Source organism: Paroedura picta, chromosome 4, assembly GCF_049243985.1.
Source record: "Paroedura picta isolate Pp20150507F chromosome 4, Ppicta_v3.0, whole genome shotgun sequence".
Lineage (NCBI taxonomy): Eukaryota > Metazoa > Chordata > Lepidosauria > Squamata > Gekkonidae > Paroedura > Paroedura picta.
In genome coordinates this window covers 128,695,607-128,983,964 of record NC_135372.1, presented here as the reverse complement: position 1 = coordinate 128,983,964, position 288,358 = coordinate 128,695,607, and the positions used below count along the sequence as shown (strand labels likewise).

The 288,358-nt window shown below is 45.2% G+C and overlaps 2 protein-coding genes and 2 long non-coding RNA genes across 5 annotated transcripts; 2 read left to right on the top strand and 2 right to left on the bottom strand.

The window, feature by feature from the left end:
• Nucleotides 1-31,489: 31,489 nt before the first annotated feature.
• LOC143836878 (uncharacterized) lies at nucleotides 31,490-36,334 on the bottom strand. The gene is made up of 3 exons (XR_013230807.1): nucleotides 36,278-36,334; nucleotides 34,670-34,868; nucleotides 31,490-31,598 (listed from the first exon to the last, which is right to left on the bottom strand). It is a non-coding gene; the product is annotated as an uncharacterized LOC143836878 (long non-coding RNA).
• Nucleotides 36,335-132,027: 95,693 nt separating this feature from the next.
• Nucleotides 132,028-162,511, top strand: SALL4 (spalt like transcription factor 4). Of its 2 annotated transcripts, none has more exons than XM_077335638.1 (4): nucleotides 132,028-132,352; nucleotides 152,299-154,812; nucleotides 158,214-158,515; nucleotides 159,971-162,511. In XM_077335638.1, the coding sequence occupies exons 1-4, from the start codon at nucleotides 132,280-132,282 to the stop codon at nucleotides 160,403-160,405; spliced, it is 3,324 nt and encodes a 1,107-aa protein (XP_077191753.1). In that variant the 5' UTR covers nucleotides 132,028-132,279; the 3' UTR covers nucleotides 160,406-162,511. The 2 variants fall into 2 exon arrangements, with proteins under 2 accessions (XP_077191753.1, XP_077191754.1); XM_077335639.1 differs by lacking the exon at nucleotides 132,028-132,352 and adding an exon at nucleotides 133,065-133,191.
• Nucleotides 162,512-171,983: 9,472 nt separating this feature from the next.
• Nucleotides 171,984-177,615, bottom strand: LOC143836392 (uncharacterized). Its single transcript, XR_013230599.1, has 3 exons — nucleotides 177,504-177,615; nucleotides 177,146-177,210; nucleotides 171,984-172,101 (listed from the first exon to the last, which is right to left on the bottom strand). It is a non-coding gene; the product is annotated as an uncharacterized LOC143836392 (long non-coding RNA).
• On the top strand, nucleotides 177,523-288,009 carry ATP9A (ATPase phospholipid transporting 9A (putative)). Its single transcript, XM_077335637.1, has 28 exons — nucleotides 177,523-177,738; nucleotides 204,692-204,836; nucleotides 206,660-206,773; nucleotides 212,767-212,875; nucleotides 216,968-217,026; nucleotides 218,797-218,848; nucleotides 220,431-220,525; nucleotides 220,889-220,969; nucleotides 222,892-222,967; nucleotides 224,909-224,985; nucleotides 226,589-226,749; nucleotides 228,244-228,386; nucleotides 229,615-229,727; nucleotides 232,843-233,055; nucleotides 240,406-240,567; nucleotides 250,620-250,712; nucleotides 252,820-252,903; nucleotides 254,110-254,280; nucleotides 257,557-257,655; nucleotides 259,476-259,565; nucleotides 259,687-259,831; nucleotides 264,966-265,030; nucleotides 267,662-267,817; nucleotides 271,551-271,615; nucleotides 272,621-272,729; nucleotides 272,843-272,900; nucleotides 279,256-279,459; nucleotides 280,979-288,009. The coding sequence occupies exons 1-28, from the start codon at nucleotides 177,671-177,673 to the stop codon at nucleotides 281,113-281,115; spliced, it is 3,144 nt and encodes a 1,047-aa protein (XP_077191752.1). The 5' UTR covers nucleotides 177,523-177,670; the 3' UTR covers nucleotides 281,116-288,009.
• Nucleotides 288,010-288,358: the final 349 nt, after the last annotated feature.

Below are 288,358 nucleotides of genomic sequence, written 5' to 3'. Positions count from 1 at the left end.
GTCCTGGGTGTCACGGTTCAAGAAGAACATTAGCAAGCTGGAAAATGTTCAGAGAAGGGTCAGGGGTTGGAATCCATGCCTTATTGTGAGGAAAGGTTGAGAGAACTAGTTATCTGTAGCTTGGAGGGGGACAGGGGGTGATATGTTAACTGAGTTTAAATACGTGGTGGAGTCTCCTTCATTTTTAGGAGGATATTGGATGAGCACCTGTCAGGAGTATGTGTTTTGTAAGGCCCCAAGATGGTGGAGGGCTGGACTGGATGGCTGTGGTCTCTTTCCAATCTGTAATTCTGAGGTCAATTCTTTTGTTACCTGCATGTTTAAGTGATAAGATGAGGGTGAGAAAAGCCCCCTCCCCCAGCAACTCTTAAGTGTGGAGTTTAAGGGAAGTCCCCAGTCCAAAGAAGTGTACCTGGTCTCAGCCAGGGCCAGGGCCTTTTCGGTCCTGGACCCAACCTGGTGGAATGAGCTCCCAGGAGGGCTGAAAGACCAGGAGGAGGTTTTGCAGCTTTGCAGGGCCTCTAAAACTGAGCTCTTCTGCCAGATCTTTGGTTGAGGCTGGGGCATCTGGATCACCCCCCCTTTCTCTGAGGCATTAATATCTTGGGGCTGGGTTGGGGAAAGAGGTTTTTATCGTTGTTGTTGTGCTATAGAATTGGCTATACTGGGTTTCAGCGATGAGATTTTATTGGGGATTTTATTATGTATTGTGACCCACCACGAGCCATTTGGAAGTGGTGGGATATAAATCTTTAAATAAATAAATAAAAATAAAACTTGGGAAAGTTGTTCACTCTATGTAGGTAAAACCCTTTAAAACCGGAACTTGATAATCACAGGTCGTCTTTTTAAAATCTGTGCTTCAGCTTAGCAGAAAGGTTTTTTTAATTTTCTGCTGGTTATGAGAAAATCCATGATTTTTTCCAGACATTTCTTTGGAGTACCTCCTGCAACTTCGGCCCCCTATTGACAGAGGAAGGCTGTCTAAAGATCTCCATAGTACCATTCAGCAAAAACACGTGCATGCCAGTTCTACTCTTGGCCTTAAGATGTCACTCATCAACTTGGCCTTGAGGTTTCCCAGCAGCAGCATGGAAGCCAAAGGAAAAGAGGAAATGCCCTGTTATTCTTAACACCACCCCCTGCTTCCCACAGTGAGTGACAGACAGGGCTAAACCCTACTTAGTTTCTACAGGTCTTTCTTATATGTGTACTGCCACTTCCTCCAATGGGTCCAGCGAGCCGTAATGCGAATGTCTGAAAATGGACAGTTGAGTTCAAAATAATCAACCGCCTACTGAGGGGAAAGATTGAAGGTTAAGCTTAGCAACGTGAGGAGCAGAGTTGTATTGTCGAGAAACGCCTGATAAACGTCTTTTATTTGACAAGCCGCCATTACAAAGTGTGTTTAAAAATGTATCTTGGCCCAAATCCCACAACTGATGCAGAGTTTGCTTTTAAAAATAGTGACGTGGGTGGTTTTTTTTTTTAAGTTTTGTTTTTTGAGTTCACGTATTATACAATATTTAAGATAAGATGTGGAGAGTTTAGGCTGGAGCCCTAAGGATGCTTACCTAGGTGAATAAAAAGGACCATAATTCCAAGTAAACCTTTTTTGGACTGCTCTCTTTTCTGCCCACTAAGCATTTTTGCACGATGTCATGCCAGAGAAAGAAGGAATAAGCAGTATTAAGTTGGGATACGGCAGAATAGGCATTTAGATAAACAACCTACAATTAGAACTATTTGGGAAATTAAGAGATCCAGAAGAAAGATATCTAATCTTTAAAATGTAACTCTCAGAAGGCAAGCTGTGCATGTTGGCAACAATATGTGTGCCAAACAGTGCCGAAGTTAAATTTTTTAAAGAATTTTTTCCAAACTGTGCTAGAATTTCAAGATGAAGATATAATGGTTTTTGGAGACATGAAAGGAGTACTTGATCCAAAGAAGGCTAGATCTAGGAATTCTAAACCTGGGAAACGACCAAGAAACGTATTCCAGTATTTGGAAATGTAGAAATTAGAGATTAGCGAGCATGCAGAAATGACAAAATATGTCATATTGAAAACGTAGTAATGATGAAATTAATAATGTAGTTACAAAATAGATCAGATATGAAATTTAAAAATTACAATGTTGAATATAAAAGGAATTGCTTTCCAATGCTGTGCCCAACTTTTGATTTCACAAGGTTATTCCACCTTTCCATGGACTATGGATTGGGCCTGATCAGGTGGCATCAGAAAGGATCTTGGCCAGAGGAGAATGTAATACTCTTATTATTTTTTTCTGGCTTGTTATGTTGTTGTTATGTTGTTGGTATTTATTGTGATTAGAATTGGCATTATGGAGTGTTTTACTGATACATTTTAAGATGGATTGTTTGTTGCAGTAGGCAATTTTTAATTTGGAAAAGCAGGAAGAAATGGTTTTATTTAAATAATACATAATAGCCAAGACAGCATCTGGCACATCAGCAACAAAATTTGGCAATTATGGGCCAGATTCAGATTGAAATCTGGCATGTTATATTTAGACTGGCAGAATATTGTGTGTGCAGGTGGAGCATAGTAGAATCTAGTTTTTACAAGCTTTGTATGCACTGATCCTGATGAAGTTGCTCTTAATAGAAGAAGAGTTGGTTACTGTTTGTTGTTGTTAATACTAGTCAGCTTATAAACTCTGTTTCTGGCACACAGCCACACAAGTTTCTGTTACCTGAACCCTAGAGCAGAATCATAGAATCATAGAGTTGGAAGGGAACTCCAGGGTCATCTAGTCCTTCATCTAAATCATTTATAAACATATTGAAAGATTTCTGTGTCAATGAGTTGTGTGTGACTTCCCAACTCAATATTAGTCTAAGAGTTCAGAAACAGAAACGGTTCTCACAACTGATCTTCCTGCCTGTATGGCAGGTATAGTTCAGCCCATCAATGTAAACCGCCCTGAGCCTCAGGGAAAGGCGGTATAAAGAGTATTTATAGCTTTAAGAAACAGATGCCCTTGGTGACTGTTAGATCCCCCCCCAGCCCCTCTGAGGAGACAAAGGGTGGGGGAAAGCAAAGAGTGCTCTGATAGCTGCAGGACCATGGGAAAGTGTTGTGAGCCCAAGTCCTGTTAGGGAGGACTCCTCAGAGGAAAAGCCTGGCCAAGAGCTTTCAGCTTCACCTCAGCCTCAGGTGGATGAGAGCTTAGCCCATCCAGATTTTCAACAGGCAGAGAGCTCTGACCAGCAGGAGGGAATGGAGCTGCAGACAACCAGGGCTTATATTCCAAAGTTGTTGCAGCAACTCCTCATTCCTCTGCTCAGCCTCCAGCTACAACTTCCTGCCTTATCAGCTCACTTGGCTCACCTGAGCCAATTAAGCAATGCCAGCTATGTGCTATAAGAGAGCTCCAGTCCAAAATGCACCACACCATGTTAACAAGACAGTTGCTGACTGCAGAAGACTGTGAGTCACCACAGAGTAAGGACTGAGAGGTTGCTGACAGCCTATATTAACTTGAGGTGCTGTGCTTTGTTGTTGGTCCGTTGTCCTGTCTCTACTGTAGATGACTGCATTCTTGATGACTGATGGCTGAATGTGTGAACTGACTGGACTGTGACACATTACATCCAAGGAGATGGAAAGACTGTGTTCATAGCTCACTGGCCCATTCACAGATACAAGTCATCACTTCATTGTATAGTCAACAAGAGAGAAACATGCATGATGTGTCCCAACCCTGCAGCTGTATTCAGCATATTAGTAACAATCGTACTTTATCTGAAATCTTTATGGACCCCTTTTTGAAATACCGTATTTGCTTTGTGCGTATACATAGAGCTTTCCTGTGGAAACAGAACCATTAGCCACAAGTGTACAACAGTAGAATAAGGCCTGCCCCTCTGGCCACAATCATTGTCCCAGTTTAAGAACATAACAAGGAGACCACAAGGGGGGTTCTATTGTAGTAATGAACAACAATGGTTACATTAAGGAGGTTAGAAGGCGATTAACTGACATACACACAACCACCCCGAAGGGTGACTATACATTTCTTGTGTAGCGTATCATTCATACATCGGCCCAGGAGGCCTATTGTTTTAGTCATTACAGATGAGGGTACATGAAGAAGAAGAAGAAGAAGAAGAAGAAGAAGAAGAAGAAGAAGAAGAAGAAGAAGAAGAAGAAGAAGAAGAAGAACAAGAACAAGAACAAGAACAAGAACAAGAACAAGAACAAGAACAAGAACAAGAACAAGAACAAGAAGAGTTTGTTCTTATATGCCGCTTTTCTCTACCCGAAGGAGGCTCAGAGCAGCTTACAGTTGCCTTCCCATTCCTCTCTTTTTACAATTGGACACATTTGCTTAGAATTACATGAAAACATTTGCACGCCCTACTGTTGGGATCATGTCTTAATATTATTTGTATCTAATAGATATTGCTTCTTTAAAACAGCACTATACCTTTAATTACTGGAAGTCAGCATTTCTACAACTTTGCACAAACTATGGATACACACTTCTCTTGGATGCTTTAGGATGCTTTGGGCTGATCCTGCGTTGAGCAGGGGGTTGGACTAGATGGCCTGTATGGCCCCTTCCAACTCTATGATTCTATGACTCTATGTTATTAGTGGAGTTTTCATCTTCAGTTTTACCTGCCTCACAATCCTTCACATGTTTTCAGAGTACTCTGCAATAAGTAAATATATTTTCTTATTGGAGGCATATTGTATACAATTTTGTATTCTATTTAGTCTTATTGTGCATTTCAAACAGCATGCATAGCAAACATCATCGTGTTTTTGAAGAATCATTAAGATATTTGTTAGGACATGACTGTTATATAGAGGCCTCTTGGTGCTTGTGCAGTAAATAAATAAAATAAACTCTACCCTACATCGGAATCTTTATCCATTGTTGTTCCTCTATATATTTATGAAACAGCCTATGGGGTAGGACATGTCTGGCTGTCCAAGTTGGAATAGGGCCAATCAGGGTGCAGCCAGCTTTGCCCTGATTGGCCCTGCCCCTGCAGCTCCCGCCCTCCATCCCTGGACTCTAGCCTCTTTGCTCTCAGATGCCTCAGTGCTGGACCCAGCAGCAGGTAAGGGGAGAGAGCCCTGGGCAAAGGGTCATGGTGGAGGGCTTGCTAACGAGGGCCTCTTGGCCTGCTAGGCTGGGCCTGCTGATGAGGGCCTCCCGGCCTGCTGACTCGTTAAGGACTGCTAAGGAGCTGACTAGCTGACTGCTAAGGAGCTCTGTCCTGGCCCAGCTAACGAGTTGCCCAGCTCCCACCTGCCCCACTTGATCTGGCTGCGAGCTGCCACCCAAGGCCACCTTAAGCTGCCTGGCCAGGGGCCAGGGGAGGGGACCCTTTCAAGGCCCGTTCTTACGAATGGGCTTTGAAGCTAGTATATCATATAATGCAAAGGAGAAATGCCAGCCTTTCTCTAAAGAGCAGTGACGTACTTCAAGCTAGTAGTGTAGGAATTTCAAATATAAACATATAGTCATCTTCCACAGGGTCTGCAGGAGGTTCAATGAACAGGAATCTTGTGGCCCCTTAAAGATTAACAGTGCTTTCTACCAGCATAACCTTGAATGGTCCAGAGCCGGTTTTTAGACTCAGTCAATGAATCCCTCCTTTATCCTTTTCATCTTCCGGCCAGTCCATGTGCATTACAGCACATTTACAAGGTACCCATGTTCCGAGCACCTGCCAAGGGCCAGACAGTGAAGTAGACAGGCGGGAAGTGACCTCTGCAGAAGATCAGGATGGATCGGGTCCTTTAAAAATGCAATTCCCCTTCCTCCACATGCTAGAATAAAATAAGTATTAGCTCTCAGACAGGTGCAACAGGTCTAATGGGGGAAAAAAGTGATCAGGTGATACACTTGCAAAAAAGGCTAAAACGGGAGAGCCTCAGGCCCTTTCCGTTGCAAATGATTGGCAGCTTATTCATCGTGCAAAGATTATGGGCCAGCTCTAATTTCTCAGTAACTGAAAAGGGTTGTTTTTTTTTTAATGCATGCTTCTGGTTACCTGCTCATGTCTAATAATATCGCAGCTGTGATTCCTTCTCGCTGCAGCCTGCCGCTCCCTGTCATCTTCATCTGTTGCAAAAGAAAACCAGCCTGGGACTCCCTCAAGGTTATTTCTTGGTTAATTGCTGAAGGTTTTTTGGCCCGCTTGGCCTCAGCTGATGAAAAGCACAGCTGACTGGAATTCAAAGTCCATTTATAGAGCCGGCCCGCCCAGTTCATGATAGCTTTGCTGTTTGGTTTACACTGATTAATTTAGCAAATAAATCCCTTGCTGTTCAGCCCTGTATTATTGTAAATGAGCTTCTCTGCAAATAATAGGGCCGATAAGGCGTTCAGTTTGGCAATGCCAATAAAGAAAACAAAACTGTTGTTTTACTCAAAAGTTGGGCCCCAACCTCCCCCCAACTCCGAACACACACAATGCAAGATAATATTTTTTCAGTTAACCTGGAATTTAATGAGAAAACAAAAGATTATTTCCCGACATCAACTCTGTCAATATTAGAATGCAAAACACTGTAAAGAGATTGTTTAGACCAGGGGTAGTCCAACTGCGGCCCTTCAGATGTCCATGGACTACAATTCCCATGAGCCCCTGCCAGCGTTTGCTGGCAGGGGCTCATGGGAATTGTAGTCCATGGACATCCGGAGGGCCGCAGTTTGACTCCCCCTGGTTTAGACTCACATTGCAAGTAGGTTTCTCTGAAGTATTCCCATGCGCATCAAAATTGCTGATCCTGTTGTGCTTCATCTTTGACCAAGTTTGTGGCATTGTGGAGAAAACAAATTAAAAAAAAACTGGAGGAAACTTTTCAAACAAGAGCTGATGAATCTTCCTCATCGCTGCAGTTGTCTGCTCGGTTCACGCCGACTGAAACACACAATACACATTTATCTCCGGGATCGCAAAATTCTAGAAGTCAAATTGGAGAGCTACCAAAGTGTCACCAGGCCTGGTTGAAAGGAAAGGCGTTTTATGGGGCAGATCTACAGTGTCTTTAGAAATGCTTCTGCCTTAGCTCTCTTGGGTAAAATCATGCAAAATCATCCCCCTTGAACCTTCACAGAATCAGCCTCTCCTTCAGATGGATCTCCAGCCTCTGCTTAAAACTGCCCAAAGATGGAGAACCCACCACCTCCCAAGGAAGCCTGTTCCACTGAGAAACCGCTCTAACTGTCAGGAACTTCTTCCGGATGTTTAGACGGAATTTCTTTTGAATTAATTTCACCCCATTGGTTCCGGTCTGTCCCTTTGGGGCAAGAGAGAGCAACTATTCATTCATTCATTCATTCATTCATTCATTCATTCATTCATTCATTCATTCATTCATTCTATATCCCGCCACCCAGGGCAAGCCGTCTTGTGGCAGGTAACCTGATAAAACCCCACATAAAAATACAATCCCCATTAAAGCAGAAGGCATTAAAACCATCATCTGCCCAGTTTCTGGTGGTAACTAACACCTGCTTCCCCAATCTGTGCAGCTACCACTCAGTGTGCCAGGAGATTTGTTTAAGCCACCAGCCAGATGATCTAAAATGTGGTAGCAGTATCTTCCCAGGGGGGCGTCCAATCTTCCATGCCCTGGCCTCAACCATACACCTAATGGAAGAGCTCCGTCTTGCAGGCCCTGCAGAATGCAGAAAGCTCCCACAGAAAGCTCCTGAAGCCTCTCCCTTCCCCAAAACTCAGACTCCACCCCCAAACATCCAGCTATTTCCCAATCCAGAGCTGGCAGTCCTACCAGGGCGGTGTTATTTGCCTTCTTGTGGAGAACATATAGGTACCAATATCAGCAAAGATTTAATCCCAGGTCTAGATCAGCTCTAGTCCTTTTACTCATGCTGAATCTGAGTAAGAGAGGAGTAGTCTAGCATGGGTGAGCTTTCATTCCTGCCTGTTATCTTTGGGGACCCTGCTCTCTGCTTGCTGCCTGGCCAATAAAATCACTTCAAAAGCCTTCACAACTTCCCTTGTTCAAATTCGCGCACATATTATATAAGCTAGACTCTCGCTGTTGCACAGCTATCTAGCGTGCCACCTTTCCCCTCTGCAAATATTTTACTTCTTGTGAGTCAGTCCCAGCCGCTCACACTGCTTCAGGGCAGAAAATATGAGGGCTTCTGTCCCATTGATGTGGGAGGGGGCACACTGTCCCCACTTCAAAACCCAGACCCCCAAAAGATTAACCATTGATAATTTTTTCTCTTTATCTTTATCTCTTTGTTTGCAGCTTGGAATGCCATTGATACCTTCTTTGTCTTTGTAATTGTTTTAATTAGCTACTCAGCATGGACCCCTGACAGTACTTGTGATCGAGCATTATGGGCAACACAGCAGGATACAGCAGGGCTGTTAACATGAAACACAGACATTATGGCAAGCTTAATTTCTTTGTGTCAAATTTATTCCTCCCCCCCTTTTGGGGGGGGGGTCCTGAGGCCTGACCTCTTGAGGGGGGGCTAGTGAGCGGGGCATTATTACTAAATTTGTGCTCAGCTTGGCTTATCCAGAGTCGAAAACAACTTTTCTATTGGCCAAGGAAACATATAACACAAAGCTTAAGTATAAAAAGAACACTTGGGAGGGGGAATTGTATTCTCTGTGGGCAAATGGCTTTGTCACATCATTATTCCAGAGTCTGTTGTATGTTTCTCTGAGTCTTTTTCTGGTGGACTCCCTATGCATTGTTTGTTCTGATACATCCTTCTTTTGTAAATGGGAATCTAGCTGTTCAATTATGATGCAGACCTACAGGAATTAGCAGTAAACTTTTGGAATTGGGGTTCCCCCTTTGCAGACAATGCCCTTGCTTAACAATACATTCTGTTTGTTCTTTGGATTCCTAGCTATTTCTTTGCAATGATTTTAGAAAGAGAAAAAAGTGAACTTCCTTCAAGTATAATATTGGGGAGGAAGGAATGAAAATGTGGATGCCAGTATGCAGGGGAGAGGGGGAAACATCATGCAAGCACCTTTTTTGAGAAGATAAATTACGTATATATCAGGGACAAGGAATTTGGTGCCAAATATTAGTTCGTCCCAGCTGTGCTCTGAGCACGCATAAAAGCATCTGTTTTATTAACTTGGAATGTAAGGGACTGTTTTGCTCTCTCAGAACCAAGGTGCAAGCTCAGCTCATTGTGTTTTAAGCTTTAACTTGTTAACATATTTGTTGGCTTTTGATGATAAGCTGTCTCTTGATGTTGGATTTAGCACACCACAGAATGGCATGTATGTTTAAGATGGCTCTTTGATTTGCAGCCTAAAATGCCATACTGGAAATGCATTTTAAAGTGCAACATTCAGAGCATTGAAACTTTGATTGCCGATTTAAAGTAAATGGACCGTTTTCAAATCTATTGGTTTAGAATCCAACTTTTGGCATTTTAATTGATTCATTTTTTTCTGAAATGTTTTCAGCTATAGAATGAGCCAAATGGTCAAAGAAGATTTCTGGACACCTTAAATTCTGTTCCTATTGGACTTGGTACTGCTTCCCATGTTAACCATTTTACAGTACAGTCCCATGCAAAATCAGAATCCAGTGGCACCTTTAAGCCAACAAAGATTTATTCAAGGGGTGTCTGAGGAAGAGTGCTTGCACTCAAAAGCTCACGCCTTGAATAAATCTTGTTAGTCTTAAAGGTGCCACTGGACTCTGATTTTGTTTTGTTGTGCTGCTTCAGACCAACACAGCTACCTACTTGAGTCCCATGCAAAGTTACTGTAGCCTAAATCCATTGATTGCAATGGATTTGGGCTGGTGTAACATTACATAGGATTGCACTGTTAATCACTGAAAAGAGAGTGAAAAATTAACTAAAAATTATTTACTTGATAGATAGTCCTAATTGTTTATTGCAATCCCATAGCAGCACATGTCCTTTGCTTATGGTAACAGCTGTGCAATGTATCTGAATATCTATATATTCAAGATATAAAAGGGATGCTGTTCTGCGTGTATAGGTCATGGCTGGATAACTCTCAAAACTGCATGCTCTACAGATAGTTGTGAGCCAAGAGTAGAGATGCCAGTCCTCAGGTAAGACCTGGAGATCCCCTGGAATTATAAGCTCATCTCCAGACTAAAGAGATCAGTTCCCCTGGAGAAAAGGGCTGCTTTGGAGAGTGGATTCCAGAGCATTCTACTCCACTGATTTTCCTCCCAGCTATTTCCCAGCTCACAGGTGACAACCTGAGCCTAGAGGGAGTTGCACTATACATATTTTAATCAACTAATTAAAATGGAGCAGCTGATTAATTGGGTTACATGTGTTTGTGTACAGCCACGTATGTCATGGTGCAAGCCCTACATCTCCACAGATGAAGGCATGCAATCCCGTGGTCAGGATTGATAGCCGTAACTCATCTTTCTGGCTTTGTTTAGTGGGCTAGATCCTGCAAGGTCTACTCAATCTTTACTGATCCCTCTCTTCATTTAGGCCTCCCCTTAATCTGCCCCAAACCCAGTTTTACACCCCCTGAGAAGTGAGAGGAAAAAATGGCCTCCACATAGTGATTCTCTAAGAATTTAATGTAGTCTCTGTGGTAAATAACAGAGGGGGGGCAGCCTAGAGCATTGCCCAGTAGTGATATCTCATCCTTCCTGAATGCCATCCTCCCTAGGTACTGCCCCCCCCAAATAAATTCCCCAGCACTTGTTGGGACAGTGCTAGGAACCCTTTGCTCACAGTAGCCACCATTTCTTGAGAATTTTGTCCACATGGATTCCTTAATCCTCATCATAGTTTCTAATCTGGCGGCTGGATTTAATTCCCTTCTCCTCCCCCACATGCAGCCAACTGGGTGACCTTGGGCTCCCCACAGCACTGATAAAGCTGTTCTGGCTGAGCAGTAATATCGGGGCTCTCTCAGCTTCCCCTACCTCACAGGGGGTCTCTTGTGGGGAGAAAAAAGGAAAGATTGTAAACCACTTTGAGACTCCTTCTGGTAGAGAAAAGTGGCATATAAGAACCAAATACCTGGAAATATTTGGGAACTACTACTGTATAGTTTTCTCTCGTCTTTTTTCACCCACACATGCTTGGATTGGGACCTGTGTGACAATGAAAACATCTCAAAACGAGATGGTTCTGCCATGGGCAGATATGGTAGCACAAATGTTCAAGCTGATCGGCTGGGGAGTTGTCTGTCATTGGTTTCTACTGCAAGCTTGTTTCCAAAAGAATGAGAGACTTGAGTCACACACATGTTGTTGTACAAGAATCCTTGCAGTAACGCCCAGCTAACTTGTGCAGCGCAAACAATTGCTTTTAATGCTGGGTTGATTATTTTCTAGTTTTCATTTTGAAATAGAAGATTGTGAAATGTTGACATTCCCAAACAGATAGCACTGATGCCAGAAGCAAATGCTACACCCCCCAAAAAAATCTTTGACTAGGTCAATAGGTTACTCACAGATGTGCTGGAAGGTTAATCCCAAAGCTTCTTAGCTCTTGAAGTACTCATTGTTTTCTGTATTCATAACCCTGACAAAAATTATAAAGGTCTTATTCATCAACCTTTCCTTCTACCTCTCCTATTTCCAGGAAGTTAATCTTGTACACTTACCTGTTAGAAATAAATGGCTTCAGTAATCCGCCATTTTTATGACCTCTCACTGCACTGCCACATTCTTTTTCCTGTCACGGCATTGAAGGGTCCTTTTCCCCCTAGTCAGGTGTAACTGGGATCTTGGTCTATCTGTACCGGAATGGCATGGCTGTTCTCAAGAACACCTCATTATAAAGTTGGAACTTGCCTGACGTCCATCTTTTATTGGAGTACTCAAATGTCAAAAGTGTTCCAGATCATATATGCTAATCTCCCCTTAGGGTTACCACGCATCAGGTAGCACCTGCAGATCTCCCACTATTAGAATTGATCTAGACAACTAAGATTATGAACTGAGGCAGATTGTGAGTGGGTGGGCAGGAAGGGATGTGCCAGTGTTTGTCTCTTGTGGCTCTTCCTTGCATACCCAGGGAATTGCTAATTGCTGCTGTAGGATGGTAGGTGAATTTCCTCCAGGCCAGCCTGGATTGTGGAAATTTTTGGTGGAGGGATCACTTGGACATGAAATTGGGGTCACTGTGGGTGGGCAGGGAGTTGTAATTTCCTGTATTGTGCCGGGGGTTGGACTAGATGACCTTGGAGATCCCTTCCAGCTCTATGATTCTATGATCAGTTCCCCTGGAGAAAATGGCTACTTTGGAATGACTCCATGGCATTATACCCTGATGAGATCCTTCCCCTGCCCAAACCCTGCTCACCATAGCCCTACCCCTGCCAAAAAAAATCTCCAGGTATTTCCTAACACAGAGCTGGCTACTCTACCTTCCCTTCAGAAAATGAAACTCTTCTCAGTCTGTAAGGTGCTGTTAGACTCAAAAATGGAGAAAATAGTAATTTTTTAAAGGTGGACTCTGTAGCATTATACCCTGCTGAGGTCCCTCAGTCTCCAGCCTTATAGAATTCTGTACATGAAGCACATTGTGTGGGTGGAAGTGATTTCCAGATTGGCGTTACCAACCACCTAGTAGGGCCTACAGTTTTCTCAGAATTATCAATGATCTCCAGACCACAGAAGTCAGTTCTCATGGAGAAAAAATGGCAGATTTGGAAGCTAGACTCCATGACATCACATCCCTGGCCTCCCTAATCTCTGTCCTACACCATTGGTTTTTGTAGAAAGCAGCCAGGCGTGGAAGAGTCATGCAAGCTAAATAGTTTGGGTGAGTCACACATTGCCTGATGGTTGCTGGTGGGCTTCACCATGAATCTTCCCTCAAAGTTCAAACCGCCCTGGAAAAAGTCCTGCTCCCTTCCTCTGACTTTTACTGATAAATACCAAGGCTTGACATCTGGCAATACTGCTGTGGTTGCCTAGCAATAGCAACTGATGTTATTAATTTATTCAAGCTACTTCGAATATGGAGCGTGGTTAGCCATCCAATGTATTGATTTGTTTTAGATTTATGTTTTTTTCTGCAAACCTGGGGCTTTTCTGAGGTTGGTGCAAAGACCTGCCTTGTCTGCCCATAGCACCAATCTCCAGATTTAAGCATCGACCAATGGAAACATGTGGAGAATTAGATGTAGTCGTGATGTTCTTCTATACTAAAATGAGGTGGAATCACAAGGGGAAAACTATCTACTGAGACTATAAGACTATAACCCCGAATTCGGTGGCACTTCATTTGGAATCATTATGCATAAAATCAGTCTATAAACATCAATGGCATTTAATTTACTCATGTCAAAGCTCCATCGCTACTAATGGAAGCACCATTGGGATGATGCCTTGAGGGCCCATGTAATTTCTCACAATGTGGTAATGAGTTGCTGTGATCCTAAGACAGCTGGTGAAGAGTTGTGAAAAATCACTGCCAAGTTTGAGAGCCGGGCCTTGCATTTTCAAACCACTGTGCACCATGTCCTCATAGCACGCTGGGTTCACAGAATCCTGTGTGGCACCTTATCAGGAAGAGCTGTCAGAGAAGAATTCCAATAATCCAATGCGGAGGTCAGAAGTGCAAGAATAAGCGCGTACAAATCGGATTGAGTGAGCCAAAAAGCGGCCAAAGCCTGCTAATATCCCACAGATGACAAAGTGGACTAATTCACCGTACTTCACGTGTAATGAATGGAGATTGATGGTGCCGGATGCCCCGCCGTCACCTTTTCCATTTACAGCAAAGCAGTAGGAAAGAGGAAAGTACAGTATGATTCAAGGGTGATGAAAGTGCAAATGGATCTGCACACTAATCATTGCCGTTCCTTTTGTCTTAGGGTCATTTTGTGTGTGTGTGTGTATGTGAACTGCTTTAATTATGAAGGGAGTGATGATTGTCATACATTGTCCCCATAATGTAGAAGTACATTGGGTTCCTGAGAGACAGGTCATTGCTTTCAGCTGCAAGGGTGGTCAAGGTGGGGAAAGTGTGCTCCAAGCATAAAAAGTTTGGAAATGCTCAGAACCAGGTTATAAGTTGGGAGAATTATCTCTGTTCAAGATAGCAAGTTTTGTGGATGTACAGCTATAGTCTGAGGAAAACTTTTAGTGCACCTCCTTATTATTACTGCATCTTTATCTTGGCCTTTCTCCAAGCAGCTCTAAACAATGTTCATGATTCTCTGTCATTCCCATTTTATCCTCTCAACAACTGCGGGGTAAATTAGGCTGAAAGAAAACTGAGGTGCAAGTCACAACGGTAGGCTCAGCAAGCGTTTCCCCATCTCCACCAAAGCGAAGCTACTAGCATCCTATCTGGCCCCGGAGTACTTAGTCACAGTGACCCATGCAACAGTCACCTCCAGGCTAGATTACTGTAACTCAGTGGTCCCCAACCTTTCTGAGGCTGGGGACCGGCAGGGCATCGGGCCGCACCCGCGCGGACCATGCCCGTGCATCTAATTCGCCTTTCCCTTGGCCTGAATCCAAAAATAACAGCTGGTGCAGAATGTGGTTGCTCAGGTCCTTACAAGGACCCCTTGGAAGGCTCAAAGTTGACATGTCCTCCAATACATTGGCTTCCAATTGAGGTTCAAGGTGTTGGTTTTAACCTTTAAGGCCTTACTCAGTCCAGGCCCTGCACATCTGAGGGAACACTTCTCTGAGTATGTACCCCAAACAGCATTGCACTCAGCCAATTCCAACGTTTTGGTGATCCCTGGCCCCAAAGAAGTGTGGTGGACCTCAACCAGAGCCAGGACCTTCTCAGGACCTGGCACCAACTTGGTGGAATGAGCTCTTGGGAGAGCTGAGGACTCTAATAGACCTATCAGAGTTCCGCAGGGCCTGCAAAATAGAGCTCTTCCACCGGGTCTTTGGTTGAGGTCAGAGCCAGGAAAGTTGAGGGACCCTCCTTAGGCTATGTGGTAACATCCAGCAGGGATGGGGGGAGGGACTATATCGCCAATCTTGTTTTATCCTCTTTTAGCTATGTTCTGTTGCTCTGTTATGGTTGGGGTTGAAGAAGAAGAAGAAGAGGAGTTGGTTCTTATATGCCACTTTTCTCTAACTGAAGGAGACTCAAAATGCCTTACAGTCGCCTTTCCTTTCCTCTCCCCACAACAGAATACCTGTGAGGGAGGTGAGGCCGAGAGAGCCCTGATATTACTGAAGAAGAAGAAGAAGAGTTGGTTCTTCTATGCCACTTTTCTCTACCTGAAGAAGTCTCAAAGCGGCTTACAGTCGTCTTCCCTTTCCTCTCCCCACAACAGACACCCTGTGAGGGAGGTGAGGCTGAGAGAGCCCTGATATCACTGCTTGGTCAGAACAGTTTTATCAGTGCCGTGGTGAGCCCAAGGTCACCCAGCTGGCTGCATGTGGGGGAGTGCAGAATTGAACCCGGCATGCCAAATTAGAAGTCCGCACTCCTAACCACTGCACTAAACTGGCTTATCATATTTTTATGGGGGGAGGGGTTATATTGTACCCCACCACAAGTCTCTGCATAGTGACGGGCTAAACATCTAATAAATAAATAAATACCCAGGGTATGAGATTTTACTGACACCACAGCAAAAAAACCAAACAAACAGAAGTAGAGGAAGGGTCATCGGATTAAATTTGAAAGACGGTCAGCACCAGAACAAATAAAAAGAAAGAACCTTTTGCCGAGTATATTAGTAACCTGTGGAATTTACTGACTGGTGATATTACAAAGTCCAATTGTTTAAGTGGATTTTAAGGATTACATGTAACTGCAAAAAAAAAAAAGTTTGATTTCGAGCAGATGAGGATTAAGAGTCAAACCAGACACTGCTTTAAATGCACATTCCCATGCATCTCACGGCACTTGGTTTAGCACAGGTAATGGCTGGTGCTGGGACTGGAAGAGCTGATGTCCAACTTAGTACCTTCCAGAGCAGACAGAGACCTGTCAGTCCCTGCCCCACTCCAATTGCTCAGACACAAAATAGAATAAAGAGGCAGTAGGATCATAGGTTTGCCAAGCTGAACCTGACAGAAAATCGATGTTTGGAGGCTGGACTCCAGGGAACTGTTCTGCCCAGGCTGTACCCTCAAAGTCTCCAGGTGTTTCCCAACCTGGATCTGGCAACCTGCCCTGCAGCCCCCCACCAGTGGCCAAAGAAGACCTAGCAACACTAATACAGCATTGTTGTGCAACTCACACAGGCTGAGCACATGAGGTGGACACAACTTTCCTGAGCAGTGGGGTCCAGAACATAGACTCATGCGCCTGGGTACATCTCAGCTGAGGAAGTCCCCCTCCCTTTCAGGAATATTTTGATCTTAATTTTAATTCTAGTGGGTGATTTTTGTCTCCTCTGAGTGACTTTGAAAGCCGATTTCTGGTTGAAGTACAGAATAAAATATACCACAGAATCACAGAGTTGGGGGGATCTCATGGCTCATCTAGTCCAACCCCCTGCACTATGCAGGACACTCACATCCCAATCGCTCATCCACTGTAACCTGCCACCCCCTTGAATCTTCACAGAATCAGCCCCAAATCCCATTTGTCTTTTTAGCCACTGAGTCACACTGCTGACTCATGTACAATGTATGATCTACTAAGACTCCTAGATCCTTTTTGCACATGCTACTGCCAAGACAAGTCTCCCACATCTTATATTGGTGTATTTGGTTTTTCCTACCTAACTTTACTAAAGTTACTACTAAAGTTCCTACAGAACTTTACATTTGTCCCTATTGAACTTCATTTTATTCAGTTTAACCCACTTCTTGAACCTATCAAGATCATCCTGTCTTCAGGATCATTGCTGTCTTCAGTTGTGTTTGCTACCCCTCCCAGTTTAGAATTGTCTGCAAATTGAATAAGCATCCCCTCTAATCCCTCATCCAAATAATTTATAAGCAGTATTGCCGGTGGTGAGTTTCCTGTGTTGAGCGTCAATCTTCTGTACATAAATGTGTGATAACGTGGCATCCATTGAAGCCCACAATAGCTGTACAGCAGAAGAACCCTGTTTTACCTCAGACAATAAAACTTCCCCCCCTTTCTTTTAGTTCTCTGAAGGAAAGTGTGTTCAGATGGCTTGCACCCTATTGTGCGAGCCAGCCCCCCTTGCGGATAAAGAACCCAATATTAGCGTTGGTGTGGGGCATAAAAGTGATTGAATGTTAAAACCAAGCAAGTGCAAGGTATGGGGGGAAATAAAACAAGTTCATTTAGTGCTAGTTTAAGAAAAATTAAATGGCCAGGTTCAAAGGTCAAACCTGAAGAGTGTTCTACATTACATAAAGTTGTTTAACACTCATCTGAATAAAATGTGTCCCATTCTGAAACATTTACTTGTGAGCATAACTAGAAATGTAATTCTAAAATCTCTCTCTCTCTCTCTCTCTCTCTTTCTCTCTCTCGTTTAATTAAAAGGAACCATTTTTTCCGCTCAGCCTTTGCAAATATCAACAACATTTGGGACCACTGTAATCAAATACTTTCCTCGCAAAGCCGAGGAATGTGCCATAATTTGTCAAAGACCCCCTTCCTGACAAGTTTTTTAGTAAAGTCCACTATGGACAACCTTTCCCCGCCCCCCCTTGACCCATGTAGCATATGACCTTTAACCTTATTTGGGCCCCTTTTATGAGCCTCTTTCACTCTGAGCAGATGGCTAACCTATCAAAGGTTTTTATGAGTACATATCTGCTTCCCAAACTCACCAGTGGTATATTTCGTTCCACGCTAATGTGAGCTATCAAGGCTTTAAATTGAAAACACAAAAGGTATCCTGCAGATGCCGAAGTCTCAGAGAGAGCCAGGCTACCTGGTATTGAGAGCCACTGGGGCTGAAGCAAGCAGGGCGAGTGTGGAATGGGGAGGGGATCTGCAGAGTAAATAACAGATGCCCAGATGCAGGTCATTTACAGGCAAATGTTTTAAACACCCCATTATTATTATTTTTTTAAAAAAAATAACCATCCGATCACATCATAAACTTTGATATAAGGACGCAGGCAAATTGATGTAAAACACAACTGAATGTTTCAATAAATGGAATCAGGGTAACTCACTCACTAAATTCATCATTCATATGAACTCTGCACATTTTTGTTTTTTAAGCTTCCATTGCTCTGAAAAAAATGGGATGACTGTGATGAATCCTTTTGCATCCCTGGGGAAGAACAGCATATTTAGAAGGGTTAAAAAAAAAAAAGAAAAGCAATGTGTAATGTACTGTTGCCAACTCCAGGTGGAGAAATTCCTCGGGGAGGGTAGCAATTAGAGAGTGCGGGGTTTGGGGAGGGAAGGGACCTCTGTGGAGTATAATGCCACAAAGTTCAACTTCTAAAGTCACATATTTATCCATGGTATTTCATCTCTGTGGCCTTGAAAGGGACGTCTCCAGTCCCCAACTGAAGACTGGCAACCCTAATAGAACCATAGAGTTGGAAGAGGCCATAAAAGCCATCTAATCCAACCTGCCACTCAATGCAGGATCAGCCTAAAGCATCCATGAGAAGTATCAGACCAGGTGCTGCTTGAAGACCACCAGTGAGGGGGAACTCACCACCTCCTTGGGCAGTTGATTCCATGGCTGAATTACTCTGACCGTGAAAAAAACAATTCCCAGTATCTATCTGGCACCATTCTACACCTAGTTTAAACCCATTACTGTGGGTCTTATCCTCTGCTGCCAACAGAAACCGCTCTCTGCCCTCGTTTCAAATACTCTTGATTTATTTTCTTCATGACATCAGCTGTCCTTGTCATATAATTAGTGGATAACAACAAGGGTCAACAAAACCAGAGTCCAGTAGCACCTTTAAGACCAACAAAGATTGATTCAAGGCGTGAGCTTTCAACTATCCAATGGAGAGTCCAGAATTTTAATGGCCTAGAATCCTATCAAGAACTTTAATGGGTGCCAAAGTCAAATCAGTCTGGATCGGGCCCCTGGTCCACAAGCCTAGAATCGTCCCTGAGTGGGGGATATTCCACCAATAGGAGAAAAGCAGTCTGGTTTTGTCAGCAGTTGCTCAGCAGATCCTTTGGACTGCAGGGCATGCTGGTTAACTAGTGAGCCGTCCTTGACCACAAGTTCCCTTGTATGTGGCATTATGATTATTATTGAATCAATGAATAGAAAATTCAAACAATGTCAATTTCTTCACAGTCAACTTTAAGGCTGTGGAATTGATCTGGGGCCAAGGGACCAAGCCCTATGAAGATAGGTTGAGGGACTTGGGAATGTTCAGCCTGGAGAAAAGGAGGTTGAGAGGGGACATGATAGCCCTCTTTAAGTATTTGAAAGGTTGTCACTTGGAGGAGGGCAGGATGCTGTTTCTGTTGGCTGCAGAGGAGAGGATACGCAGTAATGGGTTTAAACGATATAGGCTAGATATCAGGAAAAAGTTTTTCACAGTCAGAGTAGTTCAGCAGTGGAATAGGCTGCCTAAGGAGGTGGTGAGCTCCCCCTCACTGGCAGTCTTCAAGCAAAGGTTGGATGCACAGTTTTCTTGGATGCTTTAGGATGCTTTGGGCTGATCCTGCGTTGAGCAGGGGGTTGGACTAGATGGCCTGTATGGCCCCTTCCAACTCTATGATTCTATGATTCTAATTCCTCAGTAGACATTACTTTTGTTTTCTTGATGTTCAGCTGCAAACCTGCTTTGGCACTCTCTGCTTTAATCTTCATCAGTAGTCATTTTAAGTCTTCACTGTTTCCTGCCAGTAATGTGGTGTCATCTGCATAGCTCAAAGTGTTAATGTTCCTTTCACCACTTTACAACATTTAAAATCACTACAACATGAGGGAGCAGTATAAGATATAGAATAAATAACAGGGTGACTGGTTTCATAAGTCAGAAAACAGTGCAACAAAAATGTGGTATAAATAAAATAAATAAATAAAATAAAATAAAATGTGGTATAAATAAATAAAATAAAAACTAGACTACTGAAGTTAGAAGGCAGTGCAATAAAATAATGCATACAATAAACATGGCCCTAAACAGCAGCCTTCCTCTGCTTATTATAATAATAAGTTTATTTTTATAGACTCAGGGTGAGTAACATTGATAAAATAACAATAAGTACAATAATATATATATAATACTATTTAAAATCAGGTAATTAGGTTTAAATAATTTAAAAATGCATGCCCTCCCAAACAATTCTGTTTTATACATCCTCTGGAATGGAAAAAAAACACGGGAGCTTAGCTGGCCTCCTTTGGCAGGCCTTTCTACAAGACAGGAAGCACAACAGAGAATGCTCAGGTGAGCAGCTGCTGAGCTTACCTGTTTTGCAGAGCAGCCCCTTCAGACTTTGCTCAGGTGAGCACAGCAGTAGCGATGGAGCATCCATAGATATACAGACACATTTAGCATCAGAACCATGTATCAGTCATAGGGTTGCTAGTTCTGGCTTGGAATGTTCATAGAGCCAGGGGAGGGTGAGATTTGGGGAAAGGAGAAACCTCAGCGGGGTATAATATTGTAGTTTGTCCTCTAAAGCAGAGCTGAGGGACCAAAGCAGGGTATAATACTGTAGAGTTTGCCGAGGGGCCAAAGCAGGGTATAATATTGTAGAGTTTGCCCTCTAAAGCAGAGCTGAGGGACCAAAGTGAGGTATAATATTGTAGAGTTTGCCAGCTAAAGCTAAGCTACCATTTTTCTCCAGGAGAATTGCTCTCTGCAGTCTGGGGATCAGCTGTAATTTCAGGATAGTGCCAGGCCCCACATGGTGGCTGGCAATCCTAAATTCATTCACCTTACTTTACATGGCTGTCTTTAAAACTCATATATTTCAGCAATGGGTTTGTTTGCAAAGGGGCAAATTATACCTAGTTAGACACTATTCTCTTGGGAAAGTCTTCTTATTTTGAGAGATCTAGGTAAACTGGGAATCATCCTTGGATGTTTTTGACAATGGTTGGAACCAACAAAGCCACACAGGTGCCCAAGCACTCTTGGGGACTTCTCTGACCTTCAGCCCAAGGGCCTGGGTTCACCCCCAAGTGACTCTATTAATCGGTGTTCTCTTGCTGTTTCTCTCTCTAATACACACACAGCCTGGAGCTTGAAACACTCTTTTTAGAGTGTTTTTAGGTGGCTGAGCGTGAGGGAGATGTGAAGGCAGATAGAGTATTCTGAAGGTGGAGAATTGGGGGTGGGGGGGGAAGTGTGAAGGCAGATAGAGTATTCTGAAGGTGGAGAATTGGGGGTGGGGGGGCTTGATGACGTTTGATCTATTTTTAAGATTTGTCAAGCGTTTATCAGGTAATAGGCCCATATATGATCATGTTGACCCACTTGCCTCTCCCCAAATGGCCAGTGATGGTCCTGGGGGTGGGGGTGGGAAGGGGAGGGGAACTTGGGTAGATATGTACTGAGCTATGATTCCCAATCATATCCCGCATGATCACGCCACTTCTGGGGTTTCTTGAAGCCTGAAGAATGTTTCAGGGATTTCTCAATGGTAAAAAAGTTGAGAAAGGCTGGCCTAAACCAATCACTTATTTGTTATTTATTTATTTACAAGATTGATTTGACTTTTTTCAGGAGAAAATGGTTGCTTTGGAATGCAAGCTGAATGGCACTATACCCCAGTGAGGCCTCTCCCCTTCCTAAAGCACACCGTCCCAGACCCCACTCTCAAATCTCCTGGTATTTCCCAACCTGGAGTTGGCAATCATATGAGCCCAGCTCCAGGAGCCTTTCTCTAATTTCAGGGATTCTTTGAAGAAAGTTTCCAACCCTGATGAGCAAAATGGCTGGATGCACTACACTATATGCATATCATTGTTGGTAACATATCAAAACTTAGTCTACCATGTCAAAGATCCTGTTATGCATGAGCAAGTCCACGAGTGGATAAACAATTTCTCCCCTTCAGCACATCCTGATAGTATTGGGGGGGGAGGGGGGCTGGATCCTTAGGATAGTATGGTTGCCAGCCTCTAGGTGACTCCTGAAAATCTCACAGGATTATAGTTGATCTCCACACAGAGGTCAGGTCCCCTGGAGAAAACAGCTGCTTGGGAGGGTGGACTCCCTGGCATTATAAAAAGGTAAAGGTATCCCCTGTGCAAGAACCGAGTCATGTCTGACCCTTGGGGTGACGCCCTCTAGCGTTTTCATGGCAGACTCAATACGGGGTGGTTTGCCAGTGCCTTCCCCAGTCATTACCGTTTACCCCCCAGCAAGCTGGGTATTCAATCATATGAGTCCTGCATTATACCCCCCCCCAAAAAATCCTGCCTTCCCCAGACTCCATCCCTCTAAAATCTCCAGGAATATTCCAACCTGGAATTGCCAATCTAATCCGGGGATTGAGTAGATTGTGCTGCAGTTGGAGCAAACAATGAACAAATATCACCCACCTACCGCCCCTTTCTCCCTGTTGCAACTGCCTTTTGCCCATGGAAAAAGTAGGTTTAGAAAGAGAATCCAACCTGATACGCACAGCCAGGTGAGCAGGTAAGGCAGATGCCCTTTTGAGAAAGCCTTTCAGATGAGTCTTCTGCTCTTCTTTTGTTTTCAGCATCTCAACTTTCTCAGATTTCTTTGCATGTGACCTGTTAATCCGTCAGCCTTGTTTATCCAAACCAGTTTATTAATGGCAAATGCTGCTGGGCTCACTGAGTTATGACTGTAAACTGAAAGAATATGAGGGCCAAGGTGAAAAGGTGATTTCTTTATAACAGCTGTAATTTATCCTGAGCTTTGGCCCAGCCCTTTGATTTCAGGCTGGCTCTGGATATAGTATTCCTACTGATTGCATTAGAATAGCCCTTAGGGGTCATGCTGAATTCCAAGGCCCTGGAATCAGTTAGATGAATGGAAGATGACCATATGTGCAGGGGGAGAGAATGATAATAAAGAGGCACAAGGCAGAACAATGCTGTGAGGCTGAATGGTTTAGAAATCCTCTGCTATGCCTGTATGCTTTCATTCACATAAGCAGGCTACCAAGAAACAGCTTTGCTTATGCACAAGGATGCTTTTTTTTTGTTCAAAGGAAAGGAAAAAAGGTTGTTATCATATGCAAACTTACTTGGGTGTAAATCCCTTTGAACTCAACAGAGCTTATTTTTTGGTAAACCCGCACAGAACTCGAAATCACGATGGTCAGATTGTTCGTTAAGCAGCATTTCTAGTGAAGAGCTGAAAGTATATTGTGTAACAACTGCATATTTGTGTGCTAATCTTTCCCCCCATGCTGCATATCTGTTATAGTTTTATCTGTTGCAACAGCTTTATCTGTCATAGTTAACACAAGTCATCAGGGAACTGGATCTCACAATCAAAAGAGCATTCATCTATTTCTGAAATGTGACTTATTCTGGTAATTTAATCCTCCACCAGCTACAAATGTACAAACCCCAGGCAGCTCTTGAAGGCCAGTTTGTCTACACCTATATATCACCAACAAAAGCGCGTCTAGTCAAGGCTATGGTCTTCCTAGTTGCAATGTATGGCTGTGAAAGTTGGACCATAAGGAAGGCCGAGCATCAAAGAATTGAGGCTTTTGAACTCTGGTGCTGGAGACGACTCTTGCGAGTCCCTTGGTCTGCAAGGCGAGCAAACCGGTCAGTCCTAGAGGAGATCAGCTCTGACTGCTCCTTAGAAGGCCAGATCCTGAAGATGAAACTCAAATACTTTGGCCACCTCATGAGAAGGAAGGACTCCCTGGAGAAGAGCCTAATGCTGGGAGTGATCAAGGGCAAAAGAAGAAGGGGACGACAGAGAATGAGGTGGCTGGATGGAGTCCCTGAAGCAGTAGGTACAAACTTAAATGGACTCCAGGGAATGGTAGAGGACAGGAAGGCCTGGAGGATCATTGTCCATGGGGTCGCAATGGGTCGGACATGACTTCGCATCTAACAACAACAACAATATATCACCTGACTTTGTAATCATTTGCTACCCAATGACTTGATGACTTGACGGTGAATGTGTGATGGTTCCAGACTGAATAGGACTTTAAAAGTCCATGTTGAATTAGGCCCAGAGTTAGTGTAGATGGAACAAGACTGGAATCATATGGTCCTTATGACAAGGTCCAGTTAACATACTGGCCGCAGTATTCTATACCAATTGTAAATGTCTGGCCACCAAGTGAAGTTTACAAAAGATGCTTCTGGTCCATCTTTCGTAGATTTCACTTGAAAGCTCAGTCCTCAATAGAAGGAGAGGGAGAAGGTTTTGCCGAATAGATGCTTCAAGAGATGGTGAAGACTTTAAACAGCTCAAGAAATTAACTGAGATTGAAGCTTTTGGCTTGTCTTACAAAAGTTGTAAATGCCACTGAGGAATGATCCTGTGAAAATGCATTTTGGCCAGACTCCAAGAAGATAAAATGCTTTTAGAGGTTTTTGTTGTTGTTAATTTACTTGGTAGCCTCTTTACACAGTTGTTCCTTATTTTTCTTGCATATTGCTGTCTTGTGGAGCTTCTTTGGGTTTTTTCCCCTGGAGAAAACGGTAGCTTCGAAGGGTAAACTCTGCGGTGTTATATCCTGCCTAGCTCCCTGCTTTTCGCAAACACCACCCTCCTCAAGGTCAGCCCCCAAAGCCTCCATATTTCCTAATTTAGAAATGGCAACCCTACGTAGACATGGTATTCAGGTAGCTGAAACCCATTCTCTGTTTCCAGTATCAAAAGGTAAACTGCTTGCTGACCAGGGATGGTCTTACCATGAAGCAATGTGAAGAAATTCCTCCAGACAGAAAAACCCAGAAGGGCATCCCTTTCCTGCCACTCAACTGGCACGAACCAGTGGGGACTCAGTAAGACCGTTTATGCACTGGGAACTTCACTGCCCCAGCTCCCATGCAGGAGCACAAATAGGGAGCGGATGAGGTGCACCAGGCCAAATGCTCCCCCGTGTGGGTGCAGGAAGAGGTGGGGCAACCTGCCACGACTAAAACTCCAGCCTGCATCCCAGCATGAAACCTCCAGTGCATAAATGGTCTAAGAGAGTAATCAGATTCTCTCTCCAGAATCAGATTCTCTCTCTCTGACCAACAGGCAAGAGTTGGTGGATGAGGTGAAGGAGGTGGGGACCCTAGGGGGAAGTGACCATGTCCTCATAGAATTCCTTTTGAGATGGGGAGCCAAGGAAGCTTGTAGCCAGATGCGGATGTTGGATTTTCGTAGGGCAAACTTTAATAAACTCAGAGACATGATGAGTGTCATACCATGGACGAGAATGCTGGAAGGTAAGGGAGCATGTGAAGGGTGGGCGCTACTCAAACAAGAGCTATTGCATGCTCAATCAATGACTATTCCAGAAATACGAAAACACTGCAGGAGCTCTAAGAAGCCTATTTGGATGAACAGAGAACTTCAAGAGGAACTAAGAAAGAAAAGGAAAATGTTCAGGAAATGGAGGGAAGGACAGAGCTCTAAAGAAGAGTACCTACAGGTTACTAGGCACTGTAGATCAATCATCAGAAAGGCCAAAGCTGAGAGTGAGCTAAGATTGGCCAGGGAAGCCCACTGTAACAAGAAAAGATTTTTCAGTTACGTGAGGAGCAAACGTAAAGTAAAGGAGGCAATAGGCCCGCTGTTGGGTGCGGATGGACAAACTCTAACGAAAGATGCAGAGAAAGCAGAAAGGCTTAGTGCCTATTTTACATCTGTTTTTTCCCACAGGTCAAAGTGTTTAGGCACATCTAGAGATGGCTGTAGCCAAAGGATAGTGTCTGGGTGGCAGGTTAACATGGATAGAGAGGTTGTCGAGAGGCATTTAGCTGCACTGGATGAGTTCAAATCCCCTGGTCCAGATGAAATGCACCCGAGAGTACTCAAAGAACTTTCCAGAGAACTTGAACAGCCCTTGTCCATCATCTTCGGAACCTCTTTAAGGACTGGAGATGTCCCGGAGGACTGGAAAAGAGCAAACGTTATTCCGATCTTCAAAAAAGGGAGGAAGGGTGACCCAGGAAACTACAGACCAGTGAGTCTGACCTCTGTTGTGGGGAAGATAATGGAGCAGATATTAAAGGGAGCGATCTGCAAACATCTGGAGGACAATTTGGTGATTCAAGGAAGTCAGCATGGATTTGTCTCCAACAGGTCCTGCCAGACTAACCTAGTTTCCTTTTTTGACCAAGTAACAGGTTTGCTGGATCGGGGAAATTTGGTTGATGTCATTTACTTGGATTTTAGTAAAGCTTTTGACAAGGTTCCCCATGATGTTCTGATGGATAAGTTGAAGGACTGCAATCTGGATTTTCAGATCGTTAGGTGGATAGGGAATTGGTTAGAGAACCGCACTCAAAGAGTTGTTGTCAATGGTGTTTCATCAGACTGGAGAGAGGTGAGTAGCGAGGTACCTCAGGGTTCGGTGCTCGGCCCGGTACTTTTTAACATATTTATTAATGATCTAGATGAGGGGGTGGAGGGACTACTCATCAAGTTTGCAGATGACACCAAATTGGGAGGACTGGCAAATACTCCGGAAGATAGAGACAGAGTTCAACGAGATCTGAACACAATGGGAAAATGGGAAAATGAGAACAAGATGCAATTTAATAAAGATAAGTGTAAAGTTCTGCATCTGGGTCAGAAAAATGAAAAGCATGCCTACTGGATGGGGGATACGCTTCTAGGTAGCACTGTGTGTGAACGAGACCTTGGGGTACTTGTGGATTGTAAACTAAACATGAGCAGGCAGTGTGATGCAGCGGTAAAAAAGGCAAATGCCATTTTGGGCTGTATCAACAGAGGCATCACATCAAAATCACAAGATGTCATAGTCCCATTGTATACGGCACTGGTCAGACCACACCTGGAGTACTGTGTGCAGTTCTGGAGGCCTCACTTCAAGAAGGACGTCGATAAAATTGAAAGGGTACAGAGGAGAGCGACGAAGATGATCTGGGGCCAAGGGACCAAGCCCTATGAAGATAGGTTGAGGGACTTGGGAATGTTCAGCCTGGAGAAAAGGAGGTTGAGAGGGGACATGATAGCCCTCTTTAAGTATTTGAAAGGTTGTCACTTGGAGGAGGGCAGGATGCTGGTTCTGTTGGCTGCAGAGGAGAGGACACGCAGTAATGGGTTTAAACTACAAGTACAACGATATAGGCTAGATATCAGGAAAAAGTTTTTCACAGTCAGAGTAGTTCAGCAGTGGAATAGGCTGCCTAAGGAGGTGGTGAGCTCCCCCTCACTGGCAGTCTTCAAGCAAAGGCTGGATACACACTTTTCTTGGATGCTTTAGGATACTTAGGGCTGATCCTGCGTTGAGCAGGGGGTTGGACTAGATGGCCTGTGTGGCCCCTTCCAACTCTATGATTCTATGATTCTATGACTCTATGATTCTAAGAGAATAACAGAGTTTATTCGCTATAAGAAAGCTCCAGCTATGGCAGCCATTTCCTTCCCTCAGAGGCAGAAGGACTCTGGGATTGACAGGCCAAGCACCAGCTGTTACTAAGGAATTGTTCCCGGTATCACTGATGGGCAAAATTAAATTTGTAGCAGGTAACCAAAACGACAAAGCCCTGACCTGGATGGCCCAGGGTAGCTCAATCTTGACAGATCTGGGAAGCTGAGCAGGGTCAGCCCTGGTTAGTACTTGGTTGGGCGACCTCCAAGGGAAATGCAGGGCTGTGACCCAGAGGCAGACACTGGCAAGCCACCTCTAAATGCCTCTTGCCTTGCAGACCTTACGGCAGGGGTAGTCAGACTGCGGCCCTCCAGATTTCCATGGACTACAATTCCCAGGAGCCCCTGCCAGCGAATGCTGGCAGGGGCTCCTGGGAATTGTAGTCTATGGACATCTGGAGGGCCGCAGTTTGACTACCCCTGCCTTACGGGATCACCACAGTTCAGCTTCACAACACTTGACGGCACTTCCCACTGCCAGAAAAAAGGAAACTGGATCAGTCCTAAGAAAAAAGAAACTGGATCAGTCCTAAGAAAAAAGGAAACTGGATCAGTTGTTGGGTAGCTCATCTTCACTCACCTTTTGAGGATCATAAAGCCAGAGTCCCCGTTCCGTTTCGAAGAGACTCAAGAACGACCTCAGAATGAATGCCTCAGATACCCTCTAGAATTGGGTAATCAGATACCCTCTAGAATTGGGTAATAAAATGGAATCTTTGCATAATGCAAAGATTCCATTTTATCTTTCCATCAGACATCCTGCAAGCCCACCTCCCCTTCCCCCCACCCCTTTTTTTCTCTTTTCTTTCTTTTTTTGTATGTGCAGAAAGTTGATCTCCAGTCAAACAAGATTACCTCCCTGGAATTTTCAGTTTCTGGAAATGATTAATCTATTTACAGGAAGTTCAGCTCAGAGTCACTTTGACATGTCTTTATTTCTGGTGAGCCTTTAAGGACCTATATGCTCTTGTGCCACTCCAGGCATTTCAAAAGGGCTTTTTAAAAGAAAATCTGTCACATTCAGAAAATTAATATTCTAAAGCTGGGAGAGCCCATGTGCTCACACCTCATCTGACAAGCCTAGACTTAAATATATTTACCTGGAAGTAAGCACCTTTAAATAAAATGGAATTTACTTCTGAGTAAACAGGCTGGATCCATGCTATGCAGATTACTGTACCGCTTGGGAATTACGTTTTTTGTCTGTGCTGATGAAATATGCTATGACAAAGCAGAAGTGAAACAAGGTATTCAATACAGGAACCTTGTTGCATATTAATACCAAATAAAAAAGACAAATTCTGGATGAACAGTAGAAAAGAGCAAGTCTCCAGTAGCACCTTAAAAGCTAACAAATTTTGTGGCAAGGGATGAGCTTTCATGAGTTATTGCTTGTCTCTTATCTAAAGAAGTGAGCAGTGACTTACAAAATCTCATACCCAACCACGATTGTTGTTAGCCTTCAAAATGTTACTGGATTCTTGCTCTTTTCTACCGTTCAGATTATGATTGTTTTTATACTGTACATTTTGTTTTAGCTTGATTACATTCTAGGATATGTGTGTTTTTGTCTAGATTGGATTAGATAAGGCTCATGAATGCATGATAAAGCAAGATACACTTAAAAAAATAGACACAGGGTGTGATATGATCACTTTGATCTCAGGGTACAACTTTATCCAAAGCTCAACAGCAATCTAAGTGCTGATGTAACCCTTTCAAACTATCAGAAGTAGCATCCGTAAGCTTTTTGGCAACCCTCTTTCTCTATTGTGTCCAATCCCCTAATGGGGACAGGGAAGATTTTAAAAAATTGCTTTTGAGCCAACAGCTTGACTTCACTTGCAGGAAAAACTGGGAAATGATGTTACGTTGTCACTGAAGCTGCACCCCATGTCCCCAACTCTCTGTTCTCCCCCATGCCCCCCCTTATCTAGCCTTTGAAAGGTTGATTGCCACATTGCCAGTTTTCTAACCAAGCCAGATATCAGTGTGTTATGAAGGTTCTCTCACTCATGAGGGGGCATTAATTAAACAGACACATGGAAACCACATCTCTTCCTTAATAAATGCTGGATAAAGAACATGCTGTCTTTTCAGTGATCGTTTTGTCCAGGTATAACATTCCTGACTTGTAAGAGAAATCAGAAGGTTATTTATTCTAGGTCTTGGTGAAAACTTTGTATCCCGGCCAATGATGATGGCTTTAAAGAACTTTGTTTAAAACCACTCTCGTTAGATTAAAAGATCAGCTATCACAATTATACAGGAAATGCTGAGATATATAAATGCTATCAGAAATAAAAAGCATACGTATCATCCTTTCTCCCACTTAGCTAGCCCTTAAGAAAAAATGTAAATGCAATTCTTACATTCCAGGGGGTTGGGGAGTGTCTGTCTTAACTAGAAATGTAATTATGAGAGCCTCACGTGACTTTATTAAATCCTCTGATTGGTTCTCTCTAAAGACATGATGCTAGACATCTCTGAGCATTCTAAAGAATAATTGTTCCAAACTCTGTTCTATTTGTTCCTCATTTCAATTTGATTCAATTCATTTAATACTGCATTTTGGCCAAACAAGTTGATTGACATATACGATAGAAAAGTCAATTATTGTCTATATACAACTCTCTCTAAACAAAATTAAAAATTCTTAAGGTTGAAAATGTGAAGTCAAAAACTGAAATTTGATAAGAAGTTTCCTCTACATCGCAGTGTATATAACGTTAACTGTCTTCCAAATACAGTGAATATATTTAGCAACCTGTGTGGCAACGGGCAGGGAGGGAGCTTTTCTCTCCATAAAAGGTAAAGGTAAAGGTATCCCCTGTGCAAGCACCGAGTCATGTCTGACCCTTGGGGTGACGCCCTCTAGCGTTTTCATGGCAGACTCAATACGGGGTGGTTTGCCAGTGCCTTCCCCAGTCATGACCGTTTACCCCCCAGCAGCAAGCTGGGTACTCATTTTACCGACCTCGGAAGGATGGAAGGCTGAGTCAACCTTGAGCCGGCTGCTGGGATCGAACTCCCAACCTCATGAGCAAAGCTTTCAGGCTGCTGCCTTACCACTCTGCGCCACAAGAGGCTCTTAAATTTCTCTCCATAGGAGGAATTTAATTATTATCACTGGCAGTCTTCAAGCAAAGGTTGGATACACACTTTTTCTTGGATGCTTTAGGATGCTTAGGGCTGATCCTGCGTAGAGCAGGGGGTTGGACTAGATGGCCTGTATGGCCCCTTCCAACTCTATGATTCTATGATTCTATGATTCATCCATACACCTGGTGGCTCCTTTAAGTAAAGGGAGGATGAGCCTGTTCCTTGCTGAGGTAAAAAATAAAAGGACTCCTGAAAAAGACATGTTCAAGGGATGCAACCTCTCTGGAGTGACAAGGACAGAGTCTTTTGGTTCCTGGAACTTTCTTAAAACGGCCCTCCGGGATTGGGGAGGGTAAGTCCGAGCACCTTGCTGGCATAAATGCACTCCTAAAATTCCATTTGTTCCAGATTCCAGGAATAAAGCCACTGATCCACGAGTCCTTAAAACCGAAAGCTGTAGGTTAACTAGAAAGGGGGAAAGATGAATGTTTGCAGATTTACTCACAAACCTAAAAGCAATTTTTAAAGAAAATCTTCAACGATGTCTGATAGACTGAATTCACAACGGGGGAAGGAATGGCATCTTCAGCAGAGTATCTGGGTGAGGATGCTTCAGACAGTCGGGGATACGTCTGTGGAGGCGGATAAATATGTAGAAGCTCGTTCCTGTGCTCGTATGACCCCTAGCAGAACTGAGATAGTGCCATGTCGAGATGGAGATCCTAAGAACAAACAGACCACCAGGGCCTTTTAGCAATAGCTGGTGAAGCTGCTGATACAACAGAGCAGCTCCATGGCTCCCTCACTATTTCCCTGAACCTTGGCTGCAGTCAGCCCCCCCTCCTCCGAGCCACTGGGTCCCGCCCCCTTATGGCCATTTTAATCTTATGTCAAGATATAACATTATAGCAACATGGGTTATAAGTTCTTTGAATTCCCAGGTTTCATTTGATAAGAAAGTATTATATATTTTTTAATTTTCTCAAAAATGTCTAACCTTCCCAAAATCCGTTTTGTTTGTTTGTTTGTCTTCTTTATTAGTTTCCTGATGGCTTCAACGTTTCTGGAAATTTCACATCTCTTCTGGGGGGCAATGGCTTGACCATATCACCTTACCTAGAAAACGGATTAAACAGGGACTTCAATTATGGCTTCTGGCATGCACCAAAACACAGGTGGAAATACAGGTGTACATGCAGCACAGAGATCATGCATAACTGTGTAATCAGAAGTGGCTGACACCTACACCATAATTTGATTAGCCAACAGGCTTTTCCACACAATGAAATATATGGAAGATCTCAGACCATTTCTGCACTGGGAACTTTGCTGCCCCAGCTCCCAAGCAGGAGCACAAAGCCAGGGTGGACGAGGTGTACCGGGCCAAATGCTCCCCCGTGTGGGTGTAGGAAGAGGTGGGGCAACCTGCCCAGGTTCAAACTCCAGCCTGCAGCCTGGCATGGAGCCTCCAGTCTGGAAACGGTTTAAGAAATGCCATTCCTCCCTCCCTTGAAATACTCAGACCGGCGCCTCAGAATTTTGCTTGAGGTGTCTTTCAATGGCCCATTATGCACGGCCGCCGAAACGGCGATTTCGGGTCACATGGAAAACGCGGAGGGGGAAGACGTGACGCATACTGGTTATGTACGGGGCGGGGCGCGACGGCGGCAAAACCCAGAGTAACTGATTATGCACGCGGTGATCCGGGCACCGCTTCTGGTTGCGCCCCGGTCACCCGGAAGCTGCGCTTTCTTCCGCGTTTCACTGACGCGGCTTTTTCGGCGGCATGCACCGAAGCTGCGGCCGGTTGCAGCCGGCACCGTGCGTTATCGGTGATTTTAGTCGCCGCCATTCCACCCCGAATGTGCGCTAAAACCCCCGTGCATAATGGGTCAGAGAGAGTCACTCCCTTTCCTTCACCATCTTATGTCCTATGGTCTTGGCGCCACCGTGGTAGCATTTCCCGACTACCATTCACTCGAATCCACTTTCTTTCGTCCTTTCTTTTGGACTAAGGGAGAGGAAAAAGATGAACATCTGTGTCAATAGAACCTTGACCTACATAGGTCTCACCCCAAAGAATCTGGGATAATACATGAGATTAAACAAGGCCAACAATAGCAGAGAAGTTCCTGTTGTTGTGGACTCCTTTGAAGTACTTTGCTAAGACCTTCGCATATTTAGAATTGAATGGCACCGGGAGAAAATAATGCCTAGGGTTTTTTTTTTTTTTGTATAGCTTTTAATATGATTTCGGCGATCGAAACTGAACAAGTCTTCCATCCTCCCAACTCTCTGCTTGGCTAAAAATATAAATGGAGGAAGGGTCATTTCCACACACCCCTCCCCATTTAGAGGCATTGTACGCTTGAGTGGATCTGACAAACTGAGTTCCATTGAACATAATGGAATCTGATGACCATCGCAGCGCCTTTCATAGGGAGAGCTTCCTCGGGTCTTTTCTTATGGTACGGAACTCCGGATGGACCACATTTGCTCTTTACTAAAGGCAACCTGGGCCTTCCAGCCATTATGGGGAGAACATGTTAAGAATAGCATGCTCCATGCGTAAGAATGGAATGGATCGCAACTAGATCCTAAACACCTAATCCTGTGCAGTGTGCAATGGGGCAGTTTTCACATCTTTAAATGAATTAATTTTTCAAACTTACCATTCGTCTCCCAGCTTGTTATGGAATGGGAAGAATAGTTTTAAAATGATCTCCAGAACCTCATGTTATGCCAAGGACAAGCAGCAGCATCACCACCACCACCAGTGGAACAGGCTTCCTCAGGAGGTGGTGGGTCCTCCTTCTTTGGAAGTTTTAAAGCAGAGGCTGGATAACCATTTGACAGAAATACTAATTCTGTGAATTTAAGCAGATTTTAAGTAGGCGGACAGAAGGAACTGTGTCAGTGCTTGGCTCTCGTGGCCATTTCTTGCATTATGCAGGAGGCTGGACTAGATCAGGGGTAGTCAACCTGTGGTCCTCCAGATGTTCATGGACTACAATTCCCATGAGCCCCTGCCAGCGTTTGGACATGGGAGGACATCTGGAGGACCACCGGATGACTACCCCTGGACTAGATGACCCTGACCAATCATGGGGACATTAGTATGCTACAGCTTTGAATTCACTTTTCTCACTGTTTACTATTGTTCTATTATTATGTGAATGTTATTTATGGTTGTTGATTTCTCTGTACCTGTTCCTCTATGCTTCACCCTTAGAGGAGGGTGATATATGAATGAATGAATGAATGAATGAATGAATGAATGAATGAATGAATGAATGAATGAATGAAGTATTTAAAGCTACAGCAAAAATAATTTTTAATATTGATATAATGATGGTGGGAGAGATAAATGGTTAGGCACACTAATATGTTGAATTTTTTAATTAAATAAGAAAAAAATTAAATGTAGTCTAATTTAGTTTCACTCCTTTTGGCCTTAAGTACACCCACAGAATACGAATACATAATATACAGCCAAAATGTAATAAATAAATAAATAAACCAAAATATACATCAAATCAAAAGGTCGGTCGTATATTAATTGTCACTTAGATAATTTTACAATTCTTGCTGGAGCTTATCAACTGGACAACACCATTTTGGCAAATGAATACAAAGGCATTATCTAAAATTTAACTTTATGGCATTTTTAACTGGCAAACTTCCGGATTATTTCATACCCGTCTTGGGTATGATCTATGGAGTGGGATCTGGAAGCTCTCCTCCTTCCTGAATTTCATATCTATGGGGGGATTTAAAGGGGCCCACCGCAAGATCCAAGATGGTGTTCTCTTAGAACATTGGATCTCCAGAGTACAGAGATCAGTTCCCCTGGATCAAATGGCTGCTTTGGGGAGTGAGCTCTTCATCATCATTCATAAAGGAGATCATTCAAAGTCATCTGAATTTTAGATCCCAGGAGACAAGGCTGTATGTCTTTCTTTTAATAGTGCTTAAATACCTTGATCTTGTTTACAGTGTTGTCATTAGTTGCATCTATCTATCTATCTATCTATCTATCTATCTATCTATCTATCTATCTATCTATCTATCTATCTATCTATCTATCTATCTATCTATCTATCTATCTATCTATCTATCTATCTATCTAATGGAATGAGTTTGCATCCTGCTGTGAATTACGTCTCTCTGCACAGCATGGCACTCACCTCTTCAGCGATGGTAACATAACAACCAGGTGGTAGGCCTCAACCCCACTTCAGCTATTGTTTATTGCCATTGCTTGAATTAATCCCTGCTGTCAGATCTGTCCACAAGATGCTCTCCCGGAGAATGATCTGCAAAGCATCACCAATGTCACATCCTGCTTTGATACGTCCAGTCTTTCGATCAAGCTCCCCAGGGCTCCTTTTTAACAACACAAAAAAACCAAAATCCTTTAGAAAGAATAGATGAAGGGCCACAACATGCCACGACAACTTTTTTTTTAATCTTTTTTTTTTTTTTTTTTACAGAAAGCACTGTGGATCTGGTAAGAATTTTAAGATCTCCAGTTACAATCAGGCTCTCCCAAGAGTCACCTCCTTCATTAGTCATCCTTATCCCGACATTACAGGAAGTAAACAGCTCCTTAGAACGGCATTTTGCATCCAATTACATCACACCGCATGGACCTACTCAGAGGTATGTTGTATTTTTAGGAGATGCATTGAAGGATAATCACATTTCAACAGGCATCTGGGAGGTCCAAAGAAGCCAAGTCAGTAATCTGTTTAACGGCAGGGGGAGAGTGGGGAAGAAAGAACCCCCGTCACATCAAAATGAAAATACATTTAATGGTATGGATGTTTTCCAGGTCAGTTTGTACTCCAGTGCAATAATTTCTTAGTCTGTCCTCAGATTTCTGAACCTTTAGGAGTGAAAGGGCCAAAAGCTCTGAGGCACCTTAAGTGACTCGTCAAGGCATCCTAAGCAAATATATCTTAACCCTGGGGGAAAGAAAAGCTAAAAATATAGTACATAGAAGACTGAACATTGGTGCTGTCTTTGTAATGCAGGATAAATTTACCCCCCCCCCAGCTGTGGAGCAAAACAGTGGAACTCCCTGCCTCAGGGGGTCCATCAGATTCCCACCCTGTTTGGTCTTGGGAAAATTTGTGAAGCCAGTTTTATTGTGAAGAAGAGTTAGTTTTTATACCATACTTTTCACTACCTAAAGGAGTCTTAAAGCAGCTTCCTTCTCCTCCTCTCCCCACAACAGACACCCTGTGAGGGAGGTGGGGCTGAGAGAGTGCTGAAAGAACGGCTCTGTGAGAACAGCTCTAACAGGACTGTGACTAGCCCAAAGTCACTCAGCTGTCTGCATATAGAAGAGCAAGGATCAAACCTGACACTCCTGATTAGAGGCTGCCGCTCTTAACCATTACACCACGCTGGCTCTACTGCAGGGTGCTTGTTACTTTTATAACTTCAAGTCATTTTATTTTGTGGATTCTACCTATCACATTTTTAGCCCATCCTTCTCCCAGGGAGCTCACAGTGCACTGCTGATACGGCATTCCCCTCCGCAGGGTCCTTTTAACAGCGCTTTGAGATTGGTTATGCTGAGAAAGACAGATTGGCCTGGGGTCAATTAAGACTGGGAACCTGGGTCTCCGTGCCCAGCCACACTGGCTCTCCAAATTGACTGGGGAGTCTAGTTTCTGTTCCTGAGACCTGTTTTTATTGGGATATTTGGCTAAATTTGCCCAGTCGTAGAAACATGTAAGCAGTAAATAGATCTTCCAAGAAGTATATTATAAAAAAGGTGAACTTACCATAATTCAAGTAGATTCCTTTCAGATTCAGGTTGCAGTTGGAATGAGAGCGAGAAACCTAACCCACAGAGTACTTTCCATAATACAAATGGCCAGCTTGTCCAGCATCATGTGTGGGAGTATTTGGGCATCGTATCTTGTATAGAAGAAAAGTGGAAATAATTCATTAGTTGATGTATTGTTTTGAGTGCCCAAATGGTAAGGTGACCAGATTGTCCCACTTTTGGGGGGACATCTGGGGGTACCTGGCAAATTGTACTTAGGTTGAAATTTAAAAATATATATTACAATACTATTTTTGCGTTCTATGCATTCTATGAAACTTTTTGTTGCTCCGTATAGACCAAATTTTTAATCAAGACCCCCACCCCCCACCCCACAATGGTGTCCCGCTTTACCAATGTTAAAATCTAGTCACCTTACCAAATGGCCAATGATTAGTTCAACTGAAGGAAATGTCCACTTTGGAGGAGTGGACTGTATGGCATTATACCCCACTTAAGACCGTCCCCTCATCAAACTCTGCCCTCCCCCAGCCCAAAGTTGGATAGCCAAGGGGAGATCAAGCCCCTTTCTCATCAGGGACTGACTCACCAATACTTTAGACTAGGTTTTTAGCTGAAGAAATCCCTGATGTTTTAGACAGAAGCATGATGAATGCAAACTGTTTCTATTGATTTGATTTATTTTAACTGTTTTGATGGCACTGTGTTTTGTGTTTTTAACCATTCATATAATAATCATATTCATAGAATTATAGAATCATAGAGTTGGAAGGGACCTCCTGGGTCATCTAGTCCAACCCTCTGCACTATGCAGGACACTCACATCCCAATTGCTCATCTACTGTAACCTGCCACCCCTTTGCCTTCACAGAATCAGCCTCTCCGTCAGATGGCTATCTAGCCTCTGTTTAAAAATTTCCAAAGATGGAGAACCCACCACCTCCTGAGGAAGCCTGTTCCACTGAGAAACCGCTCTAACTCTCAGGAACTTCTTGCGGATGTTTAGATGGAATTTCTTTTGAAATAATTTCATCCCATTCGTTCTGGTCCGTCACTGCAGAATAAGAGAGAACAACTCTGCTCCATCCTCTATATGGCAGCCTTTTAAATACTTGAAGATGGTTATCAGATCCCCTCTCAGTCGTCTCCTCTCTAGGCTAAACAGACCAAGCTCCCCCAACCTTTCTTCATATGTCTTGATCTCCAAAGCCCTCACCATTTTTGTTGCCCTCCTCTAGACACGTTCCAGGTTTTCAATTGGGATGCCCAAAACTGAACACAGGACTCCAAGTGAGGCCAAACCAGAGCAGAGTAAAGCGGTACCATCACCTCCCATGATCTGGACACGATACTCAGTTTGATACAGCCCAAAATCCCATTTGCCTTTTTAGCCACTGAGTCACACTGCTGACTCATGATCAATGTATGGTCTACTAAGATTCCTAGATCCTTTTTGCACATGCTACTGCCAAGACAAGTCTCCCCCATCTTATATTGGTGTATTTGGTTTTTCCTACCTAAATGCAGAACTTTACATTTGTCCCTATTGAATTTCATTTTATTCACTTTAGCCCACTTCTCGAGCCTATCAAGATCATCCTGTATTCTGTTGCTGTCTTCAGTTGTGTTTGCTACCCCTCCCAGTTTAGTATCATCGGCAAATTTAATAAGTATCCCCTCTAATCCCTCATCCAAATCATTTATAAATATGTTGAACAACACAGGCCCCAGGACAGATCTTTAACTGGTTATAAATCACTTTGAATCTGAAGAGGCAGAATGGATACTTCAAAGATAAATGAATTAAATCAAAATACTAATAGTCCATTTTCAATTAATCTGTTTTGGTGGTTCCCCTCCTAGATGTTCTAGAATATGTTAAATTTTAGCAGTCAAATAGCTCCCAGTGATAGAGCATCAAGTCATAGACCCAAAAGTTACTGGTTCAATTCCAGTGGAGTATCAAAAGCCAGGTCTTCTAAATCAGCCTTTCTCAAGTTTTTTACCATTGAGAAACCCCTGAAACATTCTTCAGGCTTCAGCAAACCCCAGAAGTGGCCCATCATGCAGAATATGGTTGGGAAGCAGAGCTGTGTACAAGCCCACCCAGGACCCCTCCCCTTCCCACCCCTCCAGGCCCATCATTGGTCATGGGGGGGGGGCAGTTGACATGATTTTATATGGTCATATCACCTGATAAATGTTTAACAGATTTTAACATATATTTAAAATAATTAATTCCCACCCACTTGGGAAACCCTTCCAGGCTACAAAAGGAACAAGTTGGAGGGTAGCTTTTATGTACAATGCTTCTAAAATAGTAATTAACATAGCCTAACCACTGTGCTGGTTAGATTTGAGTTCAGTAACACCTTGGGGGTATAAGCTTTCAAGAGTTCAAGCTCCCATTGTCAGATACAAATAGGAATGAAAATCCCTAAGTCCTTCTATCCCAATCAGAAGACAGAAGGGATGTCACAAAGACAGGAGTCAGGACGAAAAGGTATAACGTACAGCAGCCCTTTCTCAACTTTTTTACAATTTAGAAATCCCTGAAACATTCTTCAGGCTTTGAGAAACCCCAGAAGTGGCACAATCATGCAAAATATGATCGAGGGGCATAGCTGTGTACATGCCACCAAAATCCTTCCTCTTCCTACCCCCTTTTGGCCCATCATTGGTGATTTTGGGACAGGGGGGGTGATCAACATGACCATATATAGTTCTATCGCCTGATTAATAAATTTAAATATATATATAAATATAAGAATTAACTCCTACCCATTCAGGAAACCCCTACACCTACAGGGCTGTCAAGAAACCCCAGAGTTTCATGAAACCCTCGTTGAGAAATCCTGAGGTAGAGGTACAAAAGTTCATACCCAAAAAATCTTGTTCTCTAAAGTCCTATTGGTCTTGAATCTACCTGTTCGACTTCAGACCAAAACAGCAACCCTTTGAAATAACCTACATGCAGGTCCAGTTTAACCATGTGCTACGAGCCCTGCACTTTGGAGCTCCCACCCCAATTATATTCTTCTAGGGCCCCGCAAATCCTCAAACTATCTCTAGTGCTTGGTCCCTGTGAATCCTTACACCACTCCTGCCTACGTGGCCTTTATCTAAATTTGCCATCTGCGTGAAGCACATTTTCTTTCTTAAAAGCCACTCTGCCTTCAACTTTTATGATAAAATAATTTCGCCATCAGGACATAGGTTTGGCTCAATGGCTCTCCCTAATCGAACGAGAGGTGAAGCCCCCAAGCTAGTGGACGTCGCTGGAAGCAACCTGATATTCACCCCCCACAAAGGAACCCATGTTTGCCTTTTCAGTCTCCCCTCCCTACCCCTCCCCTGGCCCACTGCAGCAAAGAGGAACTGCTTCAACAATAGCCTGAGTCCAGAGCATCGTCGGAAGCGGAATCCCTTGAACTCCCAACTTTTTTGCAGAATAAAAGACTTCCAAGAAGCATCCATGCAGCAGATGCTGACTTATCCCAAGTGTCAGAATGCCAATTAGATATTGAACATGTCAGGCAGAAGGTGGAGCTTCCAAAACAAATGAATGATGAATAGCAACAGTCCCCCTGTTTAGTTCACCGTCCTGCTGTTCTTTTGTAAAATGATTTGTGGCAAATTTGTTTTGGCACTAAAGCAGAGCCCCCTCCCCCCGCTTTAAGCAGTTTTTATAGTCATATCCCCTCTGCACACACATACACAAATGCACACCCCCGCCGGGGGGGTACTTCTTTTTTTTGAGGGGGGGGAATGTGTTAATGTAAAAAATGCAACGTTAATTTCTTTCTGCATTCACAGCTTGCTGTCAAAACAGAAAGAGCCAGGGAGTTCAAACAAGCTTTGTCTCATCCGGCTGGAGAATTCTGAATGGGCCCCTCCCTAGAATGTAATTCTAAACTTTAGTTGACATGGTGGGGGGGGGGAGTGTAAGGGTGGGGGGAAGGACTGGGAGCCTTCAATGTTGGGACAACACAAATAATTTTCCTAACACTGGCTTTCTCATGAGATAAAAGTCCTTGGAGGAATCAGCCCTGCCAAACCTTGCGATCCAGAAAAAAACTGGAGTCCAGTGGCACCTCTAAATTTGTTCTGCTGCTTCAGACCAACGTGGCTTCCCGCTTGAATCTGCTTTGAATCCAGAGTTAGGTAATCTTCTTGCCAACATTTGAACAGCAGGAAAGGGGTTAAAAGATGCCGTTCAAATTGTGCAAAACTTTCCTTCCCCACCACTGACTTGCATTTTCTTATAGTGATTGCCATAAATCTGCTAAGAAATTAATATAATGGGGTGGTCATTTTAATGTAGAGTGTACAGATGAGGCTTAGATTTAATTGGTTTATTCTGTTTGCCAAATGCTTTGGATTTCCTCCCCCTCCCCCTTGCCTATTCCAGTAATTATACTTCAGGCAATCAACATGTGTGTATTTTATTGTCAGACTAAGGTAATACTGGACAGTATGCCATATCAGAGAAAGCAGAAGAAAGGAAATTGAGCTTGCAGTGCCTTAAGTAAGCATGCACAACTACAAAATTGTTTAGTTCTCTTTGACCTCTGGAGGTCAGGTTGGACTAGTTACCTTATCTCTTAATGTTCTACTTTTCCCTGTCTGCTAACAATTAGGCCTCTAACATAGAAGTGAAATTAATTGTGGGGAGGAAGGATTTTTAAAGAAAATGATCCAGCTATGGATTTGTGTGCAAACAACAAATTTATGTTCCCCTAATCTGTGGGCTTCTTTGTTTGATTTAGAAAATTTAAGCGTTTCCCCCTCATTTTCCTACAGGGAGGATGGTGGTGTTAAAAGAAACAAAGAAGATATATAATTATAGAATACGCCAAATTGCTATAGGGCCTGATCACTCAAAACATTAATTAAAAGGCAGGTATTTTGAATTTTAATCCTTTTCTTAATGTTATGCCATAAGGGAGAAAATACAAGTGGTACTATGTATTTAGAGTCCAGTGGCAACTTTAAGACCAACAAAGTTTTATTCAAGGTATATGAGCAATTTGTTATCTATTTGTCCATTATTGATGTGGACATGTTATTGTATACCTAATGTTTCTCATGCAATTCAATCTCAAGTGAATACAAACATTTCCAAACTGTTTTTTTCCTATTTATCTCTGGAATCTGTTAACTATTTTCATTAATTGTATGTTAATTTGCTCTCACGCGTGGCCTTTAAGTATGAATTGATCAAAAGCTGCTGGGTACTTACCCAAGCCGCAGTTGACGCGACGGGCGGCTGGCGGCTGGCACACTCATGCGCTGTGTGGGGCGGGGCTGCGAGCGCGGGGCTATTTCAGGGGCCTCGTGCTCGTGGCTCGCCCCTTTTCGCCCGCAGCCGAGCAAGCGCGACCCACCCTCCCGTCCCCCTTTTTTCTCTTGTGATTGTTGAGATATTACTGATGTTGGAAGATGATTGTTCATTATGTTAATTATATTTGTCGCAGCTGGCGGGGCGGCACAAGGAGAGGAGCCAGTTTAGGTAAGGAAGCAGGGCACGGTACCTGCAAGCTTAAAAGGGACCTTCATTGAGGTGGCCAAAAACTGCGAGTCAAGCTGAACCCGGCTGGGGAATGCTGTCACAACTCGCAGGGGCCAGATGGCTCGGGGTGGGCCGAAGAAGGTTTACGCCTTCTCCGGCACCCTGAGTGGGGCATCTCCCTTAATTAAAACGCCCATCGGCCAGGCTCAGGGCTGCATGAGGTAATACAGTCAGACTGAACCGATGGGTAGGGGGGAGCATGGTCGGCTGACCACCAACTGGGGCGTCCTCTCCTTGGCCTAGCCAACATTCTCAGGTATTTGTGTTTTCAATAAAGCTGTGGCCTGAATGTTTAAGCCATACAGGTCTACGCGTCATTCATGAGCACGGACATGCACGGCCTGCAAGTTAACTTCCTTTCCAGTGGTTCAATCCACACATGGAGGATAATGCACTTTCAATTTGTTTTTGCAGATAAATTTTCCTGTGAAGATCAGGAAAATTTACTTCTAAAGTGCGTTGAAAGTGCATTATCTAATATGTGCAGAATGGGCCATTGTATCTAAGGAAGTGTGCCTGCACACGAAAGCTCACCACTTAAATAAAATTTTGTTGGTCTTAATGGCGCCACTGGACTCTAAATTTGTTCTGCTGCTTCAGACCAACACGGCTAACAGCTTGAATCAATATATGGTTTACAAAAGAGAAAATAATGTATAAAGTCGTTCTGAAAGTTAATTTTTAACTTCTCTGTGTATGAGCATTCTTCTTGACTTCCTGTAATACGTCAAATTAGCCACGAACATTGTCTACCTAAGGTGTCTGTACTAACCTATTAATGATGGAGATATGGAAAGGTTTAGCTTTCAGTACAAAGCAATATTTAATTTTGTTAATCCACAGCTAATTAATTCCAGATCATCATCCACAGTGATGTTAATCAAAAATCTACAAAGAAAAGTTGTTTGGATTGTTCTCATTTACTCAACTGTTTCTAAAATCTATTCCTTAAAAGATTTTCTAGAATGCTTCATGAGTGACTAGATTAATGATTACCGTGATGTAAATTAGATTCAAGTGGGTAGCCATGTTTGTCTCAAGCAGCAGAACAAATTTGGAGTCCAGGGGCACCTTTAAGACCAACAAAGTGTGATTCACAAAGTGTGCACACAAAAGCTCATACCTTGAATCAAACTGAGTTGGTCTTAAAGGTGCCCCTGGACTCTAAATAGGTCATGTAATTTGTAATTATATATAGGAATCCAAATGGTCAAATACTGGAAGAACGAAATTATATGAAAGTTTTCTTCAGGGTCGACATCAATCAGATATCTATGTACATTTTGACATAAATATATATGTGGCCCCATTGTATATTTGTGGCCCCATTCCTGTAAAAATGCTTGCCCCCAGCAGCACACAGCAATCAAGCAAGTAAATTCAAAAGCAGAAAACTTGAAAGGAAAACCAATTACATCACAATATTCAAGACCAGTGAAATGTTTTCCCCAGTCTCCACTTTACATTTAATTTATTATTCAATTCTCATACTTAAAAAAAAACGTGTATAATTTCCCCAATAATCCTTTAACCTTTGTTGAGTTTATGAGGCAATCATAATGTGTGTATTCATAAATATAGGTGAATTTCATCAAATAAAGTATATACTGTGCCCCTTATCTAAAAGAACAATGAACATTTGGAGGAGTCTTTTATAAACACACACACTAAACAATTCCCAGGTGGTGCCTAGGGAACCATGATTTATAGCTCAGCTGAGCCAGCTAGGTGTAGTGGTTAAGAACACAGACTCCTCTACATGCAGCCAGCTGGGTGACCTTGGGCTTGCCATGGCACTGATAAAGTTGTTCTGACTCAGCAATAAATCAGGGCTCTCTCAGCCTCACCTACCTCAAAGGGGGTCTGTTGTGGAGAGAGGAAAGGGAAGAGGATTGTAAGCCGTTTTGAGCCTCCTTCGGGTAGAGAAAAGCGGCATATAAGAACCAACTCTTCTTTCTCAGCGTCACCTCCCTCACAGGGTGTCTGTTGTGGAGAGAGGAAAGGGAAGGCGACTGTAAGCCACTTTGAGACTTCTCCAGGTAGAGAAAAGTGGCATATAAGAACCAACTTCATCATCATCTCCAGGTGACAGCGATGAGTCCCCCTTAAAAAAAAAATACTTCTTTTGAAGGTGGACTCTATACTATTACACTCCATTGAGGTCCCTCCCCACCCCAAATTCTGTCCACTCCCAGCTCCACCCCCAAAGTCTCAGGTATTTCCCAACCCAGAGCTGGCAACCTTAACACACACACACATACTGCTGGTCATATCCTGAAATATAAGCATACTATTACTAAAGGTAAAGTGTGCTAATGTAAAAAAAAAAAATTATGCTAGTACCAAAGGGATACATCCCACAGCTAACTGGGAGTAGTATTCATAGAATCATAGAATCATAGAGTTGGAAGGGGCCACACAGGCCATCTAGTCCAACCCCCTGCTCAACGCAGGATCAGCCCTAAGCATCCTAAAGCATCCAAGAAAATTGTGTATCCAACCTTTGCTTGAAGACTGCCAGTGAGGGGGAGCTCACCACCTCCTTAGGCAGCCTATTCCACTGCTGAAAAGCTCTGACTGTGAAAACTTTTTTCCTGCTATCTAGCCTATATCATCGTACTTGTAGTTTAAACCCATTACTGTGTGTCCTTTCGTCTGCAGCCAATGGGAACAGCATTCTGCCCTCCTTTATTATTAATGATAAAGATATTTGAGAGGAACATGGACCGTAGAGTATTTTTATAAGTAAAAATCAAAAAAGCTGGTTGACAAATAATAAATGGCGTGCCTCATAAGGAAGGCATCTTTCCTTAATGTTGTTCAAACTCATTTGCCCCTGCTATGATGACGCAGTAGCTGCAGTCTCATTGGCTGATGGTGCCATTAACTCACTGGTCCTGGCCTTGATGACGTCACAGCACGTAAACCAGTGAAATGCGACAGGAAAGCCATTCCCCAAGCTATTTCCTGTCTTCCTGCTCACTACATTCCTGCACATAAACCCTTAATTCATTTCAGAAAGCAAAGGTCATGACAAAAAAAAAAAAAGTCAGGGGGTGGGTAACTGTGCCCTTTTGTAAAACAGCAAAAAGATCAGAGGGAATTCTACCAAAAAACGTTTCTTAAGCCAGGTGTTCCTATTCATACCGTGCGTTTCAAAAGGCCATCTTTAACTATTTCTTGTAACATTTTGGCTCCCACATTACCATCCCCAAACATACTGCTAGCCCTTAAGCCCCGTGTCTGAAAATAAACTCACTGTGTAACGAGGCAATAAAATATGCATATCGGTATTTTCTGGGAGGCCATAGGTCTCCCTCGCTTACCAGAGACATTTGGAATGCTAGTGACCCATAAACTGCCTATTTGGGAGCAGAGCTTTATGTGGGGGGCACAGCCCTGACCCAATGAAAACACACATACTGTGTTTAACTAGAAATGATTTGTTTATTCATCTTTTCATGATTGATTCATGTGAGAATGAATAGACACCTGGAATTTCTTTTTTCAAGGCAAATAGAAGACATAGCATTATAAATAGTGATCAGTGTGGACAGTCATTTTTTAGGACCATTTATGTGGCATTTTCCCCAGGAGCCAGCAATTAATTTTATGTTGAAAATAAGTTTGATTTGCACATTCTGCTACATCAGTTGAATTCTCCACATGGGATTGTGAGACAGGATGCAATTTTACACCGAGTTATCCCTCTCTGAAGCCCTGATTTTAATAGGCTGAGGCTGGAGTCCGGTCTGTGTAGGACTGACTTGTAGTAAATATATGTATTTTTCGTATAATGGATCATTTTAACCTTGGGTGTGGAGATGGAGAATTCGGATGATTATGATTATTACTAGCGGCAAAGCCCATTGTATATAACTATACAACGGGCACTAGAAGAAGAAGAAGAAGAGTTGGTTCTTATATGCTGCTTTTCCCTACCCGAAGGAGGCTCAAAGCGGCTTACAGTCGCCTTCCCTTTCCTCTCCCCACAACAGACACCCTGTGAGGTGGGTGAGGCAGAGAGATCTCTGATATCACTGCTCGGTCAGAACAGCTTTATCAGTGCTGTGGGGAGCCCAAGGTCACCCAGTTGGTTGCATGTGGGGGAGCGCAGAATTGAACCCGGCATGCCAGATTAGAAGTCCACACTCCTAACCACTACACCAAACTAGGCTCTCCTGCTCCAGGATAGGCCTCAGGGGGTGCCTTGCTGGGCAAGGAGCCCTCCCCTCCCACCGCTGCCCACAAAGTACTCGCTGAGGCCTGTCCCAGGGCGGGGGGGGGCATGTGGGGGAGTGCAGAATCATATCCGGTTTGCCAGATTAGAAGTCCGTACTCCTAGCCACTACACCAAGCTGGCTCTGTAAGGGCCAGCTATCATGTTGCTAATGAGCGCCACGGACTTACCCGTGCCGCTTTTTGGCGGCGTGGGGGGTGGGGAGAAGAGAGCGGCAGTAGCCGGCTGCAGCTGTGGGCTCCCTGGCAGCGCCGCAGCTCGCGCGGCGCGAAAAAGGAGAGGCGGGGCTTAGCGTCCGTTTGGGACGGTTGCCTGTTCCCTCCCCGCCTCTTTCGCCGGAGCACAGGCAAGCTACCCACCCACCCTTTATTACTGGGTTATTGTTGTCTGGTTTATTTGTCACAGCAGTATTTGCACAAGAGTATGAGTCTAGTTGCATTAGAGCCAGTGAGCGATCGGCATCCCTGCGGGGAATGGGGCCCCCTAAAGGGGGTGGTGGTAACGAGCCACATGCAGACCCGGTGGGGTAGGCTTGTGTGCTCGTTCATGACCAGATGGCCCTGGAGGTAACCAAGGAGGTTTGCGCCCTTTGGTCCTCCACATGGGCTGTCTCCCTGGTTTGCAGGATTACCCGAAGAGGAGACCCGTAACCCAGCGGGGTTTTGATGGGATCCTTTTGGGGTGAAGCATGTTTGCAGTCAGCGGACTGCTAGTCTAGACTCATACCCTTGTTTCCCCAACCCTATGTGTTGTGGTTGAATGTTAATAAAGCTGTGGCCATTTTTTGCCAATTCACTGTGTCGCGTCATTCTTCTCCAAACTAGCCACCTACCAGCCAAATGTATTGCTGAGAGTGGTAAACCATTCTCTGATGGTGAATTTGTTAAAAAGTACATGGCTAAAATAATGGAGGAAACGTGCCCCAAGAAGGTATCATGTCTTAGTTGTGTTAGTTTATCTGCACCTACAATCACAATTATAGACGCTGCTGAACTACTAATTTTTATCAGGGGGATAGATTCCAACTTCAGAATCGCAGAAGAGTTGTGTGCACTTCAGCAGTTGAAAGGCACCACCACTGCAGAAAACATATTCACTCATAGAATCATAGAATCATAGAGTTGGAAGGGACCTCCTGGGTCATCTAGTCCAACCCCCTGCACTATGCAGGACACTCACAACCTTATTGCTCATCCATTGTAACCTGCCACCCCCTTGGGCCTTCACAGAATCAGCCTCTCCGTCAGATGGCTATCCAGCCTCTGTTTAAAAATTTCCAAAGATGGAGAACCTACCACCTCCCGAGGAAGCCTGTTTCACTGAGGAACCCCTCTAACTATCAGGAACTTCTTCCTGATGATTGCCATAAACTTGGAAAGGAAATATGAATGTCTTAGAATCCATTTGAAGTAGCACCAGAAGATGCAAGTCACTTTTTTCAGATGGAACTAATTGATTTGCAAGCCAGCAATGATCATCTCAGAAACATTTACAAAGAAAATAGTTTGTTTTCTATTCTGGTCTACCTGATATATTTATCAACCTAAAGAAATTTGCTGCAGGCATGTTCACAGTCTTTGGCACCACATACATTTGTGAACAAACCTTTTCCAAGATGAACATTGTGAAATTGAAGTGTAGGTCAAGGCTTACAGATGACCATTTATATGATATTTTAAGAGTGTTTATTACAAACCTCAAAGAATTGAGGCTTTTGAACTCTGGTGCTGGAGAAGACTCTTGCGAGTCCCTTGGACTGCAAGGCGAACAAACCGGTCAGTCCTAGAGGAGATCAACCCTGACTGCTCTTTAGAAGGCCGGATCCTGAAGATGAAACTCAAATACTTTGGCCACCTCATGAGAAGGAAGGACTCCCTGGAGAAGAGCCTAATGCTGGGAGCAATCGAGGGCAAAAGAAGAAGGGGACGACAGAGAATGAGGTGGCTGGATGGAGTCACTGAAGCAGTCGGTGCAAACTTAAATGGACTCGGGGGAATGGTAGAGGACAGGAAGGCCTGGAGGATCATTGTCCATGGGGTCGCGATGGGTCGGACACGACTTCGCACATAACAAGAACAAATTACAAACCTTGACTTGGACATCAATCCCTTGGCTAAGAAGAAGAAGAAGAAGAAGAGTTGGTTCTTATATGCCGCTTTTCCCTACCCAAAGGAGGCTCAAAGCAGCTTACAGTCGCCTTCCCATTCCTCTCCCCACAACAGACACCCTGTGGGGTAGGTGAGACTGAGAGAGCGCTGCTATCACTGCCCAGTCAGAACAGTTTTATCAGTGCCGTGGCAAGCCCAAGGTCATCCAGCTGGCTGCATGTGGGGGAGCACAGAATCGAACCCGGCATGCCAGATTAGAAGTCCGCACTCCTAACCACTACACCAAACTGGCTCTTTTCTAACAGAAAACAGCCACAAAAATAACAGGTAAGCATGTGTAGCTAAATAAATAAATGGATTCCACAGTAAAGTATTGTTCCAAAATGGATTGCATTAAAGTTAACGTTTCTTCATTTACCTTTGAATGTTTACTTTTGATCTAAATAAGTAGGTTAATAATTTTGTTACATTCGCTAATACGGTCCCCATGTGCCAAAAGGTTGCGGACCCCTGCTGTAAAGTATAGTATATTGTATACCAGGGGTAGTCAACCTGTGGTCCTCCAGATGTTCATGGACTACAATTCCCATGAGCTCCTACCCATGTTGTATACTGTATAGCCTACCCTCTGAAGCTGTCATTTCCTCCAGGGAAGTTAATCACAGCAGTCTGGCAATCATTTGCAATTCTAGGAAGACTCCAGCCTCCACCTGAAGGCTGCCAGTGCCTGCACTATAGGGATGCAGTTGACCCCCTGGAATTATAGCTCATCTCCAGGCTACAGAGATCAGTTGTCCTGGAGAAAATGGCTGCTCTGGCGGGTCAACGTCATCATAGCATTATACTACATCCCTGACCCAAATCCCGCCCACTGCAGGCTCCACCTCCAAAGTCTCCAGGTATTTCCCAACTCAGAGCTGGCAGCCCTACACACATCACTGTGTGCGCACATGCACAAGTGCTGAAGCGTGGTTCTGTTACCCAATAACAAACAAAACCACGAGTGTGGGGAAATTGTCTGGCCTGTGCTAGTTCCACATCTCAAAAAACAAACACAAATGCCATTCAAATGTAATACTCTTTTCGCAAAGTAACCACTGGGCCTTGATTTGCTTCCCACTCCCAGAAAATCTCATCCTTCCTCGCACTCACATGTGAAACAGCACTCCACTTAGTGAAGAATAAAACCCAGCTCTTGTTTCTGTTCAGCTTCACAATAACAATGACTGGATTATCTGCATGCTTACACTGATTTTATTAAAATCTAGACGAGATATGTTTACTAGTTCGCTAGGGATCTGATTACCAGGAATGTTCCGGGCTAGTTTTTCTTTAAGCTGTGTCAGATAATTGTGTTTGTTGAAGTAAGCCACATGGCATGTTAGGTTCTCTGACTAGGAGAACATGGATTCCATGCAGATGAAAATCCCCCGGTGAGCTGATTCACCCGTTCCCCCTTTGGGTTCCTGAACTCTTTGCTCCTTAGTAACTTTAAAATTGAGTACAGAACCGTGGATTCCTCAATAAAAACTCAGGAAAAAAAAGGAATCACAAGGCAAAGTAATGTAGTAGTCCTCTCTGTATTATTAGTAAAAGTCAAAATAAAGAGTCAATCATAAAGAGTCAACCAAAACGGGATACTAGGTTAAATAACCGGCTTTCTGTCTATCTTCATCAGTGGTGCTCTTCCAATGTAGTTATGTTACAATGATAATAGTAATATGTATCACATTGGCAAATGCTCATCACAGTAAAATCCCCAGACTTTTTCTGAGTCCTTAGTAGTTTAGCAAGGCCACTCGCTTGCCAGACGAGAGTATGGGATAAAATATTATTATTGTGAATATTTGCTTCCTTGGGTACCCTATTTAGGTGGGAGATATTTTAAATAAATAAATATTAAAATACTTGGCTGTTTTCCCCCCTCAGTCTGAACTGTGGGATAATGAAGTGTAAAAGAGTCCTTAAAATTTGGTCTATCTGGAGCAACACAAATTTTCATAGAACGCATAGAACGCAAAAATAGTATTGTAATATATATTTTTTACTTGCAACATAAGTAGAATTTTCCAGGTGCCCCTAGATGTCCCTCCAAAAGTGGGACAATCTGGTCACCTTAATTTAAAGGTTAAATCCGGAGCGGCAGCTGTATTAGTTGGTGGCAGCCAATATAATAAAAAGATTTGTGGCACCTTAAAGGCTATTTAATTTACTGGTGTCACAATGCCCTTTATTACTTAAAGGTTGGAGTCTCAAAAGGATGCACAACTGTTATTGATTTTATAAATATAAATAGCCTGCTTAATCCTATACTTGTCCCCCTTCCAAGCACTGTCTGACCCACCTTAGCTTCCAAGATCTGAGAAGATTGGGCTGTATCATGCGATCTTCTGTCCCCATGTGTGTGTTACAGTTTGGGTATTAAGCATGCAGACTCTATCATGATAACAGTAATAAAACATTTCAACAGGGAACAGCTTTAGTTTCATATGTGATGTAAAATACATCTCATGATACGTAGCTCATGAAAGAGGTTAAAGATTTGTTTGTTTGGGTCTTCCAAATATGATTAGTCTTGCTACCCTTTGTAATGAGCTGGGTCTTGGTCTGTTGTCATCTAGACTCTAGGAGTCTAGATTCTAGAGCATGGTTATCCACTATCAAATTCTGGATAAAATTACATTATCGCTCCACTCCTAATAGTCTCTTGTATGATCTGCTAAGTGATCCTTTTGTTTCTAAATGGTACTGGCAGATCCAACATAAAATTCACACTCTGGGTATAAACTTGGAGCCTATGGCTAATTATGAGGAGTTTCAAATATACAGTATTATTAGACAGAGAATCCGTGATATTGAGAGACAGACCATCGAAGCGGGAATCAATCGTTCCCCCCGCTTCTTCGGCCTTACTTCCAACACAGGTCAGGGAGCTACTTATATGCAAAGTCTTATTAACCCACTCCATCATTGTGCTTTTATGTTTGCTAGATTAAACATCTTCCCATCAGCTGACCTAGCAAGCAGATACGGCAATGTACCAATTGGGAACAGACTTTGTAAATTTTGCCAATTAGAGCCTGACTCAGTGCCACATATTCTACTCTATTGCCCATCACATTCTGTGCTTAGACAACTTGTTGTCCCTATCACGATGGACCTTTCTGGCCCTATGGACAGAATAACCAGACATTTGTTAGCTGATAGGTCCCCAGAAATAACGGAACTGGTGGCCGAATTCTTGGCTACTGTGATACAAAAGGACAGTCGGCTAGACAAGAATCAGGTCTAGACCAGGGGCACCTACAACTGGTGGAAATTACTGATTGCTGAGCATTCTGGAGGAATCTACTGTTGGTTACTGCTTATTTTATTTTATTTGTTTATCTAGACCAGGGGTAGTCAAACTGCGGCCCTCCAGATGTCCATGGACTACAATTCCCAGGAGCCCCTGCCAGCATTTCCCATGAGCCCCTGGGAATTGTAGTCCATGGACATCTGGAGGGCAGCAGTTTGACTACCCCTGATCTAGACTATGTAAATTTTATCAATTAATTATAATTATGAATTATCCTTGTTCTTATGATGTTTTATATGCCATTAAATATATGCCATTTTGAATTTGAATTTGATTTGCTTACTTTGTATAGAGCTTTCATTTCAGAATTTTTGTACTATTGCCCAGGAATGTCCTCCAACATGGAGAACTATACAACTTTGGTACACACAATTTGGTTAATACTCTGGACAGGTAGCTCTGGAAATAGGTAGAAAAGTTACCAGGCATAGGTAGAAAATACTGGATTTCCAATTAAAAATGTCTCGGCATGAAACTCCCAGAATTCTTTGGGGGAAGCCATGAGAGTTAAATTGATATAAACCTGGCAAGCAAATACACAGTGTGGACAAAGCTTCACAAAGGTGTTGTGAGGATAAAAGGAAATGCTACGTGCTGAATCCTTTGGGTAAAAACAGTAAGAATATTCTAAATTAGGTTTAATAAAGTTGCTGGTATTCTGAATCAGGCCACGATTACTTGTAGATATACATACGGCTATAGGTGTTAAATAAAATTGATGAAATGGAATCTGATTACTTTTTTATTATTGAAAGGGTGTTCAGATATCGTTTTATGCAAAGCCCATCTTCAGGTGAATGACAAAAAGCCCAAACAAGGTACCTTTAGACTTATTTATTTTGCCAGTTCTAAAGTTATGCATAAAATCTGCAAGCTGATCAAGAAAGTACAATTCAGAAAACTGTTTCATAAACCCCAGGGGAAATAAAAACCATCTCAAGGGCATGCAAAACATGTTATTTACCTTCCAAATCAAACTCCTCCATTACAATCTAAGCTTGAAGGCAATCTTCAAAGAAGAGTTTTGTAAATAAAATGTTGAAGAAGAGAAATAGATTAGTGTGCTGGTTGTAGATTGATAAAGAGAAGTACAATTTAATCAACACAACCAAAGACCTTATCTTATCTTAGTTGTTATTGACACTTGAGTCACTGTTAATATAGCAAGAATCCCTTTATTTGCATACTAGTGTCTTCATTATATTTTAAAATATTTTCTCCCTCTGTGTAGGTATGTGTGCTTAGCTTTAGAACACATACAGAAGCAATCATTAACCTCTTGGCTGAGTTTTTAACTGAAGTATACATTTGACTCCAATGGTGAATTTTGCATTCTAAAAAGTATAGATTTCAAATTATAGAATTAACAAATGGAGTCTCTGCATGAACTTGTGGGGCAACAGAAAACAACTCTGCTCCGTCCTTTATGTGACAGCTCTTCAAGTACTTGAAGATGGCTGTCATATCACCTCTTTGTCATCTTCTCTCCAAACTAAACAACCTTCCTCATAAGTCTTGGTCTCCAGCCCCCTCACCATTTTCATTGTCCTCCTCTGGATGCACTCCAGTTTGTCCACATCAGGGGTAGTCAAACTGCAGCCCTCCAGATGTCCATGGACTACAATTCCCATGAGCCCCTGCCAGTGACATCTGGAGGGACGCAGCTTGACTACCCCTGGACTCTACATCCTTCAGTTGTGGTGCCCAAAACTGAACACAGTACTCTAAGTGAGGTCTAACCAGAGCGGAATAAAGTGGTACCAACACCTCACACTATCTGGACATTACACTTCTTTTGATGCAGCCCCAAATCCCATTTGCCTTTTTAGCCACTGAGTCATGCTGCTGACTCATATTCAATGTATGGTATACTAAGACCCTTAGATAATGATGCATTTGATTTTTCCTACCTAAATGCAGAATTTTACATTTATCACTATTGAAATTCATTTAATTCATTTTAGCCCAGTTTGCTAGCCTCTCAGGATCGTCCTGTATCCTGATTCTGTCTAATGCTGTGTTTGCTACCCCTCCCAATTTAGTATCATCTGCAAATTTAATAAGCACTCCCTCTATTCCTTCATCCAGATTATTTATAAATATGTTGAACAACGCAGGGACCAAGACAGATCCCTGAGGCACTCCACTTGTCACTCTTCTCCAAGAGGATGATGAACCATTAATAAGCAATCTTTGGGTGTGATCTGTCAACCAGCTATTGATCCAAAAGTAATAGCACATTTTACCATCTTGTCAACAAGAATATCACTCGCTCATTCATCCATTTATTAATTATATTTCTATACTGCCCTCCATTCTGGCTAAGGGTGGTTTACAGAGAACATAGAAGTACAGCATAATTCATGAAATTGAGTAAAACAATAGTAACAGTGGTTTCAAATGGTGATAGTAGTGTCTATAGCATTTCCTGCCACATTTGCATGTAATGATTCCAGTGACAGCGTTAATTTGCTAACTGTGCTAACTATTATTCCATGGGTAGATCGGCTTGGGATTCAGTATACAGACAGGGGTTTTCTGGGGGGTCAGTAGATGCTGTTGTTTCAGTTAACCTCAACCAAATGCTTGGCAAAAGAGCCCCATTTTGCAGGCCCTGCAGAACTGTGGAATTTCAGACAGAGCCCTGATCTCTTCAGGGAGCTCATTCTACCAGCTGGGGCCAGGACAGAGAAAGCTCTGGCCTTGGTTGAGGTCCAGGATTCTTTGAGGTCAGGGATCACCAACCAGTTGGAGGTGGTAGAGCATAGAGATTTTGGAGGATGTAGGCCATGAGGTGGTCTCTCAGGTACGCTTGGCCCAGACCACATATGGACTTGAAGGTGATTACCAAAACCTTAGGTCTGATCCAGAATTCGACTGGCAACCAGTGCAGTTGTTGGAGAGCGGACCAAATGTGGAATGAGGATCCTCATCAAATGTTTTACTGAAATTGAGATAAACTATATTTATGGCATTTCCCTGATCCAGCAAGGTTGTAACTTTCTCAAAAAAAAAAAAGTTAGTCTGACATGACTTATTCTTGAAAAAGCTGTGCTAACTCTTAGTAATCACAATCATCTGCTCTAGCTGCTTAAGGACCAACTGTTTGATGATTTGTTCTAAAATTTTGCCAGCTATAGACATCAAGCTGGGTTGGTAGTACCCAGATCCTCCTTTTCCTCCTTCTTGAAGATGAGGAAAACATTTGCCCGCCTCCAATCTTCTGGCACTTTACCTGTTCTCCAAGAATTTTCAAAAATAATGGACAGAGGTTCAGAAATTACATCCATGAGTTCTTTTAGTACCCTTGGATGCAATTCATCTGGCCCAGAAGTCTTAGTTTCATTTCAAGAAACGAGGTGTTTATGGACTTCTCCTACTGTGCAACTCCCATCCCTCACCATGTGATATGATTTTGCCACATCAAGCAAGTTTTCCCCTGCAAGAGAAGACATGATGTTTAAACCTGAAGCAGAACTCGCTATTGTCCTGAGAACTTCTATTGTGGGGTGTGGAGGGGGGGGAGAAGACTGCTTTTGAGCACTGAACTCCAAACCAAGTTGTTCTACACATTGGTTGTAGAAGTTTGCTGTGCATGCTGATGATTGGCTGATCATTTGTTTATCACCAAACAAACAAATTTGTCCTGTTCCCCCCATCCCCTACGCTGTTTTGAACTTTAGAGCTGAAAGGTTATATTTACACGCATAGGTAAAAAAAAGTGGTGAACACATAATATAGGCTGCACCAATGTTCCAGGGAGAAATGCCCAGAAGATAGTTCAGCAGAAAGAGATTTAAATTTAGTGGTAAAGAATTCAGATGCCATTCCATATATCCGATACTGTACATTTGTCCCCCACCCCCCAAATTATTTACATCCAGAAAGGGCTAAAACACTCTTTAAGTGGCACATGTTAATGTGTTCTCCAACTGTGAAACTGGAAGAAGATGTGATGGATTCATTTGGAGGCCAAAGATTTGTATACTTTTAAAATATACACACACACACAAAAATCCCAAGTCTCTGAGTATTCTGGCCAACCTGCTCAGCATTTTAAATGCAATCAACAGTATGACTCTTTTGTCTGCATCCAGTTCTAGAAACACAAAAAAGAAATCTATACAATTAAATATAATTAAAAAGGTGGCCTCAAAATATGCAAGGAAAGCAGATATGATCTGCTCTGCAGTACTGTAATAAATTAATTGTTCAGGGAAGGCATATGCCTAGTTACTCATAGTGCACTTCAGCGCTTGTAAAACTGTCATAAGAAGGTGGACATTTTTCATTGTTGAAGTAAGACATATCCAAGAGCTTGAAATGATATTTCAGGAAACCTGACTCCAGAGTACAAACTTTGCAGGAAGAGATGCATGAATCATAAAGACGAAGAGTGAAATCCAATACAAAGTTAGTCATGCTTAAGTCCTTTAAATGTAATTGTCCTAATGCCACAAAAGATGCATGCAGCTGCCATAGCACCTGCCATGCAGAAGACAGAATCCTGCTGATTGCTTAATACGAAAGGAGAAGGGGAGCATTTAAATGCAAAAAGAACTGTGTACCCCTGTATAAACCAACCTTAGAACTAAAGTCATCTTTTGAGGTCCTGCTTCAGACGCCCTTGTCTTCTAAGATTCAGTGAGTGGCAACCTGGGAGAGGGCCTCCTCAGCCATGGCACCAAGCCTATGGTACTCTCTCACCAGAGATATGTCTCTGTCCCCTTCTGTCACTCTCTTCCTCTAGCATAGAATCATAGAATCATAAAGTTGGAAGGGATCTCCTGGGTCATCTAGTCCAACCTCTGCACTATGCAGGACACTCACAACCCTATAACAGGTGAAGACATTTTTGTGTCCTCTGGCGTTCCCTCCATGGCCATCCTATGCTTTCTTTCCTGCCTATGTTTTAATCACTGTTCTCTGCTGTTGAATATGCATTTTAGCTGTGGTTTTTATTGCTTTTGTGAGATTTTTTTACTGCTGTTTTAATTGTTAGCCATCTTGGTGACCCTGATGGGCAGAAAATCAGGACACAAAATTTCAAAACATTATCATCATCATCATTATGCAATTCTGCAGGGCCTATAAGACAAAGCTCTTCTGCCTGGTGTTTGGTTGGGGCCAAAGCTAACATCTACCTACCTACCTATTTATGGCCCTACTCTCTCACTGATCCATCTATTATACACTGACCACTCCCAAATCATCTTGAATTTCTGTGAGGATTCAGTATTCAGTGTCATTTTTAACCTGTTTTAACTTGGTATTGTTTATTTAAATTAATTTTAAATCTAATTTTATTGCTGATATCGTAGATTTTAGACTGCTGGGAGGGCAGGCTAAAAATCTAATAAACCTAAACATTATTAATGCCAAGTTCCCAGTCCGGGCAGAGGCTCCCTAGCCTTGCATTTTAGTTGCCTGCTGATGCTCCAAGTGACAGTGGTGGTAAGGGAACATTCCCCCACCCCACAAAACATTTACTAACGATTATCTGTTGTTGTTTTTTGAAAAGCCCAGGAAGAAAAAGTTCTGCAGTGATCAAAATCTTGACTTTCCATTCATTTTTGAAGTATATGTAATTACTGGATGACTTCCAATTCCAAACCAGATTTGTTGACCATTTGTGAGCAACAACAGATAACTTCCAGAAGGAAAGGTCTCACCTATGCTTTCCAAAATGCATTTCCTGTAAAACGAGCACAAGATACCGGGTGCTTGGCCCCCCACCCTCAAGCTTGCAGCAGAGTCTCCTATTGGCAGGAAGAGGGTATTCTATAATAATGGCCCCATGACCCAAAGCAATTGGACTCTTATACTTAAATCTTACCTGTTCGGTGAGGCAAATGACAATGGGTGTAATATAAAGAAGGCATATTTAGCACGAACCGAATATGGAAAGATAAGGATATCAGCCTTAATACAAAGTGCCGGTTAGTCAACGCCATTGTCTTTCCCATAACAGCCTATGGATGTGAAAGCTGGACCCTGAAGAAGGAAGACAGGAGAAGAATAGATGCTTTTGAATCATGGTGTTGGAGAAGAATGCTGCGGATACCATGGGCGGCCAAAGTTACCAACAAGATAGTTTTAGAGAGGAGCAAACCATCTATGTCATCAGAAGGCAAGATATTATGGCTAAAACTCCCTTACTTTGGATAAATCATGCGATCAAACTCGTTGGAGAAATCGTTAATGCTTGGCATGGTCACTGGCAAAAAAAAACGTGATCACCAAAGGATCCACTGGCTCAACACGATCAAAGCCGATAATGGATGACCATGGACCAACTGAAAGAGGTGCTCATTGACAGACGTGTGGTGAAGGCTTTCCTATAGAATTGCTGAGGGTCGGACACGACTGAACGGATAACAACAACAATAAATATATAGTTTGACAGTGAGTCAATTTATGAAGGGTGTGGGGGGGGCGTGCGTGTACATGTGCAGTGTCACCACTTTATAGCCGGGACTTGCTTAGATGTCTCCCTTTCAGGGGGTCCCAATGTGGAAGAGGCAAATCGCTGCTGAATTCCAGGCTGGCCTCTTTGTAGGATTAACAATCAATGATAGAAGGGACACAGTGTTACAGATTAATACACAGAAGAAAATACCGTGAGAAAAAAATTCTTACACCACTTCTGTAATTTCAGAATTGACATACATAAGAAATCCTAATTCAAACTCTTCGGTGGGGGGGGGTTCTCTTTGTAGGTTTGCCAGCTCCGGGTTAGGAAAAACCCGGAGACTTTGGGGGTGGAGCCTGCAGAGGGCAAGGTTTAGAGAGGGGAGGGACTTCAGTGGGGTATAATGCCATGCAGTCTACCTTCTAAGCGTCTCCAGCAGAAATGATTTCTGTTTCTTAGAGGTAAGCTGTAATTCTAGGGGGTTCCCCAGGTCCCACCTGGAGGCAGTCTACCCTACCTCTTTGGTAATAGCTGCAAACTCTAAAATGGAATATTATACTTTTATGCTCTGTTGCCAAGCTGACATCTCTTTCACCTGTGGCTTGTAGTAGTGGTCATACAGTGCCACGATTCCTCAGGCTCCCCCCCCCCAGATCTCCAGGTATTTCCCAGCCCAGAGATGGCAACCCTATATAGTACAGCACATGATTGCAGCTGGCAAAGACCCTCCATCCCTCCCACAGGATTTGAAAGTGGACACTTTCCACAAGGCCTTCCAGATGGTTTTGAAGGCCTTCCTTTTTAGGAGTTGCCAGCTCTGGGTTAGGAAATATCTGGGGACTTTGGGGGTGGAGCCAGGAGTGGGCAAGGTTTGAGATGGGGAGGGGCCTCAGTGGAGTATAATGCTATGGAGTCCATCCTCCAAAGCAGCCATTTTCTCCAGGGGAACTGTTGGCTAGAGATGAGCTGTAATTCTAAGGATCCCCAGGTCCCACTTGGGCGCTGGCATCCCTATTCCTTTTCCAGGGGGACTTGAGTTACAACAATAAAATGGGGTGCTGAGACAAATGGACATCCTTGTAATTTTTGTATTTTTTAATTTGTATATTATTACTTTTTATTATTTTAACCTTGTATTTTATTGCCGCTTAATGTTTCGAACTGAATGTTTATTGTAACTTATTTGCTTTTTATTGTGTTGTTTTATAAAGTACTTGTGTAAAGTATTTGAGTACTTAGATGAAAGGTACTATATAAATAAAGCAAAATAAAATAAAAATAAATCCCCTTAGTACCTTGCACAAAATTCAATTAGATACAATTGTCTTTCTTCTCTTTGTACCTATGTGTTTATTCCAAAACCACATTGCAGTGCTGTGGTGTACTATATTTTTATGGCTGAACTTTAACTTTTATGTTTTTATATGGCATTTATGTTTTTTGTATGTGTCCTGAAAGATGGGCTTTAAGTATTCTCATTAATTAGAAAATGAGAGATCACACCCACACATACACTTCTGTCCACGAACGATAATATTTTATGCATCTGATTAAGTCAACTCTGGCTTATGACATTTATTTCACCATAAATTTGTCAGTCTTTAGACACTTTGTAAATTCACCTGGACACATCCCAGGAAAAAGTTTATATCCCGAGTTGATCTTCCAAGACCATCATTTAATCTGAAAATGCACTTACATTATTTCTCAACAGAATAAAGAACAAATGCCTGCAGTTCAGCTCCCGCTGTCATCAGAACTCACCATAACAAATGATTCCCTCAGCAAAACATCTTTAAAAAAAATCCAAACATACTTTACATTCTGGAACCATGACTCCACACTGTTGACTTGTTGCTGAAAACTCATCTTGTTGCACAACTCACGTGGCTTCTGTTGGCTGAAAGCAGGTAATTAAGTTACTGTATCTCTCACAAACTCAATAAAGGTGACATTGTGTAATTCTCAAGAAACGAGCAATGGGTGATTTTATACAGGTCGGGAGTTTGCTTTTGATTCAGATAAGCTTGTTTTCATCCCTACTTGCAGAGAGTGCTGGGTTAGCAAGATTGGCTGGAAAATTCCATCAGAAAAAAAAGTTCTTACTTTTTCTGTAGCCCCCGACTATTTTGCCTTTGTTTTCCAGCTTCTTTTTTAATTCATCACGATTCCTTCAGATACTTGAGAGCCAGTTTGGCGTAGTGGTTAGGAGTGCAGACTTCTAATCTGGCATGCCGGGTTCGATTCTGCACTCCCCCACATGCAGCCAGCTGGGTGACCTTGGGCTCGCCACGGCACTGATAAAACTGTTCTGACCGGGCAGTGATATCAGGGCTCTCTCAGCCTCACCCACCCCACAAGGTGTCTGTTGTGGGGAGAGGAATGGGAAGGCGACTGTAAGCCGCTTTGAGCCTCCTTCAGGTAGGGGAAAGCAGCATATAAGAACCAACTCTTCTTCTTCTTCTACTTCCTCTAAAAGCCATGTGCATTGAACTAAGCACATGCCACAGAAACCTGGCCCTAGGCCCTTGTTGCACAGTGTTGTCAAGTCCCCCTTGGCCACCGATAAGGGATGGAGGGAGGGCATAGGGTGGCCAGATCCGGATTAGGAAACTCTCAGAGATTTGGGGGTGGAGCCCTATGGGGACAGGGACCTCAGCTGGGTACAATGCCATGGCGTTTCCAAAACACCCATTTTCTCCAGGGGGAATTGATCTCTGTAGTCTAGAAATAGGTTGTAATTCCGGGGAATCCTTAGGTCCTGCATCGAGGCTGGCACCCCTGTTGTTCCATCAGCATTGCCTCACCCCGCTGCATAGTAGGAACCTCCGTTGGGTTGGGCAGAAGGAAATCTGGGGGGGGGGCTCCATCTCAATCTAAAAATAGTATTCGTTCCATATTATTTTAAGACTTGCACCGATGCAGTCATGTTCTGCTCATGTGCTTGTCTTATTTACAATGTTTGCATCAGTAAATATGGATCCTACTGACCCATCCCTACCTTTTCCTAATCCATTGCCCATAATTGTCTGATTTAGCAGTGAGTGCCTACCTCTGGATTTGCATGTTGTATTAAGTTTTTTGATACAACCAGGCCTGGGCAAGTAGGCAAGATTGACGGCATGGCTTGAGAACGGAAGTGTGGCTCAGTCCTAGAGCTGCTGTCCCAAGGCCTGGAGCAGTGGCCAGCCTCCTTCTCTACTGCTTCTGGGCCTCCAGTAAATCCCAGCATTCTCCTCCACTACTGCCTGCAGCAGATGTCAGATTGTACCACCACCGGGTCCAGGGCAGCTGCTGCCCTGAAGCGACAGCTGGTGGTGACCACCGTTAAGCTGGAGCTGCCTAAGTGAGTTCTCTGCACATTGTACTGGGGGGACAGATTTAAATCCCCTTGTGTATTCTAGTTTTCTTTTAAGATTTTTCTGAAAACTTGGGGAGTCTCCCAAGTTTGCGGGGAAATCTGCTTAGCACCTATGTGGCCCTGACTTGTGGATTTAGGTATCTACAGATGGGAGCCACACATCACTATAAGATAGACAGACAGTGATCCAATATAGGTTGCATGTTACCAACTAAACCCCTATATGGCAAATTAGTGTATCCTAGCCACAATTTAAGAGCCTCTTGTGGTGCAGAGTGGTAAGGCAGCAGACATGCAGTTTGAAGCTTTGCCCATGAGGCTGGGAGTTCAATCCCAGCAGCCGGCTTAAGGTTGACTCAGCCTTCCATCCTTCCGAGGTCGGTAAAATGAGTACCCAACTTGCTTGCTGGCGGGTAAATAGTAACAACTGGGGAAGGCACTGGCAAACCACCCCGTATTGAGTCTGCCATGAAAACGCTAGACGGCGTCACCCCAAGGGTCAGACATGACTCGGTGCTTGCACAGGGGATAGCTTTACCTTTTAGCCACAATTTGCCTGTCTGTAAAATGGGAACAATAGTAGTCAGTTATAAAGTGCAACACCGATGTAGGTAGTAAGCTGCTTGGTCAGGGATCTCTGCTTTGTTTATGATACTCTGTAAAATACTACGGGTGCTATTATTCAACATGGGCTTCATTTTCTTTTAAGATGGTAACAAACTGTTTTTAAAAATCCACATACATCAGTTATTGAAGTAGAGACCAGGGACAGATTCCCAGTGGTTTCTTTCTTTCTTAAGTTTATGGCATGCTAGGGGGTGAAAGAGGGATTAATCCTCGGGTGCTCCCTTTGGGTTCTGAGCACTACTATAAATTTCCTTCTGTTAGGGCGAGTCGCAGCCAAGAATGTAACTTCAGAGGTGAGCCTGCGGACTGCAGCTTGTGATAAGAAACCAGGGTCCTGCACTTATAGGGCTCCAGCCTGTGTCACCGCAGCACAATTTTGTATGTTAAGCAGCAGATGTCAAACAGAAGAAAGGAAAGAGGCCCGGGCCTTTTCTTCCGAAGCAGCCATTTTTCCCCCCAGTTGCCATGACAGTGTTAATAGGAGTTTATCATTTTCCCATGCCTGCTGCATACTAATGAGGGATCAATTCATGAATGTTATCTGTAAAGGCGAAGAGAGGTCTCTGGCAGCTACAATCTTATTGGAATCACAATGCAGAAGGCTAGTCGTTCACCCTTAACTCCAGCAAGGCAACACTTCATAATTTTATGAGGGATGGGAATTTCTGAGCCTTTGCCTGCAAATCCACAGTCAGCGTCCCTGACAGAGGTAGCCACGTGCCTTTGGATTGTCTGTGCACTAAAGGGAGGGCTGTCAAAAAAAGAAGGAGAAAATCATGGACTCCGTTACGATGGATGAATCATTTCCAGCAATCGCTCCAAGAAATGCTAATAACCCCAAGAAGTAATTCCAACTTCCTACAGATCCCATTGCAAAACCATTCTGCTGCTTCAAACCAGCATGATGAACCCTCCTGAATCTATCTTCACGTCCAGTTTGTTTGAGCCTATGCAAGGTGGTAGTGGAGCCCGTGGCCTCCATCCGGGTCTCCTTGCCCATATGCATATTGACTGATACAGGGTATGTACTTGCACTCGTCCTGTCTCCATTTCCTTTTCCTTTCATATGCTGTCTGATTCCACCACTGGTGCATTGTCTAAACTTAGATAGTAACCTTGATCCAGGGAGTTGGTTTGTTTTTATATGATTACTGTTAAGTAGGGGTGGCCAATGAGCCTCTTGTGGCGCAGAGTGGTAAGGCAGCAGACATGCAGTCTGAAGCTGTCTGCCCATGAGGCTGGGAGTTCAATCCCAGCAGCCGGCTCAAGGTTGACTCAGCCTTCCATCCTTCCGAGGTCGGTAAAATGAGCACCCAGCTTGCTGGGGGGTAAACGGTCATGACTGGGGAAGGCACTGGCAAACCACCCTGTATTGAGTCTGCCATGAAAACGCTGGAGGGCGTCACCCCAAGGGTCAGACATGACCCGGTGCTTGCACAGGGGATACCTTTACCTTTACCTTTAGGGGTGGCCAAATTGTGGCTCTCCAGATGTGCATGGACTATAATTACCAGCAGTGGGAAGAGGGAATAATTTGAAAGGGCTGCCTGTTTCTGTTCAAACGCTGTACTTCAGAACCGCCCAACATCCCCTATTCCACACAAATTCTAACCTTGTATCTCAGAGTCCAATGGCACTTTTAAGACAAACAAAGATTTATTCAAGGCGTGAGCTTTCGAGTGCAAGCACCCTTCCTCAGACTATGATCTTCTTACATGACATGGATTATATTCATAGTCTGACGAAGGGTGCTTGCACTCGAAAACTCACGTCTTGAATAAATCTTTGTTGGTCTTAAAGGTGCTACTGGAAGAAAACTCTGATTTTATTGTGCTACTTCAGACCAACACGGCTACTCATTTAAATCTATCCTTGTATCTCAGAATTCATAATCTGCCTTCCTTTTTTCTATAATTGAGGGGATTCGTGCTACTTTCCTGAAGTGAATACATATGACAAACAATACCTCATGGAGATTGCTTCATTTAAGGAACCTTTATTCATAGAGAATCAGCAAGGGAAACCCTCATAAATTTATGGCCAGCCACCCTCGCTGGACAGCAGGTTCTCCATGACCACCAGTTGGGGATGGGGTAGGGTTGCTAGATCCAGGTTGGGAAACTCCCAGAGTTCTAGGGGTGGGGCCTGGGGAGGACAGAACCTTGGTGGGGTACAATGGTGTATGTGTATAAAGTATGTGTAGAAAGCATAAATTTCTTGAGTGGAAATCACATCTATTGTCTGGCAATGAGCTGTAATGCCAGCGGATCCTGGAGACTGGCATCCCTACAAAACAGCAAGGTTGAACTCACAAGGACAAAAGCAATTTTAACAGGAGAATCTGGACAGGTTCTCATTCCTTCACACACGTGGGCACATCCATGCACACAAAGTTCCACAACGCCATTCTACACACATTGCTTCCCCCAAACTCATCCGGGCACAAGACAAGCTCATCTCTGCAAGGAATGGCCCTCCAGAGCATTGATCCCTGTAAAAGATTTCATTTTTATTTCAAACCTGGCCCAAACAGCCACATGGATGCTTGCTTTCTCTTAGCAGGTGCTGAGTACCAAGAAGAGCACTGACAAGATATGTGGGGGGGGAAATAAGAAAAAAGGGAAGTTTTAAAAATCTGGGTGTACTTTTTGTTGTTTTCAGTTGTTGTTCTCCATCATTATCTTCAGGAAGTGGCATTACCGTGCTGGAGATAAGAGGCCCTTCCAGATGTGCATATCAAAGGATGAACAAAAACTGCTTTTGTGCAAAGGTTCAAAGGGATAGTAAAACCTATTATATAAGTGACAAACCTGTCTGGCAATCCTGGGCATTGTCAACATTATGCACCCAAGTGTAGCAGGAGAAGGGGAGGGGGGAATGCTCAGCACAAGCCCCACAACAGCAGAAGTGGAAAAGAAGCAGCATATCCATCTGGGGCATTGGTCAGCCTTCTAATTACTGAGGGAAAAAATGACCTCTGTTTTAGAAATCAACAATAAATCCTCTTGGCTGCCAACAAATGTAATACATTAAAGTATGCTGGTGCAGAAGTGTTCTGATCTGGAGACAAATTGTCAAGCTATTATATCCTTACGAATCAGTGCATATTAGTGGCCTATGGGTTGACTGAAGTTCTAGAGAGGGAATTGTTCTGGTCAGATTTCTCTGGATTTCCTTACGTGGTGTGGTGATTGGATTGAACTAGAATCGGAGAGTTTTAAAGCCCTGCTTTGCCACAGAAATTGCCGAGTGACCTTGGGCTAGTCACACACTCTCAGTTTGTTGAGAGGGTAAAAATGGAGAACAATGTTGTAAGCAGCTTTGTACCTCAAATGGGAAGAAAAGCGGGGTGCAAATATCTAAACACATAAGATCTATAGAAACTCTGACCAGGGAGCCTTCCCTTCAGTCAGTCATCACAGACTTTATCCCATCTTTCCTTCAAGTAGCTCAGTGTGACATTGATGGCTCCCCTTTTCTCATGTCATCCTCAGAATCATGTGTGTTAGATTAGAGAGTCCAAGGTCATTGATCAACCTTCATGGCCAATTAAGGCCCTAGTCCAATACTCTAACCATTGTCCATACTGGCTATTTTCCAGAAGTACAATCACTGGATTTTGTTGTGGAATGTTCTCCTCAGAGACTACAACTTTATTGGAATTTAATATAATAGTACATGCAAGTCTTGTCAACTGGTTACATTCATTGACCAAAAATGTTTTGATTGAGTGGAAATGTGGCCCGAAATAAATCTACCCTTGCCAATAGACAGACAGGTAGATATGTCACAGTGAGGGGCAATATACAAATGGAATTAATTAATTAATTAATTAATTAATTAATTAATTAATTAATTAACCAATTAATCCAGGAGTGGATGGGTAAGTTGGATACAGCTGAGGCTAGGACACACAGACAAACTGAATGTTCCCCCCCAGGACACCCCACGCCACCCAGATGTACTGAGATGGAGCATTGGGATAGATGTTTTACTATTATTTAGAATCATAGAATAAAAAAGTTGGTAGGAACCTCCAGGGTCATCTAGTCCAACCCACTGCACAATGCAGGAACTTACAACTAATAATAATGTATTATTATAGTTTTCATATTCTGGTTTTAACACTATTGTAGAAATATATGCTGTACACCACCTCAAGCCTGAATGCAGAGGAGGCGGTGAATAAATTGGATAATAACAACAACAAACCAATTAAATCAGGAGAACCCCTCCTCTCTCTCTCACACACACACACAACTTTGTAAGATAAGCACATCAAAACTGTAGGAACAACCAGTGCTTTAAAAAAGCGTTTCTTAACCAGGGGTTTCATGACAGCCATGGAAGTGTTTCCTAAATTAGTGGGAGTTAATTAATTAATTTTAATATATTTTTAACATTTGTTAAACATTTATTGGTTGATATGACCATATATGGTCATGTCAACCCACTCTCCCCATCCCAAAATGGCCAATGATGGGCCTGGAGGGGGTGGGAAAGGGAAGGGCCCCAGGTGGGCTTGTACACACCTATGCTTCCCAACCATATTCTGCACATCATGCCATTTCCAGGGATAGCCGGTCTGGGGCTCAAGGGATCCTCAGGAACACTGTGGGAGGCAAAATGGGGAGAGTAGGAGATAACTTTTAGAAATTGGAATTGCTGTTATCTCCGTGGAATGCCAGATCGGGATGCAACCCAGCTTTCTGATACATTTATGTTATGTTTTATATTTATTTATATCTATAGGTACCCCTGTGGAATAATCATTTGCAGCCTCCAACTCCTTGTGTTTCTGTGTGGTGGGAGTACATGACGGCCTCTCCCTCCCCTGTAAAGCATCAAAATGGCTGCCCATGGGACTCCTCTTAGGACACACATCCTAAGCCCATGTGAAATTTTAATTTGAAATGATTTTTTCCCCTCCTTCCAAAGGCCTTGACCTGTTTTGTTTAATGCCATTGACAATATGAATTTGCACAATGTGTAATTATTTTTATAAAGCTGCCCCACATAATTTTATGGTAGACTCTCACTTCTGTTTTACCTCTGAGTTTCCAGCAGGTCAAGTAACCTTCTGATTTCATTTAACATTTCCATTCATCTCTTCTGAAAGGGAAAAATCTAGCCCTTGTTTGGACAGCTTTGGTAAGTCCAAAGGGGGAAAAAATGGGCATTATAGAGAATACAAAAGATTCACTTTCCATGCATTAGGCTTTTCAATTGCTTTCCTAATGCAAAGTTGGGTGAGAGAGTACAGGCGAGAGGAGGGGGGGATAGAAGAGATCATTTTGTGTCCATGGTCAGATGTCAATATTGACAAAAATAAATGGAATGTAACAATAGATCCTTGCGCAAATGACCGTCACAAGACTAAAATGCCTGAGATTATGGCCGAGCTTTTCAATAACTGCCCACTTTTTGCAACGGATTCTTGTTTTAATAATTATTACTTTGTCTGGCTTAAGGCACAAAGAAAGGGGTCGCAATTTCTAGCAATCTAGCCCCTTGAGGTGTGCACTGCACAAAGCAAAATGCAATGACGCTGAAACTAAAGCCGATTTCTCAAAGCTACCTCCTCCTTTCCTTTCTTCTGTCCTTCTTGTATCTGAACCTTCTGCAGGCGAAGAAATGGGTTTGCAAATCATTTCAGCGAATTTATGACCTCAGTACATTATGAACTAGGCTGACCATATTTCCTTGAGACTAAAAAGGGACATTCTGATGGCAAAAATGGGACAGGGGTTAAATATTCCGCATTCACTAAAGTAAGATGACAAAAAAAAAGTTTTACAAACACACTGAGCTTACCGTTATTCGTCATACAAAATTTGAGAGGGACATAATAGAGGGGGACTGCATTTCACCACGATCGTACCATGACTATTTCTCCAGTGAAGTAATCTTAGGCAGCCAATTCCGGCCTTTCAACACCTTATCATAAAACTTCTCACCCTCCGTGGCATTATTGTGTCTTCCTACAAACATAGCCCTCATTGTCTCAGAACTGAATCTAGGTGGCAAAACAAAAACTAATGGAACAGCAAGTCTATGCCTTTTATTAAAAAGGGGACAAAGTTGACATTTCTATCAAAATGAAGGGACGTCTGGAAAATGTGAAAAAAGTAGACTGTCTCCTTCAAAAAGGTACGTATGGCCGGCCTAGTTACGAAGCACCCTACATTTGCAGCCTCAAGGCATATTGGGTCCAGTTTTGTTACCAAACCAAAGCAGGGTTTTAGCATATGACTCATACGATGTTATTCACCAGCTGTGCTCTGATCAACCTTTTCCCATGCTTGCGTTGGATAATGCAAAATCTGTAGTGTGTATGATTCAAAAGCATATGAAAAAATACCCTACAAGAAGCATCGGGAGCGATGTGTATTTAGCATAGTTAGATTAGGAACTTCCTGATGTTTTCCAACCTCCTCTTATGTCCTTATTGGCTCATCTGGAGGCTTCCTGCTTCTCTGAGCATATTTCCTCCTTGCTTGCCTCTAGAACAGACAGAACAATAGTTAGACAGTTAGGATTCATTCTCTCCTCTAGTTACAAAATTGTTTCTCTTCTAAATAAAACTATTTTATTCTTTTAAACAGCTTAGCGCTTTTCTCCTCTTTGTCTATTTAAACACTACACTGGCTCATTAGTGCCATGAAGAAGAAGAAGAAGAAGAAGAAGAAGAAGAAGAAGAAGAAGAAGAAGAAGAAGAAGAAGAAGAAGAAGAAGAAGAAGAAGAAGAAGAAGAAGAAGAAGAAGAAGAAGAAGAAGAGGAGGAGGAGGAGGAGGAGGAGCAGCCATCCAAACATGAATTAGGTCCTGAAACATTTTTAAATGGTTGAATCATGGTCTGTATGGATAAAGTAATATAAACATAGCTCTTGGTTGAGCGTTCTGGAGGGCTTTGGCCGCTTTGGCAAGCACCAACACCCAAGGCAGTCAGCACCCCGGCATGGAAAGGGCGGCAGCGGCAGCACATGAGCCGATGCCCGTACACACGTGCAGAGCTCTGCACCTGTGTGGGGGTGCAGGCTAGTGTGCTGGTACCAAGGCTGAGAGAGAAGAAGAGCTGGTTCTTATATGTTGCTTTTCCCTACCAGGAGGAGTCTCAAAGTGGCTTACAGTCGCCCTCCCTTTCCTCTCCCCACCACAGACACCCTGTGAGGTAGGTGAGCCTGAGAGAGCCCTGATATCACTGCTTGATCAGAACAGTCTGATCAGTGCTGTGGCGAGCCCAACGTCACCCAGCTGGCTGCATGTGGAGGAGGAGCGGAGAATCAAACCCGGCTCGCCATATTAGAAGTCCGCACTTCTAACCACTACACCAGCTGGCTCTTGGAGAAATAAATAAAATAATTACAAGTCATCAGTATGTTGACAACATCCAACCCAAACCTATAAATGAATGCTTCTAAAGACTTTACAGAGTCATCGAACAGGAAAGGGGATTCTCTCAACACCTTCCCTCTGTGTGGGTCTGCCTTTACTTTCCATGTGTGCTCTTTGAATATCCCGTATACACCACCTGCTCAGACTCTTCTATTTTCCTGTTAGATGTTTTATTGGATCCACAAGACTTCTTCCTCCTTCACATTGTGATGGCAGCTATAATTCCCCTCTATTCCCTCTCTTTATTCCCATTCAGCCCCAAATTCTGCAGTTTAATTCCGTAGGTGCCTGCATGTGTTTCATTTGTTTTGTTGTGCAAGTTTCTAAATCATCTCAGGTTTCATCTTATTTAAACCCACCTTCATTTATTCTAGTCTGGTTCACCTGAGAGTTTCCGAAAGGGAATACTCTGTTATATACTGGTGAAGATCGTGTTGTTATCCCTCTCACTAGCTAAATTCTCCATTCCGATATCGAATTTGGGTAACATGATGTATCAAAATAAAATCAGAGTCCAGTAGCACCTTTAAGACCAACGAAGATTTATTCCAGGCGGGAGCTGGAATAAGCACTCTTCCTCAGACAGTGCTGGCACTTGAAAGCTCACACCTTGAACAAATCTTTGTGGGTCTTAAAGGTGCTACTGGACTCTGATTTTATTGTGTTACTTCAGACCAGGGGTAGTCAAACTGCGGCCCTCCAGTTGTCCATGGACTACAATTCCCAGGAGCCCTTGCCAGCATTCGCCAGCGAATGCTGGCAAGGGCTCCTGGGAATTGTAGTCCATGGACATCTGGAGGGCCGCAGTTTGACTACCCCAGCTTCAGACCAACATGGCTACCCATTTGAATCTAGCATGATGTAACACAGTCCTTCAGATTCTCAGCTTTTCTTTTCTACAGGTAGGTATCTAGCTCCTTCCATGGCAAAGATACCACAGAGAAAGCTTACCTCAGCCAAAAGGGCAAGAGACTTCGTTTCAAAACACGATGCAGGAAGAACTTGGCTGTGGTTGACTAGAGTTGGAACAAAATGATTTGTTTTCTGCGACCCTTCCCATATGTTCCCTTTGCGCCTTCTGCCTGTTCAGAGCCACAAAAATAATAACGGTCCTTAGCTGGAGATTAAGAATCCCTTTTTATGTTTTAACAGTTGGCACCGAAACTTTGATTTCGAGTTAGCATAAAGTAACTGTTGTCAGTTCTGCCTTTCAGAAAATTGGTTTTCTCCATTTGGTTAATACAAACAACTCCTATTCTTGTTCATACAATTCCAGTATATTAAGCTGAGAACTGCTGGTGGCAATAACTTGTGAAATTCCTGCTTTGAAGTCATGGGAACCCTGCAAACGCTTTTGTATTTTGCCAGGCCCAAAAGAAGCTGTGTGACTTTTGCAGCATTAAGGGATTTGTTCTTTTTGTTTTATGGCTGTATTTGTGAATGCATTTTCACACACTTGTTTCTGTGTCCGGTGGGGAGAATGCCATTTAAGGATATGAAGAAGCAAATTTGCTGTCTAGGTGGTTTCCCGAGGCATCTTGCAGCACTGAAGCTAACTACTATAAGAAAAGAGTCTTAATAGAGCTGCATTTTTAAAGACCCCACTTCAAATTCTTCTCCGGCCACAGACTTGATAGCTGAACATATTAAACGTCCTTATACTGATTCTGAGCCTACCTCGGTTAGTACTGAATTCTCTGACTGGCAGAAGCTCTCTGGGGTCTCTGTTAGGGGGTCTTTCATATCACCGAATATCTGGCTGCACCAGAACCAATGGGATGAAATCAATTCAAAAGAATTTTCGGCTAAACATCCAGAAGACGTTCCTGACAGGTAGAGCGGTTCCTCAGTGGAACAGGCTTACCTGGGTTCTCCTTCTTTGGAAGTTTTAATGCAGAGGCTAGATAGCCATATGACAGGGATTGAACTCAAGATCTTGTGCACAGAAAATATTAAGCAACCCACTCTTTCTCATGGAGACCGTTTCAGCCATGGTGGCCTGTAACAGAAGAGTGAGATATGAATCCAGTAGCACCTTAGAGCAGGGGTAGTCAACCTGTGGTCCTCCAGATGTTCATGGACTACAATTCCCATGAGCCCCTGCCAGCAAATTTGGAGGGCCGTAGTTTGACTACCCCTGATCTAAACCTTGCAGGGGTGGCCAAACTGCAGCTCTCCATATGTTCATGGACTACAATTCCCATGAGCCCCTGTCACTGGCAGGGGCTCCTGGGAATTATAGTCTATGGACATCTGGAGAGGAGACCCACAGTTTGGTCACCCGTGCTCTGTGGGGTCCTATCCCTGTTGAGCTTCCTTCCCTCCTCCATTCCTCCTCCTTCCCTCCTCCAGGAATTTCCCAAACAGGCAACCTTAAAGAGTTTTTGTGAAGCTAAAAATTAAGACAAGGACAATGATGTTGCCTGATTGGTCCCCATTGGGGGGAAAGGTGGGCTACAAATGAATTAGATGAAGACATTAAATCAAGAAGAAAACTCTTCCCCGCCCCCCCATCCCCGGAACCTTCCTGTGCTCACCTGAGGTGCAAGTATTCTACATCCTCTTTCATATTGTTTTGTGGCCACACCTGCTGAAGGCTGAGCCGGCTACTAAAGCCGTTTTATGAGAAACCTACTTTAACAACTTCCAGTAAAGCCATTCCTGACAGCTGCTTACTCCACCGCCGATCCACCCTCCCCTCCCCTCCGGCCACCCCCTGCCACTGCCTATATAATACCAAAGTTAATTCTCTGCCTAATATGAGCAATGCCATCTCTGGGGTTTATACAATAAGGCATAAACATTTCCTGCTGCCCATAAACACCCCTGGCCATTCATCAATGCTGCGAAAGATGTTTATGGCTTAAATATGAAAACTATGACGGGATCGAGCACTTAGATAAATAGGGCCGCTTAATTCCTTACAGAGACAGTTCTTGAACACGAGCCCAAACAAAGGTCTTGTGTTTAATGTAAAATGGCATCGACAACAGGCACACAGGCCATCTTCCAGCCCTCTAAAATTCTCAATGACTGCAGAGTTTATAAGGAACCACTGGTTTTATCTCTCTCTCACTCTCTCACTCTCTCTTTCTCTCCTTTTTGACTTACAGTAGCTCTTACGGAACACATTGCAGAAAGTAAAAGAATGGAAAATGGGATTGGGGGGGAGGGGGGAGGCCTGTAAGCAGCATGTTAATAAAATCCCATTTTGTCACTTCGACAGCACACCCAGAGTGCAATAACTAAGCTTCCTTCCCATACCCCCTCGTGCTCCTTTGTATTGACAGATGCCATTTGTTCGTTTACGACGTGATAATAAAAACCTTCAGTGGTGCTGAATGTTGTTCTTTTCCTCCCCTGACACCGGGGCACCAAATGGTTGGTACTAAACCCAGCGGGCATTTTTCATTAAAGATCATAACCGGGGAAATGAATGCGAATTGAAGAAAGGAAAGCTCCCCACCCCAAATTAAATAATATGGATGCAAAGAGCAAAAGTATGATTCAAGGGGACGGAGAGCTATATTCCCTGTTTCCCGTTCCATGCCGCGAGAATCTGCCCAAGACATTTTTTTTCTAGCTCACTGCATCGTTCTATCAGAGATATGAGATGGGTGATCAAATTTGTATTTCATGTTTTGTAAGCCGCTTCGAGGCTCAGGGGATGTCAGGCTGCAAATGAAGTTAATGAGAAAAATTACAGCCTGCTTTTCTCAGTGAGGTTCAAAGTAGAATTTACCCAGGAAGCAAAATGACATGGTTGATTAGAATTTCTATAGCCTTGTGAAACTGTTTGAATGTAAGATAATGTTTTGAGGTAGATTCAAATGGGTAGCCGTGTTGGTCTGAAGCAGCACAATAAAATCAGAGTCCAGTAGCACCTTTAAGACCAACAAAGATTTATTCAAAGCGTGAGCTTTCGAGTGCAAGCACCCTTCGTCAGACTATGATCTTCTTACATGACAGGGAATATATTGAGGTAGGTTAGTCTGGGAAATAGTCTAGGACACCACCAAGGTCATTAAGAAAGAATCAGGTATGGCGTGGATAGGAACCTGAGTTATCCTCCAAACCCCAATACTTCAAACTGCTCCTACCGAACTGCAAACAAATCTGGGACAATATTGATCAAGGAAATTCTCTGTGCTTGAATTGCCTTGTAAAATTTAAAAATTAATTTTAGTGATTCCCCCCCCCCTCCTAGGCTTCTCAGATTGGGATGACATCAGAATTAGAAACAGAAAATGTTGGTTGTTATCAGTAGCGAAATAAATACACAATCAGGCAGTAACCTAAAGACAAACAATTGGTTCCAGTATGAGCTTTTATGAACCACAGCCCACTTCTTCAGATAACTTTAGTGCCATAACATCTCTCAGACAGACTTCAAAAGAAAACAGCTCAGATGCGCTTAGTCCACCTTGATTTCTAAAACAATGGGGCGTTTTTAATTTGTGCAAAATTCTGTTTCTCCTTTTAGTAATTGTAATATATCAAGAAATGCACATTTTCACCCTGATTCAAATAACCACTTTGCATATGAGGAGTGGTGTGAGTGTGTGTGTGTGTGTGTGTAGATTTATGTAGATTTTAGTCCAGCGGCACTTTTAAGACCAACAAAGATTTATTCATGGCGTGAACTTTCGAGTGCAAGCACTCGAAAGCTCACGCCTCGAATAAATCTTTGTTGGTCTTAAAGGTGCTACTAGACTCTGATTTTGTTTTGTTGTGCTGCTTCAGACCACTTGAATCTAGATTTATCTTGATCACCTTAAACCGTGGAGTAAGAGGTTGTTGAGAATAAAAATTGACGCACTGTTTCATTCAAGAAACATACTCAGTTCGACACAGAAATTCACCAGTCTAATCTGGGGCCAATCAATCAATTGATCACACCATCCAGCATTGCCAGCCCTTGTGATAATCACACCAGCTGGTGGGCTGGGGATGGAATCCAGAGACATATAGAACTTTTTATGAGAGACATTTCTAGTCATATAGTAATACTAAAAATGCATTTCAAAAAATTTGCTGTAAGAATGGATAAATCACACTGACTAATCTGCTAAAGTTTTGTCTTCCAGTCAATTTTGGTCATCATTGATAGCTCGATGGCCTGAAAGGGAGGATGACAAGGCTGTCCATGACTAGAGGTGTTGATTTTGGGTGGGTGGGGGGCACAAGCAAAAGAAAACCTGCTTTTGTCATTGCATGGACAATGAGCTTGGTTAATCCATTGGTGTGAGTTTACGAGTGCATGCACTCTTCCTCAGATTAATGAACAACCATCATAACAGTTGAAATATAAGGCAAAAGCTAATTATGGTAAATTAGTAAACTGTGTCACAACATCCTAATTCTGCCGTATGATGCCATATGATAATTCTTATCTAAAGCAGCCAATCAGTCCCCTTAAGCAAAGGTTGGATACACACTTTTCTTGGATGCTTTAGGATGCTTTGGGCTGATCCTGTGTTGAGCAGGGGGTTGGACTAGATGGCCTGTATGGCCCCTTCCAACTCTATGATTCTGTGATTCTGTGAAGTCCAGTTGTAGTTCACACAGTTGCTGTTTTTTTTTTTAAGGGACCAAAGAGGAGCAAGGCTCCAAAGAAGCTGGCACCAATGTTTGTTCGTTTTTAAACTGCAGGTGTTTCCCAGGACTTTTCAAATGCGTGTGTTTTGGGGGAGGTGGAATACTTCTTGGTTAAACACAGACTGTGACTAGGGATGCCCATCCCCAGGCAGGATCTGGGGGTCATTCCGCACCAGGATCTATGTTGCAAATTGGTTGCGGAAGGAAAAAACGCCATTTTAATTAGTGGAATTCATCGTTATGCATACCTGCCTTTGTAGTGGAATCCAGTTGCGTTTCTATCGTTTCCCACAGGTTTCCGGTGTCGGCAAAAATCGCTAGCCAGGAAGCGATATTGCCGAGCTTTGTCCCGCCCCTGGCCGTCAATCAAACGAGCAGCCAATGGGCGGCCATTATCATGCTCCCGAAAAGCCCCTTTCCCTTTAAGGCAGGTTTAAAAAAAAACACACGTTGCAACGAATCTGCATTGATTCGTTGCAACGGAGAGACCAATCTAGCTAGCAGGTGGTGTTTGAGCTGCTGTTTCATCGTTGCCATGCTCCCCCCAAAGGGAAAAAAAATAACCCCTCCCCACACGGGCGCGATTTTTGGCTGAAAATAAAGGGAAAAATAAAGGGAAAATAAACCAGCAAATGAGGCTGTGTGGTGCTTGGTGCTTGGTGACTTAAAACTGCTCTGGGGAGGGACTGCAGCCGGGGAAGCCTCGCTGGGTAAACGAAGGCTCGCCGGTGCGTTGATCTCCGCTCGCTCCGCAAAAAAAAATGGCAATCGCTTCGCCGGAAGATCAGAGGAGAGAGCTAGGGGGAGGGACTTTGCAGAAACCACAACAATGGTAATGCACAGAACTTTCCCGCTAGTGTTGCAGATTGGTTGCAAGAGTGTAGCGCTTTCCGGAGGGTGAATCCATTTTTTGGGATTTCCCTGAAAGTGCTACAACGAAGCGCTTCTGGGTTCCAGCTGCCACATGGACTAACTTTGCAACCCTCATTGGGGCCCCAGCATTTCTACTGCCCTTGGACAGATTGCCTGGCCTCCCTGTGCTGTGGTCCACCCATGGCCTTCTAACATTGCATGCCACTGCTCTCCCATCATCCAGGCTCCAGGCATTATCTGTATCTGAGGTGTGTGAGGGGGGCTGCCTGGCAGTGGTATATCTTGTCGGGATGAACGGTGGGGCTACCATGGCCAAATCTTAGAACAGAATAGGGGGAGGGGGTCTCTCCTTTTCCAGAGCTGAATCCAGACCTTGTTGAGTTGAATTAACACATGCCCTACCAAGCCAAGAAATTGCCACGTAGACGCGCACTTCAGTGACTGCAACCGTGACCTTGATGGCCTAGGCATACCCAGGGCCATTCCGCACAAGGACCAATGTTGCCAATTGTTCACAGAATGCAGAAACGCTATATTAAATAGTGGAATTTCGTCATTCTGCATACCTTTTTTTTTTAGTGGAATATAGAAGTCCCAGTAGCGTTTCATTCATTCCCCACAGGTTTCTTTTCAGATCTCGGAAGCTAAGCAGGGTTGGCCTTGGATAGTATTTGTATGGGAGACCTCCAAGGAAAATTAAGGTCATGCCACAGGGGCAGGCAATGGTAAGCAACCTCCAAGCATCTCTTGCCTGGCTACTCTACACACAGGCCATATGATAGAAAAATAAATAGTCACCATGGCTCCTACGCCTGCATGGATAATTTAGAGAAGAATTTGGGTTTATTGGTCTAGAGGCCTGCAGGAGACATTTAATTTAAGACTAATTTATGTCTGAAACAGACCCTATTCTCCCACAGCTCTTGACTTTTCCCTTGAGAAACTATGGCTGTAATCCTCAAGGCACGTTCCCGGGAATAAGTCCCATTAAATAACATGGGGCTTACTTCTGAGTAGGTCAGCTTAAGCTGCCTCTTGGTTTTTCAGAAGTCTAACAGGAAAGATGCATAGTTTCTTTTTCTGATAAATGTGTGCATTCTCTGCATTCTGTAGCTCAGTCAAGAAATAGCAGCTCAGCCAATTATTTTTGTCTTTCACCTGGGACTCTGGCTCAAACAAGAGCACATGCAGACAGTTCCAGTTCAGTCCCTGGAATCTCCTAGGGTTGCCAACCTCCAGGTAGTGGCTGGAGATTTCCTGGGCTTACAACTGACAGAGATCAGTTCATCTAGAGAAAATGACCTCTTTGGCAGGTGGACTTCATAACATTATACCCCTTTGAAGTCCCTCCCCTCCCCAAATCCCCAAAGGGTGGGTTTTCCATCTTTGGAAATTTTTAAACAGAAGCTGGATGGCCATCTGACAGAGATGCTGATTCTGTGAAGGCTCAAGGGGGTGGCAGGTTACAATAGATGAGCGATAGGGTTGTGAGTGTCCTGCATAGTGCAGGGGATTGGACTAGATGACCCAGGAGGTCCCTTCCAACTCTATGATTCTAAAGAGACGCCAGGAAGTCTTAGAGCAGTGGTCCGCAAACTTTTTCAGATTGCGGACCGGTGGGGGGGAGGGCGATAGGGGCAAAGTGCATGCGCGGCAGGTCCGTGCATGCACATTTGCGCCATGTGTGGCCGCAAATGTGCATGCACAAAATTGCCATACATGGCGCAAACGTGCAGTGCGGACTTGCCACTCATGCGCGGCTGCGCTGGAGGCCGCACTTCCCTCTCCCCCCCCCCTCCCGCAGAAAGAAGCTTGCCAGGCCGCAAGCTAATAGGGCACTCTGGCGGCCGATTTGCTTGCAGCCTGGGAATTTCTCACTGCGGGGAGGGGGCAGGGAGAGGGAGCCATGGCCCGGTGCCAAGGCCTTCGCGGCCCGGCACCAGGCCATGACCCGGTGGTTGGGGACCACTGTCTTATCGGAAACCTTTGTCTCCTGAAGTTCCAGGCAGCTGCCACCATCAAAGCAGAGATGGTCTGCCTTTGTATGTAGAACTTTGCCGTGCCAAGGAGATCTGTTCTCAGGACCATTGCAAGTGACAAGATCAGCAAATACTGGGAAACATGGCTCTGCTGCCTCCCAGTAGCAAAACAACCACATTTCTTGAAAACGTTAACTGTGTAATGATTACAATGAAGGCACAGCGGATGTGGAAACAGGATGGAGGCTACATTGTATGATCAGACCACGGACTGCAACTAAGTGAAATTGTGATCAATTATGCACGGGGTGGGCCGGCACTCGTATGGCAGCGGGGCTAATTCCCGTTTCCACATTCCTGTTTGCTGGCAGGGCTCATGGGAATTGTAGTCCATGGACATCTGGAGGACCACAGGTTGACTACCCCTGCTTTAGAGCTCTGTTGCCTTGCGTTAAGGGAACTTGGATATTTTCTGTGTTCCCTTAGCCTTCCAGGCTCGACTCCTCCCTGCCTACGGGATGCCGGCAGGGATGAAAAATGCCCCAGTTGGCTCCACGGTGCTTCTTTATTTGCAAAGAAAAGAAATGTCGCCACCACCCTGGGTAGCAGAACCTTTCTTCCCCAGGTGCATCCATGGGGGACGCAGTAATCTGAGGTGGACAGGGTCCTCCATGGTAAAAAGGCCCCCAAGGGGACACAGGAAGTGGCAGAGCATGCTGCTCTGGCACAAGAAACCGCTGGTGGTCAGGTGTGGCTGTTTCCATGCATAATCAGTCTGTGAGTCGCACATCTACCAATGGCAATATTGTGATGACAGCCATCATGACTTTTTTTTTTAATGGCAGTTTGTTTCTCTGTTCTTCTTTTGGGGAGAGGTTTGTACTAATTTTACAACTCACCTGGCTGGCCCACTGAGGGACTACCATTCAAACCAAGATATAATACAACGGTATTCTGATACAATTAATCGCTGTTTGGTTTTTTTTAAACTACTTACCATATTAATCATGGATTTATCAAACCAGTCAAGAAGAGGCAGGGTGATGGAGTGGTTAGACTGGAGAACACAGCTGGTTCCTTGCCCAAAAGGAGAAAGCTGGATTTTCCCCCAGATTGGATCCTGAAATCAGCACAAACAACTCTATAGCAGCAATATGCTCATAGTTCTCTGCATAATTAGGAGCACCCATTTGCTTCATTCGGACTGAGCTAAGAATGTTTGTTTAAGCACATGCCTTAGCTCTGAACATATGTCTCATCTCATTGTTTTAGTGGACTGCCTCGTTACAGCGGAAATTAATCAAGATTGATGAAAGCATTTTGAAGAGCCAAAAACCATTAAGCAAATCCTTGGACTCACGGAGCCACGATTGTTTGCCTCAACATCGGCTTCATTTAGGGTGATTTTGTAAAATAAAAACAATAGCATCTCTCCAGTCTGAGTTTGATTAGTTCGTTAAGAAGTTAATTAATTGAGGTAATTACATTTCATCTTGGCAAAAAGTCATGCCCGCCAGTCACTGCTAATATAGAGAGAAAAAAAACATAATTAAAAACTAAGTTTCAAATTTAACTGTTTGAAAAGTGGGAATGACTTAATCAATGGATGAACAGACGATTTGAGGCCTGTTAACAAAGAGGAAAGAAAATGAAAAATCTGAGCCTAAAATGTGAAATCTGAGCCTAAAATCTAAAATGTAGCTGAGCCTTTTTCTGACATTCTAAAAGGGAAGAATGAATGCTGAATGGGATTATGGCACTAAACCCCGTCTCAGTGGATGCACATTCACTGAAACATCTGCGTAAAGCCTACACATGTCCACATGCCACTGATTGCTGAGCTTCTCAAAGGTCCTCAGGCATGACAGCCCATGTGGCATAGTGGCTAGGGCATCCTAGAATGTCACTCTAGTGTAGCCTCTCTCTGCCTTTTTACCATTGAGAAACCCCTGAAGTGGAGCGATCATGCAGAATATGGCTGGGAAGGGCCCAGGGCCCCTCCCCTTCCCACCCCCTCTAGGCCCATCGGCCATTTTGGGAGGGGGGGATCAACATGATCGTATCACAGGATATATGTTTAACAAATGTAAAAAGTTATATTAAAAATTAATTTACTCCCACCCATTTAGGAAACTTTTCCGGGGTTGTCAAGAAATCCCAGGTTTTCATGAAACCCTGGTTGAGAAAGCATGCTCTAGCGTTAGGGAGATAAAAAGAAATAGAAATCAGGATAACTAAGGACCAGTGTGGTGTGAGGGTTAAGGCAAGGGTAGTCAAATTGTGGTCCTCCAGATGTCCATGAACTACAATTCCCATGAGCCCCTGCCAGCATTTGCTGGTAGGGGCTCATGGGAATTGTAGTCCATGGGCATCTGGAGGACCACAGGTTGACTACCCCTGGGTTAAGGTATTGGGTGGGACCTGAGAGACCCAGGTTTTAATGGTTTTTGATCTGTACGTTTTTTAAGTTGGTTGTTAGCTCCTCAAGTCAACCAGGAAAGGGCAGGTTAGAAATATTATCATCATCTTCATCTCTACCCTGCTAGGAAGCTTGCTGAATGACCTTGGGCCAGTCACACACACTCCCCCAGCCTACCTCAGAGGGTTGTTGTGAAGATATAATGTAGGGAAGGAGAACGACGTGAACCACCTTGGGGAGAAAAGTGAGGTATAAACAAAGTAAATAAAGAAATAAAAATGACATAATGCAAATAAATCCCCAAGCAGTTGAGGCCACTCAGCCACTGCCTCAATTTAATGCCATGTAAGATGGATAAGTCTCAACCCAGATACTCACAATGAATTATAACCGCTGATACAACTATCTGTCATGATTTCTGTCCCTTTCCTTCCTCTCACTGAAGAAGATAAGAAACCGAAACCAACCCTGCCTTCAGTAGGCCAGCCTCCCAACAACTGAACTCAAAAAACACTTCGCACCAACTCTCACTGGTCTTCTGCGCTCCCCCACATTCAAGCAGCTGGGTGACCTTGGGCTCGCCACAGCACTGATAAAGCTGTTCTGACCGAGCAGTGATATCAGGGCTCTCTCAGCCTCACCCACCCCACAGGGTGTCTGTTGTGGGGAGAGGAAAGGGAAGGCGAATGTAAGCTGCTTTGAGCCTCCTTCAGGTAGGGAAAAGCAGCATATAAGAACCAACTCTTCTTCTTCTTCTTCTTCTTCTTCTTCTTCTTCTTCTTCATCATCATGAGAGCTCCATACGGAGGGCAAAACACGACGATGCTCTGCCTCTGAGCCTGACACAGGAACATGCCGCCATTTTACAGTTTGGTTACCTCTTCAAATCGCTTCAGGGCCCCCAACCATGGTGCTGAGGGATGAGGTAATCCTGCACCACCACCATTGCTTTTTTCAAGAGCGGGACAGACAGAGCACCTCATCCACTCCCACGCTGTAGTATCCAGCTGTATTGGGCCCCCACTGCAAGATAAAAGCCAAGCTTTAAAATGGCAGCCTGTCCCTAGCACAGACCCAGGGACACAGTACGATTTAGTTTGGCCTGTACATTCCAGTGAAGGTGTGTCTGTTACTAAGAGAGCATGCCACCACAGTCCCACTCCTCACAAATCTGCATTCATTTGACTTCTCTTAAAATGTCTGTAAAAAGACTCGTTTTTCATTAATCCCAGAAATGTCATAGGCTGTAAAGTGGAGCCTACCAACGTTTCCATTGCTGGAAGAGGAACAGGGGGTCCCCTTTTTGACTGTTAATAAGGCTATGTTGGGAATCCTGGGACCCGCTGAGGAGAAAACCCACGTGGGTTTGGACTAAGTGGAGAAACTGGGAGGATGCACTCCTGTGCCTTTTGCACTGCATGATCTCTTAACCTCACAGTTCCCAGTTCCTGTATCTGTAACCCACAAATAGTGTTGCCTGGCCCCACACTTGGGGATGGAAGATGCCCCATCCCCAGAGGGTACTCCTCAGCACTGCTCAACTGGGAAGCAATGATATAAACGGCACCCAATAGCATCAGGACATCAATAGCATTCCAGTACTCTGCTCAAACTCTACCTCCAGTGGTTAAACTGATTCCTAGCCCCAGTATTCATTCCCGGGCCCAGGGAGGCACACCTGGCCTCAACCAGGGCCAGGGCCTTTTTGGTCCTGGCCCCTACCTGGTGGAATGAGCTCCCAGAGGAGCTGTGGGACCTTTCAGCATTCTGCAGAGCCTGCAAAACGGAGATCTTCCACCAGGTCTATGGTTGAGGCCAGCGTGGCAAAGAAGATCTGATGGGCCCCCCAGTGTTAAGAGCGTAAGCAGCCACAATGTGTTCTGTGCTCCCTCCTTCTACTCCTATACTAAGGGCCATTTCGCACGGCTTAAAAATAGCACAATGGTTGCTAATTGAAAACGCTACTAATTTGGCATTACCCACGACGTCGTAGACAATCTGCAACACTCCTGAAACCGATCAGCAAAAAGCACTTCGTTTTAGCGCTTTCAGGGGAATCCAGAAAAGTGGATTCACCCTCCGGATAGCGATACACTCCTGCAACCAATCTGCAACACTAGCGCTAAAGACCTGTGCGTTACCATTGTTGCGGGTTCTTCAAAGTCCCTCCTCCTGAGCCTGTCCTCCAAACTTCCGGCTAAGCGATCGCCATTTTTTTTTCTCGGAGCGAGCGGGGATAAACGCACCGGCGAGCCTCTTTCTGTTTAGAGGCTTCCCTGGCTTCAGTCCTTCACCTTTAGTCACTAAGCACAAACCACATAAAAGCCCGTTTGCTGAAATAAAGTCCCTTTATTTTTTACACATTAATTCAGCCCAAAATCGGGGCCGTGAGAGGGGGGGGGATTTTTTTTTTATCACTCGAGGCAGCGTGCCAACGATCAAACGATCAAACGACAGCTCAAACACACTAGGCAGCTGGATGGGTCTCTCCGTTGCAAGGAATCTACCTAGATTCGTTGCTATGGGTCTGTTTTTTTTTTTTTTTAAACCTTTCTTAAAGGGAAAGGGGCTGTTTGGGAGCATGCTAACGGCTGCCCATTGGCTGCTTGACGGCCAGGGGCGGGACGAGCTTGGCAATAGCGCTTCCTTTCTAGCGATTTCTGCCGAGACCGGAAGCCTGTGGGAAACGCTAAAAAACGCAACTGATTCCACTACAAAGCCAGGTGTGCAAAACGACGAATTCCACTATTTTAAATGGCGATTTTTCATTCAGTGACCAATTTGCAACAAAGATCCCCGTGCGAAATGGCCCTAAATTTTGCGGGGTTAGTGGGTTGTTGACCGCCATAGTTTCTAAATGTTTAGGAGTCTGTTCTGTATTGGATGAATGTCTGGAGGTGTTTTAATGGGATTTTAATGGGGCATAAGTCAAAACAATAAACAAATTAACAAATAAACAAAAGTTTTGTCCAAATGCCAGAGCATCCCCAAACTCATTGGTGACTTGCTGACATCACTTCCAGTACACACAGAAATTTATGTCAATGGATAACCAGTGATACCAGTGGATTGTCGGGGAGGGCCCCCAACCATCTGGTAAAACCCCACCCCTACCCTTTGCTGGTTCCTGGGGGGACCAGGCAATCCTCTTTGCCAGATTGACAGATAAACTGCTGAATGAGAATTAATTTTATTTATCTGAACTGGAGCCCACAAAGTTTACATTCTGACAAAAAATATTGCTCTGTAAGATGCCACAAGGCATCTTCTATTTGCAACAGGGCATGAGAAAGAAAATATCAACAATCTCCTTTCCTGCTAACAATGAGCTTATTAAATTGTAAATCAGCTTATTCTTTCCCGGGCCTCTGAAAGGAAAATAGTAAAGAAGGCAAATGTATTTACATTGAATCAATCATTTACCTGGTTAAAAAGCACTTGATGAATCCATTACAATCGAGTCAGTTGGCAAACCACTGTCTCTCTAATCATGTACCTTAAAAAAAAAAAAAGAAATCTTTATACAAACTGGCCATAACTGTTCAGGCAATAGTCTGTTTTCTCTCTGCCTTTGATGCAGAGATTGTTAATGCTGAAGAACAGATAAAATCTTTCCTGGAGACTAGGTGCCCACAAGGTTGTTTGAAACATTTAAAACTTCTGCGTTTCTGCATCCTTGGGATGTAAGGGTTGTTGAATTTGTCACCCGTTATTGTGGTCGTGGCTAACCAAGCCCAGCTACTGTGAGGGTTTTTAAAAATATGTATTCAGCAAGCCATCAAAATAACAGATAAGGAGAATGCTGGCAAAAGAAGGTGGAGAATTTACATTGAGTACATAGAGGCAATCTCTTAGATCAGGAAGGATGTTGCTCGGTGGCTTTAAAATACCCTGAAGGCTTGAAAAAAAAAATATTTCCATTGTCATGTGAGGATCACTCAGATAAGGAGCTGAAACTACTTTGTACCCTCCAACACGATAAACGGTGAATGATTGCCGTTGGTATGTATTAATTCAGAGGGGCTGGAGAAAGGGCCAACGTAAGGTTTTATTCATTGGAAGAGAAGAACGTGGCCTTCAATGCTATCAAGAATGGCACAGAGAATCCTTGTGAAATTAGTGGCACTTTTGTTACTGATAAGCCCGTCATCCTTCCATCGCTTCTTACTTGAATGAGCAGCTGAACACGGGGACAAGGGGAGGATATCAAAACATGACAATCTAGTTTCTGAATGGTAGTTGTGTAACTTACAGAAGGGGTAGTCAACCTGTGGTCCTCCAGATGTTCGTGGACTACAACTCCCATGAGCCCCTGCCAGCGTTTGCTGGCAGGGGCTCATGGGAATTGTAGTCCATGGACATCTGGAGGACCTCAGATTGACCACCCCTGACTTACAGGGTCATGCAAAGCAGAGCTGCACCTTACTAAATCCATCCATGTCAATGAGCTTGGAAGGGGAAGAGGATCTCACTGGTCCCTTCACCAAAAGTTGAAGGGCACTTAGTATCTGGAAATCTGGAAAATATGGGCTTTATCTTATTCCCACAAAATTCAGAGCATATGTATAGGCTCATGTGTTGTCTACAACAAGCCTCTAGTTTTCTACTTGTCCTGGTTTGGTTTTTTTGGCTTTGCCTCTTAAAGCAGGGGTAGTCAACCTGTGGTCCTCCAGATGTCCATGGACTACAAGTCCCATGAGCCCCTGCCAGCTGGCAGGGGCTCATGGGACTTGTAGTCCATGGACATCTGGAGGACCACAGGTTGACTACCCCTGTCTTAAAGGACCTTTGTGTTCTTATTGGTGCTAAGAAAATATCTAACCAGCTGCTAGTTGGGGGCTGCCATTTTCCCTCCACGTCCAACTCCAGACTATCTCTTCTGCCAGCACGTAACTTATTCAAGTCTGCCTGGCAAGATTTGGACATGTGGTTTTAAGATCTTTGCTCCCACCCCCTTTTTTTTTCCTTTTTGCCTGTTCTCCTTTACCTGTTCTGAACATGAAGAGATGGCAAACTTAGACATTAGTATCTTTTGGATCTGTACCATTGTGTAATGTATCCAGATGTATGTTGACAGAGAGCTGGTAAAAAGGGTTTTACTATTGGCAGAGTTTGAATATGCACAGAGGGCGAAGCACCAGGTTGCCTTAAGCCTTAACGAAATAGTTCTTATTCAGAAGCTATTCAGAAGCTAAACAATTGTGTATAAAAAGAAAGTGATAAAGACCCTTCTATCCCAGTCAGAAGGTGGGAGGGGTGTTGCAAAGAAGAATTCAGGATGTAAAAGTACAATGTGCATAGTAATATGCTTGATTAGAGCAGAGGGTTAAATGCTCAGGGGCAGAAAATTAGCATTTCTAGTGAACAGTGCAGAGCATAGTTGAGTCCAGTGGCACCTTTAAGACCAGCAAAATTGAATTCTGGGTATAAACCTTTTGAGTGCATGTACACTTTTGGAGTGCATGTACACTGAAGAATCGGAAGAAGAATCTGAAGTGTGCATGCACACAAAAGCAAGAATTAAAGATTGTTGGTCTTAAAGATACCACTGGATTCAAACTTCGTCCTGTTGCTTCAAATCAATACGGCTACCCACCTGAAATCTATAAGAATCCTATGTCACTGTATTCCTATTCCACCCTGGAGGGTGGAGGACGTGAAGTTTCTTTGTTTGAAGACTGCAACTCCTACATCAGTCCTGGAGTTCTTCCAGAATTACAGTAACTTACTTCCAGACTAAAGATGTCAGTTCTCCCACAACAAGGGTAGTCAACCTGTAGTCCTCCAGATGTTCATGGACTACAATTTCCATGAGCTGGCAGGGGCTCATGGGGATTGTAGCCCATGAACATCTGGAGGACCACAGGTTGACTACCCCTGCCCTACAGGAAATGGCAACTTCTGAGAGCAAACTCTATAGCAGGCGTGGCCAAACTGTGGCTTTCCAGATGTCCATGGACTACAATTCCCATGTGCCCCTGCCAGCACTGGCAGGGGCTCCTGGGAATTGTCATCTATGGACATCTGGAGAGCCAGACCACGAGGAATCTGGACAGCCTCTGGATCCTGGCGAGTTTTAGACTCCCCTCCACGCGTCGTCGTCATCTGCATCCCAAGGCTGTCCAGCGGCTGGATTGCGTTTTGGCCAGATTTGCATCGGGATGAGGGAATTTGCCAAAGCTGGATTTGCCACTTGTTATCTCACTTCTCATCAGGAAGCAACAAGGGGCAAGCCTGTACGGGGGGGGGGGGGGGGGGGAGAGACGCAATAGTGTCAGTCAGTCCGTTTATTGTAGGCCCTTGACCAGCACAAACAAAACAAGCCACGTACATACATACATACATACATACATACATACATACATACATACATACATACATACATACATACATACATACATACATACATACATACATACATACATACACCAGAGGGGGTGAGAAAAATTAGACAAAACTGTTTCATCAGATTTGATCTTACAATTTAGTATTTTTATTTATTTATTTATTTATTCATTCATTCATTCATTGATTTGATTTATATACTGCCCTCCCAACGAAGCTGCCCTCCCAGCAGAGCAGTATACAGAAGATCGTGACATCACAGCAATGGTACTCTTTTGTCAGAGTATACAAGTAAACCAGAACCATTCCTGCTATGCAGAATGATTTGTTTGAACCTCAAAAGTTTTGTGGGTGTTCAGAGTGTTACTGAATCCTGCCCCACAAATACTGGGCTGATACTGGGCTGTGTAAAAATAAAAGAATTACACACACACACTCACACACCCGCCACTGCCACTGAGGGCAGCATCCTGGGCTTCCCAGCCCTGGCGCTGGGGAGCCCCACCCTCATGGGTACATGGGGAATGGTGGAGCATCGTGTCCCGCCACAACAACACGCAGCCGCCTGGCATAGTGGCCGCCTGGCATAATAGGTCATTGAGGTGCTCTCAGCCTTACAGGCAGAGCTGGGGGAGAGATCGATTTCCTGACCTTTTATAGTTTTAAAGAGGGTGGGTCTTTTGTTGTTTATTGGAACAATTTGGACATTCACAAGATGGCATGAGATACTGTTCCTGAAAATTTCTCCATTTTAGAAGCCAAGTAAAACTTAAGCAGCAGGCACCCATTCCCTAGTGGCAGAGCTCCTGTATTGCACGCAGAAGGTCCCATATTCATGTTTTGCTCTCTGTCTTCTTCTGTAGAAGGACTGGGGATTCGCCTTACAAAAAAAAAAAGATAATTAAGGATTTGTGTCAGCTAGTGGGTGAAATATCCCCTTGCTTGCCCATCCAGATTCTGTGTAAAAATCAGTCACTGGAAAAATTTGTCAGCCCTATGAGGAATGAAGACTTGGGTGATTCTTGATCATAGAAATGACAGATTGGGCTGTTGGTCAGGTATATTGAAGTGTATAAGTAAAAGGACATATTTAGGCTGCTTTTCACTCCTAGATATTTGCTACAAGGTATAAATTTTGCCTTTTTCTAAAGTTCATTTCTAGTATGACATAGCTTCCCAAACTACAAAACAAATCTTTTTCAAGCAGAGAAGCATCTGATCCAAGGAGGGCCAGCGTAGATACAGCCATACTGCATAGATAATAAAATCAGAGTCCAGTAGCTCCTTTAAGACCAACAAAGATTTATTCAGGGCGTGGGCTTTTGAGTGCAAGCACTCTTTGTCACTCAAAAGCTCACGCCCAGAATAAATCTTTGTTGGTCTTAAAGGGGCTACCGGACTCTGATTTTACTGTGCTGCTTCAGACCAACACGGCTACCCATTTGAACATTGCATGGATGAAATTCTTCTTTGCTTTTGACAAGCCAAATCATTGTCATAAAAATTAAGCGCGGAAGATTGAATATATGGTAGCATTAAAAATTGTTCAAGCAAGTTAAGCATTTGCTTTTCCCCCATACCGACACTGAATGCTCTTTTTCAGGGCCTCCAAGGTACACCGCACATAAAAATGGACTATCTTCCCTTTGCCTCAAATATACTCCTCTCAATATGTTGAAACCAACTTGTTAAGTCAAAGACGCTCATAAACGTACTGTGTGGAAAGTTCAGCTTTACATGCGAACCGTTACATATTTCTTTTGTGCGGCCTATAATGCAGTTATTTATGGTAGATGGAGGTGAATTGTAGGAAAGATTAAAGGATTTCATACGAAAGGAAAACAAGGGCTCAAGAACCGGGCGCCTCCTCACCACCGTGACTCTCGAGATGGGATAAATCACCCAAGCAACCATTAAAACTTCAAGAAGATGGCTTGTAAACCTCCAAGCCCATGCCAATAAAGCATATTCTCTGCCATGCAGCAGCCCATATGGCGATGCTCAGCAGTTTCCCCCCCCCCCCAAACCGAGGGCCCTTCACAATGTAACCTTGTGCTTTCTCTCTCTCTCCCTTTCACTTTGGAAGGCAGGCTGCCCATGATGCACTATCAAATCAATGCAGACTTGAAATCTGGGGAGGGGGCAAAGCAAAGAAAGCAGAATAGCAATCATGGACAAAGGTTTAGTTTTAGGACAAAAAATAGGGGGGTGGGAAGGGACACTTTTGGGTTTCTTGTAATGCAAAGTGATCCATTCTTGTCCACAAAGGCAAAATTTCTCATTCCGAGGAGCTTCCGAGAAAAATATTTTTGGCATGCAGGTTGATAGGAAACGACTCCAAGGCACTCCCCCCCTCCCTGACTCCCTCTCTATAGTTCATTTGCATTTTAAAACACCCAGTTGATTGCATATGAGTTGGGGAGGGGGGTTGCACTGTGGAGAAAGGATCATAAATTGTACTGTAGCTTTAAAATGTGACATAACCAGTTATGAAGCTGCAGCCCCAGAAGTAATCTGGAATTCCTTGTCCAAATTTTAGCTCAGGCAGAAATCTGAATAGATGAAATGACTGGAATTTTTTTTTAAATAGCAGAAAGGAACTTTTTAGATTCCTTTTGGAGATCTAAGGAAGAACCTGTTGTAGATAATATTCTTGTGTGTCTGCCAATCTGCAAACAAGCATTGAGTTTACAATTTCTGCATTTTAAGATTCAAAACTGAAAATGTTCTCATGTGTGGGAGTATGCACTGAGGTGAAACAAGTGCATACACGTCACAAATAAAAGTTTGGTGTGACACCTAAATGCGGCTGTCTGCTAAACAGAGGGGCTTTACGCACCGGGATCTTTGTTGCAAATTGGTCACTGAATGAAAAATCGCCATTTAAAGTAGTGGAAAGATCAGAGAAGACAGCCAGGGGGAGGGACTTTGTAGAAACCGCAACAATGTTAACGCACAGGTCTTTTTCGCTAGTGTTGCAGATTGGTTGCAGGACTGTATCGCTTTCCGGAGGGTGAATCCACTTTTGGGGATTTCCCTGAAAGCGCTACAAGGAAGCGCTTTTTGCAGATTGGTTTCAGGTGTGTGGCAGATTGTCGGCGACGTCGTGCGTTATGGCAAATCAATAGCGTTTTCAATTAGCAACCATTGTGCGATTTTGAAGGCGTGCAAAAAGCCCCAGAGTTTTCATTGCATTTGTTACACTCTGCCAACAGGGACCTGGTGGTCCCTGGCTTCAAGGTGCTACATCTGTCCTCAATCAGGGCCAGGGCGTTTTCCACCCTGGTCCCTATGAGACAGTAAAAAGGTTCAAGGAATTGGAGGTGCTGATGCTGATATTTTTTAAACTGGACGCCGTTATTGTTTTAATTCCATTTCAAAACTCACTGGAAGTCTTTCAAGAACAACGACACTATTACATGGACTATTTTGCTAAATAAACTCAGATTCAGATATCGGAAGGATCTCATGGGGTGGGGAAGGGAGATATACTATAGTGGATTTTTGCATACTCTTCATCTGTTCTATTTTTCCTTTCTGTATACTTTCATATATAAAATAAAAAGAATTATTACGACAAAAATTTAATTCTCTTGTTATTGTATATGCATATATGATATTGTGCACCGCCTTGAACCTGTCTATCAGGAAGGGTGGTATAAAAATCAAATCGATAAATAAAAGCTTCAGTTTAAGCAAACTGAAGTGTATCAGGGCACCTGAATGCAGCCAGGAGGTTTCAGAAAACGAAAATTAATTGTGACTCACACCCTACATGAAAATGTCCAGGAGGTGCATTTATCACAGCATACATTTCTGTGCTACAACAACAATGAAGGAGATACAATAGAAAATTACCAACACAATGCAGAAAAACTGTGTATGAAACAGGACAATTTTAAATGCAATAAACAAATTTGCTTGCTGTCTTTTTCTTAATTTTACTTTGCTTGCAGTGACACACAAAATAATTGTTTCTACCAAACAGCTTTCATAAGTTGTGGTCTGAGCAAAAATAATGGTTCTTACAATACTTTACTGGTAACAAAAGGCTTAAGGTAACAATTCTAGTACCAAAAACATATTTATAATACGATCTTACAAAGTATAAAGCACTCACAACAATAAAGAAGACAGTAAGATTGTTTATTGCATTTAAAATTGTCCTGCTTCAGACACAGTTCTTCTGTATTGTATTGTGTTGATACATTTCTGTGAGCCAGAGAAGGGAGTCATTTGGATCAAGAACACTGATGAGATCATGCTAGCCTGGCCCAACCAGGACCGGTCTGCTCTCATTCATTCATTCATTCATTCATTCATTCATTCATTCATTCATTCATTCATTCATTCATTCATTTGCTTGATTTATTGCCCGCTGCTCCCCAAAGGCTTGGGTTACAATTATCTGTTAAAGTCCCAATAAAACCCATGAACCAGATAAAACAATAAAACAATCCCTACATAAGACTAATATGGCATGACCATCACTACCCAGCAAATGCATGTGCCAGGAATTTTGGGGGAAAGACGAGCAGAAGATCAGAGCCTAGCATTTCCAGGAAAATCCACTCTTTTTCTTTCTAGCCATTAAGCACCATCAGAAGGTACTAGATGTCGCCAACACAATGCCCACGCATGCCAGGGAGCCTGCTGACACCTTGCCTGGCTCCACCAAGTGGTTTCAGAAAGTGGGCCGGAACAGGTGGAGTTTTTCTCCACAAGGCTCAGAAAAAAATGATTAGCTGTGCAGATTTGTAGAAAGGTTGTTTTGGCAACAGCAGCCACCATAGCATCAGGAGCTTCCCTTTTGTGATGGAAGGCAAACTGCGGCAGCCATTTTATGGCTGGCTCCGCCCCCTTGTGAGCAAGCTTGGTGTCGTGGTAAAGAGAGGCAGCTTCTAATCTGGCGAGCTGTGTTTGATACCCCGCTCCTCCACATACAGCCAGCTGGGTGACCTTGGGCTCGTCACAGCACTGATGAAGTTGTTCTGACCGAGCAGTAATATCAGGGCTTTCTCAGCCTCACCCACCTCACAGGGTGTCTGTTGTGGGGAGAGGAAAGGGAAGGTGAATATAAGCCGCTTTGAGACTCCTTTGGGCAGAGAAAAGCAGCACATAAGAACCAGCTCTTCTTCTTCTTCCTGCAGCAGCTCTTTTGGGGCACACATTTTGTGGTTCCGCCCGCCACTATGTCAGAATTCCAAAGGTGCTTGCAGGTTGAAAGAGGTTGGGGATCCCTGTATTAGGAATGCAACTAAAGATAGAACCAGGAGCACAAAAAGGAACAGTTTAGGCTGCCTGCATGACACAGGTGTAGGGTTGCCAGCTCTGGGTTGGGACATCCCTGGAGATTTTGGGGAATAGAGCCTGGAGTGGGCAGGGCTTGGGGTGAGGAGAGACCTCAGTGGAATATAATGCTATGGTGTCTACCCTCCAAAGCAGCTGTTTTCTCCAGAGCAACTGATCTCTGTTGGCTGGAGATGAGCTATATTTCCAGGGGATCCCCAGATCTCCACTGGGGACTGGCATCCCTATGACAGGCAACAAATCACTGTGGTTTTGTGAAGCCAAGAAAGATCTCTGAGTAGACTAACCACTACCAGAATTAGTAGGCTTAGGCTTCAGGTTTCCAATGGAAAATGTCATTTTAATAACTCACCCAATTACCTTTTCAGATAATCACCTTCCTCGTGGAAAGCAATAGCCCACTTCTCCCTGAATGGGATTTTAAATTAATACTAGTATCCCGAACAAGGGCATAGAAATAAACCATGCTGAGGTCTCAGTTTTATGACACTGTTTCATATATGCTAATTTGGGCATATTTAATGGGGGAAATATAGACATCCTGTTACAAATCCCTTTTTATTTTTTTTTTGCATTTGTCAAAAAGAGCGTTAATGAGCTGTTAAGAGGCATCCCCCCCTTTCCTATTGTGAGAACTGCAAAAGAGCTTCTAAAGTGTTGAAAAGCCAGAGGGCAATTTATGATTGTCAAAGCCATCCCTTCCTGAGACTGTTTGTCATGAGGGAAGATAGTTGGCGGGGCTTTGGACGTTCGCCTTTCATCAGTCTCTGCAACTGGACAGAATTTTATTCTACAACAGCATTGGACACACTTTATCAAATATATTATCCGCCAGCATGCCCCTCCCCATTTTTTAAACATTTTTTTCTGATACAATATAACTTTGGTTATACCTTTTATTGCTAGGTTTCAAAAAAAAAAAAAAAAAAGCAAAGAGCTATTTATTTGCTGGCTATTCTAAGCTGATGAATTTTCCTCGTATTTCAACCTTTCCCCATTGCATTTTTAAAAAACCCCCTCACTGGCTCAGATGTCAGCAAATTTTCACTGAACTATGAGCACCAGGGCACATGACAGAGGATAACAAAGCCATCACATTGTCTCTGTTTATAGCATTCTGGCATTGTTCTAATTGAAATGGACATTTTGATACTCTGATGGATCCCTTTTTGCAGTAATGTGTTTTATATGTCTGACCGTAAAAGCTAGATTTGGGCTGAATCATTGTGCCTCTTCCTTTCCCCCAAATGCCTGCGTTCCATCTGGAGAAACCTAATCCACATATCAGACATGCATCAGGAGAGTTAACTGGGAAAGAAACCATATAAAACTGCAAACATTTGAAAGAATTGTATAGAATTGTAGAGCGAGGATTAACAGACCTAACAGGTTATTACTCAGGTGGTTTCTTCTTGGAAAAGAGATCTACTGATCAGGGGGAGGGGGGAGCTTGCAGAAAAAGAAATAATTGAAAACAAGGAAACAAAACAAGAATGATAGCAAAGTAGACTTACCCACTCTCATTTCAAAGGTTGAAGTGAGCGACTTCTTAACATCCTATGAAGCTGCTGGCTCGTATGTCAGAACACTGGTCAAGGTAGCATTGATTGACAAGTAATCAGCCATTCAACACATCAAAACGGAGTCTGTTTCCCTTTGCTGTTAGAGATTCTTTTAAAAAGATGTTGAAGGTTGAAAATTGCAGGGAAGAGCTAAATATGGGGATCCAGAAGACAAGCACCTCACCTGAAAAGACTGTGACTCATGTCTCTGCCAAGCTGATCTTTCAGGTAGTTGGGATGCCAAACCAGGCCGCTGCTCCATAACTAAAGAAATGGTGAAGTTCAGTGGCCAAGCAGTTTCCCTGGAGCGCATAGAGGTCCAGGCCTTCCCCTGATATTGCCTCCTGGCTCTGGGATTCAGAGGACTAGTGCCTCTAGATGTGGAGGTTCTCTTCATACAGCATGGCTAGTAGCCACTGATAGACTTACTTTCCATGAATCTGTCTAATCCCCTTTTAAAGCTATTTATTCCTGCAGCCATCACAACATCAGCTGGGAGCGAATTCCACACTGTAATCACTCTCTGTGTAAAGCAGTAACTTGGTCAAGTTCATAACTTTGCAGGGCGAGCCTTGCTATCGAAAGGCAATTACGGCACTGTAGTCAAGAGATGTACATTCAGTGGTGTAGTGGTTAGGAGGACTGACTTCTAATCTGGCGAGCCGGGTTTGATTCCCCGCTTCTCCCCCACATGCAGCCAGCTGGGCGACCTTGGGCTCCCCACAGCACTGATAAAGCTGTTCTGACCAAGCAGGAATATCAGGGCTCTCTCAGCGTCACCCACCTCACAGGGTGTCTGTTGTGGGGAGAGGAAGGGAAGGCGATTTTAAGCCGCTTTGAGACTCCTTCAGGTAGAGAAAAGCAGCATATAAGAACCAACTCTTCTTCTTCCTACAGCCTCACGTACCTCACAGGGTGTCTGTTGTGGGGAGAGGAAAGAGAAGGGGATTGGAAGCCACTTTGAGACTCCAACCAACTCTTCTTCTTCCTCCTCCTCCTCCTCCTCTTCAGCTGGGCAGAGCTCAGGGAGCCTCTAAAATGGATTTGGAATAAATGGTACCCAAGCAGAACACTGACAGGCTGGAGGCATGTTCTATTCTTTCATCTCCAGGCAAAGGCATCTATATACCTGTCAACTTCTTCCAGTACAGGAAGAAAGCAAAGCACGCTTCTGAATCAATTTATTAGTTAATATATCTCTCCAATGCATTGCAAAGAAGGTGGAGAAACGTGCTATGGGAATACTCTCTAGCTTCAGGAGGAAAAAAACCCCAAAGTGATTCTGATTTGCATGTACATTTTATTTATTTAGAAATGTACACCCCGGTGTGATGCCTTGACATGTTAGCACCATCTTGAGTTGCAGGGAGAAAAGCAGACAATAAATAACTGGTCAATAAATAGGGCTATAGGTCCCCCACCCCTGTCCTACGTTATTATAAGGCTCAAGGACTCTCAAGAGAACTGAGTCTGTGAAATAGATTCAGGGGTGTAGCCCTGTTGGTCTGAAGCTACAGAACAAAGTTGGAGTCCAGGAGGCACATTGAAAAACAGCAAGGTTTTATTCAATGTATTAGCTGGTTTTATTCAAAGTATTAGGCAGTACACGCATGCTTCTTCAGGTGCAGTATATTTCTGAAGAGGTGCATGTGAAAGTTTATACCTTGAATAAAACTTTGTCGGTCTTAAAAGTTGCCTCCTGGACTCCAACTTTGTTCAGCTGATTCTATAGAAGAAACAATTCCCTTGGGAGGAGTCGGGACTTAGAATAATACTACTGTTCAGTCTGCCTGTTAAGCTCTTCTTCCCAAGCCTGCTTCCCTGTCTCCTTGTTCGCAGAGACAAGGCCTTTTCAGTGGTAACACCTTAAGAATATCCACCCCTTAGGGAGATCTTCCGGATTCTTTAGACACCAAGTTTTATGAATATCAATATAAGCTTAAAAGACAAGGCATCTTCTGATTGAGCACTGAGGAGGGAGTTGGACTAGAAGGCCAGTATGGCCCCTTCCCACTCTAGGATTCTGTGATTTTATTTTTCTATGATCTTCTGTGTTGTGGTGTAGCCTGCCCTCTCCGACTTGAATTCTTCCTTTCTTCCTTGTTGGAATTGATTGAGAATAGAAGAAGAAGAAAAGAAGAGTTGGTTCTTATATGCCGCTTTTCTCTACCAAAAGGAGTCTCAAGGCGGCTTTCAATCGCCTTCCCTTTCCTCTCCCCACAACAGACATCTGTGAGGTAGGTGAGGCTAAGAGAGTCCTGCTTGGTCAGAACAGCTTTATCAGGACTGTGATAAGCCCAAGACCACCCAGCTGGCTGCATGTAGGGGAGCGCAGAATCAAACCCGGCTCGCCAAGATTAGAAGTTGATGCTCCTAACTGCTAGACCATGCTAGCTCTCTCAAGTCCTGTAGGTCAAGAGAGTAGAGAAAAGAAGAAAGGGGGGGGTTTATGGTATGCTATTTTTATACCCTAGCTTTTTGTTGGAATTGCCCCAAGAAGAAGAAGAGTTGGCTTTTATATTCGCTTTTCAGTGCCCAAAGGAGTCTCAAAGCAACTTACAGGGCCATTTCCCACGGCGATCTTTGTTGCAAATTGTTTGCGGAATGAAAAATCGCCATTTAAAATAGTGGAATTCGTCGTTTTGCACACCTGGCTTTGTAGTGGAATCAGTTGCGTTTTTTAGCGTTTCCCACAGGCTTCCGGTCTCGGCAGAAATCGCTAGAAAGGAAGCGCTATTGCCAAGCTTGTCCCGCCCCTGGCCGTCAAGCAGCCAATGGGCAGCCGTTAGCATGCTCCCAAACAGCCCCTTTCCCTTTAAGAAAGCTTTTTTAAAAAAAAAACAGACCCATAGCAACGAATCTACGTAGATTCCTTGCACTGGAGAGACCCATCCAGCTGCCTAATGTGATCTATCGTTTGATTGTATGATCGTTGGCACGCTGGCTCGAGTGATAAAAAAAAATTCCCCCCCCCCTTCTCACGGGCTCGATTTTCGGCTGAATTTATGTGTAAAAAATAAAGGGACTTTATTTCAGCAAACGGGCTTTTATGTGGTTTGTGCTTAGTGACTAAAGGTGAAGGACTGAAGCCAGGGAAGCCTCTAAACAGAAAGAGGCTCGCCGGTGCGTTTATCCCCGCTCGCTCCGAGAAAAAAAAATGGCGATCGCTTCGCCGGAAGTTTGGAGGAGAGATCCAGGGGGAGGGACTTTGAAGAACCAGCTACAATGGTAACGCACAGGTCTTTAGCGCTACTGTTGCAGATTGGTTGCAGGAGTGTATCGCTATCCGGAGGGTGAATCCAGTTTTCTGGATTCCCCTGAAAGCGCCACAACGAAGCGCTTATTGCTGATCGGTTTCAGGATTGTTGCAGATTGTTGACGACGTCGTGCGTTATGGCAAATTAGTAGCGTTTTCAATCGGCAACCATTGTGCTATTTTTAAGCCGTGGGAAATGCCCCACAATCACCTTCCCTTCCTCTCCCCACAACAGACACCTTGTGAAGTAGGTGGGGCTGAGAGAGCTCTGAAAGAATGCTCTGTGTGAGCAGCGCTAACAGGACTGTGACTAGCCCATGGTCACCCAACTGGCTGCATGCGTAGGAGTGGGGAATCAAACCTGGCTCTCCAGATTAGAGGTCACTGCTCTTAACCACTACACCACACTGGCTTCCTCAGTCTCTGAAGCAGTGCCATATAAATACTTCATAGAATCATAGAATCATAGAGTTGGAAGGGACCTCCTGGGTCATCTAGTCCAACCCCCTGCACTATGCAGGACACTCATAACCCTATCCCTCATCCACTGTAACCTGCCACCCCCTTGAACATTCACAGAATCAGCCTCTCCGTCAGATGGCTATCTAGCCTCTGTTTAAAAATGTCAAAAGATGGAGAACCCACCACTTTATCATCATATAAATAAAGAATGATTATGGGACTTTCTAACTGTTATAAATAAAGGGCCATAAAAATGTGGCTGTATTTTCGTGAACACGTCCCAATTAGCAATGGAAAAGGCTAGTACTGAAGTTTGAAAAATAACTTTACAATAACACGCCACAGATCTGACTTACCAATGCGTCTCCACTGAAGAACTGTACCAGTGTGTACAATGTAAAATGCACAATTCATAAGAGTTGAGGATTAGGATTTTGCCCCTCTCTTAACCTGCGGAGACAAAAGCCCCCCCAGTCAATGTTGCAATCTGCTCTCCCAAAGGGGGGGGTTGTCCGCCTTACAGCACAAATCATATTGTTTCTGGCAGCACCTCCCTACCAGTATTCTTCCATGCTTAACTCTGTGACTTCACAAATATAATTGGTGTGAAGCAAATTTACTTAGCCTTCTGCCTTTATATGCAGACTGAATGGCTTGGATGAACGGTGCATATTGTTTATGGAAATGAAGAGCAAAGAAAAAGAAAACCTCCAAAGCCAGGGGCAAGATAAAGGTGGTCCCCCGCTAGGCTGAAAGAAGCTGCCCTGGAGAGATCCCAGTCCAGAGGAATGAAGTGGAATACACTGACTGGCTGATGGAAATGGAGCTGCATGGAGGCCTCTTTATGACACTGGGGTGTAGTTTGCACAAAGATAAATCCCTGCAGTCTACACTGAATTTGATTTCCATTTTGATTTTGGGTGCTTTAAATTTTCCCTCTGCAACATGTATGATTGATCCATGGTGACCCTACCTTTCCTGCAATACCCTGGAGTGGATATAAGCCTCGATATTTCAGAAACTGCCATGAGTAAATGTGCAGATTCCTGCTTTTTGCAAATTAACTTGCTGCCTCAGAGCAAAGCAGTCTTCCCTGATTGGTCAGGGCATCAGTTCAAAGATTTCCTGGTTCCCGGTTGCAAGGCTTGTCTTAAAGTGACTGTGCTCCAGAAGCCCTAACTTCTCTCAGCTGGTCTGCTGGGGAGGTGGTATAGAAATTGAATTAATAATAATAATCCGTATTCCTTCAGTATGCCATGGAAGCTCGCTTGGTGACTTTGGGGCAATCACACCACTTAGCCCAACTGACCTCACAAGTACGGTTGCCAACCTCCAGGTGCCACCTGGAGCTTTCCTGCTGTTACAGTTGATCTCCAGATGACCAAGGTCAGTTCATCTGGAGAAAATGGCCGCTCTGGAGGGTGGGCTCTAGGGTATGATACTCTGCTGACGTCCCTCACCCAACCCAGATCCCAGGCCCCCAGGCTCCACTCCCCCAAATCTGCAGACAGTTTCCAACTGAGGGCTGACAACCCAACTCACAAGGGTGTTGTGGGAAGGATAAAGTGGAGGAGGGATGAGGTGTAGGATTCCCACTGGGGAGAAAAATGTGGAACAAATATTCCCCAATAAATATCAGTGGTAATAGAGGCCTACTCTGCAGGGAGGTTGCAAGGCTCACTGACATCTGTCCAAAACACTTTCAGCGCCAACTAAGGCCATAGTATTCTATTTAGCCATATTTATTGATTTACACCTTGCCTTGTTCCCCAAACCAGAACCAAAGTAGTTTACATCATTCCCCTTTCCCACATGTTATCTTCACAGCTACACAGGGAGGTCAGATAGGCTGAGCTGAGTGCCTAGGCCAAGGTAACCTAACAAACCTCCATGGCAGGAATCTCCCCAATCATAGTCCAGCATGCTAACCAATGCAACATGCTGGCATAATGAAGAAGAAGAGTTCGTTCTTATATGCTGCATTTCTCTAACCCAGGGGTAGTCAAACTGCGGCCCTCCAGATGTCCATGGACTACAATTCCCAGGAGCCCCTGCCAGAGTTCGCTGGCAGGGGCTCCTGGGAATTGTAGTCCATGGACATCTGGAGGGCCACAGTTTGACTACCCCTGCTCTAACCGAAGGAGCCTCAAACTAACTTACAATCGCCTTCCCTTTCCTCTCCTCACAGCAGACACCTTGTGAGGTAGGTGGGACTGTGAGAGCCCTGATATCACTGCTGGGACAGAACAGCCATGGCGAGCTCAAGGTCACCCAGCTGGCTTCATGTGGAGGAGTGGGGAATCAAACCTGGCTCGCCAGATTAGAAGTTGGCACTCCTAACCACTACACCAAGCTGGCTCTCCATGAAGCACACATAGCCCAATATGGACCATAACCATGCTAGAGAGGAAGTTTAATCCTTTAGTCGCCACATAGTTTTCCTCATGACACTGTGCTTCTCTCCTGTACTTTTATCCGCATTTTAAAGAAGAAAACTAGAATGATTACAGCCCCTCTTTCCCTCCTAACGAACCCCTGATAGAAATAAGAGCTGCATAGTAAAGGAGGTCAGTCCTTTACAGACTGACATCACTGTGCCCATGGCCAGGAATTTGGGGGTGATCTTTGATGCCTCTTTATCAATGGCATTTTACCATCTTCGCCAAGCTAGGCTGTTAGCGCCTTACCTATCCTTGGACTGCTTGGCCACAATCATCCATGCAATGGTCACTTCCAGATTAGACTTCTGCAACTCGCTCTACATAGGCCTTCCCTTATCTCTGACCCAGAAATTACAGTTGGTGAAAAATGCGGCTGCTAGGGTCCTCATGAGATCATCTTGGAGGGCTCATGTCCAGCCTATGCTGAGGCAGCTACATTGGTTACCGGTTGGCTTCCGGATCAGGTTCAAGGTTTGGTTCTTTTTAAGTCCATTCACAGTCTGGGCCCTGCATATCTGAGGGACCGCTTGTTTCCTTATGTCCCCTGCAGGCCTCTCCACTCTACGGGCATGAATTTTCTCTTGTTCCTTGGGAGGCTTGACTGGCCTCATCCAGGGCCAGGACCTCTTCGGTCCTCACCTCAACCAATTGGGATGAACTCCCAGAAGAGCTGAAGGCTGTTAATGTTCCACAGGGCCTGCATGACGGAGCTCTTCCGCCAGGCATTTGGTTGAGGCCAGGCCAGGTAGATCGTGTCCTTCCCTGTATGGTAGAGGACAGGAAGGCCTGGAGGATCATAGTCCATGGGGTTGCGATGGGTCTGACACGACTTCGCAACTAGAATCATAGAATCATAGAATCATAGAGTTGGAAGGGGCCATACAGGCCATCTAGTTCAACCCCCTGCTCAACGCAGGATCAGCCATAAGCAACCTAAAGCAACGCAGGATTAGCCCTAAGCATCCTAAACTAACAACAACAACAACAACAAAGTGTAGAGGCACTGCCTTTGCTTAACTGGGCACAGATTCTTCTCCCAAGAATGGTGGGGGCTATTGGGGACCTATTGGGATAGGGGGTGGGTTTTTAGATTTGTTTTCCCACTATCAAGGATCATTGTTGTTTTGTATATTGTATCTTTTAACATATTGTATTGTTTTATTCTTTTCTTGTATACCGTCACGAGCCGGACTGGCTTTGGGAGTGGCGGGGATAAATCCAATTAATTAATTAATTAATCAGTCAACCCATATTTCTTCAAGGTAGCTGTCCTAACTCTTACACAGCGTTAATCTCAACACTTTGTAATTTTGAGGTGTTATATATCACCCAGTAGTGTGCATGGTGCTTGCTTACACCTCTCAACAACCCTGTGGGGTAGGCTAAGCTGAAAGTTAGTGGCCAGAGGCAGGACTGGTTTATCTATGTAGCATGTGCTACAGGCCCTGCACTTCCAGAGGCCCCACGCAGGGCCTTCCCCCAATGCATATGGGACATAGCTACACTCCTCTTTAAGGGCGCTCAGAGTAACACCCCTAACCAATGTGGGGGGGGGGGCTCTTCCCGCAGTCTCACTGCTCCCACCACAGCTGTACTCTGCTAGGGCCCCGCAAATCCTTAAACAGACTTTGGTGCTATGAGCCATGCAAATCCTTGCTCAATGAGCTTCCATGGCAGAACGGAGATCTGAACACATATCTTCCAGGTCAGAGTCTTGATTCTTGCCACGTCACTTTCTCAGAATTCCATGCATATCCCTGCAGGCTGTATGCCACAAGGGAGAGCTGCATGAAGAATCAGGGTTCCGGAACTGGATGGATGAAGATTCGGGCCTACATCTGAAGCCATATCAAATGAGAATGACAGGTTTCTGCAAAAAAATGTCTACCATTCACAGATTAAAGGAGAGACTATTGTGACTACAGCTAAATCAGCTGATGGGAGATAATTATTTAAACAATCTGTGCTTTATTATTATGCTTAATAATGTGGCTTTTCTTTTCCTTACCTTGCTCATACATTGATTTTACTGACTTATTGTCAATGTTCTGGTTTTCAGTAAGCCCTCCAGAGCAGCTTATAAGAAAAATAAACAAATTACATTACCTCATTCAATAAAATGCATATGATGCACCTAGCTGTCTGGATCGGGAACTGTGTCATATTTCGGGGAAATCAATAAAATAAGGGCATTCAAAATTCATATCTTACACTACTTCAGTGCTAATGGGAAAGCACCTTCCCTTTGGGCATTGCTGTTCTGTACACGGCAGATGGGCACACATTTCCCTCTTAGGCTGCTTGTTCCAGGATCTGAGCTATATTTGGGTGCACAGGACTAAGTAGGGTCAGCCCTGCTTAGTATTTGGATGGGAGGCCTCTAAGGGATTCCAAGTTCACTGTGCAAAGGCAGGCAATGGCAAATCACCTATGAACATCTCCTGCCTTGGAAACCCTACAGCAGTGGTTCTCAACCTGGGAGTCGGAACCTCTTTGGGGGCTGAATGACCATTTCACAGGGGTCACGGCAGGGCAAGCAGCTTGGCCAGGGGGGCGCCATCCACACAACAGCCTTGCGTGGTAGATCGAGATAGAGTGTTCGTCTGTCTGGTGCAGTCGAAAAGAGCGAGATCAGTAGGACAAGAGGCAGAACTGAACTGAGAAACTCTGGGGGGGGGGGAACCAATTTATATACAATCATGAACAATGGATCTTCACTCCATTGGTCAGTTTCGGTTTAATTTCTGTGAAAGAACCCTTGCATAGCTTTATGGTTGGGGGTCACCACAACATGAGGAACTGTATTAAAGGGTCACAGCATTAGGAAGGTTGAGAACCACTGCCCTACAGGCTCATCCTAGGTTGGCTACGACTCTGTGTTATATACCTACACAGAGACAAAAGGATAATTGTGGAGAGCCAGTTTGGTGTAGTGGTTAGGATTGCGGACTTCTAATCTGGTAATGCCGGGTTCGATTCTGCGCTCCCCCACATGCAGCCAACTGGGTGACCTTGGGCTCGCCACGGCACTGATAAAACTGTTCTGACCGGGCAGTAATATCAGGGTGCTCTCAGCCTCACCCACCTCACAGGGTGTCTGTTGTGGGGAGAGGAATGGGAAGGCGACTGTAAGCCGCTTTGAGCCTCCTTCGGGTAGGGAAAAGCGGCATATAAGAACCAACTCTTCTTCTTCTTCTTCTTCTTCTTCTTCTTCTTCTTCTTCTTCTTCTTCTATTTATTTGGGTTTTGAGGGGTCTCGCTTCAAAGGATGCTACCTTTCAATATACTAGAACACAACACATTATACCAGCAGATGTGCACCCCATGCTGAAGTTGGGTCCTGCCTATTGAAAGCCACCTCCCAAATTGTTTCCACAGAAGTGCCCAACAATGAAGAATATTGCCTCTTCCACAATCTATACCAGGCTTTCTCAACCAGGGTTTCCTGAAACCATGAGTTATCTTAACGGACCTGCAAAGGTTTCCCGAATGGGTGGGAGTGAATTAATCTGGTATACATTTTTATAAATGTGTTAAACATTTATCAAGTGATATGACCATATATGGTCATGTCAACCACCCTCCCTTCCAAAACGGCTGATCATGGGCCTGGAGGGCTTGGGAAGGGGAGGGGGTCCAGGTGGGCGTGTCCACAGCTATGCCTCCCAACCATATTCGGCACGACGATACCACTTCTGGGGGTTCTCAGAGCCTGAGGAATGTTTCAGGGGTTTCTCAATGGTGAAAAAGTTGAGAAAGGCTGGTCTAGATTATGCCTGGTATGTCATGCTCCTTCGGTTTGCAATAGTCCTCATCTGAGAACACTGATCATTAGATGTCTCCCCATACTGAATTGCATTGACCTACACTATGCTTGAGAAGACTCTTGCAAGTCCCTTGGACTGCAAGGCGAACAAACCGGTCAGTCCTAGAGGAGATCAGCCCTGACTGCTCCTTAGAAGGCCAGATCCTGAAGATGAAACTCAAATACTTTGGCCACCTCATGAGAAGGAAGGACTCCCTGGAGAAGAGCCTAATGCTGGGAGCGATTGAGGGCAAAAGAGGAAGGGGACGACAGAGAATGAGGTGGCTGGATGGAGTCACTGAAGCAGTTGGTGCGAGCTTAAATGGACTGAGGAATGGGAGAGGACAGGAAGGCCTGGAAGATCATTGTCCATGGGGTCGCGATGGGTCGGACATGACTTCGCACCTAACAACAACAACACAGTTTATATTAGAGGTCTCTTCATAGAAACTGCTATCCATTTACACTGGGTAATCTGAGTCTCATGAGAAAGGTGGATGATAAGTATTATTCACTCAGAACGTAGCTGTAATATGATTCTTGTCGATAGCCTTGGTCATGGGCAGATCTATGCAAACCTGAGACATCACAATGTGGAAGGGTTAGTTCAGAGATACACTTCCCTCCTGGACAGCATTTGCTCCTGAATGACCCTATTATGTCATTTTTGCATATTAAGCCATCTGCTTTGATTTGGATCCCCTCCTCCCGGTTGGTTTTCATTTCTGCGGTCCTAACTACTTATTGGATGTTCCTGCATTCTGCAGGGGGTTGAACGAAATGACCCTGGAGTTCCCTTCCAGCTCTTTCATTCTATGATTCTATGATTCTCACGGGCAGTCTTCAAGCAAAGGTTGGATGCACACTTTTCTTGGATGCTTTAGGATGCTTAGGGCTGATCCTGCGTTGAGCAGGGGGTTGGACTAGATGGCCTGTATGGCCCCTTCCAACTTTATGATTCCATGATTCTATGATTCTATGTCCCATCCTATTGAAGAAGAAGAAGAGTTGGTTTTTATATGCCGCTTTTCTCTACCCGAAGGCATCTCAACGTGGCTTACATTCGCCTTCCCTTCCCTCTCCCCACAACAGACACCCTGTAAAGTGGGTGAGGCTGAGAGAGCCCTGATATTACTGCTTGATCAGAACAACTTTATCAGTGCTGTGGCGAGCCCAAGGTCATCCAGCTGGCTGCATGTGGGGGAGTGCAGAATCAAACCCAGCTTGCCAGATTAGAAGTCCGCACTCCTAACCACTACACCAAACTGAGTTACACTGTGCAATCTGCCTTAAATCTCAATAGAAAGGGGGACTCTAATTAAATTATTAAACTAAATAAGTAAAAAAAAAAAAAGAAGGGCACATTGGTTTGCTGGCTGTGCTGTTAAACTGAGAAACCTGAGAGAAACGCACAAAACAGATTCAAGGCAGAGTCTTGTTAAGGAGGATTGAGTTATCCCTTGAAGACAGAAGGAAACATTATTAGCATATTTTCCTCAATACTATACTTTACAGCTCTTGCATAACAGGAAGTGGAATTTCAACCTAATGAGATTAAATTGCGTGCTCCCGTTTCAGCCTCTCTGGCAGGGCTCACCAGAGTCGAGTTAATTAGAATCCCCGTTTGAGAGCTGCAATTTAGAGAAAGGAATTTTCAAAACAGATCGACAAGTTTGGCATTCGTTTATTTTCCTTTTAATTAATAAAGACCCCCTTTGGAAGGATATGAAAGCTCCAGTGCCTGAAAACGGTTCATTTTGAAAAGACCCTCTGCTCTCTTCCCCTGACCTCCTTTCGTTTGGAACTTTCATTTCAAGATATTAAATTCTCGAATTGTTTCTGTTCATATTTGATCGTCTAGCTCTATTCTTGTACAAGAATAATGCCACGGGAGTAATGTGGATAGTGCATTTACCAAAAAACGAGCGAAAACTGTGTTCCCATGTTTTAGAAGAAAACAGCTTCTGTGTTACCATGTTTTAGAAGAAAACACCAAGTGCCCTCAACAATTCCTCATGTTGCTCTCAGATTATGCCAGCAATGGGACCTTACAGCAAAGATCTTGAAATGAATGCTTATATCAGGGGTAGTCAAACTGCGGCCCTCCAGATGTCCGTGGACTACAATTACCATGAGCCCCTGCCAGCATTTGCTGGCAGAGGCTCATGGGAATTGTAGTCCATTGACATTTGGAGGGCTGCAGTTTGGTGACATTGCACCAATGGGGGGGTGGAGCCCATGGTGAATGTTTTAATGTATTGAGCATGTTGTCAACCACCCCAAACCAGTATCTGGGAGGAGCGGTTATATAAATCTAAATAAATAAACTTCACTTCTTTCAGGCTGGAGAACTTGAGCAGATGTTGTTCTGAGGATAACTGTGCTGTCGGGGGAATATAAGGGAAAAGCCGGCCCTACAGGTACGCTCGTCCAAGACTGTTTAAGGCTTTACCAGGGCCAGGGCCGTTTTGGTTTTGGCCCCGACCTGGTGGAATGCTCTATCAAAGGAGATTAGGTGTCTGCAGGGTCTTAAACTGTTCCACAGGGCCTGCAAGACAGCGATGTTCTGCCAAGTCTATGAGCAAGATCCAGAAACAAGTTGCTGGACTTCCAATCTACAACCTATCCAACTAACTGTGATCTGAACGAATACATTATTTCTCCCTCTTTTCACTTGGGGAAGGGGGCGATTGTTTTATATTTATTTATTAACAGTAAATATTTTTAAACTAATATTTAATGTTTTATTTTATGCATTTTAATAACGATGATAATATTTTAATCCTTTGTAAGCCATCCTGCGCATCCAGGGAAGGACAGGGCATAAATGTAATAAAAAATAAATAAATCCATGGGAAGCAAGAGGAAGACTTTCATTCCAGGTCACAACAGGGTCTATTCTCTTTTCAGGCCTTGCCACGTGTTAGAGATTTATCTCAAGCCAGCCTTCCCCCAAATACACATAACAAATATTTAAAACCTGGAGGTATTTTTGCCTTCCTCTGGCTATAGAGACAGGATCACTGGGAGAGTGGGGAGAGGGGAACAGTTCTGCATTGCCTGCTTTGTGCAGGGGGGTGGACTTGATGATCTCTGAGGATCCTTACAGCTCTATGTTTCTAAACCATACGAAAACAGGGGAGCTGTCCAATAGGGCAAGAAGAGGATCCCACTGAAGTTTTGAGAGCTAGTATGGCATGGTGCCTCTTGTGGCGCAGAGTGGTAAGGCAGCGATATGCTGTCTGAATCTGTCTGCCCATGAGGTTGGGAGTTCAATCCCAGCAGCCGGCTCAAGGTTGACTCAGCCTTCCATCCTTCCGAGGTCGGTAAAATGAGTACCCAGCTTGCTGGGGGGTAAACGGTCATGACTGGGGAAGGCACTGGCAAACCACCCCGTATTGAGTCTGCCATGAAAACGCTGGAGGGCGTCACCCCAAGGGTCAGACATGACTCGGTGCTTGCACAGGGGATACCTTTACCTTTACCTTTATGGCATGGTGCAGGGGTGGCCATACTGTGGCTCTCTAGATGTCCATGGATTACAATTCCGATGAGTCCTTGCCAGCATGTGCATAAGTGGGCATTTGCACTTATCCACACTCAGACACGGAACATCAGTTTGTTAAAAAAAAAGGCTACCACTATTACATGGATAGAATAGCAGCAGGAAAGAATGTATTACAGAGGTGGCCCTTTCACTACTATGACCCAGACACAGATGCACACTTACTGTGCAAATACACCACAGCCCTTTGAACAACGGTCAGCTCTGCCAGGTGATCGGAAAGGGAAGATCTGTGGCTTAGCAGCAGAGTTTTGCAAGAAGGGGAGCCCAGGTCCATCTCCAGGTAAAGGATAACAGGTGCTAGGAAAGATCTTCTTTGGCCTGTGGCTTTGGAGATCAGCTGTCATTCAGAAACATTGGGCAGGCTCAGTGGTTCAATACAATATCATGCAGAATAATTCCAAGGGCAAGATAGTAGCTGCCTTTCCCCTCTGCAGAATTCCACACAAAGAACACTCCCCCCTCCCAAGTAACTTTTTTGTTCCAAACAGTCAACCTGAAAATCAGTGGGCATGAATGGGGCTGGGGGTTGGGGGCTGGGGGCTGGGGGCAGGGGGGTGTGGGGGGGTAAATGTCTGTTATTTCTATGCTTGTTGCAAAGACGCTCCAAACATCTGAAGGGGAAAAAAGCAGATTGTTAATTGCTGTCTAGACAGTTTATTGCGGCAATAAGATCAAAACACAGAATCCTGAGGTTTGGGGTATGAATCATGTAGACTAAACAATTGTTTTACTGCATTTACAGAGGGGCTGATTTATAACGCAGTTGGTACGGCAATAAAATCTCTCTATAGGTTATACCAAATAAATTTCACCTCTTTCACATCCCCTTGTGATCCCTCCATCTCTGTGACTTTTAAACGGGTGTTTTCTCACGCATCCGTAAGCAGCTCTTACCTTCTTGTTCGTTTTTTCTACCATCCCTAAATCCCTCTGATTGGGAGACGGCGTGTTCTGTTATAGGCACGGTATAGATCCGATTGTCACAATTTGGAGTTTATTAATTTATCAAGCTAGTGTGAAATTCCTCCTGTCGCTATGGGATAATGGCTTAACACAACGTGATCTTGGTAATGCCTCTGGCTCATTTTGCATCCCAGCCATTCATCTGGAGGCCTTGGGCAAGCGACTGTTTTTTCAACTCCGTCCTACCAACATCTGTGTACTAGTTAGAATATCGGACTGGGACATGAGAGACCCAGGTTTAGATCCCCTCTCTCCAGTGGGCACCCAGCATAATCCGTGTCACGGGGTGGTTGTTGTTGCTGGAGTGAAATGGAAGAGGGGAATATGAAGTTGTAAACTGCTTTGGATTCCCACTGGGGAGAAAAGCAGTGTATAAGTGTCTAAATAAATCTTGTGTTATTTGGGTACAGAAGACCAGTTTGCCTTCCAATTCAAGGAAGGGGTGTATCAGACAGGCTGCCTACACAGGACTCTATTTTAAGGGGAGCTGAAGCCCTCCTCAATGCATATTTACTCCTAAGTAACTTTACTCTCCCAGTATTCCCCCAGAAGGATGTGAAGGCCATAAAACACTGATATGTTGGTGGCTCCCAGTCAGAAAGAGGTGCATCTGGCCTCAACCAAGGTCCAAGGCCTTTGGGGCCTTGGACCCCTGGTGGAATGAGTTGCCAATTGGTCCCTGGGCTCTGCCAGAACTATTTAAGTTCTGCAGGGCCTGCAAAGCAGCACTCTTCCACGGGGCGTTTGGTTGAGGTCAGAACCAGCTACTAGTCAGCACAGCCAATAAAAACTGTGACCCTCCCCGCATTCACCTCCAGGTTATTCCTGCCACGAAACTGAATATGTACAAAAATGCATTGCAAAAAGTGGTAGATGGATTGCTGAACAGATAAGAAGCAGAGCATTATATGGTTTTATTATGGTTTTCATTGGGATTTTATGGTGTTATGTGAGGAAATATGTTGTGCTTACTTGCGGGGAGGGTGGGTCTAGAGCAGTGATTCTCAACCTTGGGGTCGGGACCCCTTTGGGGGTCGAATGACCCTTTCACAGGGGTCACGGCAGGACAAGCAGCTTGGCCGGGAGGGCACCATCCACACAACAGCCTTGTGGGGTAGATCGAGATAGAGCGTTCGTCTGTCTGGAGCAGCGGAAAAGAGCGAGATGGGCATGGCGGGACAACAGGCAGAACTGAACCGAGAAACCCCGGGAAAAAAACAATTTATATACAATCCTGAACAATGGATCTTCACGCCATTGGTCAGTTTGGGTTTAATTTCTGTGAGAGAATACTTGCGTAATTTTATGGTTGGGGGTCACCACAACATGAGGAAGTGTATTAAAGGGTCGCAGCATTAGGAAGGTTGAGAACCACTGGTCTAGAAGACTAATAATAGATGATGATGATAATTATTATTATTTTTATACTGGCAGGAAAATCTTTCAATCAACAAATCAGTGTCCCAGCAATGCTTGCACCAGTCTCCTGGCCAAGATCATGGGGGATTCATGTTCCTTTTCAGGAACCATACCAATTGTTTGCCTTACATGAGGACAAAAATACCCTTACAACTGGAATGTTGCGTATTCAAGATTTTTAAAAAAGAAAAAAAAGCATGCTCTCATTAAACTGAATGCACATAAAAGCTTTCTCTCATTCCATTACAAATACAGGAAACATTTAAAAAGGGAGAACATAAGTATTCCTTGTAAAAACAGCCTTACATAGAAACATGGGACGTTGCATCTGCTCTGAATATTTCTTTTTTTTTTCGGGGGGGGGGGAAATGTGTCAGATAGATTTCTTCCTGATATACTTCCTGAAAGGAAAATAAATGGCTTTATCTTTTGTTTCCAGGCAAGTTAGCAAATGTGCAACCTGAGAGTCACTTCCTAATTTGCATGGTAATTGTGTTTACTGTGCCTGTACCAGTGTAAACATCAATATCTCCTGGTGAGAATATGCCAAGGCAATACATTGGACATGAACAGTGGAGCTGCAGCCTATCAGGGCTCTCTAGTACAGGGATATTCAGGGGCAGGAGTCTGCCCTTCAAACCACATGCATTTACTGTGAGAAACATCCATGTAAACATAATTGCTGCATTAAGGCAGAAAGCTGCTCGGAGGGGACCTCTCTCTGACCCCTTTATTTTAGAGTAAAACAAAACAGCTTGTAAAGCAGCCCTGGGAATTTTTGTCTCCCCCTGCTCAGCCTTCTTTGTTCTCAGTTCCCCAGCAGAACCAACAAATTGTTTCTCAATCATTCATTTCTGGAGCTCTTATCGAGCAAGGGGAGTCACAAAGCAGTGGGGTCCGATATCAGGCTCTGGAGATCAACTGTATGGCTCAAAGGCCGTGAATTCGTCGTTGTTGTTTTTTAAAGCCACGTTGTCTGGCGAGATCTTGCTGAGGTGTATAAAGAACGTCATCAGCTGAGGAAACCAAAAGCAATTTTTTAAAAAGTATTGGAGGGGTGTGTGTGTGTGTGTGTGTGTGTGTGTGTCAGTGGATGCCAGTAAAACAGGCCAAAATGATACTCCTATTTACACTTAAAATGGAAATTGACTCTGCTCCTGAGGTGGGGAGGCCTGGAGGACTTTAATTGGAGATGCCACCGCAGTGTTATTAGATTGAGAATGGTTTCCACAGCTGTTGTTTCTCCTTTCTTTGGTCAACATTCCCACAGCAATAATCAATTTAACACCTAGCCACAGACAGAAAAAAAACGCACTGGGTTGGTTAAAGGAAACATCCCCTCTCCCCCCCCCCTTTCCCAGTTATTCATATCGTTCTCTGTTGATTCATCTTCTGAAGCTATCAGGATAACTCCTTCGGGAAGGGATGACTTAGCTGTTAACAAGGGGGTGGGGTGTTACTTCACTTTTTGAATGAGGCACCAAGACTGAGACCCCTTCTGCTTTTGCATGTGGAAAATAGGATGCAGAGCAGCTTCTACAAAACTGCGATGTAATCCTCTGCTTATTCTTTCTTTGTGCATTGTCCTTGGGTGTTCTCACCAAATCTCATGGCTTCCAGGTTCACCTCTGCACTATTCATCTTTCTCCCCCTATAAAAGTTCACATAAAAACTGCAAGATGCCATGGTCCCACTGTATACTGCATTGGTCAGACCGCACCTGGAGTCCTGTGTGCAGTTCTGGAGGCCTCACTTCCAAAAGGAGGTGGACAAACTTGAGAGGGTGCAGAGGAGAGTGATGAGGATGATCTGGGGCCTGGGGACCCTGCCCTATGAGGAAAAGCTGAGGGTCTTGGGAATGTTCAGCCTGCAGAAGAGGAGATTGCTATCTTTAAGTTTTTGAAAGGTTTTCACTTGGAAGAGAGCAGGGAGCAGTTCCTGTTGGCAGCAGGGGATAGGACCCGCAGTAATGACTTTTAGGTACACTGAGAACAGTATCAGCTAGATATCAGTAGTTCAGTCAGAGTAGTTCAGCAGTGGAATTGGGTAAGAAGTGGCGAGCTCCACCCAACTGGCAGTCTTTAAGTAGTGGCTGGACACATACTTATTATGGATATTTTAGGCTGATCCTGCATGCAGCAGTGTGTTGGACTAGATGGGCCCTTTCCAACCCTAGGATTCTATGATTCCATCTCCAATAGCTTGTCTGCCATTTCAGCCTGGAATCTCACAGCCATCTTAAAGTCAATATGTACAAGACACACTTTCTTTCCAATCCCTTGGCTCTTCCGGACTCTCCATAACTAGTGAATGACAACACTGCCTCCCACTAGAGGCCTCCCATGTGTGTGCCTGAGGTGGAGAATTACTTGTCTCCAGCCCCAATTTCCCAACGCAAATGAATTTAGGAATGGGAGGGGGGATCCAACCATCCATCCTGTAGAACAAGCATGAAGATCTCTTTCATCTTTGACTCTCGTGTCTTTCAAGTCCCTCTGCAGAACACATCTTTCTAAGGAGCTTCTGTGTAAGCCATTACTTTCCATCTAGCACTGAAAAAAAGCCTGAAGCTACATCCAGGCATCATTGGACATTTGCCATTGTTGCACTTCTTAGTTGCATAAATAAATCCAGTTGTAAATGAGTACCGTAGCACAATTAGCACTATTTCCAACCATGTGTAGCCGCAACCTAAGTTTATGCAGGTGAAAGGAATACATATTCTTTCCCTCTTTATTCTGATTCCTTCCTCCCTTTGATGTCTCCCTTGCTTCATATAGTTGACTATAAGTTCTTCAGGCTGATCCGGCATTGAGCAAGGGGTGGTACTAAATGGCCTGTATGGCTCATGCCAACTCTATGATTCGATGATTAAGTTTTGCTCACCAAAAGAGAACTAACTTCTGGCTGCTGCAGGTTCCAGCTTTGGTGGCTGAACTTTAGGGACCTAAGATGAAGAATACACCTCCCCATTCTGGATTTGGGCCCACAGTTCTGACCTGACATTACTATGGAGCTGACATAGTGGAGTGGTTGCCAAATCTACCTAAGAGTCCAAAGGCCAACAGTGTGACCTCGCTGCAGAAGAAGTCCTGAGGGAAGAAGTGGAGGGAACAGATTAGAGAACACTGGGCTGTTTCAATCTTTCTCATTACTTTCCCTGCCTGCCTCAAAGATTGGTGGCAGCTGTTAACTTTGTTAAAAAATCAATCTTGAGAATGGACCACACTGGCTCTCAAAGTGCATGCCAGGCTGGATCCCAACAAATTAAATAGTAATTTCTAGTAGCTCCAAGGCCAGATAATTTATTCTCTTATTACAAGCTGCTCTTCTGTTTATACCATCCTGTTTAGCTTACTCCTAATGCACATCCTTTGTCATGTACCCCCTTATACATTCCAAGAAATGTTTATGAAAATTCCATATAAGCAAAGTATTTTACTTTTCTTGTGGAAAGTTCAGAGACAGAGCAGTCAATGCCCTGCAAAGAAGCCAAGAACATTTAAAAACAGGGAGGGAATCCAGCCCACACGCATGACTTCAGGTTTTTTATAATATGTAGAGTTTCAAACATCCTTGGTTCATTTCCTTTCAGTCAACAGATACCCCTCGAAGCCACTGGTATCTACACAAAAAAATCCAAACTGTGACTGAAATTTGGGAGCAGAACAAATATTTCTCTTCCTTTGATGTAAGTTATAGCAAGTTAGAGGACGATGCAGTAAAAGTGCTACACTCAATATGCCAGCAAATTTGGAAAACTCAACAATGGCCACAGGATTGGAAAAGGTCAGTTTACATTCCAATCCCAAAGAAGGGCAATGCCAAAGAATGTTCAAACTACCACACCATTGCACTAATTTCTCATGCTAGCAAAGTTATGCTCAAAATCCTACAAGCTAGGCTCCAGCAATATGTGGACCAAGAACTTCCAGAAGTACAGGCAGGATTTCGAAGAGGCAGAGGAACTAGAGATCAAATTGCCAACATACGCTGGATCATGGAGAAAGCTAGGGAGTACCAGAAGAACGTCTACTTCTGCTTCATTGACTATGCTAAAGCCTTTGATTGTGTGGAGCACAACAAATTGTGGCAAGTTCTTAAAGAGATGGGAATACCAGAGCATCTTATTTGTCTCTTGAGAAATTTATATGCAGGTCAAGAAGCAACAGTGAGAACTGAACATGGAAACACTGACTGGTTCAAAATTGAGAAAGGAGTTTGGCAAGGCTGTATACTGTCGCCTTGCCTATTTAACTTGTATGCAGAGCACATCATGAGAAATGCGGGATTAGAGGAGTCACAAATTGGGATCAAGATTGCAGGGAGAAATATCAACAACCTCAGATATGCAGATGATACTACTCTAATGGCAGAAAGTGAAGAGGAACTAAAGAGCCTGTTGATGCGGGTGAAGGAGGAGAGTGCAAAGGTTGGCTTGAAACTCAACATCAAGAAAACAAAGATCATGGCTGCCGGCCCTCTCAATTCCTGGCAAATAGATGGGGAAGAAATGGAGATAGTGACAGATTTTATTTTCCTGGGCTCCAAGATCACTGCAGATGGGGACTGCAGCAAAGAAATTAAAAGACGCTTGCTCCTGGGGAGGAAAGCTATGGCAAATCTAGACAGCATCCTAAAAAGCAGAGACATCACCCTGCCAACAAAAGTGCGTTTAGTCAAGGCTATGGTATTCCCAGTTGCAATGTATGGCTGCGAAAGTTGGACCATAAGGAAGGCCGAGCGTCAAAGAATTGAGGCTTTTGAACTCTGGTGCTGGAGAAGACTCTTGCGAGTCCCTTGGACTGCAAGGCGAACAAACCGGTCAGTCCTAGAGGAGATCAACCCTGACTGCTCTTTAGAAGGCCAGATCCTGAAGATGAAACTCAAATACTTTGGCCACCTCATGAGAAGGAAGGACTCCCTGGAGAAGAGCCTAATGCTGGGAGCGATCGAGGGCAAAAGAAGAAGGGGACGACAGAGATGAGGTGGCTGGATGGAGTCACTGAAGCAGTCGGTGCAAACTTAAATGGACTCCGGGGAATGGTAGAGGACAGGAAGGCCTAGAGGATCATTGTCCATGGGGTCGCGATGGGTCGGACACGACTTCGCACATAACAACAACAACAATAGCAAGTTAGACTGGCCCATTTCTGGGGAGTTTGCCTTCACAATTTTCTCCTTTATTATTTTGACTACCAGCAATTCTTCACTTTCCTTGCAACTTTTCTGTACTTTCTGTTACATGCCAGATTCCTTTGTCAGGGTTTTCCCCTCCCCTGAACTTCTGTATGATCTACCAAATGAAGTCCTGATTCTCCTTCCTTCCTTCCTTCCTTCCTTCCTTCCTTTCTTTCTTTCTTTCTTTCTTTCTTCCTTCCTTCCTTCCTTCCTTCCTTCCTTCCTTCCTTCCTTCCTTCCTTCCTTCCTTCCTTCCTTCCTTCCTTCCTTCCTTCCTTCCTTCCTTCCTTCCTCTTGCTTCCTTGCTTCCTTGCTTCCTTGCTTCCTTGCTTCCTTGCTTCCTTCCTTCCTTCCTTCGAACCAAGGCAAATTACAGGGGCCGTTCCACATTCGTCCAAAATAGCACAATGGTTACTAATTGAAATCGCTACAGTTTTGCCGTTATGCACAACGTCGTTGACAATCTGGAACACTCCTGAAACCGATCTGCAAAAAGCGCTTCGTTGTAGCGCTTTCAGGGAAATCCCAAAAAGTGGATTCACCCTCCAGAAAGCGCTACACTCCTGCAACCAATCTGCAACACTAGTGGGAAAGTTCTGTGCGTTACCATTGTTGCGGTTTCTGCAAAGTCCCTCCCCCAGGCTCTCTCCTCTGATCTTCCGGCGAAGCGATCACCATTTTTTTTTCTCCAAGCGAGCGGAGATCAACGCACCGGCAAGCCTTCGTTTACCCAGTGAGGCTTCCCCGGCTGCAGTCCCTCTGTTTAAAGTCACCAAGCACAAGCATCGCAGAGGCCTGTTTGCTAGTTTATTTTCACTTTATTTTTCACACTGTTTTCGGCCGAAAATCGCGCCCGTGAGGGGGAGGGATTTTTTTTTTCACTCGAGGGGAGCGTGGCAACAATGAAACGGCAGCTCAAACATCACCTGCTAGCTGGATGGGTCTCTCCGTTGCAACGAATCAACGCATATTCGTTGCAACGGTGTGTTTTTTTTTAAACCTTCCTTAAAGGGAAAGGGGCTGTTTGGGAGCATGATAACGGCCACCCATTGGCTGCTTGACGGCCAGGGGCGGGACACAGCTCAGCAATAGCGCTTCCTTTCTAGCGATTTTTGCCGAGACCGGAACCCTGTGGGAAACGATAGAAACGCAACTGGATTCCACTACAAAGGCAGGTATGCGTTACGCCGAATTCCACTATTTAAAATGGCGATTTTTCGTTCAGCAAACAATTTGCTACATGGATCCTGGTGCGGAATGGCCCCAGGTTTTTTAAATGCAATAAAAGCTGTACAGTACATATAAATCACAGTGCAATCCTAAGCAAAATTGCACCCTTTGGAACTCATAGGTTTTGATGAATGTAGAATGTACAGAATGATAACATGAAATGTACAAAATGTATTACGGTGAATTACAGAATTAGAAAACAATGCAATAAAAGCAGGATACACACAGCAGTGCAGGGAAGCAAGGTGACAAACATTAGAAAATTCTGCAATGCAAGCAGGATGATGCAGACAATAAACAATGCTGTGAAAACACTAAGGTTCCCTCTAGACCTCAAAGCCTTTATCCAACTGCCTTCCTGATGTCCAGTGCCATTCTGCACCTTCCTTAGGTTGACCAAGGGTGGGAACCTTTCCAAGCTTGTCAAGTAGGTCTTTCCAGCAAGTGAGAAGAACAACTTGGATACAGGCAGCTTCTGATCTTCTCCTTTTGCAAGACAACACTTTGGGAAGACTTTGTGCAGGTGAACAAAGCTCATGCATTGGTGCACACATGCAGACTTTGTCGGGCAAACATGGACCCTGAGTCTAAGCTACATTCCACCTTGCATAAAGGAATTATCGACCTTCCCAACAAGCAGGGCTTTTTGTTGAACAGCCCCAGAGTTGTAGAATAGGTTGGGCTCCCTCCCTGTTCTCCTATCGAAGGCAGCTGAAACCCCTTTTTCACTTATAAGATTTCTGTTTGGCTGATTGCACACCAGCGGTGCCATTCCAGGCCGCCGCCGGTTCGTTGCGACGGAACAGCATGCCCCACAGCTTCTGTGTCCCCACAGGGAACCGTTTTTGGTGGCAGGCCCTGTCCGCCCGAGAATTCCATGTCTCCACAACACTGCTGGGGTGGAAAGGTTTTTCCGCATGGGGTAAGGGTGGGTTTTTTAAATTATGTACACACTTTTTAAATCCCATTTGGCCCCATACCACCCAGCATGGGCATCGATGGCACCCTCGGCAAAAAAGGGAACGTGGGAATATCCACTTTTCCTTCCAGGGGGGTAACAGAGGGCCTAAAGCAGGCAAAGGCCTGGAGGGGGCCAGGCCGGCGCTGACATCATGTGGAAATGGGGATTAGTCCTGCTGCAATACGAGTGCCAGCTTGGTGTAATGGTTAGGAGTGCGGACTTCTAATCTGGTGAGCTGGTTTTGATTCCCTGCTCCCCCACATGCAGCCAGCTGGGTGACCTTGGGCTCACCACAGCACTGATAAAACTGTTCTGACTGAGCAGTAATATCAGGGCTCTCTCAGCCTCACCCACCTCACAGGGTGTCTGTTGTGGGGAGAGGAAAGGGAAGGCGAATGTAAGCCGCTTTGAGACACTTTCGGGTAGAGAAAAGCGGCATAGAAGAACCAACTCTTCTTCTTCTTCCCCTCACCCACTGTGAGGATGTTTTCTCCTGGTGAGTCTTCCAAAGATTCACTGCCCCGGCTCAGTTTCTTGCTCAAATCCGAGATGGGCTGAACTTATTTCATCCATTCATTCCATTTATATACCACCCTCCGGGCAAGCCGGCTCGGGGCGGTGAACAACATCAAATAAACAGTACTAAAATTAAAATGATTGATCACATATTAAAACCATTTTAAACCATCTATAACTGACAGCAACTTCAATGACAGCTGTTATTTCTAGTGTCGTCCCCTTGAATAGGTCTATTGCCAGGTCAAGCAGTTGACAGAGGGGTGTTTTTGGAAGGGGAGGGCCATTAGATGTCATAGGATCGCTGGCCCCAACCCAAAACTTGGCGGAAGAGCTCCGTCTTGCAAGACCTGCGGAACTGTGCCTGCGCAGTCGGCCTCTTCCGTCCTCAGCCTCTTGTCATCAGAAGGCCCTCAAAAATCTTAGAAATCAGCATTCCTGATGAAATCACCTCAAAGCAGCCTTGAAGAACAAAGAAGCTCTTCACCACTATTATTTATGTCGGCTACCCCCCCCTCCCAAGAAAAATCATGTGAAAATAACTTTATGTGCTTTTTAAACTCCCGAGTCCAATAAATCAAAGGCAATTTGGCAATGGGTTGGGATGGCAGGAGGCCCAGCCCCAGATCTGCCCACTTAGTTAAGCCTGGTTTTGCTGAGTCCTCCTCTCTGCTCACCAATCTGTCATTTCTTTGGGATCGATAGATCATGTTGAAATACCACCCTCCTGAAGTGTTAAAATAAAATGCATTTTTAACTATACAGTCAACCATTACTTCACTTCCTGTTCTAAGATTTATGCACTCCCCCCCCCCACCCCGCCCCTGCATTTTTTTAAAACTGCTCTTGCAATCTCTGTCTGTAAAGGCTGGCCTTCTTACTGCATGTTAGTCAGGGATTAGTTGAGACTGAATTTATAGTCCTATGCACTTTTACGTGTAAATATGTGTCATTGAGGGAGGGGAGCTTATTTCTTCATAGATACATACAGGGTTGGGCTGCAAAGTTGTAACCCTATGTGCATTTTTCCTAGGAATAGGTCTTGCTGATCGCAGTGGGGCTTGCTCCTAATTAAACAAGATTGGAGCCAGCCTGAACTCTCCCGAGAAGCTGCAATGACTAAACTAAGGCTATAGTATTTTGGTCATATTACAAGAAAGCAAAGGACACTGGAAAAGACTATCATGCTAGGAGAAGTTAAAGGCAGCAGGGAGAGAAGAAGACCCAACATGAGAGAACCCTAGAATCATAGAGTTGGAAGGGGCCAGACAGGCCATCTAGCCCAACCCTCTGCTCAATGCAGGATCAGCCTAAACATCCAGGATAAGGATCTGTCCAGCTGCTGCTTGAAGACTGCCAGTGATGCATAGATTCAGTCAAGGAATCCACAGTTTGCATATCCTGAGCAAGGCTGCTACGAATAGGACATTTTAGAGGTTATTCATTCATAGGGTTGCTACAAGTCAGAAGTGACTCAACGGCGCTTAACACACACAACAGACTGGATTGGAGTTTTTTTTGAGACTGTCAGCCTTCTTCCATTCAGTTGGATCATGGACATGTGGTGACTGGCTAGTGTGATGGATTAGAATCTGGGCGCTTCACTTTTGGAAATTTGAGTGTGGAATATTGGAGTCAGTCCAGCCTTGTTCCCTCAACACCGGCTGTCAGTTTGCTTCCGGATTCAATTCGAGGGGCTGTACCTGGAGTACTGTGTGCGGTTCTGGAGGCCTCACTTCAAGAAGGACGTAGATAAAATTGAAAGGGTACAGAGGAGAGTGACGAGGGTGATCTGGGGCCAAGGGACCAAGCCCTATGAAGATAGGTTGAGGGACTTGGGAATGTCCAGCCTGGAGAAAAGGAGGTTGAGAGGGGACATGATAGCCCTCTTTAAGTATTTGAAAGGTCACTTGGCGCTCTGCAAGAGAACAAAACCTCACCAATTCATTGTTCAACTTCTGCTAACACCTGGCTGGATTCAAGGGAAAACTTATTTTGTTGTCTGTCTTACTCATGCATGCTAGGGCAATCTATAGCAGGGGTAGTCAACCTGTGGTCCTCCAGATGTTCATGGACTACAATTCCCATGAGCCCCTGCCAGCAAATGCTGGCAGGGGCTCATGGGAATTGTAGTCCACAAACAATTTGGAGGACCACAAGTTGACTACCCCTGATCTATAGGATTCACCTTAAGACCTGTTAGCTGCTCTTTACCCTATTGAAAACTGAATAAACCTGTCGGCGGTGGTGATTTTCTAAACAAACAATACCAGGAATCTGACCCCGGCACTGTGGCAAACCCACGCAGACTGGAAATATGAACGAGGGCTCCCATATAAGGTCATGCTACCTAAGTAAAGTTTTCTACTCTGTTTGCACAGAGATCAGAGCCCAGAAATAACAAACGAACGATCACCGTAGTCGGGTTAGTCACTGGACTGATTGCTGTCGATGGCTCAACTGGCATTAAGAGTTAATGTTCACAAAAATTCCAAGTCATCGAACTGAACTTTCGGCATGACTTCATAATCCGCCCAGACAAAACACTCTGCGGCGGAGCCGGTCTTGCAAAATCAGGATGTGAGAGTCCGCATACAGTGAGCAGGCAGAGGTGCTGCTGGGGTGCTTCCATTCTCTCAGGATCTCTTTTTCGGATTTCTTTTTCCTTTTTGACTTGGTCACCCCGGTCGGAATTCTGCTTTGGACTTTCCTTTGCTACCGAAGAATCAGGCAGGCTTTTGCCAGAAGGCTGCAAGAATCCCCTGTGTGATCACATCATCACTAGGGTCACCAGAGGCCCCCTTTCTAGAAGACAGGCCCTCTTTTTTAGTGTCTGTCCTCTTTTTGACTCTTAAAAAAAACCTGATGGGCAGGAAGGTCAGGGATATTCCTAGTCAGTCGCAACCATCGTAGCTTAAATAGCAGGGGTTTGGTGAAGGGTTACCGTATTATGGTTACCGTAGGTTACCATACCATAATAGGGTTACCGTATTATGGAAAGCCAAAAAGAGGGCCTATTTCCAAGCTACGATGGTTGCGACAACAAGTACGGCAACAATTAATAAAGCTATTAAAGTTCAAGCATGAAGTCTGGTGTTTTTTTATTTGTAGAAATTAAGTCAGACCAAAACAAGGCTTTATATACAATAGCTTTGCCTAGTGTACAAAAAGGCAAGTGGGATCTACAATCTGCCACTTGAAATGGAGTCCTCCCCAGCTGGCAGAAATTGTTTTCTCACCGCAGTTTGAGCTTCCCTATCTTAAAAGATGTCTGTTGTGGGGAGAGGAAGGGAAAACGTGTTTGTAAGCCGCTTTGAGAGATCTTCTGGTAGTGATAAGTAGGGTAATATCCACTAGGATTTTGGGTTTCAACAAAGCCCACTGGGAGTTTCTTGCACAGCTCTTTGTCCATTTCAGTGGGGACTGCACAAGAATCTCCTCAGCAGATTGTTCCTGCCTTTCTTCCCTGGGCCGTCCTCAATGCCAGAGCAACTGGGAAAGGTGCAGCTGATGCAAAATGTTAGTCCTCCTTGAGTGCTTTTAGAATATAGTTCTCCAGCTGTTTAAAACACCTGTACTACTTTGGGCTCAAACAGCTGCCTGGAAAGACTACCGAGCTGGATAGTGTCCAGATGTTTTCAGCATATGAAAAATTATTTGTTTTTTTCTTTTGTAAAGGGAAACCATACAAGGCTTTCTCACTGAGTTCCCTGTATTGATCCCTGCATCATCTTTTTTTCCCTTTCTTTTCTTTTATAAATGCATTTGTAGTTCTTCCACCCACAAGCAGACAAAAAGGCACAAAGAAGACTCCCCCCTTCTTCTGCAAGGAGTAATTTCGTTTTTCTTTCTGTAATTGTAAAAAGAAACCCAACGAAAATCAATAGATCATTGCCAAGCTGTACGAAAAGAGGAATGAAGAAAGCTTAGTAAATAGAGGAAATTGCCATTTTCCCCCTCCCTCCTCTGGGCCGTCTATATGGTAGACTCAAGGTGATTACTAATTTTGTCCAGTTTTTCTGGCGATTCTGAGCAACACAGATATTGAACTTCAAGATGATGCCTACACCAGCTATGAGGTGGGCACTATGACCAATGCACTGTCTGCATGATGTCATAGCCATTTCCATTTCCATTGGCTGTAGAGGAGAAGACACGCAGTAAACTACAAGTTTAAACTACAAGTACAACGATATAGGCTAGATATCAGGGGAAAAATTTCACAGTCAGAGTAGTTCAGCAGTGGAATAGGCTGCCTAAGGAGGTGGTGAGCTCCCCCTCACTGGCAGTCTTCAAGCAAAGGTTGGATACACACTTTTCTTGGATGCTTTAGGATGCTTTGGGCTGATCCTGCGTAGAGCAGGGGGTGGGACTAGATGGCCTGTATGGCCCCTTCCAACTCTATGATTCTATGATAGCGAATCATGTGATGAAGCTGCTCGCGTCCCATGGGCACCACAAGACGAAGGCAAGAATATCATGGCACTGGCAAATGCTGAAAAGTACAGTGTTTCCCAGCCTGTGGTTCAGGGCCCCAAAGCGGGTTGCAAAGTATCTGCAAGTGGGTGTCACGCCAGCCCGCCCTCTTGGCCACCTCTGTTCATTTTGGTGCTTTGTATTTCTAGACAGTCTGTGCTACCCTGCCAGGCCACGCCCAGAGTCCAAGTTACTGAATGTCTGGCCCAGCCGCCAAGTTCAGACAAAGTCTAGGGCGCAGTCTGAAAGTGGTGCCAAGAGTCAAACATGAGAGGCAGTCCAAGTCGGGGGCAGGACGCAGTCATAGGGATTCCAGCGGAGGGTCTGGGCAAAGCAAGGGTTTGCTGAGCCCCATAAATCCAATCCTCGCCAAAGGCGGAGGGCAAGTGGGGGATAGCCAGCCAGAGTCCTCCTGCAAGTTTTGTCTCTAGTTTGCACAGGGTTTGTTCTAGAAGTTCCTGAACCCCATGAACCTGTGCCTGCCGATTCCCGAGAAAGCACTTTCCTAGAGGCACCTGCTTTGTGGGGCCATAACTGGGACCCCATCAATCAAATGGGGTCCAAAATTTGAGGACAGGTAGAGGAGAGTCACCTGGAGAGCTCCTGGGGGTTTGGTGTCTCTAGTATGCCGGGGAGGGTTTTCTACCAATTTATTTTTTTGTTTATTTATTCTTAGATTTATTGCCTGCCACTCCCGCAAGTGGCTACAAGCGAAATGCTTAGAAGTTCATGATGATCTGAGGTTTGCCAAATGGGCAGGCCACGAACCATGAACCAAACTGAACCTCGTTTTCCCCGGTTCACGTTCACCCTTAGTTAACTGGTGCTGTAGTGAAATTTTGTGTCCCCCATGTAAATGCAGCCAGTATTTGATAGATAATTTATTTACGGTCATTGAGCAGGATCAAGCAGCCAGTGTTAATTTCTAATTGTTCCTTCCTTCTGCTTTGCACTTGCTATATGTCTAGGCTTGGGGCAGTGTATGTTATATATATGTTATAATAACAACAACAACAGCAATAATAATGGCTTTAATGGGTGGAGCTCTGTAGAGTTTGTGATAAGGCAATATTCAAACATATATCCTTAGCCTTTGGCTTGAAGAAGACAAAGATGAAAATGAAGAAGAATTGGTTCTTATATGCTGCTTTTCTCTACACGAAGGAGTCTCAAAGCAGTTTACAGTCGCCTTCCCCTTCCTCTCCCTACAACAGACACCCTGTGAGGACGGTGGGGCTGAGAGAGCCCTGATATTCCTGCTCGGTCAGAAAAGCTCTATCATCACTGTGACTAGCCCAAGGTCACCCAGCTTGCTGCATATGGAGGAGGAGCGCAGAATCAAACTCTGCTCATGAGATTAAAAGCCACCACTCTTAACCACTACACCAAGCTGGCTCATCAGATGAACTCTGAGGGTGACCAGAACTACATGGCAGCACTTTGCTTCACAGTTGTATAGCCAGGGTTGTGAAAAAGGCCTGAAGAAAAATGTCCTGCCCAATTAATTGAGGCTTAATGTGTAGAAACTGGCAGCAGGCACTTTTCAGAACCTGGAGGTAAGTAATGTCATTGTTAAAGAACATCCTATTAAGGCTCTATTAAAGGACAAGACATTTTGTTTCCTCACAGGAGTTGGCAATTAAGTGAGGTAAGATCAATCTGTATGTATCTCTGCATCTAAGGTTGCCAGATCCCCCTGGGCCATTGGCAGGGGTTGGGAGGTTGGGTTGCCAACTCCAAATTGGGAATCTCCTGGAGATTTGGGGATGGAGCCCAGGGAGGACAAGGACCTCAGCGTGGTACAATGTCACAGAGTACAGCTCAAGAGCATCCATTTTCTCCAGGAAAACTGATCCCTGTAGTCTGGAGATGAGCTGTAATTCTGGGAGATCCCCAGGCCTCACCTGGAGATTGGCATCCCTACCTACTTGCACCATACTTCATCTGCTATGTGACCATAGGAACTAAATAGAGTATAATAATTAATCAGCTCTTGTGAATTGTTAACATTACCCCATGGGCGTTCAAGCATACATAAACACAGGGAGGGGATGATATCTATCAAGCAGATTACCAAATTATTCCTAATGGCTGTCAAAGAACAGCAAATACCATCTTCTTTTCTGTTTGATGCCTTGGAATCACAGAATCATAGAATAATAGAGTTGGAAGGGACCTCATGGGTCATCTAGTCCAACCCCCTGCACTATGCAGGACACTCACATCGCTATGCAGGACACTCACACTCACAGTTGGAAGGGGACTCATGGGTCATCTAGTCCAACCCCCTGCACTATGCAGGACACTCACACTCACAGTTGGAAGGGGACTCATGGGTCATCTAGTCCAACCCCGTGCACTATGCAGGACACTCACATCCCTATGCAGGACACTCACACTCACAGTTGGAAGGGGACTCATGGGTCATCTAGTCCAGCCCCCTGCACTATGCAGGACACTCACATCCCTATGCAGGACACTCACACTCACAGTTGGAAGGGGACCCATGGGTCATCTAGTCCAACCCCCTGCACTATGCAGGACACTCGCATCCCTATAGCTCATCCACTGTAACCTGCCACCCCTTTGCCTTCACAGAATCAGCCTCTCCGTCAAATGGCTATCTAGCCTCTGTTTAAAAAGAATTTTTTAAATTCCAGTACAGAATTATTTGAAATGATAAATAAATATGCACACACCCACGTGGACATGCTGATCTGGTGCTAAACTACATTGCTCAAGTTAATTTATACAACAGATCGTTAATTTATACAACATTTTAAAAAGTGATTGCCTAAACTTTAGAGTTGGGCCCAGTTCCCCTCCTCCACTGCCCCCAGAGGCTGTTACTTCATACTGTGAAAAAATAGATCTGATAACATTTACTTTGGATGAGATGAAACGGCTTGGGCATTTTTACAAACATCCCGGGCGATTGTTTGTTTACCTGCCGAGCCCGCATACTTGTCATTCTTCCGGGCAAGCAGTAGAGCCAGTTAATGTGTCTTTCAAAATATTGCCGGTTCTATAGGCCCCCTAATCCGTCTTTGATACTAACTTGGGCTTCCCAGATTTCTCTTTTCTCAGGCCTCGGTTCGGTTCGCGATACATTGTCGGTTGCTTTTCTTCCAGAAAGAACATACTGCATCCAGGAATCATGCGCAGGACTGCGAAATTATAGAAGAGATCCTTGTGCCAAAAGTCAGAGGGAGGAGGCAAAAGAAACATGTAGCCATCTATCCTGGGATATCCATCACAGGGAAGGATTAGCTTCCATTCAGCAAATTCCAGGCAACTAACTTGGCTGTATCGAAAACAGCCCTTTAAAGGTTAACCCGGTTTCAGCTTTTGTGGATCTGAGTTATCAGAAGTGCTGGTTTTAGTGCTATGAAATGGAAAGCCAACAGCTTTAGGGAAATCATAGGTTAGTTACAACCACGTTTACTGCTTTTGGAGGGAGGGGGATATTTATTTATCTATGTTTTTCTTTTATTTATTTGTTTTAGAATCTGCATTCTCACCTCAACAGAGGTCTCTGGGCAGTTCACGGCATGCAGAACACACAAGTAAAACTTAGATAATAAAACCAATAAATATAGTAAAACCAATTCTAACTGAAATGCGGGTGATTCTTAGCTCTGGGACAAATCTGGGACAGCTATTCTGTCCATTAAAGGCAGCTTTACATGCCCTACAGCAGGGGTAGTCAACCTGTGGTCCTCCAGATATCCATGGACTACAATTTCCAGCGGTTGCTGGCAGGGGCTCATGGGAATTGTAGTCCATGAACATCTGGAGGACTACAGGTTGACTACCCCTGCCCTACAGAACACTAATAGATCTCTCAGGACACGAATCTCCTTTGAGAGCTGGTTCTGGTGGGCAGAGGCATTGACCAAGAGGTCACAGTTCTCTCAAGGCTCTCTCAGCCTCACCTACCTCACAGGGTCCCTGTTGTGGGGAGAGGAAACCGCTTTGAGATACCTTTGGTTAGTGAAAAGTTAGGTATGAAAAAATGATCAAACCCAGCTCTTCTTCTTCAGGAGGTAAAGCAAGGAGAGGGAAAGGACTTCTCATGTCAAAGATTCTGCACCTCTCATCCTTAAATTAAGGCCCCCTTCCATTCCTTCCTTTGGCAGCCTAACCCACCGCAGATCTTTACTTCCTGCCTAGAATTAGGGCTTAGCCATGGATGTAGACTGGAGGACCTTGCAAAGGATTGCACAATGAACTTTGTGCATTTACATCCACGCCCCCTTGCGTGGGGAGAAGAGAGGGAATCCACAGAGGGCATCAGGAGACTTTCCTAAAATTCATATCCATTCTTCTTGGGGGGTGGATGGCAAAAATACATGTATAAGAAATAGACAAAGACAATGGCGAACTACCGCTACTTCTCACACATCTTGACAGAACCCTTGCCGGGGTCAGCATAAGTTGCCTGCAACCTGACTGCAGTTGGCACACACACAAACTTGGGCAGATGTAACAACGCCTTCCTGAATGACACACAGCCGTACTCGGTGGCATCCATTCAAGAGCCAGCTTGGGGTCCTGGTTAAGAATGGCAGCCTCTAATCTGGAGAGTCAGGTTTGATTCCTTACTTCTCCTCCACATGCAGCCACCTGGCTAACCTTGGGCTCATCACAGTCCTGTTAGAGCTGTTCAGACAGTGCAGTTCTCTCAGAGCTCCCTCATTTCCTATTCTGGGGCCTGCCAAGTGCTTTTAGAAAGTGGGCGGGGCTAGGTGGGGCTTTCTTCACTGCGTAGCTGAAGGTTATCCATTTTGTGGCTGGCTCCGCCTCCTGCAGCAGCCATTTTGTGGCTATGCCCACAGCCATGTATCAGAATTCCAAGGGTGCTCACTGCCGTAGGGCTTTGCTGTGGAGCGCCTTGGACTTCCCTGGTGGTTTCCAGTCCAAATACAAGCCAAGGCATCCCTGTTTAGCTTGTGAGATCTGACAAGAGCAGGCTAGTCTGGGCCATCCAGGTTAGAACCTGTAGCCCCGTACCCCTTCCCTTTTGAGTTTCAGTGGCCTCCTGGCTACACACCAGTGGTCCCATGGCCCTGTGGTCACGGGTCTTAAAATGTACTTTAGAAACAAACCAAAACGATAGCGAACCTCTAGTGAAAACTTATCATCATCAGAAAGGTTTTCTGCTCCCAAGGTTCATGCAACTGGAATTCTTCATCCCAAGGCTCTTTCCAGGAAACCAGATTGATGGGAGGGCTGCGACTTGCTTTCAAATCACCAGTTGGAGCATTCCAAAGACAATATCCACCTGAAACCTTCTGGGCCCCCATTTGTCTATCGTTTTGCAGACTGTGCAAGACAGATACGTTCAGGAAGCTGTTTGCCTAAAGGAATTAGAATTGTAGTATATTGAAGGGCTCTGGAAATTGGTACCATCATCACCGAAAAGGATTGCAACCTTCTGCAGGGTTTATTGTACGTACCACCTCACTTTTGCTGCGGCATCTCCCACCTTTGTCATTCACATCCTCTATTTTTTACGCTGTTGAGTCTCTGGCGGTATTTGGATTGCATGGCTTCCCAATTTCTCTAAACCTTATCCTTTTGCCTTGTTGAGCAGATGCCCTACATTGCATGACTGGGTTTTTAGAGATCAAGATGGGTAGCCGTGTCGGTCTGTCTATAGCAGCGAAATAGAATAAGAGTTTAGTAGTACCTTAAAGCAGGGTTGGTCAACCTGTGGTCCTCCAGATGTTCATGGACTACAATTCCCATTTGCTGGCAGGGGCATTTGCTGGCAGGGGCTCATGGGAATTGTGGTCCATGAACATCTGGAGGACCACAGATTGACCAACCCTGCCTTAAAGGCTAGCACAATTTGGGGCAGGGTAAGAGCTTCTGCGACTCACTGCTCATTTCTTCAGACACTTCACGGTACCTGATACCTCCTTGGTACACTTTCATGGTGTCTGAAGCAGTGAGCAGAGACTTATAGAAGCTCCTACCCTGCCACGAATTTTCTAGCCTTTAAAGTGCTACCAGAGTCTGGCTCTTTTCTACTGCATTTTTATAGGTATTGTAACCTGCCTTGAGTCTCATTGAGAAAGGCTGGTGATAAATGAAGTAAATAAAAGTAAGACGAATCAAAATAGCACAATGCGCTTATTGTGCAAGATTCGTCAAGTAGATTCATCAAGCTGATGAGATCTGGGACCCCAGAAGCTGGTATGCTTTATTCACTGACATTATTTACAGCTGACCTTTATCAAGGAGGGTCAAGGCGGGTTGCATAAATCAACGCAGCCAGTAAGATGAGACATCTGATAAGCAATGCAATAGGACTAGAAATACAGAAATCTGAATGGAAGCTTAAGCATTAACCATGACAAGTTCAACCCTGCACACGGTATCAAGTAAGTAGAATTATTATTATTATTTATTATTATTATTTATTTGATTTGTATGACCGCCGCTCTCGGAAACCGGCTCGCGGCGGTTCACAACATTTTAATACAGATACAATATATTAACCATTAAAATTCCCCATTAAAACCCAATTACAATGTGTTGTGTTATTTTGGGCGGTCTTCATAACACATAGCATGTGGATTTTGGAACTTGCTACAGACCAACACAACTAACTATTGATTTTCTACTTTGGAAATATCAGTTAGATCTTTGCTGCGCTATAACTTTAGGCATTGCGCATTCCAACCACTAACTCTCTGGGAAAAGTGGAATTCCAAACTGGAATTGGCAGCCTTACAACCTTACAAACCTAGATCACAAAGTGCTTATAGCATCTCTGTGAGAGGCATCACCATTTGTGGAAATGCATAAGATGAAGAAAGAAGGACTTCTAGGGAAGCTCTTAAATATATCAAGAACACTGTGCACATCCGCATACTGTGATTTTAGCGGAAAATTTTTGCAGGACTCTTTATTTAGCTAGTTTATTTATATCCTGTCTTTCTCCCCAACGGTTTTACATCATTCTCCTTGCTTCCCTTTTATGCTCACAACAACCCTGCGAGGCAGTTTAGGCTGAGTGCGTGTGCTTGGCCCAAGGTCACCCAGCAGTTTTCTGTGGCATGAGTGGGGATTTGAACCACTGCATCACACTGGTCCCTAAGACAGCCACATTCTGCATGACTTTGTGCAAAGCTCTGTTTGCAAGGAGTCTTCATGTTTCCTTTATTATTAACTGACTTAATCTATAGCCCCCCTTTCTCACTGATGCAAAGAGCATAAGGATTGCAGGAGTGGAAAGCAACTAAAAGAAACCCATGTCTGACATTCAGGAAATAGGTTGCAGAGATAGAGGCAGGGCAGTAAGAGCAAAGTGATACAACACAATTGACACTGAAATGGGCTGCAATCTTGTCCACTTATAGAAGCCACCTCTAGAGATGTTACGTTGTACTCTGGTTCTAATCCTTTTATAAGAACGCCCTGTTGAAAATTTCTGTTTTGTACAGACAGCATTGCTTTTTGCAAGATGGCCTGTTTCCATTATATCAGTGCAAAGGTGGGAAAGGTGTGTTTTCTTCTTTAAAAATACGTTTAAATAGTATAGCTTATGAGTTTGGACACACTTATTCTCTCAGATCTTTAATGGTTTCAGCCACGTTTATGATATTCAGGCTAACTGAAGCTGCCAACTTGGGTCCACTTTCCTGTGGCTACTTTGTGCGGTATTGATAGGTCCAGTTAAACTAATTCCCAAGATGGCTTGCCTATGTTATAACTCTTAAATCACTCTTTGCAGAGCAGCCTAGTCGGGAGGGGAAGGTGCACTCATTCCCCAGAAACATTTAACTTCTTCTTCTGTTAAGTATTAGAATGGAATCGGCAAAATGTAGGTGGAGTGTGTTAATTAAGAAGATCCAAGCATGATGAATTCAGTTCTTTTAATCATCAGAACATTATGGAGTAATTGGTTTATGCATCATCTGGCCCGAGTTGTAGCTTAGGGGCCTAAGTATGCCAGACTTTAAATAGCAACTGTCCACACAGAGCAGAGCGATCCCTTTTTTTAATTTCTGTGTTTATTATAAGGAAGCGTCAGCCCTTTTGCATGCATTTGTGTCACCCACAATTCCCAACAGGTGACTGCGTAGAATTTTCCATTGAAATGTTCTTGTATTTGTTAACAGATTTTATCTGGCCCAAGTGCTGTACTGAATAAACTAACTAATTAACTAACACTGAAATGTTGGGGACTTTGTATACCCAAGTTTAAAAAATGAAGTGTGAATCTGCTGCAGGAGGAGGGTGGAAATAACTTGGTGAGGCCAATATATTTAGACAGGAGATTTAAGCACAGAATCCACTTTTTGAGCTTTGCAAGATAAATTCTTTACCGGCATGATTCTCTATAAATGAAAAGTCCATGCTCTTGTTACGTGTCACTAAAAAAAATGCAGAGTAATGTTTGGCCCGCTCCAATGTGAAGTAGCGGTTTGAAAATCAGACCAGGACCTGGAAGATCCACGTTCAAATCCCGCTTCTGCCCCTGAAACTTGCTGGGTGACATCAACTTCGCCAATATTGTTGAGAAGATAAAATAGAACATGAGAGAATGAGGTTATCAACTGATGTGAAAAGCAGGGTATAAATATCTGCTTCACAGTCTAGATTGTAGACAATGACTTATTTGGTGCAACAGAACGAGTCTATGGCAGAAGCAGCATTTGAACTCGCAGCCCAATACCAACTGCTTTATTCTCTCAAACATAAGAAGCAGCATGTGATGTTGCTTATCAGACTTTGCACCACAATATGCCCAAAGCTGAATTTATCAGGTTACCAGTGACACAGCTGTGACACTGTGGCAGAAAATTCAACAGACATTTTCGCCAAAAGTGCCTAAAGAAAGAGACAAAAGATGAACCCGTTTGTCTCTATAATACAGCTGATAAAAGCACTGCAGCCCTGCTAAAGAACAAGCAGGTAACCCAAGGGATATGTATGTCAGGCATCCGGAAGAAAGAAAGGAGGAAACAATAACAACATTCATTAAAGATAGATTCAGGCGGTTAACCATGTTGGTTTGAATCAGCAGAACAAAGCTTGTGTTTAGTGGCACCTTTAAAATCCAGAACGTTGATTCTGGGTATAAGCTTTTGTGTGCGTGCCCATGGAAGCTTATACCTAGAATAAAACTTTGTAGGTCTTAAAGGTGCAGCTGGACTCAAACATTCATTAACTCTTCAGGTGGTTTTAGGCTTAAGCACCTCTCTCAATCTCCCACAGTTTCAATAATTTTAAGAAGCGAATTTAAAGGGCTGTTTGTAAGGATGAGTACCAGCTTGCTGGGGGGTAAACGGTAATGACTGGGGAAGGCACCGGCAAACCACCCCGTATTGAGTCTGCCATGAAAACGCTAGAGGGCGTCACCCCAAGGGTCAGATATGACCCGGTGCTTGCACAGGGGATACCTTTACCTTTGTAAGGATTACTGAGACATTACCTGGACTGAGAACCACCATGGTGTAGTGGTTAAGAGAGCTGGACTACTGACCAGGAGACCCAGGTTCGAATCTTCACTTGTGAGATGGAAGCTTGCTGAGTGACCTAGGCGCTGTCACACTCTCTCGGCATAACCTACCTGGCAGGGCTGTTGTGAGGATGAAATGGGGGACAGGAGAACATATAAGCTGCTTTGGGTCCCCATAGAAGAGAAAGGTGAAGTACAAGTGAATAATAAAGGAAAATAAAACATAAACATCTACATGAAGTATCTTTCGGGCTCAAAAACTGAGATAGAAGGCGCCCCAAAACTGGAGCATTAAGGTTTATGCAGAAACACTGATCCATAGCTTATTAAATATATGATTAATTTTTTTTAAAGCACCTCTTTTCTTGTGTAAAAGCTAGAAACACTCAATATAGCAGCAGTCCTATAAGAGTAGTTGCTGTTGAACCCAATGGGTCTTACTTCTGAGTAAAGATGCAAAGAATTGGGCTGGCGAAGGGCATTTCTGTTTGATTGCACAGCAGACGGAAGACCCACGTTTCCTCCCGTTTTTGCACCACCTTTTAGACTAGCTAATTACTTTCAAAAGGCAGGCGACATTCCGCCCCCAAATCTTCCAGGTAAGATAACAGAGGCATTGTTCCCTCCTGATAGCCCAGGTTGTTTGTTTACTTTCAAAGATGGATCCGGGATATTTTCGCCGGGCGTCCCACCCGACCCCACCCGCCTATTTTAAGGGGAACACAATCCAATCGGGCCGCAGCCAATCTCCATCTCCACTGCCCCCCCCCCCGGCTCGCGTGCGAGTCCGCAATTGTCCAGGCGTCGATCACATGCACGAGCCCAGAGCCCGGCGGAGACTACAATGCCCGGCGTGCCCTTCTGCTCCCTGATCAATGGACCTTATTTGAATAATCTGTGAGCTCTTGGCCTCAAGCCAATCAGCTGTCAGGGACCCATGATAAATCGCAATGCATTATTGATAATCATAATTACTCTGACATGCGCATTCCCGTCGCGGGGAGCAATTTCCCAACTCCAGGAATTTGTTGTGAAGAAGGCGAAGAAAATAATTGCTACTATTTCGCTCCCGATGCGGGTGCACCATGTCGAGGCGCAAGCAGGCGAAGCCGCAGCACATCCATTCGGACGAGCAGCCGCCCCCGGATGGAGCAAATGGTGAGGCGCGGCCGGCGGAGCCCCCCGGGGCAATGGGCCAACTTTAATTGATGGGCAACAGATATTTGGGGGGGGGGCGCTTGGCTTTTTTTGTGCGAGGCCTCCTTGCTCTCGCCCTCCCAGCTCCGTTTTTGGGGGCTTTTGCATCTTGAGCCCAACAGATCTCTTCGGGACCTGGACCACTTTTTTTTCTTCTTCTTTTCTCTTTTTTGACTCACTCAAGCGCTTTTTAATAATTTAATCACGTCCCGGAGAAAGCGCATGTTGGGAGTCTTTACATTCTCCACCTTCCTCCCCTAGCCAATCCGCATTGAATCCGGATTTGGATCACCTTGATTTCTTTTTAGTAAAAAGGGAGCCTGCTTCAAAGTTTTGAACCCTTTCCACGCTTTACAAAACCCACCCTTTCCCCCTTTTGCGCATCTCGTCTTCTTCGGCCCCCTCTCGCCTCCTTCCCCCCCCCCCCCAAAAAAAAAGTTTTCTCCCGAGCGCGGCTCCGGGCGCTCTCAGCATCCTTGGCGGCGGGACGAGCCTCGCTCGGTTCCCGGGGCCGAGAAGGGGAAACTCCGCGAACTTTTTCCCTCCCCGTGGGAGATCTTTCGGGGAGGCGGGCGAAAGCGGTGCCGCGGATCACCTTTCGTAATGTAACTGGGGACGGGGGGAGATTCTCTGTTCTCCCTTTATTTGCATGGGCCGGGGGGGGGGGCTTCCTCGCTTGCCGGCCCCGTCCCGTCCCCAGGCGCGGGGCTCTTTTCCCCGGCCGATGGCTATCAGCCCCGGGACCTTTTGTGGCTTGACCTCCAGCCATCTTTGATTTCCGACTTCCTAAAATAACTCCGGTGAGCTAATATGGGGCGGTGGGGGTGGGGTGGGCAGGGGCGATCGTGGCCTCGCTTAAAAGATGTCCCGGACACGCCGCTGGCTGCCCTCCCCTCTCAAGACGCGAGAAATGTCGGGCTTTTCTTACTAGGGATTTTTTCTTTTTTTGGGGGGGGGGGTAAAGAGAGAGACATGAGCCGCTGCTCTTGCAGAACTCGCTGGAAGCCTAACCCGGAGACCTTTAAATGCCTGGGTTGTGTGTTTGTGTGTGTGATGAATTGAATGCGATGCTTTTCGGGGCGGGGGGGAGAGATCGGGAAACTGGACTCTATTCTGGGCATGAATTTAAGGATTTCTTTTTTTAAGCAACCACCTGGTGGTGCGGAGTGCAAACCGGAGGGGGAGCGCCGTTTAAAAGGACTCGGGGCTTTCTCGACGCTCCCCTTGATTTTGCAGGGGGGGGGGAGTGATCGCTTCCTTGGGTCCAGGGGGAAATGGGGAGTTCAGGATGAATTCGATGAGGGGAAGCCGTTTCGGGGCTCCTGGAGGGGCGCCGGTGACCCCCAGGCGGACCCCCCCTTTTTTTTTCCCCCCAGCGATTTCCAAGTGCCGTTTTTGCCCTTCCTTGGGACGAGGGCTGCAAAAATCAGCTGATAACTTATTTTTTTTCTTTAAAAAAAAGTTTCTTTGAAGATCCGTCTGTCCAAAATAACCCCCTCCCCATCACCGACACAGTGGATGGAAATAGACGCTAACAATGTATTGGGGTGGGGGTGGGGGGTGTGATTGTATTTTGCAAACCGCGGGAGGTTTTAAGACTCCCCGCCCGGTCCCCTTTCCTTTAGAGTCCCAAAGTGCAATTGTGGAGTCCGGTTAATGGTGATTTAAGAAAACGGCAACGCTGGCCGGAGGGCCATAAATCCCATGTTTAATGCATGACTGTTTTTCCCTTTGTGCATATGGTTAGGAGGATGGCGCACGGGGAGGGGGGGGGGTGTTTCCACAGGCAAGCCGGCTCCCGGGGGCTGCCTAGAGACAAAAGGGTTAATAACTTCGGCAGAGTTTGGGGAGGGGACGGGAGGGGGAGAGGAGACACGAAATGCTTCGAGGTGCCTACGTGCCCAGATATTGCATATTGCATCAATGCCTCCCGTTTTCGCACGCTGATTTGCAGCAAACGCCTTCAGCGTGACTGCTTTCTCTTTCCCCCCCCCCCTTTCTCCTTCAATGGTGGCCAGTTCTTCTGATTACCTCCAAAGGAGGGACGATCCCTTATTTTATTTATTTATTTCGTTAATTCGGTTCTAGTTTCCGAAACCCAATTGTTTGGAAGGTAACTTTTTTCGCGTGCAGAAGGGATCGTTCGGGTGCTCTCTGGCGCCACCTGGAGGGCGCTGCGTGCATGGGAAGAGCAAGGCATTCCCCACGGTTGTTTTTGGAGAAACCCTTTCGTGGTCCGGTCCTGCTTTTGCAGAGCTGGGTTTGATGGGAGGGGAGATCGGAATGACTAAGCTTTTGAGTCCCGGCAAGCCTGTCCGATGCTTGGATGTGCCTCGTGGAAACCGCTAACTTTTTTGAGTTTATATTAAGAATAGAGAAGCTTTTACAGTACAGTCTTCTGCAAAGTTACTCCCAGTTGAAATTCATGGGACTAGACTGGAGTAACCCCACATAGGATGATGATGATAAAGAAGACTAGACCACCTCCTCCAATTAGGCTCACACTGTGAGCCCCTAAAAACCAAGTCCCAATTTGAGCAGATGTACCACTGGGTAGCCAGTGAAGACTATTAGACTATCAGACTCTTTGTTCTGTTTGACATAACGCTAAATGCTTTGTACATTTATCACAACAACCCTTTGGGGTAGGAAAAGTGGAAACTATCTTGCTGAAAACCACTTGGCTAAGCTTGGAGAGCTGTTTTCTTGTATCAAAGTTTTCTTCTCTGCTGCATCATCGAAGGATATAACACACAACGATTATCATCATCATCAGTAGATATAATACACAAAGATTATTAGTAGATCCCAGTCGTTTTAGTCATGTATGGTAGATCTTTTTGGGCACAAAATATTAAAACCTGTATGGCAGGAAGCATAAGGGTAGTTGAATCTCAAATCAAGTTTCTTTGCTGTTTGTGTGCCAATTCACTTGGATTCTGGAGTTGGCATGCTCCAGCGATGCATTTACAGGCATCAAGTTGAGGGCTTTTAATCAGAAAAGTCCCATAAGAGTTTGCAGAAACTTATTGCACATGAAAGCAATGTGTTTATTGCGCATGACCACTAAGTGGTCGCAAGCCTTAGTCCAAAGCAAGGGGGGATTAAACCAAAAAATCTAAAGCCACCTTTTGGTTTCAGTTTGGATTAGTTGTAAAATTTAAAAAAATGGTGTGTAAGCTTTTGAACTCTTCATCATCATCTATACTAATCTTGAAGGAGCCACAAGATTGCCTCCCCACCCATCTGTTATTGTATAGACTTAACTATGCATGCCAAGAAGGCATTTTATCTCTTGGCTTTAGGGAAGAAAAATGTATATGCAAAATTAAAATTTGCAAAGCCACCTGTGAATTCCCCCCCCCCCCAAAAAAAACAATATCATGTGGAGGGTTTTGGGGGGAAATGTTGCTGCTGACTCAGTGATTAATTAACAGATCAAAAAAAATAGCAGGTGGTCACTAGAGAACAATAATTGCATACTGAAAATTAGCATTTTCCACTGCAAAGGATTTATCTGCCCATTGTACTTGTGTAATAGCCATTAACCTGCATTCTTTTCCCCCTTCCAATCGGCAGTTTAAAACTTGAAAAGCCTGCAATTTTTCCCCCTTTAAGCCAGTATTTGCAGCTTTCACTTGAGAATTGGAGTAACAAAAAACTTACACGGCATATAAATAAATATATAAGGCATAAACAGTGTCTGTCTTAGGCTAGGCAGGGTGGGCTAACAGTGCTTCCATATTCAGAAATTTCACCCCTCCCCACAAAAATTTGCAGATTTAAAGAGAATTGCTTGCAAGAAGCAGGGAGGGTAGATTACATAAAATCTATTTTTGTTTTCAGTGAACCTTTTAGAGATGGGTTTCAGGTGGGTAGCAGGGTTGGTCTGCGGGAGAAATCCATGTCTGCAGTCCCACTTTCAACACCAGGAAGGTTTCCAGAGGATGGGCTGTAGAGCCACATGGTGTCCGACAAAGGGAACTTTGACTCTCTAAAGCAGGGGTAGTCAAACTGCGGCCCTCCAGATGTCCATGGACTACAATTCCCACAAGCCCCTGCCAGCATTCGCTGGCAGGGGCTCCTGGGAATTGTAGTCCATGGACATCTGGAGGGCCGCAGTTTGACTACCCCTGCTCTAAAGCTTATGCCCTGGGAAGCCTTGTTGGTTCTTAAGACAACACTGGACTCCAGTCTGGCTCTTCTAGAACTGGCTCTAGGCTGTAGATCCGGTGCCAAAGAAGGGAACTTCAGAGGTCCAGGAACAACAACAACAAGTTTGCCCCTGACCTTGCATCTGAATCCATCCCTGACCCACCTGCATTCAAATTGACTGGCAGGGGGATGACTCATTTAACTGAAGCCCCATGAAGGAGGGAGGGTGGGGTGTGCCCTTCTTTTCCTTCCCCCTTGCACTCTCCTTCCCTCTCTTTCCATGCCAGTGAAACACTATCTCGCCTGTAGGGACCGGGCCTTTCGGCTCAGCCCGGCAGCGGGTGACGTTTTGACAGAGCTGCTGCTTTAACCTCTGCCTCCTCCTGCCTGCGGTGGGTGGTAAGTTGATGTCAAGCTTACAATTAGGACTCTCATGCAATTGACCTTGGCAGCGGGGTTTTTGCGCTGTTTAGCCAGGGCTGAAACAGTGGAATAGTGTTCCGTGTGGTCTGCGGCTGCCTTGTTGGTCGGCCAGGGGACTCGCTGGTGGATGCAACTGGAAGGAGAAACCGGCCCTGGGATCAGGTAGAAGCGGGGGGGGGGGGCTCTCCCCTCCTACTCTCTCTTCGGGCGCAACCCCTTGCAACTGTGATATGTGGGTGTCTCTGCTCCCCTTGTTTACCCAGGAATCTAGGAGATAAGATCAGTAACAGGGTTGTGCAGTAGTTCTCTGTGTCTCCACTGCTCCGTTTTTAGGTGGAAGGGTGGTCCAAAATAAAAAGGGCTTGAGACCAACCAAACAGACACGAAACGTCGGGCAGGTGTGTTTGAGTTTTCCAGAACGCTTCGTCACGCCAGATGTTTAAGGCAGAATGGATGGTGGTGGCAAACAAACAGATTGTCCCCTTCCTCCCCCTTCCCATTTCATGTGCAGCCCGACAAAGAGCTTTGGAGGAATCATAGAATCATAGGACTTCTTGAAAGCTTGTGCACGGTTTCATGTCAGTTTGGTGGCTCTTACTAAAACACAGCTTTTTTTTTGCGCTTGAATCTGTCATTTTTGCATCTTTGAATCCAGACGTGTTGGGTTGCAAATAAACACTCTTCTTATGGCTCTTGTGGTATTTTTGCACAGACTGGGCAGGCGTGATTAACAAGCAAGAGTCTCATAGCTTAAAGATTAAACTTGTTGTCTGTTGTAGATCCAAACCCACTGATAGGAATGTTTAGGTAAAAAGTTTGTCTTCTTTAAGAGGTCGCAGGTTCCTCTTCGCTGCTTTTTTGCAGCAGATTGTCACAACTGCTCTTCCGGAGCCATTAGCTGCGCTGACAGTTCACATCGAAAACAAAATGTGCAAGGGATTTGTTTGTCATTTCGAGCGAGAAAAATTACTCTCACCCGTTCTTCAGAATCTGGGTGTTTTGGGTAGTATACAGCAGTTTTCCTCTGTCTGGCTGTTGGGTCACAATGTTAGTGGATGTTAACTGAACCTTTTGGTTTTGAGCCTTGGCAGAACGCTAGGAGACTTTTTAAAAATTAGGGGTTATTTGGCTTCCATATTTCTACAGGACTTCTAAAATAGCTTTGAAAAGTTCGCTGTAAGAATGATAGAATATGAAATTGAGCAATGCAGTCCTGTTGACTTTTGTGATACTTCACGTAAAACTACAGTGCTGCACAAAACTTGCTACTTTGTCCTCCTACTTGATAGTACACTTAAAGAGTAATTGTGTAATCCCTTGCACATGGCGGGGAGGGGGGGGAGTGCAGTTGTCCCAAGCCATTCTGGAAGCCTGAGTTGTGTCCTCACTAATTGTCGATTGCAAAATGAAAAGCCAAATGCATCTGATTTTTATCCCAAGGTGTTCCTTGGTGACATGTGTAACTAACTGGTATTGATCCTGATTTAATCAGTAAAATGCCTAATTTAATCAAATACCTAATTTAATCAAAGACCATTGCTCAGTTGAGTGTTTTGTGTGGTGGTTGAAAATGCTTTTGGTTTTCTGCAGGCATTTTTGCCTCTGATGGAAGAGGCAAAAACACTGACAATTTGATCTTCAATAACCGGACGGAGGGGTCGACGTTTTAGTATCAAACGAAGGCGTAAATATTGGACGCCATGCATGAACTTTGAATAATGCTGACACTTCTAACATGCATGCTGAGTTCAAGGGGGGGGGAAGGTTGTGTACTTGGGATGAGATGTGGGGGAGACAATAAGCACTATCCAGCCAAATTAAGCAAAATCTGGTTTTATTCAGTGGGGTTTCAACATATCCCATTGAACGAAATGCATCAAGATCCATGCCTTTTTACAGCAATGAGGTGACCTGTTTAGAACTCAGCCTAAACTTGCTGACGAGCTTTTCCAAGAAGGACTCTTGGAAGTAGAAGAAGAGTTGGTTCTTATATGGCACTTTTCTCTACCCGAAGGAGTCTCAAAGCAGCTTACATTTGCCTTCCCTTTCCTCTCCCCACAACAGACACCCTGTGAGGGAGGTGAGGCTGAGAGAGCCCTGATATTACTGAAGAAGAGTTGGTTCTTATATGCCGCTTTTCTCTACCCGAAGGAAGCTCAAAGCGGCTTACATTAGCCTTCCCTTTCCTCTACCCACAACCGACACCCTGTGAGGTGGGTGAGGCTGAGAGAGCCCTGATATTACTGATCTGTCAGAACAGCTTTATCAGTGCCGTGGCGAGCCCAAGGTCACCCAGCTGGCTGCATGTGGGGAGGAGCGGGGAATCAAACCCAGCGCGCCAGATTAGAAGTCCGCAATCCTAACCACTACACCAAACTGGCTCTTCTTAACTGAGTGATAGTGAAGATACAACCATGAATTCCTGGGCCTCGACTTGCTCTTTTAGGCATTGTTTGAAGGATCTTGAGTAAATTTCATCAGCCAATCTGAGAATTGGAGGACATCATGGACTGAGACTAGATGGCTGCGGTTTTGCAATGGAATCAGAGCTCGTTTGCCAAATGGCCTCCTTATCTATACTTTCAGCAGAACAACATTGGAGAAAAGTGGCTCCTTTATGTCCAACAAAGTTTTATTCAAACTTTTGTGTGCAAGCATACTTCTTCAGATGTAATGAAACAAAATTTCCTCAACCATACATGGTGGGGGGGTTGTTCTACTTTAGTGGAGGAAGTCATCCAAGGATGGTCTGGCCACGCTTCTGCTCACTCAGGTAGGGCTATTCATATTGAATTGAATTCGGTGGCCTTATCTAGATGACCATGGGTGGAGGATGGGTGATTTTATTGCCAGGAAGGTTTAGCAAGAGTTTAAACACATATATTAACTGGGCAATTATAGCTGAAATAGGAATACAATAGAAGAAGAAGAAGAGTTGGTTCTTATATGCCACTTTTCTCTACCTGAAGGAGGCTCAAAGCGGCTTGCAGTCGCCTTTCCTTTCCTCTCCCCACAACAGACACCCTGTGTGGTAGGTCAGAACAGTTTTATCAGTGCCGTGGCAAGCCCAAGGTCACCCAGCTGGTTGCATGTGGGGGAGCGCAGAATCGAACCTGGCATGCCAGATTAGAAGTCCGCACTCCTAACCACTACACCAAACTGGTGTTTGCAGATCTTGAATACAACTTGGTTGGTTTTAAAGGTGCAACTAGACTCGAGTTTTGTTTTACTGCTTCATACTGGCATGGCTACCCACCTGAATCTGTTCTTTAGCTTGGAGAAATGCTTATTGAAGGGTGACATGATAGATGTTTACATAATTGTGTGGGAGACAGTAGGTAGGGAAAGAAGCACTTTTCTCCCTCTCTGTCAATAAAAGAACTCATGGGCACTCAATGAAATGAATGAGTAGTAAGCTTAGAACAGATAAAGGGAAGTCCTTCTCCACCCAAAAATTAATTAACGTGTGAAATTCACTCCCCCAGGAAGTGGTGGCAGCTACAAGCATAGGCAGCTTCAAGATTGGATGAACATCTGGAGCTCAGGTCCATCTGTGGCTATTAGCCACAAGGTATAGATCAGGGGTAGTCAAACTGCGGCCCTCCAGATGTCCATTAACTACAATTCCCATGAGCCCCTGCCAGCATTCCATAGATGGAACACTGTGTCTGGGGCGGTGAAGCTCTGTACCCTTGGTGCTTGGGGTCTACAATGGGAGGGCTTCTGGAGTTCCAGCCCCACTGGTGGACCTTCTGATGCCGCTTGGGTTTTGGCCACTGTGTGACATTGTGTTGGTCTGAGGCCTGATCAAACATGGCTTCTCTTACATTATATTCTTAACCAATGACTGGAATTTTGCAGTGGTGTGAGAGACATGGGCTTAAACAGGACGAGGACTGTGGCTCAGTGGTTCCCTCAAGGAAACGTGACCTTCAGCAGGTGGGCTGTCTGGGGTCATATTCCTGCTGAGCTCCTCGGACTGTCGTACCCAGGGTTGACAACCCTTCCTCAAAAGTCTCCCATCTTTGGGAGGCTGGAAAAGCTTTCTCTTGCTTGCTCTTGGCCATAGGATTTTCCATTGTGTATTCTCTCTCTTTCTCTCCCCCACCTGGGTCTGTCTTTCTTACCAGTAAGGACAATCCACTGTGGCTTTTACAAATGACTTTTACAAAGAAATCCTTTTTTCAGATTAAATATGGCCACTGCACAACAACCCAAGAGGAAGTGCAGGCATTTTAACCACCGTACCATACTGGCTGTGTGTTTCTGTGCTTGCTTAGAGACATCTTCATTCCTTGCCTGTCAGAATGGAAAGTACTCTAGGACTGAGCCCTGGATTTTAACTAAGCTCCAGTGATAGGTCACTGTGTGTGAGAGACCACAGGAGTTCATTCCCTCCTCCCCTTCCCTCTGGGTCTTCGTCTTCATAAAAACCACAGTTGAAACAAATACTTCTAGACACCCATCTAATGAAAGACTCCTTGGTTTGGCTCCATAATGAGCCTCTTGTGGCGCAGAGTGGTAAGGCAGCAGGCATGCAGTCTGAAAGCTTTGCTCATGAGGCTGGGAGTTCGATCCCAGCAGCCGGTTCAAGGTTGACTCAGCCTTCCATCCTTCCGAGGTCGGTAAAATGAGTACCCAGCTTGCTGGGGGGTAAACAGTAATGACTGGGGAAGGCACTGGCAAACCACCCCGTATTGAGTCTATGAAAACGCTAGAGGGCATCACCCCAAGGGTCAGACATGACTCGGTGCTTGCACAGGGGATACCTTTACCGGAAATCTTGGGGACCAGTTTGCTCTGTGGGGTGGTTTTCTGTAGGACAGTGGTTCCCAACCTTTTTATCACGGGGGACCAGTCAACGCTTGACAATTTTACTGGGCCCTGGGGGGCGGTAGTCATTTGCCGTGGGACATCGCTGCCGCCGGCGCCCCTGAGTTCCCACCGCCCACTGAGGGGTGCTGTCAGCAGCAGCTGCGCAGTGCCACGCCGAGGGGGAGCCCCAGCCATGGCGGCTGCTGGAGAGCACCAAAGGTGAGCTGGCGGCAGAGTGGCAGGGCAGCCCCCGAGGCAGCAGCCAGGGAGGAGGATGAGGAGGAGCCGTGGCCCGTTATCGATTGATCCACGGACTGGTACCGGTCCCCGGCCTGGGGGTTGGGGACCACTGCTGTGTAGGATACTTGCTTAGTGGCATGGCGCTTTCAGTTTCTCAGATCAGTCGTTCTCAAACTTTATAAAGCCGAGGTTTATTTCTGAACTTGCTGTTTGCTTTTTTGTGACCTACTTGCAAAACAACTCTTCACTATTTCCTCTCTTCCCAAGGCAACACACAGTAGCTGCTTGACACTAGCTTATAATTTTGTATTTAGGGAGCTGCGGGCTATGAGTCTTGGCCATTTACATATTACATGGGGCAACCCCAAAATTTGCCATCAGGATGTTTCCTCTGAGCTTACCCTGTACCCACTCTTCTCCTGGATTCATGATCCACTGTCAAAGATCAAATTCCCAGTTTGGGAGCCACTGACTAGATCCCTCTTCCTTGAAAGCCAGGGCCACCATTTCACAAGTGAATGCATTGTAAGCGCATGACTTTGGCAAGTTCAGCCAAGCCACCACCTCCTATTTTTTTGGCTACCTGGAAAAATGCACCTTTATCGCAATTGGCTAGCATTGGCATAGCATGGGCAAGGAGGCCTATTGGAAACTTCAGAAAGACAGTCATATATGTGGACTTAACTTCAAGACCATCATTTCTGCCACTGCTGGTTTCAGTGGGTCTTCTGCATGTGTGCAGTATTGCCAGATAGATAAATTTAATACACATGTGATGGGCGTGGATCATGGGGGCAGACGCTGCCCTTGAACTGGTTTCCCCCCCCCCAATCTATGTGCATATGTATGTGTGGTTGGAACTCTGTGATCTGGAACCCTGCTCTTTAAATGCTTCCGAATCATACATGGTTACACAGGTCAGGGATGCTAGACTCAAGGCAGTGGTCGAAGTTAAAATCATAGAATCATAGAGTTGGAAGGGGCCACATAGGCCATCTAGTCCAACCCCCTGCTCAACGCAGAGCATCAGCCCTAAGCATCCTAAAGCATCCAAGAAAAGTGTGTATCCAACATATGCTTGAAGACTGCCAGTGAGGGGGAGCTCACCACCTCCTTAGGCAGCCTATTCCACTGTTCTCCCAGAATAACAGCTCATCTCCAGGCTGTAGAGGTCAGCTCCCTTGGAGGTAATGGCAGCGTCAAGGGCTGGATGACACATCCCTGTTGAGTTCTCTCCCCAGACACTTCCTCCGAAACTCCAGACGTTTCACAATCCACATCTCGCAGTCATAGCAGAGGCCTTATGTATGTCTTCCAGTGAATGTGGCGTGGTCAGTAGTGTGGCTTTCAGTTGTGATCCTAATGCACATTCCATGTTTTCTCTGTCCAGGAGGAAAGACTGATGTCCTATTGGAATACGTGGCTTGACAAAATAAGCAATGGTGTGCAGGAGACATGGTGGAGAAGTAGGTTCGGCTACTCCAGAAGTCACATAGTTTCTATGTAGTGTTCTTCTACATGGATGCTCTGTGCATATCCGTGCCAGCCACACTCAGAAATGAGTCATGCATAATGACCCCCCCCCCCTGCCCAAGTAGGGTTGCCAGACCCCTTGCTGGAGACAGGGCTCCCCTGCTGCCAGGCCTCACCTCCCCACCACCAATCAGCTGACTGCTGGGCGGAGCTCACCCTTGAAAGATGGAGCCCCATCCAACATTCAGCGATGTGTCTGTGTGTTCATGTGACCCGGGAGTGACATCATCACATCCATGATGTCGTGATGCCACTCTGGTCAAAAGCTTTGCGGTAGAAAATCAAATTTGCTATAGAGCTTTTTGCCCAAATACCAGAGCATTGCCCTGACATCCTGGATGTGATGTTGTCATTTCTGGGTCACGTGAGCAGTGGAATCGCCATGTTGCTGTATATTGGATGGACTTCTCTAGTGCTCTCGGTAGGATCCCCACCCCTGGCCAGTTGCCAGGAGAAACCTGGCAATCCTACCCCCAAGTAGAGAATATGTACCTAAGTGAGGGCTCCTTTGGACTTCTTTTCTCGGCGCAATATGACTTTGGGGCATCTCAAAGTAAAGACTCACAAATGGTTATGATGTACGTAGGAAATCTTGATAGAACTCTTAACTACCAGCCGCTTTAACCTTAAAAAGAGGGGGTGGGAATTGACAGATAGGGTTTGTGCCTGTGTGTTTAGTTATTTACCAGTTATCTAACAGTTACGGAAAAGTTGTACAGTTTGGGGAGCCAAGGCTGTGCTCTGAAACATGGATGGTTAGGAAGACACATTTGGTTTTGGTAAATGTGGCTAGTTATCTTGTATACAAATTAACAGGCCATCCTCCAATAGAAGTTCCTGAGGGAAAAGACAAAGATAATATCATCAATGACCTTGCTAAAACCAGTAAAGTAGAATAAGATGCACAGCTCTGTTGGTACTAACAATTCATAGTGCTGTCCTAAGCAGAGTTACACATTTCTAACCCCATTGGCTTCAGTGGAGCTAGAAGGCCGTAACTCTGTTTAGGATTGTGTTTTCATATTTCAGACGCTCAGAATCAAATGCCATCCCTCCCTGTTCCTGTCTTCCTGGTTTCCTTCTTCCTTTCTAGAGATGTGAAGCTTGGTAAAGAAGGAGGGTTTGGGGTTTTGTGTCCATGAGTACTCGGATTTAATTTCACTAATAAAAATTGGACACTTTAGTGAGCGCTGAAAAAAATGCCACTGAAATGTTCTTTCTTGGAATAAGCTATTTTTTTTAAGGTAAAGTTTTACGTACCCAGAACATCTAATATAGTATAGTGGTTAAGAGTAGTGGACTTTAATCTCAATATTTCCCACTACTCCACATGCAGCCAGCTGGGTGACCTTGGGCCAGTCACAGTTCTCTTGGAGCTCTCTCAATCCCACCTCCCTCACAAGAGGCCTGTTGTGGGAGAGGAAGAGAAGGCCATTGTAAGCTGCTTTTGAGACACCTAAGGGTGGAGAAAAGCAGGGTGTAAACAACCCACTGTTCTTAATGATGGATGGGAATTACCCAAGTACATTTTTATCCTGCTCTCCCGCAAAGATGCATCATACTTGGTTTTCCCCTTCCTCTTTCTAGTCCTTCCCAGGATCCTGTGATTAGTGAGCCTGAAAGAAAGAGACTAGTGCAATGGCGACCAAGCAAGTTTCCTGGCAGAGTAGAATTTGAATCTGGGTCTCTTCAGTGTTAGTCTAAAAGGGGAAGCCGAGTGATGAAGCACAGCCGTCTGCAGGCACCAGTTCCTTCAGAACTTTTCCTCTGGCTGGGTGCTATAAAGCAGGGGTAGTCAACCTGTGGTCCTCCAGATGTCCATGGACTACAATTCCCATGAGCCCCTGCCAGCAAACGCTGGCAGGGGCTCATGGGAATTGTAGTCCATGGACATCTGGAGGACCACAGGTTGACTACCACTGCTATAAAGCAAGCAGGGTGGTCAGGACTCCTAAGAAGGGATGTGTGCCTCAGCTCTGGTGCCTCGGTGATCACCAAAGCCCAAGGTGGTACGTAGAAGCGCCACGGCAATTCGGTGATTGCTGAGCCGAGGCATACAGCCCTACTCCTATGGTTCTAGACAATGATACTTCTTGGTTTACATCTTGTGTGGGATGCTTTGTTGACTTCAGCATGCACAGGAAATATATACCATATATTTTCAGGGCTATAGTTGCTACTTAAGAGCCTCTTGTGGTGCAGAGTGGTAAGGCAGCCGACATGCTGTCTGAAGCTCTGATCATGAGACTGGGAGTTCGATCCCAGCAGCCGGCTCAAGGTTGACTCAGCCTTCCATCCTTCCGAGGTCGGTAAAATGAGTACCCAGCTTGCTGGGGGGTAAAACGGTAATGACTGGGGAAGGCACTGGCAAACCACCCCGTATTGAGTCTGCCATGAAAACGCTAGAGGGCGTCACCCCAAGGGTCAGACATGACAGGGGATACCTTTACCTTTACCTTTATAGTTGCTACTTACACATCTCTAATTTTGTTTGTGGATACCATGTATGATGATAGACTCTTTAACAGTTTACTATTATCAAAGTATCCAAATACTCCCCTAGTCCTGTTGTGATTTATGACACTTTTTCCTGACCAAATAACACCCTTTATTTACTTCAAAACCTGTAATCTTTTTCAACACTCCCCCCCCCTTATTTCACTTCTGATTTCTGAAATCGTCACTGAGAACATTGAACATCTTCCAATCCTTTTAAAGATTGTTCATTCATGTTTGCATGAATATGCTAGGTGGCATATGGGGGAGCAGTTTGCAGACTCTTTAAGTACTTGGATATATTTGCTGATTTGTCTGTAGAAAGCTGAGGGATGTATACTTTTAAATGACAAATATGTCTTAGCATCGTTCTTTTTTGATATGTTAAGTTACAAAAGATGCTTTTGAGAGTGTTAGTGGGATAAGCTTGATAATAAAGTATTGCCTGCATTTCCTCAACATTCTCATGGCTTCAAAATTCGAGTCCACTGGCACTTTTATTCAAGGTTTGAGCTATCGTGTGGAGGCACACCTTCTCAAAGGGGTAAAAAGGGGAAGTGTGCCTGCACAGGAAAGCTCACCCCTTGAATAAAACTTGGTTGGTCTTAAAGGTGCCGCTGGACTCATATTTTGTTTTGCTACTTGAGACCAACACGGCTACCTACCTGAATCCAGTTTTCACCAGGGAATCTGATCTCTTGTCATCTGGAGATTAGTTGTAATTCTGGGAGAGCCCCAGGCCCTGGAGGCTGGGAATCTGAGTTATTTACATGAATGATAACTTGTTGTTGTTGTTGTTGTTGTTTTGAAGAATAGTGGGGGTACTTCTCACAATATCTAGTTCAGGGGTAGTCAAACTGTGGCCCTCCAGATGTCCATGGACTACAATTCCCATGAGCCCCCGCCAGCATCTTCCAAGGCAGCCATTTTCTTCAGGGGAACTGGGGATTAGTTGTAATTCAGGAAGATCTTCAGATCTCACCAGGGGGTTGGCAATCCTACCATCTGATCAACTCTCTACTGCAGGGGTAGTCAACCTGTGGTCCTCCAGATGTCCATGGACTACAATTCCCATGAGCCCCTGGCAACGTTTACTGGCAGGGGCTCCTGGGAATAGTAGTCCATGGACATCTGGAGGGCCACAGTTTGACTACCCCTGAAGTTAGATAGATAGATATGTATTAATAAGTATAGTTATATTAGTAGGGTAAACTGATTTGTCATGGAATTATAATCTTCTCTTCTTTTTTCTTTCTGTTATTTCCTTTCTTAAAATTAATAAAGGCTGGAGCTATCCAGCATTAAAAAAATGAATGAATACTTGTTTTTCATTGGGCCTGGGTGATCTTAAACGCTGGTAGGTTGATCTCTGACTTACATGTTTGTGACCAGGTGCCATTTCCCAAGGCTACAGAAAATGCTGTAGCCCCCCCCCCCCCCCAATCCCTTCCTCTAATTGAGGATGCAGGAAAAGAGCAGTGGGGCAAGGAAGTAAGAGAAAATGGGATGAAATCTATAGTGCAGTAGAGCAGGGGTAGTCAACCTGTGGTCCTCCAGTAAATGCTGCCAGGGGCTCATGGGAATTGTAGTCCATGGACATCTGGAGGACCACAGGTTGACTACCCCTGCAGTAGAGAGTTGATCAGATGGTAGGATTGCCAACCCCCTGGTGAGATCTGAAGATCTTCCTGAATTACAACTAATCCCCAGCTCCCCTGAAGAAAATGGCTGCCTTGGAAGATGGACTCTATGGCATTAAGCCCCACCTTACCTGGGCTCCACCCCCAAATATCTAGAAATTTCCCAACCTGGAATTGTCAACCACCTTATAATGGTAGTAACACGGAAGAGGGCCTTTCCGCTAGGTTGTCTCAAGGGATGGATTTGTGTGTCAAAGCTTTTCTTCATTCTTGCCTTAATACAAACCATCTGGTCTTGGCTGGGGCCAGCTGCCCCTGGTCTCTGGTGTCTTATCCATACATGCAAGTGAATTGAAACGAAGTGACCTATCTAAAGGGAGTCCTGCTGGAACTACAGTGGGAATGCCTCCTGGGAAGTGTTTAGCAGCGGAATGGATTATGTCCTCATGAGGAATGATCAGAATTTGTCCATAGTTGCCTGCTGGCTAGGGTGGGTGGTGGAAAAGCCCTCGGCTGATGGGCAGTGGCTTTGTTTTCAGACCTTTTCGGAATCCAGGGGATGTAAAGGCACAGCTTTTACACATGCTGAATAGCTAGGCTTGCCAATCTCCAGGTGGCACCCAGAGATCAAGTAACAAAGAGGAATCAAAACCCAACCTGGAAAACAGGCGAGAACCAAATGTAGAAAAATAGAAGCAATTTGTTAAGAGCTCTAAAATGTTTTAAAAACATAAAATAATATAATATCGGTGCCCAATAGATAGGATATTCTTTTATGACTGTTGACCATTTTAGAGCTCTAATAATAAATTGTTTCTATTTATATTTGGTTTTATCCCTAACCTTTGTGGCACCTATAGATCTCCTGCCACAGGTTCCTCTGGAGCAGATGGCTGCTTTGCAGGGTGGAATCTGTTTCCTGGCACCCTCCTGAGGTCTTGTTCTATCATTTCAGGATTTTCTTTTCATGCGATTGGCATGGGATGAGGTGTGGAGGATATTACAACTTCATGCTGGGCCCAGAGAAACTGCTTTGGTTTTGAACTATTCACAAGATTTCTGTGGTAAGCAGCAGAAATGCTGTCTGAAGCTGTCTGCCCGTGAGGTTGGGAGTTCGATCCCAGCAGCCAGCTCAAGGTTGACTCAGCCTTCCATCCTTCCGAGGTCGGTAAAATGAGTACCCAGCTTGCTGGGGGGTAAAACGGTAATGACTGGGGAAGGCACTGGCAAACCACCCTGTATTGAGTCTGCCATGAAAACGCTGGAGGGCGTCACCCCACGGGTCAGGCATGACTTGGTGCTTGCACAGGGGATACCTTTACCTTTATGCCCTAATTTTCAACCTCTGGCATTCTTTCCCCTGGGGTGTTGGTATGCCTAACATATTCATAAGCTTGTTCTGCCTGGACCTGGATAGCCCAGGCTAGCCTGATATCAGAAGCTGAACAGGGTCCTGGTTAATATCTCAGTGGGAGACCACCAAGGAAATCCACGGCCATGAGAGGAAGGCAGGCAATGGCGAACCACCTCTGAAAGCCCCTTTCCTTGAAAACCCCACAGGGTGACCATAAATCACTTGTGACCTAATGGCCAAAACAACAAACAAAACTCTTTTAGTTGGTGACAATATGAGCTGCTACCACATGGGGGAGCATAAAGAAAAAAACAAACGAGATAAACTCACTTATTTTAGCAATCTGTCTGGCACCTCAGTAAGCAAATATCCTCCTCTGTGGTTCAGCACGAGTGTGCAAATGTCCTCCTTTGCTTTGCCCTTTGTGGAGACGCTGTGAACCTCTGTCTTGACAGGATGTACAGAATAATCACTAACAAGTAGTGGGTAGCCATGTTGGTGTGAAGCAGTGGAATAAAGTTCAAGTCTAGCAGCACCTTTAAGGCCAACAAAGTTGTATTCTGGGTGCAATAATTTTGTGTTGATCTTAAAGGTGCCACTGGCCTCAAACTTGGTTCTACCCGAATAGCATCTAATGAAATATGACTTATGTTTTCTGTGAATCCTAACTTTAATTAGTATGGCCCTGGAGCCACTCTAGATAGTGGAAGCACAAGTGATTTGTGGAAATAAGTGGAAGCACAAGTGATTTGCTGCTCTGCTGTGTAAGAATCTTAAAAGTTCATCTACGGGTTGGTGCTAGTTAGTTTTGAGATCAGAATTGCTGCCCGAGGGGTGGGTTCATGGTTGAGCCTTCCTGCTTAGTGACAGTTTATCTGATACAGAAGGACTCCAGGGAGGTGTTTACAGGGGCATTTTAGATCGGGAAAATGGGGCAGGAGACAGATTCAAACTCAATATATTCCTCTGAAAGGCCAAATAAAAATAAACCAGAGATTCCTGGCCCAAAAGAAGTAAATCTGGCCTCAACCAGGCCAGTGTCTTTTTTTGTCCTGGCCCCAACCTGGTGGAATGAATTCCCGGAAGAACTGAGGACCGTGATGGAACTGATCCAGTTCCACAAGGCCTATAAAACGGAACTCTTCCACCAGGCATGGGGCCAATGTACATCTAGGCAACTTAACTAAACATTGAGAGCCAGTTTGGTGTAGTGGTTAGGAGTGCGGACTTCTAATCTGGCATGCCAGGTTCGATTCTGCGCTCCCCCACATGCAACCAGCTGGGTGACCTTGGGCTCGCCACGGCACTGATAAAACTGTTCTGACCGAGCAGTGATATCAGAGCTCTCTCAGCCTCACCCACCCCACAGGGTGTCTGTTCTGGGGAGAGGAATGGGAAGGCGACTGTAAGCCGCTTTGAGCCTCCTTTGGGTAGGGAAAAGCGGCATATAAGAACCAACTCTTCTTCTTCTTCTTCATTGGTGGGCTCCCTATATCCCCCCCCTCAGTAAAAACAACTCAAGATGCTCTTTGCATGTAGCTGATTTTGCAATTACCCCATGCAGCCGATTAACTGTGTTTAGGTTATTTTAAATTTTATAACTGTTAATAAATAAATCTATTGTCTGTGTTTTTATGACCACCCTGAGCCGGCAATGCCAGGAAGGGCGAGATATAAATCCCAAAAATAAATGAATAAAATCTGTAATCATACCCCTACATGCCTGAAAATTAAATTACAAATTCTGGAAGTCCTGTCCACAGGTCCTGGGGTCATGTGTAATAGTGCTTTTACCTTTTAGTCCTGCTGAAGATGAAGAGATAGCGTTCCTCCGATTTAATGGCTGGACAATGCAAACTGGCCAGCTACCTTCAACAGAGCTGTGAGCAGCATAGGGTGTGGCTGGATTTCTGCCTGGGAAGCATTCTTGAGGGTTTCAGAGCTTTGCCAGTAATGGAACAACAAATGGCACCTTTAAGACCAACAAAGATTTGTCCAAGGTGTGATCTTTTCTGGGCAGGCACACTTCCTGAGACAATGGAACGGGGATCATAGGGGTAATGGTTTACGGATAGGCTGTCGACAGGTTTGAGTAGTGGGCCCCTCTTCTTTTTCTCTGGCTGTGCAGAATGATTTTATCTAAGACAGCATTTCACTTGTAGCTGTGGTTTTATGGTGGGAGGATTATTGACTGTCAGGCAAAAGGCCGTTGACACAGGAAGCTGATTCTCTGTCCACGCCCTTGAGTCTTTTTTTTTTTTTTTTTTTGAGAAAAGCAAACAAGAAGGGCTGCAAAAATCAGCAAGGGATCTGGGTTACTAATGGGCGTTGCTAGGCAATGATGGACCAAGGGGCTTGCTTGGTGGAAAACTTCTTAGTGTGGTGTTTCCCAGTGTGGCGTTCCAAAGTGTTCATTGGACTAAGGCAGGGGTAGTCAAACTGCGGCCCTCCAGATGTCCATGGACTACAATTCCCAGGAGCCCCCTGCCAGCGAATGCTGCCAGCGAATGCTGGCAGGGGCTTCTGGGAATTGTAGTCCATGGACATCTGGAGGGCCGCAGTTTGACTATCCCTGGATTAAGGTGCCCAGAGTGCCTGCCGCATTGCTTACCCCTTCAGGTATCAGAAGAGAGCTAATACTTTCATATCTCCATTATGAGTTACTGTCCATGAGCACAATCACCACTGGCTGCATGACTGTGCATTTGAACACCGAGGTGCAAAAGCGTGGAGGGTTCTTTGCGCATTTTAGATACGTTCTTTAAAATAAAAAAAAATCCAATGGAAAATTGGAAAAATTAGAAATTTGGGGCCACTGAAAAAGACTCCAGTCGAAATGTTTTCTTTTGGGGATGAGTGAAATGCTTTCTAAGACAATGTTTTTCAAACTTGAGATGGGCCAGAAGAAAGGGGCTTGTTTCCGTGTGAAGCAGTCAGCATTAGAAGACGATGGTTCCTGACACTTTTCCAATGGTATAACTATTCATCGGTGGACAACTGTGTCCACAATTAGTACGTATTAGTATTAGGTTGGTAAAATGAGTACCCAGCTTGCTGGGGGGTAAACGGTAGTGACTGGGGAAGGCACTGGCAAACCACCCCGTATTGAGGCTGCCATGAAAACGCCAGAGGGCCCAAGGGGGTGCTCAGCCTACCAACCATTTCTTCTAGCGAAGAACTTTTTATCCTGATCTTGATCATGAACTTTCTCTGAGAAATGACCTCTTTAATTTTTATAATGTTTCTCATAGGGAGTCCACGAGACGACCCAGGTGACCGAGAAGGTGAGATGAGCTCCAAAAGGTGCCGAACGGAGGAAACCCACGTCTGTGAGAAATGCTGTGCAGAGTTCTTCAACCTCAACGAATTCCTTGCGCATAAGCGAAATTGCACTAAAACACAGCCTGTCCTAATCATGAACGACGGGGAGGGAGCGGTGCCCCTGGAGGAATTCCCAGACAGCTCCTCAGAGAGCTTCCCAAACAATCGGATGGACAGAGCCGCCAAGGACAGTCAGGCCAAGAGCTGCTCCGGCTCTGCGGAAGAGAGGGGCGATAAAGCTGGTGCCGAGCCGGTGGGAGGGATGTATCTGAAAACGGAGCCCCCTGTTGCCCCTGCCGCTCACGGGTTGAGCTTCTTACCCAAGCCTAAAGTACCCAACACTAACGTAACTTTGCAAACTATCCGCGGCACTAAAGTGGCGGTCAACCAGTGTACCTCCGAGAGCCTGTCTCCGTCGGCCGCCGGCCTCCACGCTATCCCGATGATCCTCGAGCAGCTCGTGTGCCTCCAGCAGCAGCAGCTCCAGCAGATCCAGCTGACGGAGCAGATCCGCATCCAGATCGCCATGATGGCTCCCCACGTTCTTCACCCGTCCATAGCCGCTGCTGCAGATCCCCTCAAAGCTTTGGGGGCTCACATGTCACAGCAGCTCTCGGCTGCCATTGCTTTGATTGGACAGAAAGCTGGGAACCAAAGCCTATCCCTGGAATCCTTGAAACAAGGCAAACTACCTCATTCGAGCATCGCCCTTCCGGTGGCCGTCTCCGCGGCTGCTGGGCTGGCGCCTTCCGTGACCTTGAAACCCGAGGCAAACCGAAGCCTGCCGAGCTCCATGTCACGCTTTCCGAGACCGTTGCTACCTCAATCGTCCGGCTCCGTCGTCTTCCAGAGCACGCTTCCTGCGGTCTCCCCAGCGGTCGACCCCACAAAGAAGGGGAAAGGGAAGCTGCCGGTCGCGAACACGCCCGACAGCAAGCCGAGCGCAGACGAGCCCTTCTTCAAACACAAGTGCAAATTTTGCGGCAAGGTCTTCGGCAACGACAGCGCCCTCCAGATCCACCTGCGCTCCCACACCGGCGAAAGGCCTTACAAGTGTAATATCTGCGGCAACCGCTTCACAACCAAAGGGAACCTGAAAGTGCATTTCCAGCGGCATAAGGACAAGTACCCCTACATCAGGATGAATCCCTATCCTGTTCCTGAACACTTAGACAATGTCCCCACTAGCAGCGGCATACCCTACGGAATGTCCGTCCCCCTGGATGAGTCAAACTTGATTGTGGATACCAAGCCCATTTTGACCACCCTGCCCGCCTCCGTAGGTATTGGCTTGCCTCCCCATCTGTCAAACCTCAAGGATTCCCTCACTGGCATGCTTGTGAGTGACGCCCACGTGCAGCCAAGGCCTTCTCCAGAAAGCGAAGGCGGTTCTTCGTCGGGGGCGGCCAGTCACGAGTCGGCAATGGAGCCGAACCAAAGTTCCTCACACGCCGGCAGCAGCGCGAGTGCCTTGCCCCCAGGCAGAGGTGGCGAACAAGGTTCAGAAACAACCAAGCTGCAGCAGCTGGTGGAGAACATCGACAAGTCCACGAGCGACCCCAACGAGTGCCTGATCTGCCACCGAGTCCTCAGCTGCCAGAGCTCGCTCAAAATGCATTACCGTACCCACACCGGGGAGAGGCCCTTCAAGTGCAAGATCTGTGGCCGCGCCTTCTCGACCAAAGGGAACCTCAAGACGCATTATGGAGTCCACCGTGCAAACACTCCCTTGAAGATGCAGCACTCCTGCCCCATCTGCCAGAAGAAGTTTACAAATGCGGTGGTGCTGCAGCAGCATATCCGCATGCACATGGGAGGGCAAATTCCTAACACACCCGTCCCGGAAAACTCGTGCGACAGTATTGACATGGAGGGTGCCGCAGCTGAGAAGAACGGAGATCCGTGCCGTACCGATGAGAATGTCGAAAGTATGGAGACTGCAGGAGATCTGGAACCGCGGGATGGTCCGAGCCACTCTTCCCAGCCTCCCACCCCTAGCAAACCTCATCCGGATCCTTCCAGCTCGGTTTTTTCAAGCATCTCGGCGCTGGAAAACCAGATGAAAATTGTCAACTCAGCTTTGGCCTTGCAGCGCCAAAGCAGCCTGAAGTCTAGCGATAATGGCTCACCGGAGAGTGACGGCACGACAAATGATTCTTCCTCGGTAGTGGGTGATCCAGACTATCAAAATGGCAGCCGGAGCCCCGTTGCTTCCGATTTGGCTTTGTTCCTGGCCTTGTCTCCAGCCAACAGTCAAGCGGAGAGCACCAGGTCCAAGTCTCCGGGTTTGAATGTCCCAGAAGACATTGCTTCCGGAAGCAAGCCTGACGGTCCTGAGGTCCATCCAGTACAAAGGGACAGTGCTTTGGATCTCACTTACGGCAATATAGGGCGAAAGGTTATTAAGGAGGAGCCTGGCCTACACTTCCAAAATGGAGAGTATGGTGAGTCCTCCAGAGCCACAGCTGTTATAGATCCCAAATGAGATACATAGCTTGGAAGAGAGCATATCGGCTGGTTAAGAGCTTGTGCTGATGCTTGCTGCTTTTAGAAGGGTGGTCAGAACCCACCATGCCCTGCAAAACAAGAGAAACATAATGCCAACCCTCTGTTTAGATATCCCTGGTGGGTTGCAAAACAGATCATGGGATTTTGCAGGGCAGTGAAAGGTAATAGGCCATTCAGTCCAGCATTCTGTTTCAAACTCTGGCAGTGAAGGCAACCATTCTTCCCTGCCTCTCCCCCTGAAAAACTGATGTTGGAAGTTATACTGACTCTACATATGGAGTTTCCACTTTTGCTGCCAAATTGAATTGCCACTGATAGGCTTATCCTGCGTAAACATTTCCAATCCATTCTAGAAGCTATGTAATCTAGCGACCGTCAACCACATTTGGGGGTGGAGAACTCAGTACCCTATAATTTGTTTTGGTTCTGTTGAACCTGGACATGGGTTTGAGCGTCTTCTTTGCCTTGGAAGTGTTCTGGGTAGCATTGGGCCATTGGCAGACACACTCAGCCTAAGGTACCTGACAGAGTTGCGATTCTAAAAAGGAGAGGAGGAGGAGGAGGAGGGGGAGGTCACTGGCTTTGGGTCCCCATTGGGGTGGGGGAGGTCGGGTATAAAGTTAATGAATTTATTGCCAAGAATCTTTATTGGGTCAGGGATCTTAAGCTGCTGGCAGGCAACAGTATATTAATTGCAACCTGTGGGGAGGTACAAACTTAAAACATGTACCTGCATGCTACAGATGAAAGCCAATATGAGGGTTCTTGCAGAAATTCAACATTGTCGATGTTGGTTTAAATTGACCCAGATGAAAACTATGTAATTGGGGGTGTCAGCTCCGGGCTGGGAAATCCCTGACAATTTGGGGGGTGGAGCCAGGTGAGGGGCGGGGCTTGGGGAGGGGGAGGGACCTCCACAGAGTACAATGCCATAGATTCTACCCTCCAAAAACACCATTTTCTCCACGGGAGCTGATCTCTGCAGTTTGGAGATCAGTTGTAGAAGCAGGAGATCTCCAGGGCCCGCATAGGGGTTAGCAACCCTAAATGTAAGACATTGCCCTGATCTTGTCAGAACTTCGAAGCTAAACAAGGTCATCTCTGTTCAGTATGTGGATGGGGCACCACCAAAGAAAACTAAGGTTGCTACGCAGAGGCTGGCCATAGCAAACCACCTCTGAGCTGCGGGCCCTGTCGGCGCTTCCACAGTTCTGCAGGGCCTGCAAAACAGAGCTCTTTTGCCAGGTTTTTGGTTGAGGCCAGGGCTTGGACGATCTTGGCCCCTCATTGAGGTCATCAGGTTCCCCCTAAGAAGATCTCCCCTGAGGCTCATTTTCAGATGGTCTATTGAGACAGGAGGGGGAAGGAGTTTGTTGCCATCTGAGGGGGGGTGTTATAATTGGGAATTTAACCGTTGTTTTATGAGGTTATATTTTAATTGTAAACTGCCCTGAGCCTTTTGGGAGTGGCGGTTTAGAAGCCAAATAATAAATAAAATAAATAAAAACATCTCCTGCTACAGGTCACCATAAATCACTATTCACCGACAGGCAAAAATAGAGGGGAGGGATATTAAAACAGAAATGCAATTTCATTGGTTTATTGATAACCAAAAGGCCGTTGCAATCATAATATAAACATAACAAGTCTAAAAAGGGAAAATACAAATACTGAAGAATTTAAAAACATAAGACCAAGCAAATCCAAAGACATTGAAAATGCACATTAAAAGAAGAATAATGCTTAAAGTTCCTTCTCATAATTAATTAGAGCAATTAATAACCGGGTCTAGCACAGCTTCGGCCTGAATGTTTTAGTTATTATTTTTATTTGTATTGCAGGCAAAGTGTAGTGGGGAGAGGAGATGCGGGGCTGGTTTTTATGTCTATTTGCATATTTTGATCTGTACATTTTTATTTTTAGATGAATTTGGGGGTGTGGCCAGTTGACATAGTTTCTGTGGTTCCTCAGCTTTGTGTAGGGGTTAGGAGTGCAGACTTCTAAGCCTGCAAGCTGAGTTTGATTCCCCACTCCCCACATGCAGCCAGCTGGGTGACCTTGGGCTCGCCAGGGGGCTGATGAAGCTGTTCTGACCGAGCAGGAATCTCAGGGCTCTTTCAGCCTCACCCACCTCACAGGGTGTCTGTTGTGGGGAGAGGAAAGGGAAGGCGACTGTAAGCTGCTTTGAGACTCCTTTGGGTAGAGAAAAGCGGCATATAAGAACCAACTCTTCCTCATCAGTAATATCAGGGCTCTCTGAGCCTCATCTCCCTCACAGGGTGTTTGTTGTGGGGAAAGGGAAGGGAAGGCGACTATAAGCTGCTTTGAGACTCCTTTGGGTAGAGAAAAGCGGCATATAAGAACCAACTCTTCTTCATCAGTAATATCAGGGCTCTCTGAGCCTCATCTCCCTCACAGGGTGTCTGTTGTGGGGAGAGGAAAGGGAACAGCCCACTTTGCTCTCTGTTTTGTATTACCCACTATCAGAGACCAGGTATGGACTATGAAGTTTTAAGTTCTATAGAGTGAAAAAGGGACAATTATTTTTGAAACGGGTAAACTTAGTTTGCGGTTTTAGAAGAAGAATTGTTGGTTTTAATACCCCACTTTTCACTGCCCTAAAGCATCTCAAAGTGGCTTACAGTCACCTTCCCTTCCTCTCCCCATGACAAACACCCTGTGAGGTAGGTGAGGCTGGGAGAGCTCTGAGAGAAACCGTTCTGTGAGAACACCACTATCAGTGCTGTGATGAGCCCAGGGACACCCAGCTGACTTCATGCAGCGGAGGAGTGGGGTATCAAACCAGATTAGAAGCTACCGCTCTTAACCGCTACACCATGCTGGGAGCTTGAGGGACACAGTCGTAGTGGTGGACTAACCCCCCTGTTCTGTCATGGAAGTTTGGTGGGTTATCCTAGGGTCAGTCAGCCTAATCTACCTTACTGAGATGTTGTGACAAGGCAAGGAAAACTAAGGAAGCTGCTTATTGGGGACGCTGTTGGGGAGAAAGGTGAGGTATAAATAAGAATATATATGGAGGATACATGTTTTTGTTCTGGTCGTCTCCTTTGACTGAACAGGTTTATAGTCACCATATAAACACTTCTTTAGTCCTAACATGCCCTCGGGATTTATTTACACCATAACCCGCAATTTTGCTTACAGCTTTCTTTCCAGGCAATGATCGTGCAACTTCTGCCTTGTTTGTATTCGCTTAGCTGGGTGCGGAATTATAAAGCTGGGCTGTGACAATCAGCTTGTCGCGATACTTGTGTTATCATTCACTCTGAGCCAGCTGTGTGCTGATCCATGGTGTTTTCTTGTTGTCGTTCCTCAGGCCGAAGCAGCGTCCACGCGGCTTTCATCCAAGCGCCGCCAGCTCTCATCAAAATGGAAATCCCCAGCGACCGCCCTATCGCTGCAAGCCATTTTATCGGCCCGCCCGCATTGTCTCCCGGTGTCCCTCCTCTTCTGGTGCCGACCCCTCGCCGTACTGCCAAACAGCATATCTGCACTACTTGTGGCAAGAATTTTTCTTCGGCGAGCGCTCTTCAGATTCACGAGCGGACTCACACGGGCGAAAAGCCATTCGCGTGCTCTATCTGTGGGAGAGCTTTCACCACCAAAGGGAACTTGAAGGTGAGAAAGTAGAAGGCATTAATAGGTATCTGGGTATAGGGCTTGAGGTGTTTGTCGTCTCCCTTCTTTTATTTTGGGTACATTCTTGTCCCAACGTTCCTGCATGGAGTGTGGGGAGAGGCAGTGCGGCCTAGTAGTCTGAGTATCATACTAGGATCTGAGAGAACCTGCTTCCGCTCCCTGCTTTGACCTTGGAATCTTGCGAGTGACCTTTGGCCAGTCACACACTCTCAGCCTCACAAGACGGTTGTTTGTGGGGATAAAAAAGACGAGGAGAGATTCGTGTAAGCCAGCCTTTCTCAACCTTTTTCCCCACTGAGAAACCCCTGAAACATTCTCCAGGCTTCAAAAAACCCTGGAAGTGATGCCAGCAGGCCATACCACTCTGCCACACTTCTGGAAGTCGCATGTCACCGGAAGTGACATCACCCGGACACTCCCATCGGATGTGATATAATGCTCCGTCACTCTCTCATTTCCCCAAATGCCAAAAGTGGCCAAGCAGCCTATTCCACTGAGCCAGGACAGGGCTGGGCAGGCATCCGCTGTGCCATCACCCCCTGCCAATGTAGTTAAATTAAAATGAGAGTTGTGATGGAACGAGCATGCTTTTTCCTTCCAAGCCCTGTTCCACCTTGCCCACCCCCTTTTCTCACTGGTTGCCAATTTCAGGAGGGTGGCAGAACGGACTCTCTCTGGGTAACCAGCACCACTGGTCCAAGTACAGAGCCATGAGCTGGGAGGACCAAGACTCCTAGTTGCATCTTTCACCCCAGAGACCTTGACTCTGGGTCTCCCACAGGCCCCAAACATGATCGCCATGGGGACAGTACACCCCTCCAGAGAAGCAGCTGCCCACCAAACTTGCTCCCCTGACCCTATGTCTTTCCCCTTGCACTGGGCTAGTATTTCCAAGGCGGGGTGGGGTGGGGGGCTCAATGTGGTCAGAGAGCCATGAATCATAGAATCAGAGTTGGAAGGGACCGCCTGGCTCATCTAGTCCAACCCCCTGCACTATGCAGGACACTCACATCCCAATCGCTCATCTACTGTAACCTGCCACCCCTTTGCCTTCACAGAATCAGCCTCTCATAGAATCATAGGTAAAGGTATCCCCTGTGCAAGCACCGAGTCATGTCTGACCCTTGGGGTGACGCCCTCTAGCGTTTTCATGGCAGACTCAATACGGGGTGGTTTGCCAGTGCCTTCCCCAGTCATTACCGTTTATCCCCCAGCAAGCTGGGTACTCATTTTACCGACCTCGGAAGGATGGAAGGCTGAGTCAACCTTGAGCCGGCTGCTGGGATCAAACTCCCAACCTCATGGGCAAAGCTTTCAGACGGCTGCCTTACCACTCTGCGCCACAAGAGGCTCTGTCATAGAATCATAGCCAGCTTCAAATTTACAAAAGATTTATAATAAAAGATTTTTTTTCCTGATTATTATGTCCATTAGGTCCACGTTGGAACTCACATGTGGAACAACTCAGCCAGGCGTGGAAGAAGACTGTCCATTGATAATCCCATGGGCCTGCTTGGCAGTGACCCCAAGAAGGTAGCTGAGATCTTTCCTAAAGATGTTGTGCCCCAGTCAGTCAACCTTGACCCTGCAGCATGGAACCAGTATGCAGCCGTGCTGAGCAATGGTTTAGCCATGAAGACCAATGAGATCTCCGTGATTCAGAGTGGTGGGATCCCTCCTCTTCCGACCTCCATCGGGGGAGGTCCAGCAATCAATATCGCCATGAATCCTGCTACGGTCTCCAAATTAGATGGCTCTCAGTCCACCGTCGGCCCAGAGATGGAGAAGCCCAGCGGTGCCGCCGCAGGCAATGTACCGAAACACCAGTTTCCTCATTTTATGGAGGAGAACAAAATTGCTGTCAATTAAGAACCAGGAAACAGAGGGAGGCAAAAAGGATTAAGGAGAAATAACTGTACAAGTATATATAAATCTATATTTTTAAGAGATTACACCTCAAGTATCCTTATTTTCTTATCGATGTGCAAATGATTCTGTGGTTGTCTTTGTAAAGAGTCGCCCAGAGTACAATCATGTCATTGTTTTGCGCAAAAAAAACGAGAGAAGTGAAACCAATTCAGGATTTTTTTCTGTATTGGAAAGATGCGGGTCTTGCAAAGTAGTTTTTACACTTGTGACTTTAACGTGTAACGCCTTAGACGTTCTACAACACGAAATTCCAAAGGTGACAACATTTACTGCCTCCGCTGCTGTGATAGCTTACATAGATATCGTGGGTGACTCTTTGAGTGGAGTAGAATCCAATCAATTGGTTATCGTGTAGGACAAGGGGCTTGGGCGGTCCTGTAAATTTACAAATGATACACGGAAATTGAATTATGCGGGTAAATATTCTAGAACGCCACCCTTTTTGAATAGTACCTCCTTTTTTTTCCTTTGTGGTGGTTTTTGAATGTAATATTACTTGTCAAACGTGCCGATTCCATTTCTTGCAGGAGACTGCTGTTCAAAAACGAAAGGACGCTTTTAAAACTGGCTCTTTTGTGACATCTCAAATACCCTGTATTAATGACTGCTGCTTATTTAAATACTACTTGGACATGCACACATGGCTTGAATAATAGTGCCAAAATTCTGACTTGTTGGTGCAGGGCCTGGTGGTTGTTGTTGTTGTTGTTTTTCCCCGCATAGTGTTGGGGAGGTGTGCTGGGAAGAAGCTTGCACCAGAAAACCAGAACAAGCAATGGATTAGAAACGTCGTGTATATACTGTTGAAAGGGAAATCTGGTCTTTCAGAGGTTAGGTTTTGAATGTTCTGCTAGGAATCTCAGGTGACTTGCATTATGGTTCCCTTAGCAAGAGGAAACCCTCATTCGTGCATCTTTGATCGTTGTAGGCTTTTTTTTTTAATGGAGATGAGTCTTTATCTAAACCTGTATTTAAAATGAAGTACGTGCTTAGGTTTCATGCGCTTGGGGGGGCGGGGTGATATGTTCTTCCGTTGAGGACATTTCCACTTGGGGCTTCCAGAACGTAGTCTACGAGGAGACTCTTCGGCATAAGCCCTGTGCTGTCTCTTGCAGTTTTTCAACATGGCTTATACAGGGACTTTCCCCGGGTCCCTAAGTGTGTGTGTTTGTTTGTTTTTTTCCTTTTGATACTTTGTGTGTGTGTATTTGCATTTACATAAACCCTGATGGAGTCTGTAATTTTGTTGTATGTAGGCTATTGGGATGGCCTTCTAGTTTCTAAGTTATCTACCTCATGATTTTTGTTGTTCTTTTTTTTTTGTAGTGCTAAGTATCTATTTTTCTGTTTGAAAAAAAAATAACCACTGTATTGAACTTGAGATCCAAGCAGAGGCTTCCATGCACTATTTTGAACCAAAACGTGATGTACTGGCAGTCTGCAGTTGTTGTAAACTTGTGTTGTGGCTTTTTTGTTTGTTTTCTCTCCCCCCCCCGCCCCCAATTACACTCATTGCATTTGCAGTTGCCTTCTGTGTTTTGATGTTAAGCTACGTTGGAAAACCTAGCTAAAGGACTTGAACAAAACTCTGGCTTTTCCCACCCCACCCCAGGCATCAGAGTCCACCTGTACTCCCATGGAAGGCCCAGAGTTTGGATTTAATTTAAAATATTGCAATTGTGATGTGGTTGCACCTGAATTGCTTTTTGTGTATATTCAGGGGGTAAGGGGAGGAAATCTCCCTTCTTGCGTAGGATCAGTTTTGGGTTTTTTTTTTTTGCCAAGGTGTGCCTTTCCTGCTAGACTTTGTAAGTAAGAACACAACCTGTTTACACTGTAAAATGGATCTTGTTACAATGGAATATGCCAAAGTTGCATCCCGAACTTGTGTCTCTTCTGCATTGTGAATGTATGGACTTTTAATGGACTTCTGTGTAGGTTTTTTTTTTCTTCCTTTTTTTGTTTGTTTTTTGTTTTTTACAAAATATCTACTGATGCATTTCTGTTGATGCAAGAATAAATCTGGGATGACTTTTTCACACGCTGCATCCGAGCTTCCTTCTTTTGTTTTGTTTTTAAAATTTCAAGACCATACTAGGTACTTTGTGATGAGGGCTATGTGTGTTCTGTCCCCTAGCAGACATGGCTTACAAATTCTGCACTTGGGCTTTTCAAATCCTGCACCCAGTGGAACTGAGTTTCTCACCTTCTGCTATGTACTGCAGCCATTCTCAATAGGGGTCATATGGGCACCTGGAGGGCCCTGACACTTTTGAAGGGGGCCACAGATTAAAATGTGAGAAGAGGAATTCCAAGGGCTTATGGGGTGCCCTGGCAACTGAACCAATGAAATAACCTTTTTGTCATGTATGATGTCATTAATTAATTTAGTCTTTGTCAAGGGAAAGAAAAACAATGCAATCCTTTCCTGTATGTATGCCTGGACTAATGCATTCATGAAAAAATGAGCACACAGGCTTCTGTCGGCCAACTGTTGGCCAATCTAGAAATGTGTCTGGTGCATATTTTAAGACAAGGTAAGTCAAGTATAGCTAGTTTTTAAGCCTAGCTCATTGTGCAAGCAGCCAGCATGATCCAGGGGGGGCTGGAACCTGAGAAGGGTTTCTAAAAGGGCTGTGGCCACAAAAAGATTGAAAATGGACAATGTATTGCATCCTGAACTTGATGACCCAGGCTAGCTGGTCTTGGAAGGTATCTACCATCTTTCCTCCTGGTCAGAGTTCCCAAGACAGTGCACATAAAGCATTAGACCAATTAAAAACCATGTTAAAACCGTAAACATCAATTAAAAAACAGTTAAAACTAACATCTGGAGGACCACAGGTTGACTACCCCTGAGCTACAAGACCCAGTTAGTACTTGGATGGGACCCCACCATGGAAGTTCAGGGTTCCCATGCACATCTAGGCAGTGACAAATCAACTCTGAATATCTTTGGCCTTCAAACTTCTACGTTGTGGGGAGAACAACTGAAGTCTTTAAAACCACCTAATCATATCTGATGTGAGCCAGGAAGTTTCATATATTGCATTAGATCAGCCTTTCTCAACTTCTTTACCGTTGCGAAACCCCTGAAACATTCTTCAGGCCTGGAGAACCCACAAAAGTGGCACAATTGCACAGAATGTGGTTGGGAAGCATAACTGTGTACATGCCCATCCAGGGGCCCTCCCCTTCCCACCCCCAACAAGGCCCATCTGTGGGTTGGATGAAAAGACCCAATATGGTCATATCACCCTAAAAACATCTAAAAAATTAACTCCCACCCATTGAGAAAACTTTCAGGATTGCAAGAAACCCCAGGGTTTCAGGAGAAAACTGGCTGAGAAAGCCCCCATTAGATGCTATATTACCATCTGTCACAGTCAGGGGAGGGCCAAGCACTTAACCCAATCTTTATGCCTGAGACACCTTTTGTGAGGGGGAGAGGGATTGTAGCTGGAATAAATGTCTTCCTTTCAAACAAACATCCCTTTTTCTTCTGCTGGTGAGCTTTCTCCCTTCAGGGCTTTATTCTGTTTGTCCCACCAGTTTGGTGTAGTGGTTAGGAGTGTGGACTTCTAATCTGGCATGTCGGGTTCGATTCTGCACTCTCCCACATGCAGCCAGCTGGGTGACCTTGGGCTTGCCACAGCACTGATCAAGCTGTTCTGATCCAGCAGTGATATTAGGGCTCTCTCAGCCTTACCCACCTCACAGGGTGTCTGTTGTGGGGAGAGGAAAGGGAAGGCGACTGTAAGCTGCTTTGAGACTCCTTTGGGTAGAGAAAAGCAGCAGATTAAGAACCAACTCTTCTGGGGTGTGGCTAAAGATGTCGTCCTGAGAGGGTGGCAGGGCATCTGCTCTGCTATCTCTGAAGCCTGACAGGGGTCAATTGTGCAAGCAATTGGCAGAAAAGAGGAGGGGTACGCAAACCCCACCTCACCTTTCTACCCAGGAAGTTCTTGGGGCCGTCTCCAATCCTTTAGGGAGTATATCTCCCTGGATTATAGGCTGTCAGCGTTCCAGGTCCAGAGGACGACTGCCATTTTCTACCTCGGACTTTCTTTTCTTTCTTTAATCTTAAAGTATCTGCTTCAACCCTACATGATGATTTACCACAAATGAACGCTTTGAACTGAGGGGAGGACATCGGCTGAGTTCCAAAACATCATTTACTGCAAGTATCTCTCGTTTTTTTTTTCTTCGTCTTTCTTCCTGCATCAAAGCCCTTTGTTTCCCCCCTCCTCCTACTCTGCTCTGCCCGAAGCCACCTCGTTATGAGGCAGGCTAATTCTCCTAACTAAGCAGAAGAAGGACTCAAATCAAGTCGAATTAATTGGCAAAAGCTCTTATTGTAATTGTTTTGGTTTTCGGAGATAAGAAGATAAGAGCTGTGAATGGGAAAATCTCACGAGAACTCTGTGCCTTAACTGACTTCAATACGTCACATGCCTGTGCCGGAACATTAGAGGATAAAACAGAGGACCTCTACTGGCCACTTGTAAAATTGTTTGAGGCCGGTTTTTTTTAAAGTCAAAATCATGTCTATGTTAAAAAGATTGGCTCATCTAATAGAGATACAAACCCAAGATTACAAAGTATTCTTAGATGGATTGATCAAAAATATCTCCAAGGAGATTCAAGATGGCAAGGAAGAAGTCTTCAATAGGAATGATGGATTAATAACAGTGACTGATGACAGCTTTAAACAAGGTGGAAAACCAACAGCAGAAGAGAAATCTGAAATTCATATCTTCAAGGAGATCCAAGATGCCAAGGAAGACGTCTTTAACAGGAGTAATGGATCAATAACAGTGGCTGATGACAGCTCTAAACAAGGTGGAAAACCAACAGTAGAAGAGAAATCTGAAATTCTGGAGACGGAAAATGGGATGCCGGAGTTCTGCAGCCCAGATAAGGACACTCTTTTTAAAAAGACATACAGCCATCTCAAAGCAACAGTGTACAAAAATCAATCAAAAGAAATATGGATCTGCAGTGAAAGTAACCGATTTAAAGGATCTCTCTGGGGAAAAAATTGTATTGATACTGGAGTCCAGGAGGTGCAACGGCCTCAAGATTTATCGATGCATACTCTGCGGGAAAGAGTACAACTGCACTTTCTACGCCAAAGGCCTATGGGACAGAATATAATTTTACGGGAACGACAAGATGTAGCAAGCCTCGAGATGAGACCCCCTTAAGAAAACCGAAAGCTCATATTGTTTTATGATTAATGTTATACTGTATTCTATATTTCCATTTTTATGAAAAAGGGGAAGCAGTGTCTCTTTCTCTCTTGTTTTTTTTTGTCTCTTTTCTTTTGTAGGCATATAGGTAATATAATCATTAGTGCTGAAAATGTAAAATGGGGTTCTCCCCCCTTATTTTTTCTTTCTTCTATTAGTGTATTGTCCTAGGACTAAAGCCTACACTGACTTGTAGAAAATGTTTAATGTTAAGCTTTCAACTTAAATCTGAAAATATATCTGTTAGGATGGTTCTTAGAATGGGTCAAGCATAAATTGTTTTGTAGATGTATCAGAACCAAGGATAAGGAGAAGCTATAGAAGACTGAAAGCTTATATTGTTTTATGTTTAATGTTAAGCATTTAATCTAAACCTGGAAATCTTATTATTCTCTGTATTAACAACATATACTGTATTCTACATTGCTACTTTTATGAAAAAGGGGAAGCAGTGCCTTTTTTCTCTCTTGTTTCTTTTTCTTAGTAGGCATATAGGTAATATAATCGTTAGCGTTGGAAATACAAAATGGGGCTTTCCCCCCTTATTATTTTTTTTATTATTGGTGTATTGTTATAGGGCCAAAGCCCATATTGATCTGTAGAAAATGCAAAGCTCTCAACTTATACCTGTCAGGATGGCTCTTAGAATGGGTGAAGTATAAATGGTTTGTAGATGTATCTGTATTAAGGATAAGGAGAAATTATGAAATCCTTTTGTAATTTTTTTTCTTTGTACATCTTTAAGGCAAAGCCCTACTTTCCTCTCCCTTCATCAGGGTATTGATACAGGGCCAAAACTCATATTGTGCTATAAGAAATGTTTAATGTTAAGCATCTAACTCAAACCTAGAAATATCTGCTAGGATAGCTCTTAGATTGCATCAAGCAGTTAATGTGAGGTCTACGATCTCTCAAGTAAGTTGACTAATAATAACTTTTCTTTTGTATATCTAAACAGGCCTTTTTTTTTTTTTAAATGTAGTGGAAATGTGGACGGCTCTTAGACTCATGGCTCTTAGAGTTTTGGGCAAAAGTTTATATCATTGTGGAGTCAATGTGGGGTCGTATATTCTCAAATGATGATTATATTTCTATCTTTATAAAAATAAAAAAAAATCATTATTAAAAAAAAAAAAAATAAAAGCTATTTCTGCAAAAAAAAAAAAAAAAAAAAAAAAAAAGAACCAACTCTTCTGATTCTTCTTGGTGTTATAGTGGAAATCAGTACCAGACTATTGAACTAAGGTCATCTCCCTCACAACCAATGGGACATATTCTACCTCAGTAAACCATCACACACAAAAGGCATTGTAAAGTTTAAGAAGTAAATAGAATTTACTAAACTCTTGGGGGGGGGGGAGAAATAAAAGAGTTAGGATTAGATTATAAATTTACCTTGGAGGAGAAGCATGTCTCTTGTCTTAAGTGTCACTCAACGCTTAACACTCACTCAGGGCGGCTGTCCTGCCCCTGAGTGCCTCCTCCAACCGGCTTGCCTGTTTGTTCCAGCAGCCAGCCAATTGCCTTCCGTCCCCCACCCCTGACCACCCCCTCCTCCTTCCACTTCCCTCTGAGGCTTGGAGGCTGCAGATCCTTGCCACATGAGAGCTGCCCCTGCCGGTGAGTTCCCTCAAAGCTGCCCGCAGCCTTTCTAGGTCCTGCGGGGAGGGGGAGGCCATCCACAGAGTACTTCCACTCCCCCCTCTAATCTAACACCCATTGTATTCCTGAATGCAACAGGCCTTGCCCGTAGAACAAATAGAATGAGAAACCCTTATTTCTCTGAATCCCTTATCAGTACTCTTGAAACACAGGACTAAGGAAACCTGTCCCCAGAAGAAAATCCCTATCCTTGGCTAGGTTTCGGATAATCTCCCAGGTCCCTCCCTCAAGAACACCCTGTGAGAGCATGTTTCCTCATACTCTAGATTCACCCTAGACTTCACTGACTACCCAGCTCTGAAGTCTGAACAGAATTGTCACACAGATGGCTTCTATGGGCAAACAAATGAAGGTTTGGGGTAGGTGGTGGGAAATCCTTGCATTACAGCTCCATCACACCATCCTCATTACGTTAGTCATAAAATGGGCAAAGAACATAGCTAGACACAGACCCCAGAAATCTCTTTGCTTGGTTTTCAAGAAGGTTAGGCTGAAAAATGACAGTGGTTGAGGACCATATGAAGATCTGAACGTATATGTGAACACATGAACCTGCCTTAATCTGAATCGAACTGTTGGTCCATCAAGGTCAATCTTTTCTGAGTGACTCTCCAGACTCTCAAGAAGATAAAGGTCTTCCACATCACCTCTTGCCTGATGCTTTTTAACTGGAGATGCCAGTGATTGAACCTGGGCCTTCCTGCATGGCAAGCAGAAGCTCTGCCATTGAGCCATGGTCTTCCCCTCAAGCTCCTGGGCCAGCTTCTGCCTACAGCTTCACTTCTGTCCACTGCACCACAATACAGATTTTGAGTCATGCCACTTACAGTGCTAGTTGATGGACGCCTGTGGACTATCGAATGGCACAAAATAGAGGTTTATAAAATTATGCATGGGGTGACTAGAGTTGACAAAGGCATTTTTCTCCCTCCCAAAATACTAGAATTTGAGGGCATCCAGTGAAGCTGAAGGGCTGTAGATTCAGGACAGGTCAAAGAAGATACTGCTTTACACAGGAGGTGTTAGTGATTGAAACTTACTGTCAGGGAATATTGTGATGGCTACAGAAATAAACAGCTTTAAAAAGGGATTAAATGGATTCATAGAGGATAGGTTTACCAATGGCTACTAGCCTTGTGACTGAGGGGAAACCTCCACATTCAGAGGCACTAAGCCTCTGACTCCCAAACAGGAAGGCACCATCAGGAGAAGGCCTTGACCTCTACGCCCTGTGGTTGACCCTCCAGAGGGACTGGTTGGCCACTGTGTGATGCAGGATGCTGGACTAGATGGACCACTGGTCTGATCCAGCAGGACTCTTCTTATGTTCTTAACTTTACTTAGAATTGCAGTGAGTTTCTAAAATAAAATGGAGCTCTTCTGCCAGGCCTACGGTTGAGACCAGTAAAATAGCTGACTGGCCTATATCACACTCTACCCATGGTCCTAGGATTGTAGGATTTAGACTTCTGGTTTTAGATCTTTTAGAATTTCATAATTTATGGCATGGTTTCAACTGTAGCACAATATATATGCTGCCTGCCACCCTGAGCTTACCTTCAGCGGGAAAGGTGGGTTATAAATTCAAAGAAATAATAATAAAAATGATGATGATGAGTGTTATAATTAAAATGTCAGAGGGAAGTGTATTTCATAGCCCTCTGTCTCCCCTTCTAGCCATTAACACTTACGACAATCTTCGGCCAAGCTAAATTTTATAGAAACCGCTTAATTCATATAGCTTAGTACAATGCTGGAAGAGAGAGAAAGTGGTACTGCCTTTTCTTCAGAGCACAGTCAATGTACTGGCGTTCCATACTTGACTGTATCCTCCCTCCCCAAACCCCATATTGCCATATAGTTTCCCAAGCCTGCATCAACCCCCTGACACATCATTATAAAGATGCCAAATGGCCCCTGGCCGTGTGAGCTTTAGTGTCGCTTCCCTTCCCAAGTGCTGATGGATTTATGAAGGTCTTCATTAAACGTAGGTTTAAAGGATATCCGCTGTCACCCGCTTGTGGGGAGGGGTGGGGAATCAAAGCCATCCTAGAAGATCTGAGGTGCAGGTGCTAACAGCTTCTGATAGTCTGGTTGTGATTATGTGGCCCATTAATTGCAGCAGCTTTGCTGGGGCTGAGAGACAGAGAAAAGATAAATGTATCGTATGCAGAGTTAGGGCAAGCAGAACCGTGCACTGCTCCTAATAATTCCTTCCTGGGCATCCAAGATCACGGCTGCAGTTTGGTTGCACAGAGCTGCTGTTTTGTGGTGCAGAGATATTCAGGGCCTTTGGGGAAGGCCTATTCATCTACGGGAGCAAACCTCCCATTTTGGAAGCCGTCCTGTTATTTCTGCTCCTTTGGAAGCAAGCAGAGTAGGCCGTGTGCGTTGATTAAGGAGAAATTAGGGGGAAGTATTGCCTTCATCGGCATTGGAAATTGAGTAGGAATCAAATGCCTTTCGTGAAACAGTCTGCTGCAGAGGCAGTCAAGGCACGCCTGGAAATCTTTAATGCCTTAGAAACAAAGGGTGAACACGGACAAGTGTTTCCCAACCGTTAACTTAGTACACTATGTGTAGAATTCCTTAGTAAAGTTAGTCACTTATCATCCTGCTAAATGGCGTGGAAAATCTTACTACTATTTTGCACTTGATCGGGACTTCACGGAAGCAGGAAAACGGTAAGGTTCTTTTGGCCACTTGGCAGGGCAATAATGTAAGCATGGAGCTGGCCAAAATGACGCCCGCTGTAGAAAGCTACCACTCAGTTGTCAACAATACTGTTTTCTCTAGGTCCTGTCTTCTGTTTGGGCAAAAGGAGTGAGAACCACTTTGAGGAGGGAGAGATGGGCTGCAATCCCCCCCCCAAAAAAAACACTTTCCCTAGGAGTAAGCTCTGAAGAAGGAGGAGAAGGAGGAGTTGGTTTTTATATGCTACCCAAAGGATCTCAAAGCAGCTTACATTTGCCTTCCCTTTCCTCTCCCCACAACAGACACCCTGTGAGGAAGGTGAGGCTGAGAGAGCCCTAATATTACTGAAGAAGAGTTGGTTCTTTATATGCCGCTTTTCTCTATCCAAAGGAGGCTCAAAGCGGGTTACACTCGCCTTCCCTTTCCTCTCCCCACAACAGACACCCTGTGAGGTGGGTGAGGCTGAGAGAGCCCTGATATCACTGCTCAGTCAGAACAGCTTGACCAGCGCAGTGGCGAGCCCAAGGTCACCCAGCTGGCTGCCTGTGGGGGAGCACAGAATCAAACCCGGCTTGCCAGATTAGAGGTCTACACTCCTAACCACTACAACAAGCTGGCTTTAATAAAAGGAGACTTGCTTCTGACTTCTTTGGACTGCTCTTTTTGAGTGTGGTTACTGCTCCAAGCCTTGCCTTTTTTCCTCCAGCCTTTCTAGAAAAAGTAATATGAATGAGATGCAGATCGATTTTGGGCAGGAAACTGCTCTTGAAACGCTGTCAGAATGTTGTTGCCCTCGACAACAATCTCATTTCTGGTTACCCGCAAGCTCCTCACAGGCTGGTATGTTGTAATTATCTTCAGCAAGATGTCCATCGGCTACTCACAAATTGCCATTTGTGGTGGAAGGCAACCATAGTCTGCTCAAATGGCCTCAATCTATAACTGAAATGTGTGTGTGTGTGTGTGGGGGGGGTGTCTGTATGTGTGTAGAGTTAGATTCAAGTGGGTAGCCATGTTGGTCTGAAGTAGCACAATGAAATCAGAGTCCACTGCATGCACTCGAAAGCTCACACCTTGAATAAATCTTTGTTGGTTGTGCATAAAGTGTGATTCAGTTGCAGCTGACTCATGGCGACCCCATGGGGTCTTCAAGTCAAGAGGCAAGTAGAGGTAGTTTGCCATTGCCTTCCTCTAATGATCTTGGGATTCCTTGGCAGTCCCTTATCCAATTGTTGAAGTGACTGGGGCAGTCCCTGCTTAGCTTCTGCAATCTGACGAGATCATGCAGGTCAAGGCTACCTAAAATGTACCAAATGTACAAAGAGACGAGCTTTTGGGAGGCCTTATAAATGACCAGATTGGAATGTCTCACGAGACGAGCTTTTGGGAGGCCTTATAAATGACCAGATTGGAAGCATTACTGGAACCCTCTGCTGAAAGCAGGAGGCCTTATTTTCCTGCTTCTACAATCAGGGTCACACTGTGTACAAAAGCAAAACTTAAAAACGGAAGCCATTTGATGTCTTTCACTAAGACAAAATAACCCAACACATTATGCAAGAGCTTGAGTTCTCCGGAAAGCTTTATCAGGTTGGATGTTTAAAAAATAAAAGGGGGGGGGGAGAGATATAAGGGTCATACATTTAAATGTAACTTATTGTTACATTTTGAAGCTGATGGCATTTGGCTTCTTCCCAGCATGACAAGACTTTAACTTAATACTAGCTGTTCATATCCTGTGCTCACTAAAACCCACAAAGCATCCTCCACAGAAGGCAGGCAGAAAGGTCTGGGGGCCCTGCCCTGAAGACCCACCCACTGAACCAACTCCTTTTACATCCAACACAATGAAGATGGAGACCTTGAAGAACTGTATTTCTGTGTGTTTTTACTTAACTTTCGTTAACACGGCCACAAGGTTTCTGTTAGATTCTGGCTGTAGGGCAATAGGGCTACCTACTATATTCTTCTTTTGTTGCGAAGTGCCAGGAAGAAGTATCATTCTGTGCCCAAAGCTGGATCCACAGCCTGTACAATGAAAGCAAGATGGTCTGAAATGTATAAAGTAACATAAGCACCACTTCTCAGTCTATGCGGCTGAGATTTCCTAGATCTGTTTCTAGGGCAATAGGAACAATGAGGCTTCAGGCCTCCTTCATTCAATGTCTATGCCGAACCCTCTCAGCACAGAAACATGAAACACAAAGCTGCCTTATACTGAATCAAACCCTTGGTTTATCAAAGATGTTGGGGACTGAACGCGGGACCTTCTGCATGCCAAGCAGATGCTCAGTCACTGAGACTCAACCCTCCCCATCATCTCTATCTCTTATATAATAAAAATGTGATGGGTACTTTCAACGACATGCCACAATTCTGACTGGTCCTTGGGGGGAGGGCCCTCTCCCCAAGGGCCACTCAAGGGAGCTGGCATGCCAACAGAAAGAGCCATTTTTGAATCGGGCTTCACCACTGTGTCCTCCTCCCTGCTCTCCCCCTCCCTCCATACTCTTGCAGGGAAACCTGGTGGACAGGGAGCCCCTTCTAGCCCCTTTTAAGGTGGGCTTTCCCTCCGGGTTCTTCAATAAAATCTCTTTCTAGCCATGCAGTTCCCTGGTATTCACAATTTCTACTGGCAGGGAACCCCTTGACCTATCTGCAAAGCAAACTTCTGGCTCTTGCTCTAGGCCACAGACTGAGTTCATTCAAGGATGGGCCAAGACTTCAGGCCAATGGTGGAGGATCTGCTTTGCAATCAGAACTTCCAAGGTCCACTCCCTGGTATTCCCATTTAGCAAATGAAGTGAAAGATTTCTGCCAAGCCTCTCCTAGGACAGTTCACACATGACAAGTCCTCATGGCTGCCACAAGAACTTTGAAGAAGTGTCCATGCATACGAAAGCTTATGCCCAGAGTGAAAACTTAAAGGCGCCACTGGGCTTAAGATTTGTTCGACAAGAACTTGGATCACTCTAGCATCGGGAGTTCTGTTCTGTTGTTCACAGGACCACAACCCAGGAAGGTGCCATGTTTAGATTAGGATTTGGGAGACCCAGGTTTGAGTCCCACTCTGCTGTGGCATAAGCTGCTTTGCATTCCCACTAGGAAGAAAGGCAGAATATAAAATGATTTTTAAAAATTAAACATTGTCATGGCATCATATGTGGAGAAGGGTCTTCAACACACACACACACACACACAGTTTTCCCTGCCTGACATGGCTCCAGATAACTACTTGTTCCACTGGGAGACTTACATGTAAATATGACTGTCTTTGATAAACCAATTAAACAGGAGTCCATGAGTCCCTTAAATACTAAGAACATTTAATGTTGCATAAGCCTTTGTGAGTCAGAGCTCACTTCAGCAGACAACTCACAAAAGCCTAGACTGGAATAAATGTTGGTGGACAAGGGACCTTTCAGGGCAGTCCTGGGCCTTACTAATCTACTCAGAGAATCCCAGGGATTCCTTGAAATGGTGGGGAACCAATTATCCTGGAGAAAGAGTGACACACTTAAACGGAACTATTTATTAGGCAGGGGTGTCAAAGGCACACATTCCTTTTCTTTTTAAAGGTTACTTATCCTCTGCCAGGGTTTTCGGGTTCCAGTTTCGGAGATTGTTGGCAGAGCTTCGATAAGCAAAAGGAGCACAGTACCAGATTGCTTAAAAGAACAAAATGCACTGCCGGACGATCGCCCTCCCTGCCGCCGCCGGTACGCAGCCTGAAAAAGGTTGCAGACCACTGATCTAATCCAACCCCCTGCTCAACACAGGATCAGCCCAAAGCATCCTAAAGTTTATTACAAGCATAGTTATTAAAAAAAAACATTTTGAAGGACAAATAAAGCTAGTTTTCAAATGCTTATTTTAAAAAGCATTCAGTTCCTCATTCTGAAAAATGATATATATTGCACTGGACAGACTGCACCATGACCTAAGGTAGCCAACTCTGGTTTGGGAAATTCTGGGAGGCTGGGGGACGGTGGAGCCTAGGGAGGGTGGGTTGGGGGGCCAGAGGGCACCTTCTAAACCAGTGGTTCTCAACCTTTCTAATGCTGCAACCCTTTAATCCCAACCCTCATGTTGTGGTGACCCTCAACCATAAGATTATGCAAGGGTTCTTTCACAGAAATTAAACCGAAACTGACCAATGGTGTGAAGATCCATGGTTCATGACTGTATATAAACTGGGTTTTTTTCAAGGGTTTCTCAGTTCAGTTCTGCCTCTTGTCCCACCATGCCCATCTCACTATTTTCCATTGCTCCAGACAGACAAACACTCTATCTCGATCAACCCTGCAAGGCTGTTGTGTGGATGGCAACCCCCCTCCGGCCAAGCTGCTTGCCCTGCCGCAACCCCTGTGAAAGGGCTGTTCAACCCCCAAAGGGGTCCCGACCCCCAGGTTGAGAACCACTGCTCTAAAGCAACTATTTTGTCCAGCTGAACTGGTCTGTATAGTCTGGAGATCAGCTGTAATTTTGGGAGATCTCCAAGTCCCACTGGGGTGGAGGAGGGTGGTTAGCAACCCTACTCTGAGCTGTTAGCGAATGGCAGGCATACAATATGCAACCTCTTGTTGACTTTAATGAGATTTAAGTGGCCCGAGTACACTGCATTGGGGCTCTGCTCGATTACACAGTGGCTGCCCTTTGGCTGCATCCTTTGCCCCAGCCAGGCCGAAAAACCTTCACCAATGATAGTCTTTGATCTCAGGGAAAGTAGGAAGGCCTCTTCCATTCCTGCTCTGAGTGGGTGTGAGCGTGTTAAATGGGGTCATGTGTCAGGGTTCACCGATGGCCCTGGATTGCTCTAATTGACTCCAGAAAATGGGTCCCTGTGCTTACTTTTGTGATTTTGTTTCCTTCACCTCCCCTCCATCCCAAATTCCTCCTGAACAGGTTCCTCTTGAAGCTGGATAGTCTCAGTTGGGGAAAAATTGCTTCCTCTTACCTCATGGTTTTTCCTCCTTTTTCATAGCAACTCATGAGAGGCATGTTTATTTTATCTGGACACATTCAGAAAGGGTACAGAAGAAGGGTTGAATTAGGGTGGCCAGACTTGAATGGGAAATTCCTGGAGATTTGTGGGTGGGGCCTAGAGAGGGCAGGGCTTGGAGAGGGGAGAGTGCGCAGTTGTGTGTATATTATTGTTGTTGTTGTTGTTATCATTATTATTAATAATAATAATAACCAGCTCGTGGTGGGTTACAAAATAAAATAAATCAATACAATCCCCTAAAAAGGTTGGGGACCACTGTTATAGAAGACACACGAGAATGCACTCAGAGCGGACAATAGTAAGCATGGGATTTTGGGAAATAAATATTTTGCTCAGAAGGGGGGCTCCAAGAGAGAGAGATCTGGAAGCATTTTACCCTAGTAGGAGGCTCTTCTTTGAATTCCTTTTACCACCTTATAGTCCTTATTGCAAGATCCTATCAGTGCATTTTAATACCAGACCACCAAAAATGCCCCCAAGAGGGGTTGAAATATTTTTGGTCCTTTGTATTAGGTCACTTTATCTACATGTCGGTATGTATTGGATCTGTGCAATAGGGTACGATTAACACCCTTATATTTTATACTCACAACAACCCTGTGGGGTGGATGGGACTGAGAGAGAGAGAGAGAGAGAGAGAGAGAGAGAGAGAGAGAGAGAGAGAGAGAATGTGATTGGTCCAAGTTCACCCATTAGCTATCAGGGCAAACTGGGGGATCCGAGTCACAATCTCCTCAGACCTAGTTCCGTGCTGGGAACCCTGTTCCACCTAGGATTCTTCTCCACGACGGAAAAGAGTATCAAAAGAAGAGCCCAAGCAAACTGTGGGAGAGGATAGAGGGGTGTAAAAGGAAAGATATCTGAGATGATCATTTAGTCCCCACAATCAAACTGCCTTTTTATAAGTTTTATGGCATCCGGCCCTCTCAATTCCTGGCAAATAGATGGGGAAGAAATGGAGATAGTGACAGATTTTATTTTCCAGGGCTCCAAGATTACTGCAGATGGGGACTGCAGCAAAGAAATTAAAAGATGCTTGCTCCTGGGGAGGAAAGCTATGGCAAATCTAGACAGCATCCTAAAAAGCAGAGACATCACCCTGCCAACAAAAGTGCGTTTAGTCAAGGCTATGGTCTTCCCAGTTGCAATGTATGGCTGCGAAAGTTGGACCATAAGGAAGGCTGAGCGTCAAAGAATTGAGGCTTTTGAACTCTGGTGCTGGAGAAGACTCTTGCGAGTCCCTTGGACTGCAAGGCGAACAAACCGGTCAGTCCTAGAGGAGATCAGCCCTGACTGCTCTTTAGAAGGCCAGATCCTGAAGATGAATCTCAAATACTTTGGCCACCTCATGAGAAGGAAGGACTCCCTGGAGAAGAGCCTAATGCTGGGAGCGATCGAGGGCAAAAGAAGAAGGGGACGACAGAGAATGAGGTGGCTGGATGGAGTCACTGAAGCAGTAGGTGCAAACGTAAATGGACTCCGGGGAATGGTAGAGGACAGGAAGGCCTGGAGGATCATTGTCCATGGGGTCGCGATGGGTCGGACACGACTTCGCACATAACAATAATAACAAATCAAACTGCGGCCCTCCTGATGTCCATGGACTACAATTCCCATGAGCCCCTGCCATCAAATGCTGGCAGGGGCTCATGGGAATTGTAGTCCATGGACATCTGGAGGGCGCCGACTACCTCTGCTTTATCCAGACTAATTGACAGACAGCTTGGCCTTGGGGGCAGACTAGGAAGCTAACATGGCTCTGGATAATTGTAGTCCATGGGAATTGTAGTCCATGGACATCTGGAGGGCCACAGTTTGACTACCCCTGCACTGGGGGAAGGGCTAGGCGTACTAGTAGACCACTGGTTTTGCATGCCAGGTCCCAGCTTCAATTCCCAGCATCTCCAGCTAAAAGAAGCCAGAGGGCAGGTGATGTGAAGCCCCCATTCTGATCTGGTTGGACCAATGGACCGATTCAGTATAAGGCAACTACAATGCCTCAATGTGCTTATTCACTCATCCCCAAGACTAGCCCTGTGATCCTGGGCCCTACTCAATAGAACCTACCTCACAGGGTTGTTGGGAGGATGAAATAGAGCAGAAGATCCGTGTGCTTTGGCTTGGGGTCCATACTGAGTTAAACAAAGAATAAAATAAATGAATAACGGGCGGCGTCAGGACGGATGAGTGGAATTTGATCAAAGGGAGAAATCAGCAGGCGATACGATCGTTGCCGATCCGGACTGGGAATCTGCCCTGGCTGCAGGAGGGTGTGGCGGGGATGCCATCGCCCGGGAGCTAGACTGGGGGATGGGGGCAGACGGGGGGGGTGGAGAGCCAGGCTGCCCAATGGGTGGGCGACGGGGAGGGGGAGCGCGCGCGCGCGCGCGAGCAGTCTTGGAGGCGTCGTGAGCGCCCACGTTACCTGCGCGCCGCCCGGCCCGCCCGGTCCTCGGCCGCGAGCGCCGCTGTCAGAGAGGCTGGGCCGAGCGAGCGAGCGAGCGGGCGAGGCCAAGCCGGCCAGGAGCCGAACCTTCCCCCGCGCAGCGCTCCTCCCCGCCTGCGGCTGCGCCCAGCCCGGCTGCCGCGGCCATGAGCGACAACATCCCCCTGCAGCCGGTCAGGCAGAAGAAGCGCATGGACAACAAGCGCCGCGGCGGGTGAGCCGGACCCTCCCTCCCTCCCTCCTCGCTGGGTGGCTGCGGGCGCGGCCGGGCTCGGCCGGATCCCCCCGCCGGTCTGCCCGCCTGCCTGTCTTCCTCCTTGCGTCGCCTGCGCTGGCCGCCGCTGAGAGGCTGTGCCCGGCCGCGCCATCGCCAACCTGGGCGGCCCCCTCCCCGGCGCGCGGCGTTCCCGTGTCTGGCGCCCAAGGCGCGGCGCTTGCTCTCTGCCCCCGGCGGCGCACGCCTCGCCCCGGCCCTTTCGGCTGCCCCGGCCCGGGCGGCTCATCGCGGGAGGGGAGGGGAGGCGGGGAGAAGAATCAGTGGCTCCCCCAGCCGCGCGCCCTGGGACCAGGCCCCCTCTCGACCTGCCATGTCCGGGGAGGGCTCCGCCGCCTCCCCCCTTGCCAAGGGTGCCCGGGCGGGGAGAGCGGACAGGTTGCTCCTGACGCCATTGTCGTGGCACGCCCAGGCGCCCTGGCTGGGGAAGAGGGAAGGCGGGCCCGGCCGGGGATGAGCAGGGACGCCGTGCCCGGGAGGTGGGTGTGGGTATGTGTGTGGGGGAGAGCCCCTTCCTCCTCCTCCTCCTTCTCCTCCTCCCCGGGAGGGCCGGCCGCTGCCCCTGTGGGAACACCCGAGCCGAGAAAGCCAGAGCCGGGTCCTCCTCCGCCGGGATGGCTCCTTGGCCGCTTAAGGAATGGCGGGGTCTGCCCATGGGGAGGCAAATTCAGAGGGCCTTCCCGTCCCCCGTCCAGGGGGGTTGTTTTGTCAGTGACTAACTGGGGCAGCGACAAGCCCCTGTCTGGAAGGCCATGGCCTGCAGGGGTAGTCAACCTGTGCTCTTTCAGATGTTCATGGACTACAATTCCCATGAGCCTCTGCCAGCAAATGCTGGCAGGGGCTCATGGGAATTGTAGTCCGTGGACATGTGGAGGACCACAGGTTGACTACCCCTGAGGGACCTGGACCTAGAGTGACCAGGCCCCCGACCTGGAGTTTTGGCCATCCCCATTGGCAAGTCTAATGAAATCCAGTGAATAAAAAGGCAGTGATTTCCTGAACCCTTTGGCAGCCGCTCTTGCTTGCCCCTGATGTGGTACAGCTACCGCCCTGCTGACTTCAGCACCTTAAGAGTCCCAGAGAAGCAGCCAGAGAGAACCAGAGTGGTGTTGTGTAGTGGTGAAGAGCAGCAGCTGGGTTTGATTCCCCCACTCCTCCACATGCAGCCAGCCGGGTGACCCTGGACCTCTCACAGTTCTCTTAGGGATGCTTTCACAGAGCAGTTCTCTTAGAGCTCTCCCAGTCCCAACTACCTCATAGGGTGTTTGTTGTGGGGAGAGGAAAGGGAAAGTGGTTGTAAGCCGCTTTGGGACTCCTTCGGGTAGTGAAAGTCAGGGTCCAAAAAAAGCCCAGCTCTTTTTCTTCATCTCTATCCACATTCACCAAAAACAAATAGGTGATGGTCCAATCTAGCCAGATGTTGGCAACTGAGCAGGCTGGTTAACTGGTTAATGCTGGGGAAGTAATTAAGGATGCCCAGCGTTGCTGCCCTGAGGCAGACCATGGCAAACCAGCTTTTTTTGGATTTTGACTTGAAAAGGCCTATGGGGTCCCCATAAGCGGGCTGTGACGTGATGCTCCTTTACTCACACTATAGCATCACTAGCGATTGGTCAGTGTGTTTAACCCGATTGGATTTGTACTTTACACGGTTGACGTTTGCCCTCCCCTTCGTGGCTTCTTGACCCTGTGGTTGATTTTGCTTTTTGTGCCTCATGTCCCCTCCATGCCTCTGAGGCTGTAGTCCACAAATGCTTCTGTGGGTTGGAAATGCTATCCTTTTAGATACCCTGAGATCCTTGTTTATTTCCATCTCACCTGGGCGGAAGCTGTACTTCAGGAGCAATGAGTGAAATGCATGTATCTCCTGTGAGGCACTCCTTTCTTTATCTTGCCTTGGGAAGTGCACTCCAGGTTTGTTTGCCAGCGTGAAGGGGGGGGAGGAGAATATGTGAGGCTTAACTCTTCCTGTGCCTGTGGATTCTGTCTTGGAAATGCTCCACCAGGCACTTAAATTTATGTCTGTTTATGGAACTGTCCATAGGGTTTTCATGGCAAAGATACTGGAGTGTTTTGCCATTTCCTTCTCCAGTGGATCACCTTTTGTCAGAGCTCTCAGCTATGACCTGTCCGTCTTGGGTGGCCCTGCACGGCATAGCTCATAGCTTCATTGAACTACGCAAGCCCCCTTGCCACAACAAGGCAGCGATCCTTGAAGGGGGTTATGACGGCTAGTATGCATTATATATTTTAGGAGCATAGTAATGGCATTGGCCCTGTCACTTTGTTGAAGACTACATAGGGCAGGGGTAGTCAAACTGCGGCCCTCCAGATGTCCATGGACTACAGTTCCCAGGAGCCCTTGCCAGGGAATTGTAGTCCATGGACATCTAGAGGGCCGCAGTTTGACTACCCCTGACATAGGGCTTGATTTTGACTGCACAGGTTGCTGGAATCTGCGCCTCTTGTATTCCTTGTCCCCAAGAAATATTATGGGTGAAACCCACTCCCCTGACCTAGGCATCCCTGGCAAGCCTGATCTCATCAGATCTTGGCTGACCAGGAGCTGAACCTTCCCCCGCTAGGTAGGTTGCAGTCAGCACTGGGAAAGGAGACCATTAAGGAATTCCAGGGTTATAATGCGGAGCCACCCCTGTATGCCTGTTGCCTTGAAAACCCCACAGAGTGGCCATAAGTCAGCTGTGACTTGACAGCAAAAAAGGAAGAGGAAAGACGTATCAAAGGGATGACAGAATAGCTGAGTTGGGCACAAGCTTTCGTGTGCATGCACACTTCAGGGAGAAATGGGTATGCACACGTAAGCTTACACCTTGAATAAAATAGTGTGCAAGAAGAAGCAGCCTTTCAGATTGTACCCTACCATGTCAGGCTGTCCTCCTGACACTTTTCTAGAGATGTGGCAAAGAGATTATCTCAATAAATATGCTGGTTTACCAGATGTTTGGCAGTTTTTGTGCCAGCCCTGAGAAGGCAGCAAGCATCAGGATCTTCTTGCCTTCCTGCTGAGCTGTCTTTGGCTTCGTGCAGTTTAAAAACTGGCACAGGCCAATCTGACTGCAAATGATGCTAGCAATGGCTCATGAACCCAACTATTGGCCACAGGTCCTAATTCAGAATCCGCACATCCCTTTGTAAACATTTGTGCTGCCGTGTTTTCAGCACTTTGCTATATGGCCCGTCCAGGCTGTTTTCGAGTCAGACTGCCAGAAGAGTAATGATTTCTTTAGGGTTTTCAGGACCCAAGCACATGGATTCGGAATCACTTTTATTAGTGGAGATGCTGAATGAATAATGCATGCATAGAGCGACTCTTTTGTCAAGGGGCAACTTGTAGAACAATGGACACATTTTTTTTTCAGGAAGGGGGAGAAATATCCTGGTCTCAGCACAGTTTTGAGTCCAGGGCCTAGTCTGCACACATAGGATAATGCACTTTCAATGTGCTTTGGCCGCTGGATTTTCCTGTGCAGAACAGGATAATCTACTTCTAAAGTGCATTGAAAGTGCATTATCTATTGTGTGCAGAATAGGCCCAGGTGAAGCTCTTCTTGGCTTCTTGACAGGTGGACTGAAAAAGCTCAGAGACATTAACGTGGGCAGGGCTGGGTGTGATGGATCAATGTTATGACTCAATACATGATGTATGTTAGGTCAGTCCTGTAGGACATCTTTGGGAGTGAGAGTGTCTGAGTGGCAAAACATCTCCTTTGCATGCAGGAAGTCCCAAGTTCAATCCCAGCCATCTCCAACCAAAAGGATTGTATAGCAAGGGACGTGAAACATCTGAACAGACATTACTGACTTTGAAAGACCAGCAGTCTGACTCTGCATTGTGGAAATTCACATGTTTATATGCAAAGAGCTGCTCATTGCAGTGGGGTTGTGGCTCAGGGGTAGGATATCCGTTTTGGCATACTGAAGCTCCCAGGTTCAATCCTCAGCATCTACCTGTCAGAGCAGACAGGACTCGACTAGATGGAGTGATGGTCCAGCTCAGGTTAGGGCAGCACTACCTGTTCATCTGACCCACCAATAAGAAATGCAGCCTCTTAGTCATATATCATAGCTTGCAGGGAGCTTGACGGCTTTATGTTTTTGTAGTTCTGGAAACCTACAGACACAGGAGCTCTGGCTGGCCAGCGTATATGACTAGTGGGGGCATGCTAGCCATAAAAGATGTATAGACTTGTTGGGCAGCAATGAATCTTGTCCCTGTTGAGAGCCCAAAACAGCCCTGGGAAGATATAAAACACTGGCAGTGCTATCGTGGTGGCTATTTAGCTAGTTATGTGGTAGTGGCCAAACATTAAATGCAAAACTAATAACTATGGGGCTGCTTCTCCCTGCATGCTCCCCAAAGGGCATTAAGATGGAGCCAGCAAAATTGGCTCAGGATCCCCAACCCAAAGGAGATCAGATTGGCCTCCTCCAGAACCAGGGTGTTTTTAGCCCTGGCCCCGGCATGGGACAACGCTCTCCCAAATGAGATCAGAGCCCTGGAGGATCTTGAACGGTTCCGCAGGACTTGTAAAACAGAGTTGTTCTGCCAGGCCTTCAGTTGAGTCCTAAACCAACATGAATTATACTGACCTGCCTGTCATAGCCTCGAGTTATACGCTATTTGGGGCTATTAGGATTTTCCTACCTCCTCTCTTCTTACTTTCCAAGGTAATTCAGAATTAGGCAATCAATTATTTAATTATTTAACTATATATATATATGTATGTATGTATGTATGTATGTATGTATGTATGTATGTTTTATTATGATGCAGTCTTCCCAGAGTCTAGAGCTGCCTTTCTCATCCTTTTGACCATGGAGGAGCCCCTGAAATAATTTTTCAGACTGTGAGGAGCCCTAGAAGTTAGGTCAGCTTGCCTCACCCCCAGGAGTCACATCACTATCCACCCCCTCCTTTTGCTCCCCCCCCCTGCCTTTACTACTTCTCTGGTGGCTGGGAAGAAGAACTGGAGCTGAGCTTGTGTTTTTGTAAACTACACTGAATTCCAAGGGACTGATTAGCTGTTTTGACTAAGAATTATCATTGGCTGTATTTGGTTGTGACATAGTCTACTGATGTAACAGAATTGATTTTTGCTATATATACCCTGTCATGTAAGGCAGTGGTCCCCAACCTTTTTGAGGCTGGGGACCGGCAGGGCAACTGCCAGCCTGCGCATGCTGTGCATGTACGGCCGTGCCGCGCATGCGCAATTCCGGCTGCGCATGGCACATATGCGCATGCGCGGCTCGGCTCGGCCACGCATGTGCGATGCGTGGGCGTGGCCCTGATTCCCTCTCCCCCCCTCCCACAGTAAGAAGCTTCCCGAGCCGCAAGCTTGTGGCCTGGGAAGTTTTTTACTGCGGGGAGAGGGAGCTGCGGCCCGGCGCCATGGCCTTCACGGCCCGGCACCGGGCCGCGGGTTGGGGACCACTGATGTAAGGAAATCATAGACTGCGGAAGAGTGCTTGCACTTGAAAGCTCACACCCAGAATAAATCTTTGTTGGTCTTAAAGGTGCTACTGGAATTTGATTTTATTGTGGAGGTGAGAAGACAGCCCAGTCACACACACCCCAATACCATGTTACTTCAGAGCTCCTCCAGACCCCCAGGGGGAGTCCCTGGTTGGGAATCTCTGATCTAGAGAGTGGGAAACAAGTACAATTATAAATACATAAATAAATGTGGCCAAGAATTCCCCTTTCGAGACAGTTGTAAACACCTAAGAGCAATCATTCGTAACCGTTCCTAAACCAATTCACATTCCTTGGCTGTTGTTGCTTTCTTTTCCACAATTACTTCTGGAGGTTCTTTGCTGCTGTTACATGGCTTGCCCTGTTAGTAGAGCTTGCAGCCATTACCCTGATCTAACCTTCGCTCCAGAGCTCTATTAGAGTCGAGAGAGTCACTTTGCTCAACTGAATGTCACAGAAGTGGCATTCCTGTAACCATCTGGAGCTGTTGACAGCACAGAGCAAAGCTGTCAGGCTGGTTGTGGCAACAGGGCATTCTATAGTGGCCTTCTCTCCTCTTTAACCACGCTCATTTCATGTCTTTTAAGGATTTTATTTCTGGCAGAGTTCAGAATCTCAGGCTTGTTATGGTTTGCAAGGCTGGTGTCAGAGTGACATGACTTATTCCCTCCTCCCTTTTGCATTTAGTGTGGAAGTCTGAATGCATGTCCAGGAGAGCAGGTCTACTCAAAAGTAGGCCCCATTTTATTCAGTAGGATTTCATTCCAGCAAAGTATTTTTCAGATTGCAGCCCAAGAATCTATCCAGATATAATGTGGGTTCTACACATTATATAACCCACACCTCCTCCAATTTCATCCTCTCCTAACACTAGAAGGTATAGTTTGCATCACAAAGGTTCCAGGTCTAGGAGAGCCAGCTTGGTATAGTGGTTGAGAGCAGCAGCCTCTAATCTGGAGAACCAGGTTTGATTTCCCACTCCTCCTCCATTTGCAGCCAGCTGGATGACTTTTGGTTAGTCACAGTTCTCTTAGGGCTGTTCTTGAAGCTCTCAGCCCCACCTACCTTCAGGGTGTCTATTTTGAGGAGAGGACGAGAAGGCAGTTTTAAGCCACTTTGAGACTTGAGTAGTGAATAGGATATAAAAGGCAACTCTTCTTCTACATGGTAATTTTGACGGAAACATTATTTTATTTGCTTCATATATAAGGGCCTTTTCGCACAGGGATCTTTGTTGCAAATTGTTTGCGGAATGAAAAATCGCCATTTAAAATAGTGGAATTCGTCGTTATGCATACCTGCCTTTGTAGTGGAATCAGTTGCGTTTTTTAGCGTTTCCCACAGGCTTCCGGTCTCGGCAGAAATCGCTAGAAAGGAAGCGCTATTGCCAAGCTCGTCCCGCCCCTGGCCGTCAAGCAGCCAATGGCCAGCCGTTAGCATGCTCCCAAACAGCCCCTTTCCCTTTAAGAAAGGTTTAAAAAAAAAAAAAACGACCCATAGCAACGAATCTAGGTAGATTCGTTGCTACGGAGAGACCCATCCAGCTGCCTAATGTGAGCTGTCGTTTGATTGTATGATCGTTTGCACGCTGCCTCAAGTGATAAAAAAAAAAATCCCCCCCCCCCTTCTCACGGGCCCGGTTTTCGGCTGAATTTATTTGTAAAAAATAAAGGGACTTTATTTCAGCAAACGGGCTTTTCAGTGGTTTGTGCTTAGTGACTAAAGGTGAAGGACTGAAGCCAGGGAAGCCTCTAAACAGAAAGAGGCTCGCCGGTGCGTTTATCCCCGCTCGCTCGGAGAAAAAAAAATGGCGATCGCTTCGCCGGAAGTTTGGAGGAGAGAGCCAGGGGGAGGGACTTTGAAGAACCAGCAACAATGGTAACGCACAGGTCTTTAGCGCTACTGTTGCAGATTGGTTGCAGGAGTGTATCGCTATCCGAAGGGTGAATCACTTTTCTGGATTCCCCTGAAAGCGCCACAACGAAGCGCTTTTTGCTGATTGGTTTAAGGATTGTTGCAGATTGTCTACGACGTCGTGGGTTATGGCAAATTAGTAGCGTTTCCAAATAGCAACCATTCTGCTACTTTGAAGCCGTGCGAAATGGCCCTAAAATTTGTTTTCTTACTGAGACGCGACTGAGCACAAAACAGAAAAACAATTCCATCAGAAAGCACGCAACATTGAATAAGCAATGTAGTAGGACTGAGATTACAGAGCTGAGCTGCTTCCGCATCAGGATAATTTTCTGTGGGTATCTGGTAGATGTGATACTGGTTGAAATTGGGAAAGAGATTCCAGACACACTAATCCCTTTACTCTCCATTCTATCCATGAATTCTCTTTCACACCTTATGTGCATTGAAGCCTATTCCCTGCTGGGTTCTCATGGGACCCTCAGGATTCTTAACTTACCCTGTTTTGATTTCTTTAATTTTGAGCAGCATGAGTAAAGCTGCGTAGAAATAACACAATACCTTAATTTTTTGAAGTCCTCAAATTTGTAGACTCCTCCAACAGCCCACTCCTTCCTCCCTAAAAGAGCTCTCCGTGATTCTTTTCTAAAAAAACAAACAAACATGAGTAACACTGAACACACAATACTTAAAAAAAACCCTACAAGTATTTGCAGATTATTCCCCCCCCCCTCCAAAAAGAAGGCAGGTTGAGGTGTGAGTGATTCTATTCTATTTTTGTTGGGGGTTTGTTTTTAAACACAACCATGAGTTGTGCTGCAGAACAAAGTTGAAGTCTAGGGCACCTTTAAGACCAACTAAATTTTATTCTGGGCATAAGCTTTCATGTTCATGTACCCTTCTTTAGGTACCAGTGCTGGTAATGCTGGTTAGGAATAATGCAATGCCTTCACAGCTTTAAAAAAAAACAAACTACAAAAATCCCCTCTCCTCTGTCTAAAAGGACAGGTGATACTCTTCTGTCATGCTGATTTCTGCAGCAGCCTGGCCCCTTGCAGCCATTAACAAATGAATAGAGTAATTGGCTAACCCTTAGCTGATTATGCAGTTTCCCCTTCAGACACAAGAATCTGCTGGTGCTGAGAACTTCCTGTGAGTGAGGGGATGGATTTTTATAAGCTGAAAGTAAAGAAGATGTGTATGTGTGTGCATGTGCTGTGCATAAGCAGAGGTAGGTGGCATATGGAAGCATAGGGTGGGGGACCCAAATCCCTGCTCCAATTCAGTGGCTGGAACATTGGAAATCCTTGGGGGTGAAGACAGACTTGGAAAGCAATGCAAATAAACAAACACAAAGAAAAACCTGTGCAAGGCATTATATCCTCTAATGCAGGGGTAGTCAACCTGTGGTCCTCCAGATGTTCATGGACTACAATTCCCATGAGCCCCTGGCAGCGTTTACTGGAGGACCACAGGTTGACTACCCCTGCTCTACTGCACTATAGATTTCATCCCATTTTCTCTTACTTCCTTGCCCCGTGGGAATTGTAGTCCATGAACATCTGGAGGACCACAGGTTGACTATCCCTGCCTAATGAAGCTAGTCAGTTGCAAAGATAGGGAACAAAACAACAAAATACAAATTTTAGTAGGCTGCAATCCCATTCCCTTATAAAAAATGACCTAGTGCACTGTTCCATTTATAAAAGTGCCTTCCTGAATGTTCTGTTTTGTATGTTCTATGAAATGATTTGGGGGTGGGGTAGCTGCCTTCCTCAGCTCTTCATAGAGGCCATTCAACAAGGTGGGAGACCCAGCAGTGTGTGCCAATGGAAGTTGCCAGTCTTTGAAGCTGAAGGTGCCATTTGCACCTTCAGAGGAGCCAGAATGTTGAATGGTATGGGAATTAGGGACTCATTGATGTGATCCTTCCATTATTCCAGCAATCTGATGAATCCAGTGTATAAGCAGTGGGTGTCATGGATCCCAGGGTCCTCAGCATCCATTGTGGTCGCAGGATAACAATGATCCATAAATGGACCAGATGGTGTCCTGTGAATTTCCACAAAGGCGGCGATGTTGGTGTGCAGTGAACAGCTAAATTCCAGTCCAGTAGCATCTCAGAAACCAGCAAGAGTTGGGGGCTATAACCTTTCAAGGGATCTAGATGTGAATTTCTATTAGCTCTATCTCAGCCAGCATCCATAATCAAGGTATGTAGGAGAGATTTTCTCAAGAGGGTAAAAAAAAAGCTTAGCAAAAGTGTCCCAATCAGTTCGTTCCTGGGAATTGAAAGGCTCCAACTTTGGAGTCAACAAGCATTAAAAGACTTGAAACAACTGAGCTGGCCATCAGCTAGCTGATACAGCGGTAGCAGAGAAGAACTGTTTCTTTGCCTCTCTCGCTGCCAGCTTGTTGTTTTACCCCTGAAGTCTGTAGCACACTCTGCCAGATGCAGGTAGAATTTTTTGCCAGTACTATTCTAGATGTCTCCCAGCCTACTTCAAGTCACCTAGCTCCAAGCTAAACAAAGTTGCCAGATTGTGACTTGAAGATGGGAGAGGTCAAAAGGGGTCAACTATGTTGAAAGCTTGCAGGAGCTTCTCATTCCAGGTTTTCAGCATGGCTTCAGCAGAGGTATCAGGCGAGATCTTAAAATCCTCCAGGGGTTCCTGTAAACCTGCCTGCCTCTGCAGGGAGACCATTTCATCTGACCCCTCAATCCTGCACAGTATTGGTGCTACACTGACTTTTGCGGTGACTGGATTGTGGCACAGGCTGCACCCCCAGCCCCAAACCGGTATTCTCCCAAAGGATCAATGCAAAAATTTAAGTCTAAACAATGTCTTTTGTAATGCATATGGATCATCACAACCTGAGAGAAATCCTGAGCTCACTTAGGGTGCCATTGGCATGGAATTGGCCAGAACTATCAATTTGGGTTTTCTAGCACCAAAGATGACCATCGCTGGGTCAAACAGGGTTCCCAGTGGGGAGCAGCTAGTAAATAAGAGAATGTTCAGTCTGTCTCCTGGAACTGGATATAAAATGCAGGCAACTATAGTTTTCACAGGGAATCAGCCAGAGGAGAAAGACATATGGAGAAGGATTACTCACCATGTAAGATCATGTGATCCGAGAGTACCACTGCCAACCAGAATAATAAGTTTAGATTCAAGTGGGAAGCCGTGTTGGTCTGAAGTAGCACACCAAAAATAGATTCCAGTAGCACCTTTTAAGACCAACAAAGATTTATTCAAGGCAAAAGCTTTTGAGTGCATGCTTTCAAGTGCATGACCCAGGTCTTCCACAATTCCCATGAGCCCCTGCCAGCATGATGGGAATTGTAGTCCATGGTTATCTGGAGAGCCACAGTTTGGCCACCCGTGGACTAGTCCAACACTCTCTGGCCTAGGAGGGACAGACCAGATCAAATGGGATGAAATTAATGCAAAAGAAATTCCATTCAAACATCTGGAAGAAGTTCCTGACAGTTAGAGCGGTTCCTCAGTGGAACAGGCTTCCTCGGGAGGTGGTAGATTTTCCATCATTGGAGATTTTTAAACAGAGGCTGGATAGGCATCTTAATGGTTGCTCAGATGTATGAAGGCTCAAGGGGGTGGGAGGTTACAGTGGACGAGCGATAGGGATATGAGTGTCCAGCATAGTGCAGGGGGTTGGACTGCCTATGCCCCTAAAAGAGCTCTGCGCTCCACCGCCACCAACCGGCTAATGGTCCCTGGCCCTAAAGAAGTCCGCCTGGTCTCGACCAGGGCCAGAACATTCTCTGTTCTGGCCCCCACCTGGTGGAACGAGCTCCCGGAGGAGATCAGGGCCCTGACGGAGCTTAAACAGTTCCGCAGGGCCTGCAAAAAGGAGCTCCTCCGCCAGGCATTTGGTTGAGACCAGGCACAACCAACAGCGAATGAAGGGCCCCCGCTCCCCTCCCCCGCTCCTCCCCCTCCCCCCTTCCTCCCAGAACTCCACCAGAGCGCTCTGGACCTGTTGTGGTATTGCACCGTTCCATCGTTATATTATTTTATTATATTGTTATACTGTTACATTATTCTGTTATATGGTTACAACCACTGTTATTAATTACTGTATGTTTTAACGAAGACTGTTTCATGTATCGTTGACTAGTTTTAATGTAAACCGCCCTGAGCCTTCGGGGAGGGCGGTATATAAATCTAAATAAATAAATAAATAAATAAATAAATAAATAAATAAATAAATAAATAAATAAATAAATAAATAAATAAATAAATAGATGTCCCAGGAGATCCCTTCCAACTCTATGATTCTATGACTCTTAACACAGTACACCATGCTGGCTCTTAGTGGGTAATAGCTGCTGTTTCATAGATGGATCATCAGACCCAGTAGAAGGCATCTACATGTGAGCAGGGTGTCAGTCATGGTAGGTTAATAACATGAGGAGCTGGGAGTGGCAGAATTGGGTGCCCTGGACCTCTGGCTCCCAAAGACACCTCCGTGCAGACGTTCCTTGCTTCTGCAAGAGGCAAACCGGAGCAAACTGCTCTGAGAGCCTGCTATGCTGAGGTGCCCCTTTGGATATTGCTGGAGACAACTCCGGGTTTTCCTGCCAGGGCTGAGCATCCCGTAAAGCCCAGCAGAAATAGAGTAATCAGATGACGATGCTAAATCACGGCTGGGAAATGGGCTAGTCATTTCGGCCTTGCACTCTGGAACACAAAAGCAAATTAAAAGGGCAGATAAGGTGGAGCGATTGGAAATGGATGAGGGCGATATTGCTCAGCTGGCCACCGTTCTGCAGAAATAATGCGTTCAGTCATAAAAGGAGATGAGCTGATGGAGATATTGGATGGGCACACTTGTTCATTTGAATGGTGTTCGGAGGAGGGGTAAGGAACCTCCGCAGGTTCTTAGCCAAATAGAAGTGCACTTTGGGCACGACTTGTTCACTTATAGAATCATAGAATCATAGAATCACAGAATCATAGAGTTGGAAGGGGCCACACAGGCCATAGAATCATAGAATCATAGAATCACAGAATCATAGAGTTGGAAGGGGCCACACAGGCCATCTAGTCCAACCCCCTGCTCAACACAGGATTATTATTATTTTATTATTATTATTATTATTCGATTTATAACCCGCCACTCCCTTGCAGCTCGTGGCGGGTTACAACATTCTAAAGCCCCATAAAATCCATTAAAATCCAGTTAAAACAACTACAGTCCAGCAATTATTAGTTAGCAAGCTAACCCGGCAAGATTGGCTCATCCACTACCCTTTTCCCCTACTAGCAGGTGGAGAGGGGGTATTGGTGGTACCCATCTCTAATCCCAATCCCAAGTCCCGAGTCCCGGGGGGGGCATAGATGTTAGCGTTGGCCTCAACCATAAACCTGGCAGAAGAGCTCCGTCTTGCAGGCCCTGCGGAACGATGGAAGATCCCGCGGGGCCCGCAGCTCACCCGGGAGCTCATTCCACCAGGCAGGGGCCAGGACTGAAAAGGCCCTGGCCCTGGTCGAGGCCAGCCGTGCTTCCCTAGGGCCGGGAACGACCAACAAATTTTCTCCCGCAGAGCGTAAGGCTCTGCGGGGGGCATAGGGCGATAGGCGGTCCCTCAGGTATGTGGGTCCCAACTCGCGTATAGCCTTAAAGTTTAGAACCAGAACCTTGAACCGGATCCGGGCAGCAATTGGCAACCAGTGCAGCTGCCTCAGCACCGGCTGGATGTGGGCCCTCCACAGTGTACCAGTTAGGACTCTAGCAGCTGCATTTTGCACTAGCTGAAGTTTCCGGATCAAGGACAAGGGAAGGCCCGCGTAGAGCGAGTTACAGAAATCTATTCTGGAGGATCAGCCCTAAGCATCCTAAAGCACCCAAGAAAAGTGTGTATCCAACCTTTGCTTGAAGACTTCCAGTGAGGGGGAGCTCACCACCTCCTTAGGCAGCCTATTCCACTGCTGAACTACTCTGACTGTGAAAATCTTTTTCCTGATATCTAGCCTATATCGTTGTAGTTTAAACCCATTACTGTGCATCCCCACTTGAAGGTGGGGGAGAGGAATTTTTTAACCCTTTGCTGCCTTGATCAGAGCAACCTTTGCAACAGGAAACATGAGAGCTTCGGGCCTTCACCCTTTACACGCCAGGACCCAAGGTAGCTGGTTGGGCTCTGGAGGGAGCGGTGAAGCTCCCCCTGCAGTGTTGCCAAGGGGGAGGGACGGCCACCTTCCATAGGAGGGCCTTACCAAAGAGGTGGGGGCTGCATGCCTTTGCCTAAACTTCTGGCCCTCGTTTTCCCTTGTCTTTCAGGGATGGGCAGAGCACCCCCCCTCCTTCCCTCTCCTTTATTCATTCTTTGGCAGAGCTGCCAGACTATGCAGGAGGCCTCCTGCTGGCAGACCAGTGGCCTGAGAAATCTTGTTGATCTCTGGGAAGTCTTATTGATCTCTAGAGGCTCCAAGACTCAACTTCAATTGCAGACCAATATAGCTACGTTCTGAAATTAGTTGCCGGCCATCACTCTAAGCCAGCATTTCTCAACCTTTTTTAACATTGAGAAACCCTTGGAAGATTCTTCAGGCTTTGAGAAACCCCAGAAGTCGTGTGAATTGTGCAGAATATGGGTGGGAAACACAGCTGTCGGCACTGCAGATCCAGAGGTTAGGGGACCTGGAATATGGAGGTTCCCTTCAGTCACCCTGGTTAGCAGCCAGTGATATCCTCTATGAATTGATCCAGCCCCCCTTTTAAGCTGTTTATTCCTGTGCCCATCACTACATCCTCTGGCAGTGAATCCCACATTTTAATCACTCTCTGTGTAAAGTACTATTTCCTTTTGAATTAGCTTTCCTAAGCAAATTAATTCAAGCTAAGACCTACTAGAATATCTCCCGGGATTTCAAGAAAAGGGGGTGTGGAGTGGTATAGTAATAACTTGATCTCATCAGATCTTGGAAGATGCTAAACCAGCTTGAAGAGCCAGCTTGGTATAGTGGTTAGGAGTGCTGAATTCTAATCTGGCAAGCTGGGTTTGATTCCCCACTCCCCCATGTGCAGCCAGCTAGGTAACCTTGGGCTCGCCACAGCACTGATAAAGCTGTTCTGACTGAGCAGAAATATCAGGATTCTCTCAGCCTCACCTCCCTCACAGGGTGTCTGTTGTGGGGAGGGGAAAGGGAAGGTGAACGTAAGCGCTTTGAGACTCCTTCGGGTAGAGAAAAGCAGCATATAAGAACCAACTCTTCTTCAGTAATATCAGGGCTCTCTGAGCCTCACCTCCCTCACAGGGTGTCTGTTGTGGGGAGAGGAAAGGGAAGGCGGATGTAAGCCGCTTTGAGCCTCCTTCTGGTAGAGAAAAGTGGCATGTAAGAAGAACCAACTCTTCTCCTTCTTAGCTGGGTTAGTACTTGGATGGGAAATGACCAAGGAAGGCTTTATTTTATTTATTTTATTTATCATACTTATATCATACTTATACTTTGCAGAGGAAGGCAATTACAAACCAATTCTGCTTAATTTCTTCCCTTAAAACCATATGGGGACACCATACATTGGTTGCAACTTGATGGCTCTTTACACACAAACACACATTCTGCATATAGAATGCAGGGATCTGATAGTTTACTTGTGTGAATCTAGTCTCTCAGTAAGAATACCATGAATGCGCCCCAAGGCAGAATTTGAATGAAAAGGGTGTGATCTGTTTACAGAGATATTCCATCTCCCTAGGAAACCTGGACGGGTTTAGTTTTATAGGGAACAGCTATGAATCATAGTCTAGAAGAACATTTTAAACACCTTCACTAAGCCCACAAGCCCCTGGATTCCTCATAGCAAGCTATGAAGGATGAAGGAATATATACAAAACCAATATGTTGTTTTCCCCAGCCCAGAGAAATCGCTTCTTCACATTTATTTGCAAGGCTCTTGTAGATAAACTATTAAAGAATTGGCTCTTAGTGATGCCAGTTGATTTGACTGGCATTATTCCTGTGCCTCAAAGCAGCCTAACATTTAGATATCAAGGCCACACTCTTCTTCTGGCTCTGTTTCCTGGCCCAGAAAATCATTTGCTGAATTTCTGTGCATCTTGCCGCGGTGGAAACCATAGGGCCAGGGGCAATGGGGGGAAACGATGGCATTCCAACACCTGGCTACTGCCAGAGTTCATTAATATCACAGTAGGGTTGCCACCCCCAACCCCCACTGGCAGGGGATGGAGTTGACAGATCCAGGTTGGAAAACTCCTGGGGATGTGGGGTGGAGCCTGGGGAGGCCAGGGACCTGAATGGGGTATAATGCTGCAGAATTCACCTTCCGCAGCTTCTGTTTTCTCCAGGGGGAGGGGATCTCTGTACTTTGGAGATGAGATGTAATTCTAGGTCAGTGGTTCTCAACCTGGGAGTTGGGAACCCTTTGGGGCTCAGGGGGGGGGTCATCCATGCAATGGCCTTGCGGGGTAGATCGAGATATAGTGCTTATCTGTCTGGAGCAGCGAAAAAGAGCGAGATCAGCAAGGTGGGACAAGAGGCAGAACTGAACTGAGAAACCCCGGAAAAAAACAATTCAAATACAATCATGAACAATGGATCTTCACGCCATTGGTCAGTTTTGGTTTAATTTCTGTGAAAGAAGCCTTGCATCATTCTATGGTTGGGGGTCACCACAACATGAGGAACTGGATTAAAGGGTCGTGGCATTAGGAAGGTTGAGAACCACTGTTCTAGGTGAGCCTCACTTCCTAGAGATTGATATCTCTATATCACAGTCAAGCAACATGAGATGAATCCCTCCCAATTAGAAAAAATACATCAAGTGCGCATCAGAAGATATTGCCCCAAGGAGGAGAAAAATCTGTCACGCTTAAATGTACTTATAGGAGTGTAGCTTCCCCTCCCATAGATCACTTGTTAAAGGCTGATTTCATAACTGTGAGAACTGTCCAAAGCTATGAACATTTTGGCTGCAATGTTCCAAATGCTGTTTGTGGCTCTGCCACATCCATTCATTTCTTTAGGCCAGGACTGGGCAGGAAACCACATTCTGCTTTTTTTTTTTTTTTTAATGGGAACTCAGTCAGGAAAGCCCCAGACCAAGATAACAGAAGTCTTGTGGTAAATGAAAGGCTGATATTCCAAGATAAAATTTTGAAAACAGCCTCTGTTGAGAATGAGTGATTTTGCTGCTGGCAGACAGATGATGATGATGATGATGATGATGATGATGATGATATAGATAGATAGATAGATAGATAGATAGATAGATAGATAGATAGATAGATAGATAGATAGATAGATAGATAGATAGATAGATAGATAGTTAGATTTGTGAACTACAGGGCTTAAGGTCTGGAAGAAAAGAATGGGAAATTTGCGAGAACACTGGGGGGGGGGAACCCATGACTTTTCCCCATTTGAAACTAATGAAATTCTTTTCAAGATAAACATTTACTCATTCATTTGAAATGAGTTGTGAGTTAAGGTAGCAGAAGATGCAGCATTTTGTGTTCTTTGTCCCTTTCACATTGGGTATCTTTGCAATTTTGCTTGTAGAAAACTAAGACATTTAAGTTACATGTAGCACATTGTCTGCTGCTCAAATTTCAAAGTGGATTTAGATTTGATAAGAAAGTAAGCATTGCATATATTTCAGTTTCCCCCCAAATCTCTGTTTAATCCCTCCCCACCCCACCCCCCCAGGATTGTCAGGTCCATCTTGGCATCTGGCAGGGGAAGGGGTGGGATTTAACAGGAGAAAGAGGAAGACCCAGCCCACATTGCCAGCATCACACAGGAAGTGATGTCATCACACCAGCAATGCCCAGGTAACAGCCTGGTATTTGGGCAAAAACTCTATGGCAAAAATGGCTTCCCAATTCAGAACTGGCAGAACCGAATTCAAAATTGTATTCAAATTTAAAAGCAAATAAAGGCAAGATCAGTTGTTAAACAAAAGGAATTTGCAGGGCCTGTAATATGAGAGCCAGTTTAAGGATTCATGGGGCCTTAGCAGAATGCAGCTGATGCTGTTACCTCCGAATGATACAGCACTGCAAGGGCCCCTGGAACAACATATGCTACTAGGATAAACCACCTCTCAAAAAGGAGTGAGTTAGTGGGAAAAGCCAGACTCGTTGGACCATTAACACACTCAGTTCACAATCTGGGCCCTGCGAGGAACTGGTTTTCTGTAAGCCAGCTGCTGGCACTGGAATACTCTCTGTGTTCCTGTTGCTATCTGACTGAACAGTGTGAATGTACAAATCCATTATGTCCTTCCGGTGCCTATTTATAATCTCCCTAAAGCAATTTCGGGGTGGTATTTGATGATTTTGCAGCTAGCTCCGTCGCTGATTTATCAGAGTGGGTGGACATATTGTATCTGCAAAAATGAAATGTGTGTCTTAAACAGTTACCACTTAACATTACTGAATTGTGCAGTTGGCTTCGGAACATTGTTTCTTATTCAAAAGTAACTGGGACCAGCCTGCTCCAGTGTTGAAGTCCAGCAGTGAAAGGCAAAAGTTTTATTGCTCAGGCATAATCATATTCCCTTGGGGAAAATTAGGTCCAAGGAAGTGCACCTAATATTTCTGACCTAGGAGTCATTTCATAGGTTTGTTTTTGTAGGACTACACTTGAGATTTGTCACTGTGTAAGTATCTAATGTAATCTGGAAACAGAGAATATGTATATCATGGATGAAGCAACAGAACAAAGTTTTGAGTTTGGTGGCACCTTTAAGATGAACAAACTTAAATTCAGGGCGTAAGCTTTCTTGTGCATGCACACTTCATCAGATACTGACGGAAGCTCAGGGTCATCATGCAGAGGAAGGCAATGGCAAACCACCTCTGGATGTCTCTTGCCTTGAAAATCCTGAGGTCAGCTTGACTGCAGTGTAGGCATGCATGGTGGCTTTGAGCAGCAGCAGAGGATCCTGGGAAACAGAATCCAGGTGTTCTATTACTCTGTCTTCTACAGCAAGCTGGGCTTTCCCTTCTTGGGTGAGGTTGAGGAGATGGTCCTTATCCCTTTCCACGGAGAGGCATTTCTGAGCAGACAAATAGCAGGACTAAGCACTCTCCACTAGTTCTCGGGTTTACAAATCCAGCCTCCTCTGGGTGCCTTTCCTTGAGGGGGGAAAACAACCACCACCAAGAAATTGAATCATGCACCTGTGTGTGTTAAATGCCAGCAAGCTAATGGTTCTAATGTTTAAAATCCTTCTGAAGAAAGGAAGCCTTCTGCCTTAATTGGAAGAAAACTCCAAGAAATTCCATGAGCAGCATAAATACTCAGCAAATAATTGGGAGCCATGTGAGAAGGCTGAGCAGGGTTGCAGAAAGTCTGGAAAATAATAGCCTGTCCCTTTAACAGAGACTTATTTACAAGGTGATGTTACTTACCTACATGCCACGAAAAAGCTGCTTATTTCCGTGCATTAGGCCTTTGCTAAATGGGCAGGTATGCCAGGCCGGAAGTTATTCTGTACAGACGCTCAGCTGTAATTCTTACAAGTGTCAGTCTTTTTTTTTTTTTAAGAAACCAGTCAGGCAAGAAGTTCTGCCTAGCATCTAATTGTGCATTCAGCATTCTTTCTTTGTGCCAAATGAGATTATTGGTGGTTAGCTAAGACATGTGGAAATTACAGAAGGAAGAAATTCTTCTCGTTTTCCAAACCTATAGCTTGGTGGCATAACTTCAGCATCCCGTTGGCTTTAATTCCTGTTGCCAAAGCCCTCGACAGAACATGCTGAAAGGCAACAAAGAATTTTAAAACCAAATTTTATGTCACTGAATATATTGCTGTGTCTTGTATATTCTTGTATTTGCCATTTGGCCTGTTATATTTTTTATATCCACCCCTTCCTCCGAAGAGCTCAGAGGATGCTGCTTTCCGTCCACTAACTTTTTATTTTCACAACAACCCTGCAATGTGGGGTTAATTAGAGAGAATGACAGGCTCAAGTTCACCCAGTGGGTTTTTCCTGGTGAATAGCATTTTGAAAGCTATACAATGTTCTTGTTCTGATGACGATAAAATAGCATCCCTTTTGGCAGACGTAATCTCTCTTGTCACCTTAGCAGTTGCTAAGGTTCATTTCCTCATCCTCATTGTAGCCCATGCATAATTCCTCTTCTGTTTCATTTTATTTATTTCACTTTGCGATAGTAACTTTTTAGCTATGTTTCATAACTAGGGACATTTCCTTCAGGCCTGTCGGCAATACTAACAGGCTCACAAAAATGAAGACTCTTTCTAATTGCAAGCATGACTATTTGACTATGTGAAATAAAGTTAGAATAACTGTTCTTACATTGCCCCAGAGTCTGGGATTAGGGTTAAAGGATTGAAGAGGCATGCTCACATGCCTAGCAATGTCTGGAAGTACTAGTATTCATACCACAATGCAGTGTGCTATCACCTGTCCCATGACATCACTTACTCCCTTCCCATGACATCATCAACCAGGCTCAAGGAATCTCAGGAGTTGGGGGAATGTGGATCTGGCAACCCAAGCTCAGCCCGGTCATCCTGAAACGTCTGGCTATGGGCTTGCCTGTAGCAATAACCCACTGTTTTGTGTGTTCCCTTCATGTATGTACTTCCTTCTCCAGCAGTGGAGTATTGTGCATGACATCAGCAGGGCTTGAGGTTCAATATTGTTTTTTTTTTCCCCAGAATGGGGACTTTAGGAACCATCCTGCAAGTATAAAATGTTTGTGCTAAGGCTTTCCTTGTCGGTTTGTTTGCTGACCTGCTGCTCAGTAACCCAAAGCTGACACCTCACTTTAAGTTCCACGACTTACATTGCATCTGTGTTTTAAGTTCTGTTCTTTTCATTGAAGCTGAACCCTCTTAAAGGTTTAGGATAGCTTAATGTTTGTAGGTTCCAATTTAAGTGTGCTTTGTTCTCTTTAGTATGAGAGAACTAAATTCCTTCCTTCCTTCCTTCCTTCCTTCCTTCCTTCCTTCCTTCCTTCCTTCCTTCCTTCCTTCCTTCTTTCTTTCTTTCTCCTCCCTCCCTGAAATATTAGGAGAAAAGTCCAGCCTAAAAGGTAAACCAGGTTAACTAGTTTCCAGTGTACTTGCGTAGCAGTCATGCTTAACAACATTCAAATAAAACATGCCCCTTTTAACGGAGAGTCAGAAACATCACCCGAACACAATTTCAGCTCTATCCACTGGAAATATTTGTATGTGTAAGAGGTGGTGGCAATGTGGTGTAGTGGTTAGACTATCGAATGCTGGCAAGGGCTCTTGGGAATTGTAGTCCATGGACATCTGGAGGGCCGCAGTTTGACTACCCCTGGGTTAGACTATCAGGCTAGGATCTGGAAGACCCAGGTTCACGTTCCCACTCTGCCATGGAAGCTCTCTGGGGACCTTGAGCCAGTCTTATACTCTCAGCCAAACCTCCCTCACTGGATTGCTGTGAGGCCAAAGTGGAGAAGGGGACAGTTTTGTAAGCCATTTTGGGTCCCCACTGGGAAGAAAGGTAGGGTACAAATAAAGTCAATGTATATATTTATGAGAAGAGCCCAGCCAGAACAAGTAGGTAAGCAGGGCCAACTATATTCCAGCTACAGTTGCCATCCTCCAGGTGGTTGTTGGAGAGCTCTTGCTGTTACACCTGGTCTCCAGGTGATTGAGATCAGTTCCCCTGGAGAAAATGGCTGATTTGGAGGGTGGACTCTAGGGCAGGGGTAGTCAACCTGTGGTCCTCCAGATGTCCATGGACTACAATTCCCACGAGCCCCTGCCAGCATTTGCTGGCAGGGGCTCATGGGAATTGTAGTCCATGAACATCTGGAGGGCCACAGGTTGACTACCCCTGCTCTAGGGCATTATAGCCTGCAGAGGTCCCTGACCAAGGTCCAACTCCCAAATCTCTTTGTATTTCTCAAGCCAGAGCTGGCGAGCCAGCAGGTGTTGATTTTGCCATGTGCAGGTTGGCACCTGGAACTCATACTAACACGTATGAAGCTGTTGTGGCAGAACATATTGGGAGAGGCAGTCCCACAGGCAACATGGACTGAGGCCATGAACGGCTTTGTATTTGGTGGCCGATACTTAAAATGGAGTGCCGTAACAAATGGGCAGCCAATATTAAGATAGTTACGGTAAAGATGACAATGACTGCTAAGTGCCTGGAGGGAAAAATGTTATGTCCCCTAATAGAGGCTTATGGGACCGTATCTGTTTAATTACAGGGCTTCACAAAAAGGGAATGCAGAAATGAATGACAGGAAAAAAATTAATGTGTGGTGGTAGTTAAATCCATCCCATACTGTGAAAACATTTCACACTGATGTTGTAGTTATGGTAGGTCTTAACCAGTATTCCCTTTAAGCTATGTGCGTGAACAGCTGTTCATTAACACTGGAACCCCGCACAGGGTCTTCCATTGCCCAATTTAGGATTACAACAGTTCTATTCTCCACGTTCCTTTCACCTTCCTTTTCTCTGTGTTCATGGAAAGTCTTTTTAATGCTTCCTGGAATGATCTGATTCCTGTTTGCTATGACTTCTGGATCCAGGCCTTGGTGCACTGGAGCGGGCCCTGGGGATCTCCTGGAATTATAGCTCATCTCCAGACTATAGAGACCAATTCCTCTGGAGAAAATAGATGTTTGGGAGGGAGAACTCTCTGGCATTGTACCCCACTGAGGTCCCTCCCCACCCCCGGTCCTTTCCCCAAGTCTGCAGGAGGTTCCCAACCTAGAGCTGGAAATCTTCCCCAATCCCTATTGATGGCCATAAATCAGCTGCGACTTCATGGTTCTCCCCACCACACCTGCACTGTAAGATTGCCACGAACTGGAGTTGCATCAAAACAGAAAGCTTTCTGTCAAATGTCTCAGTCAGAAAGGAGGGAGAGAGGAGGGGCATCCTACAAGCATGTACTCACACCTAATCCAGTCCAGGTACATTTTATTGTACTATTTGAAAGCCTTTTTCATTTCATTATTTTTTTTTGAAGCACAGCATCTATGGGACCTCAGATAATTATCTGCAAATATATGAAGACTGAAAAGTTAAAGCATCACGGTTTTTGCTGATGCTTTGAAATCTGGGTTATTATCAGAGGTGCATTAGTAGCAAAGTCTGGAAGAGATCAGAGGCAGTTCTTATAGGTGAAATACCCACCCGCCTGTCTTAAGCAAGAATGCCTGTTTGTTCCAGTGATGCGAGTGAACAAATAATGTGTTGATTAGAAACAAAGAAACTTCCATTTCAGGGGGGGCTGGCCTCTTTCAACAGGTAGAGTCATCCCTATTTTGTAGACTGCAAAACAGGATACTCTTTGGGGAATGACAACAATGAGGAAGGAAGCTAGTTTTTATTTTTATTTTTTTTAAACAAATATCAAATATCTCACTTTCCACCCCACTGCCTGCAAATAGCATAGGAGTAATCTTATCCACTTAGGAAATGCCTTTAGAAGGCCAAAAAGAGGGGTGGGCAAGAGAAGGAGGGAGGGGGTGGACAAACAGTAGCAGTTAGAAAATCCCACTGACTATATTACTTTAGCTTAATTCTGAATCAAAGGCAACAGAAATATTAACTTTCAGAAAGAAGTTATATTCTGTCCTAGGAGAATGAATGCAAGATGGTTTTTATGTCAAAACTCTCAGCACCCTTGTATTTCAATAGGAAGTATTTGTTGAAAGTCAAGACAGGAGAAGTGCTATTTTTACCAAGGTCCTGACCCTAATATTTCATATTGGGATAGAGTCCAAGCTTGCAGTGCTCAACAGAAATCTCCCGCCTAAGGGGCCTTCAGAACAACTGTGATTTTGGGGGATCACTACTCCTGTTTCTGCCCATTCACTCCCACAAACTTGATGTGTCATGTGCTAAGTTAGCATCCAGTGTTTGGACAATCTCAACCCTTACACAAAGAAAAGAACGCACTAGTAACATCAGGAGGCCAGAATTGTTGTTCTGGTGTAGAAGAGATAGATTTGAATCCAGTAGCACGTCAAGAGACCAATAAGATTTGTGAGGTATAATGTTTCAAGAGCCGGAGGGAGACGAAGGGAGTTATGACAAAACCATATATGTGGAAATTCTTGTTGGTCTTTAAGGTGCTATTGGACTCAAATCTGGCATGTGTAACATCCTTCTCTTTCCAACAACCACTGCTTAGAGTGGTAGTCTCTAATCTGGAGAACCGGGTTTGATTCCCCACTCCCGCACATGTAGCCAGCTAGATGACCTTGGGCCAGTCACAGTTCTCTCAGAGCTCTCTCAGTCCCACCTACCTCACAGGATGTCTGTTGTGGGAAGAGGAAGGGTAGGTGATTATAAGCCACCTTGAGACTCCTTCATAGAGACTCCTTCAGTTTCCAGGTGGGACCTGGGGATCCCCTGGTTTTACAGTTCATCTCCAGGTGATAGAGATCAGTTTCCCTGGAGGAAATGAATGATTAATGTCACCTGGAATTAAATTATTATTCTGGGAGGATTTTGGGGGTTTGCAGGTTGGCAAGCATAGCTGCCTTGGCGGCCCTGAAAAGGGCAGGGTATAAATTTTGTAACTAAAACATTTCCTCAGAAGCAAGTCTCTTTCTTTCTTTCTTTCTTTCTTTCTTTCTTTCTTTCTTTCTTTCTTTCTTTCTTTCTTTCTTTCTTTCTCTCTTTCTCTCTTTCTCTCTTTCTCTCTTTCTCTCTTTCTCTCTCTCTCTCTCTCTACAAACAAGATTGGCAAGAGAAGGCAAAACCCCATCAAGGACTGGTTGTCTAAATCGGTCTTTAATTTGAATGTTCAAATAGTGAGTTTTTCTGTCACTCCACTTATAAGCCTTTGCAGAATCAAACCATTGCGGAAGAGGTCAGCTGTCACTCATCATACCCTGTGTACTCTAAGGGTGTTACAGGGTGGTGTTGATTGAAGGCTGGGCTCCAGCTGGGCTCCCTCCTCCTTATCTGTAGCATCACAGTGACAAAGTACAACTTTATAGTGCTGTTCCCGGACTGGATACAGATTGGTATTTAACAACTGAAGTCAACCAAACAGTGACTGTGAGCTATTTACAGCCATGCTAAGCTGCTTGGAAGAGAGTCGCCTTTATCTTTATTATTCATTAAAAGCCTTTCCGGGTCATTTTTCCAAAGTGCTCAGAAAGGCTTCTGCAAAGCCCAAGGCCCTGCGTATCAAAGACATACAGCCAGATTTTTCTATTAGCACAACTCGTATCCAGAGCACAGCGTTGGCCAACATCCTGGAGGTGCAAAACAAACAAACAAAAATCTGCCCGTTTTAATGGTGGCTTAGTGGGATCTTATTTACCAAGAGATGCTATTTATCTATGCCTTGAAAAGCTTCAGCTGCCCATTTGTACACGTTGAGGGGAAAGAATGTTGTTGGCAACTGACAACACAGTGTGCAAGCTTTCAAGTTACACCGATTTCTTCATTGGGTTGAGAGCTAAGGAAAAGGTCAAAAGGGGGGAATTACATATAGTTTTGAGCAGAACAGAGATCGTATTGTTATAGGGCAAGGGTAGGAATGCCAGCTCCAGGTTGGGAAATACCTGTGGAATTTGGGGATGGAGCCTGAGGAGTGTGGGTTTTGGAGAAGGGAAAGACTTCAAGTGGCATAGAATCCATCTTCCAAAGTGGCCATTTTCTTCAGGTGTGCTGATCTCTGTCTCCTGGAGATCAGTTGTAATCTCGGGAGATCTCCAGCTACCACCCAGAGGTTGGTGACTCTGTCCAGTTAGCACAAATATTAATGGAAGGCCAGACTAAAACTGATTATTGTGAGAGATTCTCTGGTCTTGGTAACAGCAGGAGGTTCTGTACTCTAAGGCAGGACCTGTGGTCCTCCAGATGTCCATGGACTACAATTCCCATGAGCCCCTGCCAGCATTTGCTGGCAGGGGCTCATGGGAATTGTAGTCCATGGACATCTGGAGACCACAGGTTGACTACCCCTGCTCTAAGGTATGTTGTATTAGTTTAGAATCTTTCACAGCTTGTTATATTGGTCCATTTAAGTAGCATGACATTTTGTCTGATTACAGGTGTGAAAAATTTTAGTATGTAAGATTTGAATAATTTGCTAGGGATATTGAAAAGTAGGGTGAAATTCCCTGCAATTTTTTTTAAAAATTTAAAATTGATGTATATAATACACAATATTATTATTATTATTATTATTATTATTAAACAGGGAGTTTTATTATTATTAAACAGGGAGTAGCCATTGAGGTTGGGAGTCCTCTGAAAATGTGTTAGAAGCCTAGGGACTCGTTTTGGTGATCTGCATTACTTTGAACATCTGTATCGCACAATAGACCTTTCTATCTGAGAACCACAGTGGTGGAGATCAGGGAACTTGGCACCCATTAAGACTGCCTTGCACAGTTTGTAGGCTTTGGAGTGGATAGCACACTCAGCCGTTTGTTCTCATCACAAATCTACTGGGAACCGCAAGGGAGTGGTGAACTGGCACATGCAGATGTATGCGATGCATAGTGTTCATGTAAGGTCAACAAGTGCAAATCCTGACAGGCTCCAGTTCCTTTGAAGATGCACAGGAGAAGGAATTCTGACGTGTGCAACTAGGCATGACTCAGTGCTACAGAACTGGGAGGAGCTGTGCTTGTCAAGGTTCCGTCAGCTACATGGCAAAAGGTATAGGAGTCTCACCCTCGATGGCTATTTGTCATTTCTTTCAAATGTAATCTCAGTAGGGATGCCAGCTCCAGGTTGGGAAAAAACCTGGAGGCTTGGGGGGTGGAGCCTGCAGAGGGCAGGGTTTGGGGAAGGGAGGGGAGGGGAAGGACTTCAGTGGGGTAAAATGCCACGGAGTTTACCCTCCAAAGCAGCCGTTTTCTCCAGGAAAACTGATCTCTGTTGCCTAGAGATGAGCTGTGATTTCAGGGGATCCCCAAATCCCACTTGAAGACTGGCATCCCAAGCTTTAGTAGTCACCCCCAATCTCTATGGAGCTTCTGGGGGAATGCTAGAGTGTCGCCCCAGTGCAATGTCATTGTTTAATGCCATTGCATAGCGACAAATCTGTCCCCCTGTTTTGCTGGCCTACCATGGCCTGTTGACCAGGTGAGTTTTGTTGGGTCTCAGCAGCAATTACGAGAACCTGGTAAGCCTATTTGCTTGACGTTTTTTTTTTTTAAAAAGAAGTTATTGTTATTGAACAAAAGCTTGTGAACAGCTCATAATCACTCTGTGGCCTGATATTTTCCACCCTTTGCCTGGTTTGCTAACACCAGTATGTTAGGAAAGCCCTCCAAAAGATACTGTGTTATGCTCCCTCTTGTTTCCTGAAGAGCAGTCCATTTAAATAGTGAAAGTTTGCGGTTTGTGTTGCAATTTCTCGGTTTTGAGCTGCGGTCAACTGGAAACGTTCCCCTTCCTTCCTAGGAAGGAAAACCTCTGACGAGAAGCAATAAAATGCAGCTGTCCTGTGCTTTAATGAAACCTTTCAAAATTCTGGCCTTCCCGCAGGTGTTGTGAGTGCTTAAGATGTTGCGGAAGAGGAGACCCAAGGCCTCGGACCGTTTGGCTCGGCCACCCGGAGAAGAGGGAGCAGCGATACCCACGCAATGTGATCAACAACCAAAAATACAACTTCTTTACTTTTTTACCAGGGGTATGTCATCTTCGGAACCTCGTACCCAAGCCTTTTTCTTTGCTTTCCTGTTAAACATTTAATGTGACGCTCTCTATGAACGTTTCTGCATTGGGAACTTCACTGGTCTGTCTCCCAGGTGGGAACACAAATCTGGGGCGGACGAGGTGCACCGGGCCAAATGCTCCCCTGTGCGGGAGCAGGAAGAGACGGGGCAACCTGCCCCAGCTCTGACTCCAGACTGCAGCCCGGTGCAAATCCTCCAGTGCAGAAATGTTTTCTGTCTGTCTTTCCTGTGGATTTCGTTAGTCTCTCTTCTCTCTAGATGGCTGTTGTTGCATCAGTTCTCATCTTGCAAAGGAAAGGTGCTATAGCTGAGAAAAAAAGGGGGAGGGGGTATAATTGCTCTTGCTGACTGAGAAAATGTTTCCCAAGAACCACAGGCCTGATCCAAATTCTCCAGATACTTTCATTAAAAAAAAAAAGCCATGGAGTTACACCAGAGAGAAATTGTAGGGCTCATGGGACCAGTTATAGTAACAGCTATAGTAATCTTTTCTTTTAAAAATGTAATTTCATAAGTGTGTTTTCATCATTTCTTTGTCTCTTACATTACACATAGCTGAGCCCTAAGTGTTCATGTCCTGTTTAAAAATGCAGACTGATGAATAGGTTTTCAAAAGGTGCAGCCACTTCTAGTTTCTTGGATTTTTTTTAGATCTTGTGGTATTGATTTGTGTTATGCTATTCTTTCTCCCTGCCTCCAGCTGTATTTGTGTGTGTGTGTGTGTATGTCACTGTTTTTCAGGTCTGAGATAGCCTACAATGTTTACTTGTAAAACCTGTCCCTCCCAGTTACTATAAAAGCCTGTGCTTAACTTAGAAGGAATACAGTTTACTCTCAATGTGATGGCAGGGATTACATTATTGTAATTCCTCACAAAACTATACAAGTTGACTCATGTCATGAAGTTACAAATGTACTGGTTTTAGCCTTTAAAGTCCTAGAAAAGAGTGAGAGTTCAGTCACACCCTAAAGACACACAAAATTGGGGTCAGGGTATGAGGTTTGATGCGCTTTTGCTTAGTTCTTTGTCTAGAATATAACTAAAGAAGGGAGCAGTGCTTCATAAAGAAAAAAGGTTGGGTTTTATGCCCCATTTTTCACTGCCCAAAGGATCCTCAAAGCGGTTTACAATTGCCTTCCTTTCCTCTCCCCACAACAGACACCCTGTGAGGTAGGTGAGGTTGAGAGAGCTCTGACATGACGGCTTGGTCAGAACAGTACTATTAGGACTGTGACAAGTCCAAGGTCACCAGCTGGCTGCATGTGGGAGACTGATGCCCTGCCACAAATTTTGTTTACAGCTCTTCTCCAGACTATATAGACCAGCTCCCCCAGAGAAAATAAATGCTTTGGGTCGTTGTATCCCACTGAGGTCATTGTCCTCCCCAAGGCCCCGCCCCCATATCTCCAGACGTTTCCCAGGCTGGATCTGGCTACCCTACCCCCCCCCTCCCCCGACCACCACCACCACACAAACCATCCCATGTCAGTGGTCAGGGAGAACCTGACAACTCTAGGTGCTAGTGTCTGTAAGATTGCTGGACATTGAACATAGGATGTAAACATATTATTTTTAAATTGAATCTGTCTCTCTCCCCCCCCCCCCATCTCGTTTGTTTAACCCAGTCTGATGAGGATTCCTGTAGAACTTTGAAAGCTTTCATCATGCGTTGTGTTGTTTGATCCTGGAAAAGTTACCATGTGGCTTTGGTTTTGGGATTCTATTTTCAACCCATTCACTCTGCCTCCTCTCCCCCCCTTTTTTTCCTTCTTTTAGGTGCTGTTCAACCAGTTTAAATACTTCTTCAACCTCTATTTCTTGTTTCTGGCCTGTTCTCAATTTGTTCCTGAAATGAGGCTTGGTGCCCTGTACACGTATTGGGTTCCACTGGTAGGTAATATTGGGTTTATTTATTCAAGAAAAGTTCCAGTGTTTGAGTACAAGATGTCTTTTGTTACCTTATCTCCAAGATCCGGGGGAATGCTGTAACCTAAAATGGTTTTTGTTAGCTTATGTTATGAAGCCTGTCCTTCATGAGTCTGGGAATTGTAGATGCTTCGTCTGACTCCTTAAATTGATTTAATAAAGGTTTGCCACTCAGAAATAGGACCTTGAGCCATGCAGAGAATCAATTGCGGTACTTGATCCCAAGGGGTAATTTATCCCATAGCTTAGTTACTCTGTAAGTACAGTTGAAGGAAATTTCTTTGGACTAACTTTAGGAAAAATAGAGAATCATGTGATCATTGTGGAAATGTGTCCTGTAAAAGTTACTGATTTTTCCATCCACTGAGCCAGTGTGATCCAGTGCATGCATCTTGGAGATCTGGGCTGATTCTGCACTTACTTTGTTTATTCCATTGTGGATCCTGCTGAATTCAGATCGATTTGAACTCGGGTCTTCCTCTATCCCCCCTCCCCATTGAAACAGAAAGTGTTCTGCACTTAATTAGGAAAGCTCAGAAGAGGGGGATGGCAGCCAAGTGCAACAGGAGCCCCTTTCTTTCTTTTCTTGTAGGGGCGGGGGGAGAGGATTGGAGACAGCAGAGGAGGAGGAATAAATCCAAGAGGAAAATCTATGCTGAGAGAAGTTAGGGCTTCTGGAGCTTCTGCCGAGAGACGTTAGGGCTTCTGGACCTTCTGCTGAGAGAAGTTAGGGCTTCCCCTTTAAGGGAAACCTTGCAACCTGGGAACAAGGAAGCCTTTGAACTGACACCCTGGCCAATCAGGGCTTTTCTACAGCGTTGGAGGCTCAACAGCAAGTTATTTCGGGAAAAGCAGACAGCTGCACACTTACTCATGCCGATTTTTCAAATATCAAGGGTTATATCCACTCCAGGATATCGCAGGAGAAAGGTAGGGTCACTCCGGATCAATCATGCTTGTCGCAGATGAAAAATTTAAATCGCCCAAAATCAAACTGGAAATCGATTTCAGTGTAGACGGGAGGGACTGAATCGAACTGGGATTGGAGTAAAAGCTCTATGCAGATTTATCCCTGGCTTCAGGTTCTACCAAAAGGCCAACAATTATGTATGAAAGGAAAATAGATATCAAAATAAATTGCATCCACAGCCATATGGATCTGGGATCTACCCTAAGGAGCCTTGAAGTGGCTTACAATTGCCTTCCCTTCCTCTTCCCACAACAGTCAACTTGTGAGGCAGGTGGAGCTGAGAAAGTTCTGAGAGAACTTACCCTCATGGCTAGGATTGCCAGGTCTTGGTTGGAGGATACTCGGATATTGGGGGGGGGGGGACTGAAGGATGGGAGGGTTTGGGGAAGGACCAAAGAGGGGCTAAATGCCATAGAATCCACCTTCCAAGATAGATCTCTGATATCTGGAGACTAGTCACAATTCTGGTGGGTCAACCGTATAGTCATGGTCCCATTCTGAACCCCACATGTGCAATTTACATTTTGCAGATCTGTGGATCTCTGTTATTTCTGGTTTTCATCCCTCAATCCTCAGTCTACTTTCTACTTCCCAATTCAACATGTTAGGCCAGGGATTCCCAGCCAGGGTTCCAGGGAATCATGGAGTTATGCAAAATCTCCCCAAGGGTTACACAGCCTTTCCCAGAAGTTTGGATGGCCACTGACATCACTGGATCCCACTTCGCTTGTTGCTTTCCAGGCCTAGCCTCTTTCTCCACAACGGAAACAGTAAATGATTGATTGAGCCAGCTTGGGGTAGTGGTTAGGAGAGTGGACTTCTAATCTGGCGAGCCGCATTCCCCCACATGCAGCCAGCTGGGTGACCTTGGGCTCACCACAGCACTGATAAAGCTGTTATGACCGAGCAGGAATATCAGAGTTCTCTCAGCCCCATACACCTCACAGGGTGTCTGTTCTCGGGAGAGGAAGGGGAAGGTGACTGGAAGCTGCCTTGAGACTCCTTTTGGTAGAGAAAAGTGGCATATAAGAACCAGCTCTTCTTCTTTAGTAATATCAGGGCCCTCTCAGCCTCACCTCCCTCACAGGGTGTCTGTTGTGGGGAGAGGAAAGGGAAGGTGATTGTAAGCCGCACTGAGACTCCTTTGGGGAGACAAAAGCAGCATATAAAAACCAACTCTTCTTCTGATTGCCTGGCTCCCACACCTACTTCCACGCCCATTTCTCCAAAGAGACATGTCATCACTTCCAGGTTCCTTGAAGCCTAAAAAATATTTCAGCTGTTCCTCCACAGTCAAAAGGTTAGAAAAGGCTGCCTTAGGCTGTTTGAAAGGCTGTTTACTGGCTTGGCAGTTTGCAGTAGACTTCCCCAAGTAGCAGGCATGAGCAGAGAGAGAAAACTGGTCTGGGGCAGATGGATGAAGAAGGAATTTCCCAGGACATGGGAGTCCTGCAGTAGCTATTGTATCACTGCAGTCCTGCCCACAGCATACCTGACAAGGTTTTGTAATCAGGTGGCAAGTTAATGCAGATCATTCACGTCAAACATTTCTTTGCCCACCTGTTTACCAAATAAGTTGTAGAGGTGTGTTACAATGATTACAGTAAAACAAGATGAAACACTTAACCCTGCCCACCCACAAGAGCTACATAAAAGTAACTAGATTGAAAAGTATTTTAATTTTTTAATGGTTGCACATTAAACAAAGTTATTATTATAAACAACAGGAGACCATAAAATGAGATAAATATGCACATCCATGGAAGGCAGATGGAGACAAACCATCAGCTAGTAACTCCAAAAGGCAGGAAGGGAACAAACAGAATTGTCAAAAAGGTCTGGGAAAACAGGATTCCTCTGACTTTACATTCACTAGATTCATTGCCAGAAGAACAGCTGAGTGAATTCCATACTTAAGTGCCAAACCCAAGATGGCCCTTCTATCAAATTAAGAGAAGAAAACCCTAGCCCATGGGTTTCTGCAACAGAATTTATATAGCATGTTCAGTGTGTTTCACATATGTTAGTTCTGTCATCTTACAACACCCTGGAAAGGTTGACCATAAACCTCAGCAGGGGATAATATCATAGAATCCACACTTCAGAGCAGTCATAGGGGAAATGATAGACATCCACTGTAATTCCAGGTCATCTCTGAGCCGCTCTTGGATAGGCTGGCAACTCTAAACAGCATGCCTCTAAGATCTCTCTAAAGATTACCTGAAGACTTTCTAGCTTACCATTGCAGGCATAAGCTATAGCCATAGATATATATCTTTTTAACTTTGTGGCCGTGTCTTATGCAGTGTGGAATTAACATCCAAGCACTGGCCTGTGGCTGCATCCTTGCATTTTCCAGGGCCAGGAAGAGTGTGTGTGTGTTGCAGGCTAGTTTTTACAGGCAGCACAACCACCCCTGTAAGGCCATTGTGATTTGTCCGGGTCTCGTGAACCATTCAAATTCAGCATGCGAGCTGGAGTTGCACATAAAAGGCCTTTGTGATTGCCTGCAAGCCTGGCTGTTTGGGGACAGAATGACAATTTGAGCTATGGTGGCCCAGCAGATGGGACTGCATTGGGGCTTTTTTGGGGGGGGAAATGATGATTTGAAGTGTTGATCCCGCAAATGACTGAATTTTTGCAGCCTGGCTGAACCGCGGTTTTGAGATTCCTCTTGGAACAGTAATAATGTGTAATAACTGCCTTTAAAGGAGCAGTTCAAAATGCAGCAAAAGGTTTCTGAAATCCTTAATTATAAAGCTTAACAAAAGTCTTGCAATCTTTTCCCCTTGTCAGTGCCTTCAAATGAGCAATGAGAACCATTCTGGTCTTACTTCCTTTTGTATACTAATGATTTCCAAACTTTCTGTGGGTTGAACGTATTTCTGTTTGACATTTGCATCTCTTTGTAAAGCTGTTCCTAGCCTGGAGGGCATGCAACCAATATGATTTTGAATTAATGGCAAGGAGTGTGACGTGAATAGAACTGAAGATGCCTTGAAATGAGCAGAGTGGGCTGGCTTCCTTTGGGGTTCGTTTATAGCAGGGCTAGTCAAACTGTGGCCCTCCAGATGTCCATGGACCACAATTCATAGAATCATAGAATCATAGAATCATAGAGTTGGAAGGGGCCCAACCCCCTGCTCAACGCAGGATTAGCCCTAAGCATCCTAAAGCATCCAAGAAAATGTGTGTCTAATCTTTGCTTGAAGACTGCCAGTGAGGGGGAATTCACCACCTCCTTAGGCAGCCTATTCCACTGCTGAACTACTCTGACTGTGAATTTTTTTTCCCCTGATATCAAGCCTATATCGTTGTACTTGTAGTTTAAACCCATTACTGCGTGTCCTCTCCTCTGCAGCCAACAGAAACAGCATCCTGCCCTCCTCCAAGTGACAACCTTTCAAATACTTAAAGAGGGCGTTCGCTGGTAGGGGCTCATGGGAATTGCAGTCCATGGACATCTGGAGGGCTGCAGTTTGACTAGCCCTGGTTTATAGCATTTGAGTAATGGGTTTGTTCCCTTCGCATGGTAAAGGTTGGGAAAGTCATTATTTCAAAGAGATCTGCTACAGTCTTTGTATATACTGAGAACAGCTGTCAGGTGTGCTGTGGCCACTAGCAGGGGACATGAGGTAAGATTGCAAGATCCAGGTTGGGAAACTGGGGAGAACAGGGATCTCAGTGGGGTACAGTGCCCTAGAATAGCACCCGTTTTCTTCAGGGAAACTGATTTCTGTGGACTGGAGATGAGCTGTAATTCTGGGGCATCTCCAGGTTTCACCTGTAGGTTGGCATCCTTAACTGAGAATGTTCTGTTAAATTTCTTTTAAGCATAATATTGTAAGTGTCTGTTTAGAGTCGAATGGCACAATACAATCTCAATAAAATGCCAGGACTGCAGTATGACATTTTTCAAAGAGGTGTAACTTGATTAGACTTGCTAAATTGTGTACCTAGAGTATTGATCCTGTGTGCAGAGGTGTGTGCAGTCAGGGAGTGCGGTGAATATGTACAACATTGCTGTTCTTATAAAAATAAAGATGCAAAAACTAAATGAAAACAGCCAGAAGTAACAAGAAATTTGCTAAGAGCATGCATCTTTCCTACTTTTAAAGAAGCCTGCCTTCTAAACAGCATACCCCTCCCAGTGTCAACAAAACAAAGATTAAAGCCACAATGCACCGTTTAAAAAGGTATTATCAGGTCCTAAGAAGAATTGCCCCATTCTAAGTTCTAAGTGCATTGACTCCAATGGGTTTAAAAGGATGTAACAGTTTCATTAGGATGTCTTGAATCAATCTTTGTTCGTCTAAAGGAGCTATTGGACTCAAATTTTGAAGGGCTAATGTGTTGAACTGAGAGGAGACAGTCAAATGGAAAAAACATTAATTTCCTAACTAAGGGAACCACACAGCAGCAGAGTCTTGCACCTCAACATGAGACAGAAAATATCATGTTGATTGACAGGGCAGATTTTGGAGTCCAGGAGGGGAATGAGGAAGGTGGGGGTGGGGACAAGGTGAGTTGCTTTAAGTTCCCTGGAGGGTGGGTGAGATAAACATGGCAATAATAAATAACATTAAAAACTGACAAAGCATGTTTATGCTGCCGGAAGGGCCGGAAACATTCTTTGATTTCATCAAATGAATGAAATATAAGATTCAGGGCGAAATCGTTCTAGACTCTTTTTTTACATAAAATGGAGGCTTAGTGGTAGTTACTGCCTTAGCTATACATCCAGTGGCAGCTGAAATGGGAAACATTACTTAGAGCAGGGGTAGTCAAACTGCGGCCCTCCAGATGTCCATGGACTGCAATTCCCAGAAGCCCCTGCCAGCATTCGCTGGCAGGGGCTTCTGGGGATTGTAGTCCATGGACATCTGGAGGGCTGCAGTTTGACTACCCCTGACTTAGAGGTTTGGAAATGCAATTTGGCACCTTTCCCTAGATCCGCTTTTTAAAACAATTCTTCTGCTCTTTTCAGGGTTTTGTGCTCACCGTGACCATCATCCGCGAGGCAGTGGAGGAGATCCGATGCTACATGCGCGATAAGGAAGTGAACTCCCAGATCTACAGCAAACTCACAGCCAGAGGTCAGCTGTTTGGCTCCAGCTGTCAACATCTGCTTGCTGTGTCCGGCAGCTGACCGCCAGAGCAGCAGGAGTTGTGTTTCAATCAAACTGTTACTGACAGCTCCAGAAGCAGATTGTAGGAAGGAGGGTTAGGTGGCGGAGGGGATGTGTGCGTTGCCATGTATGCAAGCACATGCTGTAATGGCGCTTTCTGTCACTCCTTGTCCAGGTGGAGCCTGACTGGAAGAGCACATGGGCTCTTTGCCTTCCCGTAGCTGAAATCCACCAGTGAAATGGAGTAGAAATTGGATCTATGAAATGATTTGGAACAGTTCCACATTACTGTGTTTGTGTTTTGAGGAGGGCTGAATAAGCATGCTGAGGAATTCATGAGCTGAGATTGTGTTGTAGGGTTGGCAACCATTAGGCGGTTGTACCCCGTTCCCCTCCCCTCCCCTGCCCAGAGAATATGGCCCAAAGGAGGGTCAACTGCATCTTACTGAAGTCTGTCCTCAAGCCCTGCTCTTTCCTCCCCATTTCCCTAGAATTTCCCAACCCAAAGTTGGCAAGCAATCATCAGGCTAAGTCTAGTAACCAGTGGAGGAGTGGACATGTAATGTGTGCCTGGGGGGTGGGGGCACTGGGTACAATGAAATCACTTTCTAGACATACCGAGAAGTGATGGCAGTAGCTCTAGGAATAGCTTGGAACTCTATGGTTTACTGCTTTTCTGGCAATTTCTAGAGTTACTGCTGTTGCTTGCAGGTATTCCCTGAGTGTGGCATCTTATGAATCACATCTTTTTATACAGAGGTGTGCCATTAAGATCCTAGAAATTTAAAGGATTGGGCCATCCTGAATTCCTTTTAATAGCATTTTCTATCAGCAGCGATTAGGAAGCCAGCAAAGCTCCAGAGGAGCAACTGTGCCATGTTTAAGAATGGATTCTATTTTTTTGATTTATCAGACTCTTGACTTCCTCTTCATTCTTTCCGTATTTTCTTTTCCATGAATGAGTCTTCTACCATCTCTTCCTTTTACCTTTACCTAAGCCACATGGGTCAAGAGGCACATCCCTTTCTCCTCCATCAGGTTGATATCCGTGTGTTCTGAGTATACCACAGAATACCCAGCCATAAGGCCACCTGCCTCATAAGAATTTCCCTTCCATTTTGAAAGGGGAGGTCCTATGAACTGGATGACTGCTCCTCACTGATGACTGCTCCTCATTCTTCGTAGGATTGCCAGGTGCCACTACACTGCTGGCGGGCAGGATGTGTGTGCTCCAAGAGCTCCCCCCACACACACACTTATCTGAACCCAGAAGAGCATCCAGCATGCTGATGTCACCTGGAAGTGACGGCATGTGAGAAATGTCAGGGTCGATGCTCTGGCTGTGGGGAAAACTCTAGTAAAAAAAATGAACCTCAAACCATAGAGTTTTGCCTGAAATCCAGACTGTCACCCCCTGATGTTCCCAGCATGCCGATGTCATTTCTGGGTGATGCTGACGTGTTCAGATGTTCTCTCAGAGGGAGCTCCGGGGAGGGGCAATGATCACCATGGATGAGACTGTTTTGGTGACAGTTTCCCCTACTTCCTGAAACCCGCAAAGTGGGGGGAATGATGCCAAAGTGGGGATTCCTCCAGCCCCAGTGAGGGCCCAGCATCCCTAGTTTTTGGAAAGCGAGAGAAGGAAAGGCAGTATGACTGAGCACCACTGAATCTCTGCCTGTCTTTTACTCAATTGCAAAGTGGGCAGGTATCCCCAAGCTGTCTCTCATTTGCGTTTTTTTCTCTTTTTCTCCCCGTCTTGTTTTCCCAGCCCAACAAGTTTACAGAGCATAGTGTGGGAGAACTACATTAAAAAAGGGCCTTGTGAAATGCAGAGAGACCTCCTGCCAAGAGAACGCTGCTTTGATACAGACCATTGGCATTTAGCAGCTGGATGTTTAAAAAAAACACACCAGTATTTTCACCTCCCGGAGTGTAGGGCCACCTAAAAAGCAAAAAAGAAAAGCTCATTGGAACAGAGACAATAAAAAACTTCTCTTTGATTTTGCTGAATGCATTTTGCTTCTTCTTGGGAGTTACTTTTTTTGCATGAAATGTGTCCTGTTCACTTTTGTGGTCCAGGTACTGCAGAAACAGCAAAAATATCTCCATCGAGCTCTCTGTTAATTTTCTACCTGCTTCCGTAGCTCCTTGGAAGGATACAAAAGCATGGAGGCAAGATCTAATTGTGTGTGTGCACATGCAGTTCTGGAGAGTTAAATATACAATTTTTTTGTGGGAGGGGGCGCTTATTTTCGAAGTCTTAAGTACATCTTATGTTTGCACTGTCTTATGCCATAGCTGATTCCCCCCAACGTTAAATCCAGCCTTGATTCAAAGGTGACTGTCCTTTGTTGTTATCTTAGGTTATTGTATTTGCAAATCTCAAGCATTCAATGGTGTGGGGCACGGTTCATTAAGAAAGGGTTTGCTATGTCCTGCAAATTTATTTTTAAAAGTTGTAACTCACCTTTCCCTTGTGGCTCAAGGTGGTTTAGAGTTCCAAGTTTTAAAGCATGCAAAATACAGTCAACCTCAACTGCCTACCCAGCCCGAAGAAAATGGCTAGACCAGTGAAATGATTAAAAGTCCTTGCAAATAAAATGGCCTCAGAGAAATCTTACCCTGGCCTGAATAACCCAGGCTAGCCCAATCTCATCACATCTCAGAAGCTCAGCAGGTTTGGCCCTGGTTAGTATTTCGATGGAAACCCACCAAGGAAACCCTGGGTACTAACCGAGAGGTGGGAAATGGCCAACCACGTCTGAATAGATCTTGCTTTGAAAACCCTATGGGGTTACCATGGCAAAAAATATATATAACAAAAATTTAAAAATACAACCTCTTACAAATTTCAAAGTACAGTGCTCACCCACTCAACTCCTCTGGGAGCCTGTTCCACTAGGATTGATTATGCACGGTGGCGGCCACACCTAGTGGCAGGACAGCATGCCCCACTACATCCCATGTACATATGGGGGGAGAAATCCCCCAGCGTACACAGTCTGCCCTGGAGTTGTGCGCAGATGAGGTTAGAAGAGGGTGAGGGGGCCAATGGTGTCTTGTTGTGTTTACATAGACTGCAGCTTGGTAAGAACACATTCAGATGTCACAAGAACCCTTTTGGTAAAATGCTGGGCTATCTTTTGTTAATCACCTCTGAATTCACAAATCCCATTGTTGAACATAGAAATATCAAGGCCTAAAATGAGGGAGGAAATCTGGAATTCTACAAGGACTTTCCCCAACTTTTTTCCAATGGAAAAACTGGGAAACTTTGGACAGCAATATAAAAAAACCCACCTCTGCACTGGATGTTTTCTTTTGAAATGAATGAAATGTGTTCAGGTGGCATAGGATGTAGAAGTTTGCCTCTCTCACTATAGATATGTTTGCAATTTTGCTTGTAAAAAACTCATGTTTAAACTCTGTAAATATGCTTAGTACAACTGGTTGTTTTAGCTAATAAATGATGAATTTTGTTGTTAAAGCAGCAAAACATTTATAGAACAGATTTGATGGGAAAGTTATTGTTGCGCCTTCCTTCCTTCCTTCCTTCCTTCCTTCCTTCCTTCCTTCCTTCCTTCCTTCCTTCCTTCCTTCCTTCCTTCCTTCCTTCCTTCCTTCCTTCCTTCCTTCCTTCCTTCTTTTGCATCTTTTCCTGGGAGAAATGTGTGTTATTTTCCTCCATGGTCTCAACATTTCTGGAAATTTTGCCTTTCTGGTTGATGAGCAGCCTGGCCACCTGGATATAAAGGTAGCAGTGTGAGAATGTCATGAGCAGCAAAAGGGACAGAACAGATAAACCAGAATTTATGCACAAACCATTTTTTATTACAGTGTTGATCTAAACCAGCAGAACAGAGTTCCAGTCCAGAGGCCATCTTTAAGAGCAACAAGATTTTATTTATTTGACAAAGTGTGCGTGAGCAAGAAATAAAACTTTGTTGCTCTTCAAGGTGCTGCCGGACTCCAACTTTGTTCTACTGCCAAAATGTGTGTCGTGCATGGAAAGGGGAGAAATGGCTCTAATTAAGGCCTATCTAATCTCTTCTTTAGGAACAGTCAAGGTGAAGAGTTCAAATATTCAAGTGGGAGACCTTATCATTGTGGAAAAGGTATGTCTGGATTTGCAAATGTCTTTATTATACTTCTTGGCAAGCCAGGAGCCAGCAAAGTCCTCTGGCAAAAGTAAAAAGTGCTTTGCTTTTTCTGAACATTAGCTGGTCTGATGTGGGTGGGGCCAGGTGGAATCCTAATATAAACGTTGGGTAAGCACTTAAGAGAGGATCAGTTGTGCAACATGTATTTATTTACTTTGTTTATACCTTGTGTTTCTCCCTGTGGGGATCCCAGTGTGCTTACGACATTCTCTTTTCCTTCATTTAATTGTCACAACAACGGCCCTGTAAGGTTGGTAAGGCTGAGGGAGTGATGGATTCAAAGTTACTCCATGAGCTCCCATGATAGAGTGGAGATTCGAACCCAGGTCCAACATTCTAACTGGTACATTATGCAGCATGCCTCTGCAAACTGCAGCATTTGTCGCAGACAGGATTCAAAATTGTCTTCTTAGTAGGGAATTTATTAAACATACAGAGAAAAAAAAATAAAGACGGATTAAGCTTGATAATCCTGAGTTACCGGTTTAGGATTTTGACAAGGGGAGTTTTGTCTCTCTAAAGCTTATACCCTGAAAAATGTGTTGGCCTCTAAGGTGCTTCAGAACTCAAATCTAGTCATATAAAACAGGGGTAGTCAACCTGTGGTCCTCCAGATGCCCACGGACTACAATTCCCATGAGCTCCTGCCAGCGTTTGCAAACGCTGGCAGGAGCTCATGGGAATTGTAGTCTGTGGGCATCTGGAGGACCACAGGTTGACTATCACTGATATAAAATTTTTGTGGCTTTTGACCTTCAATAATATTGACATCCTATCTAGAGTTATTAACCTGTATGTTTGTGGCTACAAAATGAATGTATGGTGAAAAGAACACAAAAGAAGATAGTCGATTACAAAGTCTACTCGAAATCTGATTCAGTATAATACAAAGAGCCAGTTTGGTGTAGTGGTTAGGAGTGTGGATTTATAATCTGGCGGGCCAGCATTGATTCCACGCTCCCCCACATGCAGCCAGCTGGGTGACCTTGGGCTCGCCACGGCACTGATAAAGCTATTCTTACTGAGCAGTGATATCAGGGCTCTCTTAGCCTCACCTCTCTCACAGGGTGTCTGTTGTGGGGAGAGGAAAGGGAAGACGACTGTAAGCCATTTTGAGACTCCTTTGGGTAGAGAAAAGTGAAATATAAGAACCAGCCCTTCTTCTGCAGTAATATCAGGGCTCTCTCAGCCTCACCTACCTCACAGGATGTCTGTTGTGGGGAGAGGAAAGGGAAGGGGATTGTAAGCTCCTTTGAGACTCCTTTGGGTAGAGAAAAGCAGCATATAAGAACCAGCCCTTCTTCTGCAGTAATATCAGGGCTCTCTCAGCCTCACCTACCTCACAGGGTTATCTGTTGTGGGGAGAGGAAAGGAAAGGTGAATGCAAGCTGCTTTGAGACTCCTGGTAGAGAAAAGCGGCATATAAGAACCAACTCTTTTTTCTGCAGTGTCTCCTTCCATTCATTTTCAGATATCCAGTTTAATTTCTTTCTCCCCCTCCCCACTGCAATTTGTATATGTCTTAATCCACACAACAGAGAGGAGTTGCAGGGAGGGAGAAGGTATTGGAGGGAAGAATCGCTGTAGGTGTTCTTGTGAAATAAAAAAAAAAAAGGAAATAATTCCGTCCTAAGCTCTAATATGAATCCTCTCACCTTCATGTCTTGCTACTAATTGGGAAGGTGAACAGAAGGCTCCATAACCACATCTCTGTTTGCAATGCAGAACCAACGTGTCCCCGCAGACATGATCTTCCTGAGGACATCGGAAAAGAATGGTAAACATCTGGAACCAATTCCGAAAATAACCATTAAAGCCTTTTACTTGATTATGAAGGACAAAAATAATCTGTTTGAAAATGTAACCCAAGTAGACAGTTTTAGTCTGGGCGATCCAACCAGCTCTCACACCCACCCTCCTCCCTCTTTTCAATGGCTCGGATCTCCTTGTTTGGCCCCATAAAGACCCAGAGGTTATTTATTCTAGATTGTGCCTCTTTATGCCCATGAACAAAAGAGAGCATGCAGTGTCCATCTCTCTCTTGTTACTGAACCTAGTTGCCCTGTTTCGCATATCTCTGCAATTATTCAGAAGCCGTGAAGAATATATCCTTTAAAAGCTAGAAATAATGTATTTTATAAAAGCTTTTGAGATTCCTTGGTGATTTTTTTTTTTTGAGATTCCTTGGTGTTTATTTACTTAGCCATAAGTACAACTGCTGGGGAAGGCGGGGGCGGCTTTAAAATATATGCAAAAGTACTCCCATTGTGTCCGGGCTGCGGGACCCTGCCTGCATGTGATAATATTTATCAAGCGAACAGCTGCCCGCACCACTGTTTATTCAAGTGCAGTCATATTACGGCCTTGGTGGCCGCCGTCAAATTGGTTGCGGGTCATAGAGAGAAGATGACCCAGATCGAAAGTGCAAATTGGGAAGCCCACATGGAGCTGTCCTCGATGCCATAATGAATGGGTTGCTAGGCTTACGCGTGACAAACAAAAGAAGATGGATGATAAACCAAATGGTACAGCCCCTGCTCTCGGGAGGACCCCAGGGCATCCTGGATTGGTCAGATATGAGATAGATTTGGAACCATTTTGCTTCTGCTTGGTGTGGAAAGGAAACCACTGGGGAGGGTTGTGGGCCAGAGGCAAAGAATCTGCTTGGCATGCAGAAGGTCCCCGGTTCAATCCCCAGCATCTCCGGCTTAAAGGATCTGGTAGTGGGCGATGTGAAAGGCCCTGAAAAGACCTGAGGCCCTGAAAAGACATTGCCAGTCTGGGTAGACAGTGCTGGCTTTGATGGACCAATAGTCTGATTCAGTCTAAGTTAGCTTCAGGCGTTCATGCAGCTGGCCATAATTAATAGGCAGAGAATGCCATCCCCGTATCTATTTTTTCACCTATTCTTGTATTCGAACATCTTCCAGAAGAAATAGTTCAGAGATGCACAAACATCTTCTAGAACAGGGGTAGTCAAACTGCGGCCCTCCAGATGTCCATGGACTACAATTCCCAGGAGCCCCCTGCCAGCATTCGCTGGCAGGGGGCTCCTGGGAATTGTAGTCCATGGACATCTGGAGGGCCGCAGTTTGACTACCCCTGTTCTAGAAGAAAGGGTTTGGCAATATACATTTTGGGGATTGACTCCCATGGGATTATACATTTATGATGCCCGGATGGGTAGCGTTTACGTTTTGATCTGTTCCAATAAACAGAAGTGAGCGTGTGTAAGAAACCGCTCGCCCCGCATATTGACTAAATCTGTCTTTAGTAGGGGCCTTTTGGGGGCAAGGCAACCACTTCCTCCTCCCCTCCCCCTGGCCAAATCCTTATTAACACAGCTTAAAACCCACCAGGGTCCTGCTTCCTGCGTACGGATCAGCTGGACGGCGAAACAGACTGGAAGCTGCGTCTGCCCGTCAGCTGCACTCAGAGATTACCCACCGCTTCAGTATGTAGAAGCTCTCTGGTTGTTGTTGTTTTTTCCGGTTTTCCTCCAAAATGTAATCAGAATGTCAAAAAAACTGTATCCAGTTGAGCAGTTCTGATAGATATGCGTGCCCTTAATTCTTAAATGGGTTGGATTTTTCGGGTTATTCCCCCACCCCCAATGCGCATACTCTGCCCCCCCCTGTAATGTTCCAGTGATCCCTTAGTAAGAAAATTTCTGGGGTGTGCAGTGGGAGGAGGAAATGAATGGAAACTGCCAGTCCCAATTATGAAAATGTATAAGAACGGTTGAGTCTTCCAACCTGCATGATTGGATCTTGCAAAGGCCTTAAATAACATGCCATGTTTAAAACCCTATCCGTAGGACCTTCTTCAGATCCGATCCTATGTGTATGCAGAGGAGCCTAATATTGACATCCACAACTTCGTTGGGACTTTTACCAGAGTAAGTGATTTGGTGGTTTGGAAAGTTGTCCAGTTGTAAGTTTCTAAGGCAGTGTTGAGCTTGGAGGCCTCAAACCATTTCCCAGGACAAGAGCCTTTGTGTTCTTTCTTGTCATTTTTATTCCCACTCTTCCTCCATAGAGCAACAGTCTCTGTTCTTATTTTCTCCTCTCAACATCTTTTTCAAGGATAGGGGACCCCATAGAGCAGGGGTCTCCAAGGTTCTCCCATGAGCACCACAGCATAGTGTGGATTTGGACCTGGGTCTCTCAGATCCTAGACAAACACTGGGGCTGCTGCACCACTGTATTATTGCTTTATTTCAGTGGTGAATTAATCCCCATGTTCTTGAGAACCGAGGGGCTACATAATGTAGCATCTAGAATGCTGGACAGAGAAATGTGGTTTCACATGGCTCCTGTCCTTGATGTTTAGGGAATAACTGGGGGTCATTCTCAGCCTAACATATCTCACAAGCTACTTGTGATTCTAAAATGTGGGAGGGTGTATGATAAGCTGTATTGCCTTCTGGCATAGAATGAGCTACCCGTTCTATAGAATCATAGAATCCTAGAGTTGGAAGGGATATCCTGGGTCATCTAGTCCAACCCCCTGCACAATGCAGGATACTCACAACCCTGTCGCTCATCCACTGTAACCTGCCACCCCCTTGAACCTTCACAGAATCAGTTTCTCCATCAGATGGCTATCCAGCCTCTGTTAAACATTTCCAAAGATGGAGAACCCACCACCTCCTGAAGAAGCCTGTTCCTTGAGGAACCTACAACTGTCACTAGCTGGCCATTTTAGAGCAGGGGTCACCAACCTGTTTGAGCCTATGGAATTTTGAAACAGAGCAGTAGCCACAATCACAAAATGGCCGTGTGAGAGGTGAAGCCTCCCATGCAGAGAGGAAGCCCTTGCGCTGGGGATAAGAAGTGTAAATTTTAAAAATACAGAGAAAAACCCATGATGTTTTCTGTCCTGCATCTTTCAGCTGGGCATTCAAACCCAAGTATCCAGACAGTAGTCTTAGAGTAATACATGTGAAAGGGATTTAGGAGTTCTGGTGGACAATAAGTTGAATATCAGCCAACTGTGGGATATGACCACTAAGGAGGCTAATGCAGTATTAGGCTGCATTGCTAGGAGCATAGAATCTAGAGCACGAGAAATTATAATACTACTCTAGTTCACATTGGTTAGATCTCATTTGGAATATTGTGTCCTATTCTGTGCACTGCAGTTCATGAAGAATATTGACAAGTCGGGATGTGTTCAGAGAAGGGTGACTAGGATGGTTGAGGGGTTGGAATCCATGCCTTACCAGGAGAGGTTGAGAAAGTTGGGTTTGTGTAGCTTGGAGAAGAGGAGGGCAAGGAGTGATAGTATAGCTGTGTTTAACTCTGCAAAAGGTACACCTGTTGAAGAGTGGGCTGATTTGTTTACTGCAGCTTTAGAGACACGGACTAGGAGCAATGTGTTCAAATTACAAGAAAGGAGGTTCCACTTAAATGTTAGAAAGCATTTTCTGAAGGCGAGTGCTGTAGGTAGGTGGAATATGCTGCCTCGGAGGGTGGTGGAGTCTCCTCCGTTGGAAGTTTTAAGGAGGAGATTGGATATGCACCTGTCAGGAGTGTGTGATTAAGTCCGCAAGAAAGTGGGGGAAGGGACTGGATGGCCCTTTGTGGCCTTTTCCAGCTCTGTGTGATTCTGATTCTGATTCTGAAAATATTGGGGTTTGACTCCTGTGCATGAAGGAGACTAGAAGCCCCTGGCTGTCAGATGCTTGTTACTTCAAGAAGACTTCGGTTCCCAGGCCTCAAACCCACCCGCGAGAGACTCTACACTTGTTGGAATGTTTGTACAAGACACTCTTGAATGTTCCCTTTAAAAAAAAATTAAAATAAATACATCTTTTAGGAAGACAGCGACCCTCCAGTGAACGAGAGCTTAAGCATTGAAAATACCCTGTGGGCCAGCACGGTGATTGCTTCAGGTAAAGCCTAAGATGTGTTTCTGGTGGGGTATGTTAGCAATTTTTAAGAAATCTCTTTGTAATTGAAATAATCATCTCTTGTCAATGAAAATTAGAGGTTGGAATGAAGTTTCCCACTTGTCCGAACACCACAGGGGAGTTGGGGCTGACATCTAATTACCCCCTTGGACGTTTATAGATGAGAAGGCCTTGGAATTCTAATAACCTTTGGGCAAAGCATCGTTTGGCAGAACAGCAGCTTAATTGCTCTCAGTATAGAGGTTTCACATCTGTAGCAGAAAGGGCGTCAAAGGGATTATAGATGGAAGCGGGATAAAACATTTCCAAGTCATGTTAACATCACCGCCCTGTTTGTCGTTCCATAGAAAGACGACTGGTTAAATAAGACTGCATGTATCGTGTTGAAATTAGGAAAAAAAGACGGATAAGATCTCTAAAACATTCTTAAAGAAAGGAGAGCTTTTTTAAAACTAAGCAGTCAATATCTCTCTCTGTTTTCTGTAAGCTCGATTTTTTTCTTCTTTCTATCGGGAACATTAGAAGATAGAAGCTTTCTGTGATCTTGTTGTCCCCATGTTAGTCTAATAGAGTTTCCAGATCCCTTCTGGCAACCCACAGGGGATGGGAAGGACTTACAAGGAGAAAGAGAAAGCCCTAGGCCTCATTGCTGGTGTCACACAGGAAGTGACATCATCATGCCAGCAACGTCCTGGTGATGCTCTGGCCTTTGGGCAAAAAGTTCTATGATAAAACTGGTTTCTGCCATAGAGTATTTGCCCGGGCACAAGAGTATAATCTAGCTATTGCTGGTGTGATCATATCACTTCCTGTGCCATGCCAGCAACGAGGCCTATGCCTTCTCCTTTTTCCTGGTAAGTCCCCTCACTGGCCAGCTGATTGGTGTCTTGGGGTTGGATCTGGTAGGAGGGGAATCCTGCTTCCACCAGGGGAGGGAGGGCCTGGCAACCCTATAGTATAGTGATAACCATTTATGTGTTTAGTTGGAAGGAATGGGTGAGGCTGGAGAAAATCCAGCAAGAGAGCCCGGTGAGGTACCATTTCATTAGTCCAAGGGCGTCTTGGTGGTTATGCTGCAAGCTGCGGCGTGATAACCAGAAACTGAGCTATGTATTCAAAAACTGGAGTCAGCATAAGATTTTGCACCAGCTGCTGCCTGTGCACTGCTGCAGCTCAGTGTGGTGTTGTGGCTCTGCTTTTTAGCACCAGGCACATTCATTTATTATTTGCAGTGTTTAAATTAGCCTACTTGCTGCTTTGACGTCATACAGCTTGTCCTTTGGAAATTGCTCCAGGATAGCAAATATTCGGCGATAGTACAGTGAGTGCCGTGGTACAGTCATGACTTCTGGGAACCTCTAGAGGGTATCGTAACACAAATATTTAACAATACATAACGTCTCAAAATCATTTTCCTTTGGACTCGGCAAGATGCCACTATTAGTGCAACAGACTTCATCTTCCCTTCTTCTGCTCCTCCCGCCCCCAATAAGACACCTTAGATGTGATCAGTGGAAATCAGAATTTACCCCCAGTTTCTTCTACCCGCATGTGGGCATACCATTTTTCTGAGTCAAACTTCCCACTTGGTTCTGTGGTAAGGTAAAGGTAAAGGTATCCCCTGTGCAAGCACCGGGTCATGTCTGACCCTTGGGATGATGCACTCTAGCGTTTTCATGGCAGACTCAATACGGGGTGGTTTGCCAGTGCCTTCCCCAGTCATTACCGTTTACCCCCCAGCAAGCTGGGTACTCATTTTACCGACCTCGGAAGGATGGAAGGCTGAGTCAACCTTGAGCCGGCTGCTGGGATTGAAATAATCAAAATGCGATTTCATGCATTAGCTTTTCAATATTAAAACACGCCCCTCTCCTTTACAACCACATTTCTGTCTTTCAACCTAGTCCTTTTCTCTTGTCTCAGGAACTATTGTGGGTGTTGTGCTGTATACAGGCCGGGAACTGCGCAGTGTCATGAACACCTCAAATCCACGGAGCAAGGTAAGGAAAGAAGTTCTGCACAGGCTGTTTTTACAATTACGCTGCAGCACGTTGCAATGATTTGCAATGATTTGATAAGGAGTTCCATCCAGTCTTGGCTCTTTGCTGATACCTGTATTCTCGATGATTTATTTAGAGAATTTTTACACTGTCTCTCCAGGGACCTGCTCATGGTGGATGACAGTGCAGAAACAATGTTGTTGTCGTTAGGTGCGAGGTCGTGTCCAACCCATCGCGACCCCATGGACAATGATCCTCCGGGCCTTCCTGTCCTCTACCATTCCCCGGAGTCCATTTAAGTTTGCACCTACTGCTTCAGTGACTCCATCCAGCCACCTCATTCTCTGTCGTCCCCTTCTTCTTTTGCCCTCAATCGCTCCTAACATTAGGCTCTTCTCCAGGGAGTCCTTCCTTCTCATGAGCTGGCCAAAGTATTTCAGTTTCTAGGACTGACCGGTTTGTTCGCCTTGCAGTCCAAGGGACTCGCAAGAGTCTTCTCCAGCACCAGAGTTCAAAAGCCTGAATTCTTTGACGCTCGGCCTTCCTTATGGTCCAACTTTCACAGCCATACATTGCAACTGGGAAGACCATAGCCTTAATTAGATGCACTTTCATTGGCAGGGTGATGTCTCTGCTTTTTAGGATGTTGTCTAGATTTGCCATAGCTTTCCTCCCCAGGAGCAAGCGTCTTTTAATTTCTTTGCTGCAGTTCCCATCTGCAGTGATCTTGGAGCCCAGGAAAATAAATTTTGTCACTACCTCCATTTCTTCCCCATCTATTTGCCAGGAATTGAGAGGGCCAGATGCCATGATCTTCGTTTTCTTGATGTTGAGTTTAAAGCCAACTTTTGCACTCTCCTCCTTCACCCACATCAACAAGCTCCTTATTTCTTTTTCGCGTTCTGCCATTAGAGTGGTATCATCTGCATATCTGAGGTTATTGATATTTCTCCCTGTAATCTTGATCCCAATTTGTGATTCATCTAGCCCTGCCTTTCTCATGATGTGCTCTGCATACAAGTTAAATAGGCAAGGCGACAGTATACAGCCTTGCCGAACTCCTTTCTCAATTTTGAACCAATCAGTGATTCCATGCCCAGTTCTCACTGTTGGGGGGGGGGGTGTCCAAAGAAATGTTTTGTCACCTCTTCACACTGTGTTTGCAAAACACCACACTAAATATCTTGGGACACTGGGGGCAGTTAAGCATAGTTGTCTCTGAGATGTAAGACCATGTCTCTAGCCAGTACTACCTCATACTATATATGTGTGTAGGGGTAAAGGACACAAGACAGCCCACACACAAATTTGCCACCTTGGTGAATAATAGCTTTATATGTAGCAGTTACTCCCTTATGTGTTTCATTTGCTCCATCAGATTCTCATCAAGGTGGATAAAGAGAAGACTCAGTTTTTTCCTTTTCTGAACACTAGTTGTGTTCTGTGGCTAGGAAATTCAGCAGTAGTTATGACGTGCTATGAGTCTTTTGTATCTGAGGAAGGAAACTTCAGCTTTTGAAAGCTTATATCCTTGGGAATCTTGTCGCCCTTTAAGATGCTACTAGTCTCAAATCTTGCTCATCCGCTCCTTTTGTCCTTCTAGATTGGCCTCTTTGACCTGGAAGTTAATTGTCTCACCAAGATCCTCTTTGGCGCTTTAGTGGTGGTTTCTCTCGTCATGGTGGCTCTTCAACACTTTGCCGGCCGTTGGTATCTTCAGATCCTCAGATTTCTCCTTCTTTTCTCAAACATCATTCCGATCAGGTAAGAGACAGCTGAGGTACTTCTTTTTCTTTTTTAAAAAAGTAATGTATCTCAGTCAAAACACTAGTTTGTGGAGGGGAATGTCAAACAGGATCATACAATAAACAGCAGCTAGGTTCCATGGCCTTATTCAGAGGTCAATCATGGGAAACAGTTTTGCTTCAGGTTTGCTCACGCCAAATAAAATAAGTGAGCAGAAATCTCAGGTCATGCATTAGCTGTTGATTATACTATTTCAGGTGGTTAGGAACCATTTTAAAAGTTTGAATGATCCCCCACATATAAAATACTCCTTGTATGTATAAAAGGTAAAGGTAAAGGTATCCCCTGTGCAAGCACTGGCTCATGTCTGACCCTTGGGGTGACGCCCTCTAGTGTTTTCATGGCAGACTCAATACGGGGTGGTTTGCCAGTGCCTTCCCCAGTCATTACCGTTTACCCCCCAGCAAGCTGAATACTCATTTTACCGACCTCAGAAGGATGGAAGATGGAGTCAACCTTGAGCCGGCTGCTGGGATTGAACTCCCAGCCTCATGGGCAGAGCTTCAGACTGCATGTCTGCTGCCTTACCACTCTGCGCCACAAGAGGCTCTATGTATAAAACTAGCCAAACTGGGTACATACGAAGAGTATTTTATTTACTGAAAAACCTTTTTGTGCTGCCTCTCTGGTCACTCAGGGTCCACCTGGCAGCAAAAGTTAAAACATTTAAGCAGTTAAAAATACAGCTAAAATTCTAAAATTCAGTTAAAAACATCCAGTTAAAAACACACAGCAATAGGAGGAAAGCAATTATTGTTATTAAGCACATGTCCGATGAAATAAAAAGGTCCAGCAAAACATACCGATGGACAAATCTTTCTGGGGAGTGATTTTCAGAGTTTTGTTGCCATGACAGAGAAGGTCCTTTCTCAAGTCACCACCAGTCTAGCCTCAGGTGGCAGGGGCAACCGAAACACGACTCTGACCACAGCATTCTGTACCAACCGTAGATTCCGGACAGTCTTCAAGGGCAACGCCATGTAAATCACATTGCAGTAGTCTAATCTAGATGTAACCAGGTCAAGATCTCTTTTGCCCAAGAAGGGCTGCAGCTAGCTTACCAGATAAAGCTGTTAAAAAAAGGCTACCACTGCCACCTGTTTATCTAACACGAGGCCTAGATCCAGAGTAATCCTAAGCTACAAAGCTGCTCCTTTAAGGGGAGTGCACCCCTGTCCAGAACAGGAAATAACCCATGGAACTATGCATGTTTGTTTGGATCTTGGCCAAAGTATTTTCCTCATGCAAACAGACCACACGAGATTGGCGAGGAAAAGCTTAAACCAACTATTCAGTCATACTTTAATCATTGTAAGGATATTGCATAGTGTTTCCCTTAGTATTTTCATGCATTTCTTTGAGTGCTGATAAGAAGAACTATATTTTCAACATGATGGCATGGTCATTTACCCTGCTGCCTCCTCCCCCCCCCCCCCCATTTTTTTTTTACAGTTTACGTGTCAACCTCGACATGGGAAAAATAGTCTACAGCTGGATGATCCGGAGGGATTCCAAAATTCCCGGCACTGTGGTTCGATCCAGTACAATCCCAGAACAGTTAGGAAGAATATCCTATTTGCTTACAGATAAAACAGGTATCTTTGCAGGTGACGGAGTTGTGTACTGATGTGCCTGTCAGAGAAATTTGCTCTTAATTCACGATAGGCAGAAACCGGTTGATTGATGGGCTTACGGTCCCACCCTCTTTTCCTCACACAGCAAACCAGCTTGAAAGGTGGAAGTCTCAAGCTGATTCCCCTTCGTTCTAGTGCACAAATGCAGGTCTTGGTCCTTCATGCACAAACTCTAGTCTCAAATGGTCTAATTGTAGAAAAATCTTTAAAGGGGATATTTGGTCCGCTGCCTTTCAAAACAGAGGAATACAAAGTGTACACCCCCCCCCCCCATTTTGGTATTTCCTTTTCCCTCAGAAAGTTGGGTTTGGTACATGAGTAGATCGAAGTACAGCTGGTCTCTGTGGGGCTGGATCCCATCTAAATTCCCTACAGGGAAGTATGACTTTCCTGCCTCCCCATTCTTACTGCAGCTCAAATTGCCCCTCCCCCTATATTGCTGCTAGGGGATTGGAGAGCTGACATCACATGGGTGGAACTGGTGAAAATTGCTACTTCCCTTGCTTGCGAGGATTGTTTCCACGGGACCGAACTCATTGTCTTCCCATAGGTTACTCTAGAAATATAGTCATTCTTTTTCATATTATTAAGCTGTCTCAGCTTATTCCTAAGAATCAAAGCAACCACATTGCTTTATGCTAAGAGGAAATTATGGCAGACATCTTGTCTTCACTGTGAATTATTATTATTGATTATTTATTAAATTTATTACTCACCTCTCCCCAAAGGCTCGAGGTGAGTTACAATGTCAAAAACCCCAATAAAAACCCCTTTAGACAATAAAACACAGTACAAAGATGTGGCGCTAAACACAATAGCTAACTACAACCCATCCTGAAGAAACCATACTAGAGGGGAGGGAACTAGAGGGCGCTGCTGGCAATCGCTACTGCTACTCTGATCCTATAGGGGGCCCTGATTTTCCTTGCTGCTCCGCCTTAACCAATGATCTGGCGGAAGAGCTCCTTTTTACAGGCCCCATGGAAAGATGGAAGCTCCCGCAGGGCCCGCAGCTCCTCCGGGAGGTCATTCCACCAGGTCGGGGCCAGGACCGAAAAGGCCCTGGCCCTGGTCAAGGCCAGGATTTCCTCCCTGGGGCTGGGAACGACCAGTAAGTTAAACAGCAGGGATAAAAACAGGCAGCCTTGATTTGGCTATACCTGACTTGGGACATTTGTTCTTGTTCTAGGGACCCTAACGCAAAATGAGATGGTTTTCAAACGCCTACACCTTGGAACTGTGGCTTACGGACTGGACTCCATGGACGAAGTTCAGAGCCACATATTCAGTATATACACTCAGGTAAGCAGAGCAACGTGTCCACAGCTATGTTTCCCAATCATATTCTGCATGATTGTGTCACTTCTGGGTTTTCTCAAAACCTGAAGAATGTATCAGGGGTTTCTCAACAGTAAAAAAAAAGTCAAGAAAGGCTGGCCTAGATATTTGCTACCTTTAGAACACCTGATAACTGAGGAGAAGGTTTATAAATTAAAACAACCATTTATAAATTAAAACAACCATAATTCCCTCAAAATCATAGGTGTGTGTGGGTCCCCTCAATTAATAGAAATGGCCTGCCACATTGGCTGTTACACACAAAGCCCTTCATGGTCTTGGCCTCTCTGATTGGTGAGACTGCCTCTCCCTCTCTTCTTCATCAGAACACCTTCGCTTATCGGAGTAGGGTTTTCTGCAGGTGCTGAAATGCAGGTGGGCAAAATCAAAAACAGCTTGTACAGGTGCCTTCTCTGGCCTCCAACTCATGAATGGCCTGCCTGAGGAGGTCAGGAAGACTCCCATTCTCCTAAGTTTTGGAAACTATGCAAAACTGAATTGTTCAATAGGGGGGAGAAGTCATCCAAATTGGTTAGGTCACACCTCTTCTTGCTCCAGGTAGGGCTATGCAAATTTGTGTAGGCTGTACTGGCAAGAGAAATCTGAAATAAAAGTAAACGTAAATTAAGTAAAAATAAATTAAGCAAGTGTTCTTAATGGCTGAACACAGCAATAAATAAAATTTTAACCCCAGTTTTAGGACTGAGATATCTTCCTTCCATCCCCTTTTCTAATACTAGAACCACCCATTTTGGGAATCCACGAAAGGGTGTTTGGTTTTAGTCCTGTAGCACCTTAGACTGATGAAGGGAGCTGTGATTCTCAAAAGCCTATACCCCCAAATCTTCTTGATCACTGTGGGGCTACTGGACTCAGATCTGTTCTGCTGCAGACCAACACAGCTACCCTCTGAAACGTAACACTAAAAGGAGTGTGCACAATCTTCAGTAGTCCCAGTTAGGGGTGCCAGCCTCCAGGTGGGACCTGGAGATCCCTTGGAATTACAGCCCATCTCCAGACTACAGAGATCAGTTCCCCTGGAGAAAATGAATGCTTTGGAGGGTGAGCTCTGTGGTATTGGACCCTATTGAGATTTCTGCCGGCCCCAAGTTCCATCCCCAAATCTCCAGGAATTGCCCAGCCTGGATCTGGCAACCCTACCCATTCATACCCCAATGATGGCCAGAAAGGACCCGGCAGCCGAAGACCCAGTTTTTGCGGCCCCCACTTTGTGTGAACAAACATGCAATTTTCTTTGTGTGAACAGCTTCGGCATACACTATACAAATGTGCAGCATGTGCAGAAACTGTATGTGTATTAAAAATGCACAGGCCGCCATCTTCACATAAACAATGACTGCATATCAGGAAGATTTATGGATTTCCCATTTCCCCATTTCTGGGCTCCTGAGGTACATGATTGTAATGTCTGAAAAAGCTTACAGTTCTGAGTAATGCTGGATAGACAGAATTTGAGGAAGGGGAAGTGCATATAATATTTTTTCACTCTTGGCAAAGTTATGACTTGCGACTTTAGTGGCAAGTCAGCTGCTATGTCGTGTTCCCTATCAGTTCTTCCATAGCAATCAAGCCTATCTTGGGGTTTGGTACAGATTTTGATTAAAGTTTAACTGATACAGTTTTCATTTATGTATGGAAAAGTAGCACTGAACAGTGGTCAAAAAGAGCTTCCTGGGAAGTATACGTTTAAATATAATTAAAAGGTTAGATTCTTTGGTAATTGGAAGCATTCGCTAGCCATGATTCATTTAAACTGTAGTTCTGATTCATTGCTCTAATTATTGTTACCATGCTATGCCCTTTGACCTGGAAGTGAAACTTTTGTCCTCTTGACACAAGAGGTTAACAGAGCAGGAAACGGGATGACTATATGTTCCCCTTGTGACTGGCATAATTTAGTAATTGTAAAATTACCTGAAAGGCCTGATGTGGACTCTAAAAATAGTATTAAAAATTAAATGATCTGCTTTCGGCCTCTATCAGCCCATCTGTTTCCAGTGATCATGTTAATGAATGCATGTTTGTTTGTTCAGCCTTCTTTTTTTGCTTAGTCAAGTAATTTCCTCAAAAGACACTGTGTAGCACTATTATAAAGTTTTATTTTATTGTCACAGTTTTTCCAAACAGCTATGAAGAGATCTGTTTAAAAGTGTCGATGCTCTATTAGAGTGCAAAAGTGAATGTTTCATAGTATGTAGAAGAAGGAGAAGAAGAAAAAGAGTTGGTTCTTATATGCCGCTTTTCTCTACCCAAAGGAGGCTCAAAGTGGCTTACAGTCACCGTCTCTTTCCTCTCCCCACAACAGACACCCTGTGAGGTGGGTGAGGCTGAGAGAGCCCTGATATCACTGCTCAGTCAGAACAGCTTTATCAGTGCTGTGGGGAGCCCAAGGTCATCCAGCTGGCTGCATGTGGGGGAGTGCAGAATCAAACCCACCTCACCAGATTAGAAGTCCACACTCCTAAATTTGTTGCAGCCCAGAGGGCTCTCTGGAATGCTGCTTCAGGATGGGGAGGGGGGACGATAGGGATCCCCCTTTCTGGATCAGCATGAACAATGAATCTGCAGCAGAAGGAGGGATTCAGCAAAAACAAAAACAAAAAAAACACTTCTAATCAGTGGAATCACATGCTGGATCCAGCCCTCTTTCTGAATCAATTATCCATCTCCAAATGAGAATAAAATACCTTGCAAGGACAAAGTTTTTCCCGAATTTCACAGCTGTTGAAGTTGGAGCCAAAATCTGGGGTTTCTTTTACAGCTTTTGGTCAGTTAAAGATGAACTTGTGGCTGCATTTCTCCCTCAAAAAGAATTAAACCCATTAGCAAATTTGGCATTAAAACTTGGGCTTATTTTTGTTTGAAAATGGCACTCAAATGCTATGAAATGCTATATAAATGCACTTCCTCTTGCAGTCATCTTTCTTTCAAGAAAGATGGGCCTTTCCTCTTGGTGCCTTGTTGCTGTGGAACAGCCTCCCAGAAGGGGTGAAGATGGCATCTACCTGTGGGGCCTTCCTCCCACTTGACCCTGTCTGGCCTTTGTTCTTTTCCTTAGCAATCCCAGGAGCCACCTGCTTCAAAAGGCCCCGCCTTGGCTACCAAAGTCCGGAAAACCCTGAGCAGTCGGGTCCACGAGGCGGTGAAAGCAATAGCCCTCTGCCACAACGTGACTCCTGTCTATGAATCCAATGGTGTGACAGATCAAGCTGAAGCAGAGAGGCACTATGAAGATTCGTGCAGGGTGTATCAAGCTTCTAGTCCTGATGAGGTAAAAAGCCTGAACTAACATGGCTGGACTTCTTGATTATGACTGTGTAATTTTTAAAAATGTTACAGGGAGTAAAATCTGGATATGCTCAAAGAAATCAGTGCACACAGTTTTTCAATTCCTGTAAGCATCAAATCTGGGGAGATTTGTTAGAGTTACCAGCCTTGAGGCGGGTAGTGCTCCCAGACCCCTGCAACTGATTAGTTGGTTGGCAGGAGAACTTACTGGCAGCAAACTGTCACCACTGATGCAGCAATGTCACTTCCAGAGTGTGCGGGAAGCAATGTTATCCTGGTGCTGGTGGGCACTCTGTTATTTGGGCAAAAACTCCATGGTTAAAACAGCTTCAACCATAAAGATTTTGCCCAAATACCAGAGTGTCTCCATGTGGCCAGCAACATGATACCATAACTTCTGGTGCACACAAAAAGTGAAGCTATCACATCACTGGGAACAGAGGCCATGCTGGTTTCCAAAAATTTTCCAGAAATTATTCTCAAATTATCACTGATCTCCAAACAATAGAAATTAGAGACAAAGACTGCTTTGGAGGGTGGATTCTCTGTCTTTCTACCCCACCAGGGTCCCTTCTGTCCTCAAACTATGTTATTTTCAAGCTCCACTCCCAAAGCTTCAAGTATTTTCCAGTCTAGGCAACCCTAAGATTTCACCAAAAGAAAATATTCATGGGAAAGATCCATTTAAATTTCAGGTCCACTCCATCTGTAAGACTTGGGCACATTTCTTTTAATTGTAAGAAAGTGCTAAAATCTCATTCCCTATCCAGGGCTGAACCAGAAGTATTAAGCAAATGACTGGGGGAGGAGGAACACAGGGTATGCCAGCTTTCTCTGTGTACGTGAGAGGTTTGTGCATGTTCCCTCCATCCTTATTACAGGTGACTGCTAAAGATGGTGCTAAGCCGCCCTTCCTTGTAAGCAGCTCCTTCCAAGTCTCCTTCATCGGCATCCAAATTTCTGTCTTTGAAACTTTATAGCAATAAAATATTATGAAAGCAGGAAGGTCAGCTTGTGTCAAAATCCAAACAAAACCTTGTGGTTGGGATGTTTTGTGGCGTCCTTCCCCCCCCCCCCTACTTTTGAGCAGTAAGGGTAATTTCTACCAGTCGGTACAGGATTAATTTCCTGAAACACAAAGCAGGATTTCCTAAATTTGTTTCCTCTGCACATTCCTGGGCAGGGACTCCTTGAAAAGCATCTTTATTGAGAGATCAGTTACAGCCTTTAGGGGGCTCCGTGGTCCTGTCAGGCTGAGGCCATACAGTAACCGAGAAGGGAAATGTAATCGGCAGGGTCTGATCGGAGATAAACGGCCTAAGAGGACTGCTGGCAGGCTGGCCTTTCACCCTGACAACACTTCAGCACTTTTTCCCCGGATGCGAAAGAATGTTCTGATCAATGCCTCTCCGGCAGCATTCCTCACGCCCGTGTGACTGGAGGGTTTTGAGCCGTGGCTAACCGTAAACAGGGATCTATTTGCCTAGCCTCAATGCTGAAGCTTTATCAGTCCGTAGCCGTTCTGCCGATAGCTGGACGTGATTTGACGAGCAGATGAATGAGGGAGCCAACCGAAAAAGCTGGTGATGCTTCTGTGCTGTGAGGTATTGTTCCGTGTTCCTCCCTTCCCTGCGAGGAAGTTCTCCTTGTAAGGAGGGAAACACTGGAGGCTCATGGTATTTTATGAAATAGTTTGTTTGCTGAACCTCTCTCACCTAGGATTGCCAACCTCCTGGTGAGGCCTGGAGATCTTCTGGAATTACACCTGATCTCCAGACAACAGATCGGTTTCCCCTGGACAAAAGGGTTGCTGTGGAGGGAGGAGTTAAACTGTGGCCCTCCAGATGTCCATGGACTACAATTCCCAAGAGCCCCTGCCAGCAAACGCTGGCAGGGGCTCATGGGAATTGTAGGCCATGAACATCTGGAGGGCCATAGTTTGAGTACCCCTGGTTTATGGCATCATACCCTGTGGAAGTCCTTCTGCCCCCTAAATCCTGCTCCACCCCACAAATCTCCCCACTCAGAGTTGCCAGCTCTGCATCTCACCTTTTAATCTCTTATTCCAAGAAGGTCCAAGTGTTGGATATATCCCACTCCCCCACTCCCATCTGTTTCCAATCTTACAGGTTGAGTGGAAAGACTAGAAAGTATCTCTATAGGCTGTGATCAACGAGGTGGCTGGATGGAGTCACTGAAGCGGTGCAAACTTAAATGGACTCCGGGGAACGGTAGAGGACAGGAAGGCCTGGAGGATCATTGTCCATGGGGTCGCGATGGGTTGGACACAACTTCGCAACTAACAACAACAACATATAGGCTCAATGCTTCTACCTGGACTTCCATAAATATCTATGCATTTTCATCCCATTCTTTCTTCAAGCAGCCCAACGTGGGTCCCCCCCTGCTTTGCCTCCCAAACAGCGAACCCTGTAACAGAGACTGATCTGAGGTCACTCAATTAGTTCCTTGGCAGAATGAGGATATGAACCTGGGTCGTAGTCTCACAGCTGCATGTGGGCTGACTCAATAGGGACCAAGGAGCTAGGTGAGGGAGGGGGTTCACTGTTGCCTCTTGTGCCATTTTCCTAGTATACAGGGCCCTGAATGTGCTGTTTGCCCCAGTAAGGGTAACATACACCATCTTGTATAGATGTTCCAGCATAGAGGCATTGCCCTATTTTAGCACACAGACCGGAGTGAGGTTTTTGGAATATCCACACAATGCTGTGCCCTAACTATCCACTTGCCTGGTTATTTCCTTCTTTGCTCTGATCTTTCCCCACCTGGCTTAATACATTGTTTTTTGGTGGGAAAACCACAAAGTGCTTTTGAAACCACATGGATGGGGGACTGTGCGTTTTTCAAAAGTCCCACCTGCATCACCACCATGTTCCCTACCTCAGCCCTGTGCCACTGAAGGGCTATTTTTGTTTCATAGAATCAAAGAATAATATAGTTGGACGGGACCTCCAGGGTCATCTAGTCCAACCCCCTGCACTATGCAGGACACTCAATTGCTCATCTACTGTATCCTGCCACCCCTTTGCCTTCACAGAATCAGCCTCTCCATCAGATGGCTATCCAGCCTCTGCTTAAAAATTTCCAAAGATGGAGAACCCACCACCTCCTGAGGAAGCCTGTTCCACTGAGAAACCGCTCTAACTGTCAGGAACTTCTTCCGGATGTTTAGATGGAATTTCTTTTGAATTAATTTCATCCCATTCGTTCTGGTCTGTCCCTCTGGGGCAAGAGAGAACAATTCTGCTCCATCCTCCATATGGCACCCTTTAAAATACTTGAAGACGGTTATCAGATCCCCTCTTTAAAAAAACACACACACAGTAACTGCTAGATTTTTGTAGCTTTATAATGACATAACTCTCTACCGCCATAAAAAACTAGTTTTCCTGAATTTTCAGCTTTCATCTCTAGCCTTACTTTTAAGGCTCCTTTGGCCAGATTCAACCGTCACAGCAAAAGACCAGGATCTCTTTCTTGCATGGCATGACAGTGAAATAGGGGATAGGTTCTTTAATCCTGCATGCATGAAACCCCTCCACTGAGGCAGAGGGGAACCATTTGTTTTCTTTTAAGAAGTGCCCCCCCATAAGAGATCTTTCATAGAACCATCCAAGGGGCCATATAGGCCATCTAGTCCAACCCCCTGCTCGACGTAAGATCATGGAGCGAGCTGCTATGACAGTGTCTCCCATCTTTGTCCCTAAGGCTCAGGGCGGTTCACATAGAACGTAACAGAACGATGCATTAAAATGACTGAATATAACAAGTAAAGTTAACAATTGTATAATAACAATAAACAGAGAATAACATGCTAACAGAGAACAATCTAACAGGCCCATGGCTGGTCAGATCTGTCATATGGGATCATGGGAGGCAGGTTGGGGCCCAGTAGGTGTTGTTTAGTTTTGGTCGTCCTCAACCAAGTGCCTGGTGGAGGAGCTCCCTTTTGCAGGTCTTGAGGAACTGTTTTCGTTCTGCTGGGCCCTGATCTCCTCTAGTAACTCGTTCCACCAGGTGGGGGCCAGCACAGAAAAGGCCCTGGTCCTGGTTGAGGTCAAGCGGACTTCCTTGGAGCCAGGGAACACTAGCTGGTTAGAGGTGGCATAGCTTAGAGCTCTTTGAGGGACATAGACAGAGAGGCAGTTGCAGTCCAACACTACCACCACTATATCATGCTGGCTGCCTAGATTTCGCTGCCACGGTAAAGTTTATTTATTTTTATTTATTTTTCTATTTTTATACCACCGCTCTCTGAAGGTCTCACGGCGGTTTACAATTTAGTCTCTGGCCTAGATGGCCCAGGCTAGCCTGATGTCATCAGATCTCAGAAACTAAGCAGGGTTATCCCAGGTTAGTTCTTGGATGGGAGACACAAACCACCTCTTAACGTCTCTTGCCTTGCAAGCTCTATGGTAGGGGTAGTCAAACTGCGGCCCTCCAGATGTCCATGGACTACAATTCCCAGGAGCCCCTGCCAGCGAACGCTGGCAGGGGCTCCTGGGAATTGTAGTCCATGGACATCTGGAGGGCCGCAGTTTGACTACCCCTGCTCTATGGGGTCGCCAAAAGTCTTCTGTGTTTGGGGGATAACAAGGAACCCACAAGCAGCATTCCCACACCTTACTATTTCCACCCTTTTTAAATTAAACTGTTTGGTAGCAAATCACTGCTGTAACATTTCCTTCAGCACTCTCCCCGTTCCAGCAATTTTGCTTCCTCTGTGGGCCCAGGGCTGAACAGTGCAGCATAGTTCAAGCTGTGCTTTTTCGGCGGGAAGCTGCTAACACCCCTCAGAATCAGAGATAATTAAGTATTATCAGCAGACAGGAAATATCACTAAGGGGCCCTGCTTCACGTTGCATGTCTGTGGCAGAAAAGCTGATTTGCTGTCCTTTCGCTGATCTTTGAAGTTAATATTTCACACTTGGTTTGGATTCCTGGGCCAGTATTAACGGCCATGTTTTCTGTAGCTCATAATGTGTGAGGCAGGAAAGATCAAACATTTGCTGTTAACTAGAAAAAAGAAGAGCTGGTTTTAATACCTCGCTTTTCAGTGCCTGAAGGAGTATCAGAGCGGCTTGCAATCACCTTCCCTTCCTCTCCCCACAATAGACACCCTGTGAGGCAGATGAGGCTGAGAGAGCTCTGACAGAAGTGCTCCATAAGAACAGCTCAAACAGGACTGTGACTAGCCCAGCGTCACACAGCTGGCTGCGTGTGGAGGAGCAGGGAATCAAGCCCAGCTTGCTAGACTAGGAACCGCTGCTCTTAACCACTCCACCATGTTGGTTCTCTGTTCAGAGGGGTAGCCAAACCATGGCTCTCCAGATGCCCGTGGACTACAATTCCCATGAGCCCCTGCTGGCTGACAGGGGATCATGGGGATTGTAGTCCATGGGCATCTGGAGAGCCACAGTTTAGCCATCCCTGGACCTGGCATCCACTGCCGTGTTAAAGCACAAACGTATTATGTTCTCTCGCACGCTCATGCTGTGATCCACAGACTTTCTTTTGGAACTCCTGCCTCTTTTGTTATGTAGTTGGGATGGAAACCAAGGCGTTGCTGGCCTGTGCTTGAGCTTGCAAGGATGAACCCAGGCTTACAAAGTCCACCACAGGAATCTTGTTCCGCTAATTTCACATGTTTAGAGGCCGGATACGGTTTTGTGCAGAAAACTCGCTGAAACGGATCCCGTTGACTATTTCCACACACAGAACATTTATGTCCACAGAGTGGGACTTTCTCAACTCTTTCCTCCTGGTGATCACTTGAAATGCCACGTTTGGTTGGGGGAGTTTTGCAGGCCTTTCGCCAGTGGAGACACTCCATAGGATCCAAGCCTCTGGCTGCAGACAGTAATCCAAGATTAAGCTGGCTATACAGAGAGACCTGCTTTGTTTCCAGTCCTACACGGATGCTTTGCTTCCTCTCACGAGGAGCACAGTGAGAGGGCTTCCAGTATTAAAAGGTGACTGTTATCACCTGCAGTATAAACACAGGCGCCTGCAGTGGTTTCTCCCTGCAAACTGGGATTCGAGAACAAGGTTGAATCCAAGTCCAGAATCAGTTTGTAGACAGGAAAGGAAGTAGCTTGGCTTAACCTCCGTGTCTGCATTTCGGCAAGCAGAACTAGATTTAAAGGAAGATTCCTTTTGTTGTATGCAAAGGGGGGAAGCTGGGTAAGGACTTGTCCAAGCCCAGCCACAAGCTGACTTCATGTGCCTGGTCAATTTAATGTCTGATTTTAAGGATATCTGCATTGCTTGTGGTTTCCAACCTCCAGGTGTTGCCTGGAGATCTCCAGAACTGCGCCTGAAGTAGAGATCAGTTCCTCTGGAGACATATGGCAGCTTTGGAGAGTGGACTCCATGGCATTATACCCTGCCGAGGTCCTCCTCACCCCTGGCTTTGTACCTAATTATCCAGGAATTTCCCAACCTGGAGTTGGCAACTCTAGAAATGCAACTCCTTTTTTTTGTATTCAGAAGAGCTTGCTCATGTTTTTTAAGGGCACAGTGGGGCACATAAATGCACATGCACTGCTTCACTATGTGATCTTTCCCCAGCATATTGCCTCACCTCCCTCACAGGGCGTCTGTTGTGGGGGAGAGGAAAAGGAAGGTCATTGTAAGCCGCTTTGAGACTCCTTCACAGAGAGAAAAGCGGCATATAAGAACGAACTCTTCTTCAGTAATCTCAGGGCTCTCTCAGTCTCACCTCCCTCACAGGGTATCTGTTGTGGGGAGAGGAAAGGGAAGGCGACTGTAAGCCGCTTTGAGACTCCTTTGGGAAGAGAAAAGAACCAACTCTTCTTCTGCTATTTCTGCTGCCGCTTCTTCCTCCTCCTCCTCCTCCTTCAACAAGCCATGCTGATCACCGTATCCCATACTCCCTTGCAATATATAATAAGGAAGCACGAAGGCACATTCTGTTTCATTAGGGATGGTCCACTCAAATCGCTTTGGAAAAACATTGCTTGAATCATTTGCATTGTGATTTCAATGCATGGAGCTACCAGCAACAACAGAATTCAGATTTCACAGCAGAGGGCCAGGGATGAAGTGCTGGACAATCCAGACTGCTGTGGATGAAACGCTTGCAGTGAAGGGGTAAACACACTTCTGATAGCAGCAAGGCCTTAGTAGACGGAATCTGGTGGGTTAAAAACCGTTCCATTAAGAACTGAGTAACTTTGTTCTCTGCCTCACCCTCTTCCCTTCCCCCCCCCTTCCCGCCTGTTTCATTTGCATGACCTTTGAACTTCAGAGCTCAGCAGTCTATCTGACCTGTGACCTCTCTTCTGTTTAGGTGGCCCTGGTACAGTGGACGGAGAGTGTCGGCTTGACTCTGGTAGGCAGAGATCAGTCTTCCGTGCAGCTGAGGACTCCTGGTGGCCACATTTTAACTTACACCATCCTGCAGATCTTCCCCTTCACTTACGAAAGTAAACGTATGGGCATCATTGTCCGGGTAAGTTGTGCCCAGCTTCACGGTAACCGTCTTAAAATGCAAAGGTGACTAGTGGTCACTGGATTTAGGACCAGTTTTTCTTGAGCTCTTTCGGCCGATAAAACTATGGAACCACAATCCTACAATATGATCAGATTCGCACTGGGAAATTTGTTTGTTCAGACGCTTATGTTCGTACGTTATGAATTGCAACCCCAGAGTAAGGTTCTCTTTAGCAATTGTGTACAAAGTGTTAGGGGATATTTTGGCTTTTGGAGTTTGTAAACCACTCAGCAAAACATAGTTTTGGGTATGTTTTCATAATGCTCAGATACAACAAAAGGAACGAATTGACCGGTGTTACATCTTGATAGGGAAAAGAGGACTAACCGTGTAGGCAATGTCAGATAATTTTGGTCTTAGGTTATTTGGTACCACTCTAGTTTACTTTTTTGTTTTAGAATTAAGAACTCTCAGCATTTGTAAGGAAATCCCCTAGATTCAAGGCTGGAAGCACCATAGAGTCCAACAAGATTATTTGGACATAAACTTTCAAGAGTTAAAAATCCCATAGTCATATTTGTTGCAGAGTCAAAGGGAGCTTTGACTCTTCAAAGCTTATACCCCCCCACCCCAATCTCTTAGGTGCTCCTGGACTTGAATCTAGCTTTTCTACTGCCAGCCAATAAAGCTACCTTCTGCATCTAGCTTCATGAACGAAAACACCTTTTACCTAGTTGTTTTGCACAGTGGTCTTCAGCCTTTCCAGTCTCGACCCACTAAACTGCTTTCAGGTGACAGGAAGTCGCGCCACCATCACATGACAGGAAGAAGGGGAGTCAGGTGACAAAGAAAGTTCCATGCGAGACAAAGAGCTAGGGACACGAATATTCACAGATGCAGGGTGTACTGAGAAATAAACAAAGGGTCAGAACCTTGGTGGAATTTTGTCCATTGCTGAGTGACCTCACCTTTCTGGGCTGCAGGTGTGCAAAGAGATTTCGAAAGTGTGGAGGAATGCTTGGTGTTTGTGCAGGTCATTCCAAAATGCAGCGGAAGAAAAAAACTTGCTCTTTAAAGGCTTGCAATTCTCAGCCCATGGACTGAAGAACACTGGTTTTGCTCTTGCGAAGTATTTCATATATACTTCATATTTCCAAAACCTTTTCAATAACACTGCAAAATTGGGGCTGAATTATAATCCCTCTCTTATTTTATTTATTCAAAATATTAGATGCTACCTTTCCATCTAAATGTTGGCAGAGTTTAAATATGCAAGAGAGCTAAAGCACCAAGCTGCTTAAAAGAATACATCCTGCTAAGGAACTGGCTTGCAGGACCCGGCAACCTTTTCCATTGCAGTGACGGGCACCAAGTCATTTTGCAAAGCCCCCGGTGGATTCAGGGAGACGGCCAGCTGTCTTCGTTGCCGAACACAAACCAGTTTCCCGAGCTGTGTGTCTTCTTCAGCCAGCCCTAGGAGTGCTTCTTCCACACCACCCCCTAACTTATTCTCATTCTCTTATAGATTTTCTAGTCTGTGCAGTCTGGTGAACCTATGGAATGGCACTCACAAGCTCCACGCATGCACCCCTATTCCTAACACCCTTCTTAGCTGAGAGGGCAACAGGTGTGGAATGCCAAGACTCATGGGTACCCATGGAGCTGGACAAGTTATTTGATTTGTTTCCATCAGAAGCTTGTGCTGGGTCTCTACCTACTGGGGATTGGAGCTCAAAGGGGATCCCTGTCTGAGGGCTCCTGGTGGTGTCAATGGCCACGCCCCAGTCCTCGCCATCTGGGCCTGTTTCCTAATGTGTGTTAATGAATCATAGAGTTGGAAGGGACCTCCAGGGTCATCTAGCCCAACCCCCTGCAGAATGCAGGAAATTCACAAATACCTGCTCACCCAATTCCATGCCCAGATGATCTCCCCCCCCCCAAAGCCCCCTCAGAATTCCTGGTCAGTCTGGTCCGGAGGAAATTCACTTGAGCCCAAAGTGGCGATTGGTATTTCCCTGAGCATGCAAGAAAGGGCCACAAGAGCCAAGCCCAGACGCAGTCCCTTCTGCCCACCCACTCACAATCTGCCTAAGTTCACAGAATCAGCATTTCTGCCAGATGACTATCTAGCCTCTGCTTAAAAACTTCCAGAGGAGGAGGAATAAGAGGTGGGTTTTTATATACCCTGTTTTCCACTACCTGAAGAAGTCTCAAAGCTGCTTACTTTCCTCTCCCCACAACAGACACCCTTTGAGGCTGAGAGAGCTCTGAGAGAACTGTGACTGGACCAAGGTTAACCAGCTGGCTGCACTTAGGGGAGGAGCAGGGAATCAAACCCGGTTCTCCAGGTTAGAGGCCATGGCTCTTCACCATGACACCACACAGGCTTGTTGCAGCTGCTGCCTAGAGGGAAGGTTCCACCTTCAGCTGAGTCTGTCATGGCACACCCCATTTGGTGGGTCTGAGCGGTCCTGACTGGGGCTTGGTGTCAGGGCATCTGTTTTGCTTGCTGAAGTTTCAGGTTATGCTGTTGGGCTGAACGAGTCGATCAACAGTTTGCAAGTAACTGGGCGAACTGAAGTTCCGGGGGAGCCTGTGGCACATAGAATCTCCAGAACTGAACTACACAAGTCAGTGGTCTGACAAAACACCTGCATTGCTTAATTCCTTTTTCAGGGTGTCCTCTAGAACAGTGGTCCCCAACCTGCGGGCCGCGGCCCGGTGCCGGGCCGCAAAGGCCATGGCACCGGGCCGCGGCTCCCACTCCCCGCCCCGCCCCCGCAGTAAAAAACTTCCCAGGCCGCAAGCTTGCGGCCCGGGAAGCTTCTTACTGCGGGAGGCGGGGAGAGGGAAGCCGCGGCCCGATCCGTGGGCGCGGCTTGCGGGCGCGGCTCGGGTGCGGCCCGATCCGCGGGCGCGGCGTGGGCGCGGCCCGGTCCGCGTGGGCGCGGACCGATGCCCTGCCGGTCCCCAGCCTCGGAAAGGTTGGGGACTACTGCTCTAGACCAGGGGTAGTCAACCTGTGGTCCTCCAGATGTCCATGGACTACAATTCCCATGAGCCCCTGTCAGTGTTTGCTGTCAGGGGTTCATGGGAATTGTAGTCCATGGATATCTGGAGGACCACAGGTTGACTGCCCCTGGTCTAGACTATTTTCAGGGAGAAAAAAGTGCAAGACATGTCTCCCTTTCTTATTTCACGTATTTATTTATTTATTTATTTATTTATTTATTTATTTATTTATTTATTTATTTATTTATTTATATTTATATACCACCGCTCTCAGACTTCCTAAGGCCCATTTGACTTCACATTCCAGGATGTCTGGCTCCAGGTCAGTAACTACCCCACTGTGGTCATCAGGGATGTTAAGCTCGCTCTTGTATAGCTCTTCTGTATAATTTTGCCACCTTTGTTTAATCTCTTCTGCTTCTGTGAGGTCCCTACCATTTTGGTCCCTTATCATACCCAACTTTGCATGAAACGTTCTCTTCATATCTCCAATTTTCTTGAAAAGATCTCTGGTCCTCCCCATTCTATTGTTTTCTTCTATTTGTTTGCACTGTTCATTTAAGAAGGCATTCGTATCTCTTCTAGCTTTTCTCTGGAATTCTGCATTCAATTGGGTGTATCTTTCTCTTTCTCCCTTGCCTTTCACTTCCCTTCTCTCCTTAGCTATTTGTAAAGCTTCCTCAGACAGCCATTTTGATTTCTTGCATTTCTTTTTCTTTGGGATGGTTTTAGTTGCTACCTCTTGTACAATGTTGCGAACCTCCGTCCATAGTTCTTCAGGCACTCTGTCTATCAGATCTAATTCCTTAAATCTATTTGTCACCTCTACTGTGTATTCGTCGGGGATATGATTTAGTTCATACCTGAGTGGCCTAGTGCTTTTCCCTACTTTCTTCAATTTAAGCCTAAATTTTGCAACAAGAAGCTCATGATCTGAACCACAATCAGCTCCTGGTCTTGTTTTTATTGACTGGATAGAACTTTTCCATCTTTGGCTGCAGAGCACATAGTCAATCTGATTTCTGTGTTGACCGTCTGGTGATGTCCATGTGTAGAGTCGTCTCTTGGGTTGTTGGAAAAGAGTGTTTGCTATGACCATTGTATTCTCTTGACAAAATTCTACCAGCCTGTGCCCTGCTTCATTTTGTACTCCAAGGCCAAACTTGCCTGTTATCCCGGTTATCTTTTGGCTTCCTACTTTAGCATTCCAATCCCCCATGATGATAAGCACATCATTTTTGGGCGTTGCTTCTATAAGGTGTTGTAGGGCTTCATAGAACTGATCAACTTCATCCTCTTCAGCAGCAGTGGTTGGGGCGTAGACCTGGATCACTGTGATGTTGAATGGTTTGCCTTGGATTCGAACTGAGATCATTCTGTCATTTTGGGGATTGTATCCCAAGACTGCTTTTCCTACTCTCTTATTGATTATGAAGGCTACTCCATTTCTTCTGCGAGATTCTTGTCCACAGTAGTATACCTGATGGTCATCTGAATTAAATTCACCCATTCCTGTCCATTTTAGTTCACTGATTCCTAAAATGTCGATGTTCAGTCTTGTCATTTCTTGTTTAACCACGTCCAGCTTGCCTTGATTCATGGCTCCAAGATCACTGCAGATGGGGACTGCAGCAAATAAATTAAAAGACGCTTGCTCCTGGGGAGGAAAGCTATGGCAAATCTAGACACCATCCTAAAAAGCAGAGACATCATCTTGCCAACAAAAGTGCGTTTAGTCAAGGCTATGGTCTTCCCAGTTGCAATGTATGGCTGCGAAAGTTGGACCATAAGGAAGGCCGAGCGTCAAAGAATTGAGGCTTTTGAACTCTGGTGCTGGAGAAGACTCTTGCGAGTCCCTTGGACTGCAAGGCGAACAAACCGGTCAGTCCTAGAGGAGATCAGCCCTGACTGCTCTTTAGAAGGCCAGATCCTGAAGATGAAACTCAAATACTTTGGCCACCTCATGAGAAGGAAGGACTCCCTGGAGAAGAGCCTAATGCTGGGAGCGATCGAGGGCAAAAGAAGAAGGGGACGACAGAGAATGAGGTGGCTGGATGGAGTCAGTGAAGCAGTAGGTGCAAACTTAAATGGACTCCGGGGAATGGTAGAGGACAGGAAGGCCTGGAGGATCATTGTCCATGGGGTCGCGATGGGTCGGACACGACTTCGCACCTAACAACAACAACCACCGCTCTTAAATGTCTTGCGGCGGTTTACAAAGCAGTTTGTGGTTTTGCAGTATCTGTTCGGTGTAGCGGTTAAGAGCAGATGATTCTAATCTGGGGAACCGGGTTTGATTCCTCCACTCCTCCTCCACGCGCAGGCCAGTGATGGCTCTCTCCTAGCTCTCTCACTGGGTGTCTATTGTGGGGAGAGGAGGGGTAGATGATTGTAAGCCGACATGAGACTCCTTTGGGTGGTAGAAAGCAGGATATGGAAAACAGCTCTTCTTCTCCCTAAAAAAACCCTCTTAAATTCTAGAGTGGTTTTATCTCTTCCCCTAATTCTAAAAGACCCCGTTGGAGTCAGAGGGCCATGCTGCCGCTGCCGTCTGGCCTTGGTGAGGAGCTGTCTATCTGACCACAAAAGTTTCCATCTTCGCTGCAATTATTTTCTTTTTGATTCAGAGAGCACTATTGTCATGTGTAGGATGCGCGAGCAAAAGGCCTTTGAACTCTGGCCAAAATCAGACCAGGGTGGAAAAAGTGGTGGTGGAGAAACAATGCTATTGGCAAATCTTTCTGCAGATTTATAGTAGTAATCCTACCACAACATGGGAACGTGCTAACCTCCTACTGAACTTGTTAAGGGGAAATGACTAATGCAAGGAGATAGTTGATATGGTATTTTTATTGGACAAAAGATCTAAACTATCTTAAAGCTTAGCTCTACGCCACAGGAAGAGGGGCCGATGTTCAGTTTCCTACTGAAAAGCTGTTAAACGCTTCTTAACGGTTTAAATCATTTAATGCTCAAACATCTACCTTAACGGATGCCAGAGGTCTTTTTTTTTATTGTAAGGATGTGTGGTTTTTTTCCTGACTCTGTTGCTAGTTGGATTTGAACTGTCTACGTCCGAACACAGATCTGTAGGTAACCTCTTTGCAGAAATAGGTTGGACAGTTCTGTCACCTGGGGCCTAGCTTCCTCTTACATTTATGGCAGGTACATCTCCAAGTTGGGGGCAGAGGCAAATTCTGAGCTACCCAGAGAGGGTGGCTTAGACCTCTCTCATGCCATTTTCCTGACCTGAAAAAGCACGGAGTGTGTGTGTGTGTGCTTTTTGTCCACTGGAGACCACATCCACTCATTTCTGTAATGGGATAAATAGCTATCCTGGGGGCCGTTTCAGGATAAGAAAATGACATGGGCAAGTGGAAGGGAAGGGAAGGTCTAAGCCAGGCTTTCTCAACCAGGGTTTCATGACATCTGGGTGTTTCTTAATGGCACCGGAAGGGTTTCCCAGATGGGTGGGAGTTAGTTAATTAATTTTATATATATTCTAAATATGTTAAACATTCATCAGGTGATATGACCATGTATGGTCTTGTCAACCCACCCATTCCCGAATTGGCTGATGATAGGCCTGGGGGGTGGGTGGGAAGGGGAGGGAACGGAAGGGTCCCCGGGTGGGCGGGTGGGTGCTATGCTCCCCAACCATATTCTTCACCATCGCATCACCTCTGGGGTTTATCAAAGCCTGAAGAGTGTTTCAGGGGTTTCTCGATGGTAAAAAAAGTTGAGAAAGGCTGGTCTAAGCCCAGTCTCTTTATGGTCATCCAAATCAGGCCCTTGGTGGAGATGGTAAAATACCAGCCATGCTACCTTTGCAACCTGAGCTTCCATTGTGAGGGAAGCATCCAGAATCATGCCCAGGTTCCTGGCGGTGTAAGCCATAGAGAGCTGCACACCATCCAGGGTGGGCAGGCGTGCTTCCTCACATATCAGTTAGTAATATTAATGTTATAGTTACTATAAGTATGGATTGTTTCTTGTATAGTTTCTAAATTCTCTGTAGACTGATCTGAGCCTTTGGGGAGGGTAGTATATAACTATAATAAATAAAAAAATACATAAATAAATACATTAAATTAAAGGTGCCTCTCCACCTCAACCAGCAGCATTCCTGGGGGGAAACACAACAGATGATGATGATGATGATGATGATGATGATGATGATGATGATCATTATCATTATTATTTATTATTTATTATTTATTATTTATTATTTATTATTTATTATTTATTATTTATTATTTATTATTTATTATTTATTATTTATTATTTATTATTTATTATTTATTATTTATTATTATTATTATATTTAAATTTAGATTTATTTCCTGCCACTCCCTAAATGACTCATGGCGGGTCACAGTGTCTAAAAAACCCCATTAAAAGACTTTAAAATACTCCCAACATGGTGGAAAAACCCCATTCCTCACCCCTATTACTAAGGGGGGGAGGTGGAGAAGGAGGTCCAACGATGTTCATTCCGAGCCTGAAGGCCCAGAGGCCTTCAAGGTTTGTGCAGTGGGCGCCAAAGTAATGCCGTGCAGAGCTAGGGCTGTGTAAGCCCATTGATTTCAGTGGCAAGCAAGCGTGACTCTGTTTTTGGGTCACGGGATGATAACCCTGCAGCTTCTAGCTGGAGAAGAGCAGTCCAGGTAAGGGAAAGGGACAGCAGACAACCCCTCCTGAGGCGATGCTTCCTCTTCCGACATGCATCACTCAGGAGGAGATTACCACAGCTCTCCCTGCCAGCTTAATGCAGCTTACTGCCCAAGGCTACTCTTGCTTCTCCCTGATAGCTAAAGCAGTTAATCCTCCTTGCTCTCTCTTCCCAGCCATCTCAGAAACACCACAGCAGGCCACACAGGCCCTATCTGGGTAATGTAAATGAGGGCCATGGTCTCGCGACAGGAAAGGACTTCACAAGACTTTAGACAGCCAGACATGTTCAGCCACACTGTTTTTCAGTAGGGCTGAGGGAAATGGAGAGAAGGGAAAGAGCTTGTTTCCCTGCCTCCTGAATACAGGCGGGAAGTAGGAGGCAAAGATGGCAGCTGTTTTCCCACTCTCCATTGCCTGTGGTGACCGCCTCCGTCAACCTCTGGCAGCCTGTGCTATTTAGACAGGGATTTCAGCCCAATAAAAATATAATCCAGAATCAAGGGCAATTTTATTATTATTTATTATTCTTTATTAGATTTCTATTCCACCACTTTTCCAGGGACTCATGGCAGTTCTGAACATTTATGCTGTTGATCGGAGAATTTTGGTCTGGAGAAACAAGTTAAAGACCTGCAGCTTGAACTGGAGAAGGCCAGAAGCAGCCTTTCCACCTCAGCTTGTGGGAACCAGGCCTTCAGGCCAAACTTGGGCATTTCCCAGAATGCAGCTGCCTTTCATGTTTTCATCACTGTCATGGCGGTTGCAGTGATGACCTTATCGGTGTGATGAGTTCACACTGGCATGCTTTTTTCAGTCTTTCCCTGTCAGCCTCTCATCTGTTCAAATTCATATTTCAGGATTATTTTTCTGCTTGGGGGTGGGTGGGTGGCTTGAGCATGCAGTTTGGCACCACAGGGACCTCACAAGTCCTTCTATTTATTCTTACTTCCAAGTATGGTATAGAGGAGCCGCTTAACAAATGAAAGAGAGAGAAAGACAGCAAAGGAAACAGATGAATGTCTATGCCTGCAGATGAACCATCAGAGTTCTGCAGGGAGAGGGGGCTGCGGCTGATGGGGGAGGCGAGTTGTGGATGTGGGAGAGATGAGGAGGGCACCAGTAGGAACTCAGGAGCGCTTCTTTGCTGAACTCCTCCTGAAATAAAGTCCTGGCTAAGACTCTGGTGATCTGGTTCCGTCAAGGGTGCTGTAAATTTGCGCTGGAGTTCAAATGAAATGATGGAGCACAATGAGTGGCCACTGGTGTCCGGCTTCCTAATGGGAATGCTTCTTCGTTTCAGCACTGCATCTTCCAGCACAAAAACATTTCCATGCTGGCATGCAAATTTTAAAACAAAATGCTGGCCGAGACCTCCCTTTCTGGGAGGGTTTGGGTAGCAATCCTCAAGGCAGTGGGGAGATGTTCACCTTCTGAGGAAGAAGCTATCTTGCAAAAGTTCATTTCACAATAGGAAAAAAATATGGGGGAAACGAGTTTCAAGAAGAAGAAGAAGAACTGGGACAGCACTTGATTGTTAACAAAGTTGTCTGGACACGAGAGGAAAAAAGTAGTAAAATCAGGGAAGTAAAATGGAAAGACAAGGCAGTCTTGAAAATGCCTGGGTGTGATGGCACCCTTGTGCCTGCCATGAAGATGCTATGACCATTTTAAAGTGAATAAAATGCTGAGTGGACAAAATGCTGAGTGAGCCCACAGCACAGTAGGCTGAGGGGCTCTTGTCAGTGATGGTTTGAACTTTAAGGATTCACGGGGCCTGTAGTACAAAGCCAGTTTCAGGATTGGCAGGCCCTTTTTTTGTTCTTGCGGTCCATGGCCCATATAACTGTGAAGACCCTCTAACAATCACAGTATGAAGGCCCCCTAACCACGGGGCCCCAAGAACCTCAAGGCCTGTAGCACGTGATCCATGGGCTACTATGGTAAACCACCTCTGGCTCTTGTTCTCCCTGTCCTGTACCTTACCAAGTGTTTGATGGCCATCTCCCATCCTGGTTGTTTTGGCACTTGAAAAGATGGGGGGAGCATTGCTGGCCCAGACCCTCACAGCATTTCACAACCACCTAAAAATGGCAATGGCAGCTACAAGAACACCATCATGTCTGTTTTGGTCCTTAGAAGTGGTCATCTTCCAGTGGGGTAGTCAAATTGCGGCCCTCCAGATGTCCATGGACTACAATCCCCATGAGCCCCTGCCAGCATGGCAGGGGCTCATGGGGATTGTAGTCCATGGTCATCTGGAGGGCCGCAGTTTGACTATCCCTGCAGTAGAAGCTGAAGTGAGAAATCTAGGGTTTTCCTGAGTTTGTATGCAAACAGGTAATTTGAACATTTCTATCTTTGTCTCTGCCCTTGACCTTTTTCAGGACGAGTCCACAGGAGAGATAACTTTCTACATGAAAGGGGCTGATGTGGTGATGGCTGGCATTGTCCAGTACAACGACTGGCTGGAAGAAGAGGTAAGGAATGTCCCCATAGATTATTCATTGGACCAGTGAGTGGCTATCCGCATGGCTTCAGTCTAGGAGCAGCTGTCAGTGTAGAATTGTTGAAATGAAGCAAATGAGACCCCTTGTGCCAAGTTAGAGGGCCACTGGGTCTGCCCTTGTAAGGACTTTCTGCTGGATGTAAATATATTTTTCAGACAATGGCATTGCCATGTATGTGTCACATCTGGAAGGGACCTTTTGCACTGTACACATTGGTTCACAAACTTACTTGGATAAAAGATTGGGACTGTGGTCTAAACTGCTGTGTGTAGTTTATTGTAGTAGGGTCATAAAATCATAGAATCATAGAGTTGGAAGGGACCTCCAGGGTTATCTAGTCCACCACCCTGCAGAATGCAGGAAATTCACAACTACCTGCCCACCCACAGTGACCCTAATTCCATGCCCAGATGATGCCGCTCTCCCTAAGCCAAGTTATATTACCGCATAGTGTTAGTACTTACACTAGGTTTCATTTCCCTCTGATGGTTCCAGACTTCTACAATCCTTACACATTGGTTAGTGAACGTCCCATTTTGTTGATTGTACTCACTCCCTACGTAGAATCCGCCTTGAGTCCCTATAAGAAAGGACTATAAATAACATAAGCTTTAAAATATCTATGTATAATGAGGAGCATGCATCTCTCTAAAGCTTACATATTATTTTCCCGTGCTGTGAATGCTGCAAAAGAACAAGAACTCATAGATATCAAGCTATTCTGTAGGTACAAGTTGAGAGGCCCACTGAATTTGGTACATCAGGCATACTTTTTTATTTCGACTCTTGACCATAAGAACATAATAGAAGCCATGTTGAATCAAGCCAATGGCCCGTCCAGTCCAACACTCTGTTGTAACACAGTAGCCAAAACCTAGGTGGCATCAGGAGGTCTTCCAGTGGGACCAGAACTCCAGAAGCCCTCCCACTGTTGCTCCCCTCAAGCACCAAGAATACACAGCATCACTGCCCCAGTCATAAGAGAAGTCATGTTAGATCATACCAATGGTCCCTCCAGTCCAAAAGTGGCCAAACCTCAGGTGCCATCCGAAGGTCCAACACCAGGCCCAGAACTCCAGAAGCCCTCCCACTGTTGCTCCTCTCCCAAGCAACCAGAATACAGAGCATCACTGCCCCTGATGTCGTATTCCATCTATTCCTTGTGGCTAATAGCCACGAATGGACCTCTGGTCCAAATGTTTATCCATTACCCATTTGAGGCTTTCTATGTTGCCACATCCTACAGCAATGAACTTTTAAAATCTGTTCTAACCTATTGCCAGTTTGGTGTAGTGGTTAGGAGTGCGGACTTCTAGTCTGGCATGCCGGGTTCGATTCTGCACTCCCCCACATGCAGCCAGCTGGGTGACCTTGGGCTCGCCATGGCACTGATATAAGTGTTCTGACTGAGCAATAATATCAGGGCTCTCTTAGCCTCACCCACCTCACAGGATGTCTGTTGTGGAGAGAGGAAAGGGAAGGTGACTGTAAGCCGCTTTGAGACTCCTTCGGGTAGAGAAAAGCGGCATATAAGAACCAACTCTTCTTCTTCTTCATTAATTTCACTGAGTTCTTGTCTTGTGAGAAAGGGTGAAAAGGATGTCTTTACCCTTCTCTTATGGAATCAAATGTTGTGGTCCCATGCATAAAGCTGGTGGAGGCATTTCTGCACGTCGGTAACTCCACACAAAAGCTGTATTGTCTGGTAGCCCTCATCATGGAGGTAACCACCACATTTATGACCTCTGTTGTGGGGGACAAAATATGAGAATCGGCTCGCATGCCATGCAGAGCCTAGCAACTTTTCCTGTGGAAAGGGTTACTGCTACTTGTGACATTTGCCTCTTATCTCTGACAAATCATGTTTGCATGAGTGTAAGAACAATATTGGGGCAGTCAGTTCAGTACAGCAGCAAAATCTTGAAATGTAAATTGCCTCCTTTTCCTGCCCCATGTGCTTTATCTGATAGCTTCAGAAACCATGTGTTCTCTCTCTCTCTCTCTCTCTCTCTCTCTCTCTCTCTCTCTCTCTCTCTCTCATATATTCCTGATTGCACCTTCTTTTGTCCCCTGGCAGTGTGGCAACATGGCAAGAGAAGGGCTCAGGGTCCTTGTAGTAGCCAAGAAATCCCTGACTGAGGAACAGTATCAAGACTTTGAGGTATGGGCTGTAGAAAATGTTTGGTTCGGGCTGGAATCCCTCGTGACACTCAGCAACTAGAAGGGGGTTTTCTTACAGGATGGCTGGTGGGGAAGCTAGGTCTGCCTATCAGAAGACACTCCTCTGAAAACGAATGTGTTTGCCAGCTAGCAAGGTTTTGCAAAAGTCTGCTACTTGCTGGCATTTGTCTGAAAGGGGTGTGGGGGGTGTCACCCCCACCACATCCTGTGCTCCCTCAGTGTGCGCATTCTGTTTTGTACCTTCATTGGAGAAGCGCTGTTTTTGTTGTTGTTATTCTTCTGTTTCTGGTCTGCAAAGAAGCAATCTCTCATTAGCCCTCTTCCATTTTTTTTTAACCTTTCTTCCCTTATTAGTAAAACCTTTAAAAATAAAATAAAAAGAGGAGCAAACTTGGACCATTGTATCCTAGTACCACTTTTTGCTGAACTAGATGTACTCTACCTGCCTGTCTGTTTAAGCAGACGCTAAACTCAGCTGTCTGGCAGTCTCAGAACCCAGCTGCCCCTTGGGGGGTGTCCAAGTCCTGTGGGAAAATTGGTGGAAACCGATGCAACTTTATATATGAATATATACTCTCCATCCCTGCTCTCACATACAGTTTCCTGCAATGCTTCTCTTCTTCCCAGCATTAGAAGCATGGTGGTGTAGATTTCTTTTTGTCTCTGCCACCTACAAATATGCTGGCAATGGAATGGGGAATAAAGGTAAAGGTATCTATCCCCTCTGCAAGCACCGGGTCATGTCCGACCCTTGGGGTGATGCCCTCCAGCGTTTTCATGGAAAACTCAATACGGGGTGGTTTGTCAGTGCCTTCCCCAGTCATTCCCGTTTACCCCCCAGCAGCAAGCTGGGTACTCATTTTACCGACCTCGGAAGGATGGAAGGCTGAGTCAATCTTGAGCCAGCTGCTGGGGTTGAACTCCCAGCCTCATGGGCAGAGCTTCAGACAGCATGTCCGCTGCTTTGCCACTCTGCGCCACAAGAGGCTCTTTTGGAATGGGGAATAGGGCCTGACTTTAAGAGCTCACACTTTGTCCTCTGTGTCTTGGGTAGGCAAATCAGTGCAGCCGTTGGCCACCGGCTCCGAGGGAGCCAGGCCTGCTTTTTCTTTTACGTATGCTGCACCCCCACAAAAGTGTTGGTTGAGCTGGTGAATGGGCATCTCTGTCTTGTGGCCTCTCTTAGGCACGTTACGTCCAGGCCAAGCTCAGCGTCCACGACCGGTCCCTGAAGGTGGCGACTGTGATCGAGAGCCTGGAGATGGAGCTGGAGCTGCTGTGCCTGACCGGAGTAGAAGATCAACTGCAGGCAGACGTCAGGCCTACGCTGGAGACTCTGAGAAACGCTGGTATTAAGGTGTGGCCAAATAAGGAACAGAACCTTTGCCGTGCCCCTCTGCAGACAGTTCAATGATGAAGAAATGCTATGGTGGGGTGGGGAGGATGGATGCCACTTCTTTAATGGCATCTAGGAGAGCAATATTCAAGTCCAGTCCTGGGGTGGCCAAACTGTGGCTCTCCAGGTGTCCAAGGACTACAATTCCCATGAGCCCCTGCCAGCATGGTGCTGGCAGGGGCTCATGGTAAGTGTAGTGCATGGACAATTTGAGAGCCACAATTTGGCCACCCCCAGGATGTAAGTTTTAGAAAATCAAAAGCTTATACCCCCAAAATCATACTGGTCTTTAAGGCACTACTGGACTCAATTCTTATTCTTCTCCTGCAGACCCACCTGAAACTTCTATTCCCCTAACAACTGGTTTAGCTTGATATTCATTGCATAGATCGAATTCCTCAGAATCCTTTTGACCACTTACATCTATAGTGCTTTTCCCAAGTCAGGAGGTTTATTTATTTAATAGCAGATTTCCCATCGTCTTAATTTTGAGAGAACTTGTTTAGTGCATGCTCAGAAAAATGCTGTTGAATTGTTGCAATGTAGCGTGGTTGACAGAGCAACTGGGGAAAGGATGTTGTTGGTCATGCACAGGAACTATCCAATATGTGCTGGGGCGTTTGAAAGACCACAATCAACTAATCAGTCTCATATGACACAGTAACATCATTGTGTAGAAGAACTGTATTTTTCCTCTGGCTATTAGAATGTTGATTTATAATTACACTAGCTTCAAAGCCCATTCCTAAGAACGGGCCCTGAAAGGGTCCCTTCCCCTGGCCCCTGGCCAGGAAGCTTAAGGTGGCTTTGGGCCACAGCTCGCAGCCAAATCAAGTGGGGCGGGTGGGGGCTGGGCAGCTAGTTAGCAGGGCCGAGACAGAGCTCCTTAGCAGGCTGTCAGCAGGCCAGGCGGCCCTCACGAGCAGGCCAGGAGGCCCTCGTTAGCAAGCCCTCCACCATGACCCTTTGCCCAGGGTCCTCTCATCTGCTGCTGGCTCCAGGCACTGAGGCGTCTGAGAACAAAGAGGCTAGAATCCAGAGCCGGAGGGCGGGAGCCGCAGGGTCAGAGCCAATCAGGACAAAGCTGGATCCAACCTGATTGGCTCTATTCCAACTTGGACAGCCGGACACGTCCCACCCCTTAGGCTGTTTCAAAAATATATAGAGGAGCAACAATGGATAAGAATTTGTTTTCCATCCTATCTCAGGAGACTCAGGACAGATTTCATCTAAGTAAACTTACATAGAAAATAGACTGTACAGATAAAAATTTAAATAATTAATACATTAAATAAATTTAAAAGCTATTGAAAACAATATTAAATCAGCCAATTTCCTTGTTCTTCTGTTGACTGGGAAAGAGGAGAAAGGAGGTGGCAAGGTCATACCTACTCTAGATGAAATATGGGGGAGGGGTTGAGGGGGGGTTAACGAAGAGGCCTGCACAATTCTGATGTAGTTTTAGGCCTCATTCATAGGTCCTGGCGGAACAGCTCCCTTTTGCAAGCCCCGTGGAACCGTTCAAGTTCCTGCAAGGCTCTGATCTCATTTGGAAGGGCATTGCACCAGGCTGGAGCAGAGGCTGAAAAGGCCCTGGCTCTGGCCCAAGTCAATCTAATATCCTTGGAGCCGAGGATCTTGAGCAAGTTTTGCTTGCTGGATCTTAAAGTTCTTTTGGGGGAAGTACAAAGAGAGGTGGCTGTGGTTTCAGGGCTGTCAAAAAGCGCTCTGCTCACAGCAGAGAATCTGTTGTACCGTCGTTGGAGCCTTAGACTGGGATCTTGGAGAACCAGGTTCAGATTTCATCCTTAGCCATGAAAGGTCACTGGATGAACTTGAGCCAGGTGCGCACTCCCAACCTAACCTACCTCACGTTAGGAGAATTTTGTAAACTGTTTGGATTTTGCTGGGGAGGGGGGTGGACGGTGGGGTGTAAATGAAGTAAGTAACCATTGAATTAAATTTAATGCATAAATACATTCCCTGAAAATATCCCAAGAGTTGTTTGCATGCTTGGTGAACAACTTCATAGCAACTTTTTACAGGCTTTTTAAAAAAACGTTCAGTGAAAAGAAAGGTAAAGTTTTCAACTGAGAGCCAATCCCCAGGAAGAAGTAATGGACTTTTTGATTGTGCTGCTCCGCCTGGCTCCTGTTTTTAAATCTCTCCCATGTTTAAAATTTTAAAAAATCAGCACGTTGCAGACAACCGTGCAAACCTCTGGGGCTAGCTAACGGCCTGCAGGAAACTTTTTTTTTTAACAAAGGGGGGGGGGAGCTTAGAAAATTATACCCCATTAGGAGTAAGTGGGTCAGCTGTAAATGAGTCAGCCTCTCTTTAGCATTGCCAAGGAAACTTGACCAGGTTCCAAGCCTTTTATCAAGTTCACATGCATTAACCAAATGCAAATGGCACAAAATTGTCCCCTTCATCTGGTCTGAGCCACCTTAAAAACATGAGATTGCAAATCCCTGTCTTGAAATGGCCACCAGATGGTGCATCATATGAAGGAATCGTGTGAAGTTATTGATGTTTTTTTCTTCATGGTTTCCCACTCCAATCAAGCCCAGAGTTGAAAATTATTTTATTTGAGCTACCTTTGGCCACGATGTGGTAGGGAAGTCAAATTTCAATGTGTGCTCTTAGCTAATTTGAATTAGATATTTTAAAGCATTATAGAGTTGCTGTGCGTACAGCTTTGTGATAACTAGAAGTTCGAGACTGGATTCAGAATCGCCTTCGAGGTCCCGTTCGTGTTACTCAAAACAGCTTGGCTACGTCTATTCTGTGCCTGTCACTGTGGAAGTAGCAATGGGAGGGCTAGACTGAGGAAACCAAACCCTGGAATTTGTAGTGAGGACAAAGAACTGGGTGAAATGACCCCTCTTGGTCCAATGGAAGTATCTCTGGTGAGAAGAAGGGGTTTCATGCACTTTCCCCCGCCTTGCTGCAGCAGTCCAGATTGCATTGCTTTTTGACCAAGGTAGTTCCCCTAACCCGGCAGGACCTTTTCAGAGCTCTCAGGCAGCTGCTAGAAGGCAGGAAAAACCCACTTCCCGAATAATATGTGTCGTTGGTACATGGGATCCATCCTTTGGAGGTTTGGAGACAGCACGCCTTGCAGGATCTGGGTAGATACTTTGTATTCATGTTTGTGGTTTTGCTTTTCATTTAGCCAAATGGTTTCCAATTGCTGTTTTTTGAGGTTGGGCAATTTTAAATATGTTTCTCCGGTAGGTATGGATGCTCACAGGGGATAAATTGGAGACAGCCACGTGCACAGCAAAGAATGCACATCTGGTCACCAGGACCCAAGACATTCATATATTTAGACTGGTGAGTAATACGGACAAAACTGGTTTACTTAGCACTTGTCTAAGGAGCTGCCTTATGAATCGAGGGGGATAACTTGACACTGGCTTCAGTGTACAGTTAGAATCAGATTGAGGTATACTGTGCAAAGCTCCTCTTTCTCAGACCATCTCTTGCATTTCCACCACACCTACGACCAGCTGAGGAGTGCACAGGACTTGGAAATGCACAGAGGGAAAAGAACACTTTGAAAACGTAGCCCTTCTTGCCTTCCATGTTTCTTGGCGTCAACGGACTTCTTTCCTGCTGGCGAAATCACTTGCAGTCATTTCAGCAGCATCTGCTTAAGGATTTCAAAATGCGGAGCAAACCTTTTGCTGACAAACGCCAAATATGAAGACAGAAGGATGCACCTTTGGATGGTCCTTGCTGCATTCCGACTCTCTGACTTGTTTTCCGTGCTTGAAGCTGTTTAATTCTCATGGCTTCTTTCGTCCTTGCTCGTTGGTTTAAAAAGACACTGATGAGTATTTTTGTTCTGGGAGGAGACCAGGAATCTCTTTATAGAGATTTCTTGACACTCCCAGAAAGAGCACTCTGTTTCCAAGTTAGAATGGATGCTAGAGCTGCCAACTTCCAGGTGGGGACTATAGATCTTCTGGCATTATAGCTGAACTCCAGATAACAGAGATCAGTTTCCCTAAAGAAAATGGCAGCTTTGGACAGCAGACTGTCTGACATCACACCCTGCTAAGGTCCTTCCGCTCCCCAAATCCACCTTCCTCAGGCTCTGCCACCCAAATCTCCAGGAATTTCCCAAACTGGAGCTGGCAGCCAATGTGAACAGACATACAATCTGTGTACTGTTTTATACAAGCACTGAGTAATTCTCATCTTGTGTTCAACAGCTGACAGAGTGATTTAAGTCTCCTGTTTAACCAGGTCCCCAGTTTCATTGGTCAAGTGACTGCTTGTAAGCTGTTTCTTACAAACAGATGTACGCACACGCATGCAGGGTGTACACATACTCGCTGTGAAAGTACAATGTAAACATACACCGAAACACGCAATGAAAAGAATGCCCCAAAATTACGATCCTTTTAAAGGTAAAGGTATCCCCTGTGCAAGCACCGAGTCATGTCTGACCCTTGGGGTGACGCCCTCTAGCGTTTTCATGGCAGACTCAATACGGGGTGGTTTGCCAGTGCCTTCCCCAGTCATGACCGTTTACCCCCCAGCAAGCTGGGTACTCATTTTACCGACCTCAGAAGGATGGAAGGCTGAGTCAACCTTGAGCCGGCTGCTGGGATTGAACTCCCAGCCTTATGGGCAAAGCTTTCAGACGGCTGCCTTACCACTCTGCGCCACAAGAGGCTCTACGATCCTTTTACAGATAGACAAATTTTAAATCCTTTTCAAGTACTTCTCTTGGAATTTATTTGCAAACAGACTGAATCAGGGCAACCCAAGAGAAACTGTTTTTTTTTTTTTTAAAGTCTCATCTAGTTGGCAATTAGCCTTTTGGTCTACAAACTATGTTCAATCATATTGTTTATGTTCTGATTGTTCTTTTCCCTACCCCAAAGATTTTATGCTGTGTCCAGGGTTACCTCTTGGTTAATGGCTAAGAGAGATGGCCTCTAATCTGGAGGTTTGATTTCCCACATCCTCCACATGCAGCCAGCTGGAAGACCTTGGATCAGTCACAGTTCTGTCAGAGCTCTCTCAAAACCACCTACCTCAGGGGGTATCTGTTCTGGGGAGAGGAAGGGTAGGTGATTGTCAGCCTCTTTGAGGCTCCTTTCGGTAGTAAAAAGAGGGATCCTCTTCTTCCTCTTCTCTAGGTGACCAATCGTGGAGAAGCTCACTTGGAACTGAACGCCTTCCGCCGTAAGCACGACTGTGCCCTCGTGATCTCTGGTGATTCGCTGGAGGTGAGAGCTGAGCTGTCTCAGCAGCTGTTGCAAGAGTCTCCCAGGGTCCCCAAAGAAGGGTGGAGAGGGTAATGGGCAGTCCACGTGCCTTGTAATCGTGTCTGTCTGTTTCATAAAACAGGTCTGCTTGAAATACTATGAGTACGAATTTATGGAACTGGCGTGCCAATGTCCAGCGGTGGTCTGCTGCAGGTGTGCCCCGACACAGAAGGCTCAGATAGTGCGCTTGCTCCAAGAGAGAACTGGGAAGCTCACCTGTGCAGTAGGTAGGCAGAAGCAGTTATATTCTCCAATATATTCTCCTTTCTTTTGTGTATTAGAAATACAATCTGTGATTCCAAGTACCACATACATTTCTAGGTGCCTTCTCTCCACAAAAGCCTTACGTGGGTTTGGAGTCCTCTAGGGCAGGGGTAGTCAACCTGTGGTCCTCCATATGTCTATGGACAATTCCCATGACATCTGGAGTCCATGGACATCTGGAGGACCACAGGTTGACTACCCCTGCTCTAGGGTGATGTGTGGGGCTCCTGTCAGATGGAAAGCTTTGCTGGCCCCTCTGCCCTGAGAGTATAGAAGCGCTTCGCGAACAGGCCTCCCTGGATCTCGGTCATACCATTGCATAACTGCTATCAAGTTGGAACTGCTTTATAGCAAACCCCAGCAAGGGCTTTCAATGTCATGGAGAAGCAGAGGTGGTTTGCCATTGCCTTGTCCTGCAGAGCCTTTCTTGGTGATCTCCCATCCTCTTAGCTTCCAGGATATGACAAGATTTGGAGATACCATTCTGCCTTCCTCTCCAGCCACACAATACCAACCTACCTAAAATAAATTTGTTCTCAATGTTCTAATTCTTGCAGCATTCCATCACACTCTCTAGCATGTCTGAGAAGGGCAGGCTTTGATTCTCTGGATTGGAGTCCTCAGGCCAGGGTGCAGGTTTACAATGGTGAGAGCCCAAATTATTGTTAAAGCTGGGGCAAGGTGGCCAAGCTTGCTACCCACCTCCAGTTCACAACTGGGAACTGGGCCTTAGTACTTGGAGTGTCCAGGCCAAAAGCGAAACATGCTCCCCACCTCTAGTTCACAATTGGGCAGTAGGCCATTTATTTTTATTATTGTTGTTGTTGTTGTTGTAATATTTGTATTTCTAGCCCACCACTCCCAATGGCTCGTGGCAGGTTACAACATATATAAAAACACCAATAAAATACCCCAATAAAATTCTCCTAAAACCAGGACTATCCCATAATTGCAAACAATTCCCAAGATGTCCAGAAGCAGCAGACTAAATATAACTAAACTCACCCACTATCCACCAAGGGGGGCAAGGGGTCGTTGACCATTAACCCGCCTAAGAGTAACCCAGGGGGAGGGGGGGGAGACCAGCCTTATGAGTGCTTCAAGTGCCTCCAAAGCTAAGCTTCTGCTGAGCACAAATTTGGGCCAGCTCTTGAGGGCATTTAGAATTTGTGTTGCCAGCCCTATGTCAGTCTCTGCTGCTTTAGACCACATGCCTAGGTTTTTTTTAAATACATTTTCCAGACAATCTAGGAGGGAGGGACTCTGCATATTTACAGTTCGTCTGCCTGTAAAAATGAGAAAAAGAAATTGATTCCCCTGACTTTCAAAAATCCCTAGCCTTTCCTCACAGACACACTCTAAGGAACACTGGAGCTTTTCATTGGATTTTTATTCATCGGACTGGGCTGGGGTTTCGATTTCGGGGCGTTGGAAACGGAGAAACTGTATGTCATTTATTAGGACAGTGGCCATAGCTCATCTGCTTTGGGTGAAGAAGCCCCCGGTATCTCCAGTTAAAAAGAACTGGATAATCTTTGTCTTTATTCAGGTTTCACAGCCCATAAGCCATACACCAACACAAAGCATTAAAGAATTAAAAATAACAGCAAAGGAAATCAGAGCCACATCGACTGTGCAGACTTTCCAGAAGCCACTCAGAAACAATCTAATTTTATGAGCATCCAAAGTGGCTGAGTATTTTAACAACCATTGCAACAAGAAATCTATCTCTGGCCACAGCATGTTTAGAACAATAAAGAAAGGTGTGCAGTAAATAACCAACCACAGACAAGGAGGAACCACAAAAACAACTTTCTGAGAGAATCCTGCTTAATCTGTGCCGTCGGTAGTGCAGCACAACACACAATGGAAGCAGAGATGCCCAAATTGAATAGTAGATCACATGAAAGTCCTTTGCCAGAGACCCTGGTGAGCTGCTGCCTGTCAGAGTTGACGAGGCCTACCATCATGGACTACAGGCCTCATGCCTTTGAGAAGGCCCTTTGTGAGGCAAAGCACACCTAAACTCTCCTAAAGGTTAATATATATAGCAATGGGCTCATTCCATCTTGCAGGTGATATTGATTGGGACTCTTTGTCTACATGGCCCTTACCATCCTCAAGGCCAGGGGTAGTCAACCTGTGGTCCTCTAGATGTCCATGGACTACAATTCCCTTGAGCCCCTGCCAGGCTCATGGGAATTGTAGTCCATGGACATCTGGAGGATCACAGGTTGACTACCCTTGCTCAAGTCCATAGGTAGGTCCGGGATAATTGGGTTAATGTGAGAACCTGCAAGATTGCATGGGGTGGGGGGGAGGTCAGGAGTGATGAGGGGATTTTCTAGAGCAGGGGTTACATGAGAGCTCCCCAGAGGTTATGCAGCCTTTCCCAGAAGTTGGGATGGCTGTTGACATTATAGACATAACTGGAGCCCACTTCCCCTGTTGCTGTACAGGCCCAGTCCATTTCTCCACAATAGAAATGGTAAATGAACGACTGATTGGCTGACTCCTGCAGTTCCGGGGTTCCTCAAAGCTTGAACAATATTTCAGGGGTTCTTCCACAGTCAAGGCTGTTCTAGATGGTTCAAGGTCCTGATCAGAATGTCATCATCTGATCCAGTTGGCCAAAAAATACAGTTGAACTGGAAGAAAACTAGGTTGGATCCTGATGGACTAAAGACCTTGGCTATGATGTGCTTTTATTACAATAGATAGTAATGCTTGATGATGCTTGATCTTCGTCCTTCTAATTTGGGACTATAAGTTTTAAATGTCTTAGCTAGTTAAGCTACATTTTCTTGCTGTATGATTGCAGAGTTTTCTGAGATCCTCAAATAAATTCTATATTTAACAAGAGTTGTTTTCTTGTACACACAAGCTCCTGAAAACCCACAGGTTTCATGTCTGGACTCCTTGATACCCTCCCTCTCCGATTGTTAGGGGATACAATTATTTTGATGGATTTTCACCAATAGAGAAATTCATTACCATGAGATATTCATCTGGAAATTGCCTCAAATTCCAAACTTTAACATTCCTGCCACAATGGAGAGCAAGATTACATTTTTATTCTAATCATCTTCCTTACTCGGCAGTCACGAACATGCATTATGGACCTCCCGTTGCTTGTATACTGATCAGTTAGCATTTAGCCCCTGTTACGCTGACATCACCCAGATTATGAGCAAGAGAGAGTGGCTAAAGGGCGTAAGGGGGAATTAAATGTGTATGAAAAAGCCCTAAAACACTTCCCCAGGCGGCATTCACGGAAATGATGTGTCCAGTGTCCAGGAACAAAATAGCAGATTCACAGTTGACGTTTGTTTTTGTGACTTTCACTTTGTTGCATGTGTCATTAAGCTCTGGAACTGATTGCTGGGGAGATGCAGAAATGCTACACTGCAACAAGTCCCCAAGTGAACTCATGTCTCTTTCTGTTAAAGTTCACCTGTCCTGCTGCAGTTAAATATAGACTCGGTTTTGGCAAGCAGGACTGACTGCGGTTGGCAAATTGGTACTATGAAAAAGGGCAAAACACAGATCTTTGTGTGACTGGATGCTTGTTGCCACATGTATCTTGCGGGTCCTGTGTGAATTTGTGTGTCTCCCACTTGTGTCCATTTGTATATCGTACATCTCCCCACGAGGGGCATGGGCAATTTCTCCATTACATGGTAGCTGGAAGAAGCACAGAAGCATTTGCTCAGCAATCTTTCGCTTCCATCCTTAAAATGAAATCTGACCTGTGCAGAGATGTATTGCATTCTGTGGTACAGAAGGGCCATAACTGTTGAAGCCATAGGATGAATTGTGATGAAAATGCGGGGTTACGGGGTAAAGCCGTTTGTTGGCTATGCTCCTTGCTTTAGGATGCTTTGGGCTGATCCTGCGTTGAGCAGGGGGTTGGGCTATATCAGGGGTAGTCAAACTGTGGCCCTCCAGATGCCCATGGACTACAATTCCCAGAAGCCCCTGCCAGCGAATGCTGGCAGGGGCTTCTGGGAATTGTAGTCCATGGACATCTGGAGGGCCACAGTTTGACTACCCCTGGGCTGGATGGCCTGTATGGCCCCTTCCAACTTTATGATTCTGTGATTCCTCCAAAACCGGACCCAGAGGGTGGGGGTGGGGACTGAGCTGTCACGCTCCTGTCAGCTTCCTTGTGGAGTCCATCAGGGGGCGGTGCTCTCCCCCACTCTTTTTAACATCTTCATGTGCCCTCCAAGACCAGTGCAGGGAAGATCGGATGCCCCCCCCCCTCCAGGAAGATATGCCACCAAATTCTGGAACATCATTGGTGTGGCCAGCTGATGTAGTCCCTTTGACACCCCTATTGGCAGTTGTGCCCGTTGTGGGAGGGGTTTAAATTTTTACTGCCATGCTGTGTTGTGCTGTATGATTGTTAATTCTAATAGGTTTTAATGGGGTGTTATTGTGTAGGGTTTTATTGTGTAGCCCGCCACGAGCCGGTTTGCCAGGAGTGGCAGGAAATAAGTCGAAATAATAAATAAATAATAGATTCCCCCCTATGTAGCCTATGCAGAACATGAAGGGGTCTCAGAAGCAATTAAAATGAACTCTGCTGCTACACCAGTTGTATCCTGTGTTTTGCAGAATGAGGGTGCAGGAGTTTTGCATGGTCCCAGAGGTTCTGGAAATGAATTCCTCCTATAGCATAAGGATACATTCACATGGAGGCAACTGCAGGGCCAGTTTATCCATGTAGCACAGTAGCACATGCTATGGGCCCCCGTGTTTCCATGTGCCCTGCACAGTGCCTTCCCCCCATGGATCAGGGTCATAGCCCATTTCTCCACCTTTTTCCCTCTGTAAGGACACCCCTTTGGAGTGACACCCCTTTCCACTGTGGGGGGCCCTTCCACCCCCCATTCTGGCTGCTCCCGTTGCAATTGTACTCTGCTAGGGCCCCGCAAATCCTTAAACTGTCTCTGGTGCTACGGGCCCCGCAAATCCTTAAACCACTCCTGGGTGTTTGCGGCCTTTACTTTGGAACATAGACACAGAATTCTAGAGGTGCTAAGCTGTCTGCTGGTTTTTCAGCTCTCTGGCTTTTTTCTATGTTTCCCACAGGTGACGGTGGGAATGATGTCAGTATGATTCAGGAAGCGGATTGTGGCGTCGGAGTGGAAGGAAAGGTGAGTTCGTGGAGTGCCAGGTTTGAGTCTTAAGTAGGATCACAAGAGAGCCTCTTTTTAGAGGTCCTCTCTTTTGAATGTCTGTCCTCTTTGGGGGTCTTTTAAAAAAAATGATGACACTGTCCCCTTTTGGGGGCTGTAAGGTTAGCAATATCCCTGGCTAGTAGCAATTATCACAGATTAAACTCTGTGTGTGTGTGTGTGTGTGTGTGAGAGAGAGAGAGAGAGAGAGAGAGAGAGAGAGAGATTTGTGATGGTGATCACTTGTCTGAAGTCAATAAGTCAATCAGGAAATATGTCCCCTTTTTTGCTTTTAAAAATACGGTAACCACAGTCTTAAGCCAATTGATGGTTTGCTGTATCTCCTTCTGGATACAGGATCATAGCTCCTGTGGGGGAAGTAGTCCAGCCCTGCTTGTGCAGGACTTGAAGGTTTCCTTGGACAGGATGGACATCTTTGCTTTTTCCTCAGCAACCCCAGGAAAGAGAGAGACCCAGCTGAGTCATGCTGGATTCTTTCCTTCCATCATAAGATCTGACTCAGCTCAGCCTCCTCAGCTGTGAGGAGCGGAAGAGATTCTACCCGTTGCTTCAAGCCGTTCCTGGTTTCTGTGCAGACAGGGAGGGAACCTTCAAAGGAACAGACAGACAGGACCAGGCAGCCCATCCAATGTGTCTCTTCATTCTCAGACATGAGGAACACTCATTTTCAGACAGGGAGCCTCGTTAAGACTCTTGCCGTGAAAATAAACAGGATTCTTGAATTGCCTTAAAGACCAGCAGGTTTTTATAAGCAAGATGTGAGTCCAAAGGCACCTTAAAGACCAATTAGATTTCCAAGGGATAGGCTTGGGAGAGTCAGAGGTCCCTCCCTTTGTCTCTTGAAGGCTTAGAATCCTAGAGTTGGAAGGGACCTCCTGGGTCATCTAGTCCAACCCCCTGCACTATGCAAGACACAACCCTATCGCTCATCCATTGTAACCTGCCACCTCCTTGAACCTTCATACTCTTGAACCTTATACCCTGGATATCTAATTGGTCTTTAAGGTGCTATTGGACTCCAATATAGCTCTACATCCCACCTGAAGCAAAAGTTTTCATAAGCTTTACAGAAGAGCACATGTGGTTGAGGCATTATTCCAGCACCAGCTAGAATAATACCTTGTAAGCATGATCATCTTTAAGGTGCCCTAAGATTCCTGATTGTTCATTTCTCTTGATAGCAGCTCATATTTAAATGCACACAGCTGGCCATTTAATTTTGTAACTTCCTGGGGATAAGTAATTTCCCTGTGAACAAACAGCTCAGAGTAGTGCTGACTCCTGCAGTAAGGGAAATTTTGCCAGCTTCTTCATGCAGCAGAAAGAATGGCCGGAGTTCTGGGACACTGGAAGGGACTGTACTGCCCCAGACTGTGGGTTTCGGGTGCTCCCCTTGGAAGCGATGCAGGAACAAGAAGCGTTCTAGCCTAGCCTGCTCTGCTAGCTTTCTACTTGCGTGGAGCTGTCCATGTAGGGGTGGAGACTTGCCATTCTGCCACCTCATTCCACTGCGTGTGGAAGACCAAGGGTAGTCAACTGTGGTTCTCCAGATGTCCATGGACTACAACTCCCATGAGCCCCTGCCAGCATTTGCTGGCAGGGGCTCATGGGAGTTGTGGTCCATGGACATCTGGAGGACCACAGGTTGACTACCCCTGAAGCCCACACTTTTGCCTGCAGTAAGAAGCAGAAGCAGGGGATTGGTGAGCTCCTCCTCACCAGGCTGAGTGTGCATCACAGTAAACTACTGCTTCATAAGCATTGATAGGAAAGTGAAGAAAAGGGAGAAGCTGTGTTGTTCAGTGTTCTTATATGGACAAACTTCCCTCCATTCCCAGCAAGAGCCAGAATGGTGAAGTGGTTAGAAGGTTGGACTGGAATCTGGGAGACCCAGGTTCGAATCCCCACTCTGCCAGGAAGCTTGCTAGGTGGCCTTGGGCCAGTCTCATCCAGTCTTACCTCACAGGGTGGTGGGTGGGGATCTGTGGAAGAGGGGGAATGATGTAAGAGCCAGCGTGGTGCGGTGGTTAAAGAGCGGCAGACTCTAATCTGGAGAGCTGGGTTTAATTCCCCACTCCTCCACATGCAGCCAGCTGGGTGACCTTGAGCAAGTCACAGTTCTCTTAGAGTTGTGCTCGCAGAACAGTTCCCTTAGAGCTCTCTCCGCCCTACTTATCTCATTGGGTGTCTGTTGTGGGGAGAGGAAGGGAAAGGTGTTTGTAAGATGTTTGGGGAATCTTTTGGACAGTGAAATGCAGCGTATAAAAGAACCAGCTCTTCTTCTTCTTCTAAATTGCTTTGGGTCCTTGTGGAGGAGACAAATGAGGCATCAATATCTAAATAAATACAAGCTACCACGGGATATTATAGCAATGTCACATTCTTCACAACTCCCCATGCCTCTGCATTCCGAAGCCTGTAACAAACGCAAAGGAATTGATCAAACTTCAATTATATTGAATTATACCGCGGAATCCTGCTTAGAAAGCCTCTTTGCTGGGGTGCTGCTTTGGTGCATTTTCTGTGACACAAGAGGCTTTGCTACTCATTCTTGGCCTGATGTGCATTTCTTTCTCCTGGTGTCTCTAGGAAGGTAAGCAGGCTTCTCTCGCTGCAGACTTCTCCATCACTCAGTTCAAACATCTGGGCCGGTTACTGATGGTTCACGGGCGGAACAGCTACAAAAGGTCGGCGGCTCTCAGCCAGTTTGTGATCCACAGAAGCCTGTGCATCAGTACCATGCAGGTAAATAATCTCTCCGGTTTCAGCCTTTTTTACTTAGAGAGACAAGGGGATCAACACAACAAAGTGCAAAAATCAGTATTTTCACATTGCATTAGGTATGTCATGAGCCTCTTGTGGCACAGGGTGGTAAGGCAGACAACATGTTGTTTGAAGCTCTGACCATGAGGCTGGGAGTTGGATCCCAGCAGCCGGCTCAAGGTTGACTCAGCCTTCCATCCTTCCGAGGTTGGTAAAATGAGTACCCAGCTTGCTGGGGGGTAAACGGTAATGACTGGGGAAGGCACTGGCAAACCACCCCATATTGAGTCTGCCATGAAAACGCTAGAGGGCGTCACCTCAAGGGTCAGACATGACTCGGTGCTTGCACAGGGGATACCTTTACCTTTATTAGGTATGTCACAGGACTGACATTGCACACATTCTCTGCAAGACATTCTGAGTAAGCCTTTTGTTTCTGTTGGCACTAAAGGTAAGGATATTTTGATTGGAGTCGCAATCTTTGATCTGTTTCATCAGCAGGCATAAAGTGACTGATGACAATAATAATAATAATGTTACGTATAGCCTACTCCTTCCCTAGGGCTCAGGAAGGGGGATATGTGTATGTATGTAACAATCTATAACACATGCAGGGCCAGTGCCAACATACCCAGAAGGGAAGGCCAGTGCCACCACGCTCCCACCTGCATGCCCTTATCCCACCCACCAGCTTCCTTGCAACCCTCCCCATCATCTGTGCTTCTGGCCACACATTCTGCACAGTGCTGCTGAGGCGAGGACTGGGGACTCAAGTGGTGGGAGAGCAAGCAAATGAGCTGGTGGAGAAGGGTCAGTGGCAGAGGGGCACGCAAGCAGGTGGGCAGGGAGGGGTCACGTGCAGGGGGGAGGGTGACCCCAGGCACTGTCCCAAAGCCTGGAACTGACCCTGAGCCCCAATATGTCTTCCCCACTCGAGTAAGATCTTGGGGGGCAGTTTCACTGAGTGGAAAGGTCTATACATCACTTCATCAACAGTGCTTCCATTCCTCAGTGTGGGAGGATTCAATGCACAGGAATAATTTGCTTTCTGGAAGAGGGAGAGTCGGTGGAATAGATAGAGAAGAACGTGGCTGGGTCTCTTCCCTTTCTTCCACCTCTGGTCTCAAGTCGCATTATTTTCATAGGGCAGTTGTGCCGGCCTGCAGTAGAACAGCTGGATTCAAGTCCAAGAGACCTAGATTTTGGTGGGATGAGCTTTCGAGAGTCAAAGTGTCTGACAAAAGGAGCTTTGACTCTGCAAGTCTTTGGCAAGGGAAGAGCTTTCATGAGTCACTGCGAATGAGCAATGACTCATGAAAGCTCTTCCCCCACCAGAAATTCCGTTTGTCTTTAAGGTGCTACGGGACACTTGCTCACTCCTACGGCTACAGACAGACTAGCATGGCTACCCATCTTGATCTACCCACCAGAACCTGGTTGGTGCTTAAGGTGCTGCCAGACCTGAATCCAGCTGGTCAGTATGGCTTTGGAACGCGTAGGAGCAGACTGCTCATTCGTAAAAGCTGAAATGCTGGCAAGAATTTGGCTGCTTCTGCACAGAACTCTTGGGTACCAAACCGCTGGGGGTTTTAGTTCGGCATCCCAGGGACCTGGCTGTGCTTCCACCCACCTTCTGGATTCCCCCCAGTTCTGCTGTGGGCCTCCCCCAACCTATTTTAGGACACTTCCCTAAAAGGCAGTACTGAAAGTAGATTGGAGGAAGTGCATGATGGGAGCCTACTCATTTCCGCACCTTCCCGCTTCCCTCCAGCGTCGCTTCCCCTCCTTTTTGCACTGTTAAAAAAAAAAAAAAACTAGCACTGTAACGTTACTTTGACATCATATTTTAAGAGTTAAAAAACATGTCAGAGGCAGGCGGGAGGGGAAGGAAAGGGGAATCGCCCAGTGGTGACACCTCCCATTACCTCTGCAAATGCCTCTGCATTCACAGCAGCAGCAAAAACTGACCACGGAATCTCTGTATATGTGTATGTATATGTATGTGTGTACACACATACTCTGCTTTCAGTATCCCAATGTTGCTTCTAGCCAACTAATTCAGTAACTCATCTGTCAGAGGCTGAAGTCAGATGCAAGGATATCCCATAAGCAGCCATCTGTCTTTCGAGTTGTCTTCAACTCTCTGAGGGTTGGTGGCCTACACCCATTCTCATTTTACATCCTGTCTGAGATTTCTAAGCATTAAGATCTAGCCAGCAGAACCTGTTCAGATCAGATTGGCCTCAACCAGAGACAGGGCCTTTTGGGCCCTGGCCCCAGCCTGGTGGAATGCTCTGCCAACCAAGATCAGAGCCCTGCAGAACCTTAGACCAGGGATAGTCAACCTGTGGTCCTCCAGATGTTCATGGACTACAATTCCCATGAGCCCCTGCCAGCAAATGCTGGCAGGGGCTCATGGGAATTGTAGTTCATGAACATCTGGAGAACCACAGGTTGACTACCCCTGCCTTAGACAGTTCTGCAGGGCTTATAAGACTGGGCTGCTCCTATGGTTGAGGCCTAAAAAACATATGATCCACTGGTCTCTCTTTTAGAGCCCACCAACCAACTGAAATGGCCATCTTTATGATCCCCCCCTTCTTTCCCAGGATAGAAGAGCAGGCAATCAGTTTAATTCTGTTTTAATGATTTAATATATTTATTTTAATTTCTGTTTTGCATGCAATTTTATATGTTTTTATCCTAAAAAAAGGTAAAGGTATCCCCTGTGCAAGCACTGGGTCATGTCTGACCCTTGGGGTGACGCCCTTCAGCGTTTTCATGGCAGACTCAATACGGGGTGGTTTGCCAGTGCCTTCCCCAGTCATTACCCTTTACCCCCCCAGCAAGCTGGGTACTTATTTTACCGACCTCAGAAGGATGGAAGCCTTATCCTATTATCCTATTGGGAGCCTTATGAGATAGGACAGAAAATAAAAAAACCAAAAATAAATTTATTATTGTTATTGTTATTGTTATTATTCTTCAAACAGTAGGCTACCATGTCTGCTGCCATTAAGAACCAGCAGGATGAGTCAAAGGATGGCAGACCCAGCTTGTTGTCGTGGTTAAGAGCCTCTAATCTAATGAGCTGTGTTTGATTCCCCGCTCCTCCACATGCAGCTGGGTGACCTTGGGCTACTCACAGTCCTGAGTTCTGTTTTCACAGAGCATTCCTGTCAGAGCTCTCTCAGCCCCACCTACCTCCCAAGGTGTCTTTTGTGGGGAGAGGAAGGGAAGCTGCTTTGAGACTGCTTTGGGTTGTGAAAAGTGGGGTATAAAGCCAGCTGTTATTATTAGTATCTATCTATCTATCTATCTATCTATCTATCAATCAATCAACTTTTATTCCACCCTTTCTCAGAAAGACTCAGGGTAGATTACAGTGTCAGTAAAATACATAAATTCTAAAAAAAAAATACAAAAATAAAATTTAAAATTGGTTAAAAACAGTTGAAACATTTTAAAATTACAGAGCTACTATTGCCTTTAATAGTATTTCTTACAGGGGCAAGCAAGGTCTACTTAACGTAATCCTCATGGGGGAGAATATCCTGGTGGCTACAGGCGGAATAGTCAGCAGCTAGATGTTCCTGTAGGCCTCATCTTATATACGCGACTGTTCTACACCAGCTTATTTCTTTGTTTGAGTATTCTACAGCTGACGGGTCTTCTGTTGGGGCCTCCACTTACAGCCTTCCCTTTTCTCCTGCAGGCTGTTTTCTCTTCGGTGTTCTACTTTGCCTCCGTCTCCCTCTACCAGGGCTTCCTCATTATTGGGTAAGGACCAAACACTTTCTCACAATGTCAGTACAGAGAGTTCAAAATGGAAAGAGGCCTGTTTTGATACTTTTCAGATGCTTGGGAGCGTCCTCAGCGACATGTGACGCTGATTAAGCTGCAAGCTGTTGCCCTGTTGTGGTTATCAGAAGAAGGGATGAGACTGTGAAGATGCGCATTTTTCCCCCAGTGCTGCTTTTATCCAGCAACAATGATAAGCACGTGGGTCCTGTTAGCCAGATTTTGGCCGTTGCTCTTTGGACCTGTTGAAACACCTTTTATTCAAATATCAGGAGCAGAAGTTTAGTTTTGCTTGGCGACTGTTTTTTTGGAAGAAATACAGGATATACATTTTAAAAAATTAAAACAGTGGAGAGGACAGTTTTTGCAGGAGATGCCTTTGTGGAAGAAAATGCAATCAATGTATCCCTTTTCCAGGGTGCATCTGGTATTCTAAACTGGGTTTGAGATTGAGTTTTGGCCTGGTTCACACATGCAAAATGGTTTGGTTAGAAGGGCTAGAATTCACCATCTGTTGTCTAAAGTGGCATGGCCATTTCTGGGCTTGAGTTATAAGTTCTGTGCCTTATTCTGTGACCAAGCATAGCCAGTTCTAGTTCCTTAAAATATGAGTGTGTTGCGTTATATGCACATTAGTGTGTCTGTCAACATTTACACTTTACAATTTCTGGTTACGTGTAAAAATGTGAAGTCTATCATCATCGTCATGCCAGGTAAAATGTGAAGGGTGCTTCCAGTGATGCATCAGCCCTCTGATTTGCCCTCAGGGGGAAGACCCTCCCACCTGAGGGCTACTCAGTGGAGCTGGTGCACCATTGGGAAGCCTTGTCTCTAAAGCTGCAGTAAACAAGTTGTCCCCCACTTCAACATGACCTGCTTTTTTGTAATTAAACACATCTATCATATCACCCCTTGCCCTCCTCCAAAGTACACAGACCCAGCTCTCTCATCCTTTCCTTGTATTTCTCCTATTGTTGCTTATAGGTATTCTACGATCTATACCATGTTCCCAGTATTCTCTCTGGTCCTGGACAAGGATGTGAAATCAGAAGTTGCCATGCTGTATCCAGAGCTCTACAAAGATCTTCTGAAGGTTCAACAGATCTTCTTCTGTCCCCCCCCCCTTTTTTTGATACCTGCAGGTGTTCTTTAAGCATAACATACGCTAGACTTATGTAATCCTTTTCTGTCCTGTTTTATTTTTAGGGGAGGCCATTATCCTACAAAACCTTTTTGATATGGGTTTTGATAAGTATCTACCAAGGTATGAATTTTTACCTCTTTGCCAAGTTGCTTCTAAACGCTTAATACCATATCATAATCCAGGGTTTCTCAATCATGGCTTCATGAAACCCTGGAGTTTCTTAAAAGCCCTGGAAGGGTTTCCTGAATGAGTGGGAGTTAATTAATTTTAATATATTTTGTAATTTGTTAAAAATTTATTGGGTGATATGATCATATCTGGCCTTGTCAATCCATTAACCTCCCCCCAAATGGCCAGTGATGGGCCTGGAGGGGGTTGGAAGGGGATGGGCTTCAAATGGGCATGTACACAGCTCTGCTTCCCAACCATATCCTGCACAATCACACAACTTCCATAGGTTCTTGAAGCCTAAAGAATGGTTCAGGGGTTGAGAAAGGCTGGTATAATCAAACACAATGTTATGCTGTGAAATGAACGCTTCAGATTTTACATTTCATGGGATTTTATATCTGTTTCCTATGCTTAAAAAAAAAAAAAAACAGATCCCAAATTCTAGAATGATGGTGGAAGGATGCTGAGCTCAGCCAAGCTGGAGATTTCTATAGCATGATGTAGCCCCCTGTAGTGATGGTCCTTCGTCACCTCAGAGAAGCATAGGTTAGATCCAACCAGGTTTTCCCTTGGTGGAAATGGCTGAGCTGAAGACCACAGGGGCCTGCATGGACAAAAGCTGGGTAAGATAGAGGCTGTGGAATGGCCACTGTTAGTGATTCTGGGGCCCTTGGCAAAAGCTGCAGGAGGGACCTCAGAATCACCACTACTGCTGCTTGGGCAACCCCATGCTTAAGCAAGGGATGGCCTCTGCAAGGCAGACAGGGAAATGTGGCAGCCTCTGCCAGCTTTCTTCTTCCTCCCATCAAAGGTGGAAAGGCTATGGATGGCTTCCCCTCCCCGGCCCAGCCCAGCTGTCATGGATGTCCTGTGGCTGAGACCACTCCCAGACTGTAGTAAGGCAGGGAATTGGGCAAGTAGTAAGGAGGAGATTGGCTGGATCCTGTCCATTGTTTCTCCTCTGGCAAGCTTGCCATGGTAACAGAAAAAGAAAGCTGCTCAGTCATATTGCTAGAATGCCAACTTCAAGATCACTAGTGCTTTATTTACGTTATCATTAAGCCCAGAGAAAATGTGGGGTATAAATATTTTAATAAATATAGTAGGTTTTCTTTAGTTTACCTTCCTCTTTGACTCCACCGGCAACCATCCTATCCTTATAGCACATGGCTGTGGCTGCTGTCCATTAATTTTTGCTAGTCCAACCCCCTGCACTTTGCAAGACACTCACCACCCTATCGCTCATCCACTGTACCTACCACCCCCGTGAGCCTTCACAGAATCAGCCTTTCTGTCAGATGGCTATCCAGCCTCTGTTTAAAAATCTCCCCACCACCTCCTGAGGAAGCCTGTTCCACTGAGAAACCGCTCTGTCAGGAACTTCTTCTGGAGGTTTAGATGGAATTTCTTTTGAATTAATTTCATCCCATTGAACAACTCTGCTCCATCCTCTACATGGCAGCCTTTTAAATACTTGAAGATGGTGATCCGATCCCCTCTCAGTTGTCTCCTCTCCAGGGTAAACAAACCAAGCACCCCCAACCTTTCCTCACACTTCTTGGTCTCCAAACTCCTTACCGTCTTTGTTGCTCATCATACTGAATCAAATCCAAAGGTCTATATTTTTTACTCTGACTGGCAACAGCTGTCCAGCATCTTAAGCAGAAGTCTTTCACATCACCTACCACTAGGTCCACTTAACTGGAGATGCCAGGGATTGAACCTGGAACCTTCTGCATGCCAAGCAGATGTTCTTTTGCTGAGCCACAGCACTTCAATAATGCTTCAGGCCCGAATCTGGGAAAGATCCATTCCAATAGAAGGTTGAACCAAATGACCTGGCTTTGGAGTTGTAGCTAAGGGCTGGGATGACTGGATATCAAGAGCCTAAGGTTGGATGGAGGAGGGCTATAGTGGCCTCCAGTGGGTCCACTCTGCATCCTGCAGTTTATCCATTTTCTGATGCCACAGGCTCCAGGGTTGGGCTCCACCCTTTTCAGTAATAATTGCATTCATTTATATTGGGAAAGCTGGATAGGGAATAGAATATAGTGCATTGCAGTGTCATATTCAGGGCGGGGGAATAGAGCTGTAGAAGCCAGCATTGCAACAGCAGTGCTCCTTTTGGAGGCCATAGTACAGCAAACCCCCCTGCCCCCCCCCCCAGGCCTTTGTGAGAGAACGCACAGTTTCTGGACTGTCAGAGCGAAAAAGAGGGAAGCATCGTGGGAAAGGTTTTCAGGCCAAGGCTGTTCTCCTGTTACATTCTGTGGGTCAAATGACTTCACCTCTCAGTGGATTGCACCATGCAATTTGGCTAGAAGCTATCGCCCAAGATCGGTGGGGCGGGAGGGTGACCAAAAACTGAGCAGTACGCAGATGGCAGAATGGTTACTTCTGGGTCTGTGTTTTCTGGCTGGATCTTGAGTCACTGGTCGAATCGTTCTTCAGACAAGCAAAATGCAAAGGCTGTGGATTATTCATCCCTACAGATTGCTCACACTGCCGATATGAGTTATGTCTGCAGATGAGTATCTGGGAAGCTGTGTAGCTGTTGTCAGGTCAGCCAGAAGCAGGCTGCAGAGTAGCTCTCCTTCCCTCCCTCCCTCTTCAACTCACAAACCTGGAGTCCTTCTGTTTTTGCTGGGATTTGTTTCCTAGCAAGTCCACCTAGGATTGCAGCCAAGAATAGGACATGATGTACTTCCGTGCCTCTCTCACCAAGAGACTGTATTGACAGCCGGCGTGGGGGTGAGGGGAGCGGTGGTGGTGAAGACAGGAAGTTCTCCATTCTCAGCCATGGGCTGGCTGGTAGTCTCAAGCATGTCTGTCTTCCTCTCGTGTATGCCACATGTCAGGGATACAGAGGTTAAGAATGTGAAGTGACTTGAGCATTCTAAAGCACTCGATAAACCAATCTTGGCTGCTCACAAAGCCATCCTGCTCCGTTCATCCCAATTCCAAAAAAGAGGCTTGAATTATGCCCGTTTTGCTCACTAGGAGAGAGCTGCAGGGGAATTCTCTCTTTGCATGCCCCAGGGGGACTTGCTGTTGCACTTTTGCACAGAGGGTGAAAATATTCACTTTAAAATAGTTTCCTCTTCCTGATAGAGTTGGCAAAGCTTATTACAGCAGGCAATAAGTCTGAGCTGCTGCTGTTTCTATTGGATTTAAACCCCAGTTAAAACCAACCCAAGATGTAACAAATTCCCTCCCCACTCCTTAGCTCACAGACCTTCCAGAATCCAGTGGCTCGGTGGAACCATCTCAGGGGGAGCCTGATCTGCCCTGACCTCAACCAAAAACCTGGTGGAAGAGCTCCGTTTGCAGGCACAGCTGAACTGAGAAAGTTCCGACAGCTCTTCTGGAAGCTCATTCCACCAGGTGGGGGCCAGGACTGGAAAGGCCTTGGCCCTGGTTGAGGCCAGGTGAACCTCCCTTGGGCTGGGAACCTTCAACAGGTTCATACCCACAGAGTATAAGGCCCTGTGGGGGTATAATACCCTCACAGACAGAGTAAAAATATTAATATCAAATAAGGACCATATGTGACCCTGACCAAACACATTTGGCTAAATGGCCTTCTTCAGTGGTCAAGCATGTAAATTGTGTAATACACAATGGCTCCAGACATAGAACAAATCAATAATAATTTTAAATGGCAGGACCCAGTAGAAATTGCTTGAAATTATTGATTGTGACACAAGATAGAGATAACATGTAGAGCCCTCTTCTGTTCCAGATAAATACACATATATTAAGGTGGCAACTCTACAAATTATCTTCCTTTTAAGGACCAGAAAATATAATTCTCAAATAGAATGTGGAGCCAATAATGTATAATGGTTATGTAGCAGTGTGGTAGTGAGTAGTATCTCATTATCATACTCAGCACCTTGAGCACCTCATGCTTCATCTCACCTTGATCCTAGGAAGGCCTGTTGGACACACATGGCTTGCTGTGTTGTGTACAAAGATTCCTGAGGAGTGAGCAGGGAAGGGCTGTTGGATGCTTCAGCTCAGGAATGGAGGGGGAAGGCCTCAGGCAGCCCCCATTGTTGCAGAGGAGCTGTTGCTTGGTGCTAGAACATCTGTGTGGTACATAGAAGGTCCTTGAGTCTAACCCCTGGCACCTCCAGTTAAAAGGATAAGGTAACAGATGATGTGAAAGACTTTGACCTGATACCCAGGGAGATCTACTGTCAGTCTGAATAGATAATACTGACCTTGATGGCCTGACTCAGTAGAAGGCGGGATCATGTGTTCATATGGTGATGCAGCTAGTTAATGTTCCAGTGTAGAGCTGCACAGTAAGACAGAAGATGAAAACATAGTTGGACTTGTATGTAACTGTTGTTAATTAACATCTTCTGTGCAGACACACATTCCCTCCCTCCTACCCCATTGTGAGTTCTTACAGATGATCTTTAACATGGGCGCTGGCAGTGTGACCCCAATCTTGCGTTGGTATTGTGAAAACTGCTGGAAGAGGTACCCTGCCCTGAGAGCTCTTAAGCCAGAAAAAGTCTTCCACGGATGGCCTGTGCAGCACAGTCCCAGTGTGTATCTGCACAGAAGTTGTTGGACTAGATGACCCTGGAGGTCCCTTCCTACTCTGTGATGCTATGTTAATGAAAACACCTGTTTTCCTTGGTAATCTGCCATGCAAATACTAACTACGACTGACCATACTGAGCTTATGAAATCTAATGAGATCAGGCTGGTCTGGGCTACCCAGGTCAGGACATTTTAAAGACAGTATTTGTATTATTTTGCATTAGCTGTTAGTCCATTTGCTAAAGTTGTCCATTGATTGCAACAGGAGAGCCAGCCAGTTTTCTCCTGCCTAAGAGTGTGGTGTTCTACCGTCCCTCTGAGGCACTGGATCTGCCAGGGTTCAGAGACAGAGGCGATGGGTACCCGTTTTAAAGGCAATGACTAATGTTGCATGCCACAGGCTTCCCCTTGATTCCAACAAAAGGCCCAACCAGTGGCCAGGCATTTCTTAGCAGTGGGCGGGAGAGCTTTTTAGCCCGTCAAGTAAACTTTCTGTGAACCCTGCATGCTGTAGTCGCCCACGTAGCCAATTCAAAAATGCCTCCACTGCTTTGCCAACCCAAAGCAATGGGGAAATAAAAGTCAAAGTGAATGAGATTTGTCATTGTTGGGCGGGAGGGGTTGCCATTAGTTTACATTGGGAAACTAATGAAATAATTGGGTCTCATTCATTCTGTTTCCCAGTCATTTAAAAATGTGTTTCTCTCAAGTATAATATTTCTGCTAGGAAGCCTGTACATTTCTTTTTATGATTATGTCAGGAACATGCTATCGATCAGGATTTCTTGCCATGTGTACACCCACAGTGAATTGCATATGGCTGCATAATTATTTGCAGGTCTCTTGCCATTCCAGGCACAGAAGACACTTCTGTGCAGGAAATTTCACCATTTGTAAAAGGACAGATCAAGAGTTCTTGTACTTACTGCAAAATGAATCAAACTCATTTTTCTTTGTGACCTCACAAGATCCAGTATCTCAAAATGTAGCAAGCTAGAGGCCTGTGAGGAATTATGTAGGAGACAAATAATTTAGAAATTCCCTCCTCCCATGTCTTCCCCTAAAGAATGTTGTGTGCTCTTACACTGATTTCCACATTTCCCTATGCCTTCCCCCTCTCTTTTGACTCTCTCAACAGCCCCCAACACATTCCTGAAACATACCGGTCCCGATACTGATAGAAAGGGGGTGATTTTTAACTAATTTGCAAAGCCAAATTTTAATGCTTATCCGAGCAGAACATAATTTGCTTCTTTCATGAATGGTCATGGGGCCAGCTACTTTACCATTGGAGTGGTAACATTTATAGCTTTAACATGATTCAGCACAAGGACCTCAAGGCAAACAACTACAATAACCAGGCTTTGATAATGGTAACTTCTTCATATATATTTGTAAATACTGTTTTAATTTTTTAAAGTTTTCTGGCCTGATTTGGATGGCCCAGGCTAGCCTGATTTCATCAGATGTTGGAAACTAAGCAGGGTCAGCCCTGGTTAGTACTTAGAGGGGAGACCTGGGCCTATTCTGCACACATTAGATAATGCACTTTCAATGCACTTTAAGAGTAGATTTTCCTCTTCTGCACAGGAAAATTCAGCTGCCAAAGTACATTGAAAGTGCATTATCCTATGTGTGCGGAATGGGCCCAGGATTATGCAAACTCTGTGGGGGGCACCCTAAGTCAGCTGTGAATTGACCACACTTTCCCCCAAAGTCTGTAACTTCCCCTCTCTTCCTCTTGCAGGTAGCATCATAATGTATGGAGCACTGCTGCTGTTTGAATCGGAGTTTGTCCATATTGTGGCCATTTCTTTCACGTCCTTGATCCTCACGGAGTTGTTGATGGTGGCCCTGACCATCCAGACATGGCATTGGCTCATGATAGTGGCAGAATTACTCAGCCTTTCCTGCTACATTGCCTCGCTGGTCTTCTTACATGAATTTATCGGTAACGGTCATTGTTTTGTCTTGCTCAAACTTTTCCTCAAGGTTTCCCAAGTCAGAGCCAGCTCTGTCAGGCAGCCAGTGAGGCAACTGTCTCAGACAGCTGATTTTGGCCACTGTTTTAAAAGATCGGCAAATATCCGCCACCCAATTCTTCTACTTAGTCGACTGCGTGTGGGGAGGTCGCCATTTGGATTTTCCATCTGATGAACAACAATATCCATAGCTTGGATCCAAAAGAGGATTTCCATGGATGGAAGTGGAGGTTGATTCTCACAGATTTCCTCCTCTCACTGCAGACCTCCAACTCTCCCTTCATGTTGTTTGTGGGGGTGGGAGTCTGACCCCCAGAGACATTTCAGGGACCTATTTCAGCTGCAGTGGGAGGAGGGGCAGTCCCATTCCACCCACAGAAATCCTTTCTCTCATTGGAAATTATTGTTGTTTCCAAGCCCACGTGCAAAGACATGAGTGTCCAAGGGAGAAGAGAATTATGTCAGACCTAATACATATTACAGCTCCTAGACACTGAAATACAAAATCGCACCAGTGCAGCAAATAAAACCTACTCTCCCTTGAATCTGGGGATTTTACCTAAAGTAGGATACATAGCCCCTTATTTACATCATCTTTAACACCAAATCAACAGAGAGGTTTTTCTCTGGGCAGATGCAATGCCCTACTCTCAGCAATTCTTTTAGGAAGATACCAAAAAGAGAAAAAGAGAAAAGCGGCATATAAGAACCAACTCTTTTTCTTCAGTAATACCAGGACGCTCTCAGCCTCACCTCCCTCACAGGGTGTCTGTTGTGGGGAGAGGAAAGGGAAAGCAATTGTAAGCCCCTTTGAGACTCCTTCGGGTAGAGAACAGCAGCATATAACAACCTCCTTATCCTCCTCCAGCACCATTTTCCTAACATGGGGAAACCAGTGCTTGCCCGTTTATGTAGCCCATCAGTTTAAATGAATTTCTCCAGTGTGATATATAACAGCACCCTGGGGCCATTTCAGGTAGGAGAAATAGCATGAAGGCTGTGTGGGGCCACCACATACATGAGAATTGCTTCACCAAGGAAGCCCCAGTGCACATCTGGCTCCAGAGAACTCAGGAAAGACCTGGAAACAGTCTAATGCAGGGATTCCCAGGGGCTATGTGGCCTTTCCCAGAGGTTCAGATGGGTCCTGACACCACCAGACATCACTGGAGTCCACTTTCCCTATTGCTCTACAGCCCTAGTCTCTTTCTCAATGGAAACAGTAAATGATCACTTTGTTTATTTGCTGGCTCCTAAAGCTTACTTCTGCAGCCACTTCTCTGAAGAGGTGTGTCACCACTTCTGGGAGGTCCTTGAAGCCTGAAAATCATTTCAGGGGGCCCTCCAAGGTCAGAAGGTCGGAAAAGGCTGGTCTAATGTGCAGTTAGTCCTCAACAGCCAGTCTCATTAGATTCCTCCCATCCCTCTGTTGCCTCCTTGACTTTCCCAATGGTTTGGCTCATGTTTTGTTTTTTCTCTTCCTTCCAGACGTCTATTTCATCGCAACCTTGTCGTTCTTGTGGAAGGTGACCGTCATCACTCTGGTCAGTTGCCTCCCTCTCTACGTCCTGAAATACCTGAGAAGAAGGTTCTCTCCTCCGAGCTATTCAAAGCTGACCTCCTAGTCGCTTCTACCCATGAAGCAAAGACTTGTGTGTGTTTTTTTGCACAGCGCTCACAGACAAAATCAGTGTGTGTTCATCATAGTAACAGCTGCATCTGACAGAGGATTGTGCGTTGGCTGGGGGTGACCTTTGCAGAAAAAGACTGAATCATTGGCAGTTAAGCAAGTTGGCCGGGAGTCAGCCAAACAAGCGGGGAGAGCTGCGTGGAAATTCAAGTTTGGTCCACTTCTGTTTATTTTAAGCAAAGTCAGAGGCAGATAACTGCAAAGAGGGTGGCTTCCATTGTCATGTCAGCTTACTTGGAACCTGTGAAGGAAGCTGTTTATTTGAAAACAGTGTCATATGTTTTGTTTTCCCTTCCCCCGCCCCCATATTACTGCTTTATGGGGTCTCAAGTAGATGTAAGTGTTCGAACATCCTGGAAAATCCTTTCGAACGAGTGACTTGTCTTACCAGTAAGTAGGCAGCAGGTAAAGTGCCACACTGGGTCCCAAACATCTCCTTATGACATGGTTTTCTTTCATCCCCCCTTGAACAAAACAATGCCCACCATGACTCTTCCCGAGGTGGCATTGCTGCATTATTTTTAAAGGATGCCGTTATTTCAGTAAAGGGAATACTCTGTTCTGTGCAACGGCAGTGTTTGTGGGGAGGGGAGAGAGGAATTTTCTGACATCCAGAGTATCTCTGCAATAAGGTGCACGGCAAGCATCGCAAGCTACGTAGGATTCAATGTGGGCATGGAGAACACATTTTCAGGGAGAATGCATAGTGGGTGGGCTTTGTTGTTCCATATCATCCCTGTTCTCTGCTACTTTCTTCTGGGTTTCTTCTAGACAGCTCTGTGTTTTAGCTGGGGAGGGGCGGTGGGTCAAAAGAATTGATGGGTTAGGGGAAATTAGCTCCTGATTCTCTCCTGCCAATGCCCACCTTTGTGTTACCACTCTTCACCCAGTACCTGGTTGCCAAGGTAATGCATGCTTCTGCCCAAGCAGTCAAGTTGCATCAGGCTCATCAAGGATATCCGCCAGCTTTCTGACTTGTTGACTTTCCCCCTCTACTTTAATTAAGTGCTTCCATAGGCAGATGACCACAAGCACACACCCATGCACTGCCCAGGAGAAACTTCAGAACTAAGCCCAGGGAGGCAACAGAGGCCAGGTCTGAATGGCGGTTTAGATGGATGACGCTGGGCTAGCCGTTAGCATGGATGACCCTGCTGCATAGTAGAACCAAACTACTTTTAACCTTCCTTGACCTCTTGGAAGGAAACCTGCTGCTAATTGTCCTTTTGTTAAAAAAAAAAAAAGTATCAGAAATGTCCTGGAGAAAAGTAACGGATGCATTATGAATCATTAAATACTTGAAAGGGAAAGGTCATGGGATTCTTACTAGTTGCTGTGAAACTTTCTTTTTTTCTTTTTTGAAAAATCTGTTTCCTGTTAGAGCTGAACTGCATGTTCATAAATATCACTGGACTGTACTATTTCAGAGTGCAGGTGGGGAAATTGGGTTTTTCTATTCGTGTTGCCACATTTAAAGCATATTTCTGCATCTTGAAAGTGTGTGCTAGGTTGAGAGTCTGTTTCCCTAATAACCTGGACTTCTTGGAGCAAAGTGCAGGTGGGTCCCCACTCTCAGATTCCCAGTTTATAATGGGCTGAACCATACAATAATTCTGACCATGCAATTCAGCACCCGTTCTGAATGAACGGAACAGAGATGGAAATAAATTCCAACAAATTCCTCAATCGAACCCAAGATTCGTAAAAACTGGACAACTCATAGCATAATACTAGAATTGCATTGGTCAGAGTCAAAACTAGCAACTGCAATTATCATGTGGAAAAGATTGAAACCCGCTACAAAACTGACTTCAGAAGGATTGAGACCTTCGGTGAGGGTTTGTTATCGTCAGAAAGTGTCCTGTGGAAGAAAACAAGAAAGTCTACCAAGATAATATCTTCAAGTGAAGCATTAGGGCAAATGTGTACATAGTGTTGAATTTCTGATGCAATTCCTTGATATGAAGTTCTGGGATGAGGATATTGCTGGCAGAAAGTGACGTGGCTCTGTCAGGAGGACAAAATGATTAGTCACTGAAGCAGAAAAGGTGGCCCTCCGGCTACTATGACATTACATTTCCTCGCAAGTGGTATCACCACGCATCTGTTTCCAGGCTCTCCAAGGGGACTTATGCTTTGCTCTCAGAGTTAGAATCATAGAGTTGGAAGGGGCCATATAGGCCATCTAGTTTAATCCCCTGCTCAATGCAGGATCAGCCCAAAGTTCCACTCTCTTCAAAGCATAAGGCATTATACTTTACATTCAGCAACTGAGCTTTGCAGAGGCAGAATAGCATGTTTTAATCTGAAACCTTTACGGCAGTGCCAAGGACAATCAAATGAGTAGACTTGCGACACGCTACACGTTGATTGGAACTCATTGTGATGGGACTGAAGATAGGCCTTTCTCTGCATCGCAACCCTTAATTTGTTCCCCTTTCTCTTTCCAAATCTCTGTCCGGCTGCTGTATCTGCCTTGGGACTATTTTGCAAAGTGTTGGTGTTGTCTCAAAAAACGTAACACTCTCTGGAGGGTCTGAAAGAAGGCCAGGAAATGAGTTTGCTGTCAGGTGCAGCCAACTGGGAAGGGCTCCTGTGCAAATGAAAGAAGTGGGAGCGGCTCACGGACACGGTCGAATCTGTAGTACGGACAGCACTGTTGACTTGCGGAGTTAATAAAGTTTCTGCTCCGAAACGTTCAGCATACCGAATTGACAACGCTGGTGAAAACGGGAATTCGGTTCAGCAAAGTGAATCGGAATGTCGACTTGGGGTTCTGATTTTAGTGGCAGTGACAGTGGCCATTAACATGGAGGAGGCCATCTTGGGCCTGTGTTCCTTGTAGATCATGGCTTGGCACAAGACTGTAGTTCTGCAAATCGGTCCTTGTTGGGCCTAATTTTATGGGTACATGTTTTTCTTTTGAATGATCCGGAATGGCCCCGTTGTACAACATGCTGTTAACACTTACTGTTCCTCTTCATTTGGGCATGTCTGTCACATTCATTCTAGGAAGGAAAGTTTCACATGCAAAGAAGAAGAGAAAAGATCGGACATTTTCTGCAGGCACACATGTCCTCGTTTCTTTTTTCCACATGATAAGTCATGGGGGGGGGGAAGATGAAATGCCCTTTTCCAGCCATTTTTCATTTTGCAAGGCTTGGCAGTCTACTGGGGATTCCTGCATCGTCCCACAGAGGGGGATGGAAATGGCACAAGAGCTTCATTTGAAATGAAGTCCGGCTCATTTTATTTTTCAGTTTACACCAGCAAACGTCTCTGTGGATTGTGCTTTCAAACCCTGTGTGACAGAAGGCAATTGGATGGTTTTGGAATTGCAAAATCACCTGTGGTCTGTCTGTTATTTTACAGAGATCTCTTACGGGGTAATACCCCCAACTAAGCCTGCTGAAAATAGAGGAGCGTAACTCAATTTAAGAGAGGACCTTTCATTTTTGAGCAGAATATTATTTCCCCTCAATGTTCTTTCCTTCAATAGAAGTGTTATCTTAAAGTTCTGCTGCTGCAGAAACCCCTTCCCTCTTCTTTCTTTATTTTTTGTCATTTTGTTTCAGGTCTCCACCAATTCATAGAATCATAGAGTTGGAAGGGACCTCCAGGGTCATCTAGTCCAACCCCCTGCTCAGTGCAGGAACTCACAACTACCTGCCCACCCACAGTGACCCAATTTTCAATTGACAGCGAGCCCTGGTGGGTTTCCAAGGCAAGAGACATGCAGAGGTGCTTTGCTGGTGCTTACTTCTGCGTAGCGACTCTGGACTTCTTTAGCAGGCTCTTATCCACATGCATAGATTCTGAGATCTGATCATGCCAATCTGGCCTAGCCAGGCCACTTTACAAGTTTATATTTCCATATGTCCTTACAGCCTTTTCAGACAATGGAATCCAGACCAAGTATCACATCCTCTTGTCCCCATGAGAGGAAGAGGTCAGGGAGGAGGGACAGCTGTTGTCTTTAATTTTAAACAAATGGAAACAGGGAAGCCATGAAGCTGAGGAGCCTGGAAAGAGCTTTTTTTTGGGGGGGGGGGGGTGAAAGAGCATATCCATACTTGAGAGGCAACATGAGCATGTCCCTTGAGAGGCAGGAGAAAGAATGCTTAGCATCTATTTGTTTTTTAATAACGTTGAAGCTCAGAAAATTGGTCCAGGCAACTATGTAATGACCAAGTGTGTCGTTTGGATGTTATGACACAGCTTACTAATTTGCTACTCATTTACTTTTTCCTTACATCTGTACTCTTACGATCCTTGTTCCGTTTTGTTCAAGGAAGAGTGCATGTATGCAAAAGCTCACGCCTTGAGTAAATCTTTGTTGGTCCTAAAGGTGCTGTTGGGCTCAACTGTTCAAGTGTGTTACAGTCACTGTCCAATAGGTGCTTGATATACTTAACATAATTATATTGTACATAGGGCTTACAGTTATCTTAGATGCAGTAGCTGAGGAGGTGGTAGAGATCTTCACGGGAAGGTATTGTGGCTGGAGTGCTAGGAAATGGGTATTCCGACAGCCTCCTGGAAAGATATAGCTAGATTTCACACAGGTGAAGGACAATGCTGTTACTGCACTTGGTGGACAGGGGGGACTATGAAGGAATGCTGCTTGACTCATTGCCTTGATTCTCATCCCATTGCCCTTTATGTTGCAAACACTATTCCAGGTACCATAGATCCTTACTAGAACAAGATTATTGCATATGTCCATTTCAGTCCTTCCATCCAACATTTGCTTGAAATCCCAAAGGATCTTCTGAAACTACCATTGCTTTGATTCGGAATCACAGAGAAGGTCTCTCCTTGTAAATACTGTTGTTTTTTTCCTGGCCGGAGGATTTCTTCATTCTTACCGGAGGGTTCCGCTGCTCACAATAACAGCTCTCAGAATCCACCAAGCCTCTGGCTTCTCCCCTTCCATTCCTAACGCTTTTTAGAGGGCACTTTGTGCCACCTTATCTTCTTAAGATACAGTACAAAAAATCCAGTATGGGTGATGACATCAGGAAATGTGGGCAGAATCAGGATGATGGTAGCCACAATTACTCTAGGTGCATTGAACATGATGCCCCAGCAAAAGCAGGTGAAGGCATAAAATTGGCCTGCCCAGCACTTTAATTATCAGATTAGTGAGATTTAGAGCCCTGCTGGATCAGACCAGTGGTCCATGTACTTTATACCAGTGGTCCCCAACCTTTCTGAGGCTGGGGACTGGCAGGGCATCGCGCCGCGCCCGCGCATCTGGTCGCACATCGGGCCGCGCCCGGCCCTCATTCCCTCTCCCCACCTTCCCGCAGTAAGAAGCTTCCCGGGCCGCAAGCTTGTGGCCTGGGAAGTTTTTTACTGCGGGGGGGGGGCGGGGAGAGGGAGCTGCGGCCCGGCACCGGGCCGCGGCCCGCAGGTTGGGGACCACTGCTCTATACTTTATCATACAGTGGCTGACAAGTAGCCCAGAAGCTTCAACAATCAGCACAGAGGCCAACCCCTTCACCTGATGTGGCCTTTTTATTATTCTATTTCTTATTTTACACAGTTTATATCCCACCTAAGGTCTTCCAAGGCAGTTGGTGTTGAATGATTTACACTTCTGGATGTGGGGGTGCCCTTTGGTCTCTATAGCTTGGCAGCAATTCATGAATCTCTCCTCCATACATCTGCCCTAGTCCCAATTGGCTCACGGCAACCCAAGGACTGTGGGATCTTCAAGGCAAAAGATGAGCAGGGTCTCTTCTCCCTGATCTTCCTTAGTGCTCTCCCGCTTAACTTCCAGGCTCTGATAAAATCAGGGTAGTCTGGTTTATCAGACCAGCCTGGGCCTAGTCTGCACACATAGGATAATGCACTTTCAATGTGCTTTGGCAGCTTCATTTTCCTGTGCGGAACAGGAAAATCTACTTCGAAAGTGCACTGAAAGTGCATTATCTATTGTGTGCAGACTAGACCCTGGTTTATCAGTCTGCTAGTCCCTCTTTCAAACAACCTATGGTTATGACCATCACTGTGACTGTTGGCAGTGAATTTCACAGTGTAATTGCTCACTGAGAAAAAAAAAACCTTTTGTCCACCTTGAATCCGTCGCTTGTCAACTTTATTGGGTGCCCCCAACAGGGGTAGTTGCTGGCAGGGGTTCATGGGAATCATAGTCCACGGACATCTGGAGGGCCACAGTTTGACTACCCCTGTTACAGAAGTAGAAAAGTGTTCACTGTCCACTTTATACATCTGCATGCATAATTTTATAATGCTCTCCCATCCCCGTCATCTTTTTACTAAAAGGAAAAGCCCCTTTTCCAGGATTGCGAGATGCAGGGATAGAAATCGCAGGGTCTTTCCCAGGGAAAGGAGATCTCCTCTCAGATGGAAAGCTAAGGGATAAATTGAAGGATTGGAAGCTACCCTCTCCCTGAAGTGAGTTTTCCATGTCAAGAGAGCAATCGCCACCCCTTGTTCTTGGAATAGTTCTTGGACAAATGTTCATGCATTTTCTAAATGTTAGAATTGGCTCTTGAAAGATCCAAAGGTTTTGCTGACTGCAACCAAGTCAGCTACTGTCACCTATTAAAAGTCTGTATCTATGCCTCTGGCTGTGTATGAGAGAAACATGTTTACCTGTATAGAAAAAAAGTGGATCTTCTGGTAAAATTTATTTGTGATGCTGATGTTTTTGTACCTGTCCTCTTGTTAATTGAGATGCCCATATTCTTGATGGCAAGAGAAATATAAATGCACATTATAATTTGTCTTGTGTATTTCTGTGTTGCAGATGTGTAACAAGTTTGAAAAGGGAATAAATTTTATGCAACTTCATATCTAATTCTTGACTTGGTGGGTTTGATGTCACCTTGGTTAATTGTAGATTTGCTTTTCATGAAGGTGGAATTGTTGCCCAAGTAAGAGGTCTCCTAAAAATTACTTCAGGGGGTTTAGTTTAGTTTAGTTTAAGGAGCTGCAAGAGGTGGTAACTTGGGATCCCCATCAATTTTTATGGAGATTTTTTCCTTTAGAGAAACTCAGAATAACAAGTCAGACGTTAAATTGGACTGCTTTTTATTAAGGGTAATTGAAGGGCGACAACAAATAAAAATACTTGGAAAACACATATACATAGAATCATGGGATTTGGACCTCCAGGGTCATCTGGTCCAACCCCATGCAGAATGCAG

Bases quoted from the DNA above. Each gene is read 5' to 3' on its own strand.
- SALL4 (XM_077335638.1), top strand. From the start codon at position 132,280: ATGTCGAGGCGCAAGCAGGCGAAGCCGCAGCACATCCATTCGGACGAG. The intron at 132,353-152,298 runs GTGAGGCGCGGC...TGTTTCTCATAG, and splicing joins GCCCCCGGATGGAGCAAATG to GGAGTCCACGAGACGACCCA. The intron at 158,516-159,970 runs GTGAGAAAGTAG...TATGTCCATTAG, and splicing joins CCACCAAAGGGAACTTGAAG to GTCCACGTTGGAACTCACAT.
- ATP9A (XM_077335637.1), top strand. From the start codon at position 177,671: ATGAGCGACAACATCCCCCTGCAGCCGGTCAGGCAGAAGAAGCGCATG. The intron at 220,970-222,891 runs GTAAGTGATTTG...TACATCTTTTAG, and splicing joins TCGTTGGGACTTTTACCAGA to GAAGACAGCGACCCTCCAGT. The intron at 257,656-259,475 runs GTGAGTAATACG...CCTCTTCTCTAG, and splicing joins ACATTCATATATTTAGACTG to GTGACCAATCGTGGAGAAGC.